General features: G+C 36.5%; 1 protein-coding gene, 1 long non-coding RNA gene and 1 other non-coding gene across 3 annotated transcripts; 2 read left to right on the forward strand and 1 right to left on the reverse strand.

Moving 5' to 3' along the window:
* The first annotated feature begins 45,108 nt into the window (after positions 1 to 45,108).
* TMEM26 (transmembrane protein 26) lies at positions 45,109 to 103,727 on the forward strand. Its single transcript, XM_003755059.3, has 6 exons — positions 45,109 to 45,558; positions 65,053 to 65,131; positions 75,927 to 76,028; positions 79,288 to 79,508; positions 90,234 to 90,310; positions 100,572 to 103,727. Exons 1-6 carry the CDS (start codon positions 45,368 to 45,370, stop codon positions 100,982 to 100,984), a joined length of 1,083 nt encoding a protein of 360 aa, XP_003755107.1. The 5' UTR covers positions 45,109 to 45,367; the 3' UTR covers positions 100,985 to 103,727.
* Positions 83,026 to 83,130, forward strand: LOC111721289. Its single transcript, XR_002770566.1, has one exon. It is a non-coding gene; the product is annotated as a U6 spliceosomal RNA (small nuclear RNA).
* LOC116421992 lies at positions 100,493 to 165,390 on the reverse strand. The gene is made up of 4 exons (XR_004232597.1): positions 165,264 to 165,390; positions 110,668 to 110,763; positions 109,386 to 109,753; positions 100,493 to 100,852 (listed from the first exon to the last, which is right to left on the reverse strand). It is a non-coding gene; the product is annotated as an uncharacterized LOC116421992 (long non-coding RNA).
* Positions 165,391 to 288,358: the final 122,968 nt, after the last annotated feature.

Here is a 288,358-nt window from a genome sequence, read left to right on the forward strand (position 1 = left end):
TAAATATAAATAGTTGGCATTTACCCACAGTTCCCTTTTATTGTCCTGCCTCAGTTTCCCTAAATTGTCCTGTCTCAGTTTCCCTAAATTGTTCTGATTCAGTTTCCCTAAATTGTTCTGATTCCATTTCCCTAATTCTCCTGATTCAGTTTTCCTAAATTTTTCTGCCTCAGTTTCCCAAAATTGTTCTGCCTCAATCTCCTTAGTTGAAAACCCCCAACTCAGTTTATTAAGACTGATATAACTCAGGGATAGTTACTCTAAGGTTGTAAATCATAAATATGTACACTCAAGATAAGGGGGAGTTCAGACTTCCTAACTTCTAACTCCTCCTAACTCATCAAGAATTTATGGTCCTATGCCCCAACCTACCAGAACTGGATTGATGGTCCCTGCCTGGAGATTCCTGCTCTCAGTGTTCTGACTCCCCTCTTGCCTTTGTCTGCCTGAGCTTAGAGTTATATTATATGTGACTGAGAACTCACATCTGTTGCTGAATACTTTGGACATCAGTCCTGGGGACAACATGCCCTAAGCTCAATCTCTCCCTCTCAGAAATCTAAATAAAATATTCTCTAATCTCTATCTTGACTCAGTTTCTCCAACATTACAAGTTTTAAGACTTGCAAAGTGCCTTGCATGCATCATATCGTTTGAGTATAACATTAAAACTATGATGTATGCATTATGATCTCCATTTTATGGATCAGGAAACTGAGTCACAGAAAGACTTGCTTCTGATTAAACAGGTATTAAGTGTTGGTAGAAAGACTTAAAGTTATTTGTTTCTGTTAATAAATGAATCAATCACAAGCATTTCTTAATTTCCCACTATGTTCCAAGCATACATTTTGATGGGATAAAAAACTAAAAATGTCCTTGACCTCAAGGGTATTATATTCTTGCAGGGGGGAAATGTATCCAGAAAAGTAACTAAAATTGCACATAAAGCAAACATAAGGGAATTTTGTAGGGGAATTAACTATCAGTCAAGGGGCAAAAGGATGAGGAAAGGTGACGATAGAGCTGAACTTGGAAGGAAGGTGGGAATTCAAAGTGGCCAGCATGTGGGAAGAATATATTTCAGGCATACGAATGTTCTGTGCAAAGTTATTCATGAGAAAGAACAAGAAAACTAGTTTGGGTAACATGTAGACTGTATGAAGGGTTTGGGGGATGGTGATTATTTATGGTAGGCTTGGAAAAATAGATAGATATACATGTATTCTTAAATGAATCCATTCGTTAGCATGAATGGCATTAATGTTCTTAGGAAGAAAGCTTTTTAAATTGTGGAAGGACATTGTACAATAGAAAGAAAATTTAATATTTTTCAACAAGATCAGCATAAAACCAACAAAAACCTAAAGGAAAATAAAATCATAGAGTTAAATCAGGAAGATTTCTGTGTCAGAACATTAAAGAATGTACTTACTATTCAATGTTCAACAAAGAAACTTAAAAAAAATCTGATCATGTTTTAGTTAATTTAGGAATAAAAAGCATTGTACACAGTGATAATTAATAAAGGAAAGATGAATATGAAATAAAGCCATAAATGAAATAACAAAACTCTGAATCAGGAATGACTTAATGAACCAATCACAGAAAGAATAAATAACGATGGTAACCACATTATATAAATACAAATAGTTGGCATTTACCCTCAGTTCCCTTTTATTGTCCTGCCTCAGTTTCCCTAATTGTCCTGTCTCAGTTTCCCTAAATTGTTCTGATTCAGTTTCCCTAAATTGTTCTGATTCCGTTTCCCTAATTGTCCTGATTCAGTTTTCCTAAATTTTTCTGCCTCAGCTTCCCAAAATTGTTCTGCCTCAATCCCCTTAGTTGAAAACCCCCAACTCAGTTCATTAGGACTGATATAACTCAGGAATAGTTACTCTAAGGTTGTAAATTATAAATATGTACACTCAAGATAAGGGGGAGTTCAGACTTCCCAACTTCTAACTCCTCCTAACTCATCAAGAATTTATGGTCCTATTCCCCAACCTATCAGAACCTATGAAATGTAACTAAAGTAGTCTTCCAATAAAAAGATGTAACTCTGAAATGTTATATTTACAAACTGGAAAAGATGAAGAAAGAGAATCAATAAGTAACCATGAAATTGAAAATATTAAAAAATGAACAATTGTTCAGTTATATTTCAGTTATATCTGAATCTTGGTGAATCCATTTAACTTTTGATTTCTTTTTGTTGGTTTATTTTTTTGGCAAAGATATTGGATTGGTTTATCATTCCTTTTTCAGCTCATTTTACAGATGTGGAAACTGAGGAAAACAAGGTTAACTTCACAAAGTTAGTTGGTGCATTGGGCCGGATTTGAATTCAGGAAGATGAGTCTTCTGGACTGCAGGTCCCACACTCCAACCACTGCATCACCTATTTACCCAAATAAACAATTGGCAGCAATTGTCTTAATTAGTCTAAGTAATTAATCACCTGAAGTGGTCATATGTGTTCAAATTCTGGCAATATGAATTGTGAAATTGAATAAGAGAAACACTTCAGATCTATTGTTTGCACTAATTGGGACCTAGTTTTGTCTATGCCAACAAAACAGACAGAATATAAATTACATAATCTTTTAAAAAGAAATCATGAAAGTGATAGTAAACTGCCAAGAGAAAATACCCCCCCCCAACTAAATGAACACACAAATGAATTCTATAAAATATTTAAAGAGCAATTAATGTCTATGGTACAGATTTTTTCCCCCTCAAGAATAGATGTAGAAAGCCGTTTATAAAATCCCTCATTTATCTCCAAGCTGCAATCTGGATGTTCGCTATCAAGTCCAAATTCCTCATCCTGAAGCCTAATTATATCCCTGAAATTTATACATTGGAAATATTCTCTGCCCTTTCAAGTTCTTCCTCTCATTGGCTGGCTCCTTCCAGAACCTCCATTTAAGGAGAATTCCTGGGTCAGTCACATCTCATTCCTCTACAGGATATACTCAGGACTTCCTTTACCTGTGCCCTTGCTGGATACCTTTTATGTGTTGCATTCCCCCATTAGAATGTAAATCCCTGAGGGTAAGGATTGTCTTTCTGCTAGTATTTATATTCCCAGTGGTTACCACAGTGCTTGGCACATATTATGCCCTTAATTGTTGCTTATTGGCTAGTTATTATTGGCTGAAATAAAAATAGTTCAATTATTTATAGTCCCTTCATTTTCAAAGAGGACCAAGGACATCATAGGTGATGTCTTTATTTGTATATAAATTGGTTGTATTTAAATGAAGCAGAATCATATAGTCATTATCCTCACTCTCTCTTCCAGATTCATTAAAGTCAAATGGCAAGCCAGGATAACTGAGATGCAATGGATGGCCTTGGTTTCTTCCATGTCTGACCAAAGTCTAAGCACTCCACAACACTAGCTTTAGTCACCTTCATGATTGTTGGAATACATTGTTCTCTTCTGCTTATTCTACCAAAGAAAGTATTCACATGCTTGGGGTAGACATTCCTCTAACTCACCAAGGCATTTGAGATCATCTGTAACTCTCAACCTCGTTTAGCCTGTCCAAGACAATTTTACTGAAGTCTAGCCGTTGTACATGTTACAGCTTCTTGGAGCCACAGATGGGAATTGGGTGAAAAATAGATACCAAAGATAAATGAGCAGCATTGAAAATGGCTCAGCAAGCTCTTATACAAGAATTGCTAGTTTTCTCTCAACAACTTATACACTTCAATACTCAAACCAGGAAGAGACAAATCAGGGAAAGAGAAGCATCCATTATTTTCCCTGATGGATATTTTAAAAAAAATTAAATTGAAAACCTCATAATCCACTGCAATAACTACATTGCAGTTAGGTAATTCCATGGGTGAAAGAAAGTTTTAGTGCCAGGAAAAAAAATATATAATCTTAAGAAGAAACAAACTAAAGAAATACCACATGATTATGTTAAGATAAAAATGAAACAAAACAAAACAAACCCACAGCAACACCTTTGCCAAAATACCTTCCTGAACTTCATCATCTGAAGAAACTCATCATTCTTCAACATGAAAACAACTTAGAAACTCCTACTTCCTCAGCTCTTCTTGTACTCTCACTGCATGATTTTATCATACTCCTGGGCTAGATATCTCTCTCACTGTTTTTTACTTTCTTTCCATGTGTTGTTTCCCTCATCCTATTAGATTGTCAGGAATTCAGGAACTGTCATGTCTTTCTTTATATCTTCTATGTTTAACAAAGGGCTTGGCACTTAATATTTTTTAACCCTCATTTTCTGGGAAAATGATGTGCTCATTTATGTTTAAAAATCACTAAAAAACAAAAGAATGAAAGATTTCCTTTTTGGCATCATCTACAAATTCTACCTAATTCCAAGAGGCAACATTCTTTACAATGGAGAAACACTTGGAGCTTCACCAGGACTAACAGAGGTAAAAATAAGAACTCTCACTATCCCTATGGTTATCTGGCATATTTCTAGAAAAATATAGCAATAACTATAGCAATATAGCTATATATAGCTGTAACAATAGTATAGCAATAACACAAACTGAACAAAATGGAATTTATAAATATGTGTTTGCAGTTTGGAGTTGCTTCTGTTCCTAGGTTTTCTAGTCAGTTGTCTGATTTCTTTCTTTCTTTTTTTTTAAAACGAGCACCAAATCATTTTTGTTCTGGTTGAATTATGACCACTGTTGTAGTAAAGGATTTGAGGTCTGGCAATACTCATAACCCCTTCTTTCAAATACCTAACACTCAAAATGGATCTGTGATTTCATCCATCAGGAGTTCTCTATGACAATCATTTATGACTACACATTTTGAGGTATGGCTGAAAACAATTGTATAGACATAAATGATACATATAAGGAATTCAGAAAAAAATGAGAAAGTTATATAAACTAAAGCAGAGTAACATAAGCCAAACCAAGACAACAATGTAAACAATGACTAAAAACATTGTAGATGAAAACAAATCACTAAAATAAATGTAACTTCTGAGTAATTAGAAAAAAAATATGTTCCCAGATAACACATAGTATAACTTTCTCCTCCTGGCAAAGCCTACCAAAAAATAATGTTACATATGTTGCAATATTTATTCATTAAATGGAATATTTTTAATTCATCATATTTTTTTGGTAACAAGAGAGGGTTCAACTACATGGAAACAACTAGGTTACTAAGGAGAAAGAATACTAGACCAGGAATCAAGAAGACCTAAGTGCAAATCTAACCTCATAAACATATTATAACATATGATTCTGGCCAAGTCACTTAATTTTGATCTACCTCAGTTTTCTCTTCACAAAATGGGGATAATAAAAGCACCACCATCCCAGGGTTATTGTGATGACCAAATGAGATAAGAGTTGTAAAATCTTAAGAACTCTATAAATGCCAGTTATTAAATGATGGCAAAGGAGGTACACCTAGGCAGCTAAGTGGTGTCCTAGTGCACAGAGCACCAGGCTAAATGCTGACAATGGAGGTACCCAGCTCACTAGGTGGCGCCACAGTGCACAGAACAACCTAGGATCTGGAAAACATCTTTTGGAATTCAAATCTGGCCTCAGACATGTAGTTGCTGTGTGCCCCTGGGCACTTCACTTAACCCTATCTGCCTTAATTCACCAGTAAAGGAAATAGCACATGACTCTAGGATCTTTGCCAAGAAAACCTCATGTGCAGAAATGGAGAGTTAGATTTGACTGGACTACTGAACAACAATTATTTCCCTTCAGAATGATAGAAAAGTGATACAGAGAAAAGACATTATATGTGTGTCTTTATGTATGCACACACATATGCACATGTGTACATGTACATATTTGCACACGTACACGTGTGCATATATTCACCCACATAATTTATTTCTACATACATGTGTACATATGTGTGCAAACATATTGTATATATGCATACACATGTAAACACACACGTGTGTGTGTGTGTGTGTAAAATGAGAAAGAAGAAAGCCTTTCTCATTGTAATTCAGAATTGAGAAACTTGGAATGCTATGTAAATTGTAAGATATATTCATGATATGATTGGTTTTGCTTATTTTTCTTTGTTACAATGAAAGTAATCCCTTTGGGACAGGGAATAAAAGTAATGTATATTTTTGTGAAATAACTGTCATTAAAATAATTTAATTATTTTGTTTTTCCAAATACATGCAAAGAGAGTTTTCAACATTCATCTTTGGAAAACCACACTGTGTTCCAAATTTTTCTCCCTTTCTTCCTTCCTCCTAACCTCAAGATAGCAAACAATCTGATATAGGTTAATGTGCAATTCTTCAAACATATTTCTATATTCAAATGACTATCATTTTAAAGGCATCAATGAAACATTTTGAAATTCTAAAAAAGCAGCTGAAGCACCCCTTCTGCTTTTCTAAAGGTTAAAAGGCTTGGGGATTAGAGGTAAGTAATAGATGGATTTTCTTATTGGAAGTTATTTTTTGTGTCATTTATGATAACAACAACAAAAAGTCCCAGTAAATTCTCCAGTTTTTTACTTATTAGCTATTCTGGCACATTCTAGAATGTTAATTTTTGTCATCACTTGGTTTGAAGTCAAAGGAGCAGGATTCAAATCCTGACACATTACCCATGTACCTCCTCGTCCTTAGTTTTCTCATGTATAAATGAGATGATAAAACTAGATCATTTCTAAAGTTTCTTTCAACTACAAGTCCATGATTTTGTTTAAAACTAGAGAGAAGAGAAGTTCCAGGGGTGGAACCAAGATGGTGGAGTAAAGCCAGGAAGCTGCTTGAGCTCTCCCAGTTTCCCTTGAAAACCACATGAAAACCAGCCTCTGAACAAAGTCTGATGAAATGAAACTACTTTCCATTTTAAGAAAGGTTGGAAAAACTTCAAAAAAGGTCAGTCTCACTGGGCTAAAAAGGATGTTTAACCCAGCTCTGACAGTCTGGGAAAGTTGGTAAGAGGGTCTTAATGATAGCAAATCAGCAGCCGAGATTCTTGGTTCTGGCTCATTGGAGGAGCAAATCAGTGGGGTAGCTTCCAATCCCAGATCAGAAAGCAAAGTCTGGGAAACCAGGCAGTTTCTTGAAAAGAGCGGGCAAACATAAGGAGCCCCTGTGCTCAAAGCCAAAGCTCAGAGCTGCACAGGAAGCTTGGGACAGTACCCGCTTTACCCCAAGAGCAGAGCTCAACAATAAAAGTTAAAAAAGAGGAAATATAAAAAGAAGAGGAAAGAAAATGAACAAGAAACAGAAAAGAACGCTGACCATAGAAAGCTACTATGGTGACAGAGAAGATCAAAACACAAACTCAGACGAGGACAAAATGTCCACAGAGGAAATCTCAAAGAGTGATATGAATTGGTTTCCAGCCCAATCTCAATGGTCATCTGCTCAACCATCATTTCTCTACCACATATCTAATCAATGGGCACCCAGATCTTTCTTGAAAACCATTAGTGAGAGGGGCCTCATTGCCTGTTTCCCAGTTTGGGATAACTGTTGTTATTAGGAAGTCTGAATTTTTCTCTACAGCTTCCTTTTTGCTGCTAGGTCTCCCTTTTGGGGCCAAGGAGATAAAGTCAAGACACGATCAAGAACTTGAGATTGTGAAAGAAGTTAACGACTTACCTAAAGTCAAACAGAAAGTAAGTGATGGGGCCAGAACTTGAACCAGGATTTTGTATTCCAAGTTCATCAATATTTCCACAACAAAATCTTCCCTCCCAGGACCATTTTTCTTGGTTCTCATTTCTACTTGTAGGATCTCTCTATCTGACTAGAGTCTCCTTTTCTGGCATATCACCTGTCTAGGAAGTTCGGTATCTTCCCAGAATTCTTGTTACCACCATCTCTACGCTAGATTGTTGTAATGGCCTTCTAATTGGTCTTCCTGTACCCATTCTGTCTACTCTCCAATCCATTCTCCACAGAGATGCCAGTGATTTTCCTTAAGTTTGGTCTGACCCTGATATTCTACTGCTTAGGAAACTTAGGAGTAACTTAGTCTAGTGACTTAGGAGTCACTAGACTCCTTCCTGCCACCAGGAAAAAATGCATCATTTATTGGCTTCCTAGAGTTTTTCAACATTTGACCTGTTTTTCCAGCCCCATTATACCTTATTCTCCTTTCTATGTTCTATAATTACCAAGACTCGACTTCTCTCTGTTCCTCACATAGAGCACTCCATCTCCAGTCTTTGGACCTTGAAAATGGCTGGCCCCCAAGTTGAGTCCATTTCTTCCTTATATCACCTCATAAAAACCCTCTCTTCCTTCTGGAGTCAGCTCGAGTATCATTGTTATGTGAAGCCCTTCCTGATTTCCACAGCTGTTTATAACTTCAGTACCTAAAGTACCTTGTATTTACTATAAATTTACATAGTAATTATATATAGTTACATACAGTATATAACTACAGACTATATTATCATATATAGTATATATAATATGCTATATATCAAACACTACATATATTTATAATATATAGTGTCTACATAACTACATATTATGTTAAAACATATTTTGTATACAATGCTATATGTCATTATGGATTTTATTACAGATTTATTAGATAATAATGTAATAAATAGCTAATCATTATATCTGCTTACAGTACATGTAAAATTACATTTATATATACATATACAATCACACAGATACACACAAATACAATATCCTTACAGTATATTAAAATGTACATGTTAAATTAAGTGTGCACAGATATATGCATATACATATTCTATCTCAGTCCTAAGCAATAATCTCAAACAAAGCATTTATGCCCAGCACATTCACTTCTATATGTGGATTAGTGGATAGGTAGAATACTCCTGTGATTGTAACTGATCAACAGTTATTAAGTACTCAAGTACTTGCTATGTGCCAGGTACTATGTTATGTATATCTATTGTTGTTCGGGTTGTTGTTGTTGTTTTTTCTGACTGTCCAAATCTTAGTGACCCCAATGGGCTTTTCTTGACAAAGATATTGAAGTGATTAGCTATTTCTTTCTTCAGCTCATTTTACAGGTGAGGAAACTGAGGCAAACAGTTAAGTGACTTGCTCAGGATCTGACAGCTAGTAAATGTGTGAGTCTGAAATTTTAACTCAGATCTTCCTGACAATAGGATACTGAGCCACATAGCTGTCCATCAGGGTGAGTGCTAGAAATACAAAAAAAAAAAAAAAAGACAGTGACAGTCCCTGTTCTCAAGAAGCTGACAATCCAACAGGAGAAACAACATATAAACAAATATGTACAAAGCAAGCAAGCAAGCTATGTTTAGGATAAAAATCCAGAAGAAAGACTAGAACTGGGATTTAAAGGAATAAAGGAATATTATCAGAGCAGATAAAAGGAAGAGCAGTGTTCCAAACATGAGGAACAGCTGGAGAGAATGCCCAGAACCAAGCAATAGAGTATCTTGGCAACAGCTTGGAAATGGTGGGTGAGAGGTAATGAGGAGACAAAGGATGACTTTTGGGGTTATGAACTTGAGGAACTGGGATTTTGGTATTGCCCTCTAAACTAATAGGGAAGCTTGAGGAGGGATAGGTTTAGGAGGGAAGATCATGAGTTTTATGTAGAGCATAAAAGATATAAGATGTCTGGCATCTTATACAGTTTGAGATATGTGAAAGTCAGTTGGAGAAGCTAGATTGTAAGAGTTAAGACTATAGTGGTGGAAAATTTATGTACCTAACAGCAGGGACCCGAGGTGAATGAGGAGCCTACCAGAGGGGATGAGACAGTTGGCTTGATGGTAGCACAAACATAGGTACCTTGTATATTCCCATATTCCATCCATCCATCCATCCATGGGGTATATGGGATTTTCGGGGAGGACTAGTTGCTCCGGCATAAGGTTTTGCTGAGACTTTTTGAAAGCTGCTTAACCACCTTTGGTATCTTCCTCTCACACAACTTCCACTTGTAGATCAAAGAAACTGTAGCTTACACAGTGGCCATACTCTAGTAAAACCCCCTCAGCAGATGAGCTGAGGGTTAGCAGCAGATTCAAACTTTTGGTTAGTTGGGGGACATCTCCCCTAAGCATATGAAGATTTCCCTGGTAGAATAGGCAGGTAAGAACAATTTATTCCAAAGGACATGAAAGCGGCTACAGTAGATGCTCTGGAGTGCTTAGAGCCTGGTTGGACATTGAAGATGGCAAGGCCATCCACTGCAACCAGGCCATCTCCAGTTATTCTAACTTTTGTTCTGCCATTGGACTTTGAAGACTCAAAAAGAGTCAGGTTGATGACTTTGTGCAACTCTGTCTCACTGTCCAGTTTCACATACAAGTCAAGACATCAGTGGTAATGTTATTCATTCTAAAATGAAGGACAAACAACATGCCTACATACACAAACATACATGTATATATATATATATATATATATATATATATATGTGTGTGTGTGTGTGTGTGTGTGTGTTATAAGGAAAGACATAAATTGTATATGTAGACACTATTACTAGAACCTAGCATGTTGGTTGAGGGGTCAATCCATATCTAGATGGCTGTGGTTGCCCTTGGGGTTATGCTGTTAGATTGAACTCTGCTGGCCACAAACTATGTCATGTTCTCCAGATCTCAGACTTCTGTAGATGTCTGGTAGAAATTCTGACATTATGGTACTGATACCTAAACCAGGTAGGCTGAAAACAGAGAAAGAAAATTATAGACCAATCTCCCTAATGAATATTAATGCTAAAATCTTAAATAAGATATTAGCAAAAAGACTACAGAAAATCATCTCCAAGATAATACACTATTGATCAAGTAGGATTTATACCAGGAATGCAGGGCTGGTTCAATATTAGGAAAACTATCAATATAATTGGCCATGTTAATAACCAAATTAACAAAAACCATATGATCATCTCAATAGATGCAGAAAAAGCATTTGATAAAATCCAACATCCATTCCTATTAAAAACACTTGAGAGTATAGGAATAAATGGACTTTTCCTTAAAATAATCAGCAGCATCTATTTAAAACCATCAGTAAGCATCATATGTAATGGAGACAAACTGCAACCATTCCCAATAAGATCTGGAGTGAAACAAGGTTGCCCACTATCACCGTTACTATTTAATATTGTATTAGAAACGCTAGCTATAGCAATAAGAGCTGAGAAAGAGATTAAAGGAATAAGAATAGGCAATGAGGAAGCCAAATTATCACTCTTTGCCGATGACATGATGGTATACTTAGAGAACCCCAGAGATTCTGCTAAAAAGTTATTAGAAATAATCCACAACTTTAGCAAAGTTGCTGGTTATAAAATAAACCCACATAAGTCATCAGCATTCTTATATATCACTAACAAAATCCAACAGTCAGAGTTACAAAGAGAAATTCCATTTAAAGTAACTACTGATAATATAAAATATTTAGGAATCTATCTGCCAAGGGAAAATCAGAAACTTTATGAGCAAAATTACAGACCACTTTTCACACAAATTAAGTCTGATCTAACCAATTGGAAAAATATTAAATGCTCTTGGATAGGGCGAGCAAATATAATAAAGATGACAATATTACCTAAACTAATCTATTTATTTAGCGCTATACCAATCAGACTCCCAAAAAACTATTTTAATGACCTAGAAAAAATAACAACAAAGTTCATATGGAAAAACAAAAGGTCAAGAATTTCAAGGGAATTAATGAAAAAAAAATCAAATGATGGTGGCTTAGCTGTACCAGATCTAAAATTATATTATAGAGCAGCAGTTACCAAAACTATTTGGTATTGGCTAAGGAATAGATTAGTTGATCAGTGGAATAGATTAGGTTCAAGGGATAAAACAGTCAACAAATATAGCAACCTAGTCTTTGACAAACCCAAAGATCCCAGCTTTTGGGATAAGAACTTACTGTTTGATAAAAATTGCTGGGAAAATTGGAAACTAATATGGCAGAAACTAGGCATTGATCCATACTTAACGCCGTACACCAAGATAAGGTCAAAATGGGTTCATGACCTAGGCATAAAGAATGAAATTATTAATAAATTAGAGGAACATAGGATAGTTTACCTCTCAGACCTGTGGAAGGGGAAGGTCTTTATGACCAAAGCAGAACTAGAGATCATTACTGATCACAAAATAGAAAATTTCGATTATACCAAACTGAAAAGTTTTTGTACAAACAAAACTAATGCAGACAAGATTAGAAGGGAAGCAATAAACTGGGAAAATATTTTTACAGTCAAAGGTTCTGATAAAGGCCTCATTTCCAAAATATATAGAGAATTAACTCTAATTTATAAAAAATCAAGCCATTCTCCAATTGAAAAATGGTCAAAGGATATGAACAGACAATTCTCAGATGAAGAAATTGAAACTATTTCTAGTCATATGAAAAGATGCTCCAAGTCATTATTAATCAGAGAAATGCAAATTAAGACAACTCTAAGATACCACTACACACCTGTCAGATTGGCTAAGATGACAGGAAAAAATAATGATGATTGTTGGAGGGGATGTGGGAAAACTGGGACATTGATTCATTGTTGGTGGAGTTGTGAACGAATCCAACCATTTTGGAGAGTAGTTTGGAACTATGCTCAAAAAGTTATCAAACTGTGCATACCCTTTGATCCAGCAGTGTTACTACTGGGATTATATCCCAAAGAGATTATAAAGAAGGGAAAGGGACCTGTATGTGCACGAATGTTTGTGGCAGCCCTTTTTGTAGTGGCTAGAAACTGGAAACTGAATGGATGTCCATCAGTTGGAGAATGGCTGAATAAATTGTGGTATATGAAAATTATGGAATATTACTGTTCTGTAAGAAATGACCAACAGGATGATTTCAGAAAGGCCTGGAGAGACTTACACGAACTGATGCTGAGTGAAATGAGCAGGCAGGAGATCATTATATACTTCAACAACAATACTAGATGATGACCAGTTCTGATGGATCAGGCCATCCTCAGCAACGAGATCAACCAAATCATTTCTAATGGAGCAGTAATGAACTGAACTAGCTATGCCCAGAAAAAGAACTCTGGGAGATGACTAAAAACCATTACATTAAATTACCAATCCCTATATTTATGCACACATGCATTTTTGATTTCCTTCACAAGCTAATTGTACAATAATTCAGAGCCTGATTCTTTTTGTACAGCAAAATAATGTTTTGGTCATGTATACTTATTGTGTATCTAATTTATATTTTAATATATTTAACATCTACTGGTCATCCTGCCATCTAGGGGAGGGGGTGGGGGGGTAAGAGGTGAAAAATTGGAACAAGAGGTTTGGCAATTGTTAATGCTGTAAAGTTACCCATGTATATATCCTGTAAATAAAAGGCTATTAAATAAAAAAAAAGAAAAGAAAAAAAAAAGAAATTCTGACATATATTTTTGAAGATTAGATCTCCGTAATTTGCTAAGATAATATTTTAATCCCTCATTCTTAGAGGATATTTATTGTGATCCGGGTTTAATGGGGACAATCAATTGGTTCAATCCATTCCAGTTCAGATCTACCAGATATAAGAGATCCACTAGCCTCAACTTCCTTAGTATCTGGGATAATGTGCACATGCCCCCATCTTCACTTTGTGAAAATCACAAGCTTGGAAAGCCTATTCCATTCCATCTCCAATTCTCCTTCTCCTAAGCTTGAAAGGAGGAAACAACTGGGACGTAAAGAAAAAAAAAAAGCTACATTTCCATGTTGGCCCAGGTAGAGGCTAGGTTACTGCTACTGTCTCCCTACCCAGAGGTTTATACATATTGCCACTCATTCAGGGCCAGGAATGAGAGAGTCAATGTGTGCTTTGGGAGTTTTGATTATACATTTGCTTCTGGACTCAACAGCCAATCAGAGAGGCTATTTCTTTCCTGTGTAATAAGGGGCCAACCCAGTCAGAAAATACCTGCTGAATCTCCAAAGTCCACATGGGAATTGCATCAGATCAAGAACATTGCACAGGTTTATGAGGACTGGGATCTCATTGACCACATGCTGCTGTCTTCCGCAGAACACAAACCTTTTAAGTACAGGTATTATTTCATTTTCTGGATTTTGTATCTTCAGTACCTTACCCAGTCTGGAATAGAGTAGATCCTTAATAAATGGTCTATTTCATTGATCTCAGAGGCAACTTCATTATACCTGACAAATAGACACCCAGTGCCCACTTGAAGATCTCTAGTCTGACAATTCTTTGAAAATATGCAAAAAAGTCAGCCTAGAAGGAAAGATTATTCTGTTTTGGGGTTCTGCATTTCTTTAGCATTCTGCTGAAAGCTGGCAACACCTTTTCAGAATAATGCTTTTGAATGCATAAAATAAAATACAATTTCATTTATTTATTTAAGGATTTTTTAAATTTATTTTTTAAGGATTTATTTATTTAAGGAAACTAACTATATTGAAATAATTATCATACTTTTTTTAAAAAATGAAGTTCACTGAACTCATAATAACTCTTGTCCTAGAGGGATATAAGACTAGAAAGACAAGAAATGACATTAATGTATGAAGACAGAATGGAAGAAAAAGAACCAAGAGAAGAAAATAATATATGCCCACAAAGGGCACATGATAAAAGATAGAGCTAGCCCTATAAATATAGAGGTAAATAGAAAGGAGGGTTTTTTAGGAGGCAAAAACAAGTTGCAAAAAAAATGCCATATGCTAGAGTATTGAGAAGAATAAAAACACAATGGGCAGCACAAAATATTTCAGGAGGAATTCCTATGATTTTGAAAGATAATCAGAAAGTCTAAGTTTTAAATCTTAAAGAGAAATCTTAAAGTCCATGGTGGATCATTCCCATAACTTGTATTTGTTGCAAAGACCCAATTCTGACAATTGATAAGGCAGAAAAATTATGATGGCAGCTCCAGGTTTAGAAAATGCAGCAGAAACAAAAGGAGGTCCAGAAAACAGTGAAATTCCTTCGACTTCATCTGCAAGCTCATGGGGAGTCCATCTCGTTGATGAACGTCCTTATCAGCCAGCAAATATAAATGACTTATGGGAATAATATTTCAAGGCATAATGACATGGCTCTATCTAGTATTCTTCTAAGATCTGGGTTATTAAATATTAAATATCAAAGCTGTAAATTATAGTAGCAGCTTTATATAACTAAATTAAATTCAAACAAAACCTAATTTCCTTAATCATTGGCAGTAATCCTCAAGGAACATATGCTATTAACTCAACTACAAATGGCACAGAGATTGTATGACTTCGGTTCAGTTATTTGATATCAAATTCTAATCCAGGGCAGGCTCCTCTCTAAATCTCCTACAGGGATTTTAATACTTCTGCAATCATACTGGCTCTTTACTGAGTAACTAATCTCTTTATGGTCTATTTTCTCGTTGCTGTATCAATTTCCCTTTTTTCTGTCCCTGCTTCTGTCCCTATCTCTCTGTCTCCCTCTATTCATTTTTCTCTCTGTGTCTCTGTTATTTTTGTCTCTATTTCTCTTCTGTATAAACATTTATAATCATAAGATTTCAAGCTGGAAGATCAGGTAATCTAATACATTCATTTTAGAAATAAGGAAAGTAAATCCAAAAGAGGAAAGATAATTTGCCTCAGATTATCCAGGTAGGAAGCACCACAACCTAGATCCAATCCTCCTTCTTCTATCTCCCTCCTCAGTCCTTCCACTTACCTTTTCTGGCTTCCTTCAAGTCTCATCAAAAATCACACTTTCTTTAAGAATCCTTTCCTAGTCCATCGCAGGGCTAGTGTCTTTCCTTGGGAATTGTGTGTAATTTGTCTTATACACACACACACACACACACACACACACACCTTTATACATGCATTACAAACATAAACACATTATATGTGTGTCATGTATGGGACTATATATGTCACACTACATGCACATCACATGCACATCACATACATATAAACATGTTGCATTGTCACATATGTGGCTATATATGTTGTGCTACATGTATATAAACACACTGCATTGCATTACATATGTGGTTATGTATATTATATTACATGCACATATCTTTATACATGCATGCATGTGTAGATAAACACATTGTATTGTGTCATGTATGTGGTTATATGTTATGATGAATACACAGCTTTATACATATGTGTACAATATACAAGCACATCACATGTGTGTCATGTATGTGGCTATGTATAAGTGCACATACCTTTTATATATACATGTGCACATATATGAACAAATTGTATGTGTGTGGCTATATATTGTACATATACTAATATAGAGAATATATGTTTGTATATTGTCTCCTACATTAGATTATAAGCTCCTTGAGGGCAGGGACTTATTAAATCTCTAAATCTTACCACAGGACTTGTCACATAATAAACATAAATTAATAAGTGCTTATTCTATCCACTCTCTTCCCAGTGTGGAAACTCCAATCACTAGGGAGCTGAGCACCTCATCTCCCACTTCAGCTTACCTGGGGCATTGAAATATTAAAAGACTTGCTTAGGTTCACATAGCCAAAAAGTGATAGAGGAGATACTTGACCCCAGGTTTTCATGAGTACTCTTCTTCTATTTCTTATGCTGTGCTGCTTATTAGAAGTATGAATAGAGGTGTGTATATATAGAGAATTTTTTTTTTGAGAGGCAATTTGAGTTAAGTGACTTGCCCAGGGTCACACGGCATGGTGTTAAGTGTCTGAGACCAGATTCAAACTGAAGTCTTCCTGACTCCAGGGCTGGTGCTCTATCTACTGCTCCATCTAGTTGCCCCAGACAGAAAGAAATTATCATAGGTGTGGATATCGTTGCAGGTTGCAATGGGGCATCTATTACTATCATAAGGTGTGATGGCTGTGTTAGCACCCAGGATATCTTAGAATCAGCCAGAGTCAGGATAAGCAAAAGTCCTCAGTCTTTATTCTTGGTCTTTAGAGGTAGGATTGAATTGGATGGACACAGAATCTCCATAATCTCCTTTTTCCTCGTCTACTGCAAAAAGTGACCCTGGCTCATCTTATTCCACCCCCTCGTCCCTCCTACAATTCTCTGTATACACCAATTATCAAGCCAGCACAGGATAGTGGGAAGGGCCATTTTCCAAGTATATGCTTATAGAGTATTGTCCAATCGGTAATTAGCCTTAAGTGCTCAGTTGTCCAGACCTCAGTGCATAAACTCAAGAATTTCAGCCCTCTACATCTCCTGCTTTCTTTTGTTTTAGAACACAGGTGGTCACGCCATCCCTGACTTCTCAGGGAGGTGAGAGCCCCCAAAAGGAGGTGATCATGCCCTCCCTGACTTCTCAGGAAAGGAGGTAAAAACACAGAAAAGGAGGTGATCACACATCCCCAACTTCTCAGGAAGAGAGGTGAAAGCACTAAAAAGGAAATGATCATACCCTCCCTGACATCTCAGGAAGGGAGATGAAAAGCACCAAAGGGAAGTGGGGATTGCTAGCAGGTTTCTGGGTTGAAGGGTATTATTAGAAACAGGTATGCACAAACCCATCAGAACAAACCCATGGGAGGTATTACACAAGCGCATAGAAATAACTCACAAGTTATTAGTGATGACTCTCCCCACAGCCAGTGCAGGCTCAATGTGGTGTAACAAACATGAATTGTACATGCAAGTAGTGATATAACAAACAATATGAATCAACATGATGTCGTAAAAGATTTCCAGAAGTCCTAGAAGGAGGGTATATAAACAACAGTCACACATACTCCTTCTTCAGCAGCCAAGAGATAGTCCAAAACCAATCGATTTTCCATTGCTTCACGTGTCAGGGAATTCAATGATTCCAGCAGATTTTGAAGTCCTGCAACAGTCTTATCATGTTTCAGAGAATCCATTGATTCCTGTGGGTTTTCAAGTCTTACAACAATCTTATCACGTCTCAGAGAATCCAATGATTCCTGAGGGCTTTCAAGTCCTACAACAGTCTTATCACATCTCAGAGAATCCAATGATTCCTGAGGGCTTTCAAGTCTTACAACAATCTTATCACATCTCAGAAAATCCAATGATTCCTGAGGGTTTTCAAGTCCTACAACAGTCTTATTATGTCTCAGAGAAACCAATGATTCCTGAGGGTTTTCAAGTCCTACAACAATTTTTTCATGTCTCAGGGATTCCAATGATTCCTGAGGGTTTTGAAGTTCAACAATTTTTGATGTCCATGAGTCACACTCCGTAACTGCTATGCTCTTTCAGTGATGGGCACAGTCAGCAATGGAACCACCCAATGTTTCTTGGGTCTTCTCCTTTGTTTCAAGGGTCTTCTCTTTCTCTCTCTGATGGACAAGGTGAATACGGATTGTTAGCACCCATCTGATTCCTTCTCCAGTTGTAGAGATACAAGGGAACCTCCTCCAAGCAGTTAACCTATCTGCTCCCTTCCATTTACCACTTTCTGGGTCTCTCCACATCACCTGGTGATTAGCTAAAGATAGTGGAACTGCTCACACTGGACACTGCCCTTCTGGTGGGTTATAAAACCTGTCTGCCAGAGCCAGTCCATCTTTGTCAAAAATCAAGACGTTAATAGTATAAAGAACTAGATTTAGAAGTTCTCTAGGGTTACCTGTGGCTCCCCCTTTCTTTTGTTTTTGGAGGAGCATCTTAATGTCTCTATTTCTCCTCTCTACTATTGCCTGTCCTTGAGGATTAAGGGGTATGCCAGTGGTGTGTAAAATCTTATACTGTACACAAAAGTGTGCAAAATGTTTAGAAGTATATGCAGGTCCATTGTCTGTTTTTATTGCTTGTGGTACACCCATAATTGCAAATGCTTGTTTAAGAAATTCAGTGACCACTTGGGCTGTTTCTTTTGCTGCTGGCATTGCAAAAGTGAATACTGAAAAAGTGTCTACCAAAACATGGATAAAAGACAGACGACCCCAAAATTTATAATGGGTCACATCCATTTGCCAAATTTCATTGGGTCTCAAACCATGAGGTTTGCAGGCAGTGTAGGAGCGTGGAAAGGAAGGCAAGCTGTACAGGCTTTTACTATGCTCCTAGCTTCCTCTCTTGTTATTCCAAATTGTAAATGTAAAGCTCGAGCATCCTGATGATATTTAAAATGAGATTCTTGGGCTTCTTGAAATAAAGGAGTATTGGTCAACATAGTTAGAAGGCTATCTGCCTTTCAATTACCATCAAAAATGGGACTTGGAAGTCCACTATGAGAGTGGACATGGAAGATATAAATCTTACCTGAATGCATTCTCACTTGCTCTTGAAGTTCCTTTAAGAGCTGATATATATTAGAGACTACAAATTTTATTTGGGCTGTGGCAATTCTTTGTACCACACCTACTGAATAGGCCAAATCAGATATTACATTTATATTTCCTAGATAATAAGTAAGAACTGGAATGATTGCGTACAATTCATTCTGCTGAGTGGACTGAAAAGGAGTTCTGACTACTCTCTTTATAGTTAAGTCATGAGAGTATACAGCACAAATATTATGTTTGGATGCATCTGTAAAGATAGTTGGTCTTTTAAAAGGAATTTTAGAAACCTTTTCTTCAAGAATCCATTGCCAATTATGTAATGGTCTGGTTATTTTTAATGGAAACCCATGTCCAAAATTTGGAGCCGTGGCTAATAAAATTTGCCACTCTGGGATGGTTTCACAGCATACATTAATTTGTGCATTAGTATAAAAGGTGTATATCTTGTCAGGTCTTATCCCAGATAACTGTACTGCTCGCTTAATGGCCTTTAATAAAATTCTAGCCACAAGCATTGGGTAAGGAGTAAGGCTTTGTTCTGGTTGTGCCGGGAGCTTCACCCACTCTATCACACTGTCTCCTTGATGAAGGACTGCTGTGGGTGCCTCTTGTGTAGCAAAAACTGATATTTCCCAGGGTTTTTTAATGACTCTTTCAACCACATTAGATAAAGCCAGTCCCACTTCTCCCAAAGCCTCTTGAGCTTCTTTTGTAAGCTGGTGTAGTGAATTTAAACACTGTCTCCCCTTAAAATGTCATATAACAATTGCAATTGATAGGTAGTCAAGCCTAACACTGGTCGCATCCATTGAATATCTCCTATCAACTTCTGAAAGTCATTTAGGGTGTTTAACTTCTCTGTTCTTAAGGAAAGTTTTTGTACTGTAAGCACCTTAGGTTATACTTCATATCTTAAATACTGAAAAGGAGCATGCCTTTGAATTTTTTTTGGAGCTATGTGCAATTTGCAGTTCCTTAGTGTTTCCATGGTCTTTTGTAGACATGCTTCTAACATTTGTTCCTCAGGTGCACATCCCAAAATGTCATCCATATAATGTAATAACATAACTTTTGGAAATGCTTTTCTTACTGGAGTAAGAGCAACAGCAACATACATTTGACACATAGTAGGGCTATTTTTCATTCCCTGTGGCAAAACTGTCCATTCATGTCTTTTATAAGACTCAGCTACGTTAATGCTGGGCAGTGAAAAGGCAAATCTTTTCATATCCTCCTTATACAGAGGGATAGAATAGAAACAATCCTTAATGTCTATGACCCAAAGAGGCCATTCTCTAGGCAATTGAGTAGGAGATGGAAGCCCAGGCCGAAGAGTTCCCATAGTTTCCATCTGTTTATTTACCTTTCTTAAATCAGTCAACATCCTCCATTTTCCAGATTTCTTTCTTTCAACAAATACTGGGGAATTCCATGGACTTAGAAAAGGTTGTAAGTGTCCTTGGTCAAGTTGCTCCTGTACTATATCTAATAAGGCCTGAATTTTATTGCTACCTAAGGGTCACTGTTCAATCCACACTGGTGTTTCAGTTTTCCATTGGATAGGAACAGGTGAAAGTGCTGGCAGGCCTTCAACAGCAGCCCTGCTTAAAAAACTGAAGTATTCATTTTTAATCCTAATTATAAAATGTCTCTTCCCCACAGATTGATGGGGATTTTTTCAACTATAATAGGAGTAAAAACTCCTGTTTTGCCTTCAAATATTCATCTCAAAGGGATAGCACTAACTTCAGCTGCTATTGATCCTCCTACACCAGACATGTAGGTGTCTGCCTTAATCTTTGACCAGTGACTGGGCCAGTTGGCACCTCTAATGACTGTATGATCTGCACCCATGCCTACCAATCCTCCTAATGGTATGCCATTTATATAGATAGTGAGCATAGGTCCTTCAGCTGTCACAGCTGCTGTCCAGTATATTCCTGGATTTTGTTGCTTGGAGTCAGAACCTGGACGACTATCACCAGATTGATTATTAGGAGTCTGTATCAGTAAACCTGATGCTACTACTTCTCCTGGGTGGTAAGTCACACATTGTCTACCTGTATTAATGACTGGGATATTATCTACACATTCCCCAGTTTCCCAAATCAGTGTGTGGATGGGCACTGTTTTGTAAGTACTCTCAGGAGGTGAAATGCCTGCTGTTCCTGGAGGCAAGGGATCCATAAGCTGGAGAGGAACAAGTTTCACCTCTCCAGGGGATATCTCAGTTGTCCCAGCTGCATACAACTCTATTCTCCCCAATTGTAATCCCTTTCTCCTATCAGGTTGCTTCCTGGCTGGTTGATTGTATAATCCCTTTCTCCCAACAGATGGCTTCCTGGCTGATTGGTCATGTCTGGGTACTGGACTTCTAGCTATCTCTGGGTGTAGCATCAGCTGCCATCATGTCCCAAGTGTTTTTTGTCATGGGCTCTGGAGCTGGGCCCCTCATCCCATTTCCCTGAATCAGTCTACATTCTGATGTCCAATGGAAGCTTCTGTTGCATTTTGGACATGGGGTATTGGGTCTTGTTCTCCCGCCCTGTTCTCTCATTCTGTCTCTATGCCAACATTGGGTTTTCAGATGTCCCTTGCCAAAAGGGACCCTGTCTTCCTATGTTGGGATCTTGGGAAGTCTTCATCATACCCTGGCTATAAAAGGCATTTGTGCCCACTGTGGCACAGCATCTTATGAGCTCCTCTAAAGGACCATCCTCACACAGTCTTAGTATAATTCTTCTGCAAACCTCATTAGCATTTTCTTTAGCTAGTTGCCTTATCATAATGTCTGTTACTGCATTTTCACCATTAGTTTGTACAACAGCTGTCTGCAAACATCCCACAAAATCAGTAAAGGGTTCATTTGGCCCGTGTGTTATTTTTGTGAAGGTTTCACCCTTGTCATTTTTGTTGGGGAGAGAAGTTCTTGCTTTGATAGCAGCAGCAGCAATTTGCTCATATGCTGCTAAAGGGTAATTAATCTGTATGGAAATTTCTGCATAAGAACCTATCCCTGTTAGTTCGTCATAGGTGATTAGAGGATTAACTCCACTATGACTATTTTGTTGGGCTTGTATCCTACAAAGCTCACTATATTCACAAAGCCACAGCAAGTTTTGTCCAGGTACTAAGAATGTCCTTGCTATAGATTTCCAGTCCCTAGGGGTTAAGACTTCATAAGCCAATTCTGTAATAAATGTAATAAAACATTTTAACATAAGCTGATGTAGCTCCATAAAGAGTGCAAGCCTTTTTCAGGTCTTTGAGGATTTCTATATCAAAAGGAGTGTGTCTTCTACTTTCTTGACCTGAAGAGTTAAACTCTTTGAAATTCTAGTTTCAAATCACCTAAATTCTGCCCTTCTTCTGTGGCTTTAAGTAGTGCCTTTTTCCATCTAGTCATAGAAGAGGGTGATTTCTGGGGAAGAGGTGCTAGTGGTGTCACTGCCCCTCCCACTCCTCCTCCTCCTCCCTCCTTCCCAGAAGGTGAAGTTGATGGGGGCGTGTCAAGAACCAGTTCCGGTTTAGGTGGGGTTGAAGCTGCTTTGTGAGAGAATCACCATGCCGTTCATCATGCCCTTCACTTAACTCCTCATGCCCTCTGGTGATATCACCTTTAATCCATTCTTTGTCCTCTTTTTCCTCACATTTCCTCATCTGGCTGTTCTGAAAATTTTTCTTTTTTCTATAACTAGCAGGATTCTTTAAAGCCAAATGTATTATGCTGTATGTATAGAATGCTTCCTTGGAAATTCAACAAGGGCCTTTATCATTGTAGTATTCACATAATTGATCTCCTACCAGCTTCCAATTATCTAGCCTTATCTCTTCTTCCTTTAAAAACCAAGGGAACTTGCATTCTAATGTACTCAAGAGTCTAGCCATCTGCAACCAAGTTATGATTAAGCCTTGTCCCTTGATCAACTTAAGCATGCTTTCTTGGGGCAGGGGTGGGAGAGGGGCTGGAGCTGCAGCTGGGGGAGAATCTTTTCCCAATATCGGTCCCATTTCAGCTAGGAAAGGTTACTAGTTTAGCCCTTCACAAAGTAAGTTCCCTATTTGTCTATTAAAATACTCACCCTATTTCCTGGTCACCAGAGACTTCTTCAGTGAAATTAGAGGTCCTTGGTCCACATGTTGGGCACCAAATGTGATTGCCACGTTAGCACCCTGGATACCTTAGAATCAGCCAGAGTCAGGATAAGCAAAAGTCCTCAGTCTTTATTCTTGCTCTTTAGAAGTAGGATTGAATTGGATGGTTGCAGAATCTTCACAACCTCCTTCTTCCTTGTCTACCACAAAAAGTAACCCTGGCTTGTCTTACTCCACCCCCTAGTCCCTCCTACAATTCTCTGTATACACCAATTATCAAGCCAGCACAGAATAGTGGGAAGGGCCATTTTCCAAGTATATGCTTATAGAGTATTGTCCAATTGGTAAGTAGCCGTAAGTGCTCAGTTGTCCAGACCTCAGTACATAAACTCAAGAGTTTCAGCCCTCTACAACAAGGCCCTCTACAAAGATGGCAGCTGAAGATATCTGACCATGTCATATTAAGTCACAAACATTAAGCATACATCATGTACATCACACTCACCTAGGTGTAGGAGGTACACATACATATTTTAAATCAGGTTTCTGGGGGAGCTTTGTAGGAAATTCAGAACTCCTCCCAGCCCCTGGCCCAGCTTCATAGACTTTCAAAGGTTTGCTAATTTTACTGATCGAAACCCATGAATTTGCCTAAGCCAAGCTTAACACAGAGGCAAAGATGCATGAGCACAACACCCCTCAGCAGCCAAGCTGGATCAGATTGTGACAATAGCCCCATTGTCTTAAAAGGATCTTTCACTATGGGTGAAATAGTAGTGATTTATATTACAATTATACTGTAGATATTAACATAAAATGAACCCAAATGCATTTATTTTTGAGCTCTCATGGGGGAAAACTGACCCTTTTAAACCTGTGAGCGATAGGCGATTTTCAACATGGAAGTGTTTGTTGAATAAGTGAGACTGTATCTTCTAACACATATCCCAGAGGGCTTGTCCTGGCAACTTGCCACTTTATTAACCATTTGTATTACCCATGGGATAACATAGCCATTGTCAGCAGGGGGAATAATAAGGAAAACAAATAATGGCTTATAGACTGAATAAACTAATCCCAAGTAACTAATACTTAGCTGCCACTTTGTAAATATTACTAGGATTCAGTGAACACAGGTTGAAATTTGTCCTTATTTAACCTATATTAAAGGTCAATTCAATTCAGCAAACTTTTATTAAGTCCCTACTGTGTAACAGGGATTGTGTTCAGTCTTGGAGATAAAAAGACAAAAAAGAATCCTTTTCTCAGGTAGCTTCCATTCTATTGGAGGAAGGAAGAGGGAAGCAACATGTATATATTGAAACGAATGTGAAATATATCATCAAGATGGATTTTGTTGGAAAGAACCTTGGAGATCTCATGGGTTCATTCCTTGATTTACAGATCAAGACTTAGGTCCAAAACAGGTAGTAGGTGACAGAAGTAAAGTTCTAAGCAAGATCACTGACTGAAGCCTGTATTATTTCCTTTGTTCCATATAATTTTCAGATATAGGGAGGCAGTAATAGCTGTGGAGATGAGGAAAGGCTTGGGGAGGGGGGTTGAGCTGACTTGGGTTCCAAAATGAAGAATATTTGACTTTCAGACATAGACATGGGAACTTCAGATGTTTTAGCCCAGTCTGTGCAAAGGCACACAGCAGAGAAAGGAATGGTGCATATGGAGAACCGTAATTAGGCCAGTATTCTAGAATGAATAAATTATATATCAGCAATGGAGGATTTAAGTGCATAGTATGTATTAGGCACTGTGCTTAGTTCTGGAAATACAAATGTTTCCTTATATGGTAGCTCAAGGACACAAAAAATGAAGGAGACCTGAGAAAGGGGAGACAGTCTATAAGGAGGAATAAAGGAACATTAGGTTCGAAAGATAGGATTGAACTAAACTTCAACTAGAGAAATGCATTTGTATTCTATCAGAGACAATAGGGAGCCACTGAATCTTCTTGAGCCTAAGAGTGAAATCATTAGACTTGTGCTTTAGGAATATCAATCTGACAGCCATATGGATTATGGGTTCAAAAGGGAAGAGGCTGGAGTCAGAGAAATGCATGAGGAAGCCATTATAAGCATAAAGTGATGAGAACTTCAGTCAGGATAATGGCTGTGTAAATGGAAAGGGGGGAATAGATGCAAAAGGTGTCGTGGAGGTAGAATTGACTGAAATTGACAACTCCTAGATCCAGAAACTGAGAAAGAGGGGAAAGTCTAGAATGACTCAACTCTTACGAATCCAGTTTATCTGAAAGAAGATGAAGTCATAGGCAGAAGTAGGGATGTTGGGAAGAGAATGAGTAAGTTTCTTCATCTTTGATATAGAAATAATAATATTCATAATATTTATCTCATACTTAAAACTACATAGATGAGAACTTTTAAAAATAATTCATTGATTCTATGGCATTGTAACCCTACTAGTGGTCCATGGTGTAAGAGGATTTTTCATATTTCTTCACAGAATTCTAGATTTACAGCTGGAAGTAATTTAATCCAATTTGCTTATCTTACAGATGAGGAAACTGAGTCCCATAAAGGTTTATTTAGGTAATTACTTGATCAAAGCCTATCATGTAGGCAGTAAATAATTGGAATAGGAATCAGAGTCCTGTTCAATCCAATTCAATAGACATTTATTGTGTCTGCCATGTTCTTGGTGCTGGGGATAGAAAGATCCTAATGAAATTGGTTAACTCTTTGCCTACAAGGATCTTCTACTCTCATCTATTCTCTCTTCCTTTCTAACTCCACCTTCCACAGTTGGCCAATCCTGATCCCCTCAACTCTGAGTGGCCTTCTTCAAAAACTACTTTGATTTTAAAATCTGGTACTTAGTCTTTTTATGTTTATTTTGCATATGACTTCCTATGATTTTGTTTCCCCCTTAGAATATAAGCTCATTACAAGTAGGGCTTGTGTTTATACCCCCAGCACCTAGAAGAGTGTCTGCTACAATGCTTCTCTCTGGAAAATGAATGTGGAACACTCAATTATTTCTAAGTACTTCCTTTCCCAGCTATAACATTCCAATTCTCAATGAGTGCAATAATGGCCAGCTCCAATCCCATCTCTCCAGTAGACATCATCATTTTGGTTTCTTCCCTTTTGCCTCAGATCTGCATTGCCTCAGTAATGTACAAGGCCCAGATCTGGTCGTCCAAGCACGGTTTTTCAATCCCTCAGTCATCTCCTTACACAAGAAGTGTTATAGGACCAGGCAGAAACTCTTGCTAGGAAACTGTCACTGACTTAGGAATCTAAGAGCTTTAGAACTCATGAGGTAGAGCCCAAGTCTAGAATCATTCTAGAAACAAATTTAGAAACACTCATCTCTTAAGACTGAGAGTGACTTCCCATCAGAGACAGAGCAGCAGAGGGGAGAGATGTGGGACTACTGTGTTAGGTTCATCTAGGTGAAGGTATGGTGATTATCATTGCACGTGTTCAAGCTGCAGAATATCGTGACTTCTGGGGGAGGGTAGGAGTGCAAAATTCCTTTACTCCTTTTTCCCATCTCTAGAAATCTATAATGTGTGTGCATGTATGTGTATGAGAGAGAAACAGGGAGACAAAGACCGAGAGCCAGAGACAAAGAGACAGAGACACAGAGAGACAGACAGAGAGACAGAGAGAGACACACAGAGACAGAGACAGACAGAGAGAGACAAAGCGATACAAAGAGAGGGGGAGGGGGAGGAGGAGGAGGAGGAGGAAAGAGAGAGAGAGAGAGAGAGAGAGAGAGAGAGAGAAGAAAAAGGAGGAGGAAGAAGAGGTAGAGGAGACAGAAAGACAGACAAGACAGAGACAGAGACAGAGAGTGGAGGTATTATAGTGAACTGGAGGTGCTGAATTTGGAATCAGAGAACCCAGGGTCTGGTTCTGCTATTTACAACCTATGAAACCTTCAGCAAATTGCTCAACCTTTCCAGATATAAATCCCATATCTATAAAATGAGTGAATTCAATCAGTTGACCTCTAAGGTATAGTAGGTACTTAATAGGTGTTTGTCCAATGACTTATTCATTAATTGATTATAGAAACTTTGCATTAGGAGAGATCTGAGGCCATCTAGTTTCACTTGCAACTAATATACCAACTGGAGCTCTATTTACCAGCCCCCTTCCTCCCCAGAAGCTCATTCTATTTTTTTTAATAGCCCTGATTGTTAGGTAGTTGTTTTTTCTTCCTGAAGTAGAAACTAAACTCACTCATTTGTAATATGGAATGTTTTAAGAATTGTCCTCATTCAAGAAACTGGGAGCTGAGTGAATGCCCATCAGTTGGTGAATGGTTGAATAAATTATGGTTTATGAATGTGATGGAATATTATTGTTCTAGAAGAAATAAGCAGGATGATTTCAGAGAGGCCTGGAGAGACTTACAGGAACTGATATTGAGTGAAATGAGCAGAACCAGGAGATCATTATACACAGCAACAACAAGACTCAACAAAGATCAATTTTGATGAATGAGATAACTGATGCCAGTTCCAATGGTCTTGTGATGAAGAGAGCCATCTGCACCCAGAGAGAGGACTGTGGGAAATGAGTGTGGGTCACAACATGGCATTCTCACTCTCTCTGTTGTTATTTGCTTGTATTTTATTTTCTTTCTCATTTTCTTTTCTGGTTTGATTTGATTTTTCTAGTAAAGCAAGATAATTGTATACATATGTATGCATATATTGGATTTAACATATTTTATCATATTTAACATATATTGGAGTACTTGCCATTTAGGGGAGAAGGCTGGGAGAAGGGGGGAAAACTGCAACACAAGGTTTGCAAGGGCTAATGTTGCAGAATTATCTATGCATATGTTTTAAAAAATAAAAGCTTTAATAAAAAGTATAATTATCATTGTCATCTAAATTTATCCTCTAGAGGCCGACTTTCTGTGGCTAACTTCTGACAATGTCCCTAGGCGAGGCCTCTATCAGAAAATTCCCGCGTCCATATTTGACACTTTTTTAATCTCCAAAGGAACTGCTGGAGCTTTCTCTTCACTGAATAGCCTTTGAGTATCCAGGGTCGTGTCCACACCTTGATGAAGCCTCCCTTTAATGGCTGAATCTATCTACACTAAAAGATCCTCAGTTTAATTCATTCCATTTGAGGCGTGTTTTGTCAGCTGTCATCCCTCAGGGGAACCTGTGGTCAGGTATCAGTTCATCAAGGCTGCTTTGCTAAGGGAGTGTTTGTGGCTCAAGTATTCTGCTGTGAGTAACGCCAAGGTTATTATTACTCATTGCATGTTTAATGTAAGGAAACCAGCATGACTAACTCATCATAAACGCTAAAGTGCCTTCTTCATATACTCAGGATACCTGTAATTTATTTGTTTCCATGGAGATAGATGCAAACCATCATAACCAACAACTTAAAACAGAAAATCTCAAGACAAGATAATAAAACAGCCACTGGATCTATGTACATATAAGCATTTTAATGGGGACTTTAATAGATGTGTTTTCCTTCATGTATTTTCTCTTCTCAGCTGCATAGACATAGAACAAGACATAGAACACAATGGTCACCAGAGAATTAAGGGCAAAGGCGAGATACAGATTGCAACCCCAAACTGATCGAGGAACTATAGGAGCAGCAGAAAATGTGGCTCAGAGCAATAGCTTAATAGGAGAAGAAGATGGATAGACTATGTGGTGAGAATGAGGGATGACAGATGAGTAGGCAGAGTACTGAACCAGTCTCCTTGTGATAGCGGGACAAAGGGAGGAAAGTCTCCAATAATTTGGATAGCCTCTCTATGGCAAACCCATGCAAGGACTTGGAGAAGGGTCACACAGATTGGGCAGGCAGGGATGGCTTGTTGAATACATTCTTTGCCAGAACTCTCAAATCAATGAGATTATAGTTGGCTTGAGTATGGATTCTTTGTACAAGGTGATGGGATGGAGAGGAGATAACCCTTAGGATGTGAAACCAATGGTCCAAGAAATTAGGATAACATAGTGAAATTATAGGAACTTCAAGGGTTTGAAGTCAGTAGAGTTAGAAAGAGAACTGAAAAGATGCTCAGAGGAAATCTAGTATACCAATTCATTTTATATATAAGGAACACTAAGAGAATTAAAATGATCACCCAAAGATATATGGGGAAGAAACGGTAGAATAAGAATTTGAACATAAGACCTGTGACTCTAGACGCAATATTTTTATCAATATATCATGATTATCCAGCAGGAAGTCATGTTTTTCTGCCACTTACTTTCTGGGTGATCTGGGGCAAAAGGCTTCCCCTCTCACAGCCTCAGTTTCCTCATTTGAAAATGACTAATAACCTCATTAGACCTCTTCAGATTTCAAACAGACCCTATGATCCAATTAAGGAAAGATACCATGTTCCACTGACCACAAAAGTCCAATTGACCCATGTCCTCTTTCTCCTAGGGGTTTCTTAGAACTATAATTCTCTCTCTTCTTTTCCATCTTTGAAGAGTCTGAAAAGATGAAGCTTTGAAAATGGAAGCCAATTTCATGCCCAGTACAAAACATGACCAGCTTGGAAGATAGACATAAATGAACAAAAATGGCCACCCTGCGGACTTCAAAGAGTTTCTGGGGCAAATAGAGTGAATTCTAAAGAAATCAGGTTTACCTTTGCAAAGGGGGATTTTAGGAGAATCAAAATGGCTCGTGCTTTAGCGCTAATGTTTCCAAAGTATTTTGTGAAAAAGATTCTCTTGCCAACATTAATTTTTCTCCAATAAAGTGAACAATGCTTTCTAGCCATGTCCTTGGTACTTTGTTCTCTACATTATGAACTTCTGAATCATAAAGAAAAAACAAACAAACAAATATGATGAAAACAATTTTAACTTCCCTTGGGAAAGTCTGTGGCAATCTATTAAATAAGTGGCCTCTGTACTCATAGGAATGAAAACTTAGCCTGACTCACAGGAAAAGCAATAACAAGCAAAATGAATTTTTATTTGTGAAGCCCTTGGCCAGGTCTTGAAAATAGTAACTATTGGACAGCAGGAAAGAGAAACATGTGGGTGCTGATGCAAAATCTCTGTAGAGGGACCTATCTTAGGAGAAATAAGACTACGAGGATAAGATACAGTCTTTTGATAACTCATGTCCTTTTACTCAAACATTAATTGAGTTGCAGGGAGAGATAATATCCTTTTCAAAGTCATGTTCTTTTAATCAAACAATAGTTGAATTGCAGGGACAGATAACATCCCTTTCAAAGTCTGTCTTTTTCCCAAGAGTTACAGGGTTCGGAAGCTGGCTCAACATGAGATACATTTCAAATAATTTAAGACAAATTCAATAAACAATTATTAAATATCCATTCTGTACTGGGCATCGAGAATACAAAAATGAAAAGTGATCAATCTCTTTTATCCGGGACCTTCTCGGTGGTTGCCCAAATGAAGAGGACCAAAATGATGTCACAATATTGGGGTCAAGGTAGAATGAGTCCAACTGTGGCTGATCAGACCAATACAAACTTGGAAGGCTCTACCACAGGTTGGGCACAAAGAGTCCAAATGGAACCTGTCCAAAGTAAAAGACTAGAGATGGAATTGTGCTGAAGGCTGAGCATTAAGTAAGCCAGAATCACTGCATTGGGACCTATCTTCCACTCATGCTGTTTACAACAACATCAAGATATGTTGTTGACATGTTTGTCTCTTCTAATAAAATATGAGCTTCTTGAGAGCAGGAGATACATTTATTTTTTATATCCCCAGAGCTTAGTATGGTGCCTGATATATAGCAAGCACCCAACAGAAGCTTTTTTTATTTCATTTATTTATTCATTTTTTCCCTGAAGGAACTTATGTTCCTGGAGGGGGGGAGGAGAGACACATGAACTTCTAAGTAAATACAAAATAAATTCCAAGGGATTTGGTAAAGAGAACACTAATGGCTGGGGAGATCAGTAAAGATCTCTTGGAGGAGGTGGCATGGTGTAGGGGCATATTCCAAGACTGACACTTACTGGCTATTCACTTCATCCCTCTGAGACTCTATTTCTCCATCTATAAAATGGGTACTTCACAGGACTTCCCAGTTCACGTATTGGAGGTAGGAAAGGGAGTCTTTCTTCACTTCCTTTGCCTTTTGTCTCAATATCTTTTGTATTTCCATAGTTGGAATGAATTCCCACCTCACATTTTCCTTTTGGGATTCTTGACTTCTAAGACTCAGTTCATTCTCACTATTGCCTCATAAGATCTTAACGTTTCAGGGGTCTCAGAAATAAACTAGTTCTAAACTGTTTCCTCAGTCACAAATCTAGATGTCTGAGGGCATGAGGACATATTCAAGGGCATAAAGCACAATGTTAACTTCTAGAAAAAGAACTGGATTTAAATTAGGCACTGCTTGATGACTGACTGCACCACGTATGACTTCATTTGTCTGTAATTCAGAGCATTTGTCCCATTTGGTTCCAATGTCAATTCTAGTTTTCTGTTCATGAAGAGATTTATTCTCCTGCTTCCGTAGCTATGCCCCAAAGCCTTGAAAGAGACAGAGACTGTTAGCATCATTTCTGAAGCATGACAAGGACTGAGCCTTCTATAATCTCTCCCCCTTCACACACCTCACCTAATCTAGGACAATTTGGTGAGTGGAAGGATACCTCCCTGGCCATCCAGTAGTTGCTCCATAGCTCCAAGTCCAGAGGGATTCTGCCAAGTGATTTCTTAATTAAAATAAAGAATGTTGAAGGAAAGTTCAGAGCTACAACATCATAGAAACAGAAGTGAATGAGACTGCTAAAATCAACTAATCTCCCTCCCACTTCCCTGACTGGGAATCCATTCTCTATTATGCCTACAAGTGATCATTCAATTTCTCTTTGAGAGCCTCCAGAGGAGAAATAGGGAAAGTATCTCATGATTAAGCCTACTCCATTTGAGATGAATTTAATTGTTAGAAATGTTTTGTTGACATCCAACTTAAATTTGCTTGTTTGTGTACCAAAGCCACACACACACACACACACACACACACACACACACACACTTATTATTAGTTAAGGATCTTCATCCAACTTCCCCCAATGATTGCCAATTTGGTCCATCAGGGTTCTAAAAGTACCCCTGGGAAAACAGGTTTGTCTTTTTTTTTTTTTTTTTAAACAGCGGATTCTCCATAGTAGGCAAGACATAGCCAAAGCAGCAAGGCACCCTGAGGAGGAGAAAATGAGGAGAACACAAGACCTTTCCAGATCACCAGTTCTGCTACCAGTCTAGCCCTCATAGCCATCATTTAGGGAAGTGGGGTCTGTGGAGAAGGGGCTATAATATCCTCCCCAAATACTAACAGACTCACACTCTCAGTTTAGTTAAATTAACTTATAGGCAGTTTAGTTGGTTCAGGTGGAGATAGATTTCCCTATCTGGATAGATGGAAGTGCCTGAATCTCAAGGTCAAACCATGTTCCCAGCAGGAGAAGCGGAAGACATTTGGCTACCTCCTCATTTAAAGGTGCACCACTCAGGGCTGATTTCTCCTATCAGGGACAGTCAAATATTCAAAAAAATTTCCAAAAAATTCAAAAAGAAAATTAGTTTATCCAGTATCTCAATTAGGTGTTGTTGTTGTTTTACCAAGAAAAATTACCAACGATCAATTCGTTGTGTATTAATTAGCTTAATTAATAAATTGGATGTTATTACCCAGAAGCTCTCTCTCTTGGGTTTTTCCATTCATCTCACTTCAGACCCTTAATGGAAATAGCCCAGGCACTGAGCCCAAGAGCCTTGACAATAGCTACGCTTCCCCTCATGCCCTCAACCATCCTCCTGAGTGGCAGCTCCTGTGGAGATGTAGGCTGGCCATTGCTCCTGTGCCACTTCAACTACCTCCACAGAAGATGTGGGCATTTAATGAGCTAAACACAAGAAATGGATATGATTTTATCAGTGAAAATGATGTTCTCAAAAAGGTATTACCAACTTCTTTGCCTTTGTAACTGTCTTGTAACTGAAACCTCCCATATGTTATCTCTTCCATTAGAATATGAGCTTCCTAAGAGCAGAAAATGTCTTCCTTTCCCATTTCCCCCCCAATGTTTCTCACATACTAAATACTTTTATAATAAATGATTTTTCATTCATTTGTTCATTAATGTTAATGGCTTAATCCCCTATTCTGGCTTGTTCTCCTCTATATCAATTACCACTGATTAGTGCCTCAGTATCATTTAACAAATGAATATCAATTAACTTTTAGAAAAGCCATATTCACTGTGAATATGTAGCAAGAATAGAGACACAATCACATTCCTCAGAAGCAGGATTTATAGTCTTTTCTATACCACCTCAGTCTCTGCAGATAATAGGCTCAAATTTGAAGCAAATTGCATAAAACATTTCCTCCCACCAAGTTTACTTCCAAATGTAGAAGACCAGGTAGATGAGTAAACATTACTCCCCTTTGACAATTTTTCTTTCACTGTCATTCTGGGTAAAGCAGATCACCTGATTCAACTGTATTTTGTTTTGTTTTTTGCTCTTAGGCAATTGGAGTTAAGTGACTTGACTGGGATCACATAACTAGCAAGTGTCCTTAAGAGGCAATTGGAGTTAAATGGCTTGATCAGAGTCACACAGCTAGGGAATATTAATGTTTGAAACTGTATTTGAATTCAGGTCCTCCTGACTCCAAGACTGGTGCTCTATTCACTTCCCCGTTTAGCTTCCCCATTCTATACTCCAGCTCTGAGATCTCTGCAGGGTCTCAAGATTCGAGACTTGCCAAATACTCCTTCCCCTATGACTAAGAGAGAACAAAATGCAGAGACAGAAAAATCCACACCATGCCTATAGTCACGTGTTTATATAGAAAGAAAAATGTCTAAAATCCTTCTCCCTACCCAGAAGCTTACAGCATTCCTCCCTCAAACGCAGCTGGGAAATAGATGAAATCATTTGGCCCCTTTTGTAAGCATTTTCAGTTCAAGCATTTCCCAGACATCTTTTATATATCAGGCTTGGTCTTTGGCAATTAGGCTACAAATATCAAAATGAGAATCTCTTTCCTCAAGGGGCTTACATTCTACCCATTGCTCCTCATGGCTATGGTCAACTTAATTCTTCTATGTAGGAATTGGAAGAGCAGATGTTGAAGTAGAAGTTTCCATATATTTATACAATAGATACATACCCAAATAAGGCAGACTTGGAGTTGGACCCAGAAGCTATGAATTAAAAGCTGGATTTGCCTCATTCCCTGTGTGATATTGAATGAGCTACTCTCTGGGCTTCAGTTTCCTTCTCTGTAAAATGAAAATACTGGACTTCAAAGATCTCTTCCAAATCTAAATCTCGGCTTGACTTATGGGGGGTGGGAATGGGTATGGCCTAACCTTACCTTGTAAATATTGGATTACAATAACTTCTGATTTTCCTTATAACTGTTAAATATTGGATTAAAACAACTGTTGATTTTCCCAAGTGGTGTAATCAATATTACTAAACTTTCACCACACATGAGCTATTTGAATTTTAATCAGAGGAAAACTGTATTAAAATAATTTTAGAATTATTTTTGCTACAACACTTTCTTCTGATTTTCTTCCTATGAATCCTCTATCTTCTTTGCTGGATCCTCTTCCAGAATAGTTTATTTCACTTGGTGACCACATCAGTTCCCATGATCCTTAAATCTACTTTTCCTGCCTCACTCTTTCTTCTGACCTCCAATTTTGTACTTCCAATATCCCTTTAGGCATGTCAAACTGGATGACCAATAGACATCTGAAACCACGATAAGAGCAGAGCTCATTATCTTCCCCCCTATAGCTTTTTGTCCTCCTACCTTCACTATTACTATAGAGAACAACTCCATCCTTCCAGTCCTTCAGGCTCACAACCCAAGAATCATTTTCCATTCTTCACTATCTCTCACCCACCATATTTAAGCTGTTGCCAAGGCCTGTTGATTTCCTTTACAATATCTCTCCAGTAAGCCACCTTCTCTCCTCTGACACTATGACCCCTCTATTGCAGGCTGTCATTACCTCACACCTTGTTTACTTCAATAGCCTGCTGGAGGGTCTACATGCTTCAAGCCCAATCCAATCCATTCTGCCACTAAAGTGATTTTTCCCTAAAGTGCAGGTCCAATCTTGTAATTCTCCTACTCAACAAACTCCAGTGGCTCCTTATTGCCTCCTGGAACAAATACAAATTGCTCTGTTTGGCATTCAAACTGCTGTTTTATGAACAGGACACTCCATATTTCAGTTCCAGGTATTTTTTCCCAGCTTTCTGTGTTGCCTGGAATATTTTCTTCCCCCCTCCAATGACTAACCTTTCTGGCTTCCCTTCAGTCTTAACCAAAATCCCACTTTCTGCAGGAAGTCTTCCGCAATCCTTCTTAACTCCAGTGTCTTTCTTCTATTATTTGCTATTTATCTTGTATACAATTTCCTTTATACATATTTGTTTATATAATGTTTTCCCCACTTGATTCTGAGCTCCTCGAGAGCAGGCACTATTTTATACTTCTTTTTGTATCCCCAGCACCCAGCACAGTGCCTGGCACATAGTAGCTGCTTAACAAATGTTTATTTATTCATTAATGGATGATTAAGGGGAATATGAGCCATTAAGGAAAGTACTGAATTCATAGCAAGAACGTGGGATTTTCTAATCTTTTTTTTTTTGCACTGAGCAATGAGAACTTATCGATTCTTTATAACTTATAAAAAAAGATTCAGAAGTCATTTTAAACAGTGTATACAAAAGTGCCTCCAGCGACTACACAGAATGAGCTAATATTGTCAGCCATACTTTTGTCCCTCCCAAAACTTCCTTTGGAATTAACAGTTGGTATGTACACAGAAGGCAATTGTACGATAGTTAATGGAGTACTGAATTTTGTGTCAGGAAAAGCTGGCTTCGACTCCTACCTCTGATATGTTCTAACCGGGTGACCCAATGCAACCATCAATTGCCTCATTTATAAAGTAGGGATAGCAATACATGCAAATTTCTTTTTTGAGGCTCAAATGAGAAAATGAGACACAATATTTTGTTCAAATGAATTAATGTATGACTAGAATTGCTTTGCAAACCTTAAAGCCCCATATAAATGCCAGTTATAATATTATTCAGTAGAGATTCTTGTACAGGTAAAGATGAAGGAAGCAGATTGTGTCTCCCATGGAAAAATGTTTTGTTCACACTTTAGTATGAGCACGCCCAGCTCTGGGAAAATTCAATCTCCCTCTCAAAATTCTCTTTTCAATAGGACAATATAGAAGAAAACAATTCTCTGACTGAGGGAAACACAGGGTTATGTGTTATGAGTCATGTAAAAAAGAAAAGCCAATAGCCCCAAACCCCAAATCCTAGTATTCACTTGAGTAGACATCCAACCAATCCAGAGCTTTATTAAACACAACATTGACACCGGGAGAAAGTGCAAACCTTGCCCAGGAAGGAAAGCTGCCAGGAGCGCAGTAATTTTCTGGCATTTTTCTCTGGTATTTATAAGTTTTCTTCTCCACGAATGTCAGCAAACCTCAGAATGGCTGTCGAAATTCAGAATTGGGAATATTCATAGCTGGGTGGTGAAATAGACTAGGAGTTACCAGATGTTAACTAGGCACACTCCATTATAACCTCATTCACATCTGTCTTGACCTTTTTGGAGGCAGAATGATGCATTGCCCTTTTCTCTCCATCGTTGTGTTCAGTCTGCACTAAATCCCTGGTGCAATGCTGTGGAAGACTCAGGAACCATCAATAAAGTGAGAAATAGGTCCTGTCTTCAAGGAACTTATGTTCTTCCAAGGTGGAAAAAGAGTGAGCCAAGTGAAATGTCTTGCCAATGTGGAAAATAATTAAGTGACAAAGGAAGGACTCAAAGCCAGAGTCTCTCACTCTATAATTCCATGTGCTTTCAATCACTCCTTTCTTGCAGGGGGGTTCAGATTTGCAGAGTTTAGTTGTCTATAAAAAGTAAGCGTCCCTTTTCCCTTTTTTTTGTTCAAAGCATTAGGGATTAAATGCTTGTTAAAGTCACCCAGCTAGTAGGTGTTAGGTGCTAAGTTTTTTGTTAAGAGTTTTAAATGTCACTATTGTCATTTCCACTAATATTGTTATAGTTGTGAATATCATTTTCCAGATTCTGCTGACTTAATTCTGCATCTGTTAACATAAGTCTTCCCATAGTTCTCTGAATTTTTAACCTTTATTGTTTCTCAAAGTATGAAAATGTTCCATTATATATATATATGTATATATATATATATATATATATGTATGTATGTATCACAATTAGTTTCATCATTCTCCATGAATGGGACTCTATTTTGTTTCTAGATGAATTTTATTTCATATATAATCTTAGATTGTGATGAAGCCTCAACATCAGAATATCTATCCCTCGGCTGGATCATATGACTATAAAACCCCAACTCCTTCTAGAGAATGAATTCAAGGACAAGATGATGACACAAGAACTTTGGTACCATATCACAGAACAATAGTTACCAGAAGTCTCTTTTTCAGTCATTTTCTTTTCTTATATTAAATAGTCTTTTCTCCCATGACCCACTCTTTCTGTTTCCTCAAAATCTTCTCAAATCAAGTCCAGCCTTCCCTCTTTGACATCTAATCTAAGGAAGAAATAAATGGTAGAAAATTTTTTTATAACTGGGGAATAAAGGTGAAAGGATTCATTTTTGCAGAGAAGGGGGACAATGAGTATGGAACATTGCGTATGCTGTCAGATATGGTTGATAAGCTGGTCAGTTTTTATTGAAGTGTATTGTGTTCATTCTCTGTCTATGTCCATGTCTCTGTCTCTCTGTTTCTCTGTCTCTGTCTCTGTTTCTTTCTCCAGTACAAAGAATGACTTGGTGGGCAGAGGATAGAAGAGCAATGCATTTACAAATGAAGAGGATGCAAAATTAAAAGATATAAATATATCATTAAAGGAACAATAAAAAGAAAGTGGAGAGACCCAACAAACCCTTTTGCAATAGTATCAAATCATATTCTGGTATATTATCTCATGTTATATTACTTTATATTGTTGTGGTATAGCATGATATATTGTATTAAATTATTTCATTTGTATTACTTGCATTGTTTTGTATATAATTTTATGTTATTATTTTATCAATATATTTTGCTTTTATACCACTTTCATTAAAAAGAAAATCACACCTCTTCCCTTTTCTAAGTTATTGTATAAAATACATTTTAACATGGGGAGAATAGTTTAATTACACCGGCCACCTCATCAATTAAGCCTAAAAGATTTGTATTATTGCAAATCCATAGTCCTCACCCTTACGGAAAAAAAAAGAGTGAAGGAAAAAAAAATTAGCTTTTTTTAGGTTTAGATGGATTTTGATTACATAGGAACAACTCGTTGCTATTGTACCTACTTACATTATTTTAATCATTGTGTACATTGCTTTCCTGACTCTCCTTATGGTTATTCTGTATCAGATTATCTTTCCACTTAACGTTCTTCTCTTTCATCATTTTTTTTTGCATCACAGGAATATTTTGTCATATTCCTACTATACAGAGTGCTACTGTGATTATTTTGGCATATAAGGGACCATTTCCACCCAATTCCTGTCTATGGGATCTCTGAATAAGATTTTATAAATATTTCTTTTCAAAATTCCAAATCATTTTCCAGAATGGTTGAACCATTTTACAGCTTCACCAAGAGTGCATTATGGAGCTAGCCTTTCCACAGCACCTCCAGCATGGACTTTTCCTATCTTTATCAATGTGCTAGGTTTCCCAAGAAATACTTTAGTGTGCTTCATTTATCTATGTTGATTTTGTAACACTTGGTTGTTGATAGGATACAACTTTTCCTTTGAGAATTCTCTGATCACTTCTCTACTGGAAAAAAGCAGTCCCAAGCTGGTTCTCTGTTGAGATCTCCTCAGTCAGTTAACAATTGTTGTTATTTGTCCTTCCTTCTGAAAGAGGAGCATTATTACATCAAGGAGGTGATATCATGATATGCAAGTAAATAGGATTTAAGTGAAGGAGAGCTATGCAGGTCACCTGCTTCATTTTCCCCTCCAGAGTCATCTGGGTCCAGTGGTCAGATATAGATCAGGATGACTGGAGATGGCCTTGGCTGAAATGGGAGACCTTTTTAAGCTAAACAGGTCTCAGTTTGACTGAAGCTGCATTCAATCAGCGATTAATTAATATAGCACAAAACAACTGTATGGACATGTATACATATATTGTGTTTAACATATACTTTAACATATTTAACATGTATTGGTCTACCTGCCATTGGGGGGGGGGGGCAGGAGGGGAAAAATTGGAACAAAAGGTTTTGCAAATGTCAATGCTGAAAAATTACTCATGCATATATCTTTAAATAAAAAGCTATAAATAAATTTAAAAAAGACTATATAGCACAGTATGTACCATAGTCTTAACTAAATGCTGGGAAAACAAAGATGGGGGAGGGTGATCCTCAAGCTCAAGAAACTCACATTGAAATGGGAGAAATAACTTACAAACAACTTTGCACTTAACAATGCATAAACTGGAAATTAATCTCAGGGGAAAGACATTAATAATGGGTGTGATGGGGAAAGGCCTCCTGTTGAAGGTAAGATTTGTGCTGTCTCAAAGGGAGCAAGGAAAGTCAGAAGGGAGATGATTCTGGGCATGAGGAGCAGCCTGTAAAACTGAACAGAATTGGCAGACGAAGTTTCTGGCCAGGAGACAATGTCATTGGATCTGAGAGAACATGGAGGGTATCATGATGGAAGATGAATAGAAAGGTAGGAAATGGTCAACTTTTGAAGAACTTTAAATACCAAACAAAGGAATTGATCTTGGAGGTAATAAGGAATCAATGACATTTATTCAGCAGGGGAGTGATATCATCAGACCTGTGCTTTAGGAAATTGACTGCTGCTAAAGCAATATTGGATTAGAAAGACCAGATTTAACCAGGGGGACCAATCAGCAGGCTAGTTCAACCCATAAGGAGATGGGGACCTGGTATCTGTGTTAGGTCAGAGAAAAGAACTGAGAAGAGAAATGTTGCAGAGATAGACAATAGACAATGTTTGCCATCAAACTGGATATGTGTGCTGAGTGAATCAAATCTTAAGCCTGACTCACTGGGAGGGTGGGGGCATCCTGGGCAGTAACAGGAAAGTTTGGGAGAAAAAAAAAATTTTTTGCTTTAGATGTATTGAGTTCAAGTTGAGATGTCCAAAAGACAAATGGTGGTACAAGCCAGGACCTCAAGGAAAAAGAATAGGGCTGATCTATAGATCTGAGTCCCTCTGCATAGAAATGACCATTTAACTCATGTGAACTGAAGCAATTACTGAAAAAGAGAGAGTTAGAATATAGCAGAGATCCTTAACTTTGGGGACTATGGTGAAGTCTGTGGATATCTTCTGAGTCCAGAAGACCTGAGTTCAGATTTATCCATTTTGAATGTGTTAATAGAGCATAAAACAAGGCCTTGAAATTAAAGGTCATTTAGTTCAGTCTAGACCAAAGGCCATCTAGTCTCTGAAAAGGAAAGCAAATTTCCTAGAAACAGCCACAAATTGATCCTACGGCCTCTGGTCCTAAATCTAACATTCTTTTCACTGACCCATGCTGCTAAGCATGGATGAGTCATGCAACCTCAGTTCTTTCATCTGCGGAATGAGCAGAGAAATATATTTATCATTTACAAGAGATATGTCATTCACAAATCTTGAAAGATTATGAATCTGGGAGTTACAATTAATGAGTAAATGTCTTCTAGAAGCAGTGAGGGGATGCAGTGGCTAGAGTGCTGGACCCATAATCAGGAAGATTTGAGTTCAGTTCCGGCCCTAGACAGCTTTATGACCCTGACCAAGTTACTTAATGTCATCTCCATTTCCTTAGCTGTTAAATGAAGAACATCATAATAGTCCCTACCTCCTAGAGTTGTCATCAAATAAGATAATATTTGGTACATCCTTGGCACATAGTAGGTGCTAAATAAAGGTTTCTTTCCTTCCTTCTTTATTTTTTTCAACATAGGGTCAATAACATCAATCAACAAGTATTTAGTAAGTGTTTATTGCATAAGACCCTTCAGGGATTGGGAATACCAAGCAAAAGTCAAACAGTCTCCACCCTTTAGGCATTTGAATGATGAGAGGAGACCAAATATGTGTTTGCAGGAATATTGAAATTGATATAAAATCTATACAAAGCAATGGGGTGGAGGCATAAGTAGCTTGAATAATCAAGTAGATTGAGCTTCTTCATTTGATTATTGAGGGAACCTAGGAGTAATAAGAGTATGGATAGATGCAAATGACTAGTTGGGTTTCTTGGATTTCAGTGGTTGAGTTGAATGAGTAAGTATCCATATTGGAGAGATGAATTGATAGATCTGGTGATTAGAAGACCTAGACAGCTGAATTGAATAAATAAGTTGATCAATGGCATAAACAAAGTAGAAGCAGAACTGAAATCAACTCAAACAAAAAAACCTGTTTTGATCACTAAATAAAGACAGATGATGATACATAGGAAATATTATGATTGGTTGAAAGAATCAGACACACCTCTGCATCTATGTACAAACATGACAAGATGGTCTTTTGTTTGAGGAGATTCAACCAAACCCTGAAAGAGAATGCCATAGAAAGAGAGACTATGTGATTTTGGAACACTCAACAAAGTCATTCCCACCAGGGACTAGAAAAAATAGAAGTGGCAACCAGAGGGTCAGATGCTAAAAGCAGAGATGTCTGTAGATAAATAATGGCAGTTCAGAAAGGGAGACACCTTTTGGCAGAGTAGAGACACTAGAAAGACTAGTTTGGACCTTAACAGAAAGCTACCCTGAGGAAGAATTTCATGAGGTTTCTCTTTATCAAAGGGAAAGAGGGCTCCCAGTAACCAGGAGCCTTCCTGTGTGCTCGATTCATGTGTACTTCAATATAATCTTATAAGAAATTTAATCCCAGTCTCCTTATAGTCTCTCTGTGTGGAAAAAGAAGGTATGTCCCTGTTTTGGGAAGTGGAATGGGGGAGAGAATTCTTTCTGTAGCAAGTAATATCCTTCCTATAAGCCATAAAAGTCTGATTTATAATCAATCACTGGAAAGCATACTAGTGGGGGCTTGAACAAAAATATGAGAAGTCCTGTCTACTCTTGGGATTACTCCAGAATATCAAGGAGTGGTAGTTATTCACCATCAGGGGACATAATCCACCAAAGAGAGTAAGTTGTGAAGTATCCCTGGGGGACAGGGTCTGTCCAAACTTGTTGTATTGTCATTACATTTGGAATTTTTTGGCAGAGGCATTGGAGTGGTTTGCCATTTCCTTCTCAAGCTCATTTTACAGATGAAGAATTGAGGCAAATAGAGGAAAGTGATAAATCAGAGTCAAAACATCTGAAAGTGAATGGCTGAGGAAGCATTTGAACTCTGCTTGCAGTCTGTGTTTTATCTAATAACCACCACTGCCCATGTTGAAACTGCACTATACCAAGAAACAAGTATAATTTGCTCATTTGCTTTTCAAACTCTTATATTGTATAGTTTTTTGTTGTTGTTGTTGTTGTTGTTGTTGTTGTTTTTGAGAGACTAATATGGTTCAAATGATAGAGAGTTGGCCTTCAGTCTTAAGGACCTGACTTCAGGTCACAACTCTGATTCATCCTAGCTGTGGAACCATATGCAAATCACCATACCTCTCAATGACCCAGACCATTCTAAGAGTCGCTGTTGATATACATAGGTGAAGAGAATTTTCATGCCGGGAGTTCCTTCACTGATGCAATCACAGTCTCAGACTGAAAAAAAAAAAAAAAGCAAGAAGTCAAAAAGAAAATCCTTACAAATAAGCAAAAACCCAACAGACAAAACAAAACAAAATAACCAACCTTTATTTTGCTACAGCTCTGTCTCTCCTTTGATTCTTAGCCAGTCCCTTCCAAAGCTCACTCAAAGGGCAAAGTGTACCCTGTCAAAAATTATAACTGTAGTTGCTAAAAATGATTTTTTTCCCTTTTGAAAACAGAATGAAGGTTTCTTTTCAGTGACACCATCTTTCACTTTTCAACAATACAGTAGGAAAGATTTAGTTACTGCCCTTTCTGGAAAGAAACTTAGTTGAAGGTGATGAAAAGTGCTTAACAGCAGAAGTAGACACTGCCCCTCTGAGACTTCTGGAGAAGTTGATTAAAAAAAAAATAACCCTAAGTTATCAGATAATAAGAAGAATGGATGAGATCTACAGTTTCCATAAGTATTTGATGGAGGGTTTAGGACAGGATTGAGGGGGAAAGAAAAAAAAGAAAACAAATCCTGAAAGTGATTTTTTTTGCCATGCTTTGTTTCCCTGAACTGCAGAGTGAGATTCTTTGGCACAAGTTACTCTCAGTTTTGGGGGGGAAGATCTCAACTCCCCTTTTTGTTTTATCTCTAACCATTTGAAGAGGTTTGGGAGGGTTGTGGACTTGGGCTGTATTACCTTTGCTTTCTTTCTCATTCTCATCAAGCCAATTTTTTTTCAAAGATTTGCAAAACCCTGCAGTGGAGTGAAATTCCTTGAAAGCTTCCAAAGAGGATCATAGCACCTTAGAGAACATCAAAGCAAGCCCAGCGTTTTAGAGCTCAGGAAAGTGAAACTTCCTAAATCATGGGTATAGAATTGTAAGGCAATCGTGGACAACACCTAACCCAGTTCTCTTATTTTTCAGAAAAGAAAGGCCAGACGGGTTAACTGAAAGGACTGAATCAGATCCTGCATTTGTTGTTCATTTGCTAAGTATCTATTTTGGGACAGATTCGGTACTAGGCACCTGGGGTATAAAGACAGACCTTACCCTTAACTTAATACAATTTGCCAGTAGCATTTCTCCCTCTAACCCCAGCCTCCAGCTGTTACAGCTGTTTCAGTTTTGGTCCCAGCTCCTTTCAATGACTCCAGTTCCTTGCGCCGTGCCTGGAACACATATAACAACACCTTAGTCAGTGATTGTTGATTGATTGTATGTAGTAGCAGATCCGGGATTCCAGTTCCAGTTCTGGGACTTCAAATCCCACGCTACTTCCCCTATACTCACTCTGTGTAATTTAGGGAGGAAATAACGTCCCAAAGGATCTAAAAGCTGTCGGCTGTGGGACAGTGAAACTCCCCTAGAGACAACTTATCGTGTCCCAAGGGAAATTGTGAGGTTTTGGACTAAGAGCGAGGGCAGAAGTACTTGGAGCAAACCAAAGCTCGGAGGGCTGGACGACCTCCCCTCTTTCTGTCACCTCCCCCCGCCCTCATTCCCTGTCCCAGCCGATGCTGGGTGTACCCTGTGCGGTAAGTGAGTGAATGAATGAGTGAGTGTGATGATGGGCTGCGAGAGTTAGAGGGGAAACAAGAAGGGTCCGGATCCAAACCCACTGCTGGTGGCGGCGGTGTTCTAGATTCCCGCTGCTCAGGCTGGTTCCCGGGCTCTGGGGTGATCCAGAGCAGCAGCAGCAGCAGCAAGAGTATCCACAATAGCAGCAGCAGCAGCAGCAGCACTAATAGGATCTATAACAGCAGCAGCAGCAGCAGCAGCAGCAGCTGGCTCTGAGCTCCGGGGTGGGGAACAAGAGCGGGGTGAGCCATCACTCCTCCCTCGCGCCCTGGAAAGGCTCCATTCACATTGTCCCATGTGTGCATGTGTGTGTGCGTGTCTCCGAGCGTGCCTGTGTGTGAGTGCGTGTATTTCACTGGCTCCCAAAGAGTTGTCAGGAAGTTTGGGGGGAGGGGCGAACCGCGCGGATGGGACTTATAACGGGCCGTCGGGGGCGGTGGAGGCGGCTGCGGTGGGGAAGAGGGCTGCTGGCCGGCTCGGGGCCGTGGCATCCCCGGCGTCAGGACCGCCCCCGCCGAAGGCAGGCAGGCAGGCAGGTAGGTAGGTGGCGCGCCCGGGGGCAGCCCTAGGCCGCCGCGGACGGGACCGCCCCGTCGGGGCTCCCGTCGGTCTGTCCAGCCCTCTGTCCCCGGGTGCGGAGCGCGTCCGTCGGTAGCGGGCTCCTGGCTCGCCGGACCATGGAGCCGCTGGTGCTGTTCAATGCTCTGACCACGCGGCTGCTCTTCGCGCTTCACTCGCTGGTGGGCGTCTGGAGGGTGACCGAGGTGAAGAAGGAGCCCCAATTCTGGCTGCTGGCGCTGCTGCAACTCCCGCTCGCCCTGGAGACGGTGCTCACGCTGAAGAAGCGCCGCGGCCGAGGCTACCCCGGGTGAGTCCACACCACCCCTCCCCGTGCCCCTCGATGCCCCTCGCAGCTCCCATCGCCCCGTAGAAGCCCCCCTCCTCCCACTGGGCCCTGAGGACCATCCCGACCCTCTCGGGTGGAAGCCCCCGCGGTCATTCCGGGAAGGCCACGGGGCGCCGAGACGGGGCTGCCCCGGGGCTGGTGTCCCGCATCTCTGCCTTCCCCCGCCCCCAAAGCACACACACTCTGGCTTACCTGCGGGGTGAGAAGTGCTGGCCACCGGGCGCGAGACGGAACTCCTGGCTTCAGGTCCGCGAATGCTCGCAGGAGGCGACAAAGGGGCAGCCGTGACTGCTGTGGGGGGAGGGTCTCCTTCTGTCCCGGGTGCGCGAAGAGGAGGGGTTGTGTGTGCTTGTTTGCTAAGTTTAGAGCGATGCATTCTCTCTCTCTCTCTCTCTCTCTCTCTCTCTCTCTCTCTCTCTCTCTCTCTCTCTCTCTCTCTTTCTCTCTCTCTTTCTTTCCTCTTCTCTTCTTTTTTCTCTTCTCTTCTCTGTCTCCTTTCTGTCATTAATTTCCGAACTTCCTTTCCCCCTCCTCTCTTTCTTTCTCTTCTTGGACTCTTCCTCCTTTCCTCCTCCTTTCTTCCCTCTTTCCCCTCCCCTCTTTTTCTTTTCCTCTTTCCCTTTTCTCTTTCCTTCCTGACTCTCACTTTCTCATTTTCCTTTTAACTTTTTTCACAATCTATTTCTTTTTTTTCCTTTTCCTTTTTCCTCAAGCTCTTTCTCGAACCCCCTCTTCTTTTCCCTTTGAACTCTTGCACACTAGCTTGGTTTCAAGAAAACACAAAAGAAAACCATGTGTTTGGGGGAAGTTGCTAGGATTAGGAAGCCCAGTCAGGGCAGAAGCAGACTCCTCTGCTGGGTACTGGGATTCCCTGGCTTTCCTGCAACTTTCTGGGGACCAGTCATCCGGTTCTTGAGGACATTGCTCAGGATTTATACTTGGCTTTCTCCCAGTCAGTCATAGTAGTGTGTGCCAGACCTACCCTTTCCTGTCCTCCCTGGGGAATCTGTGTCTCCTTTTCTACCATTAGATTTCTTCCCATCCTATATTCTGCTTCTTCCAACTTTACCCAAATGCTTGAAAGGCAGTGACTAGGCTAAGAGCAAATTCTGTGGCTATTTGCATGCTCCTTGCCCCCAGTCTTCATTTTCATCCCAAACATTTTGAGGGTTTAAAGTGCCTACCATTTCAAAGATTTTTTATATTTGTAAACTTGGAAAAGTCATAAAGTTATATGCCTATATTACAGATAGTATTTAAGAACTAAAAAACCAAAAACTAGGGAAGTAGGGGAAAGAGTAAAATAAATTCCCAATTCTGGGAATTCCCTGACAATCCACCTATGACTTTTTTGCATTTGAAATGTTTTGTAAAGTAAATATTTAAAAGTCAAGCCATATGACAGAAAGAAAATGGAAGTGAATGACTGGAGCATGTATTCATTTGGTTCATAGGGATAGCAGGTATGGCATGGTGGAAAGCAAATAGTGGCCGGGATTTGAAATTACAAGACCTGGATTTGAATTCTCTTTTTGCCCCATATTAGCTGTGCTTCTGAGTAGATTACTGGGTTTTTCTGAACCTCTTATTCCCTTGTGTAAATAGTGGGGCCAGACTGGATTCTCTCTCCTGCTGTCCCCGGCAGCTTGGAATCAATCCTTTTAATTTCTGTGGTCTTATTTTTCACAATGAAATCCCATCCCAGGCCATTTTCAAGGTTTAAAGTTGACAATACTCTGGTGATTAGAATGTCCTTTCTAAAGTAGACATCATGTTCCCTTTTGGGTGTCCCTAGCTGATTGTAAAGGACATGTCATAAGTATAGCTCTCAGAGGAGTCAGAAGATTCATCCAGTTCAGCTTTTACATTTTGTTAGTAAGAAAACTTGCATCTCCAATAGAGAAGTGTCTTATCTCAGAATCCTAGCACATCCTAGATTTAGAGATGGATAGGTCAGTTCTTAAAGCCATCTAATAATTCATCTGCCTCATTTTATAGATATGAACACAAAAACATTAAGTGATTTAAGCAAAATCACACAAGTAGTGAGCTGCAGAGTTGAGAGTTGAATTCAGGTTTTCTGATTCCAAATCTAAGCTTCTCAATATAATACAAAGTCTTGCAGAACCCACATTTGGAATCCTCAAAGAGAAATGTAATTAGCTGCCCAATTTTTAGGATTAAAAAAAAAACAAAGGGAAAGGGACGTGTGTATGTTTGTGTATGTGTGTGTATGTGTGTGTTCTCACCTGGCTCATATAATATTGAATTTGTTTTGGCAAATCAATTGTTAAAAGCAGAGGAGAAATATTACCAGCAAGAAGAAAACGAAATCTTGAACAAAAGCCTATACAGTGTAGAAATAATCTATTGACAGTAATCAGTTGATATTGGAAGAGGTGAAAAGGACATGCTCAATGACTTGATGGTTCTTTCATGGAAAAGAACTTGAATGCTAATTGATACCATTTGATACCACCAAGGTGACCATAGTAAATTTCTACAACTATCTGGGTCTCAATTTCCCCTTCTGTAAAAATTCTGGGGTTGAACTAGTTGATATCTGATGCCCCTTCTACATCTATGCTCTTGAATGCTGTGTTCTTATTTCATTTACACCTAAAAGCCATCATTCAGGAAAGTCTTTTTGAACTGTTTCCATCCAGCGTGTCAATATTAATAGCTCGTTCTGACCGATGTCCCCATTCACAGTCAACCAAGGAGTCAAGGATGGGAGACAGACGTGGTGACCACATTGCTGGCTAGCACCGGGGTGCACTTGAAGGAAGTTTGTATTTCCCCATCTATCACATGTCAATGGTCTGTGAGTTAGGCCACTTTACTTTCAGTTTTAACATCTACTCTTATTTTTCTCTTTATGTATCAAATTTAACACATTGTCTTTTGAAGCAAGTAGAGAAACCTCCTGGAGTCATCAAAAGTCATACACTGGAATAAAGTGGGAAAATGAAGCTAGTCACTTTCACTTGAGTGGAAAGGTTTCTATAGTAGAGTTTTATATTGCAGAAATAAAGAGTATAATTTTCTTGTCTTAGGGAGTGTCCAGACCAATTATTCAGAGTGACCAAGCACAACAGATTGAATTAGCACAGATATATAGGCTTTAAGACTTTTTTTAAGTTTTTAAAATATGAGGTTTTATTGATATATTTTCTTTTTTAATCCTTATTTTTAATGTAGCACAAACCTCCCTCAATCTACACAAAACACACAGAACTCCTTCCCTTAAGAAAAAAGGAAAAAAAAATGAAGCAAAACTGCTGATGGGATAAGGATGGTTTTTAGAATCAAAGGTCCCACATGTAGAACTCAACTGTAACTTCCAGTCTTGCTACGTGACATTGGTCAAGTCATAGCTTCCCTTCCCCCAATTTCTTTATCTATAAAATGAGGGGGTGGAGCAATGGATATTTTGCTCCCATTGGTTTACTGTATTTTCCCTGGAAAGATGATTGGTCATTACAATTAATCTGAGTTCAGACACCTTTCAATGTCTTTTTTGGTTTGCAATTCATTGTACTGGTGACATATACTGTGGCCTTTCAGTTAATGGGAGAAGTTGTACAAATGTTTTTAAAATGGTCTGTTTAATGTCTTCTAGTTCTACTCATTTTGATAAGTACAAATAAATCTATAAAATAAAATATAAAAAAAAAATCTAAAAAAAAGTACTTTGTTAACTGGAAGTTTATTTTACACTCTGCTAAATTCTTATTAAAAATCATGATGGGGGAAGGTAGAGGGAAGCACACCTGAGCACATGCTGCAGAAATATGGAAAATCATTGGATAAAAGCCATATCCAAGATTATTTAATTAGCTTGTTGCTTTTATTTAGCTTTTTTTTTACATTATATAAGCCCATTCATGTCCTACTTGAATGCGTTCTAATGGCTTGGAAGTAACTCTGGGTTTTTGAAGATTGTGCCAGCAGATTACCTATTTCTAGTAAGGTAGGAAGACTTTGATTATATAACCTGTGATGGACTGTTTGTCTGCTGGGTGGAGATCCATTTGATTAATTTGCTCTGGGCTTCTGAGTCAAAGGACAGCCAATAAGCAAGTGGTGAAATTTGGGGGCACAACAATTCATAGAAATTGTCTGCTGAGTTCTAAAACATGGATTATGAACCTGTGATTCAGAGAATGTCAATAAATTTATGGACATATTTCAGAAGGACCATGAATTTTGATGGGAAAAATTACATCTTTCTTTTCTCTAATCCCTAACTGAAATTTAGCATCTGCCCAATTTTAAGCAGTACCCGGGACTTTTTTTTTTAACTAATAAAAATCACAGATATTTTCATATTATATTATGGGTGTTACAGCTATCTCCAAATATCATTTATGCTCATTTACTTTGAAATTACTGTAGGTATTTAACCTGCCATTAAATGTTATTCTATATTATGTTATCTATAATATTTTATAGATAAAATATTTTGATAGCTATTTCAATATAATTGCTTTCTTTTGTTGCCGTCTGTACTTTATTTTATTTGGGCTATTGAAAGGATTGTCCACATTTATGAAATTCTAAGTTTCTACAAGGACAAATGTACCAATTTTAAAAGCAAACAAAGAGGGCTGTAGAACAAAATCTGCAAACCAATGACCTTGCTTTTGATCCCTGAGAAAATTTCAGAATAGAATTTTAAAGAGGTGATCTCATGAGGACAGAGGATGGTAGAATATTAGTTCTCTCTTTATCAAGAACAGATTATTCCAGACTGAATTCATTTCTATTTTTTTGACAAGATTATTAATATACCAAGTAAAGGGACTCCTATGGATAAAGTTTACCTAGATTTAGCAAAGTTTTTCATAAAGTATCTGATATGATTTAAATGATGAAGATGGTGAAAGATGGATGAGATGAGGGTCCCATCAGATATATTCCAGAATGCTAGTTTTTAATGATTCCATGTCAACATATCCAGAAGTCTCTAGTGAATTTCCCCAAGGATCTGTTATTATATAGCTTCATGTGTATTTTAGCATTTTTTTAAATCAGCAACTTGGATAAAGGCATAGATGGGGTGCTTGTGGATGACACTAAGTTGGAAGGGTTAGCTAATATAGGACATGACAGTGTCAGGATCTAAAACAATCTTGACAGGCACAAGTAATGAGCTGAATGTATTAAGATGAAATTCAGTAGAGAAAAATATAGTCTTGTACTTGGAAACAAAAAAAGCCCTACTTGACAAATATAATATGGCAGAGCCATGGAGAGATAACAGTTGTAGAGGAAACAAAAAGATCTGGGGGTTTTAGTGGACTTCAAGCTCAATATGAGTACAATGCAGTTGACAGTGGACTTCATGAGATCTTGAACTACATTAGGAGGAACTAAGACAGGGAGAACCCCACCATACTCTGCCTTCATGATACTTTATCTAGAGTCTGGGTTCAGTTTTAAGTTCCACAGTTTGGGAAAGCTACTAAAAAATTAGATGATGGCCAGAGGGGAGTAATTAGGTTGGGGAAAAGGGTTGAGTCTATGACAAGTGAGAACTGTTTGAAGGAACTGGTATATTTAGTCTGGAGATAAGATGATTCAGGAGGGTCAGGATGGATTTTTTTCAAACATTTGAAGGTCTGTTTTGTGGAAGAGGGGTTGGTTGTTGCTGTTGTTGTTTAGTCCATTCGTTATGTCTGACCCCATTTGGGGTTTTCTTGTCAAAGATCCTAGGGTGGTTTGCTATTTCCTTCTCCTGCTCTGTTGGAATCCTTACAAAGTGCTAATTTAGCATGATACTTAGCAAATCCTCTAGCTCATTAATGTATTTAAGTACTCATTGGAGTATACACATTTGGGAGATTTCTGGGTTTAGTATGAGATATCTGAATTCACACCTCCCTTAATCCCTGCTTCCTAAAGGAGGAGTCAACCTTTGGGAGATCATATATAAAGAGGCTCTTATCTTTGGGTTAGTTACTTCGGAACATTGTCAGGGCTAGGAGAGGAGCACTCTGGGACAGACACAGAGGCATTCTGGGACAGAGGCAGAGCACTCTGGGAGAGCCAGAAGCCCTCTCTTGGAGGCAAGACAGATTCATTGCAACTTTCACCTTGGTGCTGGCTGGAGGCTGAAGAAAGCAGAGGCAGACGCAAAGGACAAAGCTTCAAGAGCTCTTAAAACCAAGGAGAGAGAGAGGCCTCTAAGAAAACTAACCGGGCTATATCGGAGACAATAAAAGATCAGAACTTTTAGCACCTGGCTGCATTTGGGTGATTTATTGATTTTAACTGAAACTAAAGCTGCTTCCAGAAAACCTCCCCACAAAACCTGCTCCCAGAGAGAACCATTATTATTTTAAAGAACACCACACAGCTCCTTTTTTTTTTTTAAATTTCCAAATACATGCAAAGATAGTTTTCTTTGCAAAGATAGTTACCTTTGCAAAACCTTGTGTTCCAAATTTTTTCTTCCTCTCTCCTCCCCTCTTTCCTCCTCAAGACAGCAAGCAATCCAATATAGGTTAAACATGCAAGTCTTCAAAATCATCCTGTGCAAGAAACAACAAGCAAATAAATAAATAACAACAAAAGGTGAAAACATTATTTTTTGATGCACATTCAGTCTCCACAGCTCTCTCTCTGGAGGCAGATGGCTCTCTCCATCAAAATGCTATTGTAATTGCGTTCACTTCATTGGTGAAAAGAGCCATGGCCATCAGAATTGATCATCACATAATCTTGTTGCCGTATACAATGTTCTCCTGGTTCTACTTATTTCACTTAATCTCAGTTCATGTAAGTCTTCCCAGGTCTTTCTGAAATCCTCCTTGTAATGTCTGGACTAGCTCTCTGGTGGGCCTTGGGATCAGCCCGAGTCCTTAGTTTTAGTGGAGCAGTGAAGGAGGCAGGAGACCCACGAGGCTGGTCAAAGATGGAGTCTAGAATCTGGCATCTTCTCTTGTGTCTGTGGCTGAGAGCTGTGGCTGAGAGACCTGTGGCTAGAGCTGCTACTAAGAGAGAGTTCTGAATCTAGAATCCCTTTAAATACTCCAGTACCATTACATCACTACCTCACACTGAGCATGTGCAATTGTAGACATTACATCACCATATTACCCTAAGTATATGTCAACTAGATTAATTATTACATGAAGTATATGCTTAGAGAGCCATTATCTCACATTGAGTAGGTACTCAACTATAAATACCCTGCTGTCCTAGATTTAAATACACCATTTCAGAATTCCTGTCCTCTACACTCCTAATGACCATTTCTTATAGAACAATAATATTCCATTGCATTCATATTCCATAATTTATTCAACCATTCTCCAACCGATGGGCATCCACTCAATTTCCAGTTCTTTACCATTACAAAAGGGCTACATCTGTACATGTGGGCCCTTTTTAGGACAGGCCCAGTAGAGACTCTATTCTCCAATTCCTTTTACAGATGAGAAAACTGAGGCAAATAGGGAGAAGCGGCTTGTCCAGGGTGACACAGCTAGGAACCATTTGAGCCCAAATTTGAACTTTGATTTTCCTGACTCCATGTATCACCTAGTTGTTTTTGAGTTCAAATAGAAGAAGCAATTCCAAGCAAATCATTCATGCTCTTTGGCTCAGTTTCCTCATCTGTAACAGTCACAGAAAGAAATGGGAAACCCCTTCAGTATTTTTGGCCAAAAAAATCCCACAGGATCACAAAGAGTTGAATGCAATAGAAATGAAACAACAACAAAAATTCCAAGTCGGGGTTAGCACTAGGAATTAATAGGCAGAAGTTGACAAAACTTGATTTTAAGAAAACATTCTAACAATTTAAGTAGGATGAACTGCCTCAAGACATAAGTTTCCATCTCCATGAAGTCGTGAATTAAAGGCCAGAGGATTACTTGGACTTATTTTATGGAGAAAGTTTTGTTATATCAGTTGAACCACCAATGCCCATTCCAACTCATATTCTGAGTCTGTGGTTCTAAGTATTGATCTACAAGTAAGCAATTTGTCCCAGTAAAATGGACCATCATTTTTATTTACTGCTTGTCAAAAGAAGTTTTGCTTTTTTCTTTTTAAAAAAATGTACTTATTATAGAGAGCTATTTGCATCCAGAGAGAGGACTATGGAGAATGAATGTGGGTCACAATATAGTATTTTCAAAAAACTATTATTGTTTGCTTGCTTGTTTTTTTTTTCTTTCTCATTTTTCCTTTTTTGATGTGATTTATCTTGTGCAGGGTCATAAATGTCAGAAGAATTGCACATGTTTAACCTAAATTTGCTCTCTGGGGGAAGGGAGAGGGAGAAAAATTTGGAATACAAGATTTTGCAAGGATGAATGTTGAAAACTATTTTTGCATGTATTTTGAAAAATAAATAAGATATTATTATAAGAATCTAAATGAATGAAAACCACATACAAACCAAAGAGAATAAACATTATAGCTGCCTTGGTGTGAGGCAATATGGTCCACTAGCAAGACTACAGAATCCGATGTCTGGGTTTGAATTTGAGCTTTGACATTGACTACTTTTGTCATGTGAGGAAAGTCACTTGATCTCATTCAGTTTCAGTATTCCCACTTCTCAAATGAAAGGGTTGAACTAGATGGCCTCAGAGATTTCTTCTACATCTACAAATATGATTTTATGGAGTATGGGGCCAAATTACTGACAGAGATAATAATAATTGCTAATTGTACTGTGACCAGATGTAAAAATCTGGCTCTCTCGATTTTTCAAGCATAAAAGTTTGTTCTTTAGCCTTAGCAGAAAAGAATTTTGGTGTACTACAAAATCAAAATGATTTAATTCATAACTTCTCTATACTCTTAAGAATGATATTCTTCACTATTCCTTCTCTACCCTCATTTACCGGCTTATATGAGATAAATCTACATTGTTTTAAATCTACATAAAAATAGCCTTTTTCAGTTACATGTACCTGAAGAAAAAGAAAAACATCCCTTTCCCTTGATCCAAGAATCCATTGGTTTTCTCCATATAATAAGCATTAAATAAATGTTTCTTAAATTGATTTGACTTCTCTGAACTGCTCATTTTCACTGAAGACAAAGGGAATTCTGTTGGGTTACTGCTGACCCCTGATCATAGAGCAAGCAAGTATATAAGGAACAGATGAGAAAACTAGAAAGGAAAGTGTTACTGAAATCCCTTGAAACCCACCAAATATATTATAGTCATCCAAGAAAAGTTCCTCCCACTTTTCTTTGGAAAGAAAAAGATGGAACTAAAGATGCTGAGCTCAGCTGGCCAAAGACAGGCCATATTACATCAACCCTACTAACGTGCCAGATGGTTGAGATTTAACATGCTGGGATCCTATAATACAGAGAGATTCTGAGTGAATGCCTTACCTGGCTAAGCTCAAGAAATTTATGCGAGGGAATCTTACTTTTGCTTCTGCAGTTTTGTTCATGGACTCTCATATTTATGAGCTGGAAGTTGGTATCTCCCTGCCATATTTTTCTTGTTTTTCCCTTTCTCTTCTCTGGGCAAAAATCCAATGGATCTGTGACATACCATTTGAGTAAAGTCAAATAGAAGACAATATTTCAGTTGTTTCACAGCCAACAGTGGTAAAATATTCCTTGGGGGATAGAAAAATTACCAAGATTTTGACAAGTTTGAAGTGTGTTCTCTTGAAAGTATGTGGGAATGAAGGAGATGCAATAATCTAACCTGACTTTACTGGCAAGAGGAAAGTATTGAGGCCCTGAAGCTTTCTTCACACCCCAGAACTTTCAGAACCTTAAAACCATAGAAAGTGTAGAAGTACAACAAGATCCACCCTGTTCTCTCACCTCACTTCATCTGGTATTTCTCTCTCCCTCTCTCCCCATTTCTCGCTTCCCCTCTCTCTGTCTCTTCCTCTCTTTCTCTCGCTCTCTCTCTCTCTCTCTCTCTCTCTTGCTCTCGCTTTCTCGCTCTCTCTCTCACTCTCGCTCTACTCTTTTCCTCTTCCACTCTCCTTTTCCCCTCTCTCTCCCTTTCACCCCTCTCTTTCCTCTCATCTGCCTCTGTTTCTTTCCTCTCTTGTTTATTTGCTGAACAAAAATACTCTGAGTAGGCTTTACAAATTTTTTGGGGGGAGTAAGTGCAGTACTTTGTTTATAGCTTGAACTCTTCATTTAATTTTTTACCTCTCTAATTTATTCTCCTCTAACTTACTAAGTTTGCTAGTGGTATGAGGCTCATATTAAGTGAGGGAGGATTTCAATAGTCTTTCCACAAGTGACTTAGCATCAGGGACTAACCTATCTACATCTATAACTACTTTTCTATCTATCTATCCATCTGCTATATATATATATATATCTTCATCTACCTATCATCTAAATCAGCCAGGTGGTGCAATAGATAGAGAATTAAGCTTGGACTCAGGAAGATGCCCCCTTAAATCATCCTTGGACACTTAACTAGCTGTGTGATCTTGGTTAAGTTACTTTACTCTATTAAGTGACCTTGTTTAGTTTTGCCTCACTTTTCTTATCTGTAAAATGAGCTGGAGAAGCAAGTGGCAAAAAAATCCAGTATTTTTTGCCAAGAAAATCCCAAATAGGGCCAGTTGTTCCTGGCATGTCTGACTCTGTGGCTCCATTTGAAGTTTTCTTGGCCCCATGCATACAACACACAGTACACACATACACACCCACATAAACATGTTCATATACATTTGTGTACACACACACACACACACACACACATAAACACATGTTCCTGGACCTCAAATAATTTACATTTTATGGAGAGGACGCAGCATGTAAATAGCAACTATAAATGCAAGGTAATTATGAAGTAGGAGATCAGCAGTAACAAGGAAAGCTTTCTGGAGGAGGAAGTGGCTCTGAGCTAAGCCTTAAAGAAATATAAGGATTCTGAGAGTTGAAGTTGAAAAGGGAGGGGGCCCCTTGGAGGGAGGGAGGATAGCTCTGTGCCATTTCAGACATCCATGGATTTGGTGCACTAACATTCATAATGGGGAAAAAGATGACCTTGTTATATGAAAAGAGGATGTAAAGGAAGAAGGTGAAAACGAGGGAACTTTAGTTCATGTTGTTTATTTTTAGTTACAGAATGCAAAAAACAGTTTCCTTTCCTAAAAATCAAAGAATATAGGATTTGATGGTATTGCTAGCTTCCTTCAAATCTCAACTAAAATCTTTCCCTCTATTGAAGGTTTTCCTTATCCTTCTTGATTCTAAAGCCTTCTTTTTATTATTACCTGTTTATTATGTACATAGCTATTTGCATTTGTCTTCACCATTAGAGTATGAGCTTATTGAGAGCACATAGCATAGTCTCCCAACACACACATCGTAGACCCTTAATAAATGTTTATTGTTTGACCTATTAGTGACTTTTTTTTGTATGATATGGTCTGGTAGCTTTCAAAATTTGGACTGTCCCAATAAAAAAGTAGATATCTGTTTGATAACAGTTTTGTCTTTCCCATGGATATTTCCCCCATTTTCCCTTAAAATCTCTTTCATTAGTCTATACCTTCCCACCCTTTGCATTCACTTTCCCCCTAGGAGTTCTGATTCACCATTTTTTGAGTCAAGATGAGTTTTTTCTTTATGCCTCCAATAGCTACAGACTCTACCTTTTTGCAAATCCTCATCCCCCTTTATAGAATACTTCTCTTCTCCCATGAGAGAAATTTTAAGACATTTTCCCTATTTCTTTACCCTTTTTTCAGTCTCTACATTTGTCTTCTTGTCTATACTCCTTTAGGCTCTCTTCTTCCTGAAAAATTACCAGAGTAATTTTGCCTTTATTATGATTCTGTCATCATTAGGATACAAACGTTTATTCCTTTCTATTTTTCCCTCCTTTCTTATTTTTTATTTCATCACATTCTGTAATTTGCTCCCCAAAAAGTATTGATTCCTCTCTATCAGGTATTGTGAAGTTTAGTGCATACTATTTCAGGACTGTTTTTCCAACATGATTTCTATTTGACTTCTGCTTTCATGTTTGTCTCCTTGTGTGCATTTAGAAAGAAACCTATTCATAATCTCTCTATTGTTATTTTGTTGCTGTTGTCCTTTATTACAGCATTTGTTTACTTTTCTTGTATATCTATTTTATGAAGTGTTTTTAAAACAAAAAAATGAGCCAAAATGTTCTTTTTGTAAATTTTTAAATTTGAATGTCCATTTTCATTAATGGTTGAACATAGATTTGGGTTGCATCTTGAGCTCTGTAGAACTTTGAAGCACATTATTTCATTCCCTTCTGTGGTTTCTAGTGGGTGTGTAATAGTCTTGTTCCCCTCTACCCCTCCAATTTTTCTTTCCTTTATTTTCAAAGGTCTTTCCCTTGGTTACTTATAGAATATATGCCTTGTCATCAGAATGGTTAAATTTAACTTCTGTAGCATACCAAAAAGTAATAATTATCAAAAGTTTGATCCTAATTAAAAATTCAAGAAATCAATCGGTGGAACAAATCAAGTAATCAATATACAGCCTAAATGTCTAGTCTTCAATAAACCCAAAACAATTTTTTGTGAACAAAAGTTGCTGGGAAGATTGGAAAACACTGTCAGAAACTACACATAGATCGACATTTCATTTTATTTAAAGATAAGTTCCAAATAAAAGGTGATATAAAAACAATTGAAGAATGAGGAATAAACTGCTTTTCAGAATAATAGATAGAAGAATACTTGATGACCAAACAGGAAGAGGTGATATACACTGTGGGTGTAGAATGAAACATACCTTTTCAGACAGGTCCAACACAACAAAATTTGCTTTGTTTAATTATGTCTATTTTGTTTTTTTCAAGGAAGAGTTCTTACTTATTTGGGGGAATAGTTCTGGGGATAAAATGAGAGTGATAATAATAATGAGCAAAAATAAAGAAAAACATTATTAAAATAAATAGAAGAGAACAGAAGGAAGTTCAGAAAAACACATACAGGGAAAATGTGGGTTCTCAAGTAATATGTAGTGTCTGTTAAAGGATTATCTGTACAACAGAGTAACTATTTTGTATATAAATTCTCTTTTCTTTTGGCTTTGTATATGAAGATGGTTATATTTGTGGTTGATAGTTCATATTTTTTAAGAAAAAGAGATGTCAGGAAGAGCTAAGTTGTAGCAGAGAAGTGATGAGTTGGATTTTGGACATGTTGAATTCAAAGTGCCAGTAGACCATCCATGTAATGGATATGATAGATTTCTAACATTGGTGGAAATGATGATCTGGATTTCATAAGAAATCCTGAGGCTAGGAATATAAATTGGATAGCTTTCCACATGACCTAACAGATAGGGGGACTCATGAGTAACAGCCCTGAGGTGCATATTCTCCCTTTGTTGATGCTTAGTTTATGTACATGGCATTCTCTAGATCCTTTGAAAGAAAAGTTAATAGGAAAAACAGGTCAAGCAGATGGCTCTTGCACACTTATTAGTATATGTAGACTCTAATCAAATACACTTTGCAGTTGCGTATGTCTCAGAATTCTTGAGAGATCATGGAATTAGGGCATCCTATTTAGCATTTCTCCACCTCACAACTGATGTTACCATTGACTGGCTTTTCCACATTATCTCTTGCCTGGTCTATTGCCATAGCATTATAAATGGTCTTTCTAGTCATTCCACTGTGATATACTTAGCTAGTAACAAAAGACACCAGCTGCATGCTAGTTTCTTCATCAGTAAAATAATGTGGTTTTACTTTTAAGATGTTTAAGATTTCTGCCCATAATTAGCATGTTGATTTTAATGATAACATATAGAAGCAAAGATGATTGTGCAAATCATCAGAAAAAAGGGTAAGAACAAATATTAGAAACTTAAGTCAAAGAGGGATTCATTTTCTAGCTCCTTTTCTTGACAATCAATAAAAATGGGGATAATGATCACTAATTTTCAGGTGATGGTGAAGAAAACTCAATAATTATGAAGGATGGCAGAAATATAGTTGAAATTAGGAGTCTATTGTTGTTTTGAAGTGCCAATCCTGGTTGTGTGGTACAAGGTCACTGAGAAATGAAAAACCATATTGTCAGAAATGGAAAACACATCAAAATATGGAAGACTCATCTGAAACAATACAGAATGACAAGAGTAAAATCAAAACAGTTTACACATTGATTATAATTATCATTAAAATAATGATACACAAAGGATCTGTGATTTTTCTTAGTATGATGAGTTCCATCTACTAGGGTAGATTGCAGATGGTCTATGATAGCTAGTAGAACAATTCCAGAACAGGAGTTCCTAATCTGGATCCTAGGAATATGTGCATACATTTATGTATATACATGTGTTTTATATGCATGTGCATATATATATATATATATATATATATATACACACACACAACTATTTCACTATAATCAGTTTCCTTTGTAGTCCTGTGTATTTTATTTAATGTATTTGATAACATTTCAGAAGGGCTTCACAAAACCATCAAATACATTCAAAATACCCAAAAGGCCAAAGATTTTTGTCCTAAAGGATTATATGGGAGTATATTATAGTTAAATGATTTCCATGGCATGAAACAATTATTGACAGAGGGATTATGTGAAGCTATATCTTCCTGGCTTCAACAGCATCAACAATGGTAGTAAAAAACACAAGAATGATTTATTTGGTCCAGACTTTTAGTTTTAGTGGCATAGGAAATTTCATCTATCCATGAAGATCTGTACCTTTTCTACAATTTAGAAACTTAAGAGAGTTCTTAGGCCCAATGAAAAATTTGTCTTGTCTAGCCACCATTCAGCCACCATATCTCAAAGGTGAGGCTTGAATATGGGTTTTCATGATGTGCAAGACTCGACATCTTATCACCATGTCAAGGTACCTCTGAAGGGGAAAATACACACAAAGAAAAGAAAGAAAGAAGGCAGAAATAGCAGGGAAAGAAAAAGTAGATTAAAAAAAACATTTTCTTAAAAGACCCTTTTAAAAAAAATCACATAAAAATTTTAAAAGGCAAATTTTAAAAGGTAGTTTTTGTGAATATTTTGTTGATGGTTACTAGACTTAGAATAGAAACATTTTTAGGGGACAAAAAAAAAGAAATAATTCCTAAACACATTCTACAAATACTCACCTTGTAGCGAGAAGCAGAAAGGTAACATATGCCTCAAAAGTAATTTACTGAGTGTCATGAGATTCATGTTGGCTAGATTGTAATTTACTGAAATGTTGTTTCGTATTATAAATGCATTTTTGCATTTGGTCATAGCCATAATCTAAAGTGACAAATTCCCAGATGTCCCCTTTGCTTGATGCAGTTTTGACCAAGAGGGGGCACTGAAGAGAGAAACCAGAGATTGGTAGGGAGCAGCTTGTGCTAAAGTCTAGTAGCTATAAAGTAGGGAATATCTTTGAATAAAGAGAAGCTGATTTCAATTTGTAAAGGGAACATTTCTAAATTATTGAATATTAATGGAGAAATAGTTTAGTGTTAGGTCATACTACTATTGTGACAAGACATATTATTACACAAGAATCAGGCAGCTCTCCCATTTTGATCAGATGATTACAACTGAGATTAAAACACCACTGATGGTCACTTATTCTAAAGAATATTTCTTACACTCCCCCTCCCCCATAGAACTTAGAGATGGAAGGCTCTTTATTCAACATGTAGGCTACCTCTCCCACACTATTACAGAAGGGAAGCATGAAATGAAATAGCCTCCGTGGTTCTTTTTAATCTTCTTATCTCTAGGAGATAATTGGATAATTGGATTGGATTGGATGATCCAATGACTTGTCCAATGTCTCACAATCAATAAGAGGCAGAATTTGGCTACAAACCCTATTCATCTGGTTTTACATCTAGTGTTCATTCTACTTCATAGTGTATACATTAAAAGTGACCTCCTGGCAAGACACACATATACAAACACACAGAGACACACACATAGACACCCCCCACAAACCCACACACACTCATATACTCATAGTCAGGTAGTAATATTCTCCCCTGCCCTCCCTGGAGAGCACATTGGCTGATTGTGCACAGTGATGGATACTATATATTATTAAGGGCTTTGATAAGTGTGAGGGGGTCTAGAGGAGAGCAGTAAGAATGATGAAGAACCTGGAGATCATGTTATACAAAAAACATTTAAAAGAACTATGAATATTTAGAGTGTAAAGAAAAATATTGTATGAGGACAAGGTAGCTTTACATTTTGGGGTTCAGCCTCAGATGCTTACTAGTTGTGTGATCCTGTGCAAGTCATTTAACCCTATTTGCCTCAGTTTTTTCATCTGTAAAAATGAGCTAGAGAAGGAAATAGCAAACCACTCCAGTATCTCTGCCAAGAAATCCCCAAATGGGACCGTGAAGAGTTGGACACGATTGAAATGACTGAACAACAAAATCCAAAAGAAATAAACGAGCATTTATTAAATGCTTACTATAATCCCACATGGAACTGGAATCAATTTCTTCTTGCTTTGCTCTAAAAGAAAGGACTAAGAACAACCGGTGGAAGATACAGAAAGGTTCACATAGACACCCACCCACCCACCTTCCAAACACAAGTATGCTATGTTTGTATCAAGTCAGAAGTGGATATCCACTAATGGAAGTTTCTAATGACTTCTTGCTCAGGTACTGGCTACTCTGGATAGAGTCCGAGCTTCTTTCCATCTCTGAGATTTGGTGACATACTTTTGTGGATTGTCCCCCAGAGAAATTATAGAATTGTAGGTCAGCCAACAGCTGGAATCTTCAAACAAAGCCTCTAATATCCCAACTGTCCCTTGCACTCAAAATTCACTTCCTTTTCCATTAGCACAAGGGAAAGAGTTTCTCCTTATGTTTCCCCTGATACCAGAGGTCAAAGAACCCATAATAACAGCTCCTTTTCTTTTTGATGTGTTATATGAAGCCTCGAAACAGGGGACTTTGATGTCCCCCCAGAAGGTCAGCATGTCCCATGGAGGCTTTCAGCAGTCATTACAAATCATAACCTCATACTTTATTTCAAGTAAGTGATTCCAAGAGATTAAATGCTGAAGCTATTACAGTATGATGTTTATTTGTCCAAGGCAAGAGAGAAGGAACATAGTCTTTGGATATTGAAGGAAAATGTCAGTAGGGGGAGTTCTGGATTCCTACATTTTAAAAACACATGCAAACTTAACTAAAGCTCCCAGAAGCCACCCCACAAAAATGGATTCAGAAGGACTCAGTCCCTTTTCAATTTTTGTTAATTAAACTATATGGACACTTTATTTTTACATTGATTTCTAAATATGCCTTCTTCACTTCCACTGATGGAATAAAAACAGTTAAGTAAACCTATCCAGTTAGTAAACCTGATGGTGCAGGTACCATTTTGCTACCAGAGCTACCTTCTTCTCCTACCCCTCCAATGAATAGAGATTTGTTTGCAATAATAAGCTTTTTTTTTTCTTTTTCAAGCTGAGCACAGAGGATAGCCTCTGGAGTTATATCTATTTTTTTAATTGTATGAATATTTTTATTTAAATTTGTTGCAAAGTATATTCAATTCTTAAATACATGAGAGGTAGGATGGTTCAGTGGCTTATCACAACAGTCTTGAGGTCAGGAAAAGTTAAGTTCGATCCTATCTTTGATTCATATTGGCTATGTGCTCCTGGCAAGTGACTCATAGTACAACTCTCTTAAGATCCCATGTTATAGATGTATTGTTAATTTATGTTAATGCAAGAAGTTTGAAGCTGGGACAGCTTTTACTGAGTGGAATCATAAGCATGTATATTTGTGTGGATATCTTTATATCTATCCATCTACTTATGATCTATCTATATATCATCTATCTAGCTATTTCTACACATGTGTATATGTGTATACACATGTAGGTGCACATGCATGTATACATATATGTACACAATAATATGCATGTGTGTATGTATGCAGATTTATGTATGTAATGTGTGTACATATACACACATATATTGTTGTTTAGTCATTTTCAGTCAAGTCCAACTCTCTACGACCACATTTTCTTGACAAAGATACTGATTTGCCATTTCCTTCTCCAGTTCATTTTACAGATGAGGTAATTAGGGAAACAGGGTTAGCTGACTTGCTTAGGGTCACGTAGCTAGGACATGTCTGACACCAGATTTGACTCAGGAAAATAAATCTTCTGGATTCTAGCCCTAGCTTTCTATTCACGTTACCTCCTAACTGTCCCATATTTGTATATAGGTGTAATTTATGTGTGTGTAGACCTATATATAATCGTTTCGTTTGCGTTTCTCAAACCTGTATAAATAAAATTATAAATAGGTAGCAGCTGTTGAAAGATTAGGTTCCTTTCCCCTTTTTCCTATATTATTCATTTATAATGTTAAATTTAATCATCACATGCATCATGTTTTTTTTAAGAATCTGGCAATAAAAATATCCATCAAATATTTAAGTCAAAGTTAAAAATAATGAAACTTCCTAATATATTCTTTTGTCATTTCATTTTCTTTGCTTTTAACTCACACTTTTTTGGGATATTTTGAGCTCAAAAGTGTGGAAGTGATTTTAAACAAAGATTGTGTCTAGTATTTAAATACATACACACACATAGACATCTAAGCAGTATTTAATACATTCACATGGTGCCCAATAAATATACCTAAATATATTAAAACAGCCTTGCTGATTCAAGGCCAGCCTAGAAATCACAAGGCAGAGAGTCAATTGATTTTCCAGACACATTCTGACTGTTGGATCTCTGATAAGTCGTCTTAGGCAACAAAGAAATTGTCTATAGCAATAACTTCAAGGTGTGAAGTATGTATATGTATATGTGAATATGTGTATACATTTATCCATGTATATCTATTAATGAGTAATGAAAATAAAAGCAGGCAATGATATCTGCCTTTGTTATATATCTCTATCTATACACAAACGTATAATATATGCACAAATATACACATCTATACACACATATATGTTTATACATATGTTGTTGTGAATATATATCCATATATTCGCATGTGTGTTTTTATATACAGCCATGTGTGTGTGTATGTGTGTGTGTGTGTGTAGGAAGAGTTCTCCTGACATGGTACTATTTAGGCTTGTAGCTTCTCAAGCTAGATAAGGGAACTGACATCAATTACCAAGCATGGTGTTTCAGGGTAGTTGGTTTTTTTCTTTTTTAATCAAGGAAAGATGGTGATAGCTGGGCTTAGGTGGCATAAAACACTTTTGAATCAAAGTCTAAGTCTTGTTCCTCTAGCTCGTTGGCAGTGTCCCATGACACCATATCAAAGTGAACATTTCTTAGCTTGATTAGAAATTCAGTGAGAATGGCAGCTGCGAGTGTCTTTTGCAGTTACATTGTTTCTCTGGAATCCATATGGCAGAAATCACATAACACAATTTCCCCTAGACCAAGGACAGTTCCTATAGGCAGGTTGTTCGCAAAATGACGCTCTCTCTCTTTGCCTCCACAGGTTTTCGCCCGCCATATTTTTCTATCTGACTAGCATCATGCCATCGTTGTGGCTCCTGGAAATGCATCATGAGACCCAGGTAATTTCGTTAGGTAATTAAGATAGTTAATAGAAATGCAGTCTTTATCAGACAAGCCTCTGAGACCCATGCCAATCAGATTGCCTATAGAAATATACCTGTCTGGGAGCCCCTGGTCATAATCATTGATAATAATACAATGGTAGTTATTTAATAACTCAATGACAGTCAACAAAAGCAAGTTATCTCATTCAGAATCTCAGCCCAGAAAAGTGTCACGTTCCTTTCCTGTAACATATTTACAATTCCTCCAATTCTTTGTATATTGTAATAAAAGGAGTACTGGCTCTGCAGTCAGAGTTCAAATCATACCTTTGAAGATCACTATCTTTGTGACTGGGAGCAAGTTTCTTACATCCCTGAACCCAGTTCACTCGGGTATAAAAGGAAATCACATGAAAAAGGGACACCAAACTCCCTTTAAACTCTTCATCTAAGATGATATTATTTTTGGATAACATGGAATTTATTGACATTTTTCCAGGAAGTCACATATAAGAATTAGGATTCCTAATCCTAATATAAACAAATGTTCCTGACTCTCACACTAATCACTTTTCATTTTTAGCAGAGCCATAATTCTTCTGGACTTCCAGATCTGCTGCTCTTTCTAGTGAACAATGGGAAATAGGATTCTTTTTAACATAATAACAATCATTATTATTATAATATTATTAATTAAATGCTATGCCCCAAACTGCATATGATATCACAAATACACCTGAATGAAGGCTGAATAAAACAAATGAGTAAACATCCTTATTCTGCATGACAGACTGAAGGAAGGAATATACATCCACTCGTTACAAATAATAATTCAATTAACAGAAATAATACTAAATGTCTATTATTAAGAATTAGACCAAAAGTAAGAAAGTGAGAAAAAATAATAATAACTAGCATTTATATTGAATTTTCAAGTTTGCAAAGAATTTTCCATTTATTATTATTTTATTTTCTTCTAACAACAACCCTGGGAGATGTGTTATTTTAGTTATCCTACTTTTGCAGATAATAAAATTGAGTCTGAGAGAGATTAAGAGTCTTGCCCAGAATCACATAGCTAGTAAGTATCTAAAATAGAACACGAACTTAGTATTAGTGATAATGACCCAGTCCTAAACCATCCTGGCAGATTGGGATTGCATTGTAAGATATAGTTACTATAGGCTTAATTGTGTTTCTTTGTACCAATGATGAAGGGCCAGTTGGGAGAAGAACATTATTGTTTTTCTCCCAGAATTGACTGGGAATCAATGAAACATACCAGATTATATAAGAGAGTTAGGTAAAATTTTTAAATGGCGAGGAATAAATCTACTTTAAAGGTAAAAATATTGTACATCGAAATCCTGATTTATCTTCACTTTGAAACTGATTCCCATGAATTTTGTTAAAAATATAATGACCATAGAGAGGGAAGACAGACAGGGTAACATGCTAATTACCTACATCTGGCAATAGAAATCTATCAATACAAAACTGTGGGTTTCCCCATTTCATTTATGCTGGGGATAGAATCAAAGGGGTGGGGAGAATGAGATGATTAGGCCTCGTTATTGATAGAGATTGAAAATCCCACCAGGTTGAGGTTCTGTGGAGGAAATAAATAATTGGGGTCTCTATTGCTTTTGTTCCCACCCTCAGAGGGAACTCGGTGGGGAAAAGAAATAAAAAAAAACTAAATAACTAAGAAATCTCTACTTTGAGAAACTTCACGATGAAAGTTGTTTTCTTTTCTGTTTAATTCTGCATGCAATTCCAAGATCTCTAAATGTGTGAATGCGTGCATGGATGTGTATATGTCACATATAGGTTAGCTTCACAGAGGAATTTTGAAATTCCTCAATCCCACAAAAGCTGTTGTTTCTTTCTTTCTTTCTTTTTTTTCAGCAGCTTGTAAAATTTGCATTGGCTGCAACACTGCTCTCAAGCGGCCTGCTGCTATTCGTCTCCAGCCCACGCCTCTCCCCCTTTCTGTTCCCTCCATCCTGAGCATCTGCCTATATTAAACACACACACACACACACACACACACACACACACACACGGGTTCTCTCACAAATACAAATTCCTGTGAAAATGGAAACCCAAATATGATTTCACTGCACTTCTGGTAGAGTAAATTTTGGCCCCTAACCAAATGATGGATGAGATACAAGTTTTTCAGGCAGGAGAAAAAAGAACAACACATTAAATTAAGTATTTAACCAAAAAGCCCCTCCTTCCTTTAAGAAAAACAATTTTCCTAATAAGAAATGTCATTGGCCATGAGACCATCACATTTAATCTGTCCAATTTTCCATAAGGTTGTCTTAACGCCAGGAACATTTATAATGGGCATTTCAAGTAAGATCAGATACAATGATTGCCTAGGATTTAGTTCAATTGGATTGGAATTTAGTTCCATTCAGTTCAATTCAATGAATATTATTAAGCACCCAAGATATTCTACTGGGCTCTAGAGAAAATAAGAAAATAAAAAAAAATTTCCTCCCTTTAAGAAGTTTACTTTCTAGTGGTGGTTTCAGGGGTGCTGGGAAGTGTAATTGTACACATTGACAGGAAAATACAAAATGCTGTCTAGATTTTTCATTGGCAATTCTGTAGGGAACTCCCCGTGTTGTGCTAGTAAATATTTAATGACTAGCTCTGTGGGAGGGAAAAAACCCCCAACTATCTGCAGAACACACTTTAAATCTAATCTGTTTCATTAACATTCTCAAGTCTAGACAAAGCAATAAATTAAGTACTGATTTATTAATATTTGTCATTTCTGAAAAGTAAATCTTCATAGTGAAAATTTAACAATGGGCTTTTGTGAACTGGTATAAACTGGTTCCAGTATATATACCTGACACTCTGCTGTGAGGAAACTCCAACTACTGGTCCAAATTTTCTCAGCAACTTCTAGTCCTAGAGATTTGGAGACAACATGGAGAGATTAATTGATTTGCCCAGATCACACAGCCAGGGTGTGTCAGAGGCAGAACTGGAACCCTTTCTGATTCTAAGCTCAGATCTCTACATACTACAATCACCAGAGGCTTCTCAAGGTAGATATAAAGAAAAAAAAATACTTTTCTGTGGGAATGGAAGAAAGTGCTAAACTCTGGGGCAATTAGAGCAATTAGGAAAGGTCTCTAGAAATTGAAAACTCTTGAGTTTAGCCTTGGAGGGAGCTGGATGGCTTCTGATTTACGTTTTTGTGGAGCTGTTCTCACAGGGAGAGAGAAGTCGATTTTTCAACATTTTCAACAGATCTGTGATCTCCTCAGGATAGATACTAGCTCAATGGTTTAGATTGCAGCCTTTCTAGCTGTTCCCATCTTGAACTCCTCTTGTCCATATTCTCAAATAATGACCACAGACAATCCATACAACATGGAGACCTCCTACTTCATGGGATTAAAAATCAGTCTCCTCACTATAATGCTAACTCAAAAGACCACTGCAAGATCAGTCATTACAAATGAGGCAAATGAAGCCCAGAGAAGTCACATATAAGAATTAGGATCACTAATCCTAATATAATCAAATGTTGCTAACTCTCAAATTAATCACTTTTCATTTTTAACAGCCATGATCCTTCTGGACTTCCAGATCTGCTGCTCTTTCCAGTGAACAATGGGAAATAAAATTCTTTTTAATGTAATAACAACTTTCTTAATTTTTTTCAAAATAGAGACAGTTTTCAGCATCCATTCTTGCAAAATCTTGTGTTCCAAATTTTTTTCCTCCTTTCTGTTTTCCCTCCTCCCCTAGAGAGCAAGTAATTCAATAAAGGTTACAAAAATAACATTCTATTTCTTAGGACCCAGGCTCACTCTTATCCCTGATTTCACTACACTCTCACTGTTTCCCCCAGAATTTTCTGTTCATTTATTTATATTTTCTAGTTTTACTCATAGAGAGGATGTCAGTCCTGCTATGGCTCAGTCCTTTCAGTAACAAATTAGCTTATTAATTGTTGAATAAAGAGCACATATTTAGAGTACCAGTGCTTCAATTAATATTAATAGATGGTTTAAGAGCCATTTGGAAAGACTGCAGCTATTACTCTCTTTTCATGGACTGAAAAACATTTGTGTTGCTGGCTACTGTGGCCAAAGTGTGATACAATGGTAAGGTTGCTAGATCTGACGGGCAGAGGTCTCAAATTCTCACACTGGCTCTGTTCTTTGCTTCTTGTGAGACCTTGGACAAGCAAGTTAATCTTTTCAGGACCCAGCTTTTTTTTTTTTTAATAATAGCTTTTTATTATAAAATATATGAAAATATAGTTTTCAGTCTTCACCCTTGCAAAACTTTGTGTTCTAAATATTTTTCCCTCCCTTTTCCCCACTCACCTTCCATAGACAGGAAGTAATCCAATATATGTTAAACATGTACAGTTTTCCTATACATATTTGCACAGTTATCACACTGAACAAGAAAAAAAAATAGATCAAAAAGGAAAAAAAAAGAGAAAGAAAACAAAAAGCAAGGAAACAACAACAAAATCTTTCCTTCTCCTCAGATCCCAGAGGTAGACTATCCTTTGTTTTTCAAATTTGTTTATAGTATCACTATGTATAAACTTTGAATCTATTTCAACCTTATCTTGATATGGGGTGTTAGGTGTTGGTCAGTGCTTAGTTTCTGCTATACAAGTTTCCATTTTTCCCAGCAGTTTTTGTAAATGGTGACTTCTTATTACAGAAGTTGGACTCTTTGACTTTAATTCTAGATTAATGTAGTCATTGATTATTGTGTCTCGTGAACTTAATCTATTCCACTGATCAATTACTCTATTTCTTAGCCAGTGCCAAATGGATTTAATGACTGTTCCTTTATAAGGTAACTATAATATAATATATTATGTATTATATATATGATATATATCATTATATTAATATATTATATATAAAACATGTGATATATGTGATATATTAATATAATAATATATAAATAAGATATATATTATATATCATATGATAATATTGTATATAAACATAATAATATAATATAATACAGCTAAGCCATCTTCATTTGCATTTTTTTCCATTAATCTCATTGAAAGTCTTGACCTTTTGTTCTTCCAGATGAACTTTGTTATTTTTTCTAGTTCTGTAAAGTAGTTTCTTGGCAGTTTCTTGGTATAACATTGAATAAGTAGATTAATTTAGGTAGAATTATCACTTTTATTTTATTAGCTCAGCCTACCCACAAGCACTTGGAATCTTCCAGTTAGTTAGATTTGACTTTATTTGTGTGGAAAGTGTTATGTAGTTGTGTTCATATAGTTCTTGAATTTGTTTTGGCAGGTAGACTCCCAAATATTTTATATTATCTATAGTTATGAAATTTCTCTTTGTATCTCTTGTTGCTGGACTTTGTTGGTAACACATAGAAATGCTCGTGATTTACATGGATTTATTTTGTACCCCGAAACTTTGCTAAAGTTGTGAATTTTTTCTAGTAGCTTTTTTAGTTGATTCCCTAAGTATATTATTATATCATCTGCAAAGAGTGATAATTACTACTCTGGTTCCCTTAATTTCTTTTTCTTCTCATTGCTAAAGGCAACATTTCTAATACAACATTGAATAGTAATGGTAATAGTGGGCAAATTTGTTTCACCCCTGATCTTATTGAGAATGCTTCTAGTTTATCCCAATTATGTATGATGATTCCTGATAGTTTTAGATAGATATTATTGATCATTTTAAAGAAAACCCCATTTAATTCTATATTCTCTAGTGTTTTTAATATGAATGGGAATTGAATTTTTCCAAATGACTTTTGTGAATATATTGAGATAATTATATGATTTTTGTTAGTTACTGATATAATCAATTATGCTAATAGCTTTCCTAATTAGTTACTGACATAATCAATTATGCTAATAGCTTTCCTAATATTAAACCAATCCTGTATTTTTGGTGTAAATTCTACTTGGTCATGGTGTATTATCCTGGGGATAAGTGGCTGTAATCTCTTTACTAATATTTCATTTAAGACCTTTGCATCAATATTCATTAGGGAAATTGGACTATAATTTTCTTTCTCTGTTTTGACCCTATCTGGTTTGGTACCAGCACCATATCTGTGTCATAAAAGAAATTTGGTAGGACTCCTTCTTTCCCCATTTTTCCAAGTAGTTTGCATGTTATTAGAATTAATTGTTATTGAAATGTTTGGTAGAATTCATTTGTAAATTCTTCTGGCCCTGGAGATATTTTTCTTAGGGAACTAATTAATAGCTTCTCCAATTTCTTTTTTCAAAACGGGAACTTATTTTATCCTCTATTAATTTGGGTAATTTATATTTTTGTAAGTATTCATCCTTTTCACTTAATTATCAGATTTATTGGTATACAATTGAGGAATATATCTCATAATTATTGCTCTAATTTCCTCTTCATTGGTGGAAAATTCTCTCTTTTCATTTTTGATACTGGAAATTTGATTTTCTTCTTTTCCTTTTTTTTAAATCAAATTAAAAATTTATCTACTTTGTTGGGTTTTTAAAATAAAAACCAGCTCTTAGTTTTGTTTGTTAGTCCCAATAGTTTTGTTACTTTCAATTTTATTAATCTCCCCTTTTATTTTTGGAATTTCAAATTTGGTATTTAATTGGGGGGTTTAATTTGTTCTTTTTCTAATGTTTTTGCATGCCCAATTCATTGATCTTCTTTTTCTCTATTTTATTTAAGTAAACATCTAGAGATATAAAATTTCCGCTAAGAACTGCTTTGGCTGCATCCCATAAATTTTGGTATGCTGTCTCACTATTGTCATTCTCTTGGACAAGATTATCAGTTTTTTTTTTTTTTTTTATGATTTATTGTTTCACCCACTCATTCTTTAGGATTAGATTACTTAGTTTCCAATTAATTTTTGATCTATTTGTTACTGATCTTTTATTACATGTAATTTTTTTTATTGCAACATGATCTGAAAAAGATGCAGTTACTAATTTCTGCCTTTCTGTATTTTATTTCGAGGTATTTATGCCCTAATACATGGCCAATTTTGTATAAGTTCCACGTTCTTCCAAGAAAAAAAGTATATTCCTTTCTGTCCCCATTCAATTTTCTCCAGAGGCCTATCATACCTAATTTTCTAAAATGTCTATCATACCCAACTTTTCTAAAGTTCTATTTATCTCCTTATCTTCTTTCTTTTTTTTATTTTGTGGTTCATTTTATATAGTTCTGATAGGGAGAGGTTAAGATCCCCTACTTACATATTTTTGCTGTCTTTTTCTTCTTGAAGCTCTCTTAATTTCTGTAGGAATTTGGATGCTACACCACTTGGTGCTTATATGTTTAGTATTGGTATTACCTCATTATTTATGGTACCTTTTAGCAAGATGTAGTTTCCTTCCTTGTCTCTTTTAATTAGACCTACCTTTGCTTTTGCTTGATCTGAGATCAGGATCACTACCCCTGCTGTTTGTTACTTCAATTGAAGCATAATAAATTCTGCTCCAGCCTTTTACCTTAATGCTGTATGTATCACTGCTTTAAATGTGTTTCTTTTAAAAAAAAACATATAATAGGGTTATGGCTTTTAATTCATGCCACTATCTACTTCCATTTTATGGGAGAGTTCATCTTATTCACATTCACAGTTAAAATTACTATGTATCTCCTGCCATCTTATTTTTCCCCAAATTATACTTTTTTCTTTCCTTTCCCCCTTTCCCCCTCCCCAGTATTTTGCTTCTGACCACCACCTCCTTCATTTTGGCATCTCCTTTTACAGCCCTTCCTCCTTTATCATCCCTTTTCCCTGTACTTTTGTTCTCACTTCTATTAGCCTCCCCCCTTTCTTTCCCTATTGTCCTCTTCCCTATAGGTTGAGAAAAGTTTCTCTGTCAGACTAAATATGTTTGAAATTCTCTCTTTGAGCAGAATCTTATGAGATTAAGTTTCTCACAATGCTCACTTTCCTTCTTTCCTTCAGCTGTAATAGGTCTTTTTTGCCTCTTCATGTAATGTTATTTAATCCATTTTACCTCCACTTTCCTCTTCTTCCAGTACAATTCCTTTTCCACCCCAGTTTCTTTTATTTATTTCATTACAGTAAAGTCAATACCTACGTCCTCTAGTACACCCCTAGCAAAGATATAGTTCTCAAGAGTTAAACATATCTTCCTGTATAGTGATATAAAAAATTTAAACTTTAAAAACACAGTTGTTTTTCTTCCCTTTTTATGCTTCTCTTTTGTTTTGTATTTGAAGATCAAATTTTCTCTTCAGCTCTTGTCTTATCATCAAAAATAAATAAAAATTCCCTATTTAATTGAATGCCCATCTTTCCCCCTGAAAGATAATCCTTACATTTTCTGGGTACTTGATTCTTGACTGCAGTCCAAGTTCCTTTGCCCTCTAGAATATCATCTTTGATCCTTTAAAGTGGAGCTGCTAGGTCCTACAGAATCCTGATTATGCATTCTTGATATTTGAATTGTTTCTGGCTGCTTGCAGTATTTTTCCTTGATCTGACAGTTCTGGAATTTAGTTATGATATTTCTGGAGTTTTCATTTGGAGTCTCTTTCAGGAGGTGATCCATGGATTCTTTCAATGGCTATATTACCTAGGATACCAGCACAGTTTTTCTTAATGATTTCGTGAAAGATGTTGTCTAAGTTCTTTTTTTCATCATGGTTTTCAGGTAGTCCAATTATTCTTAGATTGTCTTTGCTGGATCTATTTTCCAGGTCAGTTATTTTTCCCAAGGAGATATTTTACATTTTCTTCCATTTTTAAAAGAAGTTTTGGTTTTCAGATTTTTGATGTCTTGTTGATTCATTTGCTTCCATTTGTTCAATTTAATTTTTAGTGAATTATTTTCTTCTGTTAGCTTTTTTATTTCCTTTTGCATTTGGCCCATTAAACTTTTACATTAGTTGTTTTGTTCATTGGATTTTTTTCCATTTCATAAATTCTGTTTTTCAAGGAGTTGTTTTCTTTTTCTAACTCACCAAAACTATTTTAAGGGCTGATTTTTTTTCAGACAATTTCCATGTTTTCTTTTCCAGAGTTCTCATTTCCTTTCCCCATTTTTCTTCTAACTCTCCTTTAGGATCCTTTTTGAATTCTTCCAAGAGAGCCTTTTGGGATGAAGATCAACTTATTTCACCCTTTGAGGCTTTATCTGGAGACATTTTGCCTTTAGTGTCCTCAGGGTTTGAGGTCTGTTCTTCCCTGTCTCCATAAGAGCTATCTATGGGCAGAGATTTTTTCTTTCTTTTTTTTTTCTTTTGCTTTTTTCCTTATTTTTTACAAGTTGAGGTCTGCTATTAGAGGAAAGGGAGATTGTTCCAAGCTTCTCTAGAACTGGCAGTGGCTTTATGCTACCCTGGGGTCAATGCTACTGGCTTCCTTCTTGTACTGGATAAGCATAACCAACTCCCATTTATTTTCCTGGGGTTCAGGAGCTCACTATTTGCCTTCTATAATTGTATTGGATGTCTCACAGCTAGTCTGCTGATTTACAAGCTTCTGAACCAAGACAGAGTAGCAAATCCTGCTGTATTTTGGCTAAGAACCTCCCACTAGATACCCCCTGCATGCTAAGGCCTCTCTGCCCTAGGTTTTCCCGTTTCCCTGTGCTGCAACAACCTTCCCCCCATCCCACAGTTGAGACAGACATTTCCTGAAGTTCTTCCAAAATATCTTTTGCTGGAAATTTGTTGCACTCCAAATATTTGTGAGTTCTGTCACTTTAAAACCTGATCAGAGCCTTGATCTGGTATTGATCTGAGAAAAGCAAAGAACAGCTCAAACAGAGACCTGTCTACTCCCTGCCATCTTGTCTCCATCCTTTGCCTCAGTTTTTTTTTTTAATCTTATAAAACAAAAGTTTTGGAATAGGTGGCTTCTGAAGTCATTTCCATTTCTAAGTCTATAATCTTACAGTGGTGAAACCCACCAATGGTGAGTTGTTCCCTGTGTACCTCAGCTAGGCCTTGAAGGGCAGTGTCTCATCAGGGACTTCATGTATACATGCATACATACATACATACATACATACATATGTCTAGGTGTGTGTGTGTATCTATACACACACATACACACACACATATATATTTCTATATTTCATTAGTTTGGGGAATTCTCTGATGTGAAAACTTCCTTAAACAATACAGATCAACATTTTCTCTGCTATTTAAATCTTGTAGGTTTTGCCAGAGCAATGAGAATTTGTGACTTGACCAAAATTACACATAAGATGTAGTTTTTATATAAAATTTTCCTTGTCTTCTTGCCTCTTTTAAGTGACCAAATAAAGCCTTTTCTCATTTCTAAACTTGCAATATTTCTTTCTCTGGTGTACTTATGCCCACAAATGAAATCTTACACTGTTTTTTTTTGTTGTTGGTTTTTTTTTTTTTTTTTTTTTTTTTGGATATAGTGGCCCAAGGTAAGATACTGACCATGACATAGTAATCAATAGGAAGGTGGCTTTAGAATCCAGGAACTTCATGGAAAAGCTATCAGATACAAACATCTTATATAAAATCTGGCATGCAAATAAGTTAGGAAACCATTACAATAATTTAGGGAAAAGGTGTCAAGAGCATGAACTAAAGTGGTAGTTATGTTGAGTGGTGAGGGGTTACATGAGAGAGATGTTGGAGTTATGATTGCTTAATATTTGAATTAATATATATAAAACATGTTTTAAATTATGATATCGTATCTATGTATGTATATTACATGTACACCCATATATGTGTATATATACATATAATATATATATATATATATATATATGTATGCATGTATGTATGTATTGCAGTATTGCAGTAACCAAGAACAGAATACCAGTAGCAAGGAGGACTTCAATCAAAATCATATAATGAACAACTACAACACTGGCACTGAGGCCCTCCTCGAGACGGTAAGGTATTTTTCTCTTTCCTTTATTAAAAGATCTAGTCATTGTTATATATCTTAGTTATCTTTATATATAAATACTAAAATAGATTTCTGATTGAACTAAATAATCAAAAAGTATCTATTAAGCACCTCTTTTGTGCCAGACATTGTATTAGCTTATGGAGATCCAAATATATAAAGGAAGACATAATTCCTGTTCTTTGTAAAGCTTACATTTTATTGAGGGAGGCAACAAGGACATAGAGAAACATGTGCAATATAAAGATAAAGTTAATAAGTTAATATACAAAGCAGTTTAATGCAAGGGAGTCTGAGAGTGAACACTAGCCCTTGGATAAATGAGAAAGGGTATCATGTAGAAGATAGGACCCAAACCTTTTTTTTTTTTTTTTTTTTTTTGGCTGAGGCAATTGGGGTTAAGTAACTTGCTCAGGGTCACACAACTAGAAAGTGTTAAGTGTCTGAGGCCAGATTTGAACTCAGGTCCTAACTTGAGTGATGGTGCTCTACCCACTGCACCACTTAGTTGCCCCCCAAACCACTTCTTAAAGGAAGAGAGAGATTCTATCAGACTGAGGTAAGGAAGGGATGCTTTCCAGGCACAGAGGTGAGAAGAAAATGGGAGAGTAAGCTTGCCAAGTCCCAGAGAACAGGAGGGAAAGGTGGTATAGGACATTTAAAGCAGAACAGCTGAGGCAAGAGGGAGCCACCAGAGTTGGGGGAACATGGGAATCCACTGGTGAGAGTTATACATAATAATGTTCCTTGGCAGTAATGTGGAATATGGGATGTCAGCAATGTGGAATGATGGAGTGGGAAGATCTCTTCCCGGGGGAAGAGATTTGGGACAAGAAAACCAATTCTGGGGGGTTTTATAGTCATCTAAGTGAGAGATGTTGAGGGTGTGTGAATGGGTTCTTTTGAGAGAAATTGCAAGATTACTCAACAAATTGACCAAATAAGTGGATGTTGTCTCCGATGATGGGCCCATCCATACCTACTCCTCCCAGGTGACCCTTGCCAATGTTCTCCCATAACTTCATCATTGGAGTTCAGCCACTATGTTGAATGAGGAGAATCTGTGTGCAAGGCGTGGTGCTAGCTACTAGGGAAGATAGAAAGCTTAGATGAGACACAGCCCTTTTCCTTACAGTGACCAGGGGATCACAAGTGTTTCCACTCCTCTCACAAGCTCATTAATTCTGAGATTTTTTCATCTGGCCATAATCTTGTTAGCCCATCTTTTCTCATGCTTAACAATCCTAACTCTCTTCTTTACTTTGACCCTGACCTCCAAATATCTCACCCCTCTGTTCTTTCCCAGACCATCACCACTGCACCAGTTAAGTCTTAAGCCTGAATGTCCCATAGGTATCTTAAACCTGACATGTCGAAAACAGAACAAATTATCTTTCTTCTCAAGCTGTTCCTGCCAACTCTTCTGTTCTGCCAAGGGCACCGAGGCCCTCAACCTCAGGTTATCCTGGCTTCGTCCTGTATATAGACTCTCTTGTCACCTTCCTGTTTAGACCTTCCACGTTTTTCACACATTCCCCATCCTCTGATCTCACACAGCTGCTCCCTGGGACTGGTTCCTCGCTACACAGCTGGATTATCACAAAAGCTCTCTGGGTGGTTTCACTGCCTCAGGTCTCAGCCCATTCCCATCCATTCTTCACTTAACTGCTAAAGTGATTTTTTAAAAGCCCAGTCTGACTGTTGCTCCCTTACTCAATAATCCCCTTGGGGTAGCTAATGCAGCCAAATGATGCAGTAGATAAAATAGTCTGGAGTTACAAAGACTTATCTTTCTGAGCTCAAATCTGGTGTGACCATGAGCATGTCCCTTGCCTCAGTTTCCTCATCTATAAAATGACCTGGAGAAGGAAATGGCAAAATCCAGTATCTTTGCCAAGAAAATCTTAAATTCGGTCAGAGTCAGACATGCCTCAAAATAACTAAATTGCAAATGCAAGTGTTATACTAATTGTACAAATGAGGAAATCAAGTCTCAGAAGGGGAAGAAACTTGAAGAATTTCATCCTGTACCTGGAGAAGTTGAGTAACAAATATAAATGGATACAGCACAAATTACAGGATTATAGAATTTAGGATCAAAGCTTGGCCCTGCTAATGATGACTATAACAACTAATATTTATATAACTTTTATTATGTGTCAAATACTTTACAATAATTATCTCACTTGATCCTCTTAACAACCATGGGAGGTAAGGGCTAATATTGTCCCCATTTCACAAATGGAAGGACTGAGGCAATCAAAGATTAAATGATTTGTCCAGGGTCACACAGCTAATATCTTAGACCAGATTTGTATTCAGCTCTCCCTGACTTTAGGCCTGATGTTAACCACTCCCTTTACCATCTGTGTGACTGGGCACAATTATTTCACTCTCCTTAGTCTGTTTTTTTCCCTTTTAAAATGTGAGCATTTAACCAAATCAGAGTACTTAAATTTGTTATTTTAGATATGTATTTTAAAAATTATATTTTGATAGAATTTGCTTCCTTTATAATCCCATTTTCTGTATTTAAAACATGACTGAAATCTCCATAGCTTAGTCTAGGACACAAAAAAATATAGAAGCCCAGGACTAGAAAATCTCAAAGGACTCTTCCAGCTGTGGCTTTTATTGTATAACCCACAGCATCTTTGAGGGTCTGTTTGTCCTCTGCCACTATAGGAGTCGGAGAAGAGGGACACCGGATCTTTGTGAATTGTGCAGTACAGAAAATGTTCCTGGGTTGATGCCTTTTAAACTTAGAAAAAAAATAACATTCAATTTTCCACAGCAACTCTCACTTGGAATTTGGACTTTGGGGGATTTTGTTAATTTATTTTGTCTAATGTTCTGGGGGACAATGGGAAATATAGAATGAGTTTGAAGCAGAGATTTGGATATATGATTATGTAATTGGCTGAGCCAACTAGCGAATGAGGGATTTCAGTGACTTATTGGCCACAAGTTAGGAGAGGGAACCTTTTGTTTTCTTCTTAATTATGTTTTTACTTGTTATTCATTAGTGTCTTCTGAAGTGAGAAACAGAATGCATTTGTACTTTTAAATGATCACTTCTCATTAAGTAGATTGAAATTAAACAACATACCCCTAAGAAGTGCAATTGTCATTCAGTTTTCAATGAAATACTGATGGAAGGCATTGGCAGAGAGCAGCTTGGGTGGATGACATCTGTCTGCCAGTTGCGACCCTCCTGTTTATTTGGTGTTTCTATTAAATAGGCCAAACACTTTGTCAATAATTTATCAACTGTGTGTGAGGAAGTCTGGACTCTGGGACTCCACCAGACCTTCTTGTTATTGTTGATAATTGGAAGATGGCTTCTACCTATTGGTGGTGAAATCACACGAGACCAGCTCTCCCAACTTCTCCTCATATTTGTGGGCACTGCGGCTGACATACTTGAATTTACTAGTGAGACCCTGGAAGAACGTAATGTGAGGTAAGGAAGCGGCGTTCTTGTGAAGACTTAGTGTACATTGGGAAAGGGGGATCTTATTTTATATCAGGCAAAGATATAGTTTTTTTCCATATCAAATGTCACGATCCATATTGCTGTTCCTCATACACAACATTCCATCTCCCTCCATGTCTTTGCTCAGTCTATCCTGACTGAATCTAGAATCCACTCACTCCTCATAGTCACTTCTTAAAATCTCTAATTTTCATCAAAGCTCAGTTCAAGAGTCACTTTCTGCTAAAGACGTTGGTAGTCAATGTTCACACCCATGCACAGACATTAGGTTATGTGTATATATAGATACTATATATATATATATATATATATATATATATATATATATATTCACATTATACTTATGTGTGTGCATATTATCTCCTCCCATAAACTAAAAGCTTATTGAGAGTTGTTTTGTTTTGTTTTATTTGTTATATCCTCTACACCTGAAATACTTTCAAGCACATGATACACTCTCATTGATTGACTGATTGAAAATAATGATAACTGAGAAAAAAACAAAATTAAATGTTAGAAATAAAAGTCACATTAGTGAACATTCATATGTACATGCAGATGTTATTTAATACTATATAACATTCATACATATATTTAGATGACAAGAAGCCCAGTTTAATGAATAGAGAACAATCTTTAAAGTCAAGAAAAGCCCATTGGAGTCCCTTTTCTCACCCGTTCTGGCTGCCTGATCTTGAGCAACTCATTAAGACTCTTAGTATTCTAGTCAGCTCCTTAAAACCTAAGATGCAAAGAAGGTGTTGACCTGAATAGGTAGAGGGACTTTCCTCACTTGAGAGTTCCTTATTCTAATGAATTAATGAGTACAGTCCATATATGATTTTATACAATACATAAATATACACATGTGCAAATTTTTCTATATGTTGTATACTTATAGGTAAATATTTACATATATATGTTATATAAAATAATTATAAATGCATGTGTATGGAGAGAGAGAATAACTGTGGGATGTGTGTGTGTGTGTGAGAGAGACAGAGACAGAGAAAGAAAGAGAGAGAAGAGAGACAGAGAGACAGAGAGAGAGAGAGAGAGAGACAGAGAGACAGAGAGAGATTAATTCAGACCAGCTTGTAATGATGTCTCTATTTTCAAGCTGGGTAGCTGTCTATTTTAGGTCAGAGTCCTGAGGTGGGGAGGAAGGTGGAAAGAAGCATTTCTTTATAGTCATGCACTAAATATTCCCCAGTGTGCAGGAAGAATGGGGAAGATAAACTTTGGGTTTAATCATTTCTTTAGTGTTTTAGTAATAACATTTAGTAATAGTAAATTTTGTTTTTAGTCATTTTTGCTCCAGGTGCTCAAAGACTTTTTGGTATAAAAGCTTATAAATTAAAATGTATTGAGTTGGCAGAATGGTAGATTTCTTTCTTTTTGTCACTAGCAAATAAACTTAGAACCCATGATCACATCTGTTTATGGAACCATTTTCTTTCCATTGGGATTTAAGTCTCAGTCCTTGATTTTTTTTCTCTTTGAGCTTGGGTTATTTTCCACAATACTATAAAAATAAATTAGAATGAGGCTGATTTCTAAATGCATACTTATTGTATGTTCTGCTTTTGGGGAAAAAAAAGCAAACATAAAATGACCTTTATACTTTAATTTGCTGAATAAACAATATCATCTTAATTATAATAAAAAGTCATTTTAACTCACCTGCATGGGAAACATTTGTTTTCATTTATATGTATTTTTCCTACAGCATTTTAAATTGCTTTTTTAAAAAAGAAACAAAAATCCTAAATGAAAGTGATATTTTGGCCTTGAAGTGTTAATTTTAGCATTGTTGCTATAGACCCAACCATGTGCCCCCAGCTCTCCTAGCTTGCCCAAAAGATCAGAATGGGAAAGTGATGGAAATTGAATGGACCTGCATCTTCTTCCAGTGAGATGTAGGAAAGAGGATTGGATTTAAAGCTAGACATTTTGAATTCAAACCCTAATCTTGCTATTTACTAGCCTTGCTTATCTTTAAAAAAGTCACATTAAGGGCCAGCTGAATGGTATAGTGGATAGAGCACTGGCCTTGAAGTCAAGAAGAAACTGAGTTCAAATCCAGACTCAGACACTTAACACTCACTAGCTGTATGACTCTGGGCAAGTCACTTAATCCCAAATACCTCACTAGAACAAATGAAATACAAAAGAAAATCACTTTTCTTCTCTAGGCCTCACTTTATTAAAGTAAGGAGATTGGCCTAGATCTGGAATCTATCCTCTTGGATCCATATACTTAATTTAAAAAAAAATTGATAAGAGTATGCCAACATAGTTTGTTTTCTTTATAACACTCCGTGTTTTATGTTGTTTATTTAAACATAGTTGACCAGAATTCAAAGACTTCATTAGGTAGTCCAAGGAGTCATGATAAAAAAAACAAAAAAAAACCAGTAAGAACTCCTGGCCCAAAATATCTCTAATGTCCCTTTTCACTCTACCTCCCAGGAGTCAATCCAGCTCTCCTATATGGCCAGAGAGATCAAGCAGTTTGCATAAGATCACGCAGATAATTAATGACATAAGTGTCTAGTAGATCTTCTCAGTCCAAATTCAGTGTGCTTTCTTCTAAACCATGAAAATGGGGTTATTCAGTCATTTAATTCATGTTGAATTAATCAGTTGTGCAAATGAAAAGCCCATTGGAATGGCAGCCAAGAGAAGTGATTTTCAGTCCTAACTTTGACATTAACTAGGTATAAGATCTTGGATAAGTAATTTACTCTCATTGGGCTTCAGTTTCCTCATCAATAGAGATTAACTTAGATATTACAATTCTGCGGTCAGTTAATCAAGCAAAAAACTTAAAAAAAAAAAACTTACTCTGTGCAGGGCACTGTAATTAGCATTGAAGACATAAACACTTCCCCCCAAAATTAAAATAAAATAAAATAAAATAAAAAAGCATGATTCCTTCCCACAAGAAGCTAACACTTAAATGGGATTATAGTGGAAGTAGAAATGGCAGAAACAGAACTGGGCTAGATGAAATTTATGCAGACTAGGTCTTTGCTATGGGATGATACCATCTAGATCTTCTTAAATTGTGAGTGGAGAAATGAGGAGAGAGAGAGAGAGAGAGAGAGAGAGAGAGAGAGAGAGAGAGAGAGAGACCAACCGACCCAGAGAGAGAGAGACCCAGAGAGAGAATGAAAGAAAGAGCAGGCAGGGAAAAATCTCAGACCTTCTTAAAAATAGAGGTTACCAAGAGAACATTGATAGTTACTCATATGCCTTATTTGACATTTGTATGAATTATTTTAATGAGAATAATCCCTACACAGATCAAGAACAACTTATCTGAGTGTTTTAGAAGTGAACAAGGAAACTTTCAAAATTGAGAATTCATAGTTGGCCCCATCTTTATCATCACATAATTGATTACAAGATTCTACTGTGTTTATTTTTGGTTGACATTTGAATTTGTAGAGCAAACTCTATCTTAAAAGTTCTTCTCTACGCTTGCTTCGGCAACACATATACTAAAATTGGAATGATAGAGAGTAGATTAGCATGGCCCCTGTGCAAGGATGACATGCAAATTCAGGAAGCGTTCCATATTTTTTTTTTGAAAATTGTCCATGCATATGTGTTGAAAATTAAAAAAAAAAGTTTTGATAAAAAAGTTCTCCAGCAAAGCTTATCCTTTCCTCCAAACCTCATTAAATATTAAAGCAATGCAATATTTCTGGAAAGATATCACAACAAATATAACTTGTTGACAAATCTCTAGTCACTAATATCTGGTAATGCTTCAAATAGGAAGGCATTTGTTTTGTGAGGGGGTTCCCAGTATCGTGGAGGAGTTCCACTCAATGTCCCAGTTGAAGAGTTTTGTTTGTTTGTTTGTTTTACAGATCAGAGTTTTTAAAGCTGGAGTCCATGAATTGTGTTCAATATTTTAATAATTGTGTTATGGTATGTTTAGTTTCCTTTGTGGTCTTATGAATTTTATTCTATGTATTTAGAAAAACACTTTGACAAAGCTTCAGCAGACTGCTTCATGGGTCCATGACAGAAAAAAATCAATAACCCCTGCTATGATTGGCAAAGTCATGTAGATGCTATATTTACAAGCGACACTGTGCTGATTCTGTAAAACCCTGAAACTAATAAACGAGAGTTATAATCAGTTATAATCACTCAGAATTGTTGGGTCATCCACATGGGATAAAATTAAGTGGATGAAGGATGTCTATTGTCTAAATAATGCTGTATTGTCAAATAGACAGTTCACAGAGGTCATCAATCAGCTTGGAGACACTCTGTGAATGGACAATGTGTTGAATTCAGAATATTCCAGGAAGAGGAGAGTAGACTGCATTGTATTTGGTTAAGTTTGAACTTCTATTAATGACTCAAGTATCAATGTAGACAAAGACCCATCTAATAAATTCATGAATTTAACTGTGAAGTCATGGACTATGTCAGTCTCTGAAGGAATGAAATCAAGGATCACCCAAAGAACAATGGAGAATTTCATGGTGGGCATGGCCACGCTATGAGAAGGTATTACAAAAAGGAATTCCCTAGTATAGCTGGGTAACGGACAAATTAAAGGAATATACCATTAAAAAACAAAATGAAAGTGGGTTAGTTATGGCAAGACAGAGTGAAAGTGAAAGCTAATGTATAGACCATATGATGATAACAACAATAATAGCAAGTACACACATACACATATATAACAATTTTTTGAACCATTTTACCTACAATATCTCATTTGATCCATTGTTAACTTTCAATGTCAAGAGCAAATAAGAAGGATCCTTAACTTATAGACCCCCTATGATTGTCTTATTGAGGAGCATGGGCAAATGTCATACAGGTTGGCTAAGAATAGATAGGCTGTGGTTTCTGTCATTAGATAATGCCCATATCAATGAAATAACAGATTTATTGGTATTTTGACATAGACCAAATAATCTTTATGTTTCTATAACAAATAAATACAACAGTGATATAGATAAGGAAGATAAGAATGGAGGTAATAGGATAGACAAATTAATAGCACAGGATGAAAGCTTCTAGTAATGTGGGCTTAGGACTGAAATAGACATTAGACATCATCAAGTGCAACCCCTTCTTTTTAGGAACTAGACTTGAAAATCAGGAAGATTTCTACTTCAGATATTTACTAGCTGGGTGACTCTGGGAAAGTCACTTAATTACCATAGATTTCCTATTCCTAATCTATAAAATGAGGACTCATTTGCCAATGCTACTGTGAAACTGAGGCCCAGCAAGATGAAGTACTTGGATCACCCAGGTAATATAGGAAAGAACCCAGAATCTGAAGTTGAGTTTCCTAAACCCAAATCATGTCTTCATTCCACTGTAGTTCCTGTGTCTCCAAAACAAATTACATGAATGGATGTAAATGACAATGATAAAATCTGGCCATGAAAACATAATCAACCTCAGCTAGGGCAGAAATATGCATATGGCAGAGATGGGGTGAACACATGTGGGATGAGAAGGCAATTACTCATCTCATTGAGCATAGTGATGGAAGTCACAAAGGACTAATCTGAAAAGGCTTCATAATATAAGAATAAAAGTAATTCTCACCTGGATTCCATGTGGTAAAGGAAGAAGAGTTCTGTACTTTGAACTTCTGTACTTCTATTCAAATACTAATTCTTCTACTGTAGGATTTGGAGCAATTCATTTCACTTCTCTGAAGGTCAGTTTTCTAATAAATAAAATGAATGTGTTGGATTGTATGATTTCTCAGGTCCTTTCTGGCTCTAAATCTATGCATTAGTGTCTTTGGATTCTTCTAGCTCATTCAGTCCAACCATTTCTACCACAATGGATACTATATGGCGCATTTTGTGTGTTTTCTAAAGCCCACAGCTTAAACTATTAAGGAAGTCTCTCCAACTCCATTTATCATCTATGCATTTATATATACAAGATTATATATAATGCATTATACAATTAATAAATATGTAGTTATATACTGCAATTATATAATTATATATCCATACATATCATATATTTATATAATATATAATAACTTTCATCCTTTTTCATAACTCTGGGTGTTTTCTGTGTCCATTGTGCCTTCATTCTAGTTGTCCAAAAACTTCATCTTTCAATCTTGAAGAAATTCCCCTCCAATAATTTTTCCTTTTTTGACTTGCAAAACTACTTCATCCTGGCCACATTATATATCATAAGTCTTTGTTTCCTGTAGTCATCACATCTCTTCTTGGAGACTTAGTGAGGTCTGGTAGCACACACACAAACAGCTGATTCACTGACTCCAACATCAGTAATTAGTCATTTCTTCTGAGACAAGATGTAGCCCATTTCCCCACTGAATATGTTCTTTGGACATGACATTGAACTTCTTCATGCTCCAGACTACTATCTAAAAGTAGAATTTACCAGGGACTTTTCAATCTGAGAGAGAATTTTCACACAAGAACTTTCTCACATCTATGAAATCATAGGCTAAGTAGGATAAAACTTTGTCATATTTATTGAATTTTTACTGAAATCTAGAATAAAGTTCTTTTAAAAATTTTTCAATAATATTTCATTTTCTACTTACATGTAAAGATAGTTTTCAACATTCATTTTTGTAAGATTTTAACTTCTAAATTGTTTTTGTTCCTCCTTCTCTTACCTCCCCCTTCCCAAGATAGCAAGTAATCTGACATAGAAGGAATCATTTTAAACATATTTTTATATTAGTCATGTTGTGAAAGAAAAATCAGAACAAAATAGAAAACCCACAAGAAAGAAAAAGTTTAAAAAGGTGAAAATAGTATGCTTAATCCACATTCAGTCTCCATAATTCTCTCTTTGGATCTGGATGGGGTTTTCCATCCCAAGTCTATTGGAATTGTCACGGATCACTGTGTTGCTGAGAAGAGCTAAGTCTATCATTGTGGATCATCCCATAATCTTCTTGTTACTGTGTACAATATTATGATTTTGCTCACTAGAAGAAAATTCTTGTAGTGAAGTTATTCAGTTGTGGCTGACTCTTTGTGACTCCAAGGACCATAGCACACTAGACCTTTCTGTCCTCCATTATCTCTCAAAGTCTTTCCAAGCTCATGTCCATTGGTTCTATTATAGTATCTATGGATCTCATCCTCTGCCATCATCTTTTCCTTTTGCCTTCAACTTTTCTCAATGTCAAGGTTTTACTGAGTCCCTTCTTAATATGTGGCCAAATTATTTAAGCTTCAGCTTCAGTATTTGACCTTCCAGTGAATAGCCTGAATTATTTTTTAAATTATTGACTGATTTGAGTTCCTTGGTGCACCTCTTAGCTTTCCCTATTATCCACCTCTCACAGTCAATCAAAAAGCAATCAAGGTAAAAAGGTAGGAGGTCTCAATATCTGTGATATTTTTGTTACCTTATTCTTAAACCCTATTTTTCATTGTAATTTTATTTGCCTTTATCCCTCTTCTTGTCAGGTGTGCCATGGAAGGGAACCTCATTGAGTTGTGAGATGGGGGCTGGGAAGGAGATAGGCAAGTTGAATGGGAGAGAACTTGAAATAATAGTTAACCTAGGAAAAAAAATATTCCAGACCCAAGGTTGAGCATAAGTGGGTAGGCAGAGATTGGTTTCTTTTTTTAAGTGCCAGGGACAATGTTCAAAATATCTTACTATTAACAGGTCTCCAGGCAGAGAAGTGACTATTCCCTAATTAATGTCCCTGATGTAGAATTTATAAGAATGTTTATTCACTTCAGGGAAATAGCAAGTGGATGGATGTCTAAAGAAATGCTTTACTTATTTGTTAAAATAATTGTGCTTTTCTTTTCATTTTTAATTTGAGGAGAAGAAGAGGGAAGTAAGTTAGTAAGGTCAAAAAAAAAGGTCATTTATCCATTTTTTTCAGAGGGAAAAACAAACAAGATGGACATCTTTGAAAGTTTACTTTGTTATATAAATAATAAAACACTTGAAAATGTTATAATACAATAATTAATAAAATCATATTATAATATAAATATGATTATGATATATGACCTTGATAAAGAGGTTGAGAATCTGTTGAAAATTATCTATACATATGTTTTGAAAATAAAAAGCTTTAATTAAAAAAAGAAAAGAAAAGAAGTTGAAAGTCATAATATCCTCAACATTCAGTTTCCTTACTTGTAAATTGAGGAAAAGGATAAACTTTAATTTGCAGAGATATTTGTGAGGCTAAAATGAGATATAGATCTAAAAAGTAAATAGGCACTCATATAAAACAAGTTCATTCTTTGGGTATAATTTTCTTCTGCAAAAGCTTTGGTGATATTTGATCAATGGATGAAATTGGGGGAAGGGGAAGAGGATCTTCATATTCAAGCATCTCTTATCTATGAACAGTCATTCTTAAATCAATTCTTCTTCCATTTTATCCAATGTAAATTTATAATATAATTATATTTATTATAAATATTTATATAAATGTAAATAAATATAAATTTAGTGGAGTTATTAACAACCAACCTGTATTGGGTCATTTCCTTCTGAAGTTCCCTCAGAATGATGGGATTCTGATTATTGCTTTTTTGAGTAGCTGCCCATCTAGTTTTGATTATTTATTTCTATCCTTTTAATGTTCTTTGGTTTAGACCTGTCCTGTGGACTGATCCTTTATTGACCTACTATCTCAGATCTTTCCAACTCAAAACATCTTGGGACCTCAAATTTTCCAAAATTGCTTTTCCCAACCCCCCATCTACCCAAACTCACCCATATTTTGTATGAGTTCACATGTCATTTGTATATGAAAAGAAATGCATCTTAAGTTCATATACAAATAAAATAAAGCACTTTAAAAACGGTCCCAACCTGTTTTGATTTGATGCTAATAAATACATTTGTTATACACATTCACTGTGATGCAGAGACAAGAAGAAAAGGAGATTATATTTTGCTTTGCTGACTGGATATATTTGTTTGTGAAGAGACTAAAGATTTGGGGGTGAGGGGAAAAGGAGAGGAAGAGCGTCCCCAAGTCTAGACAAATCCTAGAATCTTACTTTTCTCACCTGTAATTTAAATTGATATGAGAATCATTGGGGAGCTAGGTAGCACCATGGATAGAGCACAGGACCTGGAGTTAGAAAGAGCTCCCACCTCAGAGACTTCTAGTTGTGTGACACTGGGCAAAGGACTTATTTGCCTTGGTTTAGCACCTGTCTTCCTGGGTTGTTGTAAGGATCAGATGAGATAACTGTAAAATGCTTAACCCAGTGCCTGGCACATAATAAGCACAATATAAATATTAACTATTGTTGTTAGTGCTTTGCAGCATGCTTTTACTTAATTGTTATTAGTTTGCAATTCTTTAAAGAACTAACCTTTTGTGGCTGAATTTGGCTAAGAGATAAATCATTCTCACTAAGTTCAGAGAGAAGCAGCTAGGTAGCTCAGTGGGATCTGAGATCCAATCTGACATGTTTATTAGCTGTGTGACCCTGGGAAAATCACTTAATGCTGTTTGCCTCAATTTCTTCATCTATAAAATGAGCTGGGAAAGAAAATGGTCAATGATTCTAGTATCTTTGCCAAGAAAACCACAAAGGGTATCATTAAAGGTCAGATATGACTGAAAGGAAGGACCAACAACACATTTCAGAGAGGGCTCATCTCAAGACTGATTGTAGGGTAAGGAACATTTCAGTCTCACTCAATCTCAAAGACCATCTGCCAGACTATAGAGATTTTATGATTTATAGTGTTAGAAGAAGCACTCACCCTAATGAAATTTAACTTGCCTTTGTCTCTTCCTCTCTCCATCCCTCCCTCCTCTCCCTTTATTTCCCTCTCTCTCTTTCTCAACCATTGGGTTAAGTAACTTGCTCAGGGTCAAACTCAGTTCTTCCCAGCTCCATGTCCTGCACTTTATCCACTGTGCTGTCAACTTTTTGCTCTTATATGAGGATTTTCCTAGCTCCTTCCTCCACCAGTTGTTAATGTTCTCCACTGTGCAATTCCATTGTACATGCATTATTTATTTGTTTCCTGTTTAAACACTATAGAATGTAAGCACCTTAAGGGCAGGGACTATTTTCTTTTTGTCTTTCTTAAACCCTGGCTTACACATTTCTTTGTTTTCATCCAGACTTTTGATATCATTGGTATAGGAAGCTCTTGGTGAGGCTCTCTGTACCAATACAAAATTGATTTCATCTTCTGTGCAAATTCTCACTTTAGAACTTCCTTGGAGTTTGTTAGAGATGAGGTGACTTATCCAGCAAGTATGTGGCAAAGGCATGGTTTAAATTTGAGTCTTTCTGATCCTGAAGTCAACTCTTAAATCCACTATGCCATGCATATAAAATAAACTTACTAAGACACACACCAAGAGCTTTTCAGCCATTATCTGGTTCTTCTTCCTCATTTTATAGGGGAGGAAAACAGAAATCGAGAGAGGAAATTCCTTGGCCAAACTTGACCAATTGCAATGAATTGAATCTTTGAAGCAATGAGGTGGAAGATCATCATTTCATCTTGCTCATGCATATCTTCAGCAACTTGCACATGGATCTTAAAGCTCCAAATGTGTACATCTCCACCCTATCATAAACCCACTAAGAAACTCACAAAGTTGTATCTGGGTGGGGAAGATTGTGTCTTTCTTCAGGTATTCTGAAATGTTTTTATGAATATTTTCAAATGTTGTGTTTCTCCCAGAAATAGCCCTGAACTGGTTTATGCAATCCTTACCATTTGGAGCTGGAGCATGCTACAGTTTCCACTTGATCTTGCAGGTTTGTATTTGTTTTGCACTGCAAATAGCATTCTATCTCTTTTCTCCATGCTTTTGCCTGAATGGACTGCATGCCTGACATGTCCTCCTTTACTCCTGCCTGAATTGCCTGAAATCCCATAATTAATATTTCCTCCCTTTGAAATTGTTTTCCTTTCTTTATATAGTTTGAATTTACTTAATTGAATGCATAGTCTTCCTCTCTATTCCTCTCCCCTTCCCTTTCTCCCTCTTCTCTTATTCTGTCATTCCCTGAATGTAAAGTCCCAGAGTAGGGTATTTTTTATCTTTGAATCTCTATTATCAGAATAATGCCTTGCACATAGTAGGCACTTAATATTTCTTTAACTGAATTGGCCAGGAGCCTGAAGCAAAAAAAGGGTGCAATAACTCTGAGTACAGTATGGAATCCTTTATTCATTCATTACTGTTACTGAGATCCTGGCTATCAGAGCTGCCATGACAGCCATTATCATGACCCAAACATAGACATTTTTGGAAATTGCCAATAACTACTTTTCACGTCTGCATATTGATTTTGAGTGGTTTCAAGAGAGAAAGGGGGTAAGGGTTAGTGCAGATAGGGAGGATCTTGAATGAGTCCACACTAGCAATACTTGGGAAATTTTGAATTGCAAAGAAATAAAGATAATTTCAAATATGTACTAAGAATTTTAGGGGGGGGAGGTTTGTAATGAACTTCAGAACCCAATTGGAGCTGTTTTAGAATGGATCCAAACTGCCAAACTTTGGCCCTAAAATGATCTAAATTTCTCCACTTTATAGATAATGAGCCATGAAAAATCTAATTGATTATCTCATTCCATCCTTACATTTTGCAAATGAGTATACTGAAAAGGAATGCTACAGAGGGGAGAGAACTAAGATTTGAAGCTGATTCTTCTGATTCCAAAAATTATTTCTGCTATTCCATGCTGATGACTAAGTGCTGGCCCCAAATGTTCAGGGTCTCTCTATCTCCCAGTGGCCATGTCCCAGGGCCTGCCTGAGTTTTCACTTTACTATTTTGTGCCCAAACCTGTCTGGCTCATTCCCTTTTCCTCATTCACTCCATTTTCTCCATCACTAAAATTCCCCTTTCATTTTAGCCTGGAGATGACAGATCTTATGTCTTTAAGACAAACTACTTACTCTCTCTCCCTCCTCTCCTGACTCTTCTCTCTCTCTCACACACACTCACACAAACACACACACACATACACACACACACACACACACACACACACACAAACAGGGAAAATTTAAGGGAGGGAGACCTGGCATTTATTGAAGTTTTCTAATAAGAACTTAAATGCCAATCTATTGTCAGATATGTTGTAGCAGGGATTCTTTTTTGCATATGGTGTATTACATTTCCTCCAAGGTACCTTTCAACTCTTCACAAATTTCCTGACATTCCATTCTTGAATGAAAACTCAGAGTAATTCCTAAACTTCCCATGGACTGCATCTCATATCTATTTCCATTTGTTAAATATTAGTCAATCAAGAGACTTTTATTAAGTCCTTACTCTGTCCCAGAAACTGTATGAATTTCCAGAGATACAAAGAAAAATCAAAATAATTTCTTACTTGAAAGGGTTTACATTCTAATGGGGGTAACAATATATAAACATTAAAACAAAGACGTTATATACAGAGTAGATGGAAACCAGTTTTAGAGGACTTGGCACTATAAACTGGGGGTTCCAGGAAAAGCCTTGTGGGAAAAAAATATACATATATAATTATGTATATGCACACACACACATGCCAGCATTAAGGAGATGGTTCCACTTGAAGCAGCAGTGAAACATAATTTTATACTTGGATGAATCTGTCATCTCAATGAAGCTTCTTCTTCTAACACCGTAGCTCCCCATACATCTTAGGACTTTGCTTCAAATCTTGCTCTGATTGCTTACTCCCTATAGGCAAATTGTATCTCCAATATCCCTCATTTTTGATTGGAGGAATCTGAGATCCAAATAAGGGAAAGGATTTGTCCAAAGTACCCTGAATCATGTCTGGGATTAGAGCTCAGATTTCTTAAAATCTACATACTTTCCCCCATCCTAATGAGTAGGACCCACCCAGCCCAGTTTCCTCATCTGTAAAATGTACTGATGGCATTTGAGATCTCTAGATTTAAAACTAGAAACTGTTGTTTCTTCTGTGCCATCCTACCCCACATCAGTAATGTCCACCTTCTCCAAAGACATGAGCACTTTTCTCAAGTTCTCTTGGTATTGCCAAGACTTGGCATTTCTTTCTTCATCTCCCTTTCTCTCCAGCCACATAACTCTCACCATGGAGCAAGCTCTCATTAATCCATGCCTAGACTACTGCAATAGCCTTCTAATTAGTCTTCCTGACTCACGCTCTTCCCATGGTTATCCATCCTTCATTCAGTGGCCAAAGTGATCTTCCTAAATAGCTCAGAACTAAGCATATCAACATTGTGTCCCCTTTACCTTGAAGATCAAATATGAAATACTTTGGCTTTTAAATTCCTTCACAGCTTGTGTCCTTCCTACCTTGTGAATCTTTTTATATATCCCCACTTCTGATTCCTTGAGTCTTCACATACAGCCCTTTATTTTTCTAATCTCTTCTCTTGGTCCTTTTCAAAAAAAGAAGAAACAAGTCTTTTCACTGCCAGTAATCTTCCTCACCTCACTTCTGTTTCCTCTCTCAAACCTGAGTTTGAAGTTAATCTTTTGGAAGAAGCCTTTTTTGCTCCTCTCCATTTACATGTATAGATCTTGCCTATACATAGTTATTTACATGTTGTCTCCTCCTATTAGAATGTAACCTCCTTTAGTGGTTTTCTTTGCATTTCTAGAACTTGATATAATAGGAGCTTAATGAATGCTTGTGGGTCGTGTTGAAGACTGAATAGACATCAGGAAATTTCATGGGTTGTCCATCAATTATCCCTCATGCTTGCTATTTTGACAGACCCATCATTTTCTTAGGTCACCATTCCTTTTGATGACACTTTTTATGCCCTAAATTAATTGCAAGTTCATGCCCAAAACAAGCAAAACAAAGTAATAAGCTCACATTCCACACTTGTAGACTGCTAGAGAACCAAGCCACTGGATGTGTGCCCATTCAACTGGAGGCTCTCCTGCTTCAGAAATCAGACCCCATCATCCCCAGATCCCTCTCAAGTGACCATTGCCCAACCAGTTCCTAGGAAGAAAGAATGCCAGGCCCCAGCTGGGCTGCCCACAAGCACTTACCCCACTGTTTGCCACATTTTGTGGTATGGAGGCTTGTGAGAAAATTTTTTATTTCAAAAGGAGATTTTATAAACTTTCAGGGACAATAATGTCATACAGCTGTGAGAGGCATGGAGAGCAATGGGACTTTTTTTGGTATTACAAATATGAATCTTTAATTCTAGCCTGAGTTCATTAAAAGTGCTTTACAATTCCCTTCTGGCATTTAAGCAAAAATTGCTACATTTCTATTTATTTTTTTTATTTAAAGTTTTGAGTTCCAAATTCTATCCTTTCCTTCCCCCCTTTTGGTTTTCAATATCTAGCATTTCAGGACCTGTATTCTTTTTTATTGTAACTACTTTAAATCTTTTGTGATTCTAATTATAGCTCCAGCATATTTGAATCATACTTGTTGTTGTTGCTGTTGTTGCTTGTAAATTTTTTTCTTTGATCTGGGGTTTTCCTTCTTACCTTTTAAAAATGAAAATTAAAGATCTGACTAGTTTTTCATAAAATCAGTAACAGTTTTATTTATTAATTCAATGTTTTTTTTTACTTTGAATTTTATTAATCTATCCTTTGATTTTTAGAATGTAGGATTTGGAATTTAATTAGGGATTATTAATTTGCTCTTTTTCTAATTTTTTTTAGTTACATGCCCAATTTATTGATCTATTTTTTCTCTATTTTATTGATGTAAGCAATTAGAAACATGAATTTTCCCCCTATGTTCCTCTTTGGCTGCATCCCATAAATTAGTTCTTTTTAAAATTTTTTTAATTAAAGCTTTTTCTTTCAGCTTTTCTTTCAGTTCCCATGGTCCTCTCTCTGGGTGTAGATGGCTCTCTGAACAACTGGAATTGGTTTGAATTATTTCATTGTTGAAGAGAGCCATGTCCATCAGAATTGTTCATTGTATAGTCTTGTTGTTGCTGTGTATAATGATGTCCCAGTTCTGCTCATTTCACTTTCCTTCAGTTCATGTAAGTCTCTCCAGGCCTCTCTGAAATCATCCTGTTGGTCATTTCTTACAGAACAATAATATTCCATAATATTTCTATACCATAATTTATTCAGCCATTTCCCAATTGATGGACAGCCATTCAGTTTCCAGTTTCTTGTCATTACAAAAAGGGCTGCCCTAAATATTTTTGTACATGTGGCATCCCATAAATTTGGTATGTTGTCTTATTGTTGTCATTTTCTTTAATAAAATTATCAATTATTTTTTATAATTTGTTCTTTGAATAGTTTTTGTGTAAGTGCCATATATTATTAAGAAAAAGTATATTCCTTTCCCTTTTTATTCAGTTTTCTCCAGAGACCTCATATACCTAACTTTTTTTTCAAAAATTTAATCACCTCCTTCACTTTATTCTCATTTATTTTGTAGTCAGATTTATCTAGTTCTGAGAAGAGAAAGCTGAGGTCCCTGACTAGTGTAGTTTTATTAGTACTTTCCTCCTGTAACTCATTGAATTTCTTCAAAAATGTTGATGATATACTATTTGATGCATAAATGTTTAGTATTGACATGACTTCAGTTTCTCTGATGACTTTCAGAAAGGTATAGTTTCTTTATCTCTTTTAATTAAATTTATTTTTGTTTTTGTTTTGTCTGAGATGATGATTCCTACCCCTGTTTTCTTTGCTTTGTCTGAAGCAAAGTTGATTCTGCTCCAGTCCCTTGCTTTTAGCCTGAATGTGTCTCTGCTTCAGATGTAATTATTTTCAACAACATTCTGTAGGATCTAGCTTTTCTATTCTATTCTATTCTAATCTATTCTGCTACCTGCTTTCATTTTATGGGTGAATTCTTCCCATTCCCATTTATAGTTATTTCTCTACATTATATTTTTCTTCCTCTCTCTCTCCCTTACTCCCCACTCTTTTCCTTTTCACAAGCATTTTTTTTTGATCATTGCCTTCCCAAACTATGCTTCCTTCTGTCAACCCTCCCCTTCTATTATTTCCATCCCTTTTTACTTCTGTATATGGTAAAATAGATTTATATAATCAAATGGGTATGTATATTATTTTTTCTTTGAGCTAATTTTTATGAAAGTAATGTTTAACTTTGCTCCCTCCTCCAATCTTCCCCTTTGTAATAGTAGCTTTTTTGTGCCTCTTTTATGTGGGATAATTTACCCTATTCAATTTCCTCTCAATTTTTCTTCCAGCTCAATTATCTTTCTCAATCCTTTATTTTGTTTTTTTGGGGGTATATCATCCCAAGAAAGTTACTATGTATCCATACTCTCTGTCTATATATACTCCTTTTAACTGCTCTTATATTAATAAAGTTAAAAGTTACAAATATCTTGCTATGTAGAAATAGAAATACTTTACCTTTATAGAATTTCTTATGTTTCTTTTTTACCTTTTTATATTTCCCTTGAAACTTCTATTTTTAGTTCAAGTTTTTTATTCAGCTCTGGTCTTTTAATTAGGAATGCTTGAAAGTCTTACATTTCATCAAATTTCATTTTTTTCCCCTGAAACATTATATTAAGTTTTGCTGGGTAAGTGATTCTTGGTTGTAATCCTAACTCCTTTGCCTTCTGGTATATCTTATTTAAAGTCCTCCAGTTCTTTAATGTGGAAGCTGCCAGATCCTGTATAATTCACAATATTTGAATTGTTTCTTTTTGGCTGCTTGAGGTATTTTCTCCTTGATCGGTGAGCTTTACAAGTTGGCTATGATGTTTCTGGGAGTTTTCATTTTGGAATCTCTTTCAGTCAATGATTGTGGATTTTTTCCATTTTTTATTTTACCCCCTAATGTATTAGGACAGTCTTCTTTGATAATTTCTTGAAAGATGTTATCCAGGACTTTTTTTTTCATCATGGCTTTCAGGTAGTCCAATGATTCTTATATTACCTCTCCTATTTTCTAGTTAGCTGTTTATCCAATGATAATTTTCACATTTTCTTCTATCTTAATTTTTTTTATTTTGTTTTATTGTATCTTGATGTCTCAGAGGCTGCTCATTATACATTTGTTCAATTCTAATTTTTAAGGTATTTTGTTTTTCAGTGAGATTTTGTACTTCCTTTTCCATTTGGCCAATTCTAAGTTTTAAGGAGTTATTTTCCTTGGTAAAATTTTTTATATCTTTCCCCATGCTATTGACTCATTTTTCATAATTACCTTGTATTATTCTTATTTCTTTTCCCATTTTTCCTACTTCTCTAACTTGCTTTTTAAAATAATTTTAAAGCTATTCCAGGAATTCTCTTTGGCCTGGAGAACAGATTACATCTTTCTTTGAGGCTTCACATTTACCCATTTTGACACTAATGTCCTCATCTTAAGTTTATGCCTCGTTTACTACAATAACTTTTTATAGCAAGTCTCTCTTTTTTGTTGATTTTTGCTCGTTTTCCTGCCTTTTGTGATTGGTATTTTTAAGTGATAGTTGAGCTCTGGTTCTGCACTGTCCCAAGCTTTTTGTGCTGGGGCTTTTTTTTTTTTATTACTGGTAGCCTTCACTGGGTTCAGCATCTTGCTTTCTCTAGAAGGTAGGCTTCCCTTCTGGCTTGCACTGAGTAATGGGGCCTCCCTATTGGCCTCCTCTGGGTGTTGGGGTTAGCTATTGGCCTGATCCAGGGAGGGGTCCATTCTGCTGAGTTGCTATGGTAACAGATTTTTGTTTTGTTTTGTTTTTTGGTGCCTTGTCCTGGAGGAGAGATCTTGTTGCTGGTTTGCCCTGGGGTAGGGCTCTGCTGCTTAGTTTGTCATGGAAACAGGGTTTCTCTGCTGGTAGGCCCCAACAGTAGGTCTCACTATTGGTGGACCCCAGTACTGATCAGCAAGAAGGTCAAGGCCTAGATCGTGATGTACTGAGGTTGAGATTGCTGGATGGCACCTTGCTGCCTTGCACAGACTACTCACTTGCCTAGGGGGCTGGAGGTTTGCAGGAAGTGTCCTTGCTGGTGAATTGTCCCAGTCTGAGTCCTTTTGCCGGCTTCATTTTGGGAGGCTGGGTGCTGTGCTGCTGCTTCTATTGGTCCTCTCTATCCTCCCAGCCCATTGAGACAGCCCTTTTCTGACATGTGGTAAACGTTTCCCTGCTCCTACACCAATTCTGAGGCAGTTCTCTAGTTGATTGAAGGGGTATTAGGAAAGGCTTCAGAGGGTTCCTTCTTCACTTGGCCATCTTGGCATTTGGGACTTGTGACTCAGATAATATTGTGTTTCCGGCAAAGGGCATGTTCTTTTGGCACTACTTGAAGCCAGTCAAGACTCTTTGCAGACGCCATTAGAAGGAGTTACTTGCTTTGTTCAGGGGGCCCACATGAGAGCCATAATTCTTATGAAAGGTATTATTTTCTATCCTTGACCCTGAATTCAATTTATATTAGAGAAATTAAAACAAAAAGTGTCAGCTGTTGATGAAATTGCCTGTTGTGTGGTAATTATATCCAGTCTTCCCTTTAAACTGTGAAACCTAATAAAAAATGAAGACAAAACAATAAAACAACCATTGTGTTCATCATGAAGAAGTTCTCTTTTTTTACATTAGAAAAACATGTCTACTATGAGCATAAACTTGTTTTTTTTTTTCATCTCATCATCTAGACAACTATTGGAGGGTAGACCTTTTTTTTTTATAAAATACAAAATTCTGAAATATCAACACATCCAGAGCTTTATCTCATGTCTCCATTGTAGTTACCATCCTGCCCCAGAAGGCAGACAATGTAGGTATTACATGTAGTTATTATTATCCAAGAGATAAAGGGACTAGATTATAATCAAATGGTTGTATGTACCAGAGGCAGAATTCAAACTACCCCAAAACTAGGGTGATTGTTCTTTCTACTATACCATAGCCCCTCTCTACTGAAGCCTAAAGAGGTAGTTCTTCTTCCTGGTCTTACTGTATTTTAACTGAATGGTGCTGAGTACTCTCCATAACTGAGGTAAAGTACAATGAAATCAGGGTGTTGGACTTAGCCAAGTGTTTGAACTTAGTTTCTTCCTTTTACTGACTGTTAAACGTTAGGACCACCTGAGAGTCTCTTGACTTAACATTCTGTAATTTGCTCTGGTCTCCAAGTCCTTCTATCTTCCCATTTACCCTTTATACTTACATTAGGTCATTGGTATCATGTTAATTATCATTTGATGATTACTTCCTTTCCAAACATTTTTGAGGATGATTAAAAATAATTACTGATTCATTGAATTGGTACAAAGTAATTATAGATCACTGTTAAACCCTACCCCCCCCCCCAGAAACTTGTTGAATGTATAGGGAAGTCATGGTCTCAAAAATCCTAGAATTTGAGTGGGAAGTGATATGGTACAGTGGAAAGAAGGCCAAGTACAAATCAAAGTTCTCTCACATGTTACCTAGGAGATCATGAACATCTCTGGACCTTCAAATTCTTTATCTGTAAAATGAATGGGTTGGAATAAATGGTCTCAGAGGTCCTTTTTAGTTCTAGAATTTAGATCTTATGAGATGAGATGATCTCAGAGGCCATTTAGATCTACTCTAGAAAAGAATATTTTCTAGGTGTCACTCTGCTTAGAGATTTCCAGTGAGAAGCCTGGAATTCCTGTCTATAGTGTTTATTTCTTTTCCACTCATTCTATAACTCTTTCAAATATAACTTTTATTTTTACCACTGTTTCCTAAAACTGAATGTGCATTGAAGCATAATATAATCACCTTTTTGTTGTTGTTATTTTCTTTCTTGTACTTTTTTCCTCTTTTGGTATGATTTTTCTTGCACAAGAGGACAAATATGGAAATCCGTATAAAAGGATTGTACCTAGTTAACCTATATTAGATTGATTACTGTCTTGAAGAAGTGAGAGGTAAAGGATGGAGGCAGAAAAATTTAGAACACAAAGTTTTACAAAAACAAATGTTGAAAACTATTTTTACATGCATTTGGAAAAATGAAATACTATTAAAACTATTCCCTAGATACAAGTAGATAAAGCTTTGTAGAATGGGGGGATGGGAGATGGGGTGGGGGTGGTATCCACTAAGTATTCTCCTGTATCCAACACTCCTTCTTTATTGTGATACTATCTCTACTTTTCTTAGCATTTATCACTTAGTCATTCTTTTGTCTCCAGTCACCCATTTTGTCATTAACTGATATCTAATTTATAGTAGTGATGAACTATAGGTGATCTTTATGTCTTCATCAGAGGTTCCCTATAGAAATGCCATAGGGTCATTCCCTATAGAAGGTAGGGTTCTTGGGCAGGGGAGATTTCATTTTGCTTTATTTCCCTATATTTCTATATTCATCCTCAGAAGAGTTTTACTGAAAAATCATTGGGAGTAGAATCAGAACGATGTCTTCTGTTTCTTTTGCACATTCTAAGGTGTTCTACATAAAATAAACACTCAAGCCATTAATATCTAGCTAACATATTATTTTGAAGTTGAAATACATGAGAAAAATGTTTTCTATATACTTTACTAGTTTGGGATTTGAATTAGAGGTTAATATGAGTATCATTTTTGAGTGTGAACTATCTATTTGCTATGAATTGATTCATAATAATCTCATCCTATATGCTAGGTCAGAAGTTAAATAAATCACAGGCATTTCCAACTAATAAATTTACAGGAGCCACTATTAACATTATTTCCCAGAGCTAGGTTCACAGGTGTAGAATACATACAATGTGTAGAACACCTTAAAAAGATTCCAATCCATCAACTTTTTGCTTACCTTTCTATCTTTTGCACAGATTCCTCATAATTTCTCATATATCATAATTGTACCTGCCTCATTAGGCAAAAACATTTCATAGTAAGACAGTTAAAATTTACTCTAAACCACCAGTCCAAAATACCCTTTTCAGAAAATTCTGGTTTTTTTAAAGATACAGCCACAGTAGCAGGAATCTCTGTAAGAGAAGCTAATAAAACATAACTGGGTGTTTATTTTCAAAGAAACAAAGGCAAATCTGAAATAGTCTTTGTTTTCTAGTGGCTTATATTTTATCATTGTCTGTGCCCTTAGAAAGTATCCTAACAGACCTATCTTGTGTTTACAGTACAACATTTTGTCTGCCCTTCATCTGTGACGTCTAAAGGGTTCATCAGTTTATTCTTCTGCCAGTACAGTGCTGACTTGTGGAACATTGGAATCAGCCTCTTCATCCAGGATGGGCCTTTTCTGGTCCTTCGTCTCATTCTAATGATCTATTTTAAAGTGATCAACCAGATGCTGGTATTCTTTGCGGCGAAGAACTTCCTTGTCGTGATATTGCAGCTTTATCGTTTAACTGTACTGGTGCTGGACGTTCAGGCTTCCCTGAGGAAGCAGCAGCAAAGTCTGAAAGGAGAGGACAGCTTGCTGAGTCAACCTGGGGAATGTGGACTTTCACTCAGGATCAGAGATGATGAGGTCACAGAAGACGCTTCTATTCCTTTAGAGGACTCCCAAGGGACAGGGGAAATTTGTTGAATTCAGAGACTATGTCTTCACAATAATAAGCTATTTTAGCAATCTGCCAAGCATTTATTAAGTACTCTGTGTGTTGGACACTTGGGAAACAAAAAGAATCCCTGACTACAAGAAGTTTATATTCTACTGGAAAATAAACTTCTGCAAAGTTAGATCTTTTAACTTCTGAGACTTGTTATAGTATCTGAATGGAAGTCATTTTGGCTCAGTTTTTCCCAATCTTAACTTTGTTTAAAGATTAAAAAAAAGAAGAAGAAAAGATTTTGAAGAATCATCAAGAGATTTATTTTTAAATGACTAGAATGGATGAAGACTCTTTGTCTGATTGCTATCCTTCTAAGTTTCATCTGATGGAATCAGAAAGTATCAGTTTGGAGATACAAAAGCTTTGAATACATGTGAACAATATATGGAGGTGTTGTCAGGGGTTTTGGTTACATGTCCTTGGAAAATAGTGCATAGAAAGATGAAATATCAAAAAGATCGCCTGAAAATACAGAGCCTTGGACTTTGTCTCTAGCAGCAGACTAAGAAGACTAAGAAGTCTCCTTTTCCATTTCTACCATGTTCTTGTGATATAAAAGGTTACATTCAGTGAATGCAGAACAGATGAAAGAAAGAAAAAAAGGTTATAAAATCATGTCATTGTGGGCAAAATGCCCATTTATAGCAGCACAGGTCATCCCAGGAAAAAAAAATCTTGCTACTGGACCTGGAAATTCTCAAGAAATATTATGATAATAGTTGGACACAATTTAGTGAGACCCCTTTATTTTACATTCATCCCCATCCTGTCCAATGGTTCCGTAAAAAATGCCATGTCAGGTGAAACGATATTACAGGGGCTGAAATCCCATGGCAACAATATCAAAAATGGATATTTGGCCAGAGAGTGTTACAGTGAATTTTCTCTGTGTCATGGCATAATTAGGGTATAAATTGTCAATGATATTGTCACCTTACCTGAAATGGGTGTAATTACATCCATTTTAGTATCGGAAGCACTGGTTCTCCCCCCAAAAAAGTGGCTCTTTCTGTTCTCTACACTCTTGGAAGTATACAGCCATGAGGCTTCCTAATTATAGATTATGGTTGGTTTATAAGGGCTGGCTGAGTCCAACCCACTTATTTTACAGATTAGGAGACTGAGTACCTGAAAGATCATAAGATCTCCAGAGGGCCTTAAGGTCATCAAGCTTAGGCCTTACATTTTGGAATGGAAACCAAGAGAAATGAACTGCCCAAGATTATAAGCTATAAACATCAGAGTTTGGATTTAAGCTCAAATCTTCAGAATGAAGATCAATACTATAGACCTTGTTTGCCTTACTGAGTGATGACAAAGAATGTTGAATATAAAAGGTAGCTTTGATGTATCATTTTTGTGTTGTTTTATTTGATCCTCACAATGATCTGTGAGGTAGGTGCTGTAAGTATTTCTTCTATAGAGGAAGAAACTGAGGCAAATGTTTGCCTAATTCACCCTGAATCAGCTACTGACATGTATGAGGCAAGATTTTCAAATCTTGTTCCCTCAGGTCTTCCTTACTCTAAATGCACTGCCCCACCTGCCTGACTAGGATTTCACATTTTTCTGGAGCCCCTGTGGTCTTCTGGGTCACTACCACCACAAGAGAATAACACTGAAGTTCCTTCTGAACCACCATTTCCAAGTGCTTTTTTACCCTAGGCTGATGGTAATGTAGGTTGGGGCAGATCTTAACCCAGCCAGCAAATTAGAAAAAGCCAATCAGAACCATATGCAATGTCATTTCTTCTCCCCCAATCCCATCCCCGCCAAGAAATGAGTTTCATTTCTCTAACTTAGAAACATCTGCCTTATTTCTTTCATATACCTGCATACCTTTCTGCATGGCTGATCTTGGAGACTTTTCCAATAATTAGCCTACATTTTAATATGTTGCATTCTTAACAATGAGAGGAAATCGCAATAAATGCAGATGTTACTTCAATTTGAGCCTTAACTTCCTAATCATTATAAGTGCCCTAAATCAATATGGATTGCCTTATGGGGTAATGAACTATCTGCTTTTGTACATGGTGAGAGTTTTTGCATTAGGTTGTATTAGACTCTCGTAATGGAGACACAGGTAATCGAGTCAGAATCAAAAATGGAGAGCTGGAGTGGAGGCCAGAGTTCATCTTGATTTGATAGAAATAGAAATTGAGACCACCAGAGAGGAAGGGATTACTCCAAATTATAATATTAAAGAGAAGAGTTGATATTCAAATTCATGTTGTCCAATTCCAAAGATAGACCCTCTTTCTGGGCTATGCTACTTATTCCCTGAGTGACCTTCCTCAAGAGATTTCACCATCAGCCTGTTTCCTCTTTTGGAGTCTGATAAGTCTGGACTAGATGAATCTTAAGCCCCAGATCTAAATCTCTGTTGCTATGAATGTAGTGATAACATGTTGTGCTTTTGGATAACTTTTGTTAAAAGTCTAAAGTAATTTGTAATTTTTTTCTTGCCTATATTGTCATAGGTTAAGGTGGGCTTTAGAACTAAGGCATGAGGTGAATTTGAATTGGGCTTGAGGACTTTATCTTGAATTCTCCCTACAATGTGACATGTGGACATGTTAGAGAAAGTTTTTAGAAATTCATGTTTTATCACCTAATTCCATCCCAAGTCCTTATTTGCTCTCAGATATATGTTTCTCTTCTCTCTCTTCTCTGTCTCTCCCTCTCTTTGCTTCTCTCTGTCACTCTCTCTCCCTTCTTTCTCCCCCTTTCCCTCTTCTCCTTCTCTATTTTCTTATTTAAACATGAGGATGTACTTACACATGAAACTAATGGATGCATTTATAATCTTCCATATTAATTTTAGGAGTGAGAATATAATATTTATGTGAATATAAGGAACTCATCAACTTCAAAAAGCAAGATGTTTACAATGACTAGCTAATCACTGAAGGCCAAGTAGTAGCTCTTTTTTCTAAAAAAGCCTGTGTGCATTTGGGTTCCACGTTGCATATTTTCCTCCATCTCTTGTAAGCTGGGTGTTATTGTGGATTTGCTCCTGGCATTATTTTCACATTTAAATATTTTCTTCCAGGAAAACAAGCATTGACTCTCCAAAAATAGATTCAGTCTGAAGAAGGGTATGACTGGTGTAAGCATATTTTCAGATGGATCCCAATCGGAGACTTGGCAAGGCTTTCTGAATGGGTTTTTAGAGCTTAAATAAGGCATCTGATCATTGGCCCTCTTCTGGAGGGTTTGCAAGGGCTGGGGGAAGGGAGTATTGCCCAGGATGCCAGCTTGTCTGGAGTGCTGGAGGACATACAAGGAAGAAAAATGAGATCAAGTGGGTAAAATATTTTGCAAATTCTAAAAGGGACTTTGTTCATCTCATTCTTAACTTTGCCAATTACTATTATAGTTTTTGTTGTTGTTGTTGCTGGTTATTATTATGGTGCCCAACATCAATCTGGTATTGCATAGTGGCACAAACCTGGAGAGAATGTACACAGTGACTTGGAGGTAGGGTGGATAGGGCACTGGATCGGGAGTCAGAAAGACCTGTTTTCCAATATTGCCTTATTAGCTGTGTGATCCTGGGGGAGTTAGTTAACCTTTCAACCTCAGCTTTCTGATCCACAAAATGGGAATATGATCTTATAGGGTTGTTGTGATATGTGTATATACATATACATACATACATACATATATATATCATATGTTGTGATATGTATATACATAACTTATATGTATATATATCTTTTGTAAAATCTTCCAGTACTATTTAAATTGTTACAATTAATATTACCAACCTCCTCAAGCCTTAGTTTCATTATCTATTTTAATAAAAAGAAATGGGATTAATAATAGCACTTACTTAACAGGGTTATTGTAAAGCTCAAAGAATATAATTGACATAATAGTGTTTTGTACTTAATCAACCAAAAAGCACAGTATGTACTGTGCTATCAATTGGGGAAACAGGTAAAAAAACTCGATTCTTATCCTCTGGGGTCTCAGAACTTACCAAAGTAAATATACTAATCAACCAACAAACATTTATTGTCTTTGCTGTTTGCAGAGACACAAAGGAAAAAAAAAACCAAAAACAGTTGCTTGAAAGATTATATAAATATCTGCTATGATTATTCTCCCATGGGAAAATCCAAACATGCTATACCACTTTGGGATGAGTAAGTTCATACCTACATTAGTCATGTTTTTCTTTGGAAATAGAAATAGGAATAAATGGAAAGGGACAAGTAGCATCCATTGGGTATAGATATACCTGGGAGGGATGAGTAGTTCAGTGAACAGTGCTTAGGATTTGAAATTAGGAAAATCTGAGTTCAAATTCTGCCTTGGATGCTCACTATCTGTGTGCTAATGAGTAAGTCCCCCTCTTCCTCAGTTTCCTCACCTGTAAGAATATTAGTAGTTCTTGACATACTCAGTAGTAGTTGCAAGATTCAGAGTTGAGAATGCTTACAAGGCAGTTTTTTAAAATTAAATCTATAAATTTTAAATAAAAACCTTTTTTACTTTGCCAAATTTAAAGTATAATAAAATGTCTGTTATTATTTTGTTCCTAAAAAACAACCTGGGACTGATAATTTTGCTTTGTTCTCCCTTCTTGTAAATATATTACTATATTGGGAGAAAATAAGATAAAACACAAGAGGCAGTGGGATGCCATGGATGCAAAGCTGGGAAGACCCGGGTTCAAATTGTATTTCTGAGCTATGGGATGATGAATAAGTCACTTACTCTCTAATCAGAGAATCAAGAGAGGGAGAACTTAAAGGCTCTTATAAGCCATTTAGCCCAACCCGTTCATTTTACTGATGAGGCAACTGAGATTCATAGAAGTTAAGTGGCTTTTTCAAGGTCACACTGGGACCTTATAGAATTGGGAGTCCTGCTCAAGTCCTGATGCTCCAATCCTGATGGTCTTTCCACCACACTGCACTACAGTGCCCCAAGCCACTCTCCAGGACAAGAAATATCATGCGGGTTGTTCTTCTGTACTAGTGGAGAAACAGACCACCTGGATGAAATCTCAGATTAGGACCAAAAAAGCGGACAGGCAGCTTCTCATCAATTGGTATTTTTAATTTTGTTTTTATTTCAACTGTGTTGGGGGCAGAATAAACACAGCAGTGATTTTTATTGGCCTATAACTTTAGGATCATCCTACATAATGGAGTTTTATGCATCAAGTCTTCTCTGCACTTGGGGTTTACCCATCAGTTCAGTGTTGTGATTAACTGCTGGCTGGTATCAGCTCTGTAAAAACTAACAGCTGACACTTAGAAAGAGCTTTATTGTTGTAAAGTGCTTTGTATTTGCTTATTCCCATCTTCTCCCTGCGCATGTAAGGTAGGTCATGCACATATTATTATTTTTATTTTACATAGAAGTAAACTGAGGCTCAGAGGGAAAGAAGCTTGTGTGGGATCACACAGTTGTGACTTGTTGGGAACGTAACTTGAACTCAAGTTCTAAAACTACTAGAGCTCTTTCCACTACTTGGGTTGGCAGGGCCCCAAGACATGGTAGCTGTACAGTAGAATTCAGGATTTAAATATTTATTATCCTTTCCTAACTACTGAAAAGACCCTTGTGGACAAGTATACAATGGCACTTTCACCATTGGGCCGTAATACAAGTCTATATTTGGGGCCAACACTGCAAAATATTTTTTTAAACTCCCTTCTCCATTTCTAGGTGACTCATTAGCTCCCTGATGGAAGTATTAACGAAGAGCTCATTGACTCATTGGGTCATAGATTTAGAGAACGACAGGACCTAAGGCATCATTAATTTAATCCCCTAACTTTATAGATAAGAAAACTGAGGGACTAAGAGGGGTTACACAGTAAGTTTATGGGGTACAATATGAATACAGAAAAGCCATATTACCAACACTTCTGTCTCTTTCACTCTGCCCTCTCTCTGTCTTTCTCTCTCCCTCTGTCTTTTTCTCTGTCTCTCTGCACCCCCGTCTCTGTCTTTCCTTCTGTCTCTCTCTATTTCTGTCTTTCTGTCTCTATCTCTCTCTATCTCTGTGACTCTTTCCTATCTAAATCCAGGAAAACAAGATAGTTCTTCTTTTGATGGATATAATATCAACCTTGAAATGCAACAATTAAAAATTTGAACTTTGAGTCATGAGCAAATGGAGCATCATGGGGCTAGAATCAGAAGCACAAGTACTGGCCTGGCACACAGCAAGCATTGAAATACTGTATGTTGATTGGTTGTTTGGAAGGGAACTAGTTAGTTCAACCCCACTCTTTTTATAGATGAGTAAACTGAAGACCCGCCTAATGTCACCTAATGTTTGTTTCCCAAGTTAAAAGTGGCAAAAATACAATTTGAAGCCACATTCTTGCACTGCAAATATAACACAATGGTTAGCACAATGCTGGATACTAGGAGCTTAAAAACTTCTTGTTGACTGACTGACAGTCCTCATTGTACCCCTGGTGATACCTCCATTTTTTACTTCTAGTTGCTATATTTAATATTCATAATGTCGCAAACCATGTTATCTGAACCATCCCACCCTAGGTTAAAGTGGCCTAGTAGGGGAGGTTTCTAATTTTTGGTTTTAAACAGATTTCTTCCATCCAATAAGTGCCTTAAGAAAACATCCCATGGATATTTGGATAGTGAACTGATCAAGACTGGAATATCATGGATCTGTCATGCCAGGATAACTTTTCTTTCTGGAATGTTTTAAAAGAAGACAAGATCAACAAATCTACTGCCATGTCAGATTAACAAAAAATTATTTTTTTATTCTTTTCAAATTTAAAAGATGTACACCCATGGGTGAATATCCACCCACTTTGAGTTATTTATATAACTTTCTCCATTTGACCTTTGTAGTTTGCTACATGCATTAAAATATTTTATATAAAATATTTATCTTAGCATCTTTTTCTGTCTGTCTTCCTGCCTCTGACCTATGTGATAATTCAGCTTTAGTGGGGGTCAGCATGGGGGGGTGAGGTTGGGGGTGGAGTCTGAGCTCTCCTTAGCCATAACAGAATCATCTGATTGACAAATGGATTTGTTTCTGCTTCAGCCTTGACCTTGTTGTTGATATCTATGGCCCGTTTTCAATAGAGGTATAATTTGCTTTGCTTATTAAAAAAAAAACAATGAAGGATGTTTTTCCAGAGGAAAAAAAATGATAGGATTTATGTCCTCCAGCCTTTTAAACCATTTTTTGTTTCTAAGATGAATCCTAACTGAAAAGTGGCCAAGTTCCATTTCTATTTGAAAGGAAGTGAGCTATCAAGGGAACTATGTTTCACCTTAGGTTGACATTGTTATCAATGTCTTGGATAAAACTCATGCTTAGTAAATTTGCAAATGATACAAAACTGGGAGAGACAGAGAGAAACAGAGAGAGATAGAGAAAGAGTCTGAAAATAACCTGACAGGTTTGAACATTGAGATGCATCTTAAAAGAAGAAATTTGCTAGGGACAAATGTCATCTTAGTCTTGTGTTCAAAAAACTCATCATCACAAAGACAAGATGGGTAAAGCATGAATGGTCAGCAATTGCAAAACAAAAGTGTGTGGCTCATGGATGGAAGCTCATCAATGTGAGACAGGAACCAAATCAACTAATGGACTCTCATTCTATGTTATCCATGTTGAAGCATTAGCTCTATTGTACACTGGCCAAGTCAGGCCACTCATGGAAAGCTGGGTTGCATTCATTAAGGGCATCATGATTTAGGAAGAATATTGCTAAGCTAGAGAGTGTTCAGAAGAGACCAACAAAATGGTGAAGGTTCCCATTTTATGTCATCTAAGGATTAGCTTTTGGCCTGAAGAAGAGAATACTTAGCAGGAACATGGTACCCATGAGAATCTGCTTTTTCTTCCCCGCTTCTAACAAAGTCAAATCTATCCTTAAACTCTTATATGCTCCAAACCAGATTCCTTATCGTTTCTCTTTCAATCGCCCCCCTTCTCTCTTCCCTATTATTGTAGAGGGAGACACCATTCTCCTAACCCTCAGATTTTTAGCCTAGTGGTGATCCTGGACTCCATTATCTCTCGTGGCTATATCCAATCTATTGCCAAGTCCTGTCAATTTTTATCTTTTCTACCTCTCAAATATGACTTTTTTTTTCCTTTGACACTGCCACCACTTAGCCAAAGACCGCCCCCCTCACCATTTGTGCCTAAGCTCCTGCAATAGCAGAGGGAGGACCTGCCCATCTCAAGTCTTTCCCTACTCCAATCCATCCTTCCTTCGTCCACCAGTCATCTTCCAACCACTTCAGTTCCCCCATTCGAATAAACTCCAGAGATTTCCTGTGGCCTCCAGGATCAAATACAAAACACTCTATTTGATATTCATAGTTGTTTTTAAGCTATCTCCTTCCTACCTTTCTGGTCTTCTTTCTTCATGACATTTGCTCTTCAGTCCTGTGATGCTGATCTCCCGGCTGTCCCACGAAAAAGATACTTGGATTTCCATCATTTCTGGAATTATTTCTCTCTGTCTATCTATTCTAAATGCAGGGAGCTGTGTATATTTATGTAAACACAGAAGAATATTTGGTATTCATTGGTGTGTACATCCACATGTATCATCTGCATATAAACACATGTATGTGTGTAACAACAAAACCAATATGTATGTGTATGTAAATAAAACATAAGGCATTTGGGGACTAGCTATAATGCAGGGCATCAGGAAATACTTCATGTAGAAGGTGATGTCTGACCTTCAACTTGAAGGAAATAAAACATTCTGTAAGGTAGAAGTAAAGAGGGAGAGTATTAGGCATGGAACACTGCCAGTGCAAAGACCCAGAAATGGCCCCTATGGGATCAACAGTTCCTAATTCCCAGAGCCTTGACCAAAATCATATTGGCTTTTTCCTTTTTTCTTCATTCCTTTCTTTTTTCCTACTTTTTTCCTTCCTTCCTTCCTTCTTTCTCCTTTCCTTCCTTCCTCCCTCCCTCCCTCCTTTTCTCTCTCTTTCTTTTTCTTTCTTTCTTTCTTTTTCTTTCTTTCTTTCTTCCTTCCTTCCTTTCTTACTTTCTTTTTTCTTTCTCTCTTTTTCCTTCCTTTCTTTCTTCTTCCCTCCTTCCCTTTCTCTCTCCCCCTTCCTCTTTCCTCCCTTTTTCTCTCTGTCTCTTTCTGTCTGTTTCTCTCTTTCTTTTTTTTGCCACTATATTACCCTGCTGGCCTACTAAAACCTGAACTTTGTCAGATACCCCGCTTTCTACATTTACTTCCTCCAATTGTACTTGGGAAATTGATTTCTGAATCCAAGTATAAAGTGTTACATTTAGCTCTTTGAGTGGCATCTTGTTAGATTCAGCTCAGTGCTCTAGCCTGTCAAGGGATTTTTGTATCCTGATTCTATGGCTTGGGGTATTCACAATCACTTCCATTTTTGTGTCATCTACAGACTTGATGAGCATGCATCTATGCCTCTATCCAAATCATTGATATAAAAATATTAAACAGCATAGAGTCAAGGAGAGATCCCTAGTGTTCTCCACTGGGGACCCCTCACTTCACCATAAACTATTCACAGCTTCTCGTAGTGTCTGCCCATTCAATTAATTTCAAATGCCTACAATTATATTATCTTTTAATCCATACCTCTCTACCCTTTCCATAAAGCTTTTATTTATGCGTTATTCAAAACTTACCCAAGGTCAGCCAGGTAATGAGTGAGGAACCCAGAATTTGAATCCAGAATCTTCTCTTTCCAAGTCCACTATTCTTGTCACTTCACCATAACTTCCCTGGGTCACACACATAGGCAAGAGTAGGACCAGGATTTTGACAAGGGTCCTTTTTCCTCTGGACAATCCTGCTTCTAGCCAATGCTCCCTTTTTATTTCAAGGAAAAGTCATTATGTGCCCAGGGCTAAATGTGTGCATTTCAGTGAAAAAGTTGAAAAAAAATGAGTTTGTGGATAAAAAATAGAAATACATATTCATATCCCTCGTCTATTTTACTCATTCAGTTTCTAGGCAGTATTTTTTTTCTACACTATATTTAACTTGCCTTAGTAACAACATCTATCCATGCCAGAAGGTCACATCCCAGGATTCAGCTTTCCATGTGTTATGGTCTTTATATTCACAAACCAGCAAGCTTAAACTCCCCACGCACCACTTTTCCTTTTTACTACTACATTTGCTTATTAATATGTGCAAAGGGAGCAACTGATTCATCAATAAATAGATATTAGGATAATTGATCTACATTTTCCCACATAATATTTTAGGAAGGAGAACTGAGGATTAAACACTGGGTGCCCACTTCCATTTGGTATAGTGATACTGTCACATTTGGAGGAATGCCAACTTTTCTTATCATTTCTCTGATTGGTCAAATAAGGAAATCAAAGTCTCTCCCTATGTCAGTCCACTACCATAAACACCGAGAGTTCTAGTGCACAAAGCCCACAATTAGACCAAACATCTGTCTATTTTACCCAGCACCTCCCAGTTTGAAACTGCCCATTACCACACCAGTAACTAGGCCAGGTGACTGGGACTTTATCCAGGGCCCTGAAATTTAAAGATGGCTGACAACAACAGGACTTTTCAGCAGGTAGAAACATCGGAGCTTAGGACCTGGTTAGCAACATTAATTAGTTAAAATGTGAAGCTGCCAGATGACAAATTTGCTCTCTGCAGTAGCTGTATTCTGAAGTAGCTCATTTTTCCACCCCAAGTGGGGTGCTTCCTGTCCCAGTGGTGGCTCTTGTCATTGAGTAAACTCAAGGGTCTTGACCTCTCCCCACAGGAGAGCTTCCCATCATACCTTGTCCTATAGTCCCTTTTGTACTAAGCTATCTCACATCAGCAACTGAATTTGTTGTAGTGTGCCCCAGGGGGTCATGTTTCTTTAATTGCTTGTCCGACAACCTGGAACTGCTATTTATGCCTCTGCTCTCCACGCTGAAACCCCGACACTGGAAGAGAAATCTCTGGCAGTGTCTGCACATCAACAATGCAAGTGGAACCTGGTACCCAATCTACTCTTTGATCCTAAAATCCTGCTTACTCAGCACTCTCTGGCCCTAACTTCCAATTTCATGTTTCTTTCATCTGTACTCAAACCTTTTGCTCCAGGTATAAATCCCTCCTTTCTCTCCTGGATTGTCATTCCTATATGGTTTAGCTATATCAACTGCTATACTCACTCTCTACCTGCCCACTGCATTATTAGTACTGCATGATAAAGCAAATTTCCCTTAGCCTCGCCTTCGAGTCCAGCTTATTTGAACCTTGACTTTCCAAGCTTGTGTCCACTTTCCTTATGGGTATAGTCAATGCTTCTGGCCCTCCCCCCGGCTTTATGGAGAGGAGATGAAGTCAGGGCCATATTTAGCCCATTGTTCTGCAGCCTTCCATTAATATCTTTTTTGAAGTCTTCACATCTGTTTATTTAATTCTTCCTATATCCTATTTGCCAATGTTTAATATCTTACCAAATGGAACTGGTATTTTCTCTTTTTTTTTCTTTATTTGAAAATTTTTAATAATAGTTTTTTTTATTTTCAAAATATATGCAAAGATAATTTTCAACATTCATTGTTGCAAAACCTTGTGTTCCAATTTTTTCTTCCTCCCTTTCCCCTACAACTATTCCCAAGACAGTAAATAGCCCAATATAGATTAAACATGTGCAATTCTTTTAAACATATTTCTATATTTATCATGTTGTACAAGAAAAATAGATCAAAAAGAAAAAAAATGAGAAAGATTTAAAAAAGCAAAAAAATAACAATAAAAAGATGAAAATACTATGTTGTGATCCACGTTCAGTCCCCATGGTCCTCTCTAAATGCACATGGCTCTCTCCATCATAAAGTCTATTGGAGTTAGCCTCAGTCACCTCATTGTTGAAGAGACACATCCACCAGAGTTGATCATCACAAGTCTTGTTGTTGCTGTGCTCAGTGATCTCCTGGTTCTGCTCACTTCACTTAACATCAGTTCTGTAAGTCTCCCGAGGCCTCTCTGAAATCATCCTGCTGATCATTTCTTACAAACAATAATATTCCATAACATTCATATCCCATAACTTACTCAGGCATTCTCCAACTGAGGAGCATCCACTCAGTTACCAGTTTCTTGCCACAACAAAAAGGGCTGCCACAAACATTTTTGTACTTGTGGGTCCTTGTCCCTTTTTTATGACCCCTTTGGGATAGAGACCTAGTAGAGACACTGCTGGATCAAGGGTGTGCACAGTTTGATAGCCCTTTGGGCCTAGTTCTAAATTGTGGAGCTGGTATTTTCAAATAAAAATCAGTAATAAAAATAGTGCTCTCTTTCCTTTATCAAGGAAAGAATACCCAGACTGACCAACGAGGGGAGAATTGAAGTATTTCTTGAGATGTGTAGAGAGAATTTAAAAATTAGCCTCAATCTACCATCCTGGAAGGGGTATATCTTTAAAAGTATCTAAGCTACAACCTAGTTGTGTCCCCTCCACTTCACTGAAATGGTTCACCTTTGTTTTCATGATTAGAGTAGTTATTTATTGATTCTTTTATATATATTTAATATGATGAGTTAATGGAGTCTTAACTTCACACTATGCACTGGGATGAACTGCATATGATGGTCACTGGCTAGGTGAGCAGATCATGTGATACAGGGCAGGGAATGGTTTTGCAGAATATTATGGATTGGGGAAGATGGCCAGAGTAGATTACGTTCTATATGGTGAGGATCGGACATCTATAGGAGGTACTAAAAAATATCAGCTCAGTCAGGCACTCAGGCAGTCAGGCAATCAGTAAAGTCTTATTAAGCATTTACCAGTTGCCAGGCACTAAAGAGACAAAGAAAGATGAACACCTAGTTTTAAATCTCAAGGAGCTCAGATACGAATGGGCAAAAATCATTCAAACAATTGTGTCCACACAAAATTGATACAGGCTTATGATTAGGAAGTCAAGAGTTCTTACAGAGTGGACCAAATGGTCTCCTGCATATCACTATCCCCCAAATTCTCTGACTGTCATTGCTGCAGAGGCACCCTGGAAAAACTTAAATTACCTTATAGAAATGTCAGCTATTAGAATTACTATTTGAAAATTGCCTCACCATCTAAAATGTTATATACTTCTGGGAAAAATTCAGAGAGAAAGCATCGCTTTATGACTGGGAAGATAAAAACCATCTAGTTCACAGAATCATTAGGATGGAAGATTTGACTTCATTTATTCATCCGTTCAACAATTATTAAACATCTACTGTGTACAATATAATACAGGTTTCTAGGCAAAAGACAGTCGATTTACAATATGTCGAATCTGGTTTGCATATATGGGCCATACTCTAAAAGCCTTATTCTCTCCAAAGAGAAGTTTCCAGGACTATTTGTCAGATCTCCACACTTGATCCTTGTAAAGGTATTATCCTTGGCAGCCTTAATATATCTGAAATTTCTGAGAAACAGGGGATTAACAAAAAATTTGCTGCCTTTTTTAATTCTTTAGAGCAGCACTAGGTAGAAACAGCACAGAGAGAACTGTTGATCAAAGGGATGTCAAATGTTTACCTTTAAAATGGTATCTGATGGCCCATTTTTCCATTTGTTTTTGGTATAAGAAAGCTTCTGTGAAATATTCTTTCAATATTGAAGCTTTTGTTTTAGTCATCATGATTTGGATTTGCTTGAAGTTAAGCAATAAGGCATTTCCGGGAATAATATTGCTACATAATTTTAAGTTTAAGAGGAACAAAGGATAATGCATTTAAAAATAAGGATTTCATCTAATGCAAAACTCTCATATTATTGTTGAGAAAAGTAAGGTGCTAACTCCTTTCTTTTTTCATTCCTCCACCCATCAGCCCCTGACTCTCTGACAGAGCATCACTATCCAGTGTAGAATTCATGCAGTAATCTCCTTGGTGCTGTTGAAGTCTCTGCCATCCCCTTCCTTTGTTCTTACCATTCTATGACACAAGCAAGAGACCTTAACCTTGCCAACCTTCCTCCATAAAAGTAGGATAACTGTGGTGAGGAGGCCTGCTCTGCTTGATCCAGGAGCATACAAGTGGCAATCTCAGCTAGAGAAGGACATTTAGCCTAGAAATGGCTTATTATATGTATCAGGGCTGGATAAGGCTTGACATAAAGGAGACTAGCATCTAGTTAGGGCCAATTCTTTACCCCAGAATTTATTTGGGTTAAGAACTTAGGTCAATGTAAGATGACAGGAAAAGATAACGATGAATGTTGGCGGGGATGTGGGAAAATTGGGACACTAATGCATTGTTGGTGGAATTGCGAACTGATCCAACCATTCTTGAGAGCAATTTGGAACTATGCATAAAGAGTTATCAAACTGTGCATATCCTTTTGACCCAGAAGGTTCTCTACTGAGGTTGTATCCCAAAAAGATCTTAAAGGATGAAATGGGACCCATGTGTGCAAAAATGTTTGTGGCAGTCCTTTATATAGTGGCAAGAAACTGGAAACTGAGTGGATGCCCATCATTTGGAGAATGGATGAACAAGTTGTGGTATATGAATGTTATGGAATATTATTGTTCTGTAAGAAATGATTTCAGAGAAGCCTGGAGAGACTTACATGAACAGATGATGAGTGAAATGAGCAGGACTAAGAGATCATTATATACTTCAACAACAATCCTATATGAAGATCAATTCTGATGGATGTGGTTCTTTTCAACAGTGAGGTGATTTAGACCAGTTCCAATGATCTCCTGATGAAGAGAGGCATCTCTACCCAGAGAGAGGACAGGGGAAACTGAGTGTGGATCACAACATAGAATTCTCACTTCTTTTATTGTTGTTTGCTTGAGTTTTATTTTCTTTCTTTTTCTTCCTTTTTGATCAGATTTTTCTTGTGCAGCAGGATAATTGTATAAATATGTATGCCTATATTTGATTTACATATATTTTACCATATTTAACATATATTGGATTACTTGCCATGTAGGGGAGGAAGTGAGGGAAAGGAGGGGAAAACTTGGAACACAAGATTTTGCAAGGATCTATGTTGAAAAATTATCCTTGCATATGCTTTGAAAATAAAAATTTCAATAAGAAAATAAAAATAAACAAAGAACTAAGACCAATGAAGAGTAAATTTTCCAGTTTGGGAGGAGGTTGAGTCATCTTTGAGTTTTAGCCGTTAGGGAATATACCATCAAAATGTAAGGGGTCAGAAAGTGAGTAATAGGGGAATAATAGAGGAAAAAAGATTGAAATTATCAGTGGTGTTAGGAGTAAGGAAACAGTTAAAAACAAAGCATGACTCAATAACTCAACAAGGAATAGAAGGAATAGAAAGGGAGATAATCAGCAAAATAACTAAATAAATCAAAACATTTATTAATAATACTGAGACACAAAAATATTAATACTTAGTGAAGCAAAGAACCCCAAAAGTGAATAAAACAGAAGCATTTTTCTGAATGGTTCCAAAGAAAAATAAGAATTATGAAAGATTTATGACCTGCATAGCTGAAACAATTGGTAAAAATAGGAAAACCTGAACCCATGGTGTATGGTAAGACTCTCCAAAAGGAGATCAGGAAGGAATGAAGAGAGAGGCAGAAAGACAGAGAAAAGGGGATAAAGACAGAGAGAGACGCACAGAGAAACAGAGACACAGACAGAGATAGAGACAGAGAGACAAAGAGATAATTGATCGCAAGCACAACTGTAGAGAGGTGAAGGACAAGTAAAGCAAAACATAATAATGTTAAAAGAAAATGATTTTATAGAAGAAAATAGATTGATCTTGAAGACAGGATGAATGGAGATAAATTCAGAAATATAGACTTTCAAAATGAATGCAAGTTTAAAGAAAATGGATGCCATAATGCAAGAAATGACACAAGAATGACACCTAGAACTTCTGAATATATTTTGAATTTCTCAGATTACCTCCAAAACAAACAAAACTAAAACTATCTTCCAAACTCCAAGACACAGAGAAATTAAAATTAAAATAAAAAATAATTTTATAATGGCAATCAATGAATTCTGAAAGACACTAGAAGAAAGGTTTTCAAATAAGACAAAGAAACTAATTCTAATATTACAAGACTACTCTGCACCCACAAAAAAAAAAAACTTTATAATGGAATGGAATACCATATTTTGAAAATCAAAAGTAATTCACATAGAATCCAAGGTATCATACTCAGAAAACCGAGTCTAATAATTAATAAATAAAGATGTACATTTAAAAAAGGGACATTTGAAGGATTCCCACAAAAAAATAGAGAGATATAGACATATCATTTGGTTTGTAAACATACCAGACAACAGAAACAGAAGAAAGAAAGAAAAAAACAAATATCACCACTAATAAAAACAGAAGAAAATAAATTACCTCTTCTCTAAGCACTACAATTTTTTTTGTTATCTCTGTTTTACTCTACAACAAATGGTAATAAAAAAGATAGAATTTCTTGACAAAAAATATCAGATTATGTCAGACTAATGTCATTTCTTTGATTGCCATGATCACTAAATAATAATATTACTATATTTTATCAAACCATAGATTTTATCAATCCACTTGATACATTCCCTCAAAGGAATAAATCTGATGGATGAAGCTATGTGCACTGGATGACATTATAATTAGGTGGATTTGGAACTTGTTGGATGATCAGGTACAAGGAGTAGTTTTGTGTCCATCTGAAAGGAAGTCCACAGGAATCTGTCTTTGGTCCTCTTCTATTCATCATTATTTTCAATGATTTGAATCATGGCACAAAGGCATTATTGTCAAGTTTACAAATGACACAAATCTAGGAGGAATAGCTAGCATAGTGGATGATACAAAAAGATCTTGGAAGGTTAGAACAGTGAGTTAAATCAAATAAAATGACATTTAATGAGAAGAAAAGTAAAGTTAACTTGGGGTATAAAAATTTAATTCATAAGTACTAGATTTTAGTGCTCATTCCCCAGGTCAAATTAATGGGTATTTACTTTTATGCTTCTCTATTATATCTCCATTAGAACATAAGTATTTTTAAGAGTAGAAACTATTTTTCATTTTTGACCTTGTATTGCCAGAAACTAGTGAAAGATCTAACACTTAGAAGTGTTAAAGAAGTGTTCATAATAATTGAATGGAAGAGGCAAGACTAGACATCAGTTTATTTGAAAAAGATTTGTGAACCTTAGTGGACTACAAATTTACTATGAGCCAACACAAACATTTTTATTATGTTAGATGCTGAGAATCCAAAGACAATAACCAAGCAGTCTTTGCCTTGGAAAGTTTTGCCTTCTATTGGGATATGGTGGCCTAAGGCTACATTATTCAAGGTAGGAGAAGATGACAGGAGTGTTAAAGTTTGCTCTGGTCAGTCACTCCTATAGTTCTGGAGACCATAATGAAGGAAGGACAATGGAAAGTAGGAGAGTTTGCAGAGAAAGGCAACCAAGATTGTGAAGGCCCTCAAATTTATACCATATGAGAATTGACTGAATGAACTGGAAATGTTTAGCCTAGAGGATGAGACTTAAAATAGTTGGAAAATACCTGGAAAACTTTCATTTGGATTTTGGATTAGACTTGTTCTGTTTATCCCCAAAGTAGAGAGCAGTGGATAGAAGTCACAATGAAACAAATTGGGAAGAGGGAGGAAAGAGAGAGCCCTGACTCCTAGAGCATTCCCAAAGTTGAACGGGTTGCTTTGGGAATTGTGGCTTTCTCTTTATATAGTTTTTTTTTTAATCTAGCTGACCATTTAATTAGTATACTTTACAGGAATTTTTAAAATTACTGAATGTGTTAAAGAAGATAGTCTCTGCACTTTTTCAGTGCTGAGATTTGATGATGCTATCAACAGAACACAGTGGGGGCCCCCGTTTGAAGATAGCATCCCTTGGACCAAAGATCATGACCAGTCTTCATGTATTAGGCAAATTATCAACAAGATTGGGTGCACATTATACTATTGTGTAACAGTTTCAAAGATAATCAGAATGTTGTTATCCCTACACAATTCTGCGTGCCTGAGTGCTTGTGCTGAATCTTTGTTCATATCTGTCCCCTCTCTCCACCCCAATGAGACATTGTGTTGCTTCTTTGTGAGTATCCACTAACAATAACAGGCTTAAAAAATGTTTATGCCATTAGAATGATCTCTATCTTTATACCAGCTCCCTAAAAACCCAAACATTTGGGTTTTGGGATGACATGTACTAACTTATCATATGTTATGTTTTGAATACAACTTAAATATGAAATAAACGGGTTATATTATCCTAATAAAGGTCTTTAAAGATCAAATTATTTTCAATTTAATAGAATAAATACTTCCTAATTGCTTGGTAACTAACAGGAACTGAGAATATAGAAACAAAGTGAAAAATAGCTCCTCCTGTAAGGAGCTGGCTATTACTATTACTGGGATTACCAATATATATGATAAGGAAATGTGAAACATTTGCTATAAAATGAGGGTGACCAGGGCTGACGGGTCTTCTGGAAAGAATCAAGTTTTTGTTAACGTGAAGAATAGAGAGTCTCTATTTCCAAGCTTTGAAAACAGCCTCATTATGACAATTGCTATTTCTGTTTCTGTTCCTTGAAGTTTTCTGGAGTTTTGCTTTGGCCCACTTAGTGGGTTGGCCTGTTGGCTTCCTTGCTGATGCCGAAAATTCTGGATGCAGGGAAGAGCTTCTGGCTGGCATGTGAGGTTTGCTTAAGTGGGACTGCCATCTCCTGTGATTTTCCACACATGTGTGAAGGCTATACTTGCAGCATGGTGCCTGATTTTTTTTGGGACTTTCTGCAAATGGAATTTTATGTCACTGAAATAACTAAGAAATGAAATTAAAAATAGCTATCAGCATGCATTATGGAATGAACATATTCCATCACTGGTCACCAAGGAGACTGCAAACGGTTTTAGAAAAAAAAATTCCGAGTAGGATTGGCTTTCCCATAATTCTGATGTAATTAGGATTTGGCTGAATAAGGCTCAGTGATTCTATCTGCCTGTGAGATGGATCTTGAGCCATGTCCAGGACAACTTCACCTCGAGCTATACCAGGGGCAGAATGCATTTATGGCTTAATTTTGTTAGGCTCTGGACCCTGAACTCTGATATACTTGTAATTTTTCCCCCTTAGGAATATTCTTTTCCCTACACCCATCAGAAAATGTAGTCAGTTTATGTGGCACTTCTCCAAGAGTGGGATTCATAGTTTAGAGAGCCACAAAAAAATAGGTGTTTTTTTATATTGGATAGCAGGCTCAATTATCTCTGAACATCTATCTTTGCATTCTTTCCATATTTAATAGGACTGAAAAAAAAATAGTTTCCTTTTCTATTCTTCCCACTGTGGCTCTTGCTACATATTCTAGGAACTAAGATAATAAAAGAAGGCCCCGGGGATGGTGTCTCATGAACCTTATGACTGTGCGTTGTAGATGTTTGGGGAGCATCTCCTACTTGAGTGGCTTCCAGGGGCAGACAAAGAGCAAAGACAGAGAACCTGGGTTCAAATGCTGTTATTACTGTTCATTAGCTCTTTGGCCTGTGGTCAATTGTTTAATGGTTTTGGATTTCAGTTAAATAATAAATGACATTTGAGTTGAAGCTCAGTCCTACAATTATTAGACAAAGATATTCTACTACATAGAATTCTAGAGTCAGAAAGGCCTGAGTTCAAATATAGACCCGGATATTTTTGTCTGTATCCATTTCTTCATCTGGAAAATGGAGATAATAGCACCTAACTATCTGAATTGGTATGAAGATTCAATTAGATCATATTGTGCAAATCTTATAGTGATTCATAAATACTATTTTAGCTAATATTTACTACTTATTAAAGATGGACAATCCGCCTCACATTTCTGGGTCTCAACTTCCTTATTTGTAAATTGAAAGAGTTAGACTCATGACCTCTGAAATCCCATCTAACATTCCATCAATTATCCACTTCTAGAGGAGGAGTTAGTTTTCAAAATACTTGATCATTTCACTCGATTTAGCATACTTTTTATAAATATGACTCAATTCTCTGTACATTTGAGAAATGAGGCCTTCATCAAAGAAACCTGGTTCAAAATTATTTTCATAATTACTCTAGCGAACTATGTTTTCCCCATGTTCATTTTATTCATTCTCTCTGTTCATTCCGTCCTTCCTCAAAGTTCACTGATGGACACTGGCAGATGGGGAAACCGAGGCTCAGGGAGGTGGAGGGATATGGTCATGGTCACAGAAAAAGTAAGTGTCAGAGGTCCTTCCGGAATCTCAGTTCAGTCTCTTTCCATTCTCCCTACAAAGAACAGTAGACCCAGGGAATACAGAGTTAACTAAAATATCTTTGAAGGGCTCTTCCAGCTCCTCTTTTCAGCTTTGGTTTCTTGGGCCACAGGGGCCTGGGTCAGCAGGTAGAAACCCAGCTAGTCCAGCCAGAGTTCAATGTCTTACTTTTTCCCTACAACTTCTCTAAGGGCCCTAATTGCACAAAGAAGAGTCATTCCTTTTTTTTTTTTTTTTCTTCTTCTTTATAAAATAGTCGTGTTTTAACCAATTATAACTAAAACAATTTTTACATTTGTTTTTAAATTTTGAGTTCCTGATTTTTCCTTTTGTTCCCTACTCTCCCCCTCCCATTGGGAAGATCCATATGAAGTTGTGCAAAACATTTCTATAAAAGTCCCATTGCAAAAGAAAACATAGATCTGCCTCCCGACCCAAAAAAAAAAAAAAAAAAAAAAAAAAAAAAAACTCTTCAAAAAAAGTTAAAAAAGGATTCTTCAGTCCTGTATTCAGGCATAATCACGTCTTTCTGTAGGTATAGATAACATTTTTCATCATAAGTTGTTTAAAGTACTCTTAGATCATTGTATTGCTGAGAATAGCAAAATCTTTCACAGCTGATCATCCCACTACTTTGCTATAACTGTACACAGTACATTTCACTTTGTTTGAGCTCATGGAAGATTTTCCAGGTTTTTCTGATAACATCTCACTTATCATTTCTTATAGAACAACAATATTCCTTCTTAATCTTATACTACAGTTTAGTCAGCCATTCCCCAGCTGAGGGACACCCTCTCAATTTCCAATTCTTTTCCCTGAGAAAAGAGAGGCCATAAATATTTTTTTAAATAACTTTTTATTGACAGAATCCATGCCAGGGTAATTTTGTACAACATTATCCCTTGCACTTACTTCTGTTCCGATTTTTCTCCTCCCTTCCTCCACCCTCTCCCCCAGACGGCAAGCAGTCCTATACATGTTAAATATATCACAGTATATCCTGGATACAACATATGTGTGCATAACCGAACAGTTCTCTTGTTGCCCAGGGAGAATTGGATTCAGAAGGTAGAAATAACCCGGGAAGAAAAACAAAAATGCAAGCAGTTTACACTCATTTCCCAGTGTCCTTTCTTTGGGTGTAGCTGCTTCTGTCCATCCTTGATCAATTGAAACTGAGTTAGAACTTCTCTTTGTCAAAGAAATTCACTCCCATCAGAATACACCCTCATACAGTATCGTTGTTGAAGTACATAATGATCTCCTCATTTCACTCAGCATCAGTTCCTGTAAGTCTCCCCAATCCTCTCTGTATTCATCCTGCTGGTCGTTTCTTAAAGAACAATAATATTCCATAACATTCATAAACCACAATTTACTCAATCATTCTCCAATGGAGGGGCATCCATTCATTTTCTAGCTTCTGGCCGCTACAAATAGGGCTGCCACAAAAATGACCATAAATATTTTTAAATGTATAGGTTCTTTTTTTAAAGTCTCTTTGGGGATTAATGCCTAGTAGTGTTAAACAGTATGCATGATTTTATAACCCTTTGGGCACAGATCATATCTTTTGATCACTTATCAATTGGGGAATGGCTTTTATCACTTTTTATATAAATTTGACTGATAAGGAGGCCTTTGTCAAAGAAACCTGACTCAAAATTATTTTTATAATTACTATTGCTAACTATATTTTCCCCATGTTTATTTTATTCTCTTTCTCCCTGTTCATTCTGTCCCTTCTCAAAAGTGTTTTACTTCTGTCCAGCCCCTCCCTCAATGTGCCAACCTTTCTATCACTTTCTCCCCTTCTTGTATCCCCTTCCCCTCATTCTTTCCTGCAGGGTAAGATAGATGTCTAAGCTCAATTAAGCGTGTATGTTATTTCCTCTTTGAGCCAATTTTGCTGAGAATAAGACTTGCTCCCTCTCCCTCTGCTCCCTGCAAGAAGAGTCCTTCTTAAACATTGTGGTGTCCAAGAATGAATAATGAGAAACTGAATCATTCAAGAAGGACTAAACTCCCACACCAACTTCCCCTTCCCATGGTCCATTCTCTGGGACCAAGCTTTTTTTTGTGTCTGGTCTTTTCCCTGGCTCTCTCCCCCAAGACAGAGACATTGTCATAGAATCAGCCTTCAACTGCTGATCCTGGTGGTTCCATATCCTGTCCAAAAAGATTTCATCCTTGCAAGGGGCTGACTAGTGTATCTTGGGAATCATCAGTCATAGAAAAATCATTTAAAATCTATTTAAAAGGGGTATGGAGGAAAGAGGAGAGAAGGAGAAAGAAACAGTAAAAGGATCTCATGGAAAAGCCCCCATCTCACAGATCTATGTCATGATCTCTTTCTTAGGAAAGAAAGTCTTGGGTCAGAGAAGTGTTTGAGTGCTCCATAGGGGCTTTTCCTGAAAATGAGATGAATCATGAGCCTACCCTGCTCCCCATTGTTCTGCTTCCCTTCAGCCTTTTGTGTTGATCATCACAACAAATTAGGTTTAGAGCTGAAGGAAATCCTGGTCCTGCACTAATCTTTTTACAGATGAAGAAACAAAGGCACAGAAGATGAATCATTTGCCCAGGATCATACAGAACATAAGCAGCAGATCTGAGACTAAATGCTAAAATCTGAGAAGCAGCATGGTATAGTCGAGAGGGTGCCCACTGGGTTTGAGTTCCAATTCTTCCTTAGATGCTTAAGTTGTGGAATCCTGAGCAAGTCAAAACCTCTCCGAGCCTCAGTTTCCTCATCTGCAAAATGAAGAAGCTCAATGAGATGATCTCTAAGGTCCCATTTAGTCTGAGATGTATTTTCCAAGCTGAAAGGTACCTTTGAAGCCATCTTGTCCAATCACATTACAGATGGGAATATTGGAGCAGAAGAAGAACAAATGATGTGGGCTTAATTGACCAAATGAGATAATATTTATAAAGCCTGACAACTGGCACATAGTAAGACCCAACCTTGTGCTTATTCCCTTTTCTTCCCTTCTTCTAAGTATTAGAGGCAGAATTTGAACCCAGGTTCTCTTACTCCAGAAACAGTGTTCTTTTCTTTGTAGTACATAGTCAAGCATAGCAGGATTTATTTTTTTTTACTTAATAGTAGTTTCAGTTACGTATAAAGGTAGTTCCCAACATTCTTTTTTTCTCTCCTCACTTTCTATCTTCCCCCTCTAAGATAGCATGATATAGGCTGTACATGTTCAATCATGTTAAACATATTTCTACATTAGTCATTTTGTGAAAGAAGAGCCAGAACAATATTATGCTTCAATCTACATTTAGACTCCATAGTTCTCTTTCTGGATATGAATAGCATTTTCCAACATCAGTCTTTGGAATTGTCTTGGATCACCTCATTCATTCCAAGTCTATGACAATTGATCATTGTACAGTGTTTCTGTTACTGTATATAATGATCTCCTGTTTTTGTTTATTTCACTCAGCATCAGTTCATTTTAGTCTTTCTAGGTTTTTCTGAAATCCACCTGCTTGTCATTTCTTATAGAAGAATAATATTCTATTAGATTCATATACCACAACTCATTTAGCCATTTCCCAATTGATGGGTACACCCACCATTTTCAATCCCTTGCCACCACAAAAAGCTGCTGTAAAAGTTTTGGACACGTGCATCCTTTTCCCTTTTTTTATGATGTCTTTTGGATATAAACCTAGGAGAGGTATTGCTGGATCAAAGGGTATACACAGTTTTATAGCCTTTTGGGCATAGTTCCAAATTGCTCTCCAGAGTGGATGGATCAGTGCAAGCTTTCATTTTTATAAAGGATTTTTAGATTCTCTCATTGAGATTCAAATGCCTTAAAAATATAGTAGGAGTGACATGATATAGTTTTTCTTTTGTATGGCCTTTGATCTTGAGGGAACATTTAAATTGCATTGGGAATAGAGAGGGCTCACTAGGAGAAAGGGATACATTTCCTCAAAGGCATTGCAGCGGAAATGTCTAGGGCAAGTAGTGGAAGTATATACATAAGCAGAAAATGGGCAAGTATTTTCCCCATTTTCCAGGGTGGTATATTCCAAGCAAACATTCCTACCACTGGTCTCAGTTGGGTGGAAGCCAACAAGAGCCCTCCTTCCCCATTGAGAAGAGAAGGAATTCTCATCATTTCAGAATCATGGATTAAGACTTGGAATGGGTATTCTAAAACATGTCTAGATCTGTCAGAGGGGAAAATTGAGACTTAGAGATGTGGATAGTACCAAAAGAGTATAAATCGAGGAACAATTTGAGTGACTGTATAGTTCCCCCCCCCCTTCATCTTATAGATAAAAAGATGAAGAGATTATATGATTAGCCCAAAGTCACACAGTAGGTACATTACAGAGCCTGGGTACCCAATTCTTCCCCCTAAAACTTCAGTATTCTTTCTACTATTCTATGTTGACTCCTTTACAATAAAAGCAACTTGCCTTCCCCCAAATAATGTACATTTCTATAACTTCCTTCAATGAATTTCAGACTAGATTTTTTTAGGGAGAAAGGGGACAATAAGTTCCATCACCCTGGCACTCAAGAGCATCATTTAAAAACAGCATGAGAAGCAGTGGTGGAGGAAGATATAACATCTAAGCCACTGGTGGAATCACTCATAGACTTTATGAGTCTATGGATTTGGAGGAGTCTTTTGAGGTGATTTAGCCCAATATTTCATTTCCTATAATTTTTCCACATAGTAAATGCTTAAGAAATAAATTATGTATCTCATTTAACAAATGAAGAAATAGATTCTCTATGAATTGAAGTGCTATGATTGCTTTTAAGCAACAGAGAGAGCAGGTAGGTGGCACAGTGGATAGAGAACTAGGCTTGGAGTCAAGAAGACTCATTTTTTTTATTTCAAATCTGGGTCTCGGACACTACTTTTTGTAGCTCCAGGAAAATCACTTCACCTTGTTTGCCTCAGTTTCCACTCGATAAAATGAGCTGGAGAAGGAAATGTAAAATTACTCTAATATCTTTGATAAGAAAACCTCAAAATGGGTCATGAAGAAGTCAATCACTACTGAAGTGACTCAATAACAAAAAAGCAGCAAAGATGGTTCTTAAGATAAGATCTTCAAATGATATTGTTGCATTGATTGCTAGCTCCCCCAGCAACAAGCCCTGGCTCCTTTGAGTCATGGAATCCTTGGAGAAATTCTTGAGGTTGGGATGGGACCAAAAGATGTGCTCATTCCTACAACCACAATGGTTCTACTAGAATCTAAACAATCTCTAGCTTCCCACCTATAAATCTGGGATTGAGTTCATAAAGTTACTAAATAGGAAATGAATGGATAAACATGCACAAACATGGTGTCTATGTGTCAAAACCACTTAAAGAAATGGATCACAGATGTCATTGAAGAAATCAATTTAAAATGAAAAACCCATTTTGAATGTGTTGAAGAACCATCAATGAAGCACTTTCTACTAAAAGACCCATGCATCTATAGTTTGAAAACCACTCTAACACAATACTTTCTGCTTCTTAGCTATGGAGGCTTAAGTATTTGAGTTCAGCTTATAAAAATGAATGGATTCAACCCATTCTCCAATTGATAAATGATCAAAGGATATGAACAGACAATTTTCAGATGAAGAAAATGAACCTATTTCTAGTTATATGAAAAAGTGCTCTAAATCATTATTGATCAGATAAATTCAAATTAAGACAACTCTGAGATACTACTACACACTTCTCAGAATGGCTTAGGTGACAGGAAAAGATAATGATGAATATTGGAGGGGATGTGGAAAAACTGAGACACTAATACATTGTTGGTAGAATTGTGAATGGATCCAGCCATTCTAGAAAGCAATTTGGAACTATGCCCAAATGTGGATACCCTTTGATCCAGAAGTGTTTCTATTGAGCTTATATCCCAAGAGATCTTAAAGGAGGGAAAGGGACCCACATGTACAAAAATGTTTGTGGCAGCCATCTTGTAGTGGCTAGAAAATGGAAATTAAATGGATGCCCATCAGTTGGAGAATGGCTAGGTAAATCATGGTATATGAATGCTATGGAATATTATGGTTCTGTAAGAAACAAACAGCAAATGGTCAGGAGGATGATTTCAGAGAGGCCTGGAGAGACTTACATGAACTGATGCAAAGTGAAATGAGCAGAACCAGGAGATCATTATACACAGCAACAGCAAGATTATACAATCATCAATTCTGATGGACATGGTTCTCTTCAACAATGAGATGAGTCAGGACAGTTCCAATGATCTTGTGATGAAGAGAGCCATCTGCACCCAGAGAGAAGGTTGTGGGAACTGAGTGTGGATCACAATATAGCATTTTCACTCTTTTTGTTGTTTTTTGCTTCCATTTTATTTTCTTTTTCATGTTTTCTAGTTTGATTTGATTATTCTTGTACAGCAAGATAATTGTATAAATATGTAAATAAATGTATAAATAAACAAACAATAAATAAATATTGTATAAATATAAATAAATATGTGTATGTATATATATATATACATAAATCCATATATTGGATTTAACATATTTCTATCATGTTTAATATATGTGGGACTACTTGCCATCTAGGAGAAAGGTGAGAGAAGGAGGGGAAAATTGGAACACAAGGTTTTGCAAGGGTTAATATATCAAAGGATTATCCATGCATTTGTTTTGAAAAATAAAAAGCTTTAATTAAAAAAATGAATGGAAGTGAGAAAGAAAAACACCATTATGACAAAAAAGCAATAATCTAAAAACAACTGAATTCAGAGCAAATGCAATGAGAAATCTTCATCCTGGAAGACATGATCATATACACTGTTCCTCTTGGCAGTGGTGGGAGCTGATGGTTACTGAATGCTGTGTTTACTGTTCCTTAAAAGTCATGGAGCCAGTTTATTTTTCCAGAACTTGAGAAGTGGAAGCAGTCTAGTCTAATATGGACCCAATAGGAATCCCCACCTATTCCAACATACTTGATGCTTGTCCTGAATCTAGTGGGCAATCTCCAAGGGCAACCTCTCTAGCAATTCCATTTATACACTCAGACACTTCTAATTGTTAAGAAGTTGTTGTTGCTTTTTCATGACATCAATCCCAAATTTGCCTCTTTATAACTTCCATTCCTCCTAATTTAGACCTGTGGGGGGGGGGGAATGGAAATGGAATCCCTTTTCTATATGACAGTTCTCCACAGTAGTCTCTTTCCAAAGTCTTCTTTTGACTAAACATTGTCAGATCCAGCTAGGTGTCCCAGCACTAAAGTTCTGGACTTGGAGTCTAGAAATCGGAGCTGAAATCTAAATTCAAAGACTTATTAACTGTGTGGTCCTGGATAAGTCACTTAACCTCTTCCTGCCTCAGTTTCCTCATCTGCAAAATGAAGATACTGACTACACCTGCTTCCCAGAGAGTTGTGAGGATCAGCAGGGGTAATCCATGTAAGGTACTTTGTGAACCACCATTCAATCATCATACAAGTGAAAGCCTGAGCTCTTGGCCCCTCAGGATCCTGGCAGCCTTCCTCTGCACTGCAATCTTCTCCAAGTATGGTGCCTACATCTGGATGGAGTACTACAGTTGTGGCCTGACGAGAAGAGAGGACAGTGGGTTTCTCACTTCCTTATTCCTGAAAGTTCTGTCTCTCACCGAATGCAGCTCCAGACCATTTTCTCTTTGGGGGTTGTTTCTGGCTGCCACATCACACTGCTGACTCACAGTGAGTTTGCAGTCTGCTGAAAAATCAGATCTTTTTACGGACAAAATGCTGTCTAAGCACGCTGCCTCCATCTTTTTGCTTAACTGATTTTCCTTGTTACAAGGGAGGGCTTTCTGGAGCAGTGGGCACAGTGGGAAATTACCGTGATGGAAAAATAAAGGTCACCAACAAGACTTTTAAATGAATGAATGCACTTTTAAGGCTTAACCTTTCTGACTCTCATTGTCATCCACTATATAGAACAGGAAGGTTGGACTAGAGTGTCTCTAAAGTCTCTCAGAACTCTTAACCCTACAAAATGGATACTCTGTCAAAGCCTTGGGATTGCAGATGCGGTCTTAACAGTGGGACATGCCTTATTGGGTTGGCTTCTACCACCCATTGCTCGCTCTCCTAATGGATGCACACATCTTGCCCTTGCAAGTTGTACATAGACTTTAGAAATGCTCTGGAAGTTCACACTTTTTTCTGCTGAGCCCTTGTTGCGCTCTTTGTTGACACTCTTGTAAATCCTTGGCTGTTTAGAAAATTGTGCTCCCCGTTCCTTCCTAATTTCCCCTTGGTTCCATTTTTCCAGTCTGGTTTTTCACAGAGGCTCAGAGACTCCCTTATTGAGCCATTTCTGGAGCATCACTGATTACTATCTATCTAATTTCACAGTGATCTGTATAACCTGATTTCCTATTTCTAGTCTCCTCCAATGCCGAGGCTCTTATGGCTCAAGGCACTTTGTGAATTAATAATAACCCCCCAAAGCCTGCCCTAATAGTCACAAACTGTGCTAACCCTGCTTTGGGCAGACCGCATCCATCCAGCCTGACTGCTTCCATTTCATTTGGATTGTACAATCATAGATACGAGGCTAGAAGGGATCTTGAAGGTCATTGGGTCCCCGACCTCCTTGTTTTAAAGAAAAGGCGTCTCAGGTACAGGGAGGTGATGTGACAACTTAAGATCATTGAAAGGATCTAGAAAGGACTTTGGAAGCCATCAATCCCAATACCCTCATTTTACAAAGAAAAGACTTTTTTTTTTTTTTTTTTTTTTTGGCTGAGGTAATTGGGTCACACAGCTAGGAAAGGTTAAGTGTCTGAGGTCAGATTTGAACTCAGGTCCTCCTGACTTCAAGGCTGGTGCTCTATCCACTGCACCAACTAGCTGCCCCTGAAATAAATACCTTTATTTACACATCTTTTGCTTTTTCTATTATTAATAGACTATTAATAATAATAATAATAACAATAACCATTAATAAGCTCAATAGATCCTCATTTTACAGATAAGGAAACTGAGGCATGGAGGAGGTCCTATTGACTTACCCAAGTAATTCTCTGAAGCATGATTTGAATCTGGCTTTCCTGGCCTCAAGTAAGCACTTCATCCATAATTCTTTGTGATTAGCACAGTGAAAAAGCCAAGAGGGTTGCATGAATGAAACACCATTCCCAAGGGAGCAAGGGGAACAGGAAGGAGCTGTAGCTGCAGACTCTTTTGTCATCAATGAAGAGTAGTATTAGAAGCAGCAGTATCATCATTATTATAATTATTTGCATTATCTATTTTTCTTTCTTAGGCGTTGAGATAGAAGAAGTCTTAGAGTAAATTCCCATTCTCTTCTCTTCTAGGTATAATGATGGGAAGGCTATTCAGAGTGATGACTGCTTTTGGTAATTTAATAAAAGCCTTGAAATACAAGTTATTATTATTATTATTGTCACTGTTGTTGGTGGTGTTGCTATTACTCATCCAATAGAAGAAGCAAAGGATGCATAAATAAAAGTATCCTCAGGGGCAGCCTGAAGCCATGTACCAGCAAATTTCCATGCTAGGTAGAGGCTTAGGAGAATTTTTACCCATTATCAATAAAAAATGAGCTTGGCAGTTGCTAGGGAAGATTCTACCAGAAGGCCCTTTTCTGCTCGTCTGCCTCAGATTTGCTCTCCGCTTTGTCATGCCATCTCCACCTTTCTGACATGGAGTCAGGGCGCGTCACCTTTACATGGATCACACTCTCGAAGAAGTCATGCTTCTGTGAGTCTGCAGGAAATCTCTGCAAAGACTGAGCTTAACTGTTGGTGCAAAATACGAATGAAATTCAATTTTGTTTCTTTTACCCAGAGAGCAAGACCGGGGCAATCAGGAGGATCCATAGCAGAGTAGGGAATCTTGGGTTGGCAGCCCCCAAACAGGGTCCATTCGAATCAGCTTCTCCTTGCCCAATCCGCAGGCTGCATTCATTGGAACCACAAAAGGAGAAAAATCAACCTCTTTTTTCATTTCTTGTCTCTTTCTATTACCATCAAAACTTTGTTATTGTTCAGAAACTATGACTTCATCAGTGTAGGGAATTTCTGAGTGTAGGGAGCATTAAGGTAAGGAAATCTTGATCAGTGTAATTCATCTGTAATTCCTAGTCATAGGCTCAGTAGAACTAAAGCTGCATTGGATCTAATTCAAATTCCTCATTTTAAAAATAAGGAAACTGAGGCATAGGGAAGTGAACAGAACTAATACGTTGCCCTCGGTCACATAACTAATACGTGTCAGAAATAGAACTGGAACATAGACGGCCTCCCGACTCCAGGAGCAGTCCTCTTTCAGCTCTAAGCTGTCTTTTGGCATCTAGGGCCATCTGTCCAAGTGCAATATGAAATTCATAAGACTGACGATACAAACTGACTGAAGATGACAGAAAGGGATTGTTAAATCCCAACACTACTCCTGCCTCCCTTTCCCTCTGTTTTTACAGGTGAATCAACTGAGGCTCCAAGAAGTCATAGGAGCTTAGATCTCCTAAGGGACTGAAAGAGCCCTCAGAAGCCATTTCAGGTAATCTATTTATTTTACAGATAAGGAAACTGGATCCCACAGAAGTCAATTGCTGTAGCTAATATCACACAGAAGATATCAATTCAGAAGATGGATTTGAATCCAAATCCTCCAACTGCAGAGTCAATACTGCCCAACAAAAAGGGAAAGGAAGGAGCATTTGTTAAGCACCCATTATGTGTCAGGAATGACAATGAGTACTCTACAATCATCTCCATTTTTGTTCTCATAATAACCCTGGGTAGGGGCTGCTAATGATTTCTCCATTTTTACAGAAGAAGAAACTGAAACAGACCACAGCTAAGTGACTTGCCCAGGGTCACATACCCAGTAAGTGTCTGAGGCTGGATTTAAACTCATCTTCCTGACTTCAAGCCCAGTTTTCTGTGCACCATGGCGCTCCCCAGTGACATACAATTAGTAAGTGACAAAAGCAGAATAAAAGCTCACGGCTCTGGACACCAAACCCTGCATTCTTGCTGCTTCTCTACTCCATTTCCCTTTGTCAGGAAATTTTGTTCCTGTTAAGTCATTTTTTTTGTTAGTTACTATGTAACTAATCTCATTAAAAAAATGATATTAAGTGTTCTGTGTCTGACATTTTCAGATGCTTTTCAAATCAAGCTAAAAAACATCTATAAAGCAACTTTTGTGTGCCTGGAACTAAGCTGAGGACAGGGGACTCAAAGAAGGGCAAGAACAAACAAAAACAATCCCTATTTTCAAAGAACTCTAGGTCTAAAGGAAGAGACAAAATGAATAAGCACAAACAAGATAAAGGCAGGATAATTGGAGATAATCCATAGAAAGAAGGCCTCTCTTCCTGAATAAAGTATTACTGACAAAAGTATGAGCCATCCGGGTCATCTGCTAGCCTTTACCCTCTTTTCATTCTTTAATCTAAGCCATATTTTTTAAAACATCTTTCACTGTTCTCCCTATGCTCACCTTCACTCAGATGTCACTGAGTATCTAGATATATGTTAGCGTGCCTTGTTTTAAATTAAATTAAATCGCTCTCTTCTTTTTTTCTCTTCCTTGGTACATAAATCCAATTTTCTTCATGGTCCTCATTATGAAGACAAGACAGAATCACCAAAGATTTCAGGGAATTAAGTTTCTTATTGCAGGGGGGGAGTGCCTTAAAACCAACTTTCCCAACTGCAAAGACAGGAAGGAGCTGTCCCTCCATTTAGCTGCCATTTCTTTCTGTCCCATCATCTGTTTCCATTTATAGCTGGAATGCTATTGTTGAAGCTTTTCATTTCCCAGAGTAATACACCAGCTTGTTGGTCATTGGAGAAGCCATGGTGGAGCTGCCAAGTAAGTTAATGCTATTTACATTAAGAGGGGTAGAGCTTCCAGGAATATGGAACTGATAGCTCATGTACTCTGTCCCAAGAAAACACTCTGGCCTGGTCAAACCATATCTGAGTTTTACCTTGAGTTCTGGGCACCATAGTTTGGGAACAACACCGATAACCCCAGAGGGTTTCAAGAGGATGGGGAATAAATTCTAGTTCATGTCACATGAGAATTGAAGGAAGGAAAGAGGGCCGTTTTGTCTGGAGAAGAAAATAATACTTCAGGGGCAAATGAAGCTTGTCTTCCAGTACTCAAAAGGACAAAGCTTTCAAGAGGGATTGGATTTGAAGGAATGAATAATTGGATTTCGGTGAATAAATAAAGGCAAAGATACTTACTAAGCACTTTCTCTGTGCCCAGCATTGTGCTAAGTTCTGAGGATACCATTGATCCCAAAGGACAGAAAGAGCAACAATTGGTTGAAATCAAAAAGAAGCACTTTTAGGCTTGATGTTGGGGGAAATCTTATTCAACATTAGAGTCACTGACAAGTAGAATGGGATACTTCAAGAGATAAAGGTTCCCTTTCCTGGAGATTTGCAAGAAAAAGGTATAAAAATTGTTGGTTATTTTCCAGAGCAAATCCCCTTTCATCTGAACTCTAGAACCACTAAAGTCCTTTTCATCTTTAAGATTTTATGGGCACTATGAAAGCTTCCATTTTTTGAATGCCTGCAATAATAAGAGATTTAAAGCTGGAAGATGACCCTTTCATTTTTACAGGTAGAGAAACTGAGGTCCAAAGTGAGTTTCAGAAGTGACTTGCTCAGAGTCACACAGCTAATAAGTGCTTGAGGCACCTCCTTTCTATTCCACACTGCCACATACTGAACCTGAAATTTCAGTCCTCCTTTCCTCCTTTACCAATTAAGAAGTGGGAAGAGTTGGGGAGGACTCTGCTGCCCTTGATTTCAAAACCCCACATTTTCTTCCATGACCCCATAGGACATCAGAAGAGGATTTATTTTCTGAAGGTCTGGTTGCAGAAATTAAAAATCCATTGAATAGTTGTTTCTTTCATAGGAATTGAAAGTGGATCAGTCTCCCAACCCACACCTCTCCCATCTTCATTTTTCAATGAGGGAATCTAGATTAGCAGAGAGCAAATGACTTTGACAAGATCACACAGGGAGAAAATAGTCTAGTATGCATCTGAGTCAGGAGCTCGGGTTCCAACCCCTCCCCACCATGTTCTTCTCTGCATCCCCGGCTGCTTCCCTTTGAGACCTCTGGCTCATTTCCATTTTTAAAAGTCACTCCAAAAATACCATCAGGACTCAAATTGCTGACCAGTATTATTTGAAAACTCTTTCTAGTCTAGGTTGCTTATCATCAGGCTGGATAAAAATAGCCTCACGAATGACATCTGTTCCCTTTTAAGAAATACAGTTCCTGGCTTCCTCTATCTTCATTAACTCCCTAAACTAGGCTGGCCCCATCCAGCCTCCATCCCTTCAAAGGCCTTTTTTGCCTCTCTGTGAGCTGCTTGCCTTATTTTTTCTTTGTTTGTTTGTTTGTTTGCTTTTTTTTTTTTTTTTCTGATTTCTCTCTTACCTTTCCCTAGAATTCTTAATGCGATTATCTTGTGATAATGTTGTTTCTTTTTACCTTTAGGAAATCAGAAACAAGGAGATTTTAATTAAGGCCTTAATCTTGTAAGGCTTGCATAAAATGCTAGTTTATGAAGCCTTCTCACATATTTCCCTAATATTCTTTATGTGCTCCTCAGTTCAGAAGAGTCCAAGATTGTAGATTTAGATTTAGAAGAGACCTTGGAAGACAATGAATTCAAATCCCTATTGGGTTAGATGAGGAAACTGAGGCACACATTAGTGATGACTTGCCACTTTCTATTCTCAGGATTTAGCACAATGCTTGGCACAGAATTAAGAATTTAATTGGGAAATATGGGTCCTGACCCTTTATGGGATCATGTAACTGAATTTGGGTGTAAGAAAAAAATTTGGCAACAAATAAAAGGTATCAAATATTCTGCCAAGATATAATTCTTTAAGGAAAAATATATATGTACGTTCATCTCATTAGTATACAAATTTACTTTTGCCTTTAATAATAGGAAAAATTACATATATACCAAAGAATTGTCATATAATCAAATTCCTTTTTTTTAATTTTTCCAATTACATGCATTTTATTTTTCCAATTACATGTAAAGCTAGTTTTCAATATTCATTTTGGTAAGATTTTGAGTTCCAAATTTTTTCTCCCTCCTTTCCTTAATTCCCCCTCTCCAAGACAACAAGCAGTCTGATATAGTTTATACATGTACAGTCACTTAAAACATATTTCCATATCGGTCATTTCTTCATGATTTATTATCAATGTTTGGTTTGTATACCTATTTCATATACCTATATACCCAGAGTTGCATAAAAATTTCTCTGGCCAAAAGGAGTTACAAGTGGGAAAAGTTTAAAAAGCCCTGCGGTAGGTAAAATATTGGATAGGAAGTCAAGTTTCTGAGTTCAAATATGGCCTCAGATATTTCTTTGCTGTGTGACTTAACCTTGTTTGCCTCAGTTTCCTGATGTGTAAAATGAGATGGAGAAGGAAATGGCAAATCACTCCAGGACCTTTCCAAGAAAAGCCCAAGTAGGTCATAGAATCAGACACAACTGAACAAGTATTTATTAAATACTTTTAGTCATTCATCCAAATTCAATTATTCATCCACTCAAATATACTGAATAAACCACTTCCCTCTGAGCCTAGAATTTCTCCTCTATAAAATGGAAATGTTCATACCAGTAATATCTTCCTTATGGGGTTAGTGTGAAAATTGAATGAGAATGTATCTCCAGTGTTTGGAAAGACTATAGAACATTAAATAAATGTTTATCATCATCATAACTACCATTTATAAAGGTTCCCATATTTGTTAGGAGTAATATCTACACGCACTCCCTTCCTTTTACATATAAGTTAAGTTAGTTCTTTTCTTGAAAGTCAAGGAAGATGCTGAGTGGATTAAAATTTAAGCTTTTGGGGGGCAGGTGGCACAGTGGATAGAGCACTATTCCTGAAGTCAGGAAGACTTGAGGTCAAATCTAGTCTCAGACATTTTGTAGAACTGAGAAAAATAGAGATTAGAGAATATTTAATGATTTATTAAATGGGAGAGATTTACTGGATCCTTGGTTTGGTCCCAGGGCTGAATGAGACTATCATCTCCAAGAATCCAGCAGTGAATGTCAGATACAAGATTATAGGGTAACAAGAACAATGACATAAAGGAGGAGCTACCTGGATGGGAATGACCTAATGGGAGGAGGCACCTAGGATGACATAATGGGAGGTACTGGAGAAAGTCCTAATATTCTAATGATTTCTAAAATGGATAAAGACCTTTATCTCATCAAATATTAAGAGGGAATAAGTATAACCTAAGGTCTAAGATATAAGACCTTTATCCTATCAAACATTAAGAGGGAAGGGTTATAACCTGAGGCAGAGTAACTAAATAGGACAATTAGGGAAACTGGGTCAGGAGATTAAAAGAGAATTGTGGCACAACAATTTAACACTTCCTAGCTGTGTGACCCTGGGCAAGTCACTTAACCCTAGTTGCCTCAGCCAAAAAAAAAAAAAAAGCTTTTTTTTTTTAAACTTAAAAAAACTTAAAGCTTAATGCTGCTGATATGGCTACCTGGTTAGCCTCTCGTGTGGAATGGAGTTAGGATGTTCAGACTTGGGTGTAATTGGATAAACATAACCTGCCCTGCTTATCTACATACAAATCAAGGGAACCATGTCTGTCTGAGCCAAATGCTATCTCTGCACTGAGTGTCCTCTCTATTCTATGATTAAATAAACCTTTTGTTAACTGTTCAAGGACCTACGGATTTCTCCTTCCATTTCAGACCAACTGTGTTTGGTCTACAACAACACACAGGATGTTCTTTGAGGCTCACACCAACCTTTTGAGTTAGGAATGACTATTGTTCTCATTTTCCATCTTTCCAGGTCATCTTAGCCTAAGTGGTTTTTTTCTATTACATCATATCTCCACTCAAATTGAAGTTATTGCAATTTTCATAATTAAGGCTTTATAGTTCAGCTCTTATTATCCATATTTTTTATTTTCTTTCTTTGCTCTTTGTTCTTTTTTAAAAAAGAAGCATTGAAGATACTCATGGTTCCACACTTCATCTGTTCCACTTCAGAACCATTAAGACTTTCCAACCTTACAGAAGCCTCCCCCTTCCTGACCACTGAAGGCTTGTGCTTATTGTTGGGCTCTGTTGATCCATCCATCAATAGAGTCTTTAAAATTTCCCTTGGCATTTAATCTGATGATCTAGTGATCTATATCATTGCTTGTTTTATGTCCCTTTCACCTTAAAGGCAACTATACATTTATAACATTTGTTTTTCTTAGCCCTCAAGGAGCAGATTATGTATAGCCATAAAAGGAAAAAAAAATGAAAGGAAGAGAAACGTTTCCAACCATGCCTCTAAAGAATGATCATTTAATTAATTTCTCCAATTAAATTAACTTTCTGGCTTGAAAGAAATTCAATGCTCCTCTTTAACATGACCTATGGAGACAGAAGAATAAAATGGACTTGTATTTATAATTCATCGTGACATTTTTTATTCATTTTCTACTCGAAGAAGTGCATTCATCTTGGGTCTTCATGAAATTAGGATAGGGGTAAGGGAAGCATTTTTGGAAAGGGAGCCATTTTCCCTCAACCTGAGATGTCAGTTGAGATATACCTATAATTTTTTGATTTTAGTTAAAACTGAGGGCTCACTGTCTCATTGAGTCCTGACGCTTTTGCCCATATCATAAGATGGTAGATGATGGCCAGTGAAATAGTCATATTCCTTGGAGTCCCTTATATTCTCCTTATCTTATAGTGATAGCATCCTCTTGGGAGCTTGGCTCCCATGCCCAGTCATAAGTCAACAAACTATCAAACTATCAAAAGTAGCTACGTTTCACTGTCAAAGACATAGAATGTTGTTACTGCTAAAGATAATGTTACCCAGTAGGAAAAAGGAAAAGAATAGCATATATAGGGCAACAAGGGACAATCTACTGTTTCTCTTTTCTCAAGGATCTCATTCTGACCTTTTCATTTAATAAAGATTCTTACCATTTTTATGTCCTGGACCCACTGCTAGTCATTTTAGTAAAACCTATAATAAACATTTGAAAGAAATAGTAAATTTCAATTTGAGATAAATGAAAATTAGGATGCAATTTTTCTTCATGAGAATTCACAGATCCTTTATAATCTCTGCATAGATGCTACAGAGGTTTAAAAGTCCTGTGGTGAAGCTTCCCATATATAAGGATTATCCAGTTTCTGTGTCAAAAAGAGAGGCTGTTAGTTTCAGCAATGTCAGCTGTGGCATAAACGCAAGTTTACATGCAGACCTACTTCTGTTTAAAAATAGACCAGTCAGTATTTTATTTAAGCTCCTTCCTTCTTGATTGCTCACCATCATGGGAAACAGTCATTTCAGGGGCTCATTCTGCCATAGTTTTGTAAAATTCCCTCTGGAAATTTGACTACATATCTAGCTTAGGACGTTTCAAAGGTATTTTCTGTTTGGTGCCTACTATAGTATTATCTGTAGTTTCCTTCACAAAGTTAAGAACACAAGATCATTGGTACATGTTGTGGTAGAATGAATGAGACAAGAATTTTGAAAAATATACGTGCAAACAACAATTATGAAGATTTGTTTAAGAGGTCTGCACATATTTTATCTATATAAGATTGTTTGCTGTCTTGGACAGGGGGAGGTAAAGAAGGGAAGGAGAAAAATTTTGAACACAGTATCTGATAAAAATTAGTGTTGAAAACTATCTTTAGATGTATTTGAAAAAAAATAAAATCCTATTGAAAATTTAAAAGAAAAATACATGTGCAGGGGTTAAAGTACTAAACTTGGAGTCAGAGAGTTCTGAATTCAAATCCTTTCCTCCTAGCAAATCCCTTAACCTCTCTCTACCTCAGTTTTTTGTCTGTCTTTATTCCTAATAGCACAATGCCTGACACATAGCAGGTACATTATCAGGATAATGATAGTACCTTCTTCACAGAGATGTGAGAATCAAGTGAGAGAATATTTCAAAAAACAAACAAAATGGAAAGCAGTCTTTGCAGGAATAACAGTATAGAGTGGCTAACAATTTGTTATTTTTAAAAGCTATAAGAATGTCCTACAATTTAGAGTAAGACTTAAGAAAATACAAATATGTGGGTACAGAGTGGTAGCAATGTTTTTTTACATCAATTGTTCACAATCATGTCTTAAATAAACCAAGTTAAAGGCTGTGAAACACTAAAGTTTGAAATGGACTTTATGGATATGATCTCAATTGCTAAGTGTATGATAATCTCTCCACTCCCTTGAGAAAGGGATAGACACAAAGATACTAGAGATTAAGAAAGATGAAAACATGATTCCTGTCATGAAAACATGATTGTCTGTCCTGTCCTTGATGGAGCTCTGTGCTGACACAATGGATAAAGTTCTGGGCCTGGAGTCAGGACTCATTTTTCTAAGTTCAAATCTGGCCTCATATTCTTAGTAGCTATATAACTCTGGGCAAACCATTTAGTCCTGTTGGCCTCAGTTTCCTTATCTGTAAAATGAGCTGAAGAAAGAAATGGCAAATCATTCCAATATCTTTGTCAAGAAAACCCCAAATTGAGTTGCAAAGAGTCATACATGACTAAAAATTACTGAACAACATCAAAAAGAGTTAACAACGAAAGATAAAAACAAAATCCTCGTCCTGATGAACTTTACATGCCAACCACTTTGCACAACTAAAATATCAATAGGATAAATGGGAGAGAATCTCCATTGGGAAGATCGTAGCCGTAGAAGGACCTGGGAAACACTTCTTACGAGTGAGATTTGTGTTAAATCCTGAAGAATGCCAGGAAAGCTAGGAGCAGAGATGAGGAGGAATAGGGAGTGTTCCTGGAATGAGAAATAGTCAGGGCAGTCAGAAGCTGGACTATTCTGTACAAGAAGAACAAGAAGGCTTCTGTAGCTGGGCTATAGAGTCCTGCACTGGTCATGCAGGTGTCCTCTTACTAGAAAGTTGCTAGATAGATATACATTGGTAATGATGGACCACTAGTCAATCCAGTAACCAAGCCTGGTGTTAGGAATAATATGCTACAACCCTCTGAAAGGAAAAGAAAGCAAACACATGCTCGAATGTCTCCTTTGGGGTCAAGCCTGATCAATTTCTAGAACTCTTATTATCACTGACCAAGCCCTCTTCTTTCCTTCACCACCCTTTCCTTCCTTCTTCCTGCCTCAGACATTTGCTAGCTGTGTGATGTTGGGTAAATCAGTTAACCTCTCGGGGGCTCACTTCCTCCTGTGTAACATAAGGGAGTTGGACTAACTGGCCTCTAAGGTCTCAGGCAGCTCTGAATCTCTGCTTTCATACTTGTCTGACATGATGCCCGAATCCAGCATATTTCATTTGAAGCAGCCAATACTAATAGATTGCCTGACACTCAGGGGACCTTGTAGAATAGTGACAGTGAATCAGACAGTCTGGTTCTTTTGTTCCCCTTAAGTTTTGCTGACATTTCTAACTCAAATGAATTCTCCGAGAGCCTCAAAAGTTCTAGCCCTCCCTCTCCCTACTTTAAAGGCGACAAGGCAAAAGCAATGGGATTCTTGCTCAATAAACCAGACAGAATTCCACTAAAACCTCTGTATTTATTTTTCAAGAAGTGTTGCAAATACTAGGACTGAGGAGGGCAAGCGGACCACGTGGCTTTCATCCCTAACTCCCATATAGCTCTATAGCCAATATAGAATAACAGACATACTACTCTCTCTCTGTCTTTCCTGTGGCCCAGATGCCCACTCATTAAGCTGTCAGTTCTGATTCTAGTTCTTGAAACTACAGAACAATCTTTTAAGGGACAGAATGGTTTCCAAGCCAAGAAAGCCAACTGTATCATATAAGTGAAACTCTAAAGAGGACAGCACCTACTATGTGCCAGGCATTGTGCTATTAGGAATATAGATTAGAGAGGTTATTTGTAATTAACAACTCAATCAACAAGCATTTCTTAAGCATCTGCTGTTTACCAAGAGTTACCAGGGATGCAAAGACATAGAATAAAACCCTGGCTATTCTCAAAGACTTTACTATCTAATGAGGGAGGATACCAGATATAAAATAACAGATATTTACATGATGGTTCAAGTTTTAAAAAGTCATTTACATGTATGATCCTGTCATGATGGGTATTTGGCTCATTTCTGTGAATCAGGTGAAATAGATTATATATGATCACATAGCTAGAATGGACAGAGTTCTGGACTCCCAACCAGGAAGACCTGAGTTTAAACCGATCTCAGACACTAGCTGTTGATCCTAAACAAGTCACTTTACCTCCCTTAGTCTCAGTTTTCTTGTTTGTTAAATGGGGATAATAATAGTCACTGTCACTGGGTTGTTGTAAGGATCATATAATACAAAAGACAAAATGCTTTGCAAACCTAGTAAAATGCTATATAAATGCTAATTAACATCACCAGGAACCTTCATATGATTAATCAAGCGTTTCCTTACACAAAAGCAAATGGGAAGAATATCTGATTAGTTCTTATAAGAGCAAACTAGAGGAGTTTAAGCTGAATTAAAATCTTACTGTAGTTCCCTATCAATACACAATCTATACTGATTTGCTTTTTCTAAGATAGAACAAATGGCAGGGATCAAGAGTTTTCATGAGTACAAGAGTTACAAGTTCTAAATCCTCACCCCCCCTTCACTGAATCTGTGTTTATTAGACTCTACTGAATACAAAGTACTTCCATATTTCAAAACAATACCTGTAATTTTTAAATGAGTTTTTATTTTTGCATTATTTCTTGGATCCAGCACAGAAATGATACTTAATAAATGCTGTTGATTGACCACACAAGCAATCATCATTCAGTGTTTGCCCTTATTGTCTGTATTTCAAAGGAGCTCTTGCTCAAAGGTATTTCAGTAACCAGTTCCTCACTCAAGATGAATTTGATAATTTGTAAAATGTTTATTTTCATCCAGAGGATAGCGTATCAAACTGTTTCAAAATTAGTGAACATTCATAAATTTTTTTGTGCTTTTCATTACTGTTCCATCAGTGGCCATTGTGATGGACTAGTATTGTGCTAGAAGAAATGATCTTACAAAAACATGGATAAACTTGCATGAAATAATGAAGAGCAGAATGAACAGAAACAAAGTATACAGTAAATAATATTGTTTTAAGAATGTCTTTGAATAAGTCATTTTGACTATTATAAATACCAAATTAACTTCAAAGGACATATGAAAACACTCTCTGCAACCACAGAAAGAACTCATAAATGGCTTATGCATTGAATGGTTTTGATACATATATATATACACACATATATATGTATATACACACATACATATATACATCTTTGTGGCTAATGTTAGCCATCTCTAGGGTGAGAGAGGGAGGAAAGAGAAAGGGAAAATGAAAAAAAAAAAGAGAACTGCTATGTGATTATTTTATTATATATTTAAAAGAAACAGCAAATAATACATAACAGATTTGCAGTTTTATGTATCTTTCCCCCTTCTACAATGTTATTAAAATGCTTGCTTTATTAAGTTCCAAATAAAATAAATGACTTTTTAGAAAAGTATCAGAGGTAGTATTTAAATTTTCTCCCTATTCTACACCGAGTCCTCTTTCTATTACATTCCTCTTTTACCTCTCAAATTATCAGCTGATAATGGTTATACATTTTCAAATCAATCAATTTTATTTTCTAACATGTAATTTAGTAAAAGTGATGAAAATTAATAATTCATGGATCTTTCAAGCTGGCAAAGCATGTTATGTCTGTGTGTATATAAAATCTCATAACATAACAAATATTCTTATCTCCATTTTATAAATGGGGAAAATGAGGCTTAGAACTTAATTGATTTGCAAAGAATCATACGACTGCTAAGTATCCATGGCAGAATTTCAGTCTATGTCTTCTTGACTTCATGACCAACAATTGACATGTGGGGAAACTGAGTTTCAAAGAGATGAAATGGAATGCCTTGTCTAGAGTCACATAACAAGGCTTTGAACCCATGTCTTCCTGACTCCACACACAGCATTCTATTCACTAGGACACAGCATTTCATCATTGTATTTCCTGCACCAGTAGGAATTGCAAGCTATGGACACCTTCTTAACTTGTATGACTTTTTGTCCATGTCCTTTCATGAATTTTTCAGTCTTTTGATAGCAATGCAGCAGATGAGCTATTCATTGTCCCTCCATCTTATTGGATGACATATTGACCTAGATTAACCATCATGCATTTCTTTGATGATATCTTTTGTACTCTTTTGGTACACAGTTTGATGTTAGTAATATGTAATAAGTCACCAAAACTCCTAATAAGCCGTCCATTGTCTTTTGGGGACCAGAAATTCTGAGTCCTTGGACAATATGGTATTACATGATTATATGTTATCTGTGAAGACCAAGTTAGCACCTTGGATACCTTAGAATCAGCTAGACTCAGGATAAGCAAAAGTCCTTGGTTTTTATTCTTGATTGTTAGAGGTAGGGGTGAATTGGATGGACACAGAATCTCCACGACTTCTCTTCGTCTCCCACCCAGAAGTGCCCCTGGCTAGTCTTACTCCACCCCCTAGTCCCTCCTACAATTCTCTGTATACACCAATTATTGAGCCAGCACAGAATAGTGGGAAAGGCCATTCTCCAAACATATGCTTATAGAATATTGTCCAATCGGTAATTAGCCTTAAGTGTTCCGTTGTCCAATCTCAGTGCATTAACTTAAGAGTTTCAGCCCTTTACAGTCATCAAAGGCAGAATATTGTTTAGCAGTAACACTGAAAGTTAAAATTGAGGTAATTTTTTGGCCCTGGAGTTTTAGTTTCATTTTACAATCTTAGAATTTTAACTCTACAACTGAAGGGACTTCAAAGGTCTTCTAATTCAACCTCTTCATTATCTCAGGTAAAGAATGACTGATCCAAGATCATAAGGAAGTTAGTAGCTCAGCGAAGATTTGAACAAAATTTCTGACTCCAAGAATAGCTCTCCAAGTTTAGTGCTCTTTCCAATAGATCTCACTATTTCCCCTCCCAAACTGGAACTTTCTTTCAGGGAGTTAACTGGGGTCATTGAAAGTACTGCTACGTTCCCCAAAGGCATTCCAGTTAACTTGATTCTTCCCCTTCAGTTCTTGGATTATCTCACTGACTGTGTTCCATAAATCCATGCAGAACATATAGGTGGATGTCCTGTTGACCATCCAGCCATCTACTATAGTCAGCACAGTAGATGTTCTTCAAACATTTGTTTTTTCCTGTAAGAATGGGCAGGCTTTGGCCTCTTTTGATTGGCTATGGATGTCATTAAACATATGCTGAAAGGCTTTGATTCCTGATCCTGATCAGTCCAAGATCTTGCCCAAACAGGAGTACCTGAGAAGGATCTCACCAGCCATGTGAATTCTACATCAGACATAATCTCTGAGACTGCAAAATTTTAAAATAATTTGAAAAATCTCTATCCATTGAAAAATTGAAGTAATCTAATATCACACAGAAAATAGAACATCTTTTTAAAAAGAGAGTGAATTTTATGATTCTATGATATTGAAATGTTTTTTTGTTTCATAAATTAAATATAATTTTTTTTTTACAATTTCACATCAGATTCTCACACAAGGAAATCTCTGTATAAATGTTTATTTAATTGTACATTTAAAAGCATGCAAGCTGATAGAGAGAAATGGGGAAAAAATTGCAATAGATAGGTGAAAGTTTCCCAATATAGACTGACTATATGTAGATAACGCATTGGCTTTAAAACCTTTTGTAAGATTAAAGGATCTGAAATTTGATATTTTTCAATGTTGTCAATGCTTTTAGAGACCTTTATGGCCTCACTATAATGTTAGCAGAATTGACCTTTCATTACTTTCACAGAGAATAAAATGAAGCATTCAGAAATTGAGTGACTTTGTCCAATGAAAATCTCATAGAATCTTGGGGTAGGAAGGGAAAATGAACCACACTTGTTGATTCCCAGATTAATTTTATACTTTGACCTATTTCTTCCTAGATGTCCAGAACTAGTTTAATTTGTCTTTTCTTCTTTTTCACTCTACCAAAATTGAAAGACCAGAAGCTTGATTTTTACAAAACCCAAGATTTTCCCTGCCCTTTTATAATGTTAATTGAACATGTAGCCATGATTCTGCAAAGGAGCAGATGGGATTATTCTCAACATGATGTAAGGATTGATTTCCTTTAAGGCTGCAGAGAATTCCGTGTTACTAGTATGGCTTTCTTTTGGATCTGACTTTGAGTCCTTAATTGGATTGCTGTTAATCTCTTGATGAACATTAATTCACTGGTCTTCCTTCTCATGTTTTGTTTTAGACAATATCTCTTCCAATCATTCCCTTTGTTCTGGGGTGTTCACTTGGGTATCCTGTATTTAACTCAGCCTTGAAAATAAGTGCAAAATACTTATCAGCCAAATACTTTATCCTTTTCTTTTCTTTCTTACCCTGGCAAGTCAACTGCAGTTCCTTGAATGAAAGGAACCAAAAATCAGTCCTTTGGGCTCCTTCAAGGCTCAACCCAAGTAATCAACATAGCAACAAACAAACATTTTTAAAGTACCTACAATGAGACAGGCACTATTCACTTGGGGATACAAAGAGAAAAAAAGAAAAAGAAACAATCCCTAATTTCAAACAGCTCCACCTAGCAGCTAATGCTTCTCCCAGGCAACCATCACTTTTTTTGTGTCTCTTTTATCCCTGAATCTTTATTTATGGTTATGTTGTGTTGGACCATGAAATTATAAGCTTCTTGAAGGAAGCACCTTTCACTTTTGTCATCTTATTCCCAAGTATCTACCACAAGATCTCATGCACAGGTTAAATGCTTGTAGATCAATCACTTGATTGATTCTTACTCCCTGGACAGCAATATAACTGACCCTGAGGAAAAGGGCAAATATATTTTGGTAAGATTTACTTGGGAAACTAATATTCCAGAAAATTTGAAAATAGGGCAGAATTCACTGCCTCAATTTTCTCTTTCATGTTATTTGCAAATAGGTGATAAGAGAAGAAAATAGAATCCATTGACATGACAGCTGGAAGAGGCCAGAGCTGATTAGAGAAGGATATGAAAAGTTAGGGATAAGCAGGTTGTATGGTGGATAGAGCACCTGGCCTGGAGTCAAGAAGACCTGTGTTCAAATCTGACTTCAGACATTTTTTTAGCTGTGTGACCCTGCACAAGTCACTTCTCCATGTTTGCCTCAGTTTCTTCAACTGTAAAATGAGTTAGAGAAGGAAGTGTCAAATCATTCTAGTATCTTTGTCAAGAAAACCCCAAGTGGCATCACCATGAGTCAGATATGATTGAACAAAGTTACAAGAATGATGGTAAAAGATTTGTTAGAGACTTATAAAAAGACAGGGCAGCTCTGTCTTGGGACTCCAATGTAGAGTAGATTATCTCCTTCATCCTTTGGCTTTCAGAAGGGTCTTTAGTTTTGAGCTGAGGTCAAAATAGAGGTTAGAGGAGTACTACTCTAACTACTCTATAACCGCTAAAGTGTTAATAGAGCAGAGAAGTATGTTTGAATTGAAGTACCATCCTTTAAGCACCAGGGTGATCTACTCTGCCCAAGGCTCACTCCAATATTGAGTAATCTACTGTGTGACTTTAGGCAAATTATTTCCCCAACCCTATTTGTACCTCGACCTCTTTCTGTGTATAGAGAAAGAATTGGCCAAGATAATCAATAAAATTCCTTCCAACTTTGAAATGCTCTTTTCTTTTGCTCTTAGAGCCAATCCACATGCAGCATTCCCTATTCTAACAACCCTCCTAATTCTGGTATTCAATATTCAAAATGCCTCCCACCTCTAACATTCTAGGTCCCTTCAGGATCTAAAATTCTATGTTTTGAGCCCTTTCCTAGTTATGAAATGTCACATTCTAACATTTTCTAGCTCTGTCATTCTTTGTTTCACATCCTAAGATACTCCCTCCCCTATTATCTTAAAAATTCTTTGGAGTGCTAGAATTCTGTTACTCGATGGTAAAATCTGAAATTGGAGGCTATGGTTTTTCCAAGCTTGGTTGTCTGCTAGATGACCTTCTTACAAAGGAGACACTTCCTTGGAAAACTTCCAAAGCAAAGAGGTCACAGCAACATATGATCAGTTTTAGATTTATATCAGAAATATAGAGTTGGTTCACCTAAAGACAGCTTCAAACATAATAAATGAAATTAAAATGATAATAATAAAAGGATTATATCAAAAGATGCTGGAAAAGCTTTTGACAAAAATCCAACACCCATTTCTATTACAAATACTAAAAATCAAAGGAATAAATGAACCATTTCTTACGATAGTAAATAATATCCATCTAAAACCAAGAGCCAACATTTATGTAATGGAAAAGGGATTTGCCTCATGTTAGAAAGAAGATAGGTTAAATAAATAATGCATTTTGGGACATAACCAATGTGGGAATTTGTTTTGCTTGACTGCTGATATGATACATGTGTTCTGTGTTTCTATCCTTTTTTTTTTCCAAAAGGGGAGGAAGTAAATGCTTGATAAATAATAATAATGATAATGATAATAATCATTTAAAGTGAGATAATAAAGAAATACAAGGAATAGTCATAGGCAAAGAGGAAATGAAACTATCACTTTTGCTGGTGATATGATCAATTAAGATAATCCCATAAAAGTCAATGCAAAATTAATTTCAAAAAATTTATCAGGGAAACAGAAAAAGAACTTAATTGCTGTAAAATGTTTATAGTACCTCTCTTTGCGCTAGCAAAAAGACTGGAAATTGCAGGGATGCCCATCAATTGAGGAATCCCTGAATAAGTTGTGATATATGATTGTAATGGAATACTATTACAAGAATACTATTGTTTTGTAAGAAGAAGTTCTATCAGTAATGATGAGCTCAATGATTTTAGAAAAAATTGGAAAAATTTGCACAAAATAATGAAGAGTGAAATGGGTAGAACCAAGAGAACATTGTATATGGTAACATTTTAAGAATGACTGAACAAAAAGTCATTTTGATTATCATAAATATTCAAATCGGGGCAGCAAGGTGGCACAGGGAATAGAGCACTATTCCTGAAGTAAGGAGGACCTCTGACCTCAGATACTTTACACTTCCTAGCTGTGTGAGCCTGGGCAAGTCACTTAACTCCAATTGCCTCATCAAGAAAAAAAAAAGAAAAAAAGAAAAAAGAAAACTATAAAAAACATGAAGAAAGACTACGTGCATCTAAGAGAAAGCATTGATAAATACAAGTATATGTAGAATAATTATATATATGTACATGTAGACATGCACATAAATACATACACATGCACACTTATACATATGCACAGACACACACACACAAACACACATATATATGTATGTATATATATATATAGTACAATGGGACAGTGATGTCTTTTGATTGGATCACCTGCAGTATAAGGTACCAGAGACTGACGTCCTATCTCAAACTAAATTGCCAAGCCTTCAAACTCTACTGCAAAGAGCACAACTTCATTCAGCTGGCCACATTGCTAAAGGTACACTTGCCAAAAAGACTATTTTATGAAGAACTCACTTACACAGAGAAAGTGCTTATGAGGTGGTCTGAAAAAGCAATACAAGTTCACTTTCAAGGTCTCTCTTAAGAACTTTAGAATTGATTGAATGACATGAGAAAGACTAGCCCAGGATCACTCAGTGTGGTGTACCCCCATCAGAGAAGATGCCATGCTCTATGAGGAAAGCAGAATTTAATTAGTTCAGAAGAAAAATGAGATGCACAGTTAGAAAATCCACCTCAAATGTTCATAGGTGCTATTTGTATCCAATTTGTGGAAGAACATTCTGAACTTGTATTAGTCTGATCAGCCACAGTAGGATGCACAGTAACTCAACTCTAACATAGTGATGTCATTGGTCTTCTTTGAGAATAAAGGACAAAAACCAACTCTCTCTCTCTCTCTCTCTCTCTCTCTGTCCCTCGCTGTGTGTGTGTGTATGCAATTTTGTATCTAATGGTAGCCATCTCTAAGGTAGAAAAAAATTTATATGATAACTTTGTCATATATTTGAAAGAAATAGCAACTTATACATAGTGGATTTGCAGTTTAATGTGCAATTATCTTTTTGTTATACTGTATTATAGAAATCCTTGCTTTATTCCATAAATTTAGAAAAAACCAAAAGGGAAAAAATGGAATAATAGCTGTATGAAAATTTCAATATATAAAAATAAATCAACATAAATTGTCATCATTTTTCCATTAAAGGAAAAACAAAAAGGAAAAATTCCATACAAAATAACTATTGAATATGTGAATTATTTGGGATCATATCTAACAAAATGTACACAGAAGTATATGAATACAGTTGTCAAACTCATCAAGGACATAAAGACAGACAAATAAATGGAGAAGTATTGATTCCTCATAGATAGGCTCAATCAGTGTAATAAAGTGACACTGCTACCTGAATTAATTCACTTTTTTTTTATTGCTATGCCAATCAACTTTCTCTATAGCTTTAGAAACAAACAATCAAAGAAACAAAAATTCATCTGGAAGAACAAAAGGACAAGAATAGCAAGGGAAATAATCATTTAAAAATTGGGAAGGAAGAGATTCTAGCAACACCAGATCACAAATTCTGCCACAAAGGAGTTATATAAACAATCTGGTTCTGATGAAAACTTGAGGTCTATCAGTAGAACAGATTGCATCTACAACAAGCAGAGGCAAACAGAGTAAAATGATGTTCAAAAAACCCAGAGATTCTAGTTTGGGGTAAATAGTAATTATATAGCAAAAACCACTGTGAAAATTGTTAATGAGTCTAGCATAAATTTGGTATAAAACAACATCATATGCTTTATACCAAAATGAACTCCCAATGGACACAAGGTAGACTTATTTCTAAAGTGATACCATCATCATGATTGTTGTCATTGTCATAATCTTCATCATCATCACCACAAATTAGGGATTCAAGGAAGAAATTATTTTTGGACTTATGGAGGGGGGGGGAAATTATGACCAAATAAAATAGTGAACATTAAAGACCATAAAATGAATATTTTCACTGCTATACTTTTTCTTTCTTTCTTTCTTTCTTTCTTTCTTTCTTTCTTTCTTTCTTTCTTTCTTTCTTTCTTTCTTTCTTTCTCTCTTTCTTTCTTTCTTTCTTTCTTTCTTCCTTCCTTCCTTCCTTCCTTTCTTTCTTTCTTTCTTTCTTTCTTTCTTTCTTTCTTTCTTTCTTTCTTTCTTTCTTTCTTTCTTTTTTTTTTTTCTGAGGCAATTGGGAATAAGTGACTTGCCCAGGGTCACCAGATTTGAGCTCAGGTCTTCCTGACTTCAGAGCTGGTGCTTTATCCACTGCTTCACCTAGCTTCTCCTACCTCTATACATTTTTTAAAAGATTTTGTACAAGCAACTGTTTTTCTTTTTTTTTTCATTGTATTCTTCTTCTGATCTTAGCAATGTTGAATTTACTTATACAAGCAGATTTTTTCATTATTAGTCCTTCAGGGTAGTATTAGATCATTGTATTGTTGAGAATAGCAGTCATTCACAGGTGATCATCACAAAACATTGCCACTTTTTGTATATAGTATCTATCACTTTGAATGAGCTCATAGAGGACTTAATAGAGGACTTACTAGATTTTTCTGAGAGTATCATACATAATTCCTCATAAAATTATAGTATTCTATCTCCTTGACTTTGAGCTCTTTGCCCTGAGAAGAGAGCTGCTATAAATATTTTTATACATATAGATCCTTTACATTTAAAAAAAATCTCTTTTGTGATTCATGCCTAGTAGTAGTATTGTTAGGTCAAAGGGTATGCTTGATTTTACAGTCTTTTGGGCAGAGTTCCAAATTGCTCTACAGAATAGTTCAGTTCACAAATCTACCAGCAATACATAAATGTCTCACTTTACTCCCACATCCCCTCCAACATTTGTCATTTTCCTTTTCTGGCCCGTTAGTCAATATAAGAGATATAAGGTAGTTTCTCAAAAACATTTTAATTTTAATTTCTCTAATCAATAGGAGTTAGATTATTTTTTTCATATGGCTATAGCTGGCTTTGATTACTTCAGTGGAAACCTTTAATACTTTTTTTTAAAACATTTATCAGTTGGGAAATGGCTCTTATTTTTATAAATTTGACTCAATTCTCTATATATTTGAGAAATGAGGCCCTTATAACACCCATTCCTATTAAAAAACACTAGACATCATAGGAATAAATGGAGTTTCCTTAAAATGATAAGTAGCCTCTATCTAGAACCATCAGCAAGCATTTTATGTAATAGAGATAAACTAGAAGCATTCACAGTAAGATCAAGGAACAAGTTTGTCCATTATCACCACTATTATTTAATATTGTACTAGAAATGCTAGTTTTACCAATAAGAGAAGAAAAATAAATTCAATGAATTAGAGTAGGTAATGAGGAAACAAAACTAATATTGTTTGCAGATTTTATGATGGTATATTTAGAGAATCTTAGAGAATCAACTATAAAACTACTAGAAACAATTAACAACATCCGCAAATTTGCAGGATATAAAATAAACTCACATAAATCATTAGCATTTCTATACATTACCAAAAAAGCCCTGTAACAAGGTATAGAAAAAGAAATCCCATTTAAAATAACTAGAGGTAATATAAAATATTTGAGAGTCTACTTGCCACAACAAAGCCAGGAATTATATGAACCCAATCACAAAATACCTTTCACACAAATAAAATTATATCTGAACAATTAAAAGAATATCAAATGGTCATGGATATGCTGAATTAATATAATAAAAATAACAATTCTGCCTAAATTAATCTTATTCAGTGTCATATCAATCAAACTGCCAAGAAATTACTTCATAGAGATAGGAAAAAAATAAAATTCATCTGGAAAAAGAAAAGGTCAAGAATTTCAAGGGAATTTATGAAAAAAAAATGCAAAGGAAGGTGGCCTATCTCTACCAGACCTAAAACTATATTATAAAGTGATGGTTATCAAAATCATTTGGTACTGCCTAAGAAATAAGAGAAATAGATCAGTAGAACAGGTTAGGTTCATAAGACACAATAATCAATTACTACAGTACTTGAGTGTTTGATAAATCCAAAGACTCCAACTTATGGGTTAAGACTTCACTATTTGACAAAAATTTCTGAAAAAACTGGAAAATAGTGTGATAGCATCTAAACATTGACCAACCAATATCTAATACCCTATATCAAAATAAGGTCCAAATGAATTCATGTTTTTGACATGAATAGTGATATTATAAACAAATTGAGAGGATGAGAATAGTTTACCTCTCAGATCTGTGGAGAAGGGAGGAATTTAATTTACTAGAGTACATTATGAAATACAGATGGATACTTTTGATTACATTAAATTTAAAAAGTTTTTGCACCAACAAAACTAATGCAGACAAGATTAAAAGGGAATCAAAAAAATTGGAAAATTTTTACATTTAAGAACTCTGATAAAGGCCTCATTTTTATATAGAGAGAATTGACTCAGATTTCTAAGAATTAAAGCTATTCTCCAATTGATAAATGGTCAAAGCATATGAACAGACAATTTTCAGATGAAGAAATTTAAACCATTTCTAGTCCTATGAAAAAGTGCTCTAAATCACTATTGATCAGAGAAATGCAAATTAAGACAACTCTGGGATACCACTACACACCTCTCAGATTGGATAAGATGACAGGAAAAGATAATGACCAATGTTGGAAGGGATGTGGGAAAACTAGGATACTAATGCATTGTTGGTGGATGTGTGAATGGATTCAGACATTCTGAAGAGCAATTTAGAACTATATTCAAAAAATTATCAAACTATACATACCCTTTGATCCAGCAGGGTTTCTACTGGGCTTATATCCCAAAAAGATCTTAAAGAAGGGAAAGGGACCCACATGGCCAAAATGTTTGTGGCAGCCCTTTTTTTTTTTTTTTTTTTTTTTTTTTATTTAATAGCCTTTAATTTACAGGATATATACATGGGTAACTTTACAGCATTAACAATTGCCAAACCTCTTGTTCCAATTTTTCACCTCTTACCCCCCCCCACCCCCTCCCCTAAATGGCAGGATGACCAGTAGATGTTAAATATATTAAAATATAACTTAGATACACAATAAGTATACATGACCAAAACTTATTTTGCTGTACAAAAAGAATCAGACTCTGAATTATTGTACAATTAGCTTGTGAAGGAAATCAAAGATGCAGGTGTGCATAAATATAGGGACTGGGAATTCAATGTAATGGTTTTTAGTCATCTTCCAGATGTGGCAGCCCTTTTCATGGTGGCAAGAAACAGGAAACTAGTGGAGAATGGCTGAATAAGTTATGGTATATGAATGTTATGGAATATTATTGTTCTATAAGAAATGATCTGCAGGATGATCTTACAGAGCCCTGGGGAGGCTTACAGGAACTGATGCTAAGTGAAATGAATTGAACTAGGAGATGATTGAACACAGCAACATCAATATTATACAATGATCAATTCTGATGGACATTACTCTTTCCAACAATCAGATGATTTAGGTCAGTTTCAGTGATCTAATGATGAAGAGAGCTGTTTACACCCAGAGAGAAGACTGGGAGAACTGAGTGTAGATAGTAACATTCTCACTCTTTTTGTTGTTGTTTATTTGCATTTTGTTTTCTTATTCATTTTCTTTTCTTTTTGATCTGACTTTTCTTGTGCAGTAAGATAATTGTACAAATATGTTCACATAAATTGGATTTAACATATTTTAACATGTATAACATATACTGGATTACTTGCCATCTAGGAGAGGAGGTGGGAGGAAGAAGGGGAAAATATGGACCACAAGGCTATGTAAGGATCAGTGTTGAAAAAGTATCTGTGCGTATGTTTTGAAAATAAAAAGCTTTAATACCAAAACAAAACAAAACAAAAAAGATTAGAAGGGGAGCAATAAACTGTGAAACAATTTTTACAGGCAGCTTTTCTGATAAAGTCCTCACTTCTAAAATATATAGAAAAGTGACTTGAATTTATAAGAATACAAATCATTCCTCGATTAATAAGTAGTCAAAAGATATGAACAATTTTCAGACAAAGAAATTAAAATAATTTCCAGTCATATGAAAAAAATGATAATGGTAAATGTTGGAGGGGGATGAGAAAACTGGGACACCAATGCATTTTTGATGAAGTTGTGAAATGATTCAACTATTCTGGAGAGCAATTTGGAATAATGCCCAAAAAACTATTAAACTGTATGTACCCTTTAATCTAGCAGTGTCTTTATTGGGTCTCTATTCCAAAGAGGTCATAAAAGAAGGAAAACGACCCACATGTACAAAAATGTTTGTGGCAGCACTTTCTGTAGTGTCAAGGAACTGGAAATTGAAAGGATACCCATCAGTTGGGGGAATGGCTCAATAAATTATGGCATAAGAATGTAATATAATATTGTTCTGTGAGAAATGATGATCAAGCTGATTTTAGAAAAGCATGAAAAGATTTACATGAACTGAAGCCAAATGAAGTGAGAAGAACCAAGAGAACATTATGCATAGTAACAACAAGATTATGGGATAATGAACTACGATGGAGGTGGCTCTTTTCAACAATGAAGTGATTCAAGGCAATTCTGATGCACTTGTAATGATGGAAAGTGCCATTTGAATCTGGAGAAAGAAGTATGGAGACTGAATGTGGATCAAAACATTGTATTTTCACCTTTTGTTATTGTTATTCTTTGCTTGTTTTTCTTTCTTGTGTTTTTTTTTCTTTTGATCTGATTTTTCTTTCACAGCATGACAAATATAGAAATATCTTTAGAAGAACTGTACATGTTTAACCTATATCACATCCTTGTTCTCTTGGGAGGTAGGAAGTAGGGAGAGAGGGATAAAAATTTGGAATACAAGATTTCACAAAGGTGAATGCTGAAAACTATCTTTGTATGTATTTGAAAAAAATTAAAATATTTTGAAAATAAATGAGGTCTTTCTCAGAAAAAAATTAAAAACTTTTTTTTACAGTTACTGTAAAAAGTAGTTACAACTAACTGTATTTCTTTTTATTCTGTTTGCCCTATGCTCATTTATCTCCCCTTTTACCATGACCCTCCTCAAAAATATGCTGTTATTGAACACTCCCTCCCCAAATAAGCCTTCCCTTTTATCCTTCTGTCAGCTTCCCCTTCTGCCCCTCCTATTTTACTGCAGGGAAAGATACATTTCTATACCCATATTGAGTGTGTATTATTTCCTCTTTGAATCAATTCTGATGAGAGTAAGGTTCATTTATGCCTCTTCCCCTCTCCATCTTCCCCTCTACTGTAAAATCTTTTTCTTGCCTCTTTTATGGCAGATAATTTATGCCCCACTTCTTCTCCCATCAAATTCATCTCTTACTCCTTAATTTCATTTTTATATATTATTCCTCATATTCAACTTATGCCTGTGCCTTCTATCTCTATATGGTCCTGATTGCCCTAATAATGAGAAAGTTCTTATGAGTTACATGTATCATCCTTCCATTTCTGAATATCAACAAATTAACAGTTAAGTCCCTTGTGATTTTTCTCCTCCGATTATCTTTTTTATGCTTCTTCTAACACCTGTCTTTGGAGGTCAAACTTTCTATTCAGCTCCAGTCTTTTCATCATGAATGCTTGTAAATCTTCTACTTTATTGAATGTCCATCTTTGCCCTCAGAGGATCATGCTCAGTTTTGTTGGGTAAGTAATTCTTGATTGTAATCCTCAGTCCTTTGCTCTCCTGAATATCACATTCCAAGCCCTCCAATCCTTAAATGCAGAATTTGCTAAATATTGTATTATCCTGAGTATAACTTCATTATGTTTAAACAGTTTCTTTCTGGATGCTTTCAATGTTTTCTCCTTGACCTGGGAGTTCTACAATTTGGCTATGACATTCCTGGGACTTTTCATCTTGGGATCACTTTCAAGTGGTAATAGGTGGATTCTTTCCATTTCTATCTTACCCTCTAATTCTAGAATCTCAGAAGTTTCCTTTCATAATTTCTTGAAATATGATGTCTAAGCTCTTTTTTCAATCATAAATTGATTTTATATTCATAAATTGGTTTTATAATCCTAAATTGGTTTCCAGACATACCAAAAAAGAATTTAAATTATCTCTCCTGGATCTATTTTTAGGTCAGTTGTTTTTGTAATGAAAATTTTACATAATTTTCTATTTTTTCTTTCTTTTGGTTTTGCTTGATTGTTTCTTGATTTCTCATAAAGTCATTAGCTTCCATTGGCTCAAATCTAATTTTTAAGGAATTATTTTCTTAAGTGAGTTTGTGTACCCTCTTTCCCATTTGACCACTTTGTTTTTAAGGCTTCCATTTTCTTATTAGCTTTTTGTACTTAATTTTGCATCACTCTTATTTCTCTTCCCAATTTTCTCCCTACCTCTCTTACTTGATTTTCCAAATTCCTTCCCAGCTCTTCCATGGCCTGAGACTAATTCTTATTTTTCTTGGAGGCTTTGGATATAGAAGCTTTGACTTTGTTATTGATGGATGTCTTCAAAGCCTCAAATGTGTTCCTCTGAATGCTCAGACAGGCAGCATGGTATGCAGGTCAAAGAGGCAGCTTCTGATCCATAAAAACCTGGCTTCAAGTTCTGCCTCTGATACATACTGTGAGTTTGATTTTGGCCAAGTCACTTAATCTCTCAGTACAACAACACAACATTATAATAGCTAACATTTATCTACATAAATGTGTTATGTACTGTTAGGTTTTTAAAATGTATTACAAATATAAGGAGTCTCATTTAAGCCTTCACAAACACCCCTGAGAAGTATTGTGCTATTATTAACCCCATTTTACAGATAAAGAAACTAAGATTAAGTGTCCAAGGTCACCTAGCTAGTAGGTATCAGAGGGCACATTTGAAGTCAGGCCTTACTGACTCTACATCTGGCTTTCTATCCACTGTGTCTTTTAGCTGTGCTACTTGCTCTATGCAACTCTCTAAGCCTAAATCTGCATTGGTATCTAGAGTTTCCGCATCAGGGAGTCCAGTGAAATAATAAGTCCAGTTTTGGGTCTCAATTACCTCTTTCTCTCTCCTTCCCTCTCTCATTTTTCCTCCTCTCTCTCTCTCTCTCTCTGTCTCTCTCTCTCTCTCTCTCTCTCTCTCTCTCTCTCTCTCTCTCTCTCTTTCTCTCTCTCTCTCTCTCTTTCTGTCTCCCTCTTTTTCTCTCTTCCTCCCTGTCTTCCTCTCCCTCTTTGTCTCCCTCTCTATGTTTCTGTTTATCTCTATATATCTGATTGTCTCTCAGCTCTCTATTTATGTGTCTATCTCTACCTGTCAATTTCTTTGTCTGTCCATCCATCTATTCATGCCTCTCTCTTTATTCATATATATATATATATATTTAGAAAGAAAGATTATAGATATATTTGTGTTTTTATTTATACATACGTTAATATGTACACATATATATGAGCATGTATATGCATTTGCATACATATGTACAAACACACATTTTCACTGTATATAAATTTATACCGATATCTATGCATACGCACAAATATGGATGTACGTGCATTCATAGAGACAGACACAAAATCATATTTCCAGAGGCTTTCATGGGGGAGCATGTCACATAAAACGCTTCTGCACATTTGCATCTTGGCAAGCTGAGGGGCTTTCTCTCTGCTGCCTCGCTGACTGGCTTTTCCATTGTACAAATGGTCTCTATCATATAAAAAGCAATTCTGTTTTCTGAAAGGCTGTATACTTATGGTGTGTGTCCCGTGGGACTATCAGTGCCTATTGGCTACCAACAATTACCTTTGAAATGAAAAATATTGTTTATATCAAAGAACTGTTTGAGTCTAAAGCACTGCAGCCCATCATATGCTCCTATAAAATTTGTAGGATTAGGGTTGTTGGGGTGGGGGTGGGATGCTGGGGGAGGGGGATAAGCCATTCACATGCAGAACCTGAAAAAAAACCTGACCCCAGTGAATTATGTAACCCCATGGGGTGTTTTCATTTTTGTTTGGTTACATTTCCTGACATTGCTGACATTGGATTCTTTCTCAGGAGGCAGGAGCCAATAGTCTCCTATTTTTAGACATCTGGATGCTGGCCAGCAATTGTCATCATCAGCAATTACTTATAATGCAGTTTTGTCCCCTTTCAGATTAAAAAAAAAAAAATCACCTTTCCCAGTACAGCAGGGGATTGAGTAAAACAGTTATTATAGACATCTCCCCTGATTATGGGTTTACAAAAGCAGCAAATAGAATACTGAGCCTCAGACTAGCAGGTTAGCAGGTTTCTAAAATTCACAATAATGGAAACGGAATAGGATATGTTTGCAAGTCAATGTGTTTGGTTGTCTTTTGTGAAGGTTCTTTTAAAACAGCAATATCATTAGTCCTTGGACGGTAAGCTCGGGGTGGAACATCATTCTCCAATTCTTCACTCGTTCAGAAATGCAGCTGCGATTTCCTTTGGAGTGTGTGGATGCCATGGTAGCAGGCTATTAGGAACACATGACATGACGACGTCATTACACCACGCACGGCTCCGCGGAATATACAGCACCGAGTTATGGCAAAGCATGATATAAACAGATATGTTCCTGAGTAAAAATAATAGGCTATTTAGTATCGGCTTGAGTGCTACCAGACCCCATGGGGTCTCTCTGGCAGTTTTCCAAGGAACACCCATCTTAGTCTTGTCTTAGCTGAAACGTACTGTGATTACCAACAGAATAGAGCTCTTTCATAATTAAAGACATGTCAAGGCTACATCTTGAATGTTAAGGACCAAAGGAGGCTGAGGACATTGCTGATGCAATTATGCATGGGAAGGGTGATAGAAATAAGCATAATGGGGAGGATGCTGGACTTGACATCAGGAAGTTCTGAGTTCAAATCCTGCCTCAAATATTTATTAGCTGGGTGATCCTGGACAAGTCACTTAACTTCTTAACCTCAGTTTCCTCAATTGTAAAATGGGGACAATATTTGCAGTGATTTCATTGGATTATTGTATTGTATCAATCAAGCAATCAATCAGTAAACACTTATCAAGCACATTTTATGTACTAAGCACTGTGCTAAGCAGCAAAAGTTAGCCCTTAATCTCAGAGAGTTTACAATGCAATGGGAGATAACACACAAGGTGCTTTGCAGACCATAAGGGATTCTAGAAATCTTAGCTATTGTATATCATTTACCTGGCTATAGTTTTCATGTGAGTAGATTTGCATGTGTAGAGGTTCCTAGACATACATTTGTGTACTCACATGTTAGCACATACATTACACAAACTGGCCATATAGTAGCACATGTGTGTGTTCATGCACATGTATGTATTTAATGGACACATGCAGCTACTCTGACACTATTAGCCCAATAGGGATTATTTCCTGCTACTGTTGTTTGTCATTTTCATTTGGATCTGACTCTCAATGTCAGCTTAATCTCCCTGAACCTCAGCTTGCTCTTCTGAAAAATGGACATTAATAACGCCTGTTGTACTAGATTTAAGGAGTGATCATGATGTCCACATGGAGAAAGTATAAGAAGCACATGCATTGGAAATGTCAGCTATTGCTATTATTGTTTCATCATTTCATAGTTACCAAAGCCAGCCTCGGTGCCCCCCAATTCTTCTTTCCTACTGCTTCAGGATGGACACTTTATTGTATATCTTCAGTGCTCAGTAAATCTTGGCACATAATAAGTGTTTAATAAATTATTTTCCATTCCATTGAAATGACATAATGGTAACAACCCCAATAAGAATAATAGCCAGAGGAACTGAATAGTATAGTGTAAAGATTGTTGTCCTCGGAGCCAAGAATAGCTGGATTCAATCCTGCTTCTGACATCCACCAACTGTTTGTTCCTGGACAAGGCAATTAAGCTCCCGGTGCTCTGGGCAAGCCTTTAAGATGCTAAATTGTACAGAAGGTTGGCAATCTATCTGTGTAGAGGGCGTTTTTTCATCTGGGAGTTCCTTCCATCAATGAAATCACAGACCCTGTCCCTCTCTCCATAATAGCTACCATTTACAGGATGCCTTAAGGTTGGCAGAGTGTTTTTACACATATTATCTGCTTTGATACTTTTTTCCCCCGGGTTGACATATCCCTTGAATGTTGTAGGTACTTTAAAACATGCACTGGCTAGTTGCTGGCCCCATCAATCTGTTTTTCCAATATCTCAATCCCTGCTCCCTCAGTTCTCCCATCATTCCTTCTGATTTTCATCCCTATCTACTACACCGTTCCAGAACTTGGTTCTTCACACTCTTGTAGATTTCCCTGTTGCTGATTGCGTGAACTCCCCCTCCAAGCACCTCTCCCCGCCATCATCATCCTGATCTTGATTTTTATTGGTTATCTGGCTTCTCATTCAGTAAAGCCCAAGTATACAAAGCTTTTGTATACTGTATCTGCCCTATTTCTGGGGTTCTGGTGCCTCTTCTGATACCTTTGATCTTCTCTTGGCTACAATTTAGTCTGCTTTTTTTATAGAGCTGTCTTGGATATCAGCACCAATATCCCTGGGTCGCAGCCTTCATGATGTGTTAGTTGGTATTATGTTTTAAAACAATTTTTTCCCAGGATCCTAAAAATGAAGGAAGTCTCTTACAATCCTCCACATGGGAATGGGGTGGGAGGTGGGGAAGTGACATTTAAAAAAATAAAACAAATGAGTCAAACTTTATTTTTTTTTCCAACCTGGAATATAAAACCAATTATAGCTGCCTCACTTCCTTCCATACCAACATTGCCTCTTTGTGGTCAGAAAATCCTGAGTATAATTAAAAAGAAGAAAAACTTTATCTCCCAATACTCAAGAGTTGGGATCTAGAAAAGGAACAAAAAAAGATCATTTCTGGCTTGGTCTTACTGAGCTGAACAAGGAATCCACCTACTAGGTTCCATTCACCCAGGTTAAGCTGGGCATGATTTTCATCCAGAGCATCCTGAGCAAAAATTTCCCCATTTGGAGCAGGATGAGTATAGTATTTGGATCAGCCATGTGTATGCTGTCTGATTCCTGAGAAATGGATCATGACATATCATGTCATAAATCTAAATCTGAAACAAAACAGGTGTTTGCCCATGTCCCTTTCTGTACTTTTCCACCATATTTAAAAATAGTCAATCAGTGCTTTTTTTTTCATTATCAATAATTATCCCCTAATTACCCTTCAAAACCCTCCTAATTGATTAGAAGATCTCTCTTATAGCAAAAGACTGGACAACTGCATGGTCCAGTGGGTAGGGAGTCAGACCTAGTCAGGAAGATTTGATTTTAAATCCAGAAACTTAGTAATTAATTGTATAACCTTGAGCAACATCATTTTATCCAGTCTGCCTCAGTTTCCTCATCTGGAAAAGTAACTGGAGAAGGAAAAGAAAATCACTGGAATATATCTGCCAAGAAAACCCCAAATGGGGTCACAAAGAAGTACACAACCAAAAATAACTGAACTGAACTGAAATTTATTGAATAGGGAGGTGAGATAGATCTCCCATATAGGGAGATAGATTTGATAGTTGAGCTAAGGATGACTGAAGGAGAAACTAGAGGTAGGGATGCCAAGCAGCAGGACATTGTGTTCATGAACAGTGAGCAGTGAAGGGACTGCACCAGAGTGGAGGTCAAAGGAGAAAAAGAGGTGAGTGTATCATCTAGTGAAGAATGGTTTTTATTTTTCTGTATTTGAACCAATTCTTTATATATCATGGGTATTAAACATTTATCAGATGAATTTTTGTGAAGATTTTCCCCAATTATTTCTCTTTTAATTGAACTGCATTAGCTTGCTAGTGTTATTGGAATGAGTGAAAAATATTTATTAGGCACTTACTACATGCAAAATACTGGGCTAAGCTCTGGGGTACAAATAAAAATCAGAGGCAACCCTTTCTTCAAGGAAGTCGCCCCTAATTGGGAGAAACAACCTACGTAGTAGGTTTAAGGTTCAAGTCAGGGGCAAAGGCTCAGTGAGTAGTAGGTATAGCACCAAAAGAGATAATGAAGCATCTTAGGGCTTCCAACAAAGGTCAGCTACCACTTCTTGGGGGAAGTGACACTTCAGAGGGGATTCCTTTAAAAGTACAGGTTGAACTATACGCTCTCTGAGGTCCCTTTCAACTCTGAGATTCTGGGTTTCTTCAGTTAGTAATAATTAATATCATAATAAATCATGAAATCATAATGATTTTGAGGAGATTTTTGAGACAATTTGAGTTAAGTGACTTGTCCAGGGTCACACAACTAAGAATTGTTAAGTGTCTGAACCTGGATTTAAACTCAGCTCCTTCTGAATTCAAGGCCAGTGCTCAATCCACTGTACCATCTAGCTGCCCCAATAATAATGATAAGGAGCATTTATGTGGCATTTTGTGGTACACATAACACTTTACAAACATGATCTCTCTTTTCCTCACAACAATAGTAAATACTATTACACACATTTTACAAATGAGGAAACTGAGTCTGAGAGGCAGAATTTGGACTCAGATCTTTCTGATTCCATGCAGAAAACTCCATCCCCTATATTCAATAGCTACCCAATTCTCCTCTTGAATGGGATGCTCTTCAGGGATCAAAGTAAAATGTTTTGAAGACATGAAGGAGGGAGGGAGGTTGGAAGGGACTGTAACAGAGAAAGAAAAGAGTGAGAAGGCCCTCTCCTGATGAGCTCCAAGCAAGGTTCCGACAGCATGTTTATCTAGCTGTTTTCTGCAGATTGATGGCGAGCGCTTTGTGAAAAGTAATTAATAAAGTGAAGAACTGGGTGTTGAATCTGATATTTGTTGACCTTGTAAGTGTACTGATCTCTCAGACTATAAATGATTCTTGCCTTTTTTCTGCTTGCCGATTTGTTTCTTGCAATTGTCCGTGACTCCATTCTCACTCTGGGCCTGTCTATGTTCTGTCTCTTCCTCGATGAAAGCCCTCATAAATTATGGGGTTCCCTGGATGTCTTTGGATTCATTATCTTCTTTTGGTTAATGAACAACCTTTCTGCATCTGCTCCTTCATCTTCATCCATCTGTATAAAGATGCTATTGTTATATACAGCCTTCCATAAATTTCATTACATTGACAAGCTGGCTGCAGATTGGTCAGCTTTTTACACGGGCCATGTATAGATGCACATACAAACATGTTCATCAGCAATTAGGGAGGTGCCAGATTGGTGACACAAGGTCAGACAACTTGTGTCTCTTTAGGGTATAGAGTAAATTAAATTCTAATTCCAGTTACGGTAATTCAGGATGCATTATGAATTATCATTGTGGGTGCCATTTATCATGTTCCGAGTGCCACTTCTGTTGTTGTCATTACAAAAACATTGATCGTGCCAAAAGGCAGAGTCATGGCTAAAAGGGCTTACCCATTCTGGCTGTTAGAGGGATGATGTGATTGCTGATCCTTCATGGCAATGGGATGGCAGCAATGTTGCTCTTTATATCAGGAACACTTGGTATATACTTTAATCAAGGAATTGGCAGTCTCTTATTCATGTCTCCCCACCACTGCTGCAGAGTTATAATTGATATTGGGAAATGGAACTTTGTCCCAGGTCACCAACATACAAAGTACAGTGGGCATTGTCTTCTCAAAGCACTTTTCTACAACCACCCCAAATGAATTTACCCTAGATGTCGTCCTTCATATGTAGGATTTCATGATTCTTTTGGATGCTAGTGTCTCACCTCACCAAAATTACCTATATGTTATATTATACTATACCTATATACCAATATAGGTACAAGATTTTCTTTCCTGCTAGAATGATACCGCCTTGAGGTGAATAAAAGGGCTATTTACCTTTGCTTTTTTTTAGATCTAGCACCTAGAACAGTAAGTGGAACAGAATAGGTGATCAATAAATGCTCTTTGATTAGTTGGTTGCTTTGTACATTGAACTGCCACCTAAACTGAAGAGTCCACAATGAGAACAAGTTATTAAGCTTTCAGAGGGAGGTTTCAACATTCAATGGATCCGTGATATCTTGACCTTTTCAATGCTGGCGCTCCTTTCAACCCTCCAAAGAGTATATCCCTTTCCCTTAGCTTGCATGATTCTTCCCAATGGCTTTGCAACCATCTTCTGTCGATGATCTCCACCATATGCTGGAAGGTTCCTTCTTGTCATTTTCATCTTGCATGGGCAACAGTTAGACTTGGGCAGTCATATGCTGTCTCTCACTTTTATCACATGACCACCTTATCTTTTTCTAATTGTGCTTTTCTACTAGTCCATGGACAGAATGGTCCCTGTTGATAACATGATACATTCTACTTGAATCCATCATGCATTGAGACATAGCCTGACACAATATAAATTTTGAACAGAGAACCTAGTTTCAAATCTTCTCTCTGTGTGTGACCTTGGGCAAGACATTGACTCAGAATTTTTTTTTCCAGGAGGCTGCTGGGAAATAAAATTGGATCTCTCCCCACTGGTGGTTCTAATTCCATCATCTCCTACGTCTGATCCATTCTTCACTCATACAACTTCCATCCTATTCCAGGCTCTCATCACATCTCCTCTTGACAGCTACAATAACCTCCTAATTAGTCTTCTTGTTTTTTCTCTCTTTTCTTCAATGCATCCTTTTCACAGTTGCCAAACTAAGATGCCTGAAGCATAGATATAAGCATGTCACTCCCCTGCCCCTCCTCCAAAAAGTCAAAGCTTCATTTTTCTAAGATAATATAAAAAATGCTCAGCTAAATATTCAAAAACTGCCACAATCAGGCTCCTGCTGGTCTTTCCAGACTTATTTCATATCATTCCCCTTCAAGCATTTTCCTTTTCAGTCAAACTAGTCTGCTAATGATTCTCCATACACTCTACCCCATTTCTTGCTTTCATGTTTTGTATAGGTAGTCCCCCATAGCAGATCTTACTTACCTCTTTTTCTTAAAAACCTATTTTTCTTCCAAGCTTAGGCCCCATGCCTTTCCCAGTTCCTCTTCCCATAGTTCTGCTGATTTTGATCTTTTTGCAATGACTTTGATTCTCTTTGAGTATGTCTTTTGTTTCCTTAAATGTATGTATTCCAATTAGAATGTTCTGTCCCTAACATTCAATTCTTAGAATCCCTGGATTTCTTCAGTGCTTAGGGAACAAAAGGATTCTGGGTCACTAGCCCACAGCCAGGCAGTCATCTTCCCTCAAGGTTGCTATTGAGGCCTCAAAAGAGATTTGGGAGAATATCTTTTCTTATGACATCAGTCCAAATACCCACTGATATTAGTTCTCTCCCTTGTTAGGTTCAGTGATTGGTTTCCCAGTTCAATTGGGCCACTTAACTTCAACTAACTTTTACAAAGGAATATTTACCTCAAAGGCACATCAAGAGCAGAATTAGAAACATTTGCCCCTCTAAACTTTGAGGGCACACCCTTTTCCCATCCCAATTTACTCTCTGGGGAGGATGGATTCAGAGACAGTTTAGTTCCTACACAGCATGAGAGCAGCCAGATAGTGCCATAGTACACAGAGCTCTGGACCTGGGATTAAGAAGACTCATCTTCCTCAGTTAAAATCTGGCCTCAGACACTGTACTTTGGTCAAATTATGTTTGCCCCAGACCCTCACTTGTAAAATGAGCTGGAGAAAGAAATGGCAATCCACTGCAGTTCTTTGCCAAGAAAATCCTAAATGAAGACTTGGACACAGTTGAAATGACTGAATAATTCATAGCTTATAACCTAACCATAACAACACCTTAGTCCCACTAGATTCTTATCCAAAAGAAGATTTGCTGGTGCATGGACTAGATTCCAAAGATCACTTCTTTCTCAGGACATTGGTGCTGGGTGGCTGAAAAACCCAAATCCTGGGAGGCCAGAAAGTTCAGAATTCTGTTTCTGAGCTCTTGAAACATATAAGCTTCGAGTTTCCAATCTCTTGATTTAGAATGGAAAATAACTACAGACGCAATGAACCAAGGTGCATTTCATAGGGCTACATTCTTCCTCAGAGGGGAGCAAGTCCAAGATCCCTCCCCTTACAGTGTGTTCTCTCACTGGATGCTATCAACAAAGAAGTCAAACTCTGGAGAACAGCTAAAGAGAAGAGAACTCGAGTCACTGGGCCTTTTGAAGAAACTCCAGTTTCAGAAATGCATCCTAACCATGCGGTGAGCCAACCAGAACTAGTTACAGAATGTCCATGTGCGCCTCACATCCTCTCAAAGGCACTCCCATTATTCATCATCACATCTCTTCTGGAAGCAGATTTCCCAGCTTTTACTTCTTCTCTTCTCTTCTCTTCTCTTCTCTTCTCTTCTCTTCTCTTCTCTTCTCTTCTCTTCTCTTCTCTTCTCTTCTCTTCTCTTCTCTTCTCTTCTCCTCTCCTCTCCTCTCCTCTCCTCTCTTCTCTTCTCTTCTCTTCTCTTCTCTTCTCTTCTCTTCTCTTCTCTTCTCTTCTCTTCTCTTCTCTTCTCTTCTCTTCTCTTCTCTTTCTCATATATATACATATATATATATATATGTATATATTTGTTTGTTTATATCAGTCTCTGTTGCACCCAGCTCAAGCATCCTCTTCCACAGGATCAAATGAGATGTTTGCAATGTGTAATGTAATGCATTTAACACAGTACCTGGCACATAGTAGGTGCTATGTAAAAATGTTTTTCCCTCCTTCTTTTTCCTCCCTTATACAAACTGGAAGTTTGTTTATGAATTACCCATACCAGCCATGTTGTTGTTTGCATCCAGAATCCTCCTGAAGCATTTTGTTTTCTTGGGTCTCCTAGGTGCCTAGACCCTCCTCCAAGGCTGTTTTGCATCTGTTTTGTGCATAAATATTTAAACACATCCATGTGGGCTCCATGAAGGCAGAGTTTAGTTTTTTTGTTAGCACTTTACACAGTCCTCAGTACTGAGTTTACCTTCTCAGTACTTAATACTCAGTACTTAATAAATGTTTGTTCTATGACTGATTGAGCCTTGAATGAGCTGTATATTTTTCTCCATTGTGTTTGACTCTATATCTCTGGTATAATATATAGGCTTCCTGAAGGTCTTTTCAATATGATGTAAGTTTCTTGTGAATGAAAGTTGTATCATTCTTTGGGCTTGTAGCCCAATGCCTAGCACAGTGTCTAATATACATAATAGATACTTAATAAATGCTTGTTGATTGATTCTTTCTGGTCCTTTTAATCATCATTGAATGCAGTATCTTTCTCATAGGGAGAGGACAAGGAATAGACCTATGATTTCATTGGTATAAATAACTCCCAAGTGAGGAAACTACCTCTTTTAATGCAAGGGGGCACCTTCTGTGCAAATTATTGTCTGGGAGAATTATTTAAAGCACTGAGAGATCAAGAGACTTGCCAAGGGTCCCCCAGCCAGGATATGGTAGTCCCCCTTAAATCAAATGAGATAATGTTTATAAAGCATTTATCATAGTGCTTGGCACATAGTAGGTCCTATGTAGACGCTTATTCCCTCCTTCCTTTCCTTCCCTTGTACAAACTTTAATCAAAGTTTATTGAACCACACACACCAGCTTGGACCCAGAATCCTCCTAAAGCATATTACTGGGATGAGTTGAATTTCCTTCCTCAACTATATGACACAGGCCACACTTTTTCCACAAGACATTTTAGGATAGAATTTGTCTAGAAGGCAAATTATTGTTGGACAAATACTTCCTCATCCATATAAATTTTTCCTTACTAGGAAGACTAATCTGGTCTCTATTTCATAGCATTTTAAAACACTTTCAGCCCCATCGGGCTCAGCTTCATCTATAGCATGATAGGAAGGGTCATAGCAGGAAATGGAGAACATGGGAGGTAGTAAATGGATAGAAATACAATTCAATATACAAGAATTTTTAGGGAAACAAATAAATTTGGAGAAAATTAAAATAGATTTCGTACCAGATTAATGAAAACACATGCAAAAAATGGAATACTTGAGTTTCGGGAATATTTTCCTGTTCTTTTTCTCAAAGAAGGGTGACTCTTGGAAAGTGTGAACAGGTCTACAAGAACAAAGGCAAACAAAATTAAGGCAATTATTCAGCTCATTTAAGGGATAAACCAACCAATCAATCATCTGGTATTAATTATGTACCTTCTCTAGGTCAGACACCGGGTTAATCACAGAGAATACAAAGATAAGAAGCAAATCTCAGCCCTCAAGGAGGTTATATTAAAATATACATATATGTATATAAATATATATGTATGTATGTATATATAAATATATATGTATGTATGTATGTATATATACATACACACACACACATGCATACATACACGCACACACCTATAGGGGGCAGTTAGATGGTACCACACTACAGAGAGTTCCAGTTCTGAAATCAGGAAGCCTCATCTTCTCAAGTTCAAACCCAGGCTCAGATACTTTTTCAGAGACCAAGCGATTACTTTATGATGTTGCCAATCCCCTTCAAAAACAAAGGATGAACAACAACAAAAGCTGTGGGAGACTGGGCAAGTCACTCAACCTATTTGCCATGATATTTGCCTCAGTTTCCTCATCTGTAAAATGAGCTGAAGAAGGAAATGGCAAACCTCTCCAGTAGCTTTGTCAAATAAATCTCAAATGAAATCATGAAATGTCAAACACAATTGAACCAACTGAACAACAATCCACACACACACACACACACACACACACACTCCTTCACAAATTTATACATATTTTTATTTCAGCACATTACCTTGAGGAAGGTCAACAGCATATGAAACAATCCTCCTATGGAGAATAATGGGAAGACCAGGATAAGATATATAGAAGAACAGGCATGAATGGCACTGATATAGGATCAAGTCATTAGAGCTTTTGCCCTGGGTGAAAACTTTAGTACTTTCAGTCCTTTAGCAGCTAGAAACTTTACTACTTAATTCCTAGTTAGTAAGACAATTGATTTAAATAAATAATTACTAGATGACCTCCTCCCCCCAAAAAAAGAGAAAAACTTTTAGTTATGTCTCTTGATGGATAGATTGTAATTAGATTTCTTGGACTGTAATCAAGAAAATCTGAGTTCAAATCTTGCCTCAACCACTTCTTAGCAAATCACTTTAAATTAACCCTGTTAACTTCAGTTTCCTTATCTGTAAAATGAGTTGGAGAAGGAAATGGCAAGCCACTCTGATAACTTGTCAGGAAAACTCTAAATACAGTCACAAAGAATCAGTTACACTCTTGGAAAGTATACTCATATTGATTAGATAATATATTTCCCAAAATTTTGAAGTGACATCCATTTAAATATTCAAGGACTTGATTCCTAACGGATAGGGCTGAGGGAAATCTTGGGGGCAGAATGTTGGTTTGATCAAGGGGTCAAGGATCAAGAAGGGTCAATGATCCAGGTCATTTCACGGAATTAAAGTGTGCTGTAGTGGATAAAACATAAAGAAATTCCATGAAATCATTCTGATTCTCTCTAGGCTGATGAACTGCCAGATTTGGACCATGAAACTTTTACAGTAGAATCCAATCTGCAGAATGCATTCAAGATCTCTCTGTCCAAGAGAACAAGGTAATTCAGTCAGGGGTTGCTGGATTGATTTGCTGAGTGAGGAATTTACCAATCAAGAAAAAGTTTTCCTTCTTTAATCTTTATTTTAAGTAACAGATTTTAGGGAAAAATAAAGGGGGGGGGCAAAGATTTCTGAAAAATGGAGACCACAAAGAGCATCAAAAATAGGGATGAGATCATAGGATTGGACTGGAAAGTATTCAAGATATTATCTAGCCTTTTCCTTTAGAAGTGAGACAATTAAGGCCCAGAGAAATTGTGAATGGCCTGATACTACACAACTCACAGATGGCAGAGGGGATTCAAATCCCAGTCCTGTGGAATCCAAATACAGTGCTCTTTGCCTTACTCCTAACTGCTTCCACCCTTTCCAAATGAAGGGCATTCCTTGGTTTGAAAACAACAACAATAACTCTAAAGTGGGCAGAATTAGAATTGTACATGAAATAAATAGCAGCCATCCATTATACAAAACTGGAAGCTTCTGCATGGTTCAGTGGTTAGAGTTCTGGGTCTGCGGTCAAAAAGAGCCGAGTTCAAATCTGGCCTCAATCACTTCCTGGCTGTGTTACTCTGGGCAAGTCACTTAACTCCAACTTCCTCAGTTTCTTTATCTGTAAAATGTGCTGGAAAAGGAAAAGAAAACCCCAAATGGGATCAAGAAGAATTAGATAAGCCTGAAAAACAACTGAACAACAACAGGACAAACTACAAAGTATGATATAATTTACTCTAGAAAGGCAAGAACTTCCTTTTTGGGGGGAGGAGGTCGAATTAGCAGTGGAAGGAATCTTGACCTCCAATTTCATCTTGATTTCTAATTTCACAAGAACTCCCGGTAGGAAAACTCCCTTCACTGATTTAGATCAGGGATATACCCATACCATCGTTTTAAGGAAATTGTCTGGGGATCTTACCCTAAGGCTAAATGATTTGTCCAAGATCCTCATCTAATAAGTATCAGTTGGGAATTAAACACTCCACTCTCACACCAGCTCTTTATCAACTGTCCCTTCCTGTTTGACACATGTAACAATATTGAATTTAAACATAACCAATCCTCAGGATGTATGTTGAGTTTTTCTCTTCTTCTTCTCCTTACTACAAGGGAGATGGAAAGTAATGGCAGGCTGCCATTGCTACGTGATATCTGGGGAAACAAACTTCTCTTGTATATCCCAGACATATGGGGCCAGTAATAGATTCAGATCTATTTCTTTAGTACTTTCTCTCTCCCCATTTTTAGTTGATTTCTCTTAGACAAGAGCAATATGTTTCTTTGCTAACCTATCACCTCAACTGTTAACACATGGCTCCACATTCTGAGTTCCCAGTGGTAAAAAGTTACAACATCACCGCTTGATACTTGAGAGCTACATTTTGATTATACAGGGAGACTGGTCCCTGGAGTTGATCCATGTGGGGAATAACTGTATTTCTGTTTTTCCTTTCCATTAAGACATCTTCCTTCCCTTTTCTAGGAGTGACAGGATCCAAGTCCAGACTAATTAAATTGGCTGCTTGTCATTCTCCTTAGTGTTGTAAAATAAGACCTCTGCTAACATTAATGCCTGTTGAAGAGCAGTGAAGGCAGAGGGGATATGTGGCCCCTTCTCATGCTCCCTGGGATAGAGACTGGGGCAGATGGGATTTGATCTTATCAGACTCTCAGGCAGTACCTGATCCAAGATGGCGCATAGTGTCAAAGTCTATGGTGTTTGATTCAGCTGCTCATAAGACATGGCCATCAGATGGAGGGGTACTTCTTTGTGGGACTGGGGGTAGGGATGGGAATATTATTTTTAAAACATTAGTATCAGCAGAACTGGCAGAAAAAAAGAAAATAGAGAATTTGAAGGCTAACTCTGAATACTTCATTTGTCCAGAAGGTTTCAGAAGGAACCCAAATCTTGCCAACCCCCTGAAAAATCATCATGCAGAGAAGCATACAGATCTAATCAATAAGACACAAAGTTGGTGGGAAGAAAGGAGCACTTGCCCAAGACTTGGCCATTGGACTAGACCGACTCCATCTCACTCCTGAATTTTTTAATTTATTAAAGAGGAACTTTCAATGTTTGCTAATTTCAAAATTATATCTTATGCATTGGTAGCTTTATTTTCATATTCAATTGAACCTCTTTGAGGACAAAGGCCATTTGGTTTTCTCTTAGGATCGTAGATCTAGAGCTGATGTCAAAATTATATAAATTCAACCCATGCATTTTATGGATGGAGAAATTGAGGCGCAGAGAAGTAAAATGACTTGCCCAAGATCACCACCAGCTCTTGTCAGGACCCTTTCCATGGTGCTTCATTTCCACCCGTGTAGCCTCAAACCTCGACATTCTACTTCAAATGAGGAGAGAGTTAACAAGTAGTTGCTAAGTCAATTCTCTGTTTCAGAAATTTTTATTTAATTTTTCTTGGGGTCAGGGGCAAAATCTAGATATGTGACTTGATAAGGGAGGGAAATCAGCCATGGAATTCCTTCTACTGATGCTAATCAACACCTGTACAGAACAGCACAAAGAGCAGGGATTCTAGAATCAGAGCACAAGGTTAAAAATTCTGCCTCTGATGTTAGCTCAGGAACTTTGCTGTGTATCTTTATGACTCAGTTTCCTCTTTTGTAAAATAGGGAGATTAGACTCTCAAACTCTGACTTTATGAACTTTGTAAGATATCTTCTAGGATTATTGCATGGGCATAAAAAGTGCCTATAAGCATTGACATGGTACCATAGTGTATAGAACACCAGGCCTATAATCAAGAATATTCATAGAGTCAAGAGTTCAAAACCAGCTTCAAATACTTACTAGCTATGTGACCCCAGGCAAGTCACTTAACCCTGTTGCCTCAGTTTCCTCATCTGTAAAATAAGCTGGAGAAGGAGATGTCAAATAATTGACGCAACTCAACAACAAGAACTATGTTCCTTGACCATGGTCACATGGTTAATAGATTGTAAAAGTGGAAATTAAACATGTTTCTTCTTTCCCTCCTTCCTTCTTTCCTTCCTTCCTTCCCTCCCTCCCTTCCTTTCTCCCTTCCTTCCTTCCTTCCTTCCTTCCTTCCTTCCTTCCTTCCTTCCTTCCTTTCCTCCTCTTCTTTTCTTCCTTCAATTTGGAGGACAGGGTCATGTAAATAGGAGAAAGACAACCCTCTGCAAATGGTTGGAGTGGGGAGACCTTCCATTCATCTATTAGGAGACCTGGCTTATGGAAGCATCTGGTTTAGATCAAAGATTCTGAGATGTGGAACTGAAATGGTCATTTACACCAAGTCTATCACTTAACAGAAGAAAAAATGTGAGGTTCAAAGAGATAGATCACAGGAAAGGCAGGATTTGAATCCAGGTCCTTTGCTCCATTACTTCATGTTGTCATTTTACACCTGGCTATTTGTACTACTATATATTTATTCTGCTAGGGCCTCAGCAGCAATAATAGACTTTCCAGAGCATCAAAAAATAAGAGAAGTCTTAGAGATTATCTAATCCCATAGTTCTTAACCTGGAAGCACATGAATTCAGATTTTAAAATATCTTGATGATTTATTTCAGTTCAACTGACAGCCTTTGCAATTCTCTATTTTATTTTATGTATTAAAAAACATGATTCTGAAAAAGATGAACATAATCTTCCTCAGAATACCAAAGAGGTCCAGGATGCAGAAAAGGTTAAGAAGTACTGGTCTAGTCCAACCCTTTCATTTTACGGAAAACAAAACTGAGTGCCAGAGGGGAAAGGAGTTTACAGAAGAACATGGGAGCAATAAATAGCAGAATCAGGATATGAATACAGGTTGTCTGATTTCCAACATATATCTTGTCATATATATGTGTGTGTGTGTGTGTGTGTGTGTATATGTATGTTTATGTGTGTGTGTTCCCCACATATATCTAGAGCCAGGTAGAACAAAACAGTGATAATAACTGACTCTTAATTTCTACTTTACTTGCTTCATCTTATTTAATATGGATAGACTTGGGAAGCTATTGTCAAAACTTATTATCCTCATTTAACAGAGAAAGAAACTGAGTCTGAGACGATACTAAGTTTTGGAGTCAGGATTTCAGCCCATATTTTTCTGACTAGCAGTCCAGATTTCGATCTGTCACACCACACTAATTCTCCAAGACATAGCAATGGTAACTAGCTATTAAAAATAAGCAATTCTCTGCCTAAATCTGCCTAATTTAACTGGAGAATATATAGGGAAATTTTCATTAAACAGATTTTCCTTGAACACGTGCAAAGCCTAGATGCTGCAAGGAACTAGAAAAAGAAAGGGAAGATGAGCATTTCTCTTCTCCAAATAATTAAGCCATTCTCCTGTGTCATCACACCCCCTAGAAGTCAAAATGAGAAAAATGGGTATATAGGTCTTTATGGAGAGAAAGATTTTTGAAAATTCCCTGAGCCATACCAGTGAAGTCTTTTATCATAACCTGAACATTATAGTCCACTGTCCCTATGGACAATGTCTCATGGTAATAAAAATCCACAACATTTTAAAGATGTTTAACATTGTGTCCTTCTGTATTAGACAGGAGACATAGTAAAGTGGATAGACAGAGAATTAGGGAGACCTGCTTTCAAATATAGGCTCTGCCACCTAGTAACTGTGTGACCCTGGGCAAGACAACACCGCCTTCTGAGCCTCAGTCCATAAGCTATGAACAGATTTTGAAGCACCTTGATAGAGTTATTCCCAATATAATTTAAATTAATATTGACATATTGTTCTGAAGTGTGTTAAAGATTCTACCTCATTTGATTTTCATAATACTCCCATGTGAGAGCTGCAATGTAAGGTGCTTGAAAACAGAATTATTTTTTCCCTTTTCTTTATAGATTACTCAATGGACAGAGCACTGGATTTGTAATCAGAAAGACTCAATTTAGCCTCAAATTAGCTTACTTTGGGCAAGTCACAGCATGGTGAGTCTCCGTTTTCTCATCTTTAAAATGGGGATAGAATCTTCCTCTTAGAGCTGCTGTGAGATACAAATGAGATGCCATATATAAAGTGCTTGACAAACTTTGACATGCTATATAAACCTGAGTTCTTATTATTAACAGCTATTTGTAAATCCAGCAGTGACCGACACATAGTAAACACTTAATAAATGCTCTTCAGAGGCCATCTAGCTTAACCCTAGAAGAAGAAATGGAGGTTAGGTAGCTTTACCCTCCTAACAGGAAGTATGAAAACAGAATCTGAGTCAGGTCTTTCTTTCCCTACCCCCTCCCTAGCCCCCCCCCCCCCAAGTCCAGAACGCACTCCACAGAGCCAGGCAGCCTTTTCACTTAGTGGTTCTAAAACAGAGTCCTAAGCAAAATGGCCACGATTTTATCTATGTTTCACACGAGGGTTCCACAAGAGTATTTTGTGGTCATCATTTAGATAATTTCAGCAGAACTATTTCCCTCTGAATCTGAAAGTAATAATTTACATGGAGAGTTTATGTAGTTTCCCCAGTATCCCAGCTATATATTTATAATCACATTTAGAGTCTTTAACCTTGTTTTATTTTGCATCTTGCTAGCGTGGTTGTCCAGGTTATTAAGTAAGCACCAGGGACAGCAAGGTCTCTTGCTCTAGAATTAAACTTTGGGTGAACAAACATGTCATGAAAGTGTACAGACTATCCTAACTTCTACTTGAAAAACCAGAAGTCAGCATGTGTGAAAAATAAATGCACTGGACTTTCAAGTTCCAAGACTATCCCAATTGGGGGTGGAGATGGGAGTGTGGTTAACCTTGGGGGGAGGTAGGATGAACCGGTTCTTCACCTCTTCTACTTCTGCCAGACTTTGTGAAAATTTAAGCATCTCCTCCCTCAGACTATAATGGAAAGTCAGGACATTAGGGGGTTTCAAGAAAAAAAACCTCAGAATATATTATTATGATCAGATACAGAAGTTTTCTTAACTCTGGAATTATATTTGAGACTCTATGGTAGAAACAAGAATGAACTGTAAATTAAATGAAATTAATTTTACCTGTATACATTTGTACGTACTTACATGTATTTGTGTACTCATATGTCTCATACTGGGTGTGTACCTTTTTGATATTTTATTATATTATATAATATAACATTTATTTTCTGCATCTATTTTATATGGCAAGAGAGAAAGACAGCCTGTCATAGCAAATAGAAAGCTGGCTGGAAAATCAATGTTCAAGTTTCTCCCATGATTCATATTGGCTATGAGACCCTGGCCAAGACATTTTACTTTTTCAGTGCTCTAAACAAATCTCTAAAACTAAAAGTTTGTTAATTTTCCCTAAGATTTTTAAGTTGCAGAGGAGATACTATCTGGAAATGTCCTCACCTATATTAGGGGTATCAACAATTAACAGGCTACTAAGAGAAATAGCTCAGAAGGAGATAAAGCAATGGTTTTCAACCAAATTGGGAAAGTGTTTAAAAAGACCTTCAAGAGTCATCACTCATGTTCATGAGATATCAAAATAACAGATTGATGGAGTGATTTGCTAAGGTGTCTTCATTATTGCCTTCCTCCAAGTTGTGCCATGATGCTCTGAGAGCTGAATGGTAGATTTGTTTACATTTTATCTTCTGTCCTGGTTTACAGACACCAAAAGAAACTTCATTTCCAAAGAATTCAACCTATTACTAAAAGTTGCACAAAAACCTTTTGCTTGGTCAAACCTCCCCAGAGTTGAATGAATGCCAAAGTTGCTTTTCAAATTCTGGAGTCTGGTTTATTTTTCTGGAATCAAATGTAGAGTACACAACTATAGAGATTGAGGGCTACAAGATGGGCAGTGGTGCACAAGGAGGAACTGATGCCCTCCTTTATCACTTCCACTTCTGCTAGATTCTGGGAAAGTTGTTTCAACTAGTAAGAACACCCTGATTGGCCGACTGTGAGTTACTCTCTCGTCCACCCCTTAGCCAGGCTGACAAACAGGAATCTTTTTTCTCATTGCCTATCAACAAGGGCTTGTTCTCACCTTGCCATATCTATAGAATCAAGGTCAACATCTCTGAGGAGAATATGTCAGGGAGAGGGAATAACTGATCACTTTCCCTTCCCACAACCCCACCCCCAAAGCAGGGTAGTTTGGAAACCCAGAAAGACTTAGCCTTTGTTTAATAAAACCAAAACACATTTGCTGGGCACATTTCTTTAACTTTTAAAGGCTTGCCTAATTTTAGGGAATTTTTCATCCATGTGTTTTTTATTCCCTAACACTGACATCATCAACATGCCTTTTTATGCAGTTGGTTGAACCAATTTTAATAAAGTTCCCTTACGACTTGTTTCTTTCTGAAAATAAGAAACTAGTTTTTTCGCCAAAGGCAAGTAAACTTAAAACACCAAGAGGATTGGAGTGGAACCAAAATTCCAAGCTCATGAATGCTCAAGGTGGGGAAGAGGAGAGAGGGAGGGCTTGGAGGTGGATCAGTAGATTTTTATTAAGATGAACTCTCTACTTTTCATCAATGGCAAGGAACAGAAAAACCGGTGTGCCACCAGATGGTAAGTCAGTATTGTGCAGTGACAAAACAAAACAAAAACAAACCACCACCACCAATAACAAACTCCACTTGATCTGGAATTAGAGCAGATGATCTGAGATCAAATTCAGTTACTGCTACTTATTAGCTAGTTGTGTGACTTTGAGTAAATAATTTAACCTTTTCTCATTTGTTAAAAAAAAAAAAAGGAACTCTGACGATTACTTCTAAGTTGTCTTCCAGCTCCAACTCTTACAATCTTAAATTCTCTGAGGCCCTTTCTACTGTAAAAACCTAACTTTTGTGGGCTTTGGTTTCTTCATCTATAAAAAGGGCAGTGTTAAGTTAGCTGAACATTTTCTTGCAGGTTTAAATGCTATGATCCTGATTTGAAAATCACTAAGATGCCTTCCTACTTTGAAAGCTTAATTTCAAACAAACCCCTTCCTATCTCTGGCCCTCAGTTTCCCCCTCTATAACACAAGAAGGTTAGATTTAATGACATGCTACTGAAATTTGTGAAGATGATTATTTTTTACTTCTTTTTTCTGCCCCACACAAACAAAAAATACTGTACTGTTTGTATCTGAATATTCCAAAAAAAGGTATCATCTGCCCAAAACTGGAACACATCTGTAAAGCCCCTCCTCCCTTTCTTTTCCCCAACCCTCTCTGGTTTGCTGCACTACCCAGACGATGGGGAGCTAGAATTTGTTACTGCCTGGGGTTTGGGAGCTGTGATTGTTTTAACAGATTCATTCTAGAAAAATAGCACACACACCCCTCTCCAAAACATTGAAGATACTTACTGTAAATATATCTCTTGGGATTTCTTTCCTTGACTAAGAACAGTCCTCCTTAAAGGTATGCTTAATGTTCTAGTAAGTGAAATGCTCATTTGCTGGCAAGATGTGTTTGGGACCAGCATTGTAGATTCCAGTCTAAATATATCCATATGCAGCCATCAAAACTGCCCTTCTCCTGGTTCTTTGGGATGGGCGATTTGGGACTATTTTTATCTTTGTCAAAATGTACATGGTTATGTACATTTATATATCAGAAAGATATATGATTGGAGAGGGGAAAAAGTTGCCTTTTGCAGAACTCTGTGGGACAAACAAGCTGCCCTCTCTCCTTCAGCCCTCTAGCCAGATTGAAAAACCAAGGTGCCATTTGAGAAATAAATTTCCCTGCAATCCGGAGGCTCTGTACAGAATCATGACTAATAATAGGAAAATTTAAAGGGGTGGGAGGAATAGAGGGAGTTCTGTAGTGTGACTTTATAATTTAAACTTTAAAATGGGGGGGGGGAATCATCAAGAAAGAAAATATATGTTAATATTTCCAGGCTGCCTATTCTCCCCCTGCCAACAAATGGGTAGTTATCTGACTTAGTATCATGTTAGATATGTGTATACATATATATATATATATATATATATATATATATGTATACACATACACACATACACACATATATATATGTACACACACACACACACACACACACACACACATTTGGTTAAACATTCATTTTTTTTTTCAGTAGATGAAACTACTGAGGACCAGAAAGTTGAAGTTACCTACCCAGAGTTCCACTAGTACTATGTGACATATGATAGGTTCAAATACAGGGCTCCTGAGTCCAAATCCAGTGATATGTCTATGGTATCAAGCTTTACTGATTGGAGATCCATGATTAGGTTCAGATTGAATCAAATTCAATTCAGACAATATGTTTTAAGTTTTTGTGGTGTATCAGGCATTGTGCCCTACTGGCTTTATTACAAAGACAAAAATGATAAATGATCCCTGCACGCAAAGGATTTACATTCCACTGGGGGAATCCACATGTACATAGATAATTCAATATAAAATAAATTCAAAATATTTTGGAGAGGGAAGATATTTAAAACTGGGAGGATTAGGAGAACGTCTTTGATAGAATGTTAAAGGGAGCTAGGGTAGATAGCTTCTGACATTTCCTTTGACTTAAAGGTTCTGTATTTTGTCATTTCAGAACCAGTGTTTGGTCTTTTCAATTCTGTCAAAGATTAAAAGGTTCATGAGGATTAGAGCTGGGATCTATTTCATGATAGTGATAATTCTTCTTTCTTTTTTTTTCTTCAAAATATTTTTCTACATTTATCATGCTGCACAAGAAAAATCAGATCAAAGAGGGGAAAAAATAAGAAAAAACTAAGTAAGCAAAAAAAAAAAAAAACCAGCAACAAGAAAAAAGATAAAAATATTATGTTATGCAATGAGAGGATCCAAATCAGTTCCAATTGATCATTAATGAACAGAACCAGCTACACCCAGTGAAAGAACACTGGGAAATGAGTGTGGACCACAACATAGCATTTATACTCTTCTGTTATTGTTTGCTTGCATATTTGTTTTTCTTCCCAGATTATTTTTACCTTCTTTCTAAATCTGATTTTTCTTGTGTAGCAAGACAACTGTATAAATATGTATACATACATGGTATTTAACATATGCATTAACATATTTAACATGTATTGGACTACCTGCCATCTAGGGGAGCGGGTGGGGTGAAGGAGAGGAAAACTTGGAAAAGAAGTTTTTGCAAGGGTCAATGTTGAAAAATTACCCATGCATATGTTTTGTCATTAAAAAGCTACAATAAAAAAATATGTTGTGATCCACACCTAGTCCCCATAGTCCTTCCTCTGGGTACAGATGGCTCTCTTCATCATAAGTCTATTGGATTATATGACGACCAGTCCTGATGGACCTGGCCATCCTCAGCAACGAGATCAACCAAATCATTTCCAAAGGAGCAGGAATGAACTGAACCAGCTACGCCCAGAGAAAGAACTCTGGGAGATGACTAAAAACCATTACATTGAATTCCCAATCCCTATATTTATGCCCACCTGCATTTTTGGTTTCCTTCACAAGCTAATTGTACAATATTTCAGAGTCCGATTCTTTTTGTACAGCAAAATAACGTTTTGGTCATGTATACTTATTGTGTATCTAATTTATATTTTAATGTATTTAACATCTACTGGTCATCCTGCCATCTGGGGGAGGGGGTGGGAGGTAAGAGGTGAAAAATTGGAACAAGAGGTTTGGCAATTGTTAATGCTGTAAAGTTACCCATGCATATAACCTGTAAATAAAAGGCTATTAAAAAAATCAAAAGAAAAAAAAGAAAAAGAAAAAAGAAAAAAAAATAAGTCTATTGGAATTGGCCTAAATCACCTGATTGTTGGATGATTCTTCTTTTTCCATAATTTCAGTATTTCTAAAATACTTTACACAACACAACTCTGTGAGATAAGTAGGCTAACCTCTTTGGCTATTTCCCCAACATGCATTCACAATGACAATTTATGGCCCCAAATAGTGGCTTCCATCTCAAGTTCTAAGGGTAAGTCTGCAGGTCTATACTTCTAATACTCATGAGCCCCCAGTAGTAAACTTCTCATTAATAGTCAGCCAGGAGATAAAATTAACTTTTAGAAAGAAATTCATTTTGATGTCACAGTAAAAGGAAGAATATAAAATATTTCCACAAAACCCAGGGCACACATCCTACAAATATACCCAGGATCTATAGCAGTTTCATTCTTAAGAGTACATTGGTAGTGAGGCACAGTGTAGGTTATATTTGTGAGAAAAGTAAATCATAATTCTTGGTACTTGAGGTCCTGGAAGCCATATTCCTCTTCATGGAGTTCTTATGCTTTTCAGAGTATTCTGCTCTCTGTTTTCAGCATTCCCATTTTTCAAAGCTGCTCCCTACTTTGCATGACTGTCTCTCTGAATCCATGAATGTCTAAAAGGTATTTTTCTGCTGATTTTGTTGTGTCTCAAACTTTCTTGAAATTTAAAAAAAAATAAAAGGCTGGATATGGTGCCTCTTTCTTGGCAAGTTGTTCCTCTGTGCCTTGACCCATGGTGGGGAGTGTTGAAGGACAGCAGAATTTCCTTTTTGTGGTCTGAAGAAATTTTCTTTATAGAGCCCTCCTGGGTCCTGACAGTCTCTGACTCTCTATGGATTAGCTATTTACACAGCCTGTCCCCCTTCCTCACCCTAAGGGTATGACTAATTTGTTTTCTCAGTCCCATTGAGTGTTACCTTATGACTCACTCAAGGGACTTGTTCATACCTCATAAAGGCAGTTACAATTAGTTTAACACCTTGTTACCACATTAAAACCTCATCATCTGTGACTAAATTCTGTGACAGCATCTAGTGAATTGGGATGAGAAGATCACATCTCCTTCTGCCTTAAAGTATTATCCCCTTTATATAGATTAAAAAAAATAAAAGACCAAATCTGAACTTCTATAAGATACCTCCCTTCGATTATAAATGGTCAGTAAATCGCAGGCCTTTTAAATCCAGGTTTTCTGATTCCAGGTAAAACCCCCTATTTCAACTCATTTGTGAAAATAATATAACAGGTTACCTTCACACTTGTCCTTATTCTAACATACCTGACCCATGAGCATTCAATCTTTGCTTAAAGACCTCTGGTGGGTCAGAATCTATCACCTGTCCATGTGATGCATTCAATTTCTAAGTACCCTTAATTTTGTAATTCTATCAAGTCTGAAATCTGACTGAGTAGCATTCACCCATTGTTCCCATTTCTGCCCTCTGCCACCAAGGGGAATAAGCCTAAATTCTCTTCCATGTGACAATCCTTCAAATAAATGAAGACGGATCTTGTGTCCCTTCCCTCTATCTGGAATCTTCTCTTCTCCAGCCTAAATAACACTGTTTCTTTCAAGTGATCCTCATGTAGCTCAAATTTGAGGGCTTTCCCTATGCTAGGTTGTATATCCTAGAAATCTGATATGTGAAAATGCCAATTTATAAACACAGAAGACATCATGGTACATGTGGATAGCTTTCAAAAGCCTTTTCACATACATCCTAAAAGTTAATTTTTGCAATCATGTCACATAGGTTCAATCAAGGGTGAGATTGCAGATTAGAAACAATGACACATGGAGGTAAACACATACAGAATAAATACTTGCAAATATATACATATGTGTATAAATATACATACATATGTGTGTATATAATTATAGACTTATATGTGCATTTATTTACACAATGTGTGCATATACTGTTCTGTTTGTGCACATTAATTTTCTACACACATACACACACATATATACATATATTTATATATGTATATATACATGTACCTGTTCACAATATATGTGAATATTTGTGTATATAGTTCTTGGGAAGAAATGGGGATAAATATAGACAAGGAGAGGATTGGAAAATAATTTTTCTTTTTTAAAGGATTTTATTCTTTATTAAAATATTCATTTCAAGTTCATATAAATATCAAGCTCGAGAATTAGTATATTTAATACCTGGACAAGAAAATTGCTTGGTGGATTAGAGGGTGGTAATAATCATAATGTTACCATTTAGGTAAGTGTTTTAAGATTTGCAAAGCTCTTTATAAACATTAGCTCATTTGATGCTCTCACCCACCCTGAAAGGTCTTTATCTTCATTTTACAGATGAGGAAACTGAGATGAACAGAGGTTAAGTGATTTACACAGCTAGTAAATGTCTGAGGCCAAATTTTAATTCAGATCTTCCTAACTCTTGGTCCAATGTTCTATCTGCTATGCTTCCTAACTACTCAGGAGAGAGAAAAAGACCAGAGCCTGAGAAAACTAGTGTTGAAAATCATTGTCAGTCAAGAAATTATCAGATATAAACAATTTCTCTAAAATGATATTCAGTTCAGAGAAACATGAGAAGACAGTGAATAAAATAATCCTAGAAGAATAGAGGTAAAGAAGGAGGATCATTTAGGAAAGACAAGTGGTAAGCTCTTTTGTCTGGACCATAAATGTGTGTGATAGAGGAAAAAATAATATTCTGTGAAGGATATTGAGTATTTGATACTCTGGTGACTTTCTCAATCTCTTAAGGGAGGAACATGGTCCATTTGGAACTTCAGGAACATCACTTTGGAAGCTCTGTGGGAAAGGGGAAATATTGTTGGCTGTGGAACAATCATGAGGCTATTGAGACAGACTAGGCAAAAGATCCTGACCCTGGGTGGTAATTGTGGGATTGAAGGGAGAAAGACCCACATGGGATTCTATGAAGATAATCAGAAAAACATAACAATTGAAAAGATCCTTTTCTTCTTTTGGAGTTGGCAGCCAAACCTAATCTCACCATGGGTCAGTAACAGTAAGAAATGAATTAATCACCAATCATTCCTTAAACTCTAATTCTATGCTAAGCCAGAAATGGAAGCTTCTCTAACTTCAAGAATCTTGCTTTCTATTGAGGGAAATAATATATATTATAAATATAAATGTTTATCAAATGTAGACAAACTATACACTTGTAGATACAGTGCCATTCTTGAAGACTGGAAAACTCAACTTCCTGTGTTCACATCTAGCCCCAGACATTTACTAGCTGCATGATCATGGGCAAGTCACTTAACTCTGTTCCTCATCTGTAAAATGAGCTGAAGAAGGAAATGACAAATGACTCCAGTATTTTTACCAAAAAAAAAAAAATCCCAAAATGGGGTCACAAAGAGTTAGACATAACTGATAGAGCCTGTACTAAGTAATTTCATGAAGGTAGTGTGTGGGAAGGGTCAGGTGCAAGACCCCCTTCCTAATCCAATTAATTAATTGGAAATATCATCAAGTACAAAGAGAAAACTTTATTTAATCCCTGCAGGGAGAGGCCCAGACACCCACTGGGGAGATATCCCATGTTCCCTGCCATGTGCTCCTGGAACCTGACCTGATTCTGGCGTGTCCAGGGTTTAAAAACAAAAGACTCAAGCCTTCTCATTGGATAACTAACAGGATATAATCATCCTTAATTAATGATCACTAATGCTGGCTGCCTCCCACAGGTCATGTCATTTCCTGCAACTTCCTACATCTCAGGTTCTAAGTTCATTCCTCCAGAGAGTAAATGACCTCCCCAAGGTCTCAGTTCTAGAATCAGAGAACATATGACTCAATACTAAGAAATACTTCATCCAATCAGTCCCATTCAGTAGGACCATGAAAGACCAAGGATTGTGGCTGGAGCCCCAAATGAGCTTGAAGGAAGCTCAGGATTCTTAGAGATGAAGATAAGGAGGCAATCAAGAAGCAGCCTATGCAAAGATGCGGAAGTAGGAGATGGAAAGCAGGTTTGTGAACAGCAAATAAGACCAGTTGGAATAGACCATAGATGTGTACAAAGGGGATAAGATGTCTCTCCTGCAGGCCCCTTCTTGTGATTTATCCCCAAGCTAATCTGTTTGGGCATATTACCCCAAACTTCCCCATCCTGGAATTAAGACTATAGAAACAACCCAAATGAAGGCTACAAATCCAGCTTTCCAAGGAGAAATTAACCCAGGAAAACTCGTTCCTCCCGGATGTCATCTGTGTCCCTCATTTCCAGGAGCATTTGATTCATGTACACGTCTGTCTTAAAAGTCGTTTTAAACCGGAGCCTTCTTTCTAATTATTGTTTGATTTGGGTTGGTAGGCTTTCATTTCCTAAACATCTTAAGAGAAGAAGATGAAAATTGTTGCCTCTGAAACTATTGAAATTCTCCTAACTCTTCTGGGCATGTATTATGCATTCAGGGAGCTCGCCCAGCAGTGATATAAGTCAGAAATTCTCCTGCTGGTTTTGATTACTGCTGCAAAGTCACAGATTCGAACAGCAGTAGACAATCATAATTCGGAGCCTGCACATAAATATAAAACATTCCCTTCTTCCTTATCACAGACTGGGGCCTTTAAAGGAAATTCCCATTTTTTTCTTCCCGATTTCTCAGCTTATCATTTGAACAATTAGCAAAATGAATTTCTCTCCACAAAGGCCTGTGATTTGCATTTGTGCAGAGGTCACCCTTCCAGGGTACAGTTATTTCGCTATCAAAGGGATGTTAATTTGGCAATCTCTTTGCCATTCAGATGAAATTCAAAATTACCTCTGGCTTTTTAATTTGCACATTTACAGCTACGTGATAAAATATGAGATTAGGATAATAGCATAAGCAATATAATGAACGATCACTTGGGCTCGCGGAGCCCCCTTTAGATCCGGCTTTGGTCTTTGGCTTTGACATTCTATTATTTTAAAAGGTGCCAGCGCATTTCCGAAAGCTACATCGAGCCCGCCATTTGCTCCAGACGCTCTTTCTTTAAGGTGCTGTCAGGCTTGGCCACGAGAAACAGCCCGGGAGTGACAGGAGCCACTATATCACTCTAGCACTCACAGGTCCCTGCCCTGTTTTTTTGAAAAATTGCATTTCCTTTGTGTAAGCAGAACAAGAAGAAATAGAAATCTATTCCGTGTGAATTCTGTGCCCCTGTATATTAAACTGTAATTGTTTCCTGGTATAAAAAAAGGAGGGAGGGGAGGGAGAAGAAGGGGAGAAATCATTGGCTGGATTTCCTGTAAAATAATTCACAAGGAGAGGAACTTGGTTTGGCTATTCTTTCTTCGTCTCTGTGATTTCCCTGATTTATGTCAACACAAGGAATCTACTCATCAGCCCATCCAGTTCTTTGGGTAAAACAGAATTTAGATTTTCTGAAAAGTCTGGAACATTGTCCCCTATATCGCTGGCTAGAATCTTGAAAGCAATGAATCATTTTTTTTTTTCCTTTGTATTCACAATACCTAATTCAGTATTTTTTTAAATTTTTAAATAAAGCTTTTTATTTTCAAAACATATGCATGAATGATTTGATAACATTGACCCTTGTAGAGCCTTGTGTTTCAGATTTTCTCCTCCTTCCCCCCCTAGATGGCAAGCAATTCAATATATGTTATACATGTTAAAATGTATGTTAAATCCAATGGGTAAACATATTTATACAATTCTCTTGCTGCACAAGAGAAATCAGATCAAAAAAAAAAAAAAAAAGAAAGTAAATGAGTTAGAAAACGAAATGCAAGCATATGTTCAGTAGTTTGTATCTAACAGAGCCTAATCAATAGATTAGCGATTTAGGTAGCTTTTGGGCAGTGGATAGAATTTTGGACCTGAAGTCAAGATTTGCTGATCTCAGCACTAGCTGTGTGATTCCAGGCTGATTTCTTAACCTGTTTGCTCATCTGTAAAATGGGGATGATAATATCATTTACCTTTTAGGGTTAAAATAAGGATTAGATGAAATAATATTTGTGAAGTGTAATGGGCTGAGGACTTTCCCCTAACCTGAATTACTGACTCCAGCTGATTTTAAAATACGCGGTCTTCACAGTGAAGCACTTGTCACAATGCCTGGAATATATAGTTAGCTATCATCATCATCATCATTATCATCATCACCATCATTATTGATGATAGAGCAACCTAGAGGTAGTCCCCAACTAGCACAATGGGATTCAGAGAAAAGCTGCTTCAAATTAAAAATATTCTAGAGGTCCATTGAAAAACATAATAGATAAGCCCCCACTGATGTATTACTTTTTATAGTCTGCCAGATTACACAAGCCAGAACAAAGGCATTTAATTTAATATTATAGTAAGAAGAGTAGCAAGAAAATATCTGTAGCCAAAAAACTTGAGGTGAACTCTCCTATAAATATTCACTTTATCAGTTTGAAAAACAGGCACTCATAAGGAACATATTTGGATACACAACCCTGGTGTACATGTGAAAAGGCACAGAAAACACAAGTGGTTCAGGAACACTTGTGAAAGGGAAATTCATGCTTTTGACATTGTAGGATCATTGATATCTTCCAGTGATCCCATGATACTGCTCTCAATTGAACTGCTCCTTTTTGGTGGGACTTGGTTTGAGTCTGTGATAGCCATATTAGCTTCCTATTTGACTTGAATGGTTAGTGGTCAACACTGCAGTTCTGGTCTTATGATCCCCAATTTTACTTAGAAGAGCAATGAGCCCTTTTATCACTTTTTTTTTTAATCTTGTAGCACAGAAACTTTGTTTAACTACATCTCTTTTAGAAAATGCAGAAGCTGGGCCAGCTAGGTGGCACAATGGATAGAGCATCAGCCCTGAAGTCCAGAGGACCTGAGTTCAAATCTGGTCTCAGACACATAACCCTTTCTAGCTGTGTGACCCTGGGCAAGTCACTTAACCCCAATTGCTTCAGCAAAAAAAAAAAAAAAATGCATAAGTCCAAACATACTCTTATCATTGAGCTAGGAAAAATTCTTTCCCATAAAGGGTCTATCTTTTTTTTTTTTTCCTGCATCTTGGCTAGAATGAGAATTTACTTTTCAGAATGAAATTCCTTGCCCTGAATTCCAATTTTTAGGAATTCAGAGCAAGATTCTTTCAAAACTTAGTTATTTTCATCAATGCAATGATCCAAGACAATTCTGTAGTCTTATGAGGAAAAATGACGTCCTTCTCCAGAGAAAGAACTAATGATATGTGAGCACAGATTGAAGCATACTTAAAAAAACCCAAACTTAATTTTTCTTGATTTTGGGGAGAGGGGAATCAATATTTTCTTTTACAGCATGACTAATTATGGAGACATTTTGTATGACTACACATGTATAATTTATATTCCTTGCTTACCTTCTCTTTGAAGGGAATGGGGAAGGAAGAAGGAAGAGAATTTGAAACCCAAAGTTTTAGGAATGAATGTTGAAAACTATTTTTGTATGTAATTGGGGAAAATAAAATTCTAAATAAATTTAATTAAAAAAAAGATTCATTCAGGTAACCTTTTTATTTTCAAAACATAAGCATAGATTATTTTCAACATCCATCTTTACAAAACCTTGTTTTAGAAAATTTTTCCTTCCCTTCCCTCAACTTCATATTCCATAACATTCATATGCTATAATTTGTTGAGCCATTCTCCAATTGATGGGCTTCCACTCAGTTTCCAATTTCTTGCCACTACACAAAGGGCTGCCACAAATATTTATGCACACGAGTTCTTTTTCCTTTTTTATGATTTTTTTGGGACACAGATCTAGTAGCGACACTGCTGGATCAAAGAGTATGCACAGTTTGATAGCCTTTTGGGCATTGTTCCAAATTACTCTCCAGAATGGTTGGATCAGTTCACAACTCCCCTAGCAATATATTAGTATCCCAGTTTTCCTACAGCCCCTCCAACATTTGTCATTATTTTTTGCCTGTCATCGTAGCCAATTGGAAGAGATATAGTGGTACCTCAGAGTTGTCTTAATTTGCATTTTTCTGATCAATAATGATTTAGAGCATTTTTTCTTTACAGATCTGAGTGATAGACTATCATTTGTTCTTCTAATTTGTTTATAATATCACTCTTTGTGAATAAATCATGAACTCATTTCAACTATAACTTGGTATATGTGGGTCAATGCTTAGTTTCTGGCATATTAGTTTCAAATTTTCCCAGCAATTTTTGTCAAATAGTGAATTCATATTCCAAAAGCTGGGATCTTTGGATTTATCAAACACTAGATTGCTATAATTATTACCTATTTTGTCCTGTGATCCTAATCTATTCCACTGATCCACTACTCTTCTACTCAGCCAGCACCAAATGGTTTTGATGACCACTGTTTTATAATATAGTTTTAGGTCCATTCAGATCTATTTTTAAATGATAATTTCTGGTCATTGAGAGCCAGTGGCCTCACTCTGATTTAGGAATAGAATATTCATGAAAATCAAAAGTGTATAATGGAAAATTTCAAAAAATAAACAGCCTCCAAAAAGATATATGAAAAGATATGCACACTCTTCATTTGCAGAGATGGGAGGCCTACGGGTATGGCACCAAGTGTATACTTTCAGACTTTTTCAATATATTAATTGGTTTGGCTAATTTTTTTTCTCTTCTCGCTCATTTTCTTTGTTTCTTTTCTTTTCTTTCTTTCTTTTTCTTTTTCTTTTTTTTTTTTTTTTTTTTTTTTTTGGTTAGGCAATTGAGGTTAAGTGACTTGCCCAGATTCACACAGCTTGTAAGTGTGACCTGAGGACAGATTTCAACTCAGGTCCTGCTGACTTCAGCACTGGTCCCCCTATCCATTGTGCTATCTAGATGCTCCCCCTTCTTTTTTAAAATAGTATTTGCTATGTAGATTGGTTCTCTAGAGGATGGGGAAGAAGAGATACAGAGATACATTTTGGTAATATAAAATGTAAAATTAAAAGATTGATAAAACTTATTTAAATATATTTTATTCATTTCATTAAGTATTTCCTAATTATAAAGATGGACATTCATCTATTTTAATCTTCTGAGTCCCCAATTCTATCTCTCTCCCTCCCACTTCTCCCCTCCTACTTCTAAAAAAGACAAACAATATGATACTGATTATACATGTGAAGTCATGCAAAACATTTCCATATTGTCCATATTGTAACACACAAACAGTAAGAATCCAGTTCTAAAAGCGTGCTTCAATAGGCACTGATCTCATCAGTTCTCTCTCTGGGAGTGGATAGCATTTTTCATCATCAGTCTTTTGAAATTATCTTGGATCATTGTTTTGATTGGAGTAGCCAAATCTTTCACAGTTGTTCACCCTTAACACTATTGCTTTTGAGTGTTCTCCTGGTTTTACTCACTTTATTTTTTATTAGTTCATATAAGTCATCCCAGATTTTTCTAAAACCAATCTTATACAGTGCAATACTATTTCATCACAATCACAACTTCTTTAGTCATTCCTCAATTATGGGCACACCCTCAATTTATAATTCTTTGCCACAAAAAAGGCTATTATAAATATAATTTTTGGTATAAATAGGCTCTTTTTCCTTTTATCTTTTTGGAATACAGAGCTAGCAGTGATTTTCCTGGGTCAAAAATGATGCAAAGTTTTATGGCACTTCGGGCAAAGTTTTAAACTGTTTTCCGTAATAATTGAATTGGTTTACAACGCCACCAAAAGTGCATCAGTGCATCTCTTTTTTCCATCTACTCTTGAGCATTTGTCATTTTTCTTTTCTATCATGTTAACCAATTTGATAGGTGTGAACTAGTATCCGAGTTCTTTTCATTTATATTTCTCTAATCAGTCAAGATTTACAGCATTTGAGTTCTTCTTCTGAAAACTGCCTGTTCATATACACATTTGTCCATTGGGGAGATAAAAATTCATTTAAAAAATCCATATAACTCTCTGTCTAATGTTTAATTGGTAAATTGCTAGTAGTCAGGACATCTAATTTGGAGTTACTTTCATCGCAAACTGCCAAGGGCTTTTAGGGTTTGTGAGAAATACAGAAAATGGGAGAAGGGGAAGAATAAAAGGGAAGATTGTTTGATATATAACTCTGAAAGACTGTTTACATAATTTACATAAATTTACATAAAACTCTCTCATATGAACAAACATCCAACCTAGGTCCTGTGCTGACTCTGTCTGACACAGACTTTTTCTCATCTCTTCTTCCCCAAGGGTTCTCAACACTCTCTTTTCCAAAACAAAGACAACAACCAAGTATTGTATCTACTTAGTACCTATGTGAGTATATACTGTATCTCCCTAGAAGAATCTAAGTTCCTTGAGGGCAGGGACTGTTTTATTTCATTGTCTTTGAATCTCCCACACCTGGTATGATATCTGACACGTAGTAGGCCTGTAAATGCTTGTTAAATTAAAACTGAATGGAATTAAAAAGTGAAAATCCAAAAGCCTCCCAAAAAGTCACTCAAAAGCTAAATATCTGATATTTGACAAACTATTCTGTCAAAGCTGAATTTCTACAAAAAATCCCCTTCTTCCTTTATGATAGTGTGTGTGAGTGTGTGTGTATGTGTGAGAGAGATGCACTTCTCTTCTTCCTTATTTTCTAGGAGGGGAAGTGAAATTGATTGCAAACATGGTTTTTCTCCCCATATTTTTTTGCATCCTGCTGTGAATAAGGAAACTCTGAGAGTCTTTTGAGGATGCTTGAACTTGTGAAATTTTCAACTTCATTTTCCAAGTTGAAGAAAAGGAAAGTGCTATGTTCCCTTCTCTGCTACAAATTGGCTTCAGGTCTCCATTATTAGATTGTGATTCAGAAAGAAGCTATTGTTGGATTTGGAGTCAGGAAGAACTGGACTGGGTTCAAGGACTGCTTTTGATATCTTTTAGCCAACAAATAATTTAAACTTTCTAAGACTTCATGGACTTCTTTGGCAGTCTTGGGAAGGGTATGGACCCTTTCTTAGAATGATATGTTTAAACAATAGGTTTAAAATAAATTGGATTACAAAGGAAAACAATTATATTGAAATATAATTATCAAAATATTGAAAACAAAAAAAAAATCCGAGATCCCAGGAAGTAAAGAATGCTTATTCTAAAACTGTGAATTAGGGATCAATTGTTATTTTACTGGGGATGTAATGGTTGCCTTTGGAAGTACTGCTTCCAGGAGCAAGTACAGGAAGGAAATATGTTTATTTAGTTATTCAAAGTCCTTTTGATTGCAAGAGGCTATTTAGGGAGAAATGGTTTCTCTACTGAGTTGATGATTTTCTTAACAATTTGGTTGAATAATTCCTCCAGAAACTTTTTATAGCTGGACAATATCTATAGTGTATAATTCTAGGTAGAGAGCAGAGGGTCATGGATTTAAGAGAAGAAAGTATAATCTATCTATCTATCTATCTATCTATCTATATAATCTATAAATTTCTATAATCTAAAATTTTCACTTTCTACTTAAGGAAATAGGTTAAAATGGGGGAAAGTTTGCTTGAAATTTCATTTGTGGAAAGATGGCACATTGTTGAGTTTGAGATCCAGAAGACTTGAGTTCATATCCATCTTCAGATACATCCTGGCTATGTGATTCTGAGCAAGTCATTTAAGTTCCCTTAGCCTCAGTTTCCTCACACATATAATGGGAATAATAAGAATATTTACCTTCAGGGGTTGTTGTGAGGACCAAATTAAGATAATATTTGTAAAGTTCTTAGTACAATGCCTGCTGTGGTAGAAGCTTAATGATTGTTCCTTTCCCTTCCTCTGGAACAAGTAAGGGATAAGGCTGGATTTTGGACCTAAGTCCTGTGATTCTAATCCCAATTTTCACTCCCCTTCCCTTTGTGGTATTTGGAAAATAATACTGCACCTGAAGAATTAGATGTCTAGGACCAAAGTTCCATCTCTACCAACAAACGAGCTATATGACAATGACTACAGTGAGATAAACAAACAATAAAATTGCAATGTGAGCTCCTTAAGGACAGAGACTGTTTTTTGTCTCCCACCCCCCTTATCTTTCTTTGCTTTCCTAGCACTTAGCACAGTTTTTGACACATAATAAATGTTTGTTGAATAACTGGTTTTCTGACAATAAAAAATGAAAATGAATTCACATTCTATGTAGTGTTAATGACCAAGTATGGTCCATGAGATGAGAAAATGCAATTCCTTAACAATGTTACATATTTGAGGGATTATAAGTGCAAAATCCTATCTACAGGTGCGCTCATTTTATCACACTTTGCTTTATTGGGCTTCACAGATATTGTGAGCTTTTTGTGTCATGTTTTGTTTTTTAATTGAAAGTTAGAGGCAGCCTATGTCAAAGAAGTCTCCTGATGCCATTTTTCCAACAGCAGATAATCACATTGTGTCTCTTTGTCACATTTTGGTAATTCTCACAACATTTCAAAATTTTTCATTATTATGAAATGATTCTATGATCATTTTGCTTGGATGTTACTATTATAATTAATTTGGGGTGCCATGAACCTTCCCCACATAGGATGGTGAACTTAAGGTAAATATTATAAGTGTTCCAACTACTCTACCTACCAGCTGTTCTTTCTGTGTCCTCCTCAGGCCAACTTATTCCTTGAGACACAACAATATTAAAATTAGGGCAATTAATAATCCTACAATGGTTTCTAAGTGTTTAAGGGAAAGGAAAAGTCAATCTACAGGGCAAATTGCATTGTTCTTATTTTAAGAAATTGTCATAGCTACTCGAGCCTTTAACAACCATCATCCTCATCAGTCAGCAGCCATCAATGTTGAGGCAAGACTCTCTGCCAGCAAAACAATTATGATTTGCTGAAGGTTCAAATGATACAATTTTTTTTTTGCAATAAAGTATTTTTAATGTAAGGTACATGCATTGTCTTTTAGGCATAGTGACATTCACATTTAATAGACTACAGTATATAAACATAAGTTTTATATGCACTGGGAAACCAAAAAAATTCAGGTGACTCACTGTTGTGATATTTACTCATTGTCTGACACTGAATTTGTAGTCTCTGAGATCCTGTATACACATTGCCCGATTCAGAACATGTGTTAGTTTTCCTGAACTATTTTTTCCCCTTAGTTTCCTCCCCCCACCCTGAGGCAATTGGGGTTAAGTGACTTGCCCAGAGTCACACAGCTAGGAAGTGTTAAGTGTCTGAGGCCAGATTTGAACTCAGATCCTCCTGACTTCAGAGCTGCCTTGTTCTTTTAAAAGAAAGTTTTTGTCATGAGGATGGCTCTCTGAATCAGAGAGGGAGAAGATGTAGTCAGATATAAAGAAATCTATCATATTTTAAAAAAATTATCAATCACCACATGATCTTGGTCAAGACCCTTCATGCCTTTTGCTTTGGTTTCCTTTTCTGTAAAAGTGAAGGACCTAAGCTAAATGACCTCTGGGTTTACTTCAGTTTCCCATTCTAGGTCCTGGAAGAGAGACATATTCCCATCAAACAAACATCCTCTCAAGTACTTTCTCATCTTTCTCAAAGCTTTTAAAGTCTCCTGACTTTGATACCCAATTTGAAAGCCCCTTATTTTGTCAGTTGAAAAATAATAAAATTTTGCAATGTCAAGTAGTGGATTTTTATGGTATTTTTTTGTTTTTCTGCCATTAGAAAAAAAAAATCAGAAAAATGAAAGTTGTCTACCCATAATGGATAAAAGGGAATCCTACCTAGGAATTGTTTTTTTTAACTGATGTTTTAACTGTCTTAAATGTTTCAGCTATGACTTTATTTTAGACAAAACTGCCTTGCCCAGGCCCTGGGTGGATCAAGGGACTTGGTATGACTGTACAATTATGGGAAGTGAGTTTGACTATCAAGAATCTATGCAAATATGAATAATACTTAAAATCTTTTGGTGCAGAGTTGAACAATATTTAGGACATTTTAAAATGCTGACCCACTTGGTCAATGTTGGCTCTTACAAGATTCCTTGATAGATGTAATGCTAGGGATTCAATGTTCAATGATCCCATTGTTGCCCAAATCTCTTGAGGTAAAATTTCTATTTAAATATTCTAAAACAGTAATAAATTAATATGATTGATAAATAGTGTAGTTCCTTATTTTTCTTTTTTCATTCAATCTGTTTTAACTTTAATTTTGTCTGAGGTCAATGATTACTATCCCTATTTTTTCTAATAAATTCTACTACTCATTGTTATACGTTTGTGTGTTTCTCTTGTTTCCCATCCCTGCTGACTCCTCTACTTTACCTTTCCTGGATATCTTTCTTTTATTAACCTACTCCCCCTTGAAAAATCCCTCCCTTATCCTATTCCTACCCCTTTTCCTCCCACTTTTCCTACCCTCTTTATCTCATTCCAATTAATCTTTTATACCTTTTTTTCATTCCCTTTTATACTATCACTTTATCTTATTCCTTCTCCCTCTTATTAATACATTTATAAGACTTTTGTATTCTTAGTGATATATATGTATATATATATATATATATATATATATATATATATATATATATATATAATTATTCCCTTTTTAACCAATTCCAGATGTGAGTAAGAATCCAAAACCACCAGCTTTCCTCCCCCATCTAGTTTCTCTGTCTCAGTTCTTGCTTTCACACCTCTCTCATATAATCTCATTACTCTTTTTACCTTTTTCCTTTAGAGTTTTGATTTTTAGAAATCACATCATACTCAGCTCTACCCTAATTTTTCTTTCAAAATATCTACCTATTAATGGTGATTTTAGTCATATGGTTTACATTAATATGTTTAAAGTAAAACAGTTTGTCCTTCTTGAGTCCTTTCAAATTAATCTTTGGGGTTCTAGATGGTGGATAGAGCACCAGCCCTGAACTCAGGAGACCTGAGTTCAAATCTGGATTCAGACACTTAATACTTCCTAGCTGGGCAAGTCACTTAACTCAATTGCCTCAGGGGGAAAAAAAAAGAAATTAATCTTTGATGTTTGCCTGATATTTCTATTGGATCTCATATGTCAAATTTTCTATTCAAATCATTTTATGACAAAATCCTGAAAGTCTGGCAATACATTAAATATCTAATTTTTCCATTTATAATTGTATTTAATTTTGCTGAGTATCATATTTTCAGTCACAACCTTAGTTTTTTGGCTCTTTGATATATAATGTTCCAAGAACCACAGTCTTGTCACCTCTGCTAGGTCCTATACAATTTGAATTGTGGTTCTGTCATATTTTAGTTGATTTTTTGTTCTCATTGCTTTTAATATTTTCTCCTTGATCTGGGAATTTTGGAATTTAGCTATGATGTTTCTGTAGATCTGCATATGATTTCTTTCAAATTGTGATTGGTGGATTTTTTTCTATTTTTTCTTTCCCCTCTTGTTCTATCACTTCAGGACAATTTTTAAAAATTATTTCTTGTAGCATTATATTATATTCTTTTTTAGTTGTAGTTTTCGGATAATCCAATTATTCTGACTTTTTTTCTTTTTGATCTGTTCTACAAATCTATTGTTTTTCTTATGACATGTCTCACACTCTCTTCTATTATTTCATTCTTTATATTTTGTTGTATTATTTCTTTGTCTCATCACTTTGCTGATTTTCCTTTGCCCGATTTTAGTTTTCAAATAAGTCATTTTCTTCCTAAAGATTCTGAATGTCATTTTTTTTAAGTTGGCTGACTTTGTTTACATAATCTTTTTATTTTCATGGATTGCTTTTTAAAACATTTTTAAAAATTTTTTAAAATCCCTCTCCCCCAATATCTATCATTTGACTTTTAAAATCTTTTTGAGTTTTTCTATGAATTCTTTTTGGGCAGGTAACTATGTAACATTATTCTTTGGACTTTTTGTTTCAGTATCCTCCTCTGAAGATGAACCCTAGTGTTCTCTATACTTATACCTACTTTCTATGGTTGGTTTTTTCCTCTTTGCTGCTCATCAGTATAATCACCTCTAGTCCTGGGGTTGGGGGTATGGGGACTCTGACCTCAGATCTCTCTCTCCTCTAGCTTGGAAGCCCAAAAACTTCAGCTTCCTGTAAGTGCTTACCACCAGTTGCATCCCTACTCTACTGCTTCTTCAATCACTGGGCATGTGCTGGTTCATTTTCTTTCTTTCTTCTTTTTTTTTTTTAGTATAACAAAAGATTTAATGGCTTCCATGTTAAATAAAAAAAATAATAAAGGGCTTAGAAGATATATTCCAGAAGATAAAAGAGCCATTACAACCAAAAATCACTTACACAGCAAAACTGAGCATAATCCTTCAGGAGAAAAAAATGGATATTTAATGGAGAAAAGATCAGTGCTGAACAACAAACTTGACTTTCAAACACAAGACTCAACAGAAGCATAAAAAGGCAAACAAAAAAATCATATCTGACTTTTCTTGTGCAGCACAACAACTGTGTAAATATGTGTATATATATATATATATATATATATAGAGAGAGAGAGAGAGAGAGAGAGAGAGAGAGAGAGAGAGAGAGAGAGAGGTTCCAACGTATTTTCAACATGTTTAACATATATTGGACCACCCACCATCCAGGTGGGCAGAGGAGGAAAACTTGGAACACAAGGTTCTGCAAGGATCAATTCTTAAAAACTATCCATGCATAGATTTTGAAAATAAAAAGTTCCAATAAAAAAGTGCTTTAAAAAGTAATCATAAGGGTCTCAATAAAATTAAACTGTCTACATTTATTTTTTTAAAAGTCATTTGGAAAAAAAAATGCTCTAAATCCCTAATAATTAGATATTAGTTTTTAAATAATTTTTAAATTTTTTAATAATTCTGAGGAACCATCTCACACTATCAGATTAGCTAACAACAGAAAAAAAAAGACAAATGATGGAAGTGATGCAGAAAAAGTATGTTCATTGATACACTATTAGTGAAGGTGTAAACTGGAGAACAATTTGGAACTATGCTTAAGGGTAATAAAACTGTAGATAGCCTTCAACACAGCAATATCACTACTAGATCTGTATCCCAAAGAGACTAAAGGAAAAGAATCTATTTATTCAAAAATATCTCTAGCAGCTGTTTTGCTGGTGGCAAAGAATTGGGGAGGATGACTGTTAATTTGGGAATGGCTGAACAAGTTGTGATATATGGTTGTGTTTAAGAAATAGTGAAGGGGAGAGGATTCTGAGAAGATGGCCTAGTAGGTCAGTACATTTCATGCTCTCCAGATTTCCCCCGCAAACAGAACGAATTTGTATCTCAGTTTGAACAGAGTGGTGAAAAATCGAGGACTTGGGACAGAAAAGGGATCCTCCAGACACAGCCCAAGAAGATCCCCAGGCCAAGTATTAACCCATGTGAAGTACAAACACTTCCAGGCTACCTCTGCAGAAACAAGAAGTAGAGAGCCCCAGGTGTGACTGGAGCCTCAGCAGGAACCACAAGAACTTTCATCTCCCAGAGGGCATGGAGTGTTGGGGGTCCGAGTTCAGAAAGACTGAGGGATCCTCTCCTAACTAGGGATACCAGACCTAGTGATGCTGCTGACATAAGGCCCTGGATGAGAAGGAACCAGCACAGCCAGTGAGTGCAGAAGCAGGGGCAGGGATGCTTCAGGACAGTGGAGCTCTTGGTATAGGGTTGCAGGTCAGAGGAGAGAGCTGAAGTGAAGCTAGCAGGACCCCCCCCCCACTTCCTCCCCACAATTAGAGGTACTTACATTATTACTTCTCATTAAAAAATGTGCTGTGAATGTTTGTGGCAGCCCTCTTTGTAGTGGCTAGAAACTGGAAACTGAATGGATGTCCATCAGTTGGAGAATGGCTGAATAAATTGTGGTATATGAATATTATGGAATATTACTGTTCTGTAAGAAATGACCAACAGGATGATTTCAGAAAGGCCTGGAGAGACTTACACGAACTGATGCTGAGTGAAATGAGCAGGACCAGGAGATCATTATATACTTCAACAACAATACTATATGATGACCAGTTCTGATGGACATGGCCATCCTCAGCAACGAGATCAACCAAATCATTTCCAATGGAGCAGTAATGAACTGAACCAGCTATGCCCAGAAAAAGAACTCTGGGAGATGACTAAAAACCATTACATTGAATTCCCAATCCCTATATTTATGCACACCTGCATTTTTGATTTCCTTTACAAGCTAATTGTACCATATTTCAGAGTCTGATTCTTTTTGTACAGCAAAATAACATTTTGGTCATGTATACTTATTGTGTATCTAATTTATATTTTAATGTATTTAACATCTACTGGTCATCCTGCCATCTAGGGGAGGGGGTGGGGGGGTAAGAGGTAAAAAATTGGAACAAGAGGTTTGGCAATTGTTAATGCTGTAAAGTTACCCATGCATATATCCTGTAAATAAAAGGCTATTTAAAAAAAATAAATAAAAAATATGCTGGTTCATTTTCACTCAGAGCTGGGTCTTGGCAGCATAGCTGGACCTGGCATTCCTTATCAGCAGAAGTTCCCTCATTTTTTTATGGACTCAAATCCCTGATTTCCCACACTGTCTAGGAGGTGAAAGTTCCTGTAGTTGGAGCTGAGGCTACCTCAGAGCCTAATTAGTCCTGGGGCTCCCTCTTGCTGTTTTAGGGTAACTCACCTGGGGATATTTATACTTTACATGAATCAAGCCTCCTTCCTGCTATTTTTCTTTAGATCTTCCCTGATTGTTCCAGGAGGACCACTATTCTGCCTCTAGTCTTATTTATTTTTAACCATTTTATGCTTGTCCTGAGGTGTGATTTTGATTTGTTTGTGGGGGAAGAGCTTGGGATTTTCTGACCTACTCTACTAACTTCCAAGAATCCTCCTAAAATTTCTATTTAGCAAGTAGTTATTAAGCACCTCCTATGTGTCTGACTCTGGGCTAAGTGCTGTAACTACAAAGGCCAAAGCTGTCCTAAAAGATAGGGAGGGAGAGGTAAGTATCAAAAATGTGAAATAAATATAACACTTTTATATTTAAAATGAGAGAGTAGTTTGGGGATGGAGGAGGCTCCTTATTGGGGATCAAAAAAATTGTTATATAGTGATGTGAGTTGTGGTCCCTTTAAAGAAACTAGTCCTTTCAGATTGATTTATTCCTTTCTGATTCCCAACCCCTCCTAGCTGATGCATTATCAATTCAGGAACCTAGGACCTTTGATTCACAAATCCTGGTCAAAAGCACCCCTTTGAATTCCAATAGGAGATCCGGGCTCTCCCAGCCCCCACCCAGCGAGGTGCCAACTTGGGACTCCATCCACTGGCCCCTTTAGCTAAATTTCTCATTACAAAAGAGCCAAACTAAAATCCTCTCTTTGCAGAGGTTCCAAACATGCCAGCCTTATGCCTGCCATGCCAGGGATCTCTGTCCACTGGAACCCTGTTTCTGGTGCCCTTCTCTCTTTATCCTCACCTATTTCCTTAACTATACTTTAACCTTCCAAACCCCGTAATAAACCTCTTTTATCAATCTAAGTTTTAGGGCCTGTAAATTCCTTTTCAGGGACTCTCGTGCTGCTTCTAGACCTTATTTAACTCTATGTCCTTGCGCCGAATCCAAAGGGGTTGCAGGGGAGCTCTTTTTGACTCCCTGTACCCCAAACCTGCCACTAGACTTCAATTAAACCCTAATTTCATTTAGGTACCCCATATCTAGACCTCATCAATAGCAGGTAGCACTTGAGCTCAGAGCTGAAGGAAGCTAGTGATTTCTAGAAGTGGCAATAAATGTACATTTCAGGCATGGGCCACAATCTTGTAAAATCTCAGAGAGCAGATACGAAAGAGATTGTACAAGGATCAGTGAGGAGATTAATTAGAACATAGCATGCCCAAGTATGACAAAAGAGCAAAATCACAGAATCATATACCTCTTTGAGACCATCGAATTTAACCTTCCAATTTTACATTTGAAGAAAGTGAGACCTACAAGCGGTGAAGCAACAGATGTGAAGTCACACGACTAGTAAATGTCATGGTCAAAATTTGATGTCTTTTGACTTCAAATTTAGCATTCTTTCCACTACACCAGACTGGAACTATGAAGAAACAGCAAGTTATACAGAACTATCATGAATGGTATGGTCAAGTTTGGACTTTACAGATAGTTAAGTTTCAAGATGTTCTTATTAGTGACAGATATTATGTTGAGTACTGTGAGCCCCAGAATATTATGAAGCCTTATCTGTGAGCTCTATGATCTAAGAACTCATGAAGGAAAAGTCAAATGGAAGAAAAATATTCTTTGGAAGAAGTAGGGAGGTGGTAGAGTGGCAGTAATCATGAAGGCTTGGATTCAAATCTTATTGATGATTCTAAGATACTGGGCTAGTCATTCAATTGCCTCCAAAGTTATATGTGGATGGTGATATAACTTCTGCCCTAGATTCTTCTGACAAGGACTTCTACAATGGTTATTTGGAGAAATAAATAAACAAATGCTTCATTACCTGCTTAGCAAGATTTAGGAATACATTTTTTTTGAAGACTTCATAGCTGGTTCTCTCTAGTTTGGAATTATTTTGATTTCTCCGGTTGGAATCACCAATCAGACCTTGGGATCTAATAATAACCAAATTTTTCAATCCAATGTGTAAACGCCGTGAATAGTATACATGTAGGATATATATATATTCTTGCAGAGAGAGTTGGATGAAGGAATATAATTTTCTCTAAGAGTTGACCATTTTAATGTTAGCATCAATATATTTTACTGCCTTCATAAAATGTTTAATGAAAGTGTGATAAAAAATGAAGAGTAGTTTGATTAAACTAACAAACAAAAAAAGTTCTCTTGGTGCCAAGGGATCATTTCTGGGTCTGATGCTTCAAATGAACAGAAGTCAGAACATAAAAGTATACTTGAAAATTATTGATTTAGTATATCATTTGTCATCTGTGATAGAGCAGAAACTGGAAAGTAGAGGCTGTTTCTCTATGTACATATAAATTTGAAATTAATACAAGAAAAAGTTAGATTTTTTTGATCTGGGGTGTATATTAAAGTTGGCTCTCAAGATCAGTATAAAAACTATTAGTTAACAAATGGCAAAATTGTTTGGTGGCTCTTTGGAGACAAAACATTTTGTTTTGTTTTGCCTTTCCCACAATTTTAATCATGTGGCCATATTTCAACTTCTAAAATCCTTAAGAAGAATAACACCAGCACAAATTGAAATACTAGTTTCCAGAAACATTTTTATAAGATATTTGTTCATTTGTTTAAGCTTTTTCCCATCACTGGATGTGAAGATCGCGTATTTTAAAATCAGCCGGAGTCAGGAATTCAGGTTAGGGGAAAATCGTCAGTCTTCATTCTCAGTGAAGAAAGATCAGAGGTGGAAGGGAATCGGAGATAGCAATGTGTGCAGTTGAGTCAAGAAGCTAGCTAGACCAGCAGCCACACAACCAGCAGCTAGGAGTATGGAACCCAGGCCCATCTCTCCCAGCTTCTCTTCCTGTCTCTCTCTGTCTCCACCCACCCAAATCGTCATTTCCTATACAACACATCAGGACTTACATGGAGAGTGGGCAGGGACCATTCTTTATCCAATCATGTATATTAATAGAGTATAGCCCAATTACTATTTAGTCTCATGTACTTGGGACCTCAGTGCATCAACTCAAACCTCAGCCCATTACAACTGGAGACTCAAGGAAAAAAAAATCTTTTGAACTTGAAAACAAAAGTTACCAAAAAAGGAAAAGAAAAAAAAAAGATATCACTTGAGGAGAAAAATGATTAAACCAAGATTTTTATATTGTTTATAGATAAACAAATTGGCATTAAACAAATGCTGCTAAACACAGCTTAAACAAATATGGCATTACTCCTTTGGAAATGTTATAACTTAAGAAATTGCCACTGGCAATAAATACATAGATCAAAAAAAAAAAAGTAATTGACACTGACTCACAAATAATTTTAAATATGGCAAATGCCTGATCAGTTTCTTTGAACCTTCTGAAGCTTCAATGGATTGGGAAATAGGAATTTAACTTTCTGTAGCTAAAAGATAAGCTGGGGGAAATGGTTGAGTCACTATTTTAAGTGCTGGAGATTTAAGGAAAAATAACAAAACAATCTCAACTTATTAGTGACTTACTTTCTAAAAGAAGAGATCAAAAGTATTTCTATTAATATGTACTGAATAAAAGTAAATTAAATTCATTCAAATACAGACAAAATCAATGTATGATGGTTTGGGAGAGAAGGCATCAGCAATTAGAAACATCAGAAAAAAATTACACGTAGAAGCAAGTGCTCGAGTTATGTTTTGAAGGAAGAAAGGAAATCTTTGAGACAGAGGTAAAGAGGGAGTGTACTCCCAAAAGGAAAAAAAAAAGATTGTAAATGAAGTAGTATGAGTGAGTGACAGTGGAAGGGCCATTTTGGCTCAATCACTGAGTGTAGGAGGAGAGTAATGTCCACTGACCTGGAACAATAGTCTTAGGAACCAGTCTTAGGATCAGGTGGTAGAGGACTTTAAAAGATAAAGAGAATTAATATTTGAAGCTAGAGGTTATAGAGAGTCACTAGATTCAGTGAAACAACAAACATTTATTAAGTTCAGCCTACTATGTGCTAGGCATTGTGCTAAGCTTTGCTGATATAAGGCTACAAATGCTGGATTCTTGCCATATTTCAGTTAACCCTTGGCAAACAGGCAGAGGCCAGCCTGCCATGAACTTCAATGTAGCCCTGGGGAAATGCAGACATGCATAGGTCTTAGCACATGTCAAAAACTACCACTAGGAACACAGCTTAGAATTCAATAAGCTTCCAGACTCCTACACCCTCCAACAGCACTAATCACCCCTATCCCATTGTCCTCTGAATCAGACAGAGGGCCCCCTGTAGACCTCAGAGTAATATTAGTGCAGCACAAGTAAACACCCAGCCACTGAAACAAGAAGCTTAAGATAGAGTTCTTTCCACACTAGAAGAAGAGCTCAAATTTAAAAGAAATGAAAAAGGTTTAAAAAAAATGGAGGAACAAACAACAACAGTAACAAAATAATCTTACCATAGCCAAGTTATTATGGTGACAGGGAAGACCAAGACAGAAGAGGATAAAATAAATGTAAAATATTGATGGGCAAAATCTTAAGAGAAAAAATGGAAAGACGTCTCAGGTCCAGAAAGGACTCATGGAAGAGCTCAAAAATGAGTTCTGAATGCAAGAGAAGTCATAGAAAAATTGGGAAAATAAATGAGTGAAGCAAAAGTGCTATGAAAAAACTCAACAGCCTGGTAAAAAGAAAACCACTGATTAAAAGGTAAAATTGGTCAAATGGAAAATGAATTACAAAAGATAACTGGGGAAAATAACACTTTAAAAGTTAGAATTTGGCAAATGGAAGTTAATGGCTCTCTGAGATAACAAGAATTAATCAAAAAAATTCAAAAGAATGAAAAAAAATAGAAGAAAATGTAAAATACCTTTTGGAAAAACAACCAACCTAGAAAATAAAAATAGGAGAAACAATGTCAAAATCATTGGATACCTGAAAGCCATAATCAAAAGGATGACCTGGATAACATCTTTCCAGTAATTATCAAGGAAAACTGACCCAATATCATTGAAGCATTGGAAGAATGCACCAATCACGTTCTGAAAGAGGTTCCTCAGAAAAACTGCAAGAAATATTATAGCCAAATTACTGAACTATCAGGTCAAGGAAAAAAATTGCAAATGGAAAGATAAAACACCATCCAAATATCAGGAAGCCACAATCAGAATTACATAGGGCTTATCAGTTTCAACTTTAAAGGATCAGAGTTAATGGAATATGATATTCTGGAAGGCAAAGATACTAGGATTGCAACCAAGAAATATCTACTCAGCTAAATTGTGCACGATACAATTAAGCAGGGTGAGAAAGATCATTCAATGAAATAGAAAGAATTCAAGCTTTCATAAGGAGAAGACAAGAAATGAACCAAAAATATCTCCAATATCAAGATTCAAGGTAAGCCTAAAAAGAGAAAAGAAAACATAAGGAATTCAGTGGAGTCAAATTGCTTCCATCCCTACGTAGGAATATGATATTTGTAATTCTTTAAAAATTATACCAAAGAAGTACAACTAGAATATACACAGAAGATATAAGTAAGTATAAGATGAATTTGAGAGGATGATATTAAAGGATGAGAAATAGAGTAGACTAAGTGCAGAAAGAAGGGAGAGGTAGAATGGGGCAAATTACTTCACATGAAAGGATTCAAATGATGTATTATAATGGAGAGAAATATGGAAGGATAGGTAATGGGAATCACTTGAATCTTATTCACATTAGTATTGGCTCAAAGAGAGAATAATATACACAATAAGTTGTATATATAAATATATTTTACTGGACTATAAAGCAGGGAGCAGATTAAATAAAGGTGGAGGGAAAAAGGGACATAGTAGGAGAACAGATAGAAGATAAACCTGGAGGTTATAGACAGAAGCAAAATACCATCAAGGAGGAAAAGGGTAATGGAAGAGAGAAGACAAACAGGAAGAAAAATATAAGGGAGGGAAATACACTATTAGTAATTATAACTGTGACCGTGAATGGTATAAAATCTCCCACATAAAAAGAAATATAGAATCCTTTAATATAGTGGCTACAAGAAACACAGTTGAAGCAGAAAGATATACACAGAATAAAGGTAAAAGGCTCAAGAATCTATTATGCTTTACCTAAAGTAAAAAAAGAAGAAGAAGAAGAAGAAGAAGAAGAAGAAGAAGAAGCAGAGTAGCAATCTTTACCTTAAACAAAATAGAAGCAAGAATAGACTACATTATAAGACATAAAGAAGGAAAGTGCATTTTGTTAAAAGGTACAATAAAAAAGTAATGGCAATATAAAACATATATGCATCAAGTAGTATAGCATCCAGATTCTTAAAGGAAAAGTTAAGTGAGTTAAGTTAAGTGACCAAAGCAAGAGACAAAGTATTATAAAATGTAAAACAAATAATTTTGATTATATTAAATTAAAAGGTTTTTACACATACAAAAACAATGCAATCAAGATTAGGAGAAAAGTAGAAAACTGAGAATCAATTTTTATAGCAAGTTTCTCTAAAGAAGGCTGCATTTTCCCCCAAATATATAGAACTGAGTCAAATTTATAAGAATACAAATACATTCCTCAACTGATAAATGCTCAAAGGATATGAACAGGAAGCTTTCAGATAAAGAAATCAAAGCTGTCTATAGGCATATGAAGAAGTATTCTAAATCATTCTTGGTTAGAAAAATGCACATTAAACAACTGAATTACTACCTCACACATATCTGACCCCCCCCCAAAAAAAAAAAGGAAAATGGTAAATGTTAGAGAGAATTTGGGGAAATTGGGACAATAATGCCCTATTGGTAGACTTATGAATTGATTCAATTCTGGAGAGCAATTTGGAACTTTGTCCAAAAGACACTCAAACTGTGTATACCCTTTGATCCAATTATACCACTACTAAGTCTATATCCCAAATTGATCATTAAAAAGGGAAAGAACATAAAAGTGCAAAAATATTTATAGCAGCCCCTTTTGTGATGTCAAAATATTGGAAATTTAGGGGCTAGCTATCAGGTGGAGAATGGCTGAAAAAGCTGTGGCACGTGAATGTGATGAAGTAGTATTTATTGGGCAATAAGAAATGATGAACAGGCAGATTTCAGAAACCCTGGATAGACTTGTTCAAAGTGATGCAAAGTGAAATGACCAGAATCAGGAAAACATGTATACAGTGTCAGCAACATTGTGTGAGGTTCAATAGTAACCAAAACATTGTTTCATAATCACCTATGAATGACTCAGCTCTTCTCAGCAACACGGTGATCTAAGACAAGGGCAAAAGACTCACTAAGGAAAACGCCATCCATATCCAAAGAACTGGTCACTCTGCATGCAGATTGAAGACTACTTTTTTTTTCATTTACTTTTTTTTTTCATGCTTTTCCCCTTTTGATCTGTTTCTTCTTTCACAACTCTAATATGGAATTTTTTTTTCATAATAGCACATGCATAACATCAAAGCACTCACTATTTGGGGGGAGATGGTAGGGAAGAAGGGAAAAAAATTGAAACTCAAAATCTTGTAAAAATGAATGTTAATTATACTTTAACATATTTAACATGTATTGGTCAACCTGCCATCTGGAGGAAGAGGTGGGGGGAAGGAGGGGAAAAGTTGGAACAAAAGATTTGGCAATTGTCAATGCTGAAAAATTACCTTTGCATATAACTTGTAAATAAAGAGCTATAATAATAAAAAAAATGAATGTTAAGAATTGTCTTGACATGAAAGTGAGGGAAATATTATTTTTAAAAAAGTTCCTGCTCTTAAGGTATTCAAAGTGTAATGGGAAAGACAATATGTGAAACATCTATGCACACACAAGATGCATACAAGATAAACTAGGGAGGGATAATCTCAAGGAAGGCATTAAAATTAAAAAGAACCAAGAAAGACTTCCTGCACGTAGGACTTTTTGTTGAGAATTAAAGAAAGGCAGAAGGAGAGTAATGTGTAAGATGATTGGAAATAAAGGAAAGGCTTTTTTACACCTTACTTATAAAGAGCATGGAAAGCTAAATGAAGAATTTTGTACTTGATTCTGGAGATACTAGGGAATCACTGGACTTTATTGAACAGGAATGTGATGTCATCAGACCTGCATTTTAGGAAAATATTTAACAGCTAAATAGAGGACAGAAGGAGTAGGGAGAGATTTAAGGCAGGAAGACCAATTAGAATGTTATTCTACTAGTCTAGTAGTGATAAAGGCTTGCTTGCATCAGGGTGATGGTAATGTCAAAGGAGAGAAGGAGACATATAATAAAGATGATACTAATATGGAATCACTGGAATTCAATCACTGATTGAACATAGAGAGTAAGAAGAGTAAGGAGTCAAGAATGGAGAAGTAGAAGGATAGTGGGTATTTTCTACAGTATTAGAAACTTAAGAAAAGAGGAGCACTAGGGAAGATAATGACTTTGGTTTTTAGACATGTTGCATGTAATATGCTGATAGGCATTTTTCAGTTTGAGATATTGAAAAGGTAGTTGGAGATGTGAGAGTAGAGATTCAGAAACAGGACAAATAGATTTCAGTTGATTAAAAAGAAAAATGACACAACCAGCTCTTTGTTAAAAAAAAAAATTACTTTGGCAACTAGGCATCTATAGGATGGCCTAGAATGGGAAGAGGCTAGCAGAAGTGAGACTGATTAGGAGACGGTTGCAATAATCTATGTTGGAGGTGAGAAGGGCCTGAACTAAGGTGGAAGGTATGTGAAAGAACAGAAGGGACTGGATGAGAGAGGCTGTTAAATAGAAACAAGGAGATTTGACAACCTATTAGATATGTAGAATATGTGGAGAATTGGGACATGCTGGAATTTGCATAAGCAGATATTCTTGATGATAGGATGAACAATAAAGGGGGAAAATGAACTCCCACAAAATCTCAATTACAGTCGTTAAGGCTTAAAAAACATTGAAACAAATGTGATGATCCAGTCAAATCAATCAATCAATAAGCATTTCTTAAACTCCAGTATTTCCCAGGACTAGATACAAAGACAAAGCATGAACAACTTTTGCAAGAAGCCTGAATTCTAATCAGTATTTTTAGCTCCTTTTTTGTCGAAAGATTGTAAAAAAAATATTTTTCTTCAATTTTGTATCCATTCCCTCCTTTGTAACAATGATCAGAGCAAAATGGGAGAAGGGGTATAGAACTCAGAAGACTTGGGATGAGCCTTAGGATATTTAATATTTATTGGCCACATCAACCAGACATAGTATTTAATCTCTTGGAAATTTAGCTCCTCCGTAAAAGAGGGATAATATTATCTGTCATGTTTAATGGATAGGGCTGTTGTGAACACTAAATAATATTGTGTTTATAAAAGTGCTTTGAAAACCATAAAATGTTATAAAAATAAGAGGCACTATTATTCAAATCCTATCCACCTTTCATTTTGATATATGTATGTGTGGCATAATATCATATGCATTATGCATTAATGCTGTTTGTGGATAACTTTCAAGGCAGCATTTTGGTATATCAAATCAAGTGCTTTTTTGCAATCAACAAACATTACACAAAACAGAACTTGGTCTGTTTTATAATAGTGAAGGCTGCTTTGTTCCTTTCTTATACTTTCATCAAGGGTACCCTAAGGTTGTGCATAAACCATTCTAGTAAGGACAAAAACCGAGGTATATATATTTGTAGTTAGTGATACCTTCTTGGTTACCTTTTTTAAAAAAAAATTAAAACCACTCATGATTTTATCATATTCTTTTAATAGTTTCCCCTATTTGAGGCATTTTGAAAATTGATTCTAAATAGATAGTAAAACACAGATGTAGGACAAAGTCTACATTTTCAGGTATGGTCAATATATTGATTTATTTTATGTGGCAATTGATTCATTACAGAAAGGTTGAGGAGGGGAGTCTATTAAAAGACAATTATATCTTTTTTTAAAAAGAGCATTGGTAAGTCTTTTTGTTTTTGTTTGTTTTGTTTTTTGCTTCTTAAAATAATATTTTATTTTTCTCCAATTACATGTAAAAATAAGTTGCAACAATCAGTTTTGAATTTTGATTTTCAAATTCTCTTTGTTTCCCCCTTTTCCTTTCCTTGAGATAACAGATAAACATATGCAACATGTAAAACATTTTTTCCATATTGGTTATTTTGTAGGAAAAACTCAAACCAAAAAAACAAAGAAGAAAGTGAAAATAGTATACTTTGATCTGTACCCATACCCCATTAATTTTGGGGGTGTTTTTTAGAAATGGAGATCATTTTTCATCATAAATTATTTGGGATTGTCTTTGACCATTGTATTGCTGAGAAGATCCAATTCATGTATAGTTGTTCATTGTACAATATACTGCTTTTATTGCATGCAATATTCTCTGGGTGCTGCTCACTCCAGTCTGAATCAGTTCTTTTAAGACTTCATTTTTTTTTCTTCTGAGAGCATCCTGTTTATCATTTCTCATAACACAATAGTATTCTATTGTATGCCACAAATTGTTCAATTATTCCTTAATTAGCTTCCTGTCATTTTACAATTCTTTGTTGCCACAAAAAGAGGTACCATAAATATTTTGTACACACATAGAATATTTTCATGATGACCATATTGAAAACAGTTTGAGATCTGGTACTGCTAAGTTACCTCCCTTCACATCATTTTTTCCCATTGGTTACTTTTTTATACTCGATCTTTTGTTCATCCAGATGAATTTTATTACTTTTTTTTTAGCTCTACAAAATAATTTTTGATAGTTTTATTGGTGTAGTACTAAATAAATAAGTTAATTTAGGTAGTCTTTTGAAATTTATTACATAAGTTCAGCCTACACATGAGCAATTAATAGTTTTATAATTGTTTAGATCTGACTTTATTTTTGTGGAAATTGTTATAATTGTGTTCATACAGTTCCTAGGTTTGCCTTGGCAGGTAGACTTCCAAGTAATTTATATTGTCTATGGTTATATTAAATGGAATTTCTCCTTCTATCCTTTGCTGTTAAGTAATACACTACCATATTAAACAATAGTCATGATAATGGGCACCCTTGCTTCATTCTTGCTTACTGGAATGGCTTCTAGTTTACCCATTACAGATAAGGCTTGTTTATGGTTTTAGATACTATTTATCATTTTAAATAAAACTCCACTTATGCTAGCACTTTATATTTTAAATAGGAATATGTGTTATATTTTGTCAAAAGCTTTTTCTGCAGCTATCGAGATAATAATATAATTTTTGTTACTTTTGTTATTGATATTGGCAGGGATGTTGATAGTTTTCCTAATACTGAGCATTCCTGATATAAATCCCATCTAGCCATAATGCATTATCTTTGTGATATATTGTTGTAATCTTGGTAGTATTTTATTTAAATTTTTACATCAAAATTCATTAGGGAAATTTAGTCTATATTTTTCTTTCTCTGTTTTTGATCTTACTTTAGTTATCTGTGCCATATTTGTGTCATAAAAAGAATTTGGGATGACTCCTATTTTTGATCATTTTCCCAATTATTTTATAGTATTCTAATTAATTGTCTTTAAGTGTTTGGTAGAATTTTTTGGTGAATTTATCTGCTTAGGGGGATTTTTTCTTAGCAGCTCATTGATCACTTGATCAATTTTTCCCTCAACATAAGAGTTATTTTAGTATCCTAGTTTCTCTTCTGTTAATCTTGGCAAGTAATGTTTTTGTAAATACTGATCCATTTTCACTGATATTGTCAGATTTATTAACATATAATTGGACAAACTAGTTAATAATTAATTTCTCTTCATTGGTGGCGAGTTCATTTTTTTTATCTTTGATGCTAGTAATTTAATTTTCTGTCTTTTTAAAAAAAATCAAATTAACTACAGGTTTATCTATTTTATTGGATTTCTTATAAAAACAGCTCTTAGCTTTATTTATTAGTTCAATGGTTTTCTTAATTTCAATAATCTCTCCTTTGATTTTCAGGATTTCTCATTTGGCATTCAATTAGGGATTTTAACTTATTCTTTTTCTTGTGTGTGTGTGTGTATGTGTGTGTATGTGTGTTTGCCTGCCCAGTTCATTGATATGCTCTTTCTCTATTTTACGAGGCAAGTATTTAGAAATAGAAAATTTCTCTTAAGTAGTATTCTCTTGGTTCTGCTCACTTCATTCAGCATCAGTTCATGTAAGTCTTTCCAGGTTTTTCTGAAATCCACCTGCTTATCATTTTTTGTAGCATAAAAGTATTCCATTACATTCATATACTATGATTTGCTCAGCCATTTCCCCATTGATAGGCATTCACTCAATGTCCAGTTCTTTGCTATCACACAAATAATTGCTATACATATTTTTGTATATGCAAATCCTTTTCCTTTTTGTAAAAAAAAAATATGTTTGGGGTATAGATCTAGTAGTGGTATTGAAGGATAAAAAAATATGCATAGTTTTATAGGTCTTAGGGCATAGTTCTAAATTGCTCACTAGAATGGGTGTATCAGTTCACAACTCCACCAATGATGCATTAGTGGCCCAATTTTCTCATATCTTTCCCACATCATTTTAATGTTTTTTTGCCATTTTGCTCAATCTGATAGGTGCAAGGTGGTATCACAATATTTTTTAGTTTGCATTTCTCTGATCAATAGTGATTTAGAACATTTTTCACATGATTGTAAATAGTTTTAATTTTTTTCTTTTGAAAACTGCCTGTTCATATCCTTTAACCATTTATCAATTGGAAATGACTTGTTTTCTTATAAACTTGGCTCAGTTCTTTATATATTTGAAAAATGAGGCCTTTGCAAGAAATATTAGCTTTCCACTTTCCTTCTAATATTGGTTACATTGGTTTTTTTGTGCAAAACCTTTAAAATTTATATAATCAAAATTATTTGTTTTTTATTTTCATAATGTTCTCATTTCTTATTTGTCCATAAATTCTTCCCTTCTTCATAGATATGACATGTAAACTATTCCTTACTCTGCTAATATGTATAATCCTGTCTAAATCATGTACCCATTTTGACCATATCTTGGTATAAGGTATAAAATATTGATCTATGTTTAGTTCTTGCTATACTATCTTCCAGTTATCTCAACATTTTCATTAAATATTGAATTTTTATCCTAAAAGCTGGAGTCTTTGGATTTATCAAACAGTAGATTACTATAAACATTTACTTGTGTGCCTAATCTATTCTACTTATCCACCATGCTATTTCTTAGCCAATACCAAATAGTCTTGATTATTGCTGCTGTGTAATATAGTTTTGAATCTACTACAGTCAGGCTACCCTCTATTTGCATTTTCTCCCATTAATTCCCTTGGTATTTTTGATCTTTTGTTCTTCTAGATGAATTTGGTTACTTTTTTTTAGCTCTATAAAATAATATTTGATCAGCATGACCCTGAATAAGTAAATTAATTTAGAGTTGTTATTTTAGTATATTACTTTGCCCTACCCATGAGCAATGGGTATTTTTTCCAATTGATCCATCATTTGTTAAAAGTGTTTTTTAATCATGTTTATACAGTTTCTGGGTTTGTCTTGGCAAGTAAAGTTTCAAATATTTATAGTCTTTATTTATTTTAAATGGAATTTTTCTTTCTTGCTCTTGCGGCTGGATTTTGCTGGTAATATATAGAAATGCTGATGATTTATGTGGGCTCATTTTATATCCTGTGACTTTATTAAATTTGTTCATTATTTCAGGTAATTTTTAGTTAATTCGCTAAGATAATCTATGTATACCATGATATTATCTGCAAAGAGTAACAGTTTTGTTTCCTCATTGTCTACTTTTTATTCCTTCAATTTCTTTTTCTTCTTTTATTGTTATAGCAAGAATTTCTACTACAACATTCAATAAGAATACTGATAATGAATATTCTTGCTTCTCCCCTGATCTTGTTGGAAAGACTTCTAGCTTATCCCCATTATAGATAATGTTTCTTAATGGTTTTAATAGGGACAATTTTTCCTTTTAAGAAAAGCTCCATCTATTCCAATGCTATCTAGTGTTTTTAATATGAATTTGTGCTGTATTTTGTCAAAAGGATTTTCTGCATCTATTGAGAAAATTATATGATTTCTGTTGGTCTTATTGTTGATATGGTCAATTATGCTAATGTTTTTTCTTAGGAAGTTTAATGATATTTTGCTCAATATGGCTTTTTCTAAAATATGGCTATTGTAGTATTCTATTTCTTCTATTAATCTGGACAATTTATATTTTTGTAAATTTTCATCCATTTCACTTAGATTATCAGATTTTTGACCTACAGATAAGCAAAATAACTTTTAATAATTGCTTTGATGTCCTCTTCATTAGTAATGAATTCACCCTCTTTTTGATACTCATATTTGCATTTTCTTATTTTTTTGAAACAAATTAACCAAAGATTAATCTTGAATGATGCTGTCCAGTCTCTTTTATTTCTTATAATTTTAAAATTATCTGTCCTGGATCTATTTTTCAAGTGAGTTTTTTTTCTCTTACATAACTCTTGTTTCTTTCCCCCATTTTTCTTCTATATTTCTTACTTGATTTTTAATATCATTTGGGGGCTCATCCAAGAGGACTTTTTGGGACCTGAGATCATTTCATTTTCCCCTTTGAAGATTCATATGTAGGCATTTTGACATTGTTGTCATCTTCCAGATTTATGTTTAGATCTTCCCTCTTGCCACAGTAGCTTTCTATGATCTGGACTCTTTTTTACTATTTGCTCATTTTTAACTTTATAAATACACACACACACACACACCCATATACAAATCTTATTTTTTCCCCAAATACATGTACAAACTTTGAACATTTTTTTTTTCAAATTTCAAATTCCAATTTCTCTTTCTCTCTCTCCTTTCCCCTACCTTCATTTTGAAGGCAAGGAGTATTGGGAGTATACATGTGTATAATACATATTATGCACAGGTAATATGTTATATATTATTATTGTGTTATATTATATATAATATATTGATAATATAATAACATTATATATAATATATAAATGTGCAGAAACATTTATATTTAAGCCTTTCTGTGAAAGAAAACACAAAAAAATACCCCAAGAAAAATAAAGTAAAAAACAGGTATCTTTGATCTGCATTCAGGTTCTTTTTTCTATTCTTTCTCTAGTTGTTCACTTTTTAAAGTTGAACTCTGCTCCAGGAGTGCAGGGGGCGATGTCGCAAGTTTCTTGCACTATGCCCACTGCACTAGGGTGGGTTAGCCCAATCATGTATACTGAGTCCTGGGTTCTGAGATTGGCAGTTTGTCTGTTGCACTGCAGATGGACATCTCACAACTGTCGTATTGAATCATTTACCTGCAGAGTCAGGATAGTGGAGCTTTGGAAGCTGCTTTGTGCTGTGGCTTAGAGCCTCCCATTGGTTTGCCTGGACATCATCTGTGTTGGGCTTCATTCTCTTTTTACCCAACTGAGATAGACCTTTCCTGAAATCTGTCTAAATCCTGAAATCTTGGTCTATAAATTTGTTTCACTCTTTTTTGTGTGTGTGTGCATTCTGTCCCTTCAGAATTCTTTTATAGACCTGATTTAATGTTGTTTCTGAGGGGACCTGGGGAGAGCTCAGGCAATTTCCTGGCTTCTCTCTGTCATCACCCTACCACCATTTTATCTTCAAATAGGAGAAAATAATACATAAAAACCATCCTGAAAAACAGGAAAGGGGAAGAAGCAGGGAGGTGAAAGTTCTGAGAGTTGGGGGATAAATAAGGAAATGTGATTCAAGGACTGATCCTAGCCTGAGAGGAGCCCAACCATAGTATACTAAAGTTGCTTAAATCAATCAGGAATTTTTACACTTTAAGTGATGGGAGGAGAACACAAAGTGATCTCTTCTGATGAAACAAAGGAATTTGTTTCTCCATTGATCCTAGTGAAATAAAGTTACTGGAGAATGGAAACTGTTGTCATTTTGCCTTTCTTTTTCTTGTATAGTTGAGAAATTGGTATAAATATAAATGTACATATGCATACACACACACAATCCAGACTTATGATACCCTCAGTTGATATTAGCAGTATTTATTAAGTACCTATATGTGCCAGTTACAAATATAATGAATAAAGAAAGGAAAAATAAAAACAATTCCTACTTTCTTTAGGAGTCCCCATTTCCAGATGAGTGAATTCTACCATTGGAGGCAGTCTCCCACTTCGAACTTGAAATTTTTGAGTTGTCAGGGGTCCTTAGATGTTTAGTAACTTGTCCCCATCATGCAGCCAAGCATGTGTCAGGAATACAGGTCTTCCTAATTCAAAGGAAAGATTCTCCATATATTATATTAGCCCTTCCTGTTATATAATAGATGCTTTAAATATTATCCTTTGTTTTTCTCCTTTTTCCAATCAAGGGCAAGTTTTTATATTTTAGAATTTTAGGGCTTAAAGGGAAGAAATAAAAAAGCACTGATTAAACTTTTACTGTGTACCAAACACTGTGCTAACTTCTGAGGAAACAAATTAAAAACCATGACAGTCCCTGCTCTTGAGGAGATTTACCTTCTAATATTGAGAGAGAACACACCTGTGGGAGAGTATGGCTGCAGGAAAGATGGAGGTCTCTTAATATGAAGGGCTTAATATATAGTGGATTGCTTATTCTCTAGAGGAGTGGGGAAGGAGAGAGAAAGGGAAAAAAAATTGGAACAAACAAAGAGTTTTGCAGAGGTGAATGTTGAAAACTATCTTTGCATGTATTTGGAAAAATAAAAAGCTATTATGTAAAAAACAACAACAACAACAACAACAAAAAACCAATGATTTGCTTGAGAGGGAAAAAAAATATGAAGGGCTTAGCTGTATTGTGGATGGCAAGACCCAAAAGTCTATCGGGATTTTGAGGACTGTTATTTGAGGGTGGGGTGACAGGGAGCAGAAGAAAAAAAATTGATTGTGTGATCCAGCTGCACAGCAAATTTTAGGCTTCCAAGATTTTTTTTTCTTTGTTCTATTTAATTTTGTTTATTTGGTGTTGGCGGGAGAACATACTGATAGAAGGAAGAAATGGGATGAGTTCAGAGACAAGAGCCCGAGATTGACGTCTTCAGCCTCCCCCTCATATCTAATAAACAGATGAATCTAACAAAATAAACTGAAGAAAATAACTTGCCTATAGAAAAGCAAGGATTCTGTGTAAAAGTCTGATTTCAATAAGTCCACTGATTCCAAGCCAAGCCTGTGACTTTTTTCCCAAATGAAGTTCCACCCCCTTGTTTATAGATGCCTCTGGCCATATTCTTCATCCCTCTTGGGGACATGTAGTGATGAAATCACACCCCAGGCCCTGAGATGTGATTGGGATTTGTTTATCTTTTAGATCTAAAATCACATAAAGACTTAAAGTGAGTGACCATGGCATATTATTGAAGCTCTTTTATTTTTTTTTTAAATTGGCAGAAAATATTGTTCCTTTCTAAATTTAAAATATTTATCTCTCTTTAAATTTTGATACAGCCTTTTTTGGATACACACAAAACAACATTAAAAATTGTATGTGTAATTATGCTGTCAACTGGTCCAGTCTTCCCTGTTAATCTTCCTCTGTTGCATGGCATCCAGAAAGAGCAACATCACCAGAGCATAATAAATCATCCCCATTGGCGGCCTGACGCAGGGCACTAACCCAAAGAAATTTAGCAAGGCTCCGTATTCTTATAAGCAAATACATGTATATTTATACCTGTGCAGGAAAATAGGCAGTCTTTGATTCAGACCTAGCATATGATTCAGCCATTGGGCTATTAAGGATCATAATATTTAGAACTAGCAATGATCTTTGAGGTCATACAGGTCCATCACCAGAGCTATAATTAGTGATATTCCAAATCTAGGGCAAATGGTGACAGGGCCTGAATGTGTACGTAAAGAGATGAACCCTTTTAGGGCACAGTCCAAAGATTTCTACGTATCCACTTATCACTTTTTTAAATAATGGCCCTTTCTGCATCTTTTTCTCCTTCTTTGATCAGGTAGGGGACTATGGATATGGAATTCTGCACACTTTTTTGATGTTAGTTTTTCTTTTTATCTTTTTTGCATTTTTTAAATTACCAGTTTAAGAAATAAAACAAGCATTTCTATAACATAGTAGAATAGGAAAAAAAAAGATGACTGCACATGAAACTGCAAATCTGTTCTGTACAACTTGTTATTTTAAAATATATTATAAAGTTATCACCTAAATTTCTTCCCCTCCTCTTTTTTTCTCCCCCATCCCTACCCTAGAAATGATTACCATTAAACACCATTTCTCCGTTCTTTCTCTGGACATAGTAGGGTAACTAAGGATGTGTAAAAATACTCTTTGTTCTTGAGATGGCAACAAATTGGAAACTGAGGAGATGCATATATATTGAAGAGTAGTTGAATACGTTATGTGATATATGTGTGATTGAACACCTTGTGCTCTAAGAAATGATGAAGGGAATTATTTCATAGAAACCTGGGAAGATTTGTATGAAGTTATGGAGAATGAAGTGAGCAGAACCAGAACAATTTATGCAACGTCATTAATATTCTAAGGATAAATAACTGTGAAAGACCTAAGAACTTTGTTCAGCACAATGAGCAAGGCTTTCAGAGAACTAATAATGAAATATGCTACTTCCTGACAGAACAGCAAAACCCTCAGAATGAGAAAGTGCAGAATGAGATTTTGTTATTGTTGTTGTTTTTGTGGGGGGGGGATATTCAATGCAGGAATTTGTTTTACTTGACTATACCAGAGAACTATACTATGTTTATAATTTTCTTTTGTTTTCCTTTCTCATTTCGTTTTTCAAAGTATTTTACCCCTTCATTTTTTTATTTGCTCTATGATTTGGCTTTCTGGTAGGGGGTAACAGAGAGGTAATTAGGGAAAATATAGATCAAATAATAGCAAAGTATGTCAATAAATATATTTAAATGACTTTATACCTTTGCTTCATAAGACTTTTAGCTGTCTGAACCAGTGAATATGCCTTACTTCCTAGTTAGCTTCTTTCCATCCATCTTGCCAACACACGCCTGCCCTCTGTACTTCTCTTCCTCCTGATACCTAGATTTCCAGTTCTGATTATGGCTATTAGAAAGTCTATATCAACCCATTTATGTATAGCCCATCGCTGCAATTTGCCATATCAAAATATTGCTTCCTAGATACCCCTCTCCTCTATATGTTGTCCATCTCTACTTCAGATTGTAAACTTGAGGGCCAGGATCATCTTGCTTTTGTACATAAGTTCCCAGTGTTTAGTTTAATATTTGGCAAATAAAAAGTGCCTTGATACTCCTTTCTTCCCTGTTTCTCTAATTCATCCATTGATTGTGCTTAATTAAAGGCTGCTTCTGGGTATTATTTCTGTTTGTAGATGATATTATAGGAACTGCATCAAGCCCCCAAATGACAGAGGGCCTCCTCAATGAGATCTATGATTACTAAAAAGAGCCATCTAACATTCCTTATAGGAAAAAAAAACAAATGGAAGAAAAATGCCTCATGTCCAGACTATGACATGCAGCTTATTGGCTAGTCCATTAAATTAGTATATGAGTATATAGATCTTGGCTAGACACTGCAGGTGGGTAGTGAGAATGGCTCAGAATTGAACGGGGGAAGAAAAGGTGCTGGATTTAATTTGGGAAACTGTGCTGTGCTTTCAATGTTCTTAATTGGTTCATTAGTGCAAAGAAGATATAATTAGGTAGATAAGACTTCTGATGATAAAAGTTATTCCAAAAAAAAGCATTATTTGGGCATCAAATGTTGTCTCTGGCCTTTTTTAACTTTAAAAAATGAGCACAAATAATTAAAATTATAAGATTCAAAGTTAAAATGTAAGAAAATTATAAGATTGGATTCTATACTGGCACTGCTATTTCCTACCTGGTTATATGATCCTGAATGAATGACTGATTCTCTGTAAGGAAGGTTGGACCATATGGATCCTTAAATTTACCCCCTTCCTCCAACCAGCCATACATGTTTGTGCATATATATACTTATATACACATATGTATGTATAGAAGCATATACATATATTCACATGTGTATTTGCACATAAATACACATATATGTATGTATATTTACACATATCTACATAAATACATATTTTATTTTGGTCTCCACTAAATTAGATGATGTGCTTCTTTTTTTATTTATTTAATAGCCTTTTATTTACAGGCTATATGTATGGGTAACTTTACAGCATTAACAATTGCCAAACCTCTTCTTCCAATTTTTCCCTTCCTTCCCCTCACCCCCTCCCCCAGATGGCAGGATGACCAGTATATGTTAAATATATTAAAATATAAATTAGATACACAATAAGTATACATGACCAAAACGTTATTTTGCAGTACAAAAAGAATCAGACTCTGAAATATTGTACAATTAGCTTGTGAAGGAAATCAAAAATGCAGGTGGGCATAAATATAGGGATTGAGAATTCAATGTAATGGTTTTTAGTCATCTCCCAGAGTTCTTTCGCTGGGCGTAGCTGGTTCAGTTAATTACTGCTCCATTGGAAATGATTTGGTTGATCTCATTGCTGAGGATGGTCAGGTCGATCAGAACTGGTCATCATATAGTATTGTTGTTGAAGTATATAATGATCTCCTAGTCCTGCTCGTTTCACTCAGCATCAGTTCGTGTAAGTCTCTCCAGGCCTTTCTGAAATCATCCTGTTGGTCATTTCTTACAGAACAATAATATTCATATACCACAATTTATTCAGCCATTCTCCAACTGATGGGCATCCACTCAGTTTCCAGTTTCTAGCCACTACAAAGAGGGCTGCCACAAACATTCGTGCACATACAGGTCCCTTTCCCTTCTTTATAATCTCTTTGGGATATAATCCCAGTAGTAACACTGCTGGATCAAAGGGTATGCACAGTTTGATAACTTTTTGAGCATAGTTCCAAACTACTCTCCAGAATGGTTGAATTCGTTCACAGCTTCACCAACAATGCATCAATGACCCAGTTTTCCTGCATCCCCTCCAACAATCATCATTATTTTTTCCTGTCATCTTAGCCAGATGATGTGCTATTTTTAACCAGCTGAGTAATTTCAAATTTTCCTCAACTTAGTAAGAAGCTTTCTTCATGAATAGCCTGTTATTCCCCTAAAATTTTAAAAGAGAAAAGATTTCTAATATTTCCCCAAATGACTGTTTGAGTCATTACAAAAGGCTTTCATTTATATAAAACAATTTCTTCACTAATTATAAAAGTATTCTTGCTTTTTCATTGAAACTAGTTCCCAAAGGATTGCTAAGCAGAGTTCCTGCCACATAGTATTCATTTAATAAATGCTTATTGACTGACTAAAGTTTTTGTTCTAGGTGTCACCTAATTATCTCAATTTAAATTATAGCCTATAATTGAAAACAATAAAGCTAAATTTCTTTTCAAAAATGTATTTCATTTCATTTTAAAATTTTAAATACTTTTCCTATTACATGTAAAAACAATTTTTAGCTTTCTCTCCTTCCCTTCCCTACCCCCTCCTTGAGAAGGCAAGCAGTTAGATAGAGATCATACATTTGTAGTTATGCAAAACATATTTTCATATTAATCATGTCATAAAAGAAAACAGACCCCCAAAAGACCCCTCCAAAATAAAAAGTTAAAAGCAGTATGCTTTGACCTTCATTCAGACTTCATCAGATCTTTCTCTGGATGTGAAGAGCATTTTTCATCATAAGTCCTTTGGAATTGTCTTTGATCATTGTTTTGCTGAGAAAAGGTAAGTCATTCACAATTTATCATTGTGCAATGTTGCTACTCCTGTGTGCAATATTCTCCTGGTTGTACTCACTAGACATTGTTTCAGTTCATTCAAGGCTTCCAAGGTTTTTCTGATATCATCTTGCTAATTGTTTCTTATAGCTTTATGCTCTAATTCTGATGCCACCAGCTTAGAACTATCCTTTCCCCAATTCAATTCTATAGTGTTAATAGAATATCAACCATGTACCAGGCACTGTGCTAGGCCTTGAAGGTCAATATAAGAGTAGAGAAAAGAAGTTCAAGACCTTGATCATTCTCAGCATCCAAGAAGCTTATCAATTTAGAATATTTCCTTGAGCAAGTAGGAGCCCAGAATGAAGGTGTCCATGCATCCCGGTGAGTATGGATGCAATAAAACAGTGTAGTGGGAACACCACCAACCTTAGAACTAGTAAGGAGAGACCCACTTGGATGTCCTGCCTCTGGCATTCACTAATGGTATGACCATGGGCAAATTACCTTCTGATCCTTAGTTTCTGCATGTATAATACAGGAATAATAATAATGAGATCTACAGTACCTATCTCACAGGATTGTAAGGATCAAATAAATGAGTGCTTATTTAGGATTATAGCAATAGACAACTTCCAATGGAAGAAATTCCTTCTATCCATGCAGACTAGCAATTTCCCCTGAAATTTGTCATTTTAGATCACAATAATTCATGATTATGGTAATCTACTATTTGAGAAACCCAAAAACTCCAGCTTCTGGGATAACAACACACTATTTGAAAAAAATTACTGAGAAAATTGGATAGTAGTATGACAGAAACTAAGCATAGACCAATTTTTCATATCCTATACCAAGATAAGGTTGAAATGGGTATATGATTTAAATATAAAAGGTGAGACTAGATACTAGAGAGCAAGGAATAGTTTACCTAACAGGACTTTGGAGAAGGGGAAAATTTATGACCAAACAGGAACTAGAAAACATTATGAAGTGCAGAATAGATCATAGTGATTATATTCAATTTTAAAAGGTTTTTACACAAACAAAACCAATGCAGCCAAGATTAGAAAGAAAGCAGAAAGCTGGAAAACAATTTTTATAGTCAGTGTTTCTGATAAAGGCTTATTTCTAAAATATATAAAGAACTGGGCCAAATTTATAATAATATTAGCCATTCCCCAATTGATAAATGGTCAAAAGATATGAACAGACAATTTTCAGATGAAGAAATTAAACAATTTCTAGTCATATGAAAAAATGCTCTAAATCATTAATAATTACAGAAATGCAAATTAAGACAACTCCGAGTTACCACTAAACAGGTCTCAGAGAGGCTAAGATAACAGGAAAAGATAATGACGAATGTTGGAGGGGGTATGGGAAAACTGGGACACTAATGCATTGTTGGTGGAGTTGTGAACTTGTCCAACTATTTTGGAGAGCAATATGGAACTATGTCCAAAGGGTTATCAAACTGTGCATATATACCCTTTGATCCAACAGTGTTTCTACTGGGTCTGTATCTCAAAGAGATCATAAAAAAGGGAAAAGCACCCACACATCCAAAAACATTTGTAGCAGCCTTTTTTTGTAGGGGCAAAAAACGGGGAACTGAGTGGACGTCCATCAGTTGAAGAATGGTCGAATAAGTTATGGTATGTGAATATTATGGAATATTATTGTTCTATAAGAAACAATCAGCAGGATGATTGCAGAAAAACCTGGAAAGACCTACATGAACTAATGCTAAGTGAAGAGAGCAGAATTAGGAGAATATTGTATATAGTAAATAGCAAGACTGTGTGATTATCAACTATGATGAACTTAGCTCTCAACTTCCATGAACCCAAGACAATTCCAATAGACTTGGGATGGAAAATGCCATTCATATCCAGAGAGAGAACTATGAAGGCTAAATGCAAATAGAAATATACTATTTTTTCTTTTTCTTGTAGTTTTTTTTCTTTTTCTTTTACAACATGACTAATATAAAAATGTGTTTAATATTATTGTACATATGTAGCCCATATCATATTGCTAACTGGGAGAAGGGGAAAAATTAGAACTTAAAATCTTATAAAAATGAATGTTGAAAACTATCTTTACATGCAGTTGGAAAAACAAAATACAATTGAGGAAAAATAAATGAATAATTCAATGACCATGAATTTTTTTTATCATTTTAGAGAACTGAAAGATTAGGAGATTTGTTCTAGGTTATATACAGTTAGTACGTCTCAGTGTCAGGATGTAAACCCAGATCTTGTCTTTGTGATTGACTTGTGAATCACTATACCAAGGTTCCTCTCCAAATATATATATGATAAACAATATTAAGTATATTACTGAAGAACAAAATACAATATTATATAAGATTTGAGACTGAAGTTATAATTACTTAATAGGGTTAAAATTAGAGTATTGACTTAGGGAAGTAGAGGTGTAGAGTGTACAGATGTAGAAGGGATAGTATTTAGGTCTAGGAGGTGACAATTTTTGTGGGGTTTTAAAGGATAGATGGGAACTCAGCAGATGGATAGATAGAGGAAAGGACTTCATGATAGGCAGAAAAAAATTTTAATAGCTTTTTACTTTTCAAAATACATGGGAAAATGTTTTCAACATTCACCCTTGCAAAATCTTGTTTTCTATATTTTTCTCCCTTTCCCTTCTTTTCCCCCTCCCCTAGACAGCAAGTAATCCAATATAGATTAAACATGTGCAATTCTTCTAAACATATTTCCCAATTATGCTGCACAAGAAAAATCAGATCAAAAATGGAAAATAGATGAGATACAAAACCAAGCAAGCAAACAACAAAAAAAGGTGAAAATACTCTGTTGTACTCCACATTCAGTCTCCATAGTCCTCTCTTTAGATGAAGATGGTTCTCTCCGATGGTTCTGTCCTTCAAAAGTCTATTAGAATTAACCTGAATCATTGTTAAAAAGAGCCAAATCTGTCACAGTTGATCATCACATAATCTTTTTGATTCCATGTACAATAATATTCTTTTGGTTCTTTTTACTTAGCCTCCATTCATGTAAGTCTCTCCAAGTCTTTCTGAAATCATCCTGCTAATCATTTTTTAAAGAACAATAATATTTCCTTATATTCATACACTATAAATTATTCAGCCATTCCCCCACTGATGGATATCCACTCCATTTCTAGTTGCTTGAGATAGACAATTTTGAACAAACGCAGAGACTTGTGTGAGCACAGGGCATGATTTGACTGAATGACCTCCATAGTCCATTGGAACTAAATCAATATATAATCAACCAACAAGCATTTACTAAGTGCATACTATATGTTAGACTTTGTGTTAAGCAAAAACACAATAAGATAACTGATTTTTAAAATATGTCCAGATTTCTAAGTGTACTCATTAAACTGAAATATAAAAGACCTCAGAAGGCTTCTATTACAGCCCACAAGTATATTATAAGGATGCACTCTATCATATCCCAGATTAGTGTTCAGGTGGGCTTTTGCTGAAGACATGGTATGAGGGGAAGCCAATCCCTCTCTAGATAATCTGCTCCATTTTGGGGCTATTCTCCTAGGTGGAAAACTTTCCCTTTCATCAAACTTGAATTAGCATCTTTTCAACTTGCATCCCTCCTGTCTTTTGGTATGGCTGAGGGGTTTCCTCAACTTTAGCTCTTTGGGGTATCTAGATACTGAAAAGAACATGTGCCAGCAACAAACCCAGAGTACACACTCTAGGCACCTAATGGATGTTTGACATTGATATTGTCACTCTCTTCATTATCAGAAATCCCAACCCAATTGATTAAGCAGAAATTTGCCCAGAATTACTGTAAGTACAAATGGCATCACCTTTGGCTCTCCTGGCCCAGATTCTCTTAGATCTTAGCTTGGATGATCCTTGGATAGCTCAGTATGCTAGAGAGTCAAATCGCATGTGATGCCAAATCATTTTATATGTTTATAGGTTGGTGGGAATAGAATCACATCTCAGAAGAGTTATGATACTGATACTTCTGCTATTCTTTGTAAGATCTCCCAAAGGACTTCACATGCACAGGATGAGACATTTTTAGATAGACCTCATGGGGATACTTAATTTGTTTAATTATGCATAATTGTTATCAGCATTTTTTTTAAAATTCACTTAGGAAAGGAGAAAAATAAATGCTTGCTAATCAAAAGAAAAAAAATCATATTGTCTAAATATATAAATATAACACAATAGATATTAATAATACAAATATTTATTTAAAATAGATTAATTAATAATATTAAATATATTATATAAAATATTTTAATAAAGGAGTAAAGAAATGAATGTAAAGTAAAATAAAAAAATATGATTGAAACAAATAAAAATAAGCAAAAAGTTTTGGTGGGAGGGAGGAAATCATGCTAAATGACTTATAAATATAGTTTTCCCCACCTATTTCATTCTTAAAACAACCGTGGGAGTTAGGTGCCATTATTATTCACATTTTGCAACTGAGGAAACTGAGGTAAAACAAGGTTATGTAGCTTACTCAAAATTACACATCTAGTAAATATCTAAGAATTTGAACTCAGATCTTCCTGAATCCAGACCCAGGGACGAGTTGTTCATCCTAGCTACTTCATCAATTCTACTTTTATTTTATATATGAGGAAATTGAGGCTTACAGATGCTAGATCACTCACTAAAGGTCACACACAAAGGAAGCAGCAGAAGAAACTGGGGCTCAAAGATTTAATAGTTTGTCCATATTTAGATAGGACCAGGAATTGAACCCATTTCCAATGACTACTTATGCAGTACTCAGATGGTTAATGTAATCATATAGGGAGAATACCGGAGCTGACTATTTGCCTGACTCAGTTTGCCTCTCCAACCTTTGCTCTCATATGATTACCCCATGTGGATAATTACCTTAGATCACATTGACCTGTCAGAATAGCCAAGGGCTAGCCAGTCTAGTGGGGCCCAAAATAAAGTCCATTATACATGTTTTTAATGCACTTCACTTATTTATTAAAAATAAAAGCAAGGAAGAGGAGAGGATTCTGGGAAGATGGTGGAATACATTGGTAAATTTCAATCTCTCCCAATTTTCCCCCACGAATAGAACAGATTTATACCTCAGGGTAAACACAGTCATGAAAAAAATCGAGAAAACTTGGAGCAGAACACGGGGGGTCTTCCTGGTACAACCTGAGAAGATCTGAAGTAAAACCCCAGGCTGGGGATTAATCCATGTAAAGTGCAAACACCTCCAGGCTAGTTCCATAGAAGCACCAAGTGGGGAATCCTAGGATGAACCGGGTGTGGTTGAGCCCCAGCAGGAATCATAGATACAATAAACTCCTAAACTGTTTGTGGAGACAGGGTATGAGTCAGAGAAGACTGAGGGAACTTCCACTAATTGGGAAAGCCAGACCCAGCTGTGTTGCTGAGATGTGGCCCTGGACAAGGAACCTGCAACACCAGGAGTGTAGAGGCAGTGGGGCAGAGAAGCTGCTGACTGCTGGCACTTACAGAGGGTGGACCCTTGTTTCGGGGTTCCAGGTCAGAGCTGAAGTGAAGCTTGTGTCACCATGCCCCCAGCCCATAACTAGAGGTACCTACACTGATACCTCTTTTTTTTTTTTTTTAAATGTACCAATAGAGAAGAAAGAACCCTGCCATAGAAACTTACCATGGAAGCAGGGAAGACCAGGGTTCATCTTCAGAAGAACATACTGAAGTAAAAGAGCTTCTTCTTCCCCAAAGAGTAATGTGAAATGGCTCCCTTTCCAGAGATAACTTATAGAACTCAAAAAAGTCACTCCAAGCCTGAAATCATCCTACTGATTGTTTCTTATAGAACAATAATATTCTATAACATTCACATACTGTAACTTACTCAGCTATTCTCAAAATGATGAGCATCCATTCAATTTTCAGTTTCTAGCCACTACAAAGAGGGCTGCCACAAACATTTTTGCACATGTGGGTCCTTTTCCCTTCTGTTAGATCTCTTTGGCATATACACCCAGTAGAAACACCACTGGATCAAAGGATATGCAAAGTTTGATATGCCTTTGAGCATAGTTCCAAATTGCTTTCCAGAATGGTTGGATCAGTTTACAATTCCAACAACAATATATTAGTGTCCCAGTTTACCCACATCCACTCTAACATTCGCTATTATCTTTTCCTGTAATCTAAGAGGTGTGTAGTGGTATCTCAGAGTTGTCTGAATTTGCATTTCTCTAAACAATAGTAATGTAGAGTACCTTTTCATATAACTAGAAATGGTTCTAATTTCTTCATCTGAAAATTGTCTGTTCATATCCTTTCACATTTATCAATTGGAGAATGGCTTGAATTCTCATAAATTTGAGTCAATTCTCTATATATTTTAGAAATGAGGCTTTTATCAGAACACCTTTGAATAGAAACAGAACAGAAATACTGTTTTTCCAGTATATTGCTTCCCTTGTAATTATCTGGATTAATTCTGTGATACAAAAATATAATCAAAATTATCTATTTTATGTTTAATAATGAACTCCAATTTTTTTTTTTAGCCACAAATTCCTTCCTTCTCTACACATCCGAGAGGTAAACTATCCTTTGTTCTTCTAATTTGTTTATAATTCTTTGTGTCTAAATCATGAACCCATTTCAATCTTGGTATATGGTGTTAGCTGTGGGTCAAACCCTAATTTTTCCCATACTAGTTCCCAATTTTCCCAGCAGTTTTTGGAAATAATGAGTTTTTATCCCAAAAGCTGGGGCCTTGGGACTTGTCAAACATTAGATTATTGTAGTTATTAACTATTTTATCCTTTTAACCTAACCTATTTCACTGATGTCTACTCCATTTCTTAGCCAGTACAAATGTTACAGTACCACTGGTTTAAAATATAGTCTTAGGTCTGGCACAGCTAGGCCACCTTCATTGGCAATTTTTTTTTTCCCATTAATTCGCTGGAAACTCTTGACCTTTTGTTCTTCCTGATGAACTTTATTATTTTTTCCAGATCTGTAAAATAATTTCTTGGGAGTTTGGTATGGCATTAAATATGTAGACTAATTTATGTAGTGTTGTCATTTTTATTATATTTACTTGGGCTACCCATGAGAACTTGATATTTTTCCAGTTGATTAGATCTGACTTCATTTGTGTAGAAAGTATTTTGTAGTTGTGTTCATATAACTCCTGACTTTACCTTGGCAGGTAGATTCCCAAGTATGTTATATTTTCAACAGTTATTTTAAATGGAATTTCTCTTTGTGTCTCTTGCTGCTGGACTTTGTTGGTAACATTAAAATGCTGATGATTTATATGGATTTATGTTATATTCTTCAACTTTGCTAAAATTGTGAATTGTTTCTAATGATTTTTTGATTCATTCTCTAGGATTCTCTAATTATACCATCATATTGTCTGCAAAGAGTGATAATTTGGTTTCTTCATTATCTACCCTAATTCTTTTAATCTTTTTTTTTCTTTTCTTATTGCCAAATCTAACATTTCTAATACAATATTGAATAGTAACGATGATAATGGACAACTTTGTTTTACCCCTGATCTTATTGGGATTGGTTCTAGTTTGTCCCCATTACATATGATATTTGCTGATGGTTTTAAATAGATGCTATTGATCATTTTAAGGAAGAATCAATTTATTCCTTTACTCTCTAGTGTTTTTAATAGGAATGGGTGTTAGATTTTATCTAGTGCCTTTTCTGCATCTATTTAGGAAATCATAGATTTTTATTAGTTTGTTTATTGGTATAGTTGATTATGCTGATAATTTTGCTAATATTGAGCCAGCCCTGCATTCCTGATATAAATCCTACTTGCTCATGGTATATTATCCTGGGGATTTTCTGCAATCTCTTTACTAATATTTTGTTTAAGATTTTTACATCAATATTCATTAGGGAAATTAGTCTATAATTTTCTTTTCTGTTTTAATTCTATCTGGTTTAGAATTCTATTTATTTGTTGAATTTGTTAGGACACCTTCTTTCCCTGTTTTTTTTTTTCAAATAGTTTGCATAATATTGGAATTAATTGTTTTTTAAATGTTTGATTGAATTAACACGTAAATCCATTTGGTCCTGGAGATTTTTTTCTTAGGGAGTTGATTAATAAGTTGTTTTATTTCTTCTTCTAAAATGAGACTATTCAAATAATATATTTCCTCTTCTGCTAATCTGGACAATCTATATTTTTGTAGTCATTCCTCCCTTTCATTTAGATTATCAAATTTGTTGACATATAATTGGACAAAATTTCTCCTAATTATTGCACAAATTTCCTCTTCATTGGAGCAAAGTTCTCCCTTTCCATTTTTGAGACTAACAAATTGATTTTCTTATTTCCTTTTTCTAATGAAATTAAAGGTTTACCTATTTCATTTTCCCCCTAAAACCAACTCTTAGTTATATTTAATTCAATAATTTTCTTACTTTCAATTTTATTAATCTCCCCTTTTATTCTCAGAATTTTAAATTTGATATTTAATTGGGGTTAATTTGTTCTTTTACTAGCTTTCTCAGTTGCTAATAATAATTGATTGATTCACTGATCTTCTCTTTCTCTGTTTTATGCAAATATCTAGAGATATAAAATTTCCTCTAATAATCACTTTGGTTGCATCCCACAAATTTTGGTATGCTGTCTCATTTTTATCATTCTCTTGGATGAAATTATTGATTGCATCTATGATTTTTTGCTTTACCCATTCATTCTTTAGGATAACATTAGTTTTCAGTTAATTGTTGGTCTATTTTCCCCTGGCCTTTTATTGCATGTAATTTTTATTGCATCAAGAGCTGACAAAAATACATTACTATTTCTGCTTTTCTGCATTTGATTTTGAAGTCTTTATATCTTAATATATGTTCAATTTTTTATAGGTTCCATAAACACCCCAGAAAAAAAAATATACTCCTTTCTGTCTCCATTCAACTTTCTCCAAAGATCTATCATACCTTAATTTTCTAAAATTTTATTTATCTTCTTAATTTCCTTATTTATTTTGTGGTTTGATTTATCTAGTTCTGAGAGAGCAAGGTTGATATCCCCCCTCCATTATAGTTTTGATGTCTATTTCTCTCAATGGCTATTTTACCTTTTGATTCTAGGACATGAAGGCAGTTTTCCTTGATGATTTTCTAAAAGGTAATGTCTAGGCTCTTTCTTTCATCATGATTTTCAGAAAGTCCAATAATCCTTAGATTCTCTCTCCTAGAACTATTTACAGGTCAGTTGCTTTTCCAATGAGGTATTTTACATTTTCTTCTATTTTTTTCATTTTTTTTTTTTTTTGGTTTTATATGACTGATTCTTGATGCTTCATTGAGTCATTCATTTCCATTTCTTCAGTTCTAATTTTTAGTGAATTACTTTCTTCATTTACCATTTTTTTTTGGCTCCTTTTATATTTGGCCAATTGAATGTTTAAATGAATGGCTTTGTTCTATGGATTTTTTTATCCATTTCAGAAATGCTGTTTTTCAAGGAATTGTTTTCTTTTTCTATTTCACAAATTCTGTTTCTCATTTTGTAAGGAGTTATATGCTTTTTCCATTTCACTAAATCTATTTTGTAAGGAGTTTTCTTCAGATAATTTCTGTGTTTCCTTTTCCAAACTGTCTTGCAAAGTTCTCATTTATTTTCCCCATTTTTTTTCTAACTCTTTTTAAGATTTTTTTTTAATTCTTCCAAGAAAGCCTTGTGAGATGATAACCAATTTATATTACATTTTGGGGCTTCATCTGCAAATGATCTGCTTTTAATGTCCTCAGGGTTTGAAATCTGTTCTTCTCTTTCTCCATAAACACTATGGTCAGAGTTCTCCCCCCCACACACACACACCCTTTTTAAAAGGTTGAGGTCTGCTTTCAGGGCAAAGAGGAGATTGTTAAAGTTTCCTCTACAGGCAACAGTGGCTGAACTGGATCAGTGCAGATAATCTTTGGTTTCTAGGTGGGCCTGGCCATTTCCCATGATATTCTGGAGTTTAGAGGCTCACTATTTGCCTTTTATATTTGCATTGGATGTCTTACAGCTAATCTGCCCAGCTACTGGTTTGCAACCAGGATAGAGTGGCCAGCACTGCTGTAGATTCCTTCCAATGGATTCCCCTATGTGTAGGACACCACACAACCTTGGTATTCTGGAGTGCCTGTGCTCAGTCCATTTCCCTCCATACCCAATTGAAACAGACCTTTTCTAAAGATCTTTCAAATTATCTTCTGCTGGAAATTTGTTATACTTCAAATATCTGTGGGTTCTGTCACTCCAAAACCAGTTCAGAGGCTTAATTTGCTGTTAATTTGAGGGATATTAAGGAGAGCTCAGAAAAAGAGAGTCTCCTCTCCGCCATCTTGTCTCTGCCTCCAATCAAACCGAAACTTAATAGAAAATTTAACATATAAGAGCCAATATCAAAAATCAGTTTCAAGGAATTGAACATGAATAAATTGTTTATGTTTTTTATATGAGAAATGTATATATGTTTAAGATTGACATTAACAATAGGTAGCTCATCTTTTCAAATAGAAAGGTGATTCAGGTCAGTTCCAATAGTCTTGTGATGGAGAGAACCATCTGCATCAGAGAGATCTGTGGGGGCTGAGTGTGGATCATAACATAGTATTTTCACATGTTTTATTGTTCATTGGTTGCATTTTATTTTTCATTTATTCCCTTTTTGATCTGATTTTTCTTGTGCAACAATGATAATTGTAGAAATATTTATAGAAGAATTGCACATGTTTAACATATATTGGATTACTTGCTCTCTAGGGAAGGGGGTGGAGGGAAGCAAGGAAAAAAAATTGGAACACAAGGTTTTGCAAAGGTGAATGTTGAAAATTGCATGTTTTGAAAATAAAGCTTTAAAAATCGAACTAAAAACAGTAATTTTAAAAGTTACAATGTTTTATAAATTTCATGAATTATAGCATTTTAAAAGAAGCAATAGGTATCTCAAAAGAAAGATTGGGGCTGAATTGATTTCACGTTATACAAGTGAAGTGCAGAGGAAGAATAGATACAGAGGCATTAGAGGGAAGAGGAGACTTGTAGTTCTGAAAACCTCCTCATATTGGTAATGGGTTAAATAGTCAACGATACATATATACAATGCAGAGTATAGCACTCTCCAAAATCTATTAAAAAAAAAAAATAAGGGGAGAGGGATGGGTGTATGAGGAAGGAAAGGATGAGAAAAGAAGACAAGGGAAGGATCCATGGGTGGGGGAGATTAATTAATAGCAAGGCAAATTAAGAAGCAGAATTAAAGTAAAATGTTAGCAGAGATAAGATATGTGTCTGGGTGGGGCAGTGTGTATATATGTATTTATATATCTACATATATATACATAAACATATCCTTTCTTAATTATAACTTATTGGGGGTATTGGAGAGGATGAAAAGAAAGGAAGAATGAAGTAAAAAATGCACAGCAGAGAACAAAAGAATTTATAAGAAAGTAAAGATGGACATTCATGAGCATAATTTCTTATAATAATAACATTATATATAATATATGTATATATATGTATACACACACACTTTCTTGATTTGGTTATGTGTTAATCATGCGCATTACTCCACACATATTTCCACAATTATTGTTATTCACAAGAAATATCAGATCAAAAAGAAAAAAAAGATAAAAAAAAAACAAAATGCAAACAACAAAAAAAAAGAGAAAAATATTATATTGTGGCCCACACTCTGTTCCCACAGTCCTCTCTATGGATGCAAATGGCTCTCTTCATCATAAAATCATTGGAACTGGTCTGAATCATCTCATTGTTGAGGAGAGCCCGGTCCTTCAGAATTGATCATCTTATAATCTTGCTATTGCCATATACAATGATCTCCTGGTTCTGCTCATTTCACTTCACAGCAGTTCATGTAAGTTCTCCAGGCTTCTTTAAAATAATTGCACTGGTTATTTCTTATAGAACAATAATATTCCACAACATTCATATACCATAATTTATTCAGCCATTCCCCAACTGATGGTCATCCATTCAGTTTCCAGTTTCTTGTCACTACAAAGAGGGCTGCCATAAACAATCAAATAACTTTTTAAAAAGAATGAAAACAAATGAAAATAAGGCCAAGAAAAAGCAGAAAAGGCAAATTATGCATCAGGATACCACATAGATTCTACATTGTCTGATCGTTTATCTCCTGCATCATTCCCTTTTATGACTTACCCTTTTTTGGACAGTCTTCTCTCCAGATGTTAAGTGCAAGGAATAGGACCATTAAGTATCCAACAATGATAACAATCGCATCAGCAACAACATCCCATACAGACTAGGAGATTTAGTATATCTCTCTAAGACCCTCTCATGATTCCAGGGAGGGAAATGCCCTTCGGTGGACTGGGCTCATTATCAGGCTGACCCAGAAGACATCGTCTCATTTTTTGTGCTCTGTCTGTCCAAGGCAGACAAGAAAGCCATTTCTTTAGCCTATCCATAGTGCTCTCCTACCTGAACCGGAGGATTCAGCACCACTAAGGCTACTGGCCTTTACTCCCCAGTCCATTTTTGTCCTAGACTTGCCTTAATTAAGCAACTTGATATGTGAATCATGTGCCTGTCAGGAATGCTAGAAGAGCTCCATGGGCGCCATGGCTGAGATAACAGAAATGGAGGTGATCTTTCTGAAGGACATTGCTATGTCACTTATCTTTTTTATGACTTGTTCTTGTTGCTTGTCCCATTGCAATCAGGTGGAGTTTGGTGGAAAACCCCTTGTTAGGAAAGGGATGAACATTTCTTTCATGATTAGCCCCTCTGGTGATTAGTTGTTCAGAATAAAAATGAGATCAACCTGTAATAAAGTGTCTGGGGCAAGCTAATTTAACCTAATTAGTCTGGCATCATTTTTAGTATAAACTGATCAAGAGGGAAATTTTTCAAACTCTAGGGAGGGAGAAGCATTGGTTTTTAGAAAATGCACTGCCATCTTTCCAAGAATAAAACAACCCAAAGTCGGATCTATCATTCACAGAATTTCCAAGATGAGAGGGACTTCAGAAGCCATTTAGGATGTTCCATCTGGAGCTGGAAGGGTCCTGAGATATTTACTAATTCAGTTCCCTCATTTATAGATAAGGAAAGTGAACCCTAGCAGGTTGAGGGAAGGGACTTCAGGCAGAAACCAAATGGATGCCTTCTAGTCCAACTGATGTGCAGAAAAAATTTCCCAGCATGCATCATTTTATATCCTATCTTGGAGCCTTCGCATAGGCTATGATCATACCAGGGATATTCTCCTTCTACCTCTGACCCTTTAGAAAAATCTATCTCAAGTGCTCTCTAGTTCAACTCCAATTCCATTCAGAGCTTTTGCTGCTCTCTTAGATTTTAGGGCTTTTCCTCCCCACTCAGAAACAACTATTTTCTTTGTATTTGCTATGTAACCACCTTGAAGCAGAGTGTTTTTGCTTTCTTTTACTTTATTTTGTTTTGTCTTTCTATCCTTAGGATTTAATTACTTTGCTTGGGATTCAAATTCCTGATAATAAACAATTGATAAGATTGATCAATAGGCAAACAGGAAGATAATCTGCTTTTAATCCTGCACTTATTAAGCACTTACTATATACCAGACACAATTCTAAGTGCTAGAGAAACACTATAAAGAAAGGAAGTTAGTCACTGTTCTCAGAGAGAAAAAAGAAATAATACAATAGGGAAATTAATTAAATTTATAGTAAAGACAAAACACAGATGAGGAATGAGAAAGGGAAATGCAAGGGAGAGAGATAGAGAGGCAAGGAAGACAAATGGAAAATGAACTGGAAGCAAAGTGAGCCATGGAGCCAGAGTTGCTCTTATAATGATGAGTGCTGAATTGACTTCAAGCAACAAGTGGTCCTATGCCAATCTTTAGCTTGAAGACCTTTCATGAGGAGGAACACAGTACGTCCCAACGGAACCCATTCCAGTTTGATTTCATCCCCATTATTCCTTCTACAATCTCCCCCTTTTTATTCCTATTAGTACTGATAAATGAAATGTATCATGGAAATAACTGTGGGGCCATTATATAAACTTATCTTGCAGGCTAGGAGACCCCAGCTTGAAGTTTTACCTTTGACACATTTTAGCTGTGTGATCTTCAGAAAAATCACTTTACCTGTAGGATTTCAAGAATTCCACTGCATCTCTTATTTATATACAGTTGCTGCTGTATTTCAGGGGAAGGATTGTCTACCTTTAGAGTTTCCTATGCTGATGAAATTATAGGTCCAGACTAAAGAAACAAAAATAATGATGGACAAAGGGACAATTTTCTAGACAGATCAGATCCGCACTTTCTCCATTGATACATAAATTATCTAGACCAGGTTTTCTCAAATGAGGGGCTTCAGCCTGTCCCTGCAGATAAGAACAATGCAGCAGCTGCAGGACATTGCCTTGAAATCCTTGGACTGAAGTTTTTCCACAAAAGCTCCCAAAGCACAGGATAGGGAATCATAGGGAAGATATTAAATGCATCAGGCCTCCAGTCCTGCCAAGTATTCAAGGCTGTGCAAGAGGAGGAAGACCAGGGCTCCAGATAATGTTTGGCCAGAGTTGGAGAAGGGAGGGGTAGTATCTGATTTATAAATATTTATTGAACAATCATTAGACATGGCTAGAACTTTCAGGACTAGGCCAAGTTCACTGTACAAGAAACAATAAATAAAAAAAGGCCTCACATTATTCAAGTAAAGGCAACAAGAGATTCATTTCTATATTTTTAGAAATCTAGGCCTGGACTCTTAACAGCCCAGGAAAGGTAGATGAGCACATTAAATCCATGGCCCCAGAATCCTTTACTTTTGTTGGGAGGAGGAAACTGTTCAGTCCCAGATTTCACGCTCACAAATTGGTCTCCAGCTCCATCTGGGCCATCCGCCATCCTGGTAATTGATCCTTACTATCCTGCTTGTTTGGAGCAGGATGGCAGTCCTGGTCCTCCTATTGCAGCCTCTGTTAGGTGCCAGCTTCTCATAATAGAAATGCTGAGAAAGATTTGCTAAAAGAAGTTTTAAAGCCTATTTCTCTCCTAGTCAAGTGTGATGCTGTTGGTCAAACTTCCCCTGGAGAAGATTCTTCATTTAGACATGATTTCTCTCTATTTGAAGAGGGCAGTGTAGTGGCCTTTTTTTTTTTTTAAAGTTTTCAATAGTATTTCATTTTCCAAATACATGAAAGATAGTTTTCAACATCCTTTCTGTAAGACTTTGCGTTCTAAATTTTTCTCCTCTTATAATTGTCTACAACAAGTAGACTGATATAAGTTAAATATGTGTAATTCATTTAAACATATTTCCATATCCATCATGTTGTGCAAGAATAATCTCCAAAAGGGAAAAAAAATAAGAAAGAAAAAAAAAAACAAAGTGAAAATACTATGCTTTTGATTTTATATTCAGTCTCCATAATTCTCTCTCTGGATCTGGATGGCTCTCTCCATCACAAGCCTATTGGAATTGCCTTGAGTAATCACATTATTGAAAAGAGTAACAATACAAAAGTATTGTTACGGTAGTACAATGTTTTCTTGCTTTTGCTCATTTTATCCAGCATCAGTTCTTTCCAGGATTCTCTGAAATCGGCCTGTCCCTCATTTCTTATAGCACCATAATATTCCATTATGTTCATATACTATAACTTATTCACCATTAGCAAGTGATGGGCATTGTGGAGGCATTTTAGACAGAATGATTTTCTCGCCCTCAAGAAGAGTGTGGTTCTCAGCTTGGAATCAGAAAACTGGTGCTCATATCATAGATCAGACAGTTACCAGCTGTGTGACCTCACTTCATCACTCTGAGCCTCTGGGTAAGTCCTTTGCATCTAAATCTTCTTATCCTATGATTTCATATCAGGTTCAAAACCCATGTCTGGCACTTCCTACTTGTGTAATCCTGGACAAATTGCCAAGTCATTCTCAGCCTCAGTTTATCTATCTGTAATGAGGGATGACAGCAGCATTTCCTTTAGGGAATTCTTGTGAGGATCAAACAATATTACTTCAGTGAAACTCTCTGCAGCCTTAAAGGGTTATACAAAAACTAGATTCTTATTAAAGATGATGAAATTCACAGCCTGCCAGGCTGCTGATTGCCACCAACAACTTGGATTCTACTCTGAAACAACCAACTTTGGCCTCATCTCATTGAGTTCGGGGCCTCCTGCTGAACATCTCCAACCATTCCAGCACAATTATATGCCTCTATCCCCACCCTGACCACAGCCTCTCCAGACTTCCTTTATTTATTCTTGTCCTTTGAGGGTAGGGACTATAGTTTGCTAATATTTTAATTCCTAGTGCTATGACAAATACTAAGTACTTAATTCTCAATCATCTATATCTGCATATGACACATCAGAGAAGTACTTTAGGACAAACACATGGCTGAGGAAATGAGATACTGTTGTATTTTTTCTCATAATTTCCACTGGGAAATTTTGTGGATATTCAGTCATTTCAGTCTTATCTGACTCTTAATAATAATCCTATTTAGGGTTTTCTTGGCAAAGATACTAGAGTGTTTGCCATTTTCTTCCCCAGCTGATTTTGCAGAGGAGGAAAATGAAACAACCGAGTTAAGTGATATTCCTAGGGTCACACAATTAGTGTGTGAGGCTAGAATTGAACTCAGGTCTCCCAGACCCCAGGCCTGAATCTCTACCCATTGTGCTACTTAGCAGTACCATAATTTTCAGAAACACTTCAATGATTCTAAAGACAAAGTAAATAAGTTATGGGGTGAGTTAAGAAGCTACAAAATTCTGATTCTCTCTTCAAACAGGCTTTGTTATAAGTATCTTTCTTCTTGACCTGAAGAAAAGGTCTGTTGACTTGAAAAAAGGAAGATAAGACAGATCTCCTTGTGTGGAAAAGGATGTATTTCAACCAAAAACTACACAGTTATGGCAGTTAATAGTGGAAAAGAGATCAAGGTAAAATATTCAACATGTCTCCATTTTTAATCTTGTCTATAAAATCACTAAAGAGAGAGTAGATTTCTAATCCTTCTGATGTTTTTTTTGGGGGGGGGAGAATGTGGGGGGAAGAAGAGGGAAGTATTCATCATCCCCCTGGAACAGCAGTGACAACAGCAGTATCTTTACTGGGAGCTAAGGACAGACTGGACACAGATTACCATGGCTAAGGGAAACTTCTTGAGCACCCCATGCTTGAGCCAATTTTCCCCTGAATATTATACACACTTACAGCTAAGAATGCCATGGCCTTTGAGGATATTTTCTACTGACTGTTCTTGCTATCCCTCCTTAGTAAGCTCCCCATTCTCAAAGCTACCTGAGAATGGCTGACAAATACTTTTCAGCTGATCATGTTGGGCAGAAAGACACCAGTGGGGACTTGAGCCAATAGCATTAAAGACTCACTCCTGACTCCTCAGAGGTAAGCCTAGAATGCGTAAAGAGAGAGACAGTGATTCCAGGACATCAGAATTATCTGGGAAAAGGGGAGTTGGGTTAAGAATACTCATAACTTAAATGTGCTAATTTAATCTTTCAAGCAATGTATAATTGTGTCATTCTGACATTTGTCGAGAGACATTATTGGAGAACAGCTTGCAAGGTGGCATTTGTTCTGTCAACCAGATGTCTTTTTTTGGTACTCAATAAACAATATCATGGAACTATATGTTCTCTCCATCTTTTGTTATTCTGACAGTGTGGTCAACTGCAGAACAAGCCTTCTCATCTGTGTGACAAAAGGGATTTATGCTAGTATGCTAATAGGCTTCCAAGTACTCTCCTCACATCATGGAGGTACCATCAGAGAGCACAGACAACTCCTTGACTATCCTTCATTCCCATTATAGAGCAGTTATTTTTGGGGTCATGTCTTAATTTCCCTGATGGCATCCTTTCTACTGTTTCTCCTGCCTTATTTGTAACATGTGGCAATCTTCTCTTGCCCACACATGCCTCTGTCCTTTGATTCAGAGATAAGCCTGGGGTTGTTGGAAGGATTGACTCCAACATCAAGAGTTTGATGTCCATAAAGGAAAGGAAAGGACTCATGTGCAAAAATGTTTGTAGCAAAATTTTTTTGTGCTAGCAAAGAAATGGAAAAGAAGCAGATGCCCATCACCTGGGGAATGGCTGAATAATCTGTGGGTACATGAAGGAAATGAAATATTATTGTTCTGTAAAAAATGATGAACAAACTGATTATAGAAAGACCTGGAAAGATTTACATGAACTGATGCTAAGCAAAACAAGCAGAACCAGGAACACATTGTGCACAATAACAGCAAAAATGTGCCATGATCAGTTATGAAATGCTTGGTTCTTCTCAATGGTTCAATGGTCCAAGCAATACCAATAGACTTTAGACAGAAAATGTCATCTGCAGCCAGGAAAAAAAAAGAACTAAGGAGCCTGAATGTAAATCAATACATGGATGTTCACTTCTTTTTTATGTGTTGTTTCCCCCCCCCCCAATCTCTTCTGTGTTTTTTTCCCTTTTGCTTTGATTTTTCTGTCCTAATATAATTCAGAAAACAATGTGTATTAAAAATAAAAATAAAGAGTTTGATGTCAGGAAAATGAGGCCAGAGCAAAGGAGATGGAGAAGATATTTGAGAGAGGTAGAGGACTGGAGGGTCACACGGGAACTGCATTATTTCCCAAGACAATCCATCCCACTCTCTAACTTCTAATTAATTCTGGGACCAATTCTTGGTCCACAAAAAGTGTTTCTCTCAATATTTGCACTGCTGGATGAGTTCTATGGCTTATTCTAGCATCAAATCACTGTATAATAAACATTATCTATGTGATCCATTGTGTGGATAGGTAGTCTGAACTCTTTGGAGAGATTATTGATTTCACTTCGAGGAAGCTCTGTAGTATTGCAAAATTTGGTACAAATCAGAATATTGGAGCATCTGGAAAATCTGAACATTAACAAAATGTTCTGAACTTAGGCTTCTTGAATCCCTAAGGAATCCATGGATTTGAATAATCTCACCAAATATGGCTTCTTTTTTGGTGCTTTGAATTTTGTTTACATGTTGAAAAGCATTATTCTGAGAAGGAGAGGAGGCTGCCAAGGCAGGGAGGTAGAACGGGTGGACATAGTCTGTGGCACAAGAAAAGTCAAGAATCCCCGATTTATAAGATTTGGACTCTGTGTGGCAAATCTCTTTCAACATAGTAGCAAATATTTTGGGCAAGTGAGCATCTTCCTGTGTTATTCCTCGTTTGACATCAATGATCAGAGGGTCACTAAATTATCTCTGTTGTTACATCTTTCCAGGAATTGTGTGTGATGTTGACATTTCTAAACCACCCCTTTTGGGAAACAATTCTGTTAGGTATTGTTTATTTCTGCTAAATATAATTCTTTATACAACAAATTATAAGCATCATAGTATTTTATATTCTCTATCCCTTTCAGGAAATTTGTGATCATAGCTCTGCTGCAGAATATCACCTGCTTTGGGGTTTTGTTTTTCCCCCCCGTTGATTAAAATACTCTTGATGCACTCTTTTAAAAAATTTTAGGTGTAAAGGCATAGATGAATTAGTAATTACTCTATCATGTTTATTTTTATTAGTATTAATAAGGCCTGAGATTTTGGTATCTTTTTCTTATTCCTTTAGAATCAATTCCACAATTCCCTCAAAAGTATTTTATTTCTGGCACAGTAATAATAATATTCTTATACACTACTCCTCTATAAGGTAATAAGCAAATGGACCAGCTAATGCATCATCTTTGACTTCCCTGCCACCCATGCCATACATACCTTTTACCTTTTTGACCTTATAAATCAATCAATCAAGACTAATTTAAAGTACTTATTATGTATCAGGCACAATGCTAACAAAATGAAAGCAATCCCTTCTTTCTAGTCTGGGATGGGGAGGGCAGGAAGGGACAGAGATAATATTAGAGGTAAGGGAAAGCACTAATATTTGAAGGAATCAAGAAAAGTCTCTTCTAGAAGGATGAAAATTAAACCAAGGAATTAAGGATTTCTTTAGATTGGGTCTCTTGTAAAGAAACTCTGGAACCTGAAGTTTGGGGAAGAAAACTGAAGTTCCTTTGGGGAATGGGAGTGTCCTGAAGCCTTTATGAATCATTTAAGCTCTGAGAGTCAACATCAGATTGGGGAAGGGAGGTGCAAAGACATCCTTAGAGGGAAATGGGAGAAAGAAATCCCACTCACCAAGGCAGGAATCCTGGAGTTAAGCTGTGAGGGAGTAGAGCAGATGCTGGAGATTTGAGAGGCAAGTAGCTGGCTCAAGGCAGGGCAATGGTCCAAGGGTGGTGGCCATATCTTCCCATAAGGGTGGACAATCAGAACAATCTCAGCATCCCTGGGCCAGCTGGCCCAATTTCCCAGGGTAGGTGTGGTGAGCCAGCTGGTCCTGCCCCTATACTCCCTCCTTTCCTCCGTCTTCCACTCCTACCTCCAGGACATGTAAACACAATCAGGAAAAGGGGGGCTCCCAGTTCAGAATTCTTTTATGTGACTGTGACAGGTCAGGACATCGCCTCAGAGCACTGCTCTGATCTAACAAGGTAGACCCCGGAAGGACCGAGTGTAGAGGCAGCCAATCTAATGCTATTCAATGGAGAAGCTGCTGCTGCTGTTGTTGTTGTTTTTCAAAAAGGGAGTTGAAAGAAGGAAATGCGGAGATTCTATAATAGGCTGACCTTTTTTTCTAAATAGATCAGTCTTGTAAGTGAGAATGACTCAAAGGCTCAGTAGAATGTCTAGGGAATAAAATTTCCCCTTCTTAAAGACAGATGTGGCCATGTTATGACACAGTCAACAACATTATTCTTCATTTTTATTTGGCTTGTACTGGGAGAGCAGGGCAGTGAAGAGAATGGTTAGAAGACATTGGAAAATAATAGGAATTAAATTGTAATCTATCGGCAGGGTCATACATCTCTGTTAAAGAAGTTTATTATTGGCTTAGATGAAATCCCATTTGGAATTTATCAAAAGAAATTCTTCTAAGCCCTTTAGTAGCCCAGTTTTGAATTAAGGAGGGAATTTGAGTCCTTGGAGATTATAGCTTATTCCATCAATAAAGAATCATGTGATCAATAAGAAGACCTGAAGCCAGGATACATGATTCCTAAGATACCACAAAAATTCAGTTAAGGAAACTGCCCCCTACAATCTGCTAGAGGGTTTTTCTTTTGTAATGCTTCAAATATTACTATTTTTTCCCAAGGCAAATTATCTCACTGCCTATTGAATGTGCCAGCACATGGCAGCAAAAAAAAAACAAAAAAAAAAAAAACATTTTCTTTTTACATCCCAGACCAGTCCTGGAAGTTCTAGTTCTCCCATTTTTCCGTGACACCTATACATAGCAGCCATCATCAACACAACCACCTCCAATCATTCAGTTCCTCCTAGATATCCTGGTTCATCAGCCCTGCTCTGGGCTCATTCCCCTTCCTTTGTACTTTCGATGCTATAGTTTACCAGTTCAATTTTATAATACTCACTATCATAGAATCCCATGACCCTTGTCTTAACACCATTAATCTCTGGATTGTGCCCACCATCTATCTTCTCTGTTCTTATTAATAAGCTTCATAATCATACCATTGAGTATATTACAAATATTGACTGGGTTCACTACAAATTTATGCTATATATTACCAATTGGGCCCTCACTGCTGTGTGGCAATCTTTTCACCCTTCTGTGATTAGCTTGCTAGAGTACTCTTTACTAAGTGTTTCAAAGATTTAAATACACCACTTGTCCCTCTTGGGAGAGGAGTTTGCCTTCTACTTTATTGAAATAGTCCCCTCCCTCTGCAACTACTTGCCCAAATCTCATTCACAGTGATTGGTTGGCTGGGTCCCCAGAGAACAAAGGTTCTGTGAGTTTCAGAGAACTCTGAGGTACTAGGTTTATGTACTTTGATTCAGAAGTCCCTACCAGTGTGATTTCCATTAACAATCTGACTGTGGCTTCAATAACCTTTTGGAAAGATATTAAACCAGCAGGCATAGAGATGGGGAGTCGGGAAACAGTTTTTCACAAAAAATAGTGTCTATGAAACTGAGTGGAAAACTGTTCCCCAGTTCCCCACATGAAACTGCGTGGATGTCCATCAGTTGGAGACTGGATACGTTATGATTTATTAATGTTAATATTAATAATAATATTATGGTTCTACAAGAAATGATCTACAGGATGATTTTAGGGATGCTTGGAGAGACTTACATGAATTGATCCTAAGTGAAGCGAACAGAACCAGGAGATCATTATTCACGGCAACGACAAAACTATATGATGACCAATTCTGATGGACATCCAACAATGAGAAGATTCAAACCAGTTCCGATGATCTTGTGAGGACTGTGAGAACTGGGTGTGGATCACAATATACCATTCTCACTCATAAAATTTTGTTTTGTTTCTCATTTTTTCTTCTTAATCTAATTTTTCTTGTGCAGGAAGATAATTGTATAAATATGTATTCATATATCAGATTTAACATATATTTGAACATATTTAACATATATTGGATTACTTGCCATCTAGGAGAGGAGGGGAGGGGGAAGGGAGGGGAGAATTTGGAAAATAAGGTTTTGCAAGGGTTAATGTTGAAAAATTATTCATGTATATGTTTTGAAAATAAAAAGCTTCAATAAAAAATAGTGTCCATGGGAAGAATGGATAGAGAGTGAAAGTACAATAGTAGGGAAGCCCAGATATAGAGAATTATTTGTGGCAAAGTGGAAGTTCACAATGCCTGGTTGTCCTTTGTAGGGCTTCATGAAGCTCCCCTTAAGTGTAGCTCTCTGCTGGGCTCTAAGAATTGGTATTTTTGATGAGTATATGACTAGCACTTTGCTGTACCAAAGGCTCAGGCTTTTTGGACCTTTCTTTACCTCTGAGGACTGACTGACCCCAGTGTTTCTCCCAGTTCCCAATGAAGAAGTCATCATTTAGCCACTGACACTTATAGCATATCTCTCCTAATACCAAAAAGAACTCTAACCTTTCAAAGTTTACAAGGTCACAAACTGGTTGCCTCAAAACAGGAAAAAAGAAGAAATATAACAGAGATAGCCATATGCTCACAATCTTTATTAGATAGGAAGATGGTCATTCCTCTCTATCAACTCCCTTAAGACATTGCCCCAGAAATGTGTCTGTTCCCCAAAAGAAGGTGAAATAAGAGAGGTGCTTTCATCTTTTCTGTAACTTCTAGATGTCTTTTTGCTTCTGGCCAGATATGGTCTCTTACTGGCATTCTTTCCAATAGCCTAGGCAATGGGGGAAGAATGGGAAGCAATTCCTTTTCAGAGTTTGACTCCAATTCTTGAACTGTAATCCTCAGACTAGAACCCTTCCTTCATTAGACTAGTTCACTGATTGAGTGTCAAATTCTATACCATCTTGATGATTGTTTTTGTTGTTATTCAGACATTTAGCCATTTCTCAATTTTCTTAACCTTGTGGACTGTACTGTTCATGAAATATTCTTGGCAAAGATAACAGAAGGATTTATAGTTTCCTTCTCCAATGGATTAAGGTAAAGAGAGAGTTAAGTGACTTGTCTAGGGTCATTTGGCTCCAGGCCCATTCCTCAATCCATTGAGCCAAGTAGTTGCCTCTTGTTTATTTAAAATGTAGCTCAAGAGAGATTGGTTTCATCAAGAAATCATCTCATGACCAAAATCCTAGTTTCTCGAATTGAGTGAGGACTTATTTATTCATAACTCTCATATTTTCTATTAATTTATTTATCCTGTCAAGATGTCTGGTAGTTTATGCTTACTTTAATTGATGTAAGGCTGGAATCCTACTCTTATGCTGATAAAATTGAAACAATTCATTTGGAGATCACTCTTCTTCCAAGTTCTATACCTCAAATAATTTCCACACAATCCCAAAACCCCCCTTTGCTCCAATCTCATGGTATACCTTACCAAAGCCAAATCTTCTACCTAGCCCTTTGATTCCATATTTTCCCATTTTCTCTTTGATCTGACCTCTTCACTCATCCCATCTTTGAAAATTTTTAATCTCTTTATTTTCTGCATCATTTTCTGAAGCCTGAACACATTTTCAATTCTCCTCAGTCTTTAAAACAACAACAACAACAAAAACAACCGCAACAGCAATAGCCAAAATTTGATAACCATTGCCTCAAAGTATCATCCCATATCTTGTCTTCCTTTTCTCAGCCAAACTCCTAGAAAAGTAAGTCCTCATTCCATTCCCTGGCTCTCATTCACTTGAATGAAAATGAGTGAATGAATGAGTAAAACAGAATTTAATATGTTTTAATATGTGCCAAGTAATATTCCAAATGCCAAGAACACACACAAACTGTCTAGCACCTAGAAGAATGAATGCAAATAAATAGTTATTAATATTATTACTGAATTCAGTTTACTCTTTGAGGTGCGTTATGAGACTCTTTCAGTTCCTTTCCTTCCCTTAATCACTACGTGAATCCCTGTCTATCACTTTTAGAGTCATACTAAGAATTAGAAGCTCCTCGTTTTGCATTCTTGCTCAAAGCAAACTTGCCCCTCTCCCAGTATATATAATGGTGGTCTTCTCTATTCCACCGGTTCATCATGTCAAAAAATAACACTGCCTTCTTTCTCTGTGGTTCTACCCACGAGGCAAACATTTTATGAGTTTCTACTAATGTAGAAAGAATTTGAGCTTGGTTAGTAATAATCTTCTTGAAGGACAAACTTCATTAAGTTCAGTAAAAATCATCAGAGACTGATTCAGTGCTCATTGTTCATTATCCAACTTCCACCTGGTGCTGGCTATTTCATTTCAACATTGAATGACAAAATATATCTTGTATGGCTTGAAAAGTTTGCAATCTGGAGAAGCAATGTTTACCGTAGGTAAAATTATAGGTGCTTGGGTTCACTTTGGTGCCTCAAGAATCTATAATTTTCATGGCATGAATACAGGGGCACTCCACTGATGCAAATGTTAAGGACTTTATATAAACCATTCTTGAGAATTTCGGAGGATGAAATATTTATCACCTGGAGCCAATGCGGGGAGAAGCTTGGCAGGTATTGTGGTTTAGCAGAAAGAACATTGACTTTAGTGGCAGAGAACCTCCAAATCCTACTCTGTTCCTATTTGTATGGTGTTTGGCAAATCATTTAATATCTGTGAGCCTCAGTTTTATCCTCCATAAAATCAGGGAACTGGACTAGGTAATATCTGGAGTTCTTTCCACCTCTAAAGTTAGGCTCGTATGAGTTCCCCGATTTCTATAGGTCAGTTCTCAGATGGCAGATATGCAATCCGTGCTCAAATGTTCCTGACGTGGTAGCAGCTTGAAAAACTTACTATGATCTCCTTCATGTCCTATGCCAGCCAGTCCTTAAATATTCATCACCCACCTACCATGTGCCAGATCCTGGCACATCACAAGCTCCAATCACAAGGGATATAAAGAAAAGGGGGAAAAAAACAGTTCTTCCCCATTAGACAATACATCAAGAAACATTTAGGAACATAAAGACAGGATGCCAATAAGAAGACAGTTATGGACTTCTAATGTGTGATGGAAATCATGTATCTTTATCTAGCATCTTTATACTAGATACTAGGGAATAAGCATGAAAGCAAGCATGTTTCCCATGAAGCAAGCCTGCTGTACAATAATCCTTTGACCAAACATTGATTAGGAGCCTGTGTGATTAGGAGGGATACAACTTCAAAACCAAATAATCTCTGCCCTCAGGAACTTACATTCTACTGGAAGAAGTCTGCACTGTGCTTCCCTACCATAATGAGTCACGTCTAGAGTACCATTAGTAGAGATGGCACTTTGAATCATTTAAGAAAACAGAAGAGTGATACCTGACTCAATTTCCTTAAGAGGGTATTAGGGGATTAAGAGAAAATGAGAGAAAACAGAAAGAGAAAAGCAGTGGAAAGCATTCTTGATAGCTAGAGATAGAGGGCTACTATAAAGTGGTCACATTAGACTGTAACTTACTAAAGAACAAGGATAGGTCTGGACTATATTTTTTCCCCCTTAGTACCCAACAGAGCCCACGCAATTCAACAGTTGATCAGTACTTCGAGGACGGAGATTTATGGGCAATCTAGGATTACAGACTGATTGGTTGGCTGAAGTAGGTCAACTAGACCCGATTGTCCTATGTAAGAGTGGTGAAAATAATGACGTTCTAAATCAAAAACTTTAGGAGGGAATAGGAAGCTTTAGGTCATTCCCTCATTTCACATTTGTCCAAGTTGTACAAGCTGGATCTCTCATCAACTGTCTAGTCTTGAGTCCCAATACAGTTTTAAAAAAGAGAGAAAGAAAACTTTTTCAGGGGCATCTAAGGAAGTTGTAGACATTCGTTGTAGAGATAAACATGAGTCAGAATGGCTCAGATTCAAATCCACAGGCTACCACTTATCAGAAAGTGGCTTTGGTGGCTTTTACTTTGCATCTCTCTGCCTTGGATGCTTTATATGCAAAATGTGAATAATAACCTCCACAGTGGTCACCTCCCAGGGTTAGAGGGAAACTTAAATGAGAAGTCTGAAAGCACTTTGCAAATCTTCAAGCTCTCCATAAATATTCATAATTCTGATTTCAACAGAAAGTGTAGTGGTTTCTGTCCATGGACTCCAAGTTCCTATAGTTTGGGGAGCAGAAAAAGCCTTGCTCACTGGAGGGAGTTTTACTTGTACCATATCTCCTAAGCTCTGAGCTCCCAGCATGATGAGACTACCATACCATAACTGCATAAGGACATTTCCAAAATTAACATTTAAAAGTCTGACCAATCTCCCACAGCATTGTCTAAAATGTTCTCTAGTTGCCATTTATAAGAAGTCAGAATTTCTAAGATGGTGCCTGTAGCACTTTCCCCATAAATGAAATATGGGACCAACTTGCATTAGTTGAGAGTTGATTATTTCTCTCAGGAGATGGTGGGGGAGAGCAGTCATTTGGGAACAAATGGTGAGAGAGCTTATTCAATTATTCAATCTAACCTTTTTCAATTCTCTGTGATTATTTACAATTCTGTTTATAATTAAATGTCCGTTTTGAATTCATGTGTCACTTCACTTGCTCTGGTATAAACAATTATTTTGGTGGGGGCTTACAGTGGTACATGCGAATAGACTAACCTAATGGTAACATGAACTTTAGCCAGTTGAGAGAGGACACCACATTGGCAATATATCATGATAACAAAGCAGACTTTTTGCAAAGGAAGTGTCTCCGCAACATTTGCTGTAGACTAGTGATGGGAGATGAGGTTCCACCTGTGTCAGAAGATGACAGATGGAGTGAGGGATGAGAAACAGTAAGATCAGTTCGTTTCATTGTAAAAGGGACCAATGTACAATAAGATTGGAAAGATAGGTTGGGTGCCATTTTAAAATGTTTTCAAAGCCAAACAGGAGTTTATACTTGATACTAGAGGTAATAGGGCATTAGCTCTCTCCCATTGGAAGCTGAGCCAAGACTGACACCTGCTGGGTCCAATCAGAATTTCATACCCTGCTTCTGGCTCCACCCCATTCATCCTGCTGCTCACATCTCTAGTATCCCATGTACAGTTTTGCAACATTTCTATATTCTACAGTCAGGAGAGGCTATAAACGATGCTACCCACAAAGAGAGTCAAGAGGGGGGCAATATAGCTTCCTTCCTAGGGGATTAAAGAAGGAGAAATTCCCACCAGGTTAGCATTATCAGTAGGGAAAGAGCCCCATTTAGAGTAACAATTCTTGGTTCAATCTGGGGTACCAGTACCTGTGTGACTGAGCAGATTATTTCCTCTCTCTAGACCTCAGTTTCCCCAGATGGAAAGTGAAAAGACTGCAATAGATGACTTCTAAAGTCCCTGCTCCTGAGCTATGATGCTTTTATGAACCCAGGATTAAGACTAACAGAGCCAGGGTTCAAATCCCGGCTGGAACATTTATTTTCCGTACCACCTTGGGTAATTGAGTTTACAGCAGAAAGAGGATTGGCTCTAAAGGGGCCTTTGACCCAGCTATGCCACTGTAATGTCTCTTCTCTAAAGGTATTAGAGAAACAAGAAAAGATCCTAAATGTACAAAAAATGTTTCCAACAATTTTTATCTTGTGGTTGATACACACACACACACTCTCTCTCTCTAAAGGGATGACTGAGCACATTTTGAAATATGAATAAAATGGATTATATTGATGCAAAAAAAAGAAGAGATGGATAGACAGGGAAAGAAAGAGAAAGGGAGAAAGACAGACACAGAGAAAGACACAGGGGGAGGAAGGAAGGGAGAGAGGGGGAGGAAAGAAGGGAGAGAGGGGGAGGAAGGAAGGGAGAATGAAAACAGTTTCAAATAGACATGAAAAGACTTGGATGAACTGATGTGGAAAGAAATGAGAAAAACCAAGAGCATGATGTATACTGTAGCATTACTATTGAACAATTTGGACATTTAAAAACTGATTAACCAGTACTACAAAGGAACTGATAAAGAATGCAGATCATCTCATGACATAAAAATAGTGAACTAATATGCAGAATAAGAAATGTATTGTTATTTGTGGAAATCTGTATAGAAGAATTGCACTTGTTTAACATATATTAGATCACTTGCCCAGTAAGGGAGGCTAGGGAGAAAGAGGGCAAAAAATTAGAACACAGACTTTTGTAAGGGTGAATGACAAAAATTGTGCATGCATATGTTTTGAAAATAAAAAGCTTTAATTAAAAATAAGAAATGCATGTTTGGATGTGACAAATAGGGAAATATTTTGTTTGACTGTGTTTGTAAGATACTAGGGACCTCCCTCTTTCCTGCCACTCTTCTTTCCCTTTTGATTTTTCAATGAATGAAGAAAAGGAAAAGGGAAAAATGAATACTTCATAATTGAAAAATTAAAATGATCTTCAAACTTTTCTTCCATATTTTTTCTATTGTCCTTATTAGCCAATTTTCATTTCCTATTATTTTAAATATTTTTTTCTTTTTTAAGGTTTTCAAATTTTCTCTAACCACTTTCTTACCCACTAAACAGGTAAGCAAAATGATATTTAAATGTGAAATCATGCAAAATATGTTTCTGTATTAATCATATTGCAAAAAACCCCACTAAAATAGATGAAAAAAATTCTACTTGAATTTGCACTCAGTTCATCTGTTCTCTCCCTTGAAGTAGCTAGCCATTTTTTTCATCACAAGTCCTTTGAAATTGTCTTTCATTATTGAACACCATTATAACAGTGATATCACTGTTCACAGTCATCTACTGGTTCTTCTCACTTGACTCTGTATCAGTTCACACTGATCTTCTTAGGTTTTTTCCTAAAGCATTGCTCTCATCATTTCCCACAGGAAAAGAGTCCACCGACATAATCATATGCCATAACTTGTTCAGCTATTGCACAATTGATGGGCATCCCCTCTATTTCTAATTCTTTACCACTCCCAAAAGAGCTGCTATAATTATTTTTGTGCATGCCTTTTACATTTCCTTTTTCTTTGATCTTTTAGGGAGGGAGGAGAAATGCAAACCAAGTAAGGATATCTCTGGGTTGAATGGTATGCACAGTTTTGTAGCCTTTTGGGCATAAGTTCCAATTTGTTGTCCAGAATGTTTGGAGCAGTTCACAACTCCACCAAGAGTTTATTAATATACTCATTTTCCCCTCATTCCTTCTAATATTTGTCATTTATATTTGTGTGGGATGGTACCTCAGGGTTGCTTTAATTTATATTTGTCTAATCAGTAATGCTTTAAAGCATTTTTTTTTCATATGACTATAGATTTTATTTCTTCTGTTGATAACCAATTGTTCCTATCCTTTGACCAGCCATAAATTTTATATATATATATATAAAACAAATTTGATTTGATTCCCTATTTGAGAAATGAGGGCTTTACAGAAAAAAAGTTGCTATATATATTTTTTTAATGTTGCTTGATTGTCTATGGTATATATATATATATATATATATATATATATATATATATATATATTTAGCAAAAACACTGTTTCCTTAATTATCTCTTTTAATTAGTTCTGGTTTTGCTTTATATGAAATCATGATTGCTACCCCTGTCTTTTTATTTTTTACTTCAGCAGAAGCTCCAGCCTTTTTTTTTTTTTTTAACTTTGTGTGTTTCTATTTCAAGTGTGTCTCTTGTAAATAACATATTGTTGGATTCTAGTTTCTAATCCATTCTGCTGTCTGTTTCAGTTTTATGGGTGAGCTCATCCCATTCATATTCAAATTTTTGATTACTGTGTATTTCCCTTTAATTTTATTCTGTTTAGACTTACTTCTCACTCCTTTTTTATTCTGTGCCCCCTCAAAAGTCTGGTTTGTTTTAGACTACTGCCTCCTTTAATCTAATCTCTTTTATCATGTCCCTCCTCATTTATTTTATCCCATCCCCTCATATTTTCCTATTTCATTAACTAAATCTGTGTGCATTTCTATGTATGTGTATTTTTTTTCCTTCCCTCTTTGAACCAATTCCAGTGAGAGTAAAAATTCAAGTATTATTTGCTACCCCATCTCCCTTCTGTTATAAAATTTGTTCCTTCTATGTATCTTTTACATGAGAAAATCTTCCATATTCTACCTCTCCCTTCTTTCTTATCCCAAAATATTTTTAAGTCATAACATAGTCCATGTATACTTACTCCCTCTATCTACATGGACTTCTCCTAAACACCATCATAATGATAATGTTCTTAGGAGTTATGTACATCATTTTCTCAGATAGGAAGATAAACAGTTTAATTTAATAAAGTTAAGTCCCTTATGATTATTCTTTCATATTTACATTTTTATGCTTCTCTTGAGTTTTGTTTGAATATCAAATTTTCTATTAAGCTAAGATCTTTTTATCAGGTATGCTTTCATGTCCTTTATTTAATTAAATAAACATTCTCCCCATCCCCGAATTACTGTACTAAGTTGTTTGTTTTTTTTTCTTGTCAGGCTATACTTTGTTATAATCCTAGTTCCTTTATCTTCTTGATTATCATGTTCCAAGCCTCCTGCTCCTTTAATGTGAAAGATGTTAACCTTGTATAATTCCGATTATGACTGTATGATATTTTTAATTGTTTTTACTCCTGGCTGTTCTTAATATTTTCTTCTTGCCCTGAAGCTTTTGAATTTTGCTATGTATAATGTTGCTGAGATTTTTCATTTTGAAATCTTTTTCAGAAGGTGACCAGTGTGTTCTTTCATTTTTTGTTTTACCTTCTGAGTCTAAATATCAGGGCAGTTTTCCTTTATAACTTACCAAAATACGATGTGCAGCTTCTTTTTTTTTTTTTTATCATGGATTTCAGGTACTTTAATAATTTAAAATTATTTCCCCTTCAACTATTTTCCAGGCTTGCTGGAATGTTTAATCTCCCCACCCCACCCCCACCCCCACCATTTAAAAAATTCCTTTGATGTTTTATTGTTTCTTGATTGAGATGTCATGGAAACAGTTTCCATTTGCCCAATTTAAATTTTAAGTGATTACTTTCTTGAGCAAACTTTCATACTTTTTTTTTCCCCCCATTTGGACAGATGGGATTTTAAAGAAGTTTTTTTTCCCCCTCCCAGTGAATTTTGTGCCTCTTTTCTCATTGAGCTAATTTTGTTTTATAAAGTTTTATTTTCTTTTTGATACCTTTTATAAAAAAAAAAAAAAATCAAGCTATAGATGCTCTTTCCATCATTGTCTTGTATCATTCTTATCTCTTTTCCTATTTTCCTTCCTTCTTAAACTGTTTTATGAATTATTGTTGACCTTGGATTCAATTAGCATTTTTCTTTGAGGCTTTGCTTATAACTGTTTTCATATTGCTAGCTTCCGAGTTTGTTTTGCTCTTCCAAGCCACTGCAGTAGCTTTTTATAATCAAGTTATTTTTGTTGTTGTTTACTCATTTTCCCAGCCTATTTTTGACTTTGAACTTTGTATTAAAATTGAATTCTGCTTGCCTGGGGGGAGGGAGGCACTGTGCCAAGCTTTAGGCTTCTTTGAACTGCTGTTTTCAGAGTTAGTTTGGAGTATGTGTGACTTTTCAGCACTTCCAAGGTGGTATGATTCAGAGAGGTATCATGGCTGTCCTCATCTGAACTCTGGTCTTTATCCAGGAAGGACCCTTCATCCCCTCCAGCTACAAGTGCTAGCACTTCTTTTGACATTGGAACAGTGACCATGGCTCCCTGTCTTTCTGTAGCCACAAACACTAGTTTTCCTTTCTTCCTTGGAACCTAGGCCAGAGACCCTGCTTCCTTGTAAAGGATCACAAGTGCTCCTTTCTACCCTAGAATCATGTTTCATTACTGTGTATGAAGCAATAAAATTGCCACTTAGCATCAGATGTACCCAAACTGGCAAAGGTTCCTCTCCAATGTCTTTCTGACCAGTTGTCCAGCTCCCTTTCTGTCTCTAGGCTGTGAGCCCCTGAAACTGTGGCTGTTGTTGCTGCATCCCATAGCTAATGCTGCTACTACATAAGTTCTGAGCCTTCTCAGATCGCCTGTATCAGACCTTTCCTGACATCCTCCCAAGTTTTTTAGAGTAGAAAAAATGTCTTTTTGTCTGCTCTGCTGCTCCAAAATTTCATTTGAAGCATTACTGACATTTTTGGGGGGAGGGGAATATTGCAAGAGTTCAACTGGATATCGGCCTGTATTCTGTCATCTTGGCTCTATCTACCCTCTATAATGAAAAAAAAAAAATCTTTTAAAAGGAACATATTTTCTTCATTCATGGGACATGAGTTCAAATCCACCATGTGCTTATTATCTGTATGTTTTTGGGTAAACAGGAAATTTCTCTTCTAAAAAAATTAGGGGATTGGACTAAAAAGACCTCTAAATTCCATTCTAGCCCATATCTATAATCCCAGGGAGAGCAATCCCAAAACAAGAGAATAATCATATAACCTTTCCTGAGCCTCAGTTGCCCCATCTAGAATTAGAAGGCTGGAACAGTCTTCTCCCATCATCCCTTCTGACTTTAAATCTATGACTAAGGGGTGGGAGAAAACAAAAAAAAAAAAAAAAAAAAAAAATTGAAAATTCTCCAAGTTTATTCTTAAAAAAACCTGTTGGCCACTAGATGGCAGAAGTGTCTGTTCACCACCTATGGCCATCCCTTTAATAAGAATTAAGACAATGTGAAGTCCAAAAATCTCACCTTGTCTTCCCAAAGCCAGTTATGCGTTTAGCTGAGATGTGTCCAAAGATGAGATGCTTGTTTGTCTTGTCCCTCACTCACCTACTTCAGAGCAAGTGGATCCTTTAAATGTACATAGTGAACTCCCAAACAAAGGCCATCAACAGTTCTTTTCTATACTAGGCAGCCTTGAAATGCTTGAAATAGTCAGGTCAGAGTTTTGCCAACTAGTGCTCACTGCGATTCACAACTAAGAGAAGCAACAGGAGCCATCTCAGGGAAATCAGGGTTTATTTCCATGATACAATCAATTGATGAATCAATGTGTCGGGCTCTATGCTAAATGCAGGGCATACAAAGAAAGGAAAACAGTCCCTACTTTCAGGAAGTTTTTTTTTTGGGGGGGGAGAGGCAAAATTGGGTGCATATAACTGCTTTTCAGATGAGTCAGAGATGAAAGATCAAAAACCTAGAGTTGGAAGAGGATTCCAAATACATATATATATATATGTATATATATATATACACATATATATATAATATATATATATATATATATAATTTTATAGATGAGGAAACTGAGGTCCAAGAGCATTAAATAATGTGACCAATAATCCATAAGAAATAACATTAAGGAACTCAGTTCATGGTCTGCTGTGTGCCTAGCCCAGTATTGGAAACCGTCCATTCCATATGGTCGTTTTATTTCAGTTGACTCCTACTTCTTTGTGGGACAGAAATAATATAGACATTAAACTGAAAAAGTAAGAAAAGAGCCACAGGTTGAGGGGGAATTGTCATTGGCCCCAGGGAGCCCTGAATTATTTCCCCTGAGGTGCCATTTTATTAGATTAGCTTCAGCATTGCCAGCTGACAGACCACTTTCACATTTTTCCCATCGTCTACCCTTTAGGATCTAAAACTGAACTGTGTCTCTGTAACCCCTCTGGGTATTCAACAGATCCTCATTGGCTGACCACAGAATCAACACCATTTTGTAATAAAGAAACATTCTCTTTTGAGAAATCAGCTCATCTCGTGTTGGGAATTTGTTTCCATAATAAAGTGAATGCCCATTGTCAGGTCAAGGATAGAATCAGCCTCATCTGAAAGAAAAAGGCAAATAAACCAAGAATGAAGAGACAGACACAGAGGAAAGAAGAGGAAGGGAGGGGAGGAAAGGGGAGAGGAGGAGAAAGAAGGAGAGGAAAAAGAAGCCCAAAGAAGAGAGTAGAGAAAGACACAGAGAAAGACAGAGAGAGAAAACAAAAAGAGATGACAGAGAGACTCAGAGAGAGAGATTTTGAATAAGTCTGAATTCCCATTCTCCCCAAATCAGGAAATAAGAAAAACACTGTACAAGCTTTAAATGATTATATAAAGGTTGACTTATTACTATTATATAATTATCAACATTACTCCTATCATAATTCCTTATCCTTTCCACTTCCTCAGTGGTTCCTATGCCCCTTTCCCTCAAGTATACTTTCTTTCCTTGCTCTACTATCTCTCTTATTCCAGTCTTCTCTGAATAAAGGTCCTAGGTGCCATTGACAGAAATAATGAAAGTCTCTGTCTCACCCCATATACAGCTCATATTCTCCAAAGCATTTATGTGGGCCAGTATTGGGGATACAATATGTAACTTTGCTTTACCTCTGGTAGACCTTTTCTTCTCTTCTTGTGAGAGGATGATGGTGATTCAAGGAGACTAAAAGGCCCGTTGCTGTTCTCTGACCTGTGTGTGTCTGACCTCTGTCCTCTTCCCTCCAATTTATTTCATTCCCAGTCCACAAGCAACACCTGTGTCGGTAAAGACTGCTTTGTAACTCTTTCAAATGTTATAATCCACAGCTATGGAGGCTCTCGGAAAATTGACCTGTCCCTTACAGTACACTTAGGCATGGTCCTTAACAGGCCAGCCCCCATGTCTGAAATCAATTCTTTTTTCCCTTTCACCTGTTGGGATCCCTCTTTTTTTTTAAGTCTTAGTTCAAGCCCCACCTGCTACATAGAGCCCTTCCCAATGACCACAATGCCTCACTCTCTCCCTCACTAAACTACTCAGCTTGTATTTTGTATTTCTTCCATATGTGTTATGGGCCAGAACTCTGAACTTGAAACAAAGGATTCTTACAAGATGCTAAGTCAGTGGAATTGATAGAGACAATAGTTATCTAATTTAGCACGGTTCAGTATCATTGGTTTAATCCTACAAGGAGAAGTTATGGGCCAGAACTTGAAACAAGGTACTAAGTGGAATTGCAGAGACAATGGTTAAATCTAGTTTAGCATTGATTTAATCCTACAACAAATAATGGTTTCCTAGTGATATAATGATTAGTGTATACTCAGTGTGTAGCATATAAACTAGAAGCTCCCAGGGCCAGAAAGGACAGGTGCACTAGAAGCTCTTGGAGGCTGAGACAGATTCATTTCATCTTCCACCCTTGTGGCTGCAGGCTGAAGCACAAACCCTTGGAAGTCGGGGAGATTCAGAAGCCAGAGAAGGCAGGTAGGAGCTCAAGCTCCCCCAACTAAGGAGAGAGACAGGCCTCCAGAAAACTAGCCGAGCCCCCAAGTGAAGGAGACAAGACTTTGAAGGAGACAATAAAAGATTTGGACTTTAACCCCTGGCTACTTGTGTGGTGATTACTAAACTGAAAGGAAGGCTGCCTTCAGAGACTCCAAAGAACACCTCAACTGACTACACTACATTTTAGAAAGAACTTAACACATATGCACTTCGACAAGTCCATGCTATGTCTTCCAATAGCCTGTGAGTGATTCCAGTTCCTGTAGGAAGGCTTCAGAGTTGCTTCCACAGTTTCAATCACTTAATAAGGGCTTGAAAGATGCTTTTGTTTGTTGACAAATCAATGTCACACATTTTCAGACAAGTCGCCAAATTTATTAAGGGATTCCTAGACAGCAGACATTGGGTTAAGCATGGTTGTTATTAAGAAAGGCAACATTGTGTACAGTAACTGCAATATTGCTTTAAGAACAACTTTGACTAAGTCATTTTGACTATTATAAATATACAAATAAATTATAAAGAACATATGAAGGAATTTTTTTCTAGAGAAAAATAGTAAACAAAAATGTATTAAGAATGATTTTATACATATATACATATGCACATATAAATTATATATAGATATATGTATGTGTGTGTATGCATACATATGTATACTTATTTGTGTCTAATAGTTGCCATCTGTAGGATGGGAAGAAAGAAAAAAAAGAAAAATAAAAAAATGTGCATGACAACTTTAGCAAATATTTCAAATATGATAAATTTGCAGCTTCATGTATAATTTTTTTAAAAGTCTAAACCCCTACTTTCAAGGATATATAGCCTAATAAGTGAGATGTCACGCATATTAATATATGTCTACAAGATACATCATTAGCAATAAAATTTAGTTCATTTTACAGATGAGGAAACTGAGGCAAATAGGATTGAATGATTTTTTGAGGGTTCCACAGTTAGTTTGTGAGATCTTACATGAACTCATCTTCCTGACTCTAGGAGAAGACTTGATTGCATGATGTTGGAGACAGAAAACAAAATAATTGAAATTAAAAAGGTAGAGAAGACAAATTGAATAAGTAGAGTAAATGTATGAAAAGGAAAGGATGACACTGAGTTTGTGAACCAGGATGGTTTTGGATGCGGTGGAGGCAGAATGAACTAGGGAGTAGTGATAGAGAGATCTCTCCACCTGCAAAATGAAAATAGCATAAAAATAGATGAAAACACAGAAAAAGCAAAAGTTCAGAAGGGGGATTTAAACAGGGAGATAATGTTATTGCCATGTCAAATTTAATCTATGGTTTTTAAACAAATTGTACATAACAGAAATTTATGTTACATGAAATCCTCTCATATTGTGAAACATTCGTATTTGCTTAGCTGATGATAAGAGTCCGAGGGTCTCATTTTGGAAGATATGGAATATCCAAAGAATGCATACTATATTGAAAAGTTTTCTTTAAACATTTTGTGAGACACCTTTTAAATTCTAGCCTTTAAACAGGATAGGAGAGGAAGAAATGGGTCTTTTTTGAGGAGAGGGAAATTGGCTTGGTAAGATTTTAACAAGATAATGGAAGATAGATTCAGGGCTAAAAGAGAGCTTAGAAACTCTTACCCTTCCATGTGACAAATGAAGTAACCAAGGGCCAGAAAAAATCAATTGAGTTTGCCAAGATCATATTATTATTAAATTGCAGATATTTGAACCCAGTTCTAAATTCAATGTTCTTTTCATTAAATAATATTGAATTGCTCTCAACATCCCTAAAAATCACATCCTTAAAGGCTACTTCAGAAGTCAGTAGCCTTTAAGGATGTGGTTTTTAGTGGCACATGGAATTCTCCTGGAATCAGCTCCATCTCTCCCTGCCTCTCCTCCCCCTGTCCCCATAAAGCAAAGCTCAGTTCTCTAATTATGCTCTACTGAGCTCTCAAAGCACCCACACTGCCCTCTCCCCCACCCCTCCTTCATCTTTCCTCCCCCGAGTCCTTACTCTTCTTCCAATTGGTTGTGCCTTAGGTGAAAAAGAAATGACTCAAATCTCAACATCTCTCTTTCTAACATCTTTCTAACATCTCCTCGATCCAAAGACCTGACTCAGATTCATGCCTCAAACTGACATCTTTATCTCCTCAAAGGTATTGTTTATTCATTTTCAATCATGTTTGATTCTTCATGACCCTATTTAAAATGTATTTTTGTTGTTATTCTTGTTTTTGGCAAAGATACTGGAATGACATCCCATTTCCTTCTCCAGTTCATTTTACAGATTAGGAAACTGTTGCAAATAGGGATCCAGAGAGCTTCTGTGGGTCCAGTCAGTTTCTGAGGCCTTAAATTAACTCAGGTTAGTGCTCCATCCACTATGTCACTTAGCTGCCAATATAACTCCTCACTTTCTCCCATCCCATATTATATAGTTTTGGTTGCTAAATCTTACTAATTTAGCCTTTATATCATCTCTTCCATCATTCACCTTCTTTCTACTCAATCCCCTCATTGCCTGTCACCTAGTCTATTGCTCTAGCCTCCTAAATAGCCTCCCTTTCTCAAGTCACTGCCCTTTCCAATTCAAAATTATTTTAAGTGGAGATATGACCATACCATTCCCCTACTCATTAATCCCCTACTATTATTCTAGGATTAAATACAAACTTGTCTGTTTACCATTTAGATACATTTGTAAACTTCCTCCACCGTATCTTTCCAGGTATTCTACAGTATAGCCATCCTAGCTTTCCTATTTCTTGCACTTGGATTTCATCTCTGTTTGTTTCTTTTTACCAGATAATCCCTATACTTGGAATGTTTTCCTTTCTACCTCCACTTCTTAGAATCCTCAATTACCTTCAAAGGTTAGTTTATATCATCTTCTTCAGGCATAATTCTTGATTTCTCCCAAGTTTCTAATGATTCTCCTATGAAATACTTTGTTTTCACTTGGTCTTTATTCTTACATACATTTTTGAGTACTAGACCGAGATGAACCCTCCCATAGAGTATAATCTTCTTAAGAACAGAAATCGTTTTATTTGTTTTTATCATCAAAGTGCCTGTCACATAGTGGGTACTTAATAAATGATGGCTCTGCTTGATGAGTCATGCCCTCTCCTCTTTTCTAGATTATCACAATAGCTTCCTAATTGTCTTCCTGCCCCACTCTCTCTCCTTTCCATCCACATGCCTGCCATATTGATTTTGACAAAGCCTACTTCTGCCTATGCTCTATATCCTTCAATGACTCACAGAATCCTCTAAAATGAAATATAAATTCTGCTGGCTGGCATTGAAATCCTTCTTGACCTGGGGCTTTCTAGCTTTTTAGACTGATTGCATATTGTTTTCCATACTGCATTTGATATTTAAGTCAATATTTTATGAAATTTCAATGGTCAAGTCAACTTGCTGTTCTCCATACATATCACTTCTTCTCTGCCACCTGTGCCTTTTACATAACCTTCTATATTGATGAAATGCTCACCTTCTACACCTGTAGCTCTTGGAGTCTTTTGCTTTTTTAAGACTAAACTCAAGGGACATCTTCTATATAATGCCGTCCCTGATTTCCCCAATTTGTTAGTGTTTCTCCTCGAAAAATCACTTTGTATTTACTATATAGTTTGTGTTTGTCTGTGTAATTGTTGTTTCCCCAGCTACCCAGCCCCAGTAAAGGGCAAGCTACCTAAGGGCAGGAATTATTTCACCACTGTCATCTTCTCATAGACAACATTAAGCACAATGCCTGAAACAACTGTTGGATTGAATACAGCTTAATTGGTATCTGAAAGTCAAAAGACTAGGATTTGAATCCTGTTTATACTTCTCTGTGTGACCTTGGACAACTTATTTAATGTTTATATGTAAAAGGAGAGAACTAAATGGAAGTACCTTTCACCTCTCAATCTAGGATCTGTTGAATATCCTGTAGTCCCCAAATCTTCCTTTCTTCCTTAACTAGATGATACTTTCTACTGAGAATAGCTGACAAATTCCATTAAATTGATTCAATTTTTTTAAAGAAAGTGACTTTAAAAAGTCTCACCTTCAGAAGCATTATGTCTTCTCCCAATTTATCTAGTCATATTTAGTAATTCTTCCAGAAACTTGTCTATATATACAGTGAATTCTGTCCCTCTGTGACTAGCCTGGCTGGTGTTCTCTGTCTCCTGCTACATGTATCTTTTAATTAAGTAGAAAAGAGATTTTTAAGAGCTCACGTAAACCTAGGAAACTCCATCTCTGGCTGACAGCAATGGCTTTTCATTCAGGCCTGAAAGCCCAGATTGACAGACTAGAATAGATCAAGAAAATTGATCGTTACTCATATGTCGGAGTGAGTCAATCTATGTAAATCCATCCCAGCAGCTGGCAGGCACAGAGATGCTTGCTATACAGTACAAACACTATTACTGCTGTTTGCTCGTCCAAAAGCCTGTCTTCAGGTTTAATGCAGCAAAACTGCTGTTGTACTCTGGGAAGCTCCTTTGTATTCCTAACTGCATGTTGAAGGAGGCGGGGACTGAGAAGATATACAATTTATCAGCCGCCATCACTTTGAGTGGATATGATCATTGGGGAACACAGTTTGATGCAGAATTATGACATCACTATCCCAGAACACTTCGTTGGGGCTTTCATTGGTTTACAGACTTGAAGTTGAAAAAGGTATTAGAAGTCCTCAAGTCCAAACACATCAATTTATCGAACAGGACGCTGATTTGTTTAAATGATTTAAGGCTTTAAATAAATTATCCATATTTAAATGCCATTTATCCCTGGCACAGGCAGTAAATGACAGAATCTGGATTTGAACCCAAGTATGTTTTCCATTGCACCATGTTACTACTATATCATTTTAGGCTATTCACATCTTTTAGGTGAATAATCTGCTATGATTGGTGGGTAGATCAAATGAGATTTCAGATATGAGAGAATTATGCTCATCTGGAAATTTTTTTCCAGTTCTGGGAATCTCTACTGAGACATAATAATAACTAACATGTAGTTCTTTAAAGGTCAGTGTTTTACATACATATACACATTTGACACCTATGACAACTTCAAAAATTATTTTCATGACTTACAGATGAAGAACTAAAGCTCAAGTTGGGAAATGACTTTCCTGTCAGGTAGTGTCAGTGGTGAGATCTGAACCCAGGACATTCTTGACTTTCATTGCATTTAAACCCAGAGCCTCTCTGATATAAGTGAGATTTGAGGCTAGAGTGTTCCTGACATTGATGTTCTATCTAGCAAACCACTGGAACAAGTACAAAAAATGGTAGCCAAGATGGTGAATGATCCTGGTTTTGTATCATTATGTGACTCTGTGGAAGGAATGGGTTCTGGTTATTCTGGAGAAGGAAAAACTCACTGGGAGATACCACTGTTATCTCCTAAAATTTGAAGATCTGCCACATGGATGAAGGACTGGCAGTTTTCTCTTTGCCTCACAAGGTCAGAATTAAGAGTGATGACATATGTTGCAGAGAAATCAATTTAGAATTGGTAGGAAACACACATCATTAGCTCTCCATGAGTGAAATGGGTTGCTCCTCATTGGAGGCCTTCAATATAAATGAAGGCGGGAGATAGATTCAATTGTATTTGACTCTAGCCTGTCACACTTAGTGGTTGTGTAATCTTGGACAAGTCTTTATACCTCTAAGCCTCAATTTCTTTATACATGAAATATGGATAAAAATGGCAATTTAGCCACGAGACAGATCTGCCTTTGAGGAGCTTATATTCTACTGATAATAGATAATGGGATGGTAAAGTAGACTGATTTCCAGACATGAGTTGGACTTGATGGACTGTGACTGTGATTCTGAGAAATAGAAGCTCCACAGTCTTCTAATGGCAAAAACAAAAATAAAATCCACTATACTTTCCTCCCAAGTTGCTTCCAAGAAGGCCAAAGGCATTTAAATTTTTGTTTTCACTGTCAGATAAAATAGTTTAACTATTAGTCAGTTGTGCCTGAAAACAATGAGGACACAAGCTCAATATAAACACTTGACATAATATCTTCTCAGGGAACAATCTCTGGAGGTTCACATGATCAAAGACAAACCAGCCCCCTCTTCCCAGTGGGGTTAAATTGTACATGGTTCTGAATCATTTAGGGGTCTTAAAATCAATATCTGTTTCCCTAAGTCCTACTTCTTGGAGTCTGAAAGCTAAGCAGAGCAATCCTTTTGATTTGTGGTCTATGAGAAGACCAGCACCCACAAATTGATGCAAACTTGTCACTTAGCCTCCTTTCTGGATAGACCACAGTCTAAGATCATGAGGAAAAACTCTTCTGAAAAAGGTGAATTTGAGGAATAAGGATACATCCAGTGACTTCAAAGGAAGTACAATAACCATGCTTCTTAGAAAAGATGAGGGAATGAAGATAAATCATCCTTTGAAAGCCTCTCATTTTGCAGATTAGACTCTCTCAATTACCCTCTCTCTCTTGTAGCATCAATCCTCTCCCCCATCTTTCCATTGGCTCCTTCCTGTTCTGCCACAAATGTAGCACATCTCCCATAAAAACAAAAGTCTCTGCTCCTTCCTGCTCACTCGTTAAGCCCCTGTCCCATTTCTCTCCTTTGAAAGGGAAAATCTCCCCAAAGTAGCAATATTTCAAGCCTCCAGTTCCTCATCACCCATTTGCCTTAAAATCTAAATGCTCGCCCTCTTTGTAGTGGCTAGAAACTGGAAACTGAATGGATGCCCATCAGTTGGAGAATGGCTGAATAAAGTGTGGTATATGAATATTATGGAATATTATTGTTCTGTAAGAAATGACCAACAGGATGATTTCAGAAAGGCCTGGAAATACTTACACGAACTGATGCTGAGTGAAATGAGCAGGACCAGGAGATCATTATATACTTCAACAGCAATACTATATGATGACCAGTTCTGATGGACCTGGCCATCCTCAGCAACGAGATCAACCAAATCATTTCCAATGGAGCAGGAATGAACTGAACCAGCTACGCCCAGAGAAAGAACTCTGGGAGATGACTAAAAACCATTACATTGAATTCCCAATCCCTATATTTATGCCCACCTGCATTTTTGATTTCCTTCACAAGCTAATTGTACAATATTTCAGAGTCTGATTCTTTTTGTACAGCAAAATAACGTTTTGGTCATGTATACTTATTGTGTATCTAATTTATATTTTAATATATTTAACATCTACTGGTCATCCTGCCATCTAGGGGAGGGGGTGGGGGGGTAAGAGGTGAAAAATTGGAACAAGAGGTTTGGCAATTGTTAATGCTGTAAAGTTACCCATGCATATAACCTGTAAATAAAAGGCTATTAAAAAAATAAATAAATAAAATAAAATCTAAATGCTCAATTGGAACCATTCTTTCAAGGGCAACCAGCAGGCCTCAGATCCATAATGAGGCATTTTTAAACATAAGATAGTTGAATGAGGGTAAAATACCAAATGCTTGGGTCATAAAGCAGAATTAAAGTCTTAGGAAAATCGTCCTTAACTACTGACCCATATACCTTCTTGGGTGTACATATACTTATATACATACATGTATATGTATATATATATATATATATACATATAATATGCACACATGCACATGTATATGATGACATAAATATGTGTCCGTGTATATGTCATGGCTAAGGGAAACTTCTTGAGCACCCCATGACTTGTCAAAGCTCATATATGTATGAAAATATGTATGTTTATGTATGAAAATATTCACATATGTCTGTATATATATTCATATATCTATGAATGAACATTTTAAGAGCCTATTTGATGAAGCTATGACATGGGAAAATGCAGGCTTTTAATAAGCCTTATTCTACTGTAGGCCACACATTTAATATTATACAATTGACTGAAAGCAGCAGAGAATAAATGAACCCCTGGTGCTTTTTGTCTGTTACCTATAAAAATACATTTAATTCAGCTAATCAAAATATCACCTTTAGGATTTTCCTCCAAAAAGTGGCTCCTATGTGTGTGTCAAAAATGGACAAAATCCTTGAAAGACCTGACAGTAGAGATGACCCAACATTGATCAAACTGGTATAATAATAGCACCAGGTGTTTGTGAGAATCAAATGAAACAGTCATTATAACACATTTAGCAAAGTCACTGGTAAGTAAGCACTATATATATATATATATATATATATATATATATATTTTTTTTTTCTCTAAATCCATAGTAAGCACAATATAAATGTTAGTTATTTTATTATTATTATTATTATTATTTAGAAGAGAGAGTCTCAAGAGGACTGCCACAATATTTAAGCACCTACTCTTTGCAGAACACAATTCTAAGACATGGTCCTTGGACTCACCTATCAAAATGATTTAGAACTGAACTCTGGGAAAAATTCATCCTCACAGTGACTCAAATTGTGAAAGAAAGCTAAAGCTGTACTCATCAATTTGTTTATGGGTATTGGCCTACACAAAGATCACAAAATCATCTTGGAACATTAGAACTGAAAGATTATGGCAAGTCTCTAACCCACTCATTTATTTGACAAAAAAGAGATAAATACAGGTAGAGAAGCGAAGAAACACGATTAAGACCTGGATCTCTGGAGATCCTTTCCCCCAAACTATATCTCCCCCAGAAAGTTATCACCCCTTTTTTGCAAGCCTAGGAAACTTATTTTTTGTCCTCTGAAACTGAGCCTAAGCAAGGCAGAGGCCAATCTAAGTTTTGTGGGGGTTTTTAATGAAGGAGAAGTAAAAAGTGCTGAACCAATATTTTTTTTTCCAATTCAATCATTAAATATTAATCGATGCCAGCACATTGGAGGGAGTTTCAGCAGTGACAGGTGAGCTGGAAAGAGAGAATTCTGATTAACGAGTCCTCCCAACCTCTCTGGCAGAATGTCAGGGCAGAGGGTTTGGGAGAGAATAATTAGTGAATAAACAAGTTTCTGAAAAAAAGAGGCAGTAACAAGGAAAGTGGGGGCAGGGGAGAAGAGGAGAAAGATACTCTGCATTTCTCCCTGATTCTTTTCCTCACCAGGTTTTTAAATCCCCCCCCCCAAGTTGACCCTGATCCTAGAGCATCTCCTCCCAGGGGCCTTAACAGTTTTGTTTAGACTGTGGTACGAAATGATTAGGCTGGCGAGATGATGAATCCTGGAACACAGTATGATTTCTCAGAACCTCTCCGAACAATGCCCCATATCACACTTACACTGACAGGCTGTATTTTTATATTTGACATGTGAGAGGAACACAGAAAATAACACAGTGACAGAGCCTCAGATAGCAGCCATACATCTTCCTAACACCGACTGATGGATGGAAAAGGATTTTAGTTAGTGAGGTCTTCTTGGGCTCTTCTAGGAAAACATATAGACCCAGTGGGGAGTTGATCTAGAAATTCATATTAACAACTCCTCCTGGGCAGCAATCAGAAAGGCCCATTTCTGGACAGGTAAACAACTCAAGGGAATTGCCAGAAACTGATTCAAAACCCGACTGTTCCCACACACGGGGTGACGTGTTATTCCTGGGAGAAGAAAGAGAGCTGATAGACAATGTGGATTTCTCACTCGAGAATGTCAGGGGTCTTATTGGGGCATGGAGCCAGACAGAAGGCTTAGATTGGTACCTGGGAAATAGTAAGCATTTAACAACTGTTTATTGATTGATTAAATAAATGACTGGATAAATGCAGGGGCAGTGGCAAATTCCAACGGGCTATTGCAAGAAAGAAAATGCAGGAATGGAACAAAGAGAAGATTTTTGTAACAGAGAGAAGATCTACTCTAAAAATACAATAAACTGATATTAAGCAACTATTATGTGGCAGGCACTGTATTAAGTGCTGGGGATACAATCAATTAAAAAATAGTTTCTGCTCTTGAACAGTCTATAGTCTAAAGGGAGAGATGATACAAAAATAAAGCAAGGTGGGGGGCAGATACTAGGGGGTACACAGCACAGGGCAAATTGTTCTGTGGAATTGAAGTCAGCCTGAGCAGTAGAAGGAAAGTGGACTCAGCTGAGTACAGTTTCTATCTTCTATAAAGGAAGGCATTGGGAGGATTTTGGAACTCTCTCCTTCAGCTCTCCAATCAGAAGGAAAGGAAAGCTTGAGTTAAATAGCATGGGAGGGAGGTTAGAAATGAGAAGCTTATCAAGGGAGGAGCACTGTGTACTGTGGAGTGGAGGCAGGGCAGCAGATGCAAAGTGGAGTGAAGGTAACCAAAGGCAAAAGTGACTGTGTCCAAGTGGCAGGGTATTATGGGCCAGAACTCTGAAATAAGGATTCTTCCAAGGTGCTAAGTCAGCAGAATTGATAGGACGATGGTTATGTAGTTTAGCATGGTGATTAATAGTTCTCTAAGTTCAGTATGATTGATTTAATCTTAAAACAAATAATGGTTTCCTAGTGATATAATGGTTGGTTTATACTCAGCGTAGAGCATATAAGCTGGGAGCCTCAGCCAGATTCATTCAGAGCCAGAGAAGACAGTCTAACTGAAGGTGGGAGCTCAGGCACTGGGACTCAGAGAGATTCATTTCCATCTTCATCGGCCTCATGGTGGCTGGCTGGCCTCCTGCACTTCTCTTCCCCCACTGAGATCAAGGCCAGTCTGAAAGGCTCTCCAGAAAGCTGCTCAGCCTCAGGCAAAGAAAATAGATTGTGAAGGAGATAAAAAAGGATTTGGGCTTTAACATCTAGCTATTCTTGTGGTGATTACTCTACTGAAAAAAGGCTCTCCAAGACCTCCAGAAAACCACCTTACACCAGGGGAAGCTAGTTGATAGAAAGCCTAGATAATAAGGATCCACATAATGGAGCTCATTAAAATTAAAAAGAGAGAAGAACCTGAAGAAACTTTTAGACATTTTTTCCTGGTAAAGCAATAATAATTTCTCCATCTTCTTTCTTTCTCTACTTTATTCTCTCCTTCTCCCTCTTATTATTATTCCTTGGAGGAATTCAACGTTAAGGTTTCAGTAAGCCATGAAGAATAAACAAAATGGCCTGGGGCCATATACCCTCCAGGATTGAACATGGTATTTGATATCGGGACAATCCAGGTTCAAATACTGTGTTTGGTGCTTAGTGTGGCCATCAGCAAGTCATTTCTCCACTTTGTGGCTGTTTCCTTATCTATAAAATGGTATAATAATAATAATATATAGATATATAATAATAATGATAAATCTCATAGAGCTGCTGTAAGAATCAAATGAGGACTTGCATGAAAAATATTTACAAATTTACATAAATGTCAGTTATATTTTAGAATACAGAGGACATATTCAAGAGAGGGGATGTCATGGTGTATTGAATGGAGAGTCAGCTTCAAAGTCAGAGTCTTTCTCATGACATCTACTGGCTATGTAGCCCTGGGAAAGCCACTTAAATTCTTCTGTGCCTACAAGTTACTGAAAAGTGCTGATCAGTACCCATGCAAAAATTTCTGCATCATAAAGTCCAAACAACTCACAGGCCATTATTTACCATGGGATCATAAACTGAGAGTTGGAAGGAAATTTACAAGCAATCAATTCCAATCTCTTTGCTCTAAAGATGAGGAAAATGAGGACTATGGAGCTTAAATTATTAGTCCAAGGTCACAATAGCTCAAAAGTAGAAAAGTCAGAATTTGAACCCAGATCCATTGTTCATTCTCTTCTGCTACATTGACACTTCTGTATCCAATTAATTTAGTTAATAATTGGAAGCTTTTCTAAATTGAAATTTGGACCTGAGAACAGTCCTTTTCACAAATCTGGTTAAAGTTATACTTTCTCCTCAAAATCTGGCATAACTCAGGAAAAATTGGGACACAAGAATCCCATAAGTATACAGAATTGAACACTGAAATTAATTATTAATGAAGGAATAGAAGCTGAAGGAAACTGACCTGTTAGAAGCTCATGGTAATTTGGAGATTGCTGAGGTCATTGCTTGGAACATTGAATTGATGGTCAAGTGAAGACACCATTGCTATCATTCTTTTCCCACTCCTTGGAAGCAGTGTCCTTTAAGAGAAATGTAGCTTGGGTTTGGGGCGGGGGAACTGAATCCCCATTGAACCTGTTAACAAGCTCAGAGGATAAAAGAAGTTGTCTTTGCACCTGAAAATCTCTCTACATTTTCCTTTCCTCATCTGTAAAAAAAAGAGGGTTGAATCCAAAAAAATAAAAATGACCTCTCAAGTCCTTTTACCTTTTAAAACCAGTGCTCCTGAGAACTTATGTTAGTCATATAATTCTCTGAGCCTTTATAAACAGGAATATATCTTTCCCCATCTACCACACAGCATTAGGGAGGTAGAAAGATTACTGACTGTAATTAGAAAACTCAGGTTCAAGTATTTCTAGTATTTCCTGACCCTGTAACTCAAATTACCTGAGCTCAGCCTCAGTTTCCTCACTTGTAATAATTAGAGCTAGATATCTGGGGATCCATTCAAGCTCTAAAATTACAGTCCTAACATCAACCTCCATACCTGGAGGTCTTCAAAGACTTGATAACCACTTACAAAGGAAATAAGGATAACCAGGTGATCCAATGGATGGAATCAGGGAGAACTGAATTCAAATTGAGCATCTGACATATATTAGCTGTGTGAGCCTGAGTAAGTCACTTAATCCTGTTTGCCTCTGTTTCTCTATCTATAAAAGATCTGAAGAAGAAAATGGCAAACCACTCCAGTATCTCTGCCAAGAAAATCCGAATGGGATCACAAAGAGGGACACACAATTGAACATATCAAGAAAATAGAATGCAAGATTCTTGAGGTCAGGGTCTGTACCCAGCTCCTACCCCAATCCTTGGTACATAAGTGTTTAATTAACATTTGTGAATAAATTAATTCATGAATTAATACATCTCGTAAAAGTGCATGTTTGACTAAAATAATTCTAAGATCCTTTTTGTTTCTGATCTGACATTGCCACTTTTTGTGTCTAAGGATGTATTGGAGTAGAACATGCATGGAGTTGAACTGACCTTAGTGCTGAAGAACCTTTTTCTTAAAGATAAGGAAGAGATCATCTTATTGGATCCTGAACTAGAAACAGTGGCCTACTGAAAAGACTTGAAAAGAAGAGACAATTTCCACTCTGACTCTCATCTTTCTCTCTCTTCTTTGGGTCTTCCCACGAGGAATGGGGAAAGGCGCTCTTTCTCCTCAGTAGTCAAGGCTGTTGCTCACACATGGTAGAATCTGTATGCAGGTACATTTTCTGCCTGGGCCTTCATCTTTGATTGACTCCTTCACTTTGTCTCTTTTTCTGAGCACAAGTGATTTAATAGCAATCTTGATATTGCTGTTTTCAGCCTTGGAAGTAATCTCATGATTATGAGAAACTGAGAACTCCTGGATTCTTCCCTCACTGACATCTGTATGGTGAGGGGTGTTCTCTAGTTTAAAGTACTGTATTCTTCCATACTCTGTGCCCAGTGAGTCTGTTATTACATATAAAATTCATATTATGGAATATAGAAGAAAAAGGTAAAGTGCTAGCACAGATTAGGTGCTTAATAAATGTTTTTTTCATTTATCTATCACAAGTTTTAGGTATTTGAAAGTACTATAAAATGTCATCAGCTGCCACTTTTTTCTTCTCTTTATTTTATTTTCCTCCTTCTTCCCTTCTTGTGCTTCCTCTTACATCCATCTTCTCTGCTCTCTTTTTCTTTCCTTTTTCCATTCTTATACCCTTCATACAGGAATATTTTTGAAGACTAAATATTGCTCATGATTCCACAGTCACTTTCCAGTTCAAAGTACCAAATTTTTGTTGGTAAACTTTCAATTTTCTAGCATACCCCTAGATCATTATAGTAGGCTTATTTCTGATTAGGCAAATCTAAAAATGATTCTGCCCTTAGAAATGTAATTGTGAAATGACTCATGATTATGCCCCAGTTGGAGAACAAAAATTCTCTAAGAATTGGCAAGGAGAGGCTTGAAATCCTAGATTTATGTTAAGAAAGTTAATTCTCTTCTCTATGGTTCCCAGAGTTGTCTTATAGCTTCACACCACAAAGAGACACCAAGAAATGCAAGGACAAGATCAGTCTTGGGTATTTCTGAGAAATGAATTGAATCTGTCAAGTATAGTGTTTAAGAGAATTAATTAAAGGGATACAATTGGAAACAGGTAGTGATTACACACAACTGAAACAAAGCAAGGAGTAGGAGTACAGACCTTTAGTTCTTTATATTTGTTTTTCTTTCAGGACTCCAACTATCACAGGGACAGTCTACATCTGTTTTTGCTTTTTTTTCAAATTAAAGCTTTTTATTTTCAAAATATTTGAATGGATAATGTTTCAACATTAATCCTTGCAAAACCTTGTGTTCCAATTATTCCTCCCTTTCCCCCCAACTCCTCCCCTAGATGGCAAATAGTCCAATATTTGTTAAACATGGTATAAATACATGTTAAATGCAATATATGTATGCATATATTTATACAATTTATATTTTTTATATTACAATACATACAATACAATACAATATACAATTTATATTATATACAATATTTATAATTTATACAATTATATTACTGCACAAGAAAAATCAGATCACAAAGGAAAAAAAATGAGAAAGAAAATACAAGCAAACAACAACAAAGAGTGAAAACACTATGTTGTGAGCCATATTAAGTCCATACAGTCCTTTCTGTGGGTCTAGATGGCTCTCTTCATCACAAGGTCTTTGGAACTGGCCTCAATCACCTCAGTGTTGAAAAGAGCCATGTCCATCATAATTGATCATTGTACAGTCTTGTGGTTGCTGTGTACAATGATCTCCTGTTTCATTTCCCTCAACATCAGTTCATGTAAGTCTCTCCAGGCCTCTCTGAAATTATCCTGCTAATTGTTTCTTATAGAAAACTAATATTCCATAACAATCATATACATAACGTATTCAGCCATTCTCTAACTGATAGGCATCCACTCAGTTTCCAGGTTCTTGCCACTACAAAAAGGGCTGCCATAAACATTTTTGCTCATGTGGGTCCCTTTCCCTCCTTTAAGATCTCTTTGGGATATAAGTCCAGGAGAAACACTGCTGAATCAAAGGGTATGCACATTTTGATAGCCCTTTGGGCATAGTTCCAAATTGCTCTCTAGAATGGTTGTATCCATTCACAACTCCATCAACAATGTATTAGTGTTCCATTTCCCCACATCCCCTCCAACATTGATCATTACCTTTTCCTGTCATCTTAGCCAATCTGAGCTGTGTAGTGGTACCTCAAAGTTGTCTAAATTTTTATTTTCTGATCAATAGTAAATTAGATCACCTTTTCATATGACTAGAAATGCTTTTAATTTCTTCACCTGAAAATTGTCTGATCATACCCTTTGACCATTTTCAATTGGAAAATGTCTTGGATTCTTATAAATTGAGTCAAATCTCTATATATTTTAGAAATGAGGCTTTTATCAGAACCCTTAAATATAAAAAATGTTTTCCCAGTTAATTGCTTCCCTTCTAATCTTGTCTATTAGTTTTGTTTGTACAAAACCTTTTTAACTTAATATAATCAAAATTATCTATTTTGTGATTAATAATGATCTCTAGTTCTTCTTTGGTCAGAAATTCCTTCCTCCTCCACAGGTCTGAGAGGCAAATTATCCTATGTTCTTCTAATTTATTGATAATACCATTCTTTATGTCTAGATCATATATCCATTTCAACCTTATCTTGGTATACGTTGTGTTAGGTATAGGTCAATACCTAGTTACTGCCATATTAGTTTCCAATTTTCCTAGCAGTTTTTCTCAAATAGTGAATTCTTATCCCCAAAGCCGGGGTCTTTGGGTTTGTCAAACACTAAATTGCTATAGTTATTAACTATTTTGTCCTGTGAACCTGACCTATTCCACTGATCAACTAGTTTATTTCTTAGCCAGTATCAAATGGATTTGCTGCATTGTAATATGATTTTAGGTCTGGCAAAGCTAGGCCACCTTTCTTTGGCAGGCATTTTTTCATTAATTCCCTTGAAATTCTTGACTTTTGTTCTTCAGATGAATTTTATTTTTTTTTTCTAGATCAGGAAGATAATTTCTTGGGAGTTTGGTATGGCACTGAATAAGTAGATTAATTTAGGTAGCATTGTCATTTTTATTAAATTCACTTGGACTATTTGAGAACTTGATAGTATTACATTTGATTAGATCTGACTTTATTTGTGTGGAAAGTGTTTTGTAGTTGTATTCATATAGTTCCTGACTTTGCCTTGGTAGGTAGACTCCCAAATATTTTATATTATCCACAGTTATTTTAAATAGAATTTCTCTTTGTAGCTCTTGCTGTTGGACTTTGTTGGCAATATATAAAAATGCTGATGATTTATGTAGAATTATTTTGTATCCTGCAACTTTGCTAAATTTGTGAATTGTTTCAAGTTGCTTTTTAATTGATTCTCTGTGGCTCTCAATATACCATCATATCATCCGCAAAGAGTGATAATTTGGTTTCCTCATTCCTACTCTAATTCATTTAATCTGTTTTCCTTCTCTTATTGCCAAAGCTAGCATTTCTAATACAATATTGAATAGTAATGGTGATAATGGGCAACCTTGTTTTATCTCTGATCTTATTGGGAATGATTCTAGTTTGTCCCCATTCCATAAGATTCTTGCTGATGGTTTTAAATAGAAGCTACTGATCATTTTAGGGAAAGTTCCATTTATTTCTATACTCTCTAGTGTTTTTTAATAGGAACAGGTGTTGGATTTTATCCATTTTTTTCTGCATCTATTGAGAAGATCATATGATTTTTATTAGTTTGGTTATTGATATTATCAATTTTGCTAATAGTTTTCCTAATATTGAACCATTCTTGCATTCCTGGTATAAATCCTACTTGGTTGTGATGTATTATCCTGGGAATGACTTTCTGTTACTCTTTGGTAATATTTTATTTAAGATTTTTGCACCATTATTCATTAGGGAAATTGGTCTATATTTTTTCCCCCTGTTTTCAACCTATCTGGTTTAAGTATAAGCATCATTACCTGTATCATAAAAGAAATTTGGTAAAGACTTCTTTCCCTGTTTTAAAAAAATAGTTTGCATAGTATTGGAATTAAATGTTTGGTAGAATTCACATGTAAAACCATCTGGCACTGGAGATTTTTTCTTCAGGAGGTGATTAATAGTTCTATTTCTTTTTCTAAAATGAAACTTTTTAAGTAATTTATTTTCTCCTCTGTTAATCTGGACATTCTATATATTTATAAGTATTCTTCCATTTCATTTAGATTATCAAATTACTGACATATAATTGGGCAAAAATAACTCCTAATTATTGCTCTAATTTCCTCTCCATTAATGGAAACTTCTCCCTTTCCAGTTTTGAGACTAACTTGATTTTCTTCCTTCCTTTTTCTAATCAAATTAACTAAAGGTTTATCTAGGAGTGCTAGCCCTGATTTTTGTTCTTCCCTCAGCTGAAGCATAGCAACTTCTACTCCAGCCTTTTACCTTTACTCTAAATATATCACTCTTCTTTACATAAGTTTTTTGTAAACAAGAAATTGTAGGATTGTGGCTTTTAATCCGGTCTGCCATATACTTCTGTTTTATGGGAGAGTTCATCCCATTCACAGATAAAGTTATTCTATTTACTGCCATCTTATTTACCCCCAGTTATATTTTTCTCTTCACTTTCTCCCTTTTCCTCCTTTTCAGTATTGTCAGTGATCACTCCATCCCTCAAACAGACCTCCCATTTTGCAGCTTCTTCCCCTTTCTTATACCTTTCTCCTTCTGCTTCTGTTCTCCCTTTGATTAGCCTCCTCACTTCATTTCCCCTTTCCCCTCTTACTTCCCTATAGAGTGAAACAAGATTCTCTGTGAAGCTAAATCTGTCTGATATTCTCTCTTTGAGCCAAATCTGATGAAAGTAAGATCCACAAAATGCTCATTCCTTTCCCTCTTTCCCTCAGTTGCAATAGGTCTTTTTTGCCTCTTTGTGAGATGTAATTTACCCTATTTTAACTCCATTTTCCTCTTTTCCCAGTAGAATCGGCTTTCCTCCTCTAGTTTCTTTCTTAAATAAACATAATAAAATCAAGTTATACCTGAATCCTCTAAGTATCCTTATAACATAACAGATTATACATATAATCTTCCCATAGAAGGATATAAGCCTTTTAACATTTAAGAGAAAGTTTTTTTTCCATTCCTTTTTACCTTTTTATGCTTTTCTTGAAGATCAAGATCAAATTTTCTATTCAGCTCTGGTCTTTTCATCAAAAATAGATGAAATTCACCTATTTCATTGAATGTCCATCTTTTCCCCTGAAAGATGATGCTCAATTTTGCTGGATAGTTGATTTTTGGCTATAATCCTAGTTCCTTTGCCTTTCTAAATATCAGATCATTTTAAATGGAAGCTTGTTATTGTAGCCCCATCATATTTGAACTGCTTCCTTCTGGTTGCTTGCAATGTTTACTCCTTGGTTTGATATTTCTGAAATTTAGCTACAATCTTCCTCAGAGTTTTAACTTTGAGGTCTCTTTCAGGAGGTGTTCAGTGAATTCTTTCAATGCCTGTTTTATTCTCTGGTTCTACAACATCTGGGCAGTTTTCCTTGATGATTTCCTGAAAGATTACGTCTGTGCTCTCTTTTTCTTCCTGATTTTCACGAAGTCTAATAATTCCTAGATTGTTTCTGCTAGATCTATTTTCCAGGTCAGTTGTTTCTCCAAGAGGTATTTTACATTTTCTTCTATTTCTTCTTTCTTTCTTTCTTTTGGTTTTGTTTGGCTGATTTTTGAAGTCTCATTGAATCATTCACTTCCATTTGTTCAATTTAATTTTTAGTGAATTATTTTCATTATTTTCTTCAGTTAGATTTTTATCTCCTTTTGTATTTGGTCAATTGAGGTGTTTTATCCATTACACTTTTTTTCCATTTCAGAAATTCTGTTTTTTTTTAATGAATTGGTTTCTTTTTTACACCTATTTTTATAAGAGTTATATATGTTTTCCATTTCATCAAATCTAATTTTTAAGGAGTTTGCTATTTGTTCTATTATGCTGGCTTTATAAATTAGAAAAGTTATTTACTAATACTCCATGTTATTTCCTTTTATGTAAAATAAGAATAATATTTGTCACTGCCTTCTTCATAAATCTTTCTTGAGTAAAATGTTCTGTTAATTGACAAATATTAGAGATATGTGAAGAATTGTTATTATTTATGGAATCATGAAACCCAAGATAATTAAAGTTGCCAGGGACCTAAACGACCAAAGGGATGCAAAGGAAACACAACTAAGTTCATGCTTATTGCCAAGGATGACTTTCACATAGAAGACACATAAAAAAAAAATCTCATAACCTGAGAAGAGGACTAGTATTGAAAGATACCATAGGTATCTGGCCAGAAAAGTAATAGGCTTAAGATGCAAGAAACATATATTCATTCTTCTCCAATCAACCCTGGGAGGAAAAAGTCAAGGCACATATATTATGAGTATGATCAGTGTGAGAATTTGTTTTTGACTGGGCACATTTGTAGCAGGAGCTTAATTTTTAGTTTTATTCAATGGAAATTGATATAGAAAAGAGAGTAAATAAATGGTTTTTAATTTAAATAAATCAAAATATAAAAGAAAAAAAAGCACGACCAGAAAAGGTGGTTTGATCAGTCAAAAAGCTAGAGAGACCAAGTGCTGTTCTCATAGTCACAAAATATCAAAATAACCAGAAGACCTCCATCATGTTGAATTGAATCTCCACATTTTTTGGAGAACTTGGCTAAGAATCTCACAACATTGTCAACATGGTATAAATAGATTATGTGGTCACTAATCATTGTAGCTTCATTGGTCCTGAATAATTTAATATCATATGTCTTTGGTCCATAAATACCCTTTTGTCACCATGGGAAAGAAATTACAGACCATCAGAATAAAATATGGAGTGCCTACTATGTTTTGCGGGAAATTTATCCAATGTTTCTTTCTATCACATCTTTCCTTCTTCTTTCATCAATGAGTAGAGAAATTTTGCCACATATAATACTCTCTGTGGTTCAGTCATCCCTCCTTTTTTATCTTTCCTATTTACAGTTTGATTAATTTCACTTTAAGTTATTTATTTTTCAAATGTTTAGTTATTTTCTACTCACTCAATCAGCTCCCACTCTTATTAAAGAACTCATACCTCAAGAAGGCAGGAGAGGGCTTTGTGGTATGATTCCTCATAAGCCTGAATTCTGTATGTTCATTATCAATTATGAATTTGTTCTTTAATTACCTACTATGTACCAGACATTATTCTAAGTCCTGGGGATACAAAGAAAGACAAAAAGCAGAGTCTGAGTAAATGGCTATTTACCAAGGTGATGTACTAAGAATAAAAAAAAAATACACACACACACACACATACACACACAAAATCTCTGAGAAAAATGGGTTCATATGCTCAAAAAGTTATCAAACTGTGCATACCCTTTGATACAGCAGTGTTACTATTGGGCTTATATCCCAAAGAGATTATAAAGAAGGGAAAGGGATCTGTATGTGCACGAATGTTTGTGGCAGCCCTTTTTGTAGTGGCTAGAAACTGGAAACTGAATGGATGTCCATCAGTTGGAGAATGGCTGAATAAATTGTGGTATATGAATATTATGGAATATTACTGTTCTGTAAGAAATGACCAACAGGATGATTTCAGAAAGGCCTGGAGAGACTTACACAAACTGATGCTGAGTGAAATGAGCAGGACCAGGAGATCATTATATACTTCAACAACAATATTATATGATGACCAGTTCTGATGGACCAGGCCATCCTCAGCAACGAGATCAACCAAATCATTTCTAATGGAGCAGTAATGAACTGAACTAGCTATGCCCAGAAAAAGAACTCTGGGAGATGACTAAAAACCATTACGTTGAATTCCCAATCCCTATATTTATGCCCACCTGCATTTTTGATTTCCTTCACAAGCTAATTGTACAATATTTCAAAGTCTGATTCTTTTTGTAGAGCAAAATAACATTTTGGTCATGTATACTTATTGTGTATCTAATTTATATTTTAATATGTTTACCATCTACTAGTCATCCTTCCATCTAGGGGAGGGGGTGGGGGGGTAAGAGGTGAAAAATTGGAACAAGAGGTTTGGCAATTGTTAATGCTGTAAAGTTACCCATGCATATAACCTGTAAATAAAAGGCTATTAAATAAAAATAAAATTAAAAAAAAAGAAAGAAAAATGGGTTCAAACTTACAGAGCTCACAGCTTCTGGTAAAAGGGAATTGTCTTCTGTCTCTATAGAATTCTCATTACATTACCTTTAGGGGTTGTTTTCTACACTTAGACAAGCAGATGGGCTCTGAGCGTGGGTGCCCATGTAGAGTTCTGAGGCTTCTTGCCTTTAGGGGGCTTGAATTGTCCTCAGTATGGCATCTAGCCCCCAATCTAGCTGCTGCTGTGTCTCTGGGGACCTAGATGTTAAGTCTAAATTTTCTGCCCTTTTTAGCATTCAACATATTTCACTGGTCAATGTGGGTGAGAGGAGAGAGACTTCCCCCCTCCTTATTGGATCTTTGCTGCTCTCTGGGTAGAAGCACCTGAGTTTGACTCCTCAAAGTATTCCTGATGCTTGACTCTAGCTGAAAATCCTCTCCATTGGCCCAGAGCTGTGTCTGACTTTCCAGAAATCCCTATCTCTATCTCTAATGCATTCTAGTCTGATTTCTTCCAGTGGTTGGAGGAGGTTCACTTCTCCCAACCTGATTAAAACCTTGTTTACATCTAATTTATTCCATAGGTTGATCAATTCCAGAGAGGTGCCTAGGAATTGTTCACACTAGTTTAGACTTTTGATTGATTAGTTTAGCAACTCAAAAAGTTGTTCTCACTTGATAAAGGTATTAGAGCACCAGCATCTTATTACCTACATTAATTAATTTGGGGTGGAGGGGGGCCCATTTGGCACAGACATAGGCTTATGCCTTCTTACTTATTTCTCTTTTCCTTTCTGTTTCTTTCTCTGTGTATCATTCCTAAAAAGGAAATTGGCCCAGAGGAACCAGTTCCACCACACTCAAAAACATGTTCCTTTTAGTCTGTCCATCTACCTCCTCCTTCTCCTCTAATTCAGCTTATTTCTCCCCAAGTCCCAGCTTCAAAGGGATAAAAACCTATTTCTTATTCAATTTTGTTTCTCTGTTTTGTTTAATTACCAGCCTGGCAAGAGTATCATTCCTGACTAGTTTTCATTACAAATTTCATTACAAATTGTGGTGCTTTTGTGGCTTAGTCTGGGAACCTAACTACCCTTCAGAGTATCATTTCTATGGGAAAATGTGATCTGAGTTCAAAACAACTGACTTACAAATGAACAAAACCTACACAATAGTTGGGTATGGTCTGGATTGCTCTATCACTGCCTCCACGTTCCAAGTCCTCATGAGCTCTGTCTTCCAAGCCTTCATTCCCTACTTAAAGAAGGACCTAGAGAGAAAACAAGGTTGCTTGATGGATACATAAATGTCTCTGAAACCTTAATGCAAGGAGGGAGGTGAGTTCCAGCTCTGTTCCTTCCAACTCATCCTCTATCTTACTATCTAAGAAGAAATATCAAGTCTAAGCTTTTTTTTTTTTTATACTACTGTAGTGAGACAGAAAAAGGATATCTAAAAGAGGTTGCTGATTGAGAATTTTTTGATATATTTTTTCCCATAAGCCCTCACAAAGGGTTCTTGGTCAGATCTACAAATGTTGTATACAGAATCTGTTCTGCTCCTGGAATTTCTCCCAGAGTTATCAGGCAGTAAACACCATATTCACTATTCCTCAGCCTCTTCTGAAGTCACACTGATGGCAGATAACCTTTTTCTAGGTATAGAATCAGCTCATTAAACAGGACTCTGGAAAGAATCTTGTAAGCAATGACTGAGAAAGAGACTTCCTGTGATTGTCACAGGACAACCTATTTACCTTACTGTGAAGACGGCATATTTTAAAATCAGCCGGAGTCAGGAATTCAGGTTAGAGGAAAATCTTCAGTCTTTATTCTCAGTGAAGAAAGATCGGAGGTGGAAGAAAATCGGCAATAGCAATGTGTGCAGCTGAGTCAAGAAGCTAGCTAGACCAGCAGCCACACGACCAGCAGCTCGGAGTCTTGAACCCAGGCCCAATCTCTCCCAGCTTCTCTTCCTGTCTCTCTCTGCTTCCACCCACCAAAATCGTCATTTCCTATACAACACATCAGGACTTGCACAGAGAGTGGGCGGGGGCCATTCTTTACTCAATCATTTATATTAATAGGGTATAGTCCAATGACTATTTAGTCTCATGTGCTTGGGACCTCAGTGCATCAACTCAAGCCTCAGCCCATTACATCTTACCTTTACAAAGATGGGAAATGGAGGCACCCTTGAACTTCTGGGGCATAACTTCCTATCAGTGTTTGAATCCTACCTTCAAAACTAATATATTTAAAACAAAATTATGTGATGATGAACAATGATGGACTTAGATCTATTTAACAATTAAATGATTCAAGGCAATTCCAATAGACTTGAGATGCATAGAGCCATCTATATCCAGAGAACTATGAAGACAAAATGTGCATCAAAGCATAATATTTTCACCTTTGTTCCTCTTGTTTCTTTGGTTTCTTTTACTTTCTTGCATTTTTCCCCTTTTGTTCTGATTTTTCTTGTACAACCTGGGAAATATGGAAATAAGTTTAAAAGACTTGTACATCTTTAATCTATATCAGACTGCACTTGAAACACAAAGTTTTACAAAAATGAATATTGAAAACTATCTCTACATATATTTGGAAAAATAAAATAACTACTACAAAATTAAATAAAAATACTTCTACCAAAAACAAAGACAAAACAAAAACATAAAGCAAAAAATCACATAGTGTCCAATGTGACACTGAGGAACCTCTGTGCAAGGCATATCAGGGATGTTTAATTACTGTTTGTAGATTAGATTAGAAATAACAATTCATGCTCTATCACACACATGGGTTGTGGAGAAAGGACTTTTAAACCTTAAACAGAGGCAGGTAGTTGGTTCAATAAGTAGAGTACTGGGCCACAGGTCAGGAAGACCTGGGTTCAAATTCCATGGTAGAAACTTAGTAATTGCGTGACACTGGGTAAGTCACTTATCTGCTATCTGGCTCAGTTTCCTCAATTGTAAAATGAGGATGATAATAGCACCTATAACAGGGTTGTTGTGAGGGTTAAATACATAATAATTTTTAGATACTTAGTACGGTGCCTGGCATGTAGTTGATGCTATATCAATGTTAGTTTTGTTATAACAAAATGTAATTTGTTATAATTAAAGGACTCAGATATTTACATAAATCATAATAGTCAATATTTGCATAGCATTTAATGAACATTATCTCATTTCATCCACATCATACCACTGTGCAGACGAGGAAATTGAGGCTCAGAATGTTCAATGACTTGCCCTGTGGTCTCACATATTAAATAGCAAGTCAGAGAAAGAAAGAAAGGAAGAAAGAAAAAAAAGAAAGAGAGAGAGAGGGGGGAGGGAGAGAGGGAGGGAGGGAGGAAGGAAGGAAGGAAAAAAAGAAGGAAGGAAGGAAAGAAGGAAGGAAGGAAGGAAAGAAGGAAGGAAGGAAGGAAGGAAAAAAGGAAGGAAGGAAGGAAGGGAGAGAGAAAGGAAGAGGGGAGATAGAAATAGAGACAAAAAAACAGAAAGACAGAGACACACAGAGAAAGACAGAGATAGAGTGAAAAAAAGAAGGAAAAAATACATGTTTATTAATTATCTACTATGTGTCAGGGCCTGTAATAAAAGAACATCAATAAAATATTTTTACAAATACAGAGAAGGATCAAAAGTTTAGAAGGAGGTACAAAAAAGGGCAATTCAATGATGTTTGTTCAGATTCATATATATGTGCATAATATATATGTATATATTTGCGTGTTTATATATATACTGAAACAAAGGGCATATAAAAATCATGCTTTTATATGTAATTGTTTTTATCAATTTTTATGTCTTGGAATATTTGTTTTTGTTGATGATTAAGTTCACAATAAAAAGAAAATTTTAATAAAAACTAAGACATTGTATTTCTCCCCGCTCCCCCAATTTCTTTTTTTCTGGATCCAGTCCAAAGACATTTCAAAAATTATATCCCTAAAGTCTCTGTCCTATTTCTGGCAATATGTGTGGTTTCCTTGACTGGGAGCAGGATAGAGATGCCCACTGCTGGCTTTGGGCTAACACCATTATCAATCAAGAGAGATGAAGCTCCTATGAGTGTCCAAGGGACTTCCAAATACCTTTGGGACCTCTTCAGTTCAGCTCTATTAGGATCCCTGCTTAAAGTTTTACATCTTGTTACCAGAAGCTTGCCATTATGGAGGGGAGGGGAGATTGAATCTTTTCATTTAACTGCTTTTCAACAACATGTAAATCAGTGGGCCAAAGCAAAGAGAGCTTTGCCGCCCCTGCTTCTTTCTTCCACAGGAAGGTCTCGCTAGGTCTCACAGGCCTTTTTAATTAATCATACTGTACTTTGGGAGAATGCTTTTTGAAACACATTCATAGAAGTTCTCTCTTGTATTCCTCAGCCCATTTCTAGAAATCCAGACTCATTATGATTCCTAGCAAAGACCCAGAGGGGTTATAACTTGCCTGAGGTCACATAGATATATGGAGAAAGAAAAAAGCTTAGAAATCAGGTACCTTGGCTAGCAACCACTGATTCCCTCTACCCTTTAATCCCATTTCCTCTTTTATTTTGAGCATATAAATCATCACCAAACATGAACTTATGATATGCTTTATGACAATGTCATTACAGACATTGGGCTGGGCAGAAATTCCAAGGCTTTCTGATCCCACTATAGACATGAACATGGATTTCTATTCCCAGAAGAAGTTATCCGTTTTCTGCTTGAAAGCCTCTAGGGAGTGGAAACCCAGCATCTCCTGAAGGAGTCCATTCTACTTTTGCACATATCTCATCATTAGGCTGTCTTGCCTCAGGTTAAGCTGAAATCTGCCTCTTTCCAACTTGAAACCATCATTCTTACTTCTTCCCACTTGGGTCAAGTACAACAGACACATTCCCTCTTGCAGGAAATAATTTCTCAGATATTTGAAGACAGCCATGATGGCCCTCTTGAATCTTCTTTTTCCATCCAAAATAACCCTCTTCCTTAAATTCTTGCTCATGTAGCATAACTTTGAAATCCTTCTACTTAAAATTCAGAATCATGAACATGTGCGTAGTATTTTAAGCTCTGAAAAGGGCTTTATACATATTATGTCATTTGATCTTATTGCTATAGATGGATGCTATTATTATCCCCATTTTACAGATGAGGAAATTGAGACAAGAGACTTTCACTTGGCCAGAGTCACATACCTAGTAAGTGTCTGAGGTAGGATTAGAACTCTTTTTTTTTTTTTTTTTTTCTCTAGGTGGCCTCAGACTGGCTGCCATGTCCCATGGTTGACTCATTGGGAACTTTTAGTCCACTAAACTCCATACAGATGAACGCCACTCTAAACCATATCTCTTTCATATTTGCAAAGTTTTTTTTTAATATAGATATGAGATGTTACATTTATACCTATAAACTGTCATCTTGTTTGAGTCATCTTATTTGAGCTGGATGTTGTACCATCCAGATCTTTATGGATCCTTATTCTGCTACTTAGTGCTTGTTATGAGTCTTGGTTTTTATGCCACCTGCACAGTTGATGAGCAAGCAAGCTATGTCTTTATCCAAGTTATTAATACAAATATTAGACAATTCTAGGGGGTCTAATAACAAATTCATTAGGAGGCTCCACTGGAGATTTCCTTCTTCATTGACAACAAATGATTCATGATTCTTTGAATCTGGCCTTCAACAGGTTCTAAATTCACCCATTGGTATTACTGTGTGACCTAGATCTCTTCAGCTGTTCCACTGCAAAATATTACAAGCCTTTGTAAAATGCCTTGCTGAAATGCAGGTTATTTGTACCTATAGTTTTGCCTTGATCTACAAAATGGTCATTTTGCAAATTTATTTTGTGTTTTACTACTTTAAGAAGCTATTAATTTTTTTAATTAGTTTCTTCATTGATATTCTGGATTTTTTTAAAGCAAATCATCAGAGTATCTGAAAATAAGGATAATTTTGTCATTTTTGTTAGGTCACACCTTTAATTTCTTCATCACCTTATTATTCCCACTAGCATTTCTAGGATTATACCATATAAAGACCAAATTATTGCAGAATAATAGTTTTTGCTTTATGCCTACATTTTATTGGGGAAAATTCTAGAATTTCACTATAGACATAATAGATACTTACTTTAACTTTTAAATACATAAAAACCATTTTGCAGTTATAATAATTAGAATTTTTACAAAAAAAGAGTGATATTTTGTGAGAGCAATTTTTCATTTATTGTCAAGTGATTTTAATATTTACATGATTAATTATGTTAATTTTGTAATGTTGAATTATGCTTACAACCTTGGCATCAATCCAGGTTAGCTATAGTTTAAGTTTTTGGACAATATATATTGTAGATTCTTTGCTAAGATCATATTCAATTTTAATATTCATTTTTAATATTTGTCTATCATTCTCTTTTCTTGATTTATTTTTATTTATTTATTTATTTTGTAGTTGTGTTAAAGATAATATTTGAGAGTTGAAGAACTCATGCTGACCATTTCTGATCAATGTTGTAGGATGTAAACTTCTTGAAAGCAGAGGTGCTTTTATTTTTGCATTTGTATCTTCAGCACCATCAAAAACAAATATTTGTGAATAAATTCATTTCATCCATGTGAAGCTGTTCACCATCCTGTTATGTTTTATAATTTATGATTATGAATTGTAGTCATGCTTTCTAACATCTGGTTATAACATATAACATGAGTCATAGCCTTCATCAATGGTTATATGATTATTTAAGTTATTTATGGTTATGGATCATCCACTTCCACATCATCGTGTTATAAATTTGAAAACTGCTGCCTAAATAGAATAAGTGACTTACCTCAGATGCGCAGAACTGAAAATTATTTCTTTTGATTCTAAATACAGGAGATTTTCTGTTACATCCCTCTACTCTTTGGTGTATATGCACAATATGTCAGGTGCTCCAATTCTCTCAAAGGATTTTGAATTTTAAAGAGATGAGATAGATATGCTTGCTATTGTTTTCCCTGGTCTTTGTTCAGTTAAATCTCTTTAGTATCATGTAAGCACTCTGTGTGAGTGCTAAAAACCAAGATTATCACAGCATATCAAAAGCCTTTTTTTAAGTTTAAAAAACTTAAAATCAAAAAGATTCCCTTGATATTGAAAAGAGGTTTTTCCCTGCAAAGGACAATTGGGGCAGAAATCATATCTCTTCTCTACATAAAGAAGAAAGAGATGATTCTATCCTTACAGGTTTCACAACTAAACCTTATTGTTTTCATATTGACTCCATCAAAGATTGAGGATCTTAGGACAATAAATTGAGACCTTGGAGGAACCTTGGAGATGAGCTCATTTAACTCCTTATTTTACAGATGGGAAAAGTGAAGCCTAGAGAAAGGAGAAAGTCTAACCAAAGGAAGGACAATTGATAGTTATTAATAATAAAAAAAATAGTACACCAGGACCTTTTGCTTTCAAACTCCTGAGCACATTGTGTAGCCTGAGACAAAGCAAGGGAAGTGGACCAGGTGTCCTTCATCTTCCCCAAGTGCCTTCACAAGGCAACTTTCAACTCCTGCTGCCAACTGGGATGTGAAGAACCTCCAGTGTAAAAACAACTCACCCTTTGACGTCAGGTCTTCCATCTTCTATGAACCTCCACTTAATGATGAATGTTCTCATACTTAGTCATACCTGTAATATTCCAGTGATTCTGGATGCCCAGAGATCATCATTCAAACTCTATTTCATACCTCTACTTCGCATTCTTATTTCTTTAACCCTCTCGCCCCAAAATTTCAACCAAACATCAAGCAGCCCTTCCACTGTGCTCTCTGAAATGCTCATTCCATGGGCAATAAACTTCCTTTCATCTTAAGTTATTTCTTTCCCCTATCCTTCTATCTACTAACTATTGTTAAAACCCAGCTCCCTGCTCTGGTCATTCTTTTCTAATACTTGCTACATCTTTACCCATTCTCCTCAAAACACTGGTCAAGACAGGGGAGTTGGAATACTCCTTGCTCCTAATTATTACTTCAGGTTCTCTCCCTCCACCACTCAGTAACTTCTCTTCCTTTAAGGTTCCTGCTATTCATATCTAACACCCAATCAAAATGCTGGCATTTGCTGTATTCAAACAGTCAAGTCACTCACCTTCCTTCCTCAATGAGTTGACACCTGCTCACAATTTTCTCTTCTCTCAAGTCCTGTCCTCATACTAGGGGACTTCAATATTGAATATTCAATAGTCAATATTGAATATATTGACTCTCAAATACCCTAACCATTCAGTTCATCAATCTACATACTTCTCATGAACTACTCCTACAGCCATCTTCATTCATACAAATATGATTATGTCCTTGATCTTGCCATCACACATAAATATACCATATTTCTGTTCAAAAATTTTGAAATCCCGCCCCCCCCCACAATCTGGGCACAATTGACTTTTCATCTCACTTTTTACCTAACCTTACAAAACCTTACTCTTCATCTGCACCAGGCCATTTCCCCTGTACTAGTCTCTATCCTTTTCTCTCCATATTGACCTTTAGCTACTAACTCAACTTGATGCTTTCCTTATCTCTCGAATCACTAGTCACCTTATTTTATTGACCAATTCCATCCTGCCAGTCCTCAGCTTTGGATCACTTGCACTATTCATTTATTGCCCTTGTGTGTTCTGCTGAATGAAGGAGAAGAAAATCATCATTCTGAATGGGTCCAATATAACTTTGTTTTATGCAATCTCAATTGAATCTTCACTGCCATTTATTAACTTACTCTTTACGGTGGTTCTTCCAAACCTCTTCATTCCTCCTGAAATTCCCCATACTCCCTCCCCTTCAAATCTCATATTTTATAGAAAAAATTAGGTTAATTACCACGAGTTCCCTCTTTCTCATCTCCCATAACTCAAATGCTTTCTCTCACTTTTTCTTCCTTCATCCTTGAGAGATCTTATGACTTAGGAAACTATTTCTGTTACCTCTGTCTTCACATTTCCATAAATTCAGAGGCTATTACAATACTCGAGTCAAGAAACATGCAGTGATTATACTCAATTGGTGGCTATGTGAGGGAAAAGATGGAGATAGATGAGAGAGAGGCTGGGAGATACAATAAGCTCTATAAGTCACTATAAAGAGTGAAAAAGAGAAAAGTAAAGGATGATGGACTTAGAGAACTCAATAAAAAGGAGAATGGCATTGGTCTCTACAGAAATATGGAAATGGGAAGACAAGTTTGATGAAGAGGGCTCTCAGTTCCTCATCTCTCAGGAAAGAGATTTAAACTGAATTCATATTTCTGGTGATTATATATTGTGATTGAGCAATATTGTTCTTATTGACCTTAGCCTCAAAAATAGGGCATGTCTATTAAAACATCCACGTTTTTTTTAATATTAATTTCTTACCTGCTAGCACTTGTTAGAAATCACTTTGTCCTTCTCTACAAAATATTTATGAAGATAGTCCAACTATATGTAGAGGGTTTCCATGCTGAAAGTAGAAGAGAACAAACAAGCTTTCACAAATGACTCTCTATAGCAGGGGCCCACCGGCCAGATGCGGCACCTGATGACGTTTATCCCCCTCACCCCGGGCTATGAAGTTTCTTTATTTAAAGGCCCACAAAACAAAGTTTTTGTTTTTACTATAGTCCGGCCCCCCAACAATCTGAGGGACTGGCCCCCTATTTAAAAAGCTTGAGGACCCCTGCAAGTCTATAGTATATCACACTGTCACAATGGCACACTTGATTATAGATATAAGGAACAGTTTTTTTTTCCAATCTCTCCTAATTCTAGAATCTTTTCTCTGTTTATTATTTCTTATTTATCCTGAATATAGCTGGCTTGCCTACATTTGTTTCCAAGCAGTTTTCCCCATTAGATTGTAAGCTCCTCAATAGTAGGGACTGACCATGGCTTTTTTGTATCACCAGTCTTTAGCACAGTGCCTGACACATATTAAGGGCTTAATAAATGTTTATTGATTGATTGAATGTAAAAACCTGTTGTGTTTGAATATTGCTTATAAAAATACTATTTCTCTAGGTAGCCTTGGTGGCCCTCCTTATAAGCACATGTTAAAATCACGGAAAGGTATTGACTAATGTAATGGGCAGGATATCCAAGTAAAGTACAAATAGAAAAATTTTCCTTGAGATAGGATGAGCCTCAGATTATATTTTTGTCTGCGGATAATGTGGTCATTGAATCAGTATCTAGGATAAAAAGATGGTTATAGTGATGATGATGTTTTTCTTTTAGTTGTTCAGTTATTTTTCAGTAATATCTTTGTCTTTGTGACTCCCATTTGAGAGTTTCTTGGCATATAACTGGAATGATCTGCCATTTCATTTTTTAGCTTATTTTACAGATTAGGAAACTGAGGGTGAAATGACTTGTCCAGAGTCACACACAATGAATAAGTGTCAAAGGTCAGGTTTGAACACAACTACTACTGACCCCTGGCCACCTACTTTACACTGCTACTTAGTGCCTCCATATATAAAATGTTTATGAGATAAATGCTGGGTAAAAATTTCAGGAGTATTAATCTGGAGAGCTCAAGAAAGGCTTCATATGT

The sequence above is a fragment of the Sarcophilus harrisii genome, chromosome 2 (genome assembly GCF_902635505.1).
Source record: "Sarcophilus harrisii chromosome 2, mSarHar1.11, whole genome shotgun sequence".
Taxonomy (NCBI): Eukaryota; Metazoa; Chordata; class Mammalia; order Dasyuromorphia; family Dasyuridae; genus Sarcophilus; species Sarcophilus harrisii.

What these genes read in the sequence shown, in the direction of transcription:
- TMEM26 (XM_003755059.3), top strand. Translation starts at nt 45,368, where the DNA reads ATGGAGCCGCTGGTGCTGTTCAATGCTCTGACCACGCGGCTGCTCTTC. An exon ending in CGCGGCCGAGGCTACCCCGG is followed by an intron (nt 45,559 to 65,052) that starts GTGAGTCCACAC and finishes TTGCCTCCACAG; the next exon opens with GTTTTCGCCCGCCATATTTT. An exon ending in CTGAGGCCCTCCTCGAGACG is followed by an intron (nt 76,029 to 79,287) that starts GTAAGGTATTTT and finishes TCTATTAAATAG; the next exon opens with GCCAAACACTTTGTCAATAA.